We start from the raw sequence: 283,875 nt of genomic DNA on the forward strand, positions 1-283,875 counted from the left end.
ATGATGCACACAAAGGTCCTCACAATAGGATAACGCACAACCACTTGCCAACGAGAAGTAGTATACTCCTCTCGTATTAGCAAGCAAGCTCTGCCATTCTGCACTGACTAACGGGGGGAAAAAACACAGAAAAAAATGCAACGCTCCATCAGTGCTCGTAGAGACATTACATGAGGGAGTTGCGACGGAAAGACAGTGCCCATGTTGTTCTCAAAAGCAGCCTCGCGTTGACCACAAGCTGGCTGTATGCTCGTATATCAAAATGTGTCTCGTATCTCAAGGTCAATATTTGCTCGAAACTTTACTCATATCTCAAATTGCTCGTACGTATGTCGGGGCACTCGTATGTCGAGGTATTACTGAAATTGCATCTTAAATTTATCGACTTTTATTGAACGTTTTTATTATCAATGACGATAACAGTTGTCTATAATTACCGTTATCGTTTTATCCCCCATGACTAATACCAAGTGTCTATATTTCTAAAAAATGAACAAAAAAGTAAAAATAAAATCAATTAGTGTCATTTAAGTCTTAAATGAATGAGATGCAAATAGAGCTATGACTAACTTACGATCCATTTGGTTTTGGGTCTAGGTTGGCAGGGAGTGGACTGTTCCATTCCATGCTCCAGTGGAACCTGGGGTCTAACTTGCAATCAGACATGTCAGTGTGTTAACGGGGCAGCTTGCGACCCTGTTAATGGAACATGCTCCTGCTCTCCTGGCTGGAGGGATGAATTATGTGACATTCCATGTCAAGTTAGTGTTAAAATAATGTTCTCCTTCACATATCTTGTTTTTATTTTTTAACTTTATTATTGTTTAAAAACCTAAGGAAATTTAAAATGTTTCTATACCAAAGTATATCTGTTTTATGGCTCGCAGGACGGATCATATGGTCTGGACTGCAAAGAGAGATGTGACTGTGCAAATTCAGATAGCTGTCATCCAGAAAGTGGCTCTTGCCACTGTATCACGGGTTGGAAAGGTAAGTCATACTGCAAATCTGGCTTTTTTTCTTCCAAATGTAATTTTGCTCAGTACAGTAATCCCTCGAATATTGCACATTATGTAAACCTGACATGGCCACGATAACTTAAGGCTGACAAGAAATTTGAGATACGAGGAAAATTCAGAGCAATTTTTTGCCTTAATGTATGAGACAAATTTGAGACAGGCATATGAGATGGTTCCCAATGTGGCCGTCTGGGTGTTTGAGTATTGCAGAGGTTGCTTTTGAGAACAGCCTGGCTCTGTCTTTCTTGATGCATCTGCCTCACGTAACGATATCTACGAGCAGCGGCCTTACTTTAAAAAATCTACTTTAAATCTATGGTATTTTCCCTTCTCAAGTTACCGCTCCTTGATGAATGTCTGTAACTATTGTGGTCATTTAACAGTTTATAACTTGTATGTTGAAAGGCAATCCATAGGGCAGATGTACAAAAAGGAAAACCAGTTTTGCACCACGGAATATGGATGTGTTGTGTTGTGTTGTGTTCGATCCAGCTATCCATGCATTTTTTTTCTGGTTCTTCTCATTTGGGTTGCTGGTGAGTCATTGAGATCATTTATTCATTAATTTTCCTGGAGCCTATGCCAGCCAACTTTGGCCAGTCGGTGGGACGGACCCTAAATTGGTTGCCAGCCAACCCTCACCCTGATATCTAAGAACAATTTAGAGTGGTCAAACAGTCGACCATACATGTTTTTGGGAGGTGGGAGGAAACCAGAGTACCTGGAGAAAACCCGCACCGAACATGAAAACTCCACACAGTGAGGACCAACCTGGAATCGAACCCTCAACCCCAAAACTGTGAGGCTAACACGATAACCAATCTGTTCCACCGGACCGCACCATTACAATAATAAACTATTCAAATTACTTTAACATTCATGAGACATTTAGCGTCTCAATGTACCTTTCATGTAGGTTCATAGGATTGGCTGTCGTCCAGTTCAGGCTGTACCTTACTTTCTGCCCATAGTTTAGCGAGGTCATGGAGAAGATGAAAGAAACTAGAACACCTATGTAAACAGATAAAGTACTATTCATGAAAAACCCACACAATATTGGAGGCCAAAACCTACAGACAGGCAGATTTATTAAACACTTAATCGTCATGCTGCATGTTTAATCTTATTTGTAAGCAAATATCTGATCAGAATTCTGCCAGAACCCAATTCTGTTTGAACTACAAACAGTCTAAACATGAGAGCAAATGCTTTCCACCTACGGTTCTACTCAAAGTGCTTATTAATTGAGTCATAATGCCTACTGACACTTCACTCTCGTATTCTGTCATACTCTATGTCAAAGGAACTTTCTAATGAGCAGCTCTTATGCCAAGTTATAGAGTAGGGATGATGAAATTTTGTATTTGCACACTTGTCCTGTGCTCTCCTGCTGTGAGTGTGTGTCTGTGTGTGTGTGCGCATGTGTGTATGTGGTTGTCTGTGTATAAATATGAATTAATGTGCTGTGATTCTCGTCGGTACTACAGTTTCCAGACTGTCCTCTGTGAACATTGGCAGCTCTGATCCGTTCTTTAAGACGCTCTCTTACGACACAAATGTAAAACTGATGGAAGACAGAGACATGAGAATGATTAAAGAGCAATAAAACTCAAGCTTATGTTGAGGATTCTTGGGTTTTGACAAAATTTGCAGTACATTTACTACTGACAGTAATTACCACTTTAGCAATGAACTGTGTTTATTATCTTTTGCAACGTTTCATCACTAAAATATAATATTGAAGAGAAATATTTCTTATAATCACATGTATTCTTTCATTGCTTTAAATAATGTGTATCTATATGTAGGTTCTTAGCTATCTTTTGGTCTGGAGATAGAACGTCTCTGGAATTTACGCTTTTACATAACTAATTCAGTTACTCAAGCAGGGGGGGGTCCAAAAGGAGACGGAATAGTTGCTCTGTTCCTGGCTATTGTGATGAGCAAGGGGAGTTCACACCTTTTTGTTCTCAACTCATCTCCTTGGAACAGGACATGACCTGAGTTACACCCACTTGTTCATTTGAATATAGTCTTAAAAGTAGATGTGCCTTGAGAGCAAGGCCCTCTCTGAGACCCGGAAGCCACTGAAGGGTGGAAGGAGAGGGGCCCAGACTGGTCTGTAGTTGTCTAAATGTTCTGTCCATGTGTGTTTTAATTTGTGTTATTGTTCTATGTTATGTGTTCACTTTGTGTTCTTGTCTTGGAATCAAGTTTGTACAGTTCACAGTTCTGGGGTCCTGGTTTTGAATCCAGGTTGGTCTACCTGTGTGGAGTTTGCATGTTCTCCCCGGACCTGCGTGAGTTTTCTCCGTGTACTCCGGCATACTAACATAACACATGCCAAACGCAAGCAATACTCTGACCTGGGTTGAAGGATACACAGGGTTTAAATACACCAACAGGGATTGACAAGGCATTTGAAACACCTGATTCACACGAGGGAAGGCGAGCAGGAAGGACACAGCAGGTGAAACTAAAGGGCAATCAGATGAACAGGACACACAAGGCAAAATGCCAAAACCACAAAACCCCAACAATGCAGAGGAGTCCTTGGAATTTTAAACAAAAATATCCTATTAACAGTGGGGGCAGAGAGTTGGGGCACTAGTGCAAAACATTTGATTCTTTCTGGGGGCGGTAGCGCAACAGAGAATGAGAAACACTGGACGAACTTAACCTACGTCCATCATGGTTCAAGGTCGAGAAACTTTTTTCATTGATTCATTTTCTGAACCGCTTCATCCTTATAAAGGTCGCGGGGTGCTGGAGCCTATCCCAGCTGACTTTTGGGCACGAGGCGGGTGACACCCTCAATCTGTGGCCAGCCAGTCGCAAGAGAATGTTTTTAATTATATATATATTAATAAATAGCTTTACCGGCCCACCGGGCATTGCCCCAGTATGCCCAATGGCCAGTCATCCCATGGTTTGGATTTACCCACAGCGGACGTGATGGCTAAGAGTGAGGATAGGTCTTGAGTGTTGCAGTACATTTTTGAGTCCTGTGAGGGGTTCACTCTCTTATGGGGTTTTCCATTCTTAAGCAGCCAATGACAGTGAGACCTTTTATGTCAATGCAAAAACAAACTACTTCTGATTTTCTAGGCTCTCCATCCAAAAGTTTACACCAATCCAATTTTGCTGTTAATTCATAATTGCTCTGCCGTCTGTTTTCATCAAAATCTTTGGAACACTAAATTCGTTGACACTTCAGTTCCATCAAAGGTCTTTTAAAGTTGTTATTCCAACATGAAATACCTTTGATCAACCTAATCAGAGGGTTTGCTGTGCATGTGTTTGTTTCCAAGGTGTCCATTGTGACAGTATTTGTGAGGAGGGACATTGGGGGCCCAACTGTTCTTACAGCTGCACTTGTGTGAATGGAGGCTCATGCTCCCCTGAGGATGGCACATGTGCATGTGCTCCTGGTTATCGTGGCACCAACTGCAAACGAAGTAAGAACGCCCAATACACTCCCACCACACACAAAGAACTTACATCAAAAGTGTTTTTTTTAAATTCATTTAGAGCGGTGGTTCTTAACCTTGTTGGAGCTGCCGAGCCCCACCAGTTTCATATGCGCATTCACCGAACCCTACTTTAGCGTAAAATAAAATATGATTTTTTTTCAAATTCAAGACAATGTCTTACCTCTACTTACGAATGCTTCTAGGTACTAAATTTTCAGGTTAACATTTTTTTTATATGCAAATGAGTGACTGGAGATACGAAAAAAGATCCAAGTTATCCAAGTAAATGCTTTTCCTTATCCCTTATTTTATTTAGAAAACATTGCCGCGTATGCATTGATTCTCACTTTAGAACATTGCTACCTTCTACTGGGCTCTCATTTCATCGCTCTCATTCTATCTCATAATGACAATATAAGCATTCAATTCAATTCAATTGGCTGTCTCACAACAACCATTATCCATGTTTCAAGATTCTCTCTTACATACCTGTCTACCTCGGCTAAATGCTCTATCAATGATTGCAATTCCTCTTAAGAATGGTAATCAAAAACATCTCAAGCATCAAGTCAATCAATGTTCAATTATGATATTTGAACAAGAAACATGAAGTTGATTTATATAATTTGCTTTCAGGGAAGACTAAATGAAATGGCCTTGAGTTTGACGTTTCACCTAACCAGTGACAATTGATAATCATTGATCGTCTTTTATCGCAACATATTGGTGGATTATAAATTTATCGCCGCTCAAATCATGCCACATACAAAGTAAACTGTCATTACAGCAAAAATGAAAAAAATGTGTTCTAGCAAGAATAAAAGATTTACCTTTAACATTAGTGGACACCGGGCGGTCCAGCGGTGGTGTGGTTAGCGCGTCGGCCTCTCAGTGGGGGTCCTGGGTTCAAATCCAGGTCGGTCCACCTGTCTGGAGTTTGCATGTTCTCCCCGGGCCTGCGTGGGTTTTCTCCAGGTACTCCGGTTTCCTCCCACATTCCAAAGACATATTGATATATTGATTCATTTTCTGAACCGTTTATCCTCACAACGGTCACAGGGGTTGCTGGAGCCTATCCCTACCAACAACGGGCGCCAGGTGCCAGTCAATCGCAGGGCACAAGGAAATGGACAACCATTCACACTCACACTCATACCTAGGGCCAATTTAGAGCGTTCAATCAGCCTATCAAGCATGTTTTAGGATGTGTTGAAAAAACGGAGTACCTGGAGAAAACCCATGCAGGCCGGGGAGAACATGAGGCTCCACATATTGTCTTTGGACCGTACTCTCTCTTTTGAAGTCAAGAAACAATCTGATTTTGCAAAATGCTTACATCAGTGGTACCTCTCCTTAAAAATGCTTCCACAAATTTTCATCTTATGAAACCCTTTGATATTGTGCCCATGGGTTAGCTGTAGGGTCATCAGCCAGGAACCACTGTTTATTGATGTTTCGCTCCTTTAATCCTGGAACATCTCCTGGTGGCGGAGCAGTGACAGAGACGTCTCCCTCTCACCCCCTGCAGCTGATTGCTGTTGTCTCTTGCAGCCGTTGTTTGGGTTAGCTGTTGTTTCCCCAGCTCCTGTCCTTCCTCCTAAGCCAGAGCCAAAAGCTGACTTTCTCTGCCTCCTCTGCCAGCTCTTTTATGGCCTTCCTCAGGCTGCCTCCAGACACCCAGGAGGCGTGTTGTTGACAGCCTTGACTGGGTAGATAGTGCACTTCCAGCTAATTTCCTGGCACTCAGCTGCCAGCTCCAAGTATTTGGCCTTCTTGCGCTCGAAGGCGGCCTCAATCCCCTCCTCTGATTGTACTGTTAGTTCTATGAGGTGCACTGCTCTTGCCTTGGAGGACCATACCACAATGTCTGGGCGGAGTGATGTGGTGATGATCTAGTGGGGAATCGGAGCTGCCTGTTGAGGTCAACCCTCATGCCCCACTCCTGACCATGGGAAAGGGCCTTAGTGCCTCTCTTGGCCTAATGTATCTCTTCCCCCCCTTCCGTGACGAAGTTGGCGTGGATCTCTGCTGGTGATGAATTTTTACTGCTCTGTCGGCGTCTCTCCAGGACTTCAGCTAGTTTCCTCAGGACCTGATCATGGCGCAATCTGTAGCGGCCCTTGAGAAAGAGTAGTCTTGCAGCCTGACAAGATGTGCTGGAGGCTAGCGTTGGGAGCGTTGCAAAGTGCGCAGCATTCCTCCCCAATCCATTGGTGGAGGTTACGAGGACAGGGAAGCGTGTCGTAGGTTGCGCGAATGAGGAAGCTGATCCTTGCCTGCGGGATCTTCCACAGTTCGGACCAACTGACGTTTCGGTTGACAACTCCCTCCCAGGTTGTCCAGCTTCCTTGTCGGTGACACGGCCTTCATCTTGTAGCGCTCTTCCCCCATTCTTGTCACCTCCGCCACCACCATCTCCTTCCTCTCCTTACAGTTAGCTCTGGACCAGAATCGTGGCGCTTCTCCCCATCCCAGCCCTGCTCTTCCTGCCTGGACTCTGCCCATGATCTCCTGATGCTGCAGTCTATTGATGGCTTGGTCAACCTCGGCCTGGGCGTTCCACCTCCAGCCAGTGGGAACTGTGATGTTGGCGTTCCTTACTGACTGGTTAGCTCGAGAACCAGCCTAGACTTCTCTTGCCTGTAACCCAGACTGATAGACTGCAGTGGCAGTTGCAGTGCATTCCTTCCAACGAGGCCCGTTTCGGAAAGGCACCGTGGTAGACCCAGCCACTTCCTGATGAATGAATTGGCTTTTCCACCCATCTTGCTCACAGAGGATGAGGAGAACTTGCTCATTTTCAAGGGCCATATTATCCTTCTGTAGAGTATGAACTGGTAGCACCAGACCTTGAACTTTCCGGGGAGTTGGCTCTGGACAGCCCATCACTAAGTTGTCTCATGATGGTGCTCTCCATCTGTTTATCAGACAGCTCTGTGGTGTACTGCCGCGCAAGACTTTTGATGGGTTGCTCAAAGAGGAAGGGGATTCTTTCCCCCCGACAATACAGGTGGTATTGTCGTTTCTGACTCCTCTTTTGAGTGACAGAGTACCGGATTTGAAGGGTTTGATCTTCATCCTGGCCCACGATGTCAACTCGTCCATCCTCTTCAGCAGTCGAGATGCACATGCTGCTGTCTGAAGAAGGCTGGTGACATCGTCCATGGAGCTCCTCAATGGGGGTAATCTCTGGCCAGATTCCTAGATGGCAAAGCTCATCTGCAGGTCGCTAAAGTACAGTGCTACCATCTTTTTGATGCAAGGATGTTACGATCACGCCGCTTCGTCGTGGCGCGATCGGGAATGGATTTGGACCCAGTCGCGGGTAAGCAGGATGAGGAGAGGAAATTAGCTTCAAAGCAACATCTTTAATAACTCAGAAGGGATCTTACAAAACAACGAGGACTTGTGAAACGGAAGCGATACCAAACCGGAAACAGGAGAACAAGAGGTATCGAGGAGAAAGGTAGCTTGGCTGCATGGCTACTGAATTCACGCAGTGATCTCCAGGAACATGCAGGAATTGTGCAGGAGCTTGCAGGAACGATCCGACAATGATAATAGAACTAATTGGTGTTTAAATACTAACTCAGAAAGTCATCAACAGATTGATTCCAGCTGCTCTGCCTCTACGGCAGGCCAGGAGGGACAAAACGGGGCGCTCCTGACAAGGGAGGCATGTGGAAGAACTCCAAGGCGTAACTTATCAGCAGGTGTGGGACAGATCCATACGCATTGGCGAGATCGAGCCAAATGACGTACAGGTCAGCCTTCTCCCGCTTGGTCTTCTGGATCTGGTCCCAGATCATGGCAGAATGCTCTACGCACCCTAGAAAGCCCGGGATTCCTGCTTTTTGGCAGTTGGTATCGATGCAGCCATTCTCTAAATTGACTTGAATTGAATTTAATGCTTTTATTGTCATTACACAAGTATAATGAGATTTAAAGCTTTTACCACAGTGCACAAATAACAACAGACAGACAAATAAATAATCACTAAATAAGAAATGAATAAATAAGCAGTCCAAGTGAGGTCAGCAGAGTGAAGCAGGCTTGTTCCGTCTGAAGTCCAGGATGATTTCTATCGTTTTGGAGACGGCAAGTTGTTGAGAGCGCACCACTCGCTGAGTCTATGGACGCAACAACAAACAAGCAAACACATAGAAAATCAATATATAATAATGATAAATGAATAATAACTAAATAGTCAAGATAAATAAATAATCACGAAAGAGTAAAACAGTGGTACCTCGAGATACGAGCTTAATTCGTTCCGGGACTGAGCTCGTATGTCAATTTTCTCGTAACTCAAACGAACGTTTCCCATTGAAATGAACTAAAAACAAATTAATTTGTTCCAACCCTCTGAAAAAATACCAAAAACAGGATATTGGATTGGAATTTTTTTTTATTTGTTCTAATTTGCCATGTATTAACAAAGTAACACATAACTAGTGGTTTAAAAATTAGTAAAAAGTGTTTAATAGTACAGTGGTACCTCGAGATACGAGCTTCATTCGTTCCGGGACTGAGCTTGTATGTCGATATTCTCGTAACTCGAACGAACGTTTCCCATTGAAATGAACTAAAAACAAATTAATTCGTTCCAACCCTCTTAAAAAACATTAAAAACAGGATATTGGATTGGAAAAAATGTTTTATTTCATTTAATTCGCCATCTATTAACAAAGTAACACATAACTAGTGGTTTAATATTACTAAAATGTGTATAATAGTACTAAAATTATACGGATTTCGAAGGGGGGAGAGAGAGACGGACAGAGAGGGGGGAGAGAGGGGGGGTGTTTTTTGCACGGCAACACGCTCGAACATAACATAAACAAATTTAAATGAACTTGGATTACGATGCAGACACTCAAAAATAAGTTTAATCAAACCTAACACTAAACTTAATTCTAATTTTGTTTGACATTTTGATACCTTTCTTCTCCCGGGTTGGCTCTTTTTGCCCCACCTCCACACTGACTTTCAGTCAATATCGAGGGTTGTTTGAGTTTGTATTCCCTTCAAAATATTCCCAAAATGATGCACACAAATGTCCTCACAATAGGATAACGCACGACCACTTGACAACGAGAAGTAGTATATACGCCATTCGCACTGACTAACAGGGAAAAAAACACTGAAAAAATGCAACGGTCCGCCCAGTGCTCGCAGAGACATTACAAAGAGGGAGTTGCGACCAGAGACATTACACGAGGGAGTTGCGGGGAGAGAGACTGTGCCCATGATGTTCTAACAAGCAGCATCTCGCGTCCGCTGTCTGCTCATATATCAAAATGTGTCTCGTATCTCAAGATATATATTTGCCCAAAATTTTACTCGTATCTCGAATTGCTCGTATCTCGAGCCACTCGTATGTCGAGGTACCACTGTAGATAAATAAGTGCTCAACATAATAAATAAGTAGTAGTAATATGTCTTGATTAGATCCTAGGTGCAGAACTCAAGTTGAGTATGGTGACAGCTCTTTGGAAGAAACTGTCCTTGAGTCTGTTTGTCTTGGCAGTTATAACTCTGTGGGGAATTCCAGAGGGCAGCAGGTTGAGGTGGTGCAAGCCAGGATGCGTATTGTCTTCTATAATGTTCCCTTGTGGCGAGCCGGTGCTGAGCGTTCGGGCAGATGAGAGGTGGCGAACCAGCTTTACGTGCTGGGGTCAGTTGATCAGAAAGTCCTCACTCCAGGAGCATGTGGAAGGTGTGAGCCCCAGGTTGTGCAACTTGGCGATAAGAATGGGGATACGTCTTATGGTGTTAAAGGCTGAGCTGTAGTCGATGAAAAGCATTCTGACATGCCTCCCTCTTTGCTCAAGGTGGCTCAGTGCACCCTAGAGGGTGGTGGTTATTGCATCTTTGGTGGATCATTTCGGCCGATATGCAAACTGATGTGGTTTGTGGATGAGGGGAAGACAGGCTTTGATGTGTTTCAGTACCAATTTTTCAAAGCACTCTGTGATGATTGGTGTGAGGACTAATGGGCGGTAGTCGCCCAGATTGTTAGCGTGTGACTTCTTGTGTACGTTGTCCAGTGAAAGTTTGAAAATGTCCGTGAAGACTGGTGCTAATTGGTCAGCACAGAGCTTGAGTACTTTGCTTGGTATTGCATCCGGTCCTGTGGCCTTCCGGGGGTTGACTGCTCTCACATCCACTACCTCCACAATGAGTGGGGTGGGGGTTCTTTCCGAGCTTTGTGTGGGATGTCCTTGAAGTTGATGTGGTGTACCTTGGTGGTGGGTTTGGGACTCAAAGCGGGCAAAAAAGTTGTTTAGGTCCTCCGCCAGTGCCGCATCTGAGTCCGCAGGAGTGGCAACTCGGCCCTTATAGTTGGTGAGGGTCCATACGCTCTGCCACATTGTTTGGGGGTCGTCAAGTTGCCCTTCTATCTTCCCCTTGTAGTCTGCTTTGCAGCCATAATGCCTCTCTTCAGGTTGGCGCTAGCCGCGCTTTAGAGTGCCCTGTCACCGGATCTGATCATCCACCTGGCTGGTCATCCACGGTTTCCAGTTTGGGTACATCTGGATGGTCTTCTCCACAGTGACCGTAGCTACGCAATACTTGATGTAGGACAGTACTGTGTCTGGGAAGGTTCCCAGGTCCTCATGGTGGAAAGTTTCCCACTGTCTGTTCAAAGGATACATGTTGTTGTTGTCCCCCCTAAACATAAATTCATTCCATTATTTTAGTTTGAAATTGTCACGAGAGTGTTGCGTTCTGCTTGAGAAGCTCCCTAGACTCCACTGGCCCCCCCATTGTCTGTCTAACAACAACTCTCTTTTGACCGCAGTTCGTCGTCACAGAGTTCCAACAGGTGTTTTTTTGTAAGTGTGGTTAAAGCAACTTCTTTATTTAAAATTCGGGTACAAATGAAATGAAGAAGTAGGCCCATTATACATGACTGATATTGTAAGGCAATACGGCCGTAATCCACCTATCATCGCTACAAATTGAAGTACCGTATTTTCACTAAAATGGTCGATGCGCCCAATCAGTCGGTGCGCCTTCTTTGTGCACTAAATTCGATTTTTGTATGGCCCTGACCGCTTGAGTGACTGGTTTTATTTCTTGCCGGCACGCTACTTATTGCGTTCAACCCAGCGGACGTTCACCCTAAAAATAGCCTCCCCGCGCATTCCAAGCATTACGGTAAATCCTTTCAAAACATGCCAGGCGAGTGGCAAGGCATCTGACTTCCGTGTGCTCGCAGCGCTTTTAACCCTCAAAGAAACCACATATTAGAGCTATACAGACGTGAATGGCAACAGAATGCGTGTGTGAACGCTTGGAAAATGGACTGAAGCCATGGATCGAACACAATTTAACAGCTTTGCTAATGACTCGAGAGTGATGAATGCCGGATGGACAACATAGTAGTTCAAAAAGCCCTATTCTAACATAATGCATCATACCGTAACAATCTCGAGCTGGTAGGAATTGAAATAGGAGTAATGTTATCAAAAAGTTTACTTTAAAAATATTTTCAACTCAATATTCATGACAGGATAATGACATTATATCAGTGGCGGGCCGTTGGGGCCTTCAAGGCCTTCTCTGCTGGCCTAAGAAATATCTGAATCATATTATATTTTGTCCATCAATACTTATTATTCCAAATGGTTAGTTAGCTTCCTTTCATTGCTTTTCCCCCTGGTTGCACTGCTTCCAGATGTGTGTTTTCATATTGAAGCATTTAACCAATCACATTTCAGCCATTATTTGTTGCCAGATCAGATCTGCCTCAAAGCCTTCACAATCAGTTCTTGCGGGCTCTGCTGCATTAAACTAGACTGTTGCTTTTAACCAATCAGATTTCGAGTTGGCAACCCCACAATGATTTTTCATAGGCGTTAGCATTTTGCTGGCTGGGACATGTCATTGCTTTCACAAACTGATTGGCTAGTAGGCGGGCCAAAGCAGGACCCGAGGCAGCCGAGATCGCAAACTCCACCCACAATGGCCGACAGAAGCAAAAACAAATGGATTCTGTTTGCTCACAAAGCTATTTTCCAGACGGACTTTTCCAGAAAAAAATGGACATCATTAAGAAAGGGCGGTCAACTCCAAAGCTAGCAAGCCTGTTACAGCCGGGAAAATGGTGTGTGGGGCACTTTCAGCGCGTTAACTTAGCTCCACAAGCAAATAGTATATTGTTGTATTGATTTAAAGCTATTTTCAAAACAGACTATGCCGGAAATATGACAGGACAGGCTCGACTTTCATCATTAGCTTCGATGGCGATAGGAAAGAAGGTAGAAAGAAAGGAGGATGGATATTGTGTAAAAAGGATTTTTGGTGAGTAAAATATGGCTATATTCCTAAATAATATTTCAATTGTGGGCCAAGTTCTGATATCTGAAAAGCTCCAGTGTTTGTATTTAAGCTCCAGTGTTTGTATTTAATCACAAAATGCTGCTAGGAAGTGGATTTTACCCCAGTTTAATTTTTGGCGTTTCACCATTGACGTCCATCGCTGTCTTTTCCCGGGAAAAATCACCCCCCTGGCCTGGTTGTAATATCTCAAAAGCTCCAGTATTTGTATTCAATCAAGAAATGATGCTAGGAAGTGGATTTTACCTAATTTTAGTGCATTTTTTGTCATTTCACATATGGACGTATCGACGTTCATCGCTGTCTTTTTACCGGGGAAATGATACTCCGGGCCCGGTTCTGATGTCTAAAAAGCTCTAGTATTTGTATTTAATCAATAAATGCTGTTTTCGGCTGGATTTTACCCCATTTTCGGGCAATATTTGCCCGTACGCCATTGACGTTCATCGCTGTCTTTTCCCGGGAAAATCACCCCCTGGCCTGGTTTTAATGTCTGAAAAGCTCCAGTATTTGTATTTAATCATGAAATGCTGCTAGGAAGTGGATTTTACCCCATTTTTGTGCATTAATTTATTGATTATTTTTATGTGTCACAGCTGTAGCTGCAGTAGAGGTTTTATAGCCATAAAATAGTTTTTGAGGGTTGGATTGATCCGTTGAAGGCGCTACCAGAAAATGCACCGCCCGCCACTGCATTATATATTTGCATTGGGTTTCCTCCTACATCCCAAAATATGCTTGATAGGCTGGTTGAACACTCTAATTTGCCCCTATGTGTGAGTGTGAGCATGAATGGTTGGCAGTCCCTTTGTGCCCTGTGTTTGCCCACCAACTCAGAATGTCCCCCGTCTGCTGCCCCGTAGTTGCCTGGGATAGGGTCCAGCACCCCCCACAAACTTTGTAAGATTAAGCAGTGTGAGAAATATATGTATAGATCTTTTCAAAACCGACAATTTGATATGAAAGATTACTAGTATGTAGCAAGCTTTGGAATGAACATATTTTCCCATTTATGTGAAGTCACTGATCATTCGTACTGTTTCAAAAGTATTCACAGATTATTTTTGATCATATGAATCAAATATCAAATTTCTATTAATCTTTGCAAATGTTGACCCTTTCAAATGATCACTTCTACAACTTGCCTAGTAAATTACATTCATTCATTCATTCACACAAGTGGCTAAAGGAAGCTGATATCTTCATGCAAGGAAAGAGCTGACAAAGACAGATGGAAATAAAAGAGACAAGATGGGAACTAAAACGCAGGGAAAAGTCACATTTTGCATTTACTTTATTTAGTTAATGTAATTTTTCTCGCTCAAATGAGCTACTAAAAACTTTGTCGTAACATTAGGCCACACGTATCAAAGAAGTGTGGAAAAGGTTTGAAAAAGCTTTCAGTTTGTAAATGCATCTCACACTCCAGCTTCTCTTTGTTTCTTCCTGCGTTAGTGGGATCAATTAAACAGTTCTTGATTCAAAGTTTAGTCAATTGTCTTAATTAAGACCATGAAGGAAATTGTAACGTCTCTACTACCTGGATTTTCACTTAAGCTAACATCAATTACAACAAATTAAAGGTTTTAGCTTGATTTATGCGGATGGATCATTGCTGGAAGGCAAACAAAACAAAAGTAAGGCCAGGGGATCATATTTAAAACAGACAATGTTTACAAAAAGAGAATGTGTTTTCGTTTGACTTCGTGACCAAAATGGCAAATCCAACACTGAAATAAGAACTCACTGTTAGTAACGCTGAACTCGAATAATGTTTGTGCTTGTCTTGCGCAGCATGTTCGCCTGGTTTCTACGGCCAGCGTTGCATCCAGACGTGTCCTCAGTGCATCCACAGTGACGGAGATTGTCACCACGTCACTGGACACTGTGAATGTTTGCCTGGCTTCTTTGGCACCCTCTGCAACCAGGGTAAGATGTCACTTTCCGAAATTGGAAAATGTTATTTTGACTTAATGACAAATTGTTCCACATCGCAATTGTAGAATATGGATGAGTGAGTACACATGGTTGTATACAATTAAAACCAAATTAAACATTTTACAACTGTATACAATAATCTAGGCCTTTTTAAATTCATTTATTCATTCATTTGCTGAACCGCTTTATCCTCACTAGGGTCACGGGGGGTGCTGGAGCCTATCCCAGCTTAATTCGGGCCAAAGGCGGTGGGAACACCCTGAATCGGTGGCCAGCCAATCGCAGGGCACGAGGAGACAGACAACCATTCACGCTCACACTCATGCCAACGGGCAATTTAGAGTGTCCAACCAGCCAACCTTGCATGTTTTTGGAATGTGGGAGGAAATCGGAGTACCCCGCCCAGCCTTTTTATAGTACTTTTTATTTTCTCTTTGTTTCTCTTTGTATACTATAAAACAGTGGTCTCCAAACTATTCCACAAAGGGCCGCAGTGGGTGCGGGTTTTCATTCCAACCCATAAAGAGGACACCTTTTCACCAATCTGGTGTCCTACAAGTGCAATCAGTGGATTGCAGTCAGGTGCTTCTTGTTTTCTGCTGAAATCTCATTGGTCAAACTGTTTATGCTAGACCGGTTGGAACAAAAACCTGCACCCACACCGGCCCTCGAGGACCGGTTTGGTGACCCCTGCTATAAAAGATGTTTAACATGCCCTGTGAGCGAGCAATGGCAGGCACAAGTAAGTGAGTGCAAGATGTTTTATTTTTCTTGAATTTCATTCATAGACGTCCAAATAAATTTTCTTTATCGTTTTATCTGTTTATCTTTTCTCTATTTTGAAATAAATGACCGTATCGGCCGCATTGTCTTGCGTTATGGCTTTTGTCTTTGTCACCTTGCAGTTTTGTGCATGTCAAGTCTAATTTGTATGCATATAAGCCGTACCCTGTATTCAGTCATCATTTTTTTAGCGACAAATACGGCCTATATGCGAGAAAATACGGTAACTCGGGGGTTGGTTTTAAATAGTTTTAATAGTGGTCTTGGGTTAAACAGATGTTAACTTGTCTATGAGGGCAGCCAAAGGTTCATTGCTAAGTTGAATTGGAGACGTGAGTGGAAAATATTCATTACCATTAAACATTAAGGCGACCTGTCTTACATTGGTTACTCCACTACACATTATATTTTTACCTGCAGTGTGAGTTCACATTCTACATCAATTATCTACAGATAGATTTACCGGTTCGCCCGTGCGCTTTCAACTGAAACTTTTTATTGAAATGCTTGGCTATGAGTAAAAAATGAACAAGACCCTGTTGGTCCATGACGTTGTTGTTCTCAACACTCACTACTATAACTTTAGAATTAAGTACAAGTTACTGCCAGGAATCAATGAGACACAAAAACCTTCCACCTAAAGTCACTCATCCGACTTTGTCTTCATTACACGGCTCACAAATCCAGGCTTCCCATCAAATTCAAAACTCCTTCAATAATCATTCAGTCATTTCTGTGTATCAACCTATGTATCCATGTGTGTGCACTTGCTTGTTTGTTCTCATTTTACAATCTTAGAATTGAAAACTAAAAGAAATCACATTTTTTGAGTTCACTTTTTAAAGATTGCCTGAAGTAAAATAGCAAATATATTTAACATTGTAATGTGTGTTTCGTAAATCTAAATTTTAAAACAATGACTGATCATATTTAGTATTTTTCCTACTATGAAATTGCGCTTGGGTATTAGTCTCTACCACACTACAACATCTATAGCCATTGCTAATCTTATTTAAATGAGACAAATATTTGATTTTCATGTATACTAAATTCTATCTTTGTTTCCCGGTTGTGTGACGTCAGTGTGTTCAAGTGGAAAATATGGTAAACACTGCGCTGAGACGTGCTTGTGCACAAACAACAGCACTTGCAATCCCATCGACGGCTCGTGTCAGTGCCACCCTGGATGGATTGGCGAGGACTGTTCCAAACGTAAGACATGAATAATAACACCATACACAAGTGTTGTTTGCCTTTGGGTCCACTATGGCATGTTTTGCTTGAAAACCTAGCCTTGCTGGTGACATAATTGTGTGTCCTCCTGGCAGCCTGTCTCCAGGGATCATGGGGTCCCGACTGCATTCACACTTGTAACTGTCACAACGGCGCTCAGTGCAGCCCCACTGATGGAGTGTGTGACTGCAGCCCTGGATGGACAGGACTCTTCTGTACTCAACGTATGTCTCTCTGTCTATCTCTCTCTGTATCTCTCCCTCGCACCCCCCAACACACTCAACTTTCAATCAATGTCATGCCATCAATCTCAAGTTCTTATCTCATCCCATCTCATTTTCTGAACCGGTTCATCCTCATTAGGGTCGCGGGGGTTGCTGGAGCCTATCTCAGCTGACTTCAGGCCAGAGACACCCTGAATCAGTGGCCAGCCGATTGCCGGGCAAAAGGAGACAGACAACCATGCACACTCACACCCATACCTATGGGCAATTTAGAGTGGCCAAACAGCCTACCATGCATGTTTTTGGATCGTGGGAGGAAACCAGAGTACCCGGTGGAAACCCATGCAGCCCACGAAGAACATGCAAACTCCACACAGGTGGACGTGACCTGGATTTGAACCCAGGACCCCATAGCTGTGAGGCTAACGCGCTTACCACTCGCACCACCAGGCCACCCCAATCTCAAGTTGTAAACATAAATTACTATTGTTGTTGATTTATTACTAGTAACTACCAAGTGATGCTGTGAAATACACAAACGCACAACTGGGTAACTTATTGAATTGCAGTCAGCATCTAGCGGCTGATGAATCAAACTAGTACATATTTTACACAAAGCCACAGAACATGAATACCCCCAATCAGAGGTGAGATCTTAAGCTCGAGCCCGACCCGACAAGACCCGTAATTCAAGTCAGGTCAGGCCTAAAACGTCAATCATTGCTTTGGGTTCGGGCCGGGCTTCTCTCTCGCTGAATTTTTTTTTATACTAAAACGATGTGTGGTCTCTCTCGCTGACTTTTAAAAATAAATATATGTTTATAAAAATGTATGCTAAAACAATGTGTGGATACTGAACTAAGGAATACTTGTTATGAAAAAATAATTTGGATACCTCTGCACACGTCACGTGAACGCCGCCCTCTTAATAATCTTCCCCCTCCGCAAGTCCAGTATCCCCAATATGGAGGAGCAAGAAGTTAAGGATAAACTATAGGCAGGAGAACTGAAAAGGCAAACACGCACCGGTAAGAGCGATGAGATGTGGAAAAGCTTCAAATTGATTGTTGAATACGCTACAGAAACTTGCGTAGTCAATGTGGCACTTTGCTTTCATGCGAGACCAAAAAAACTGCGTGATCAGACGTTTCGTCGAAAGACGTTTGGTCCCCGGACGTTTGGTCCCCGGACGTTTGGTCGACCGGACGTTTGGTAGAACGGACGGGCCGTCGACCGGACGTTTGGTAGAACGGACGGGCCGTCGACCGGACGTTTGGTCGCCGGGTTCGCTCGCTGTCAAATTATGAGAGAGAGAGACAGAGAGTTTACTGTTGAAAGCGAGCAACCAGGTAATCTCTTGCTCTCAAAATTATAATCATGAGAGAGAGAGAGAAAGAGTGCGTTCTACCAAACGTCCGGTCGACGCCCCGTCCGTTCTACCAAACGTCCGGTCGACCAAACGTCCGGTCGACCAAACGTCCGGGGACCAAACGTCTTTCGACGAAACGTCCGAGTGCCAAAAGACTGGCACCTCGACGCTGAGCAGGCATTTAAACAGTTGAAATCGTCAAACATCTATATTATCATATAAAAGATGCAAATGTTTTTACAGTCTTGTTTAACTTAGACTTTGTTACAAAAGACAGGCTATAATGAGTTATCATAAATCACCCCTTCTCCTCCCGACTCGGGAGCCCCGAGTGAGTCCTCACAAACAAAATATGAAATTTCAGGTTTGCTTCGGGCTCGGGCCTGCAAATCAAGTTAACTCGTCGGGCCAGGGGCCGGGTCGGGCTTCAATACCTGCGGGCCAGGTCCGGTCAGGCTGGATTTTTTTCGGCCCGACCTTACTGCTAGCCCTAAGCCTAAGGCATAGAGTCAATGTCCAATTTTTGTAAGGGAGGGTGTTTGAGCTCGAGCTCCTTTTCCCCAGTGCAGAATTTACATGTTCTTCTCGTGCCTATTCCAGGTGTGCCCCGCCTGCTGCCCGAAGTCAGCTGGGATAGGCTCCAGTGATTTTCAATATATTTTTATTTATCTTGGGATAGCCTAGGAGACATGTATCTCAGTGGTGGGTCGGTGCTTCATATTTTCACAGCATTTTATTTTTAATATTTTTTAATGAAGTCCAAATTTGTAAATTTCAGTTCTATTATTAGTTCTATAAATAGTCTCCTTTTCACGAAATTACTGTATACTCGTTTAAGCCACAAGGTACTATATCTTAGAGGTGGATGTGCTTCTATTACTATCTCAGAATGTCCAGATTTTTTCAGAAATCAGACATTCATATTAGCAATTTCAAAGTTCTATCATTTTGAAATGCTATTTCCGTAGAGCAGGACTGGCCAAGTCCGGTCCTCAAGAGCCTCTATCCAGTCTGTTTCCATATCTCCTTCCTCTACCACACCTGAATCGGATGATCAACTCATCAGCAAGATGTACAGAAGCTTCATACCGATCCCGATTATTTGATTCAGGTGTTTTGGTGGAGGGAGTCAGACTGGACAGGGGCTCTCGAGAACCGGACATAGTCACCCCTAATGTAGAGCTTATAGTTAGTTTGCCAATTTACAGTGGTACCTCGTCACACGACCGCTCATAATACAATATTCTCGTCTTACGACGGAAATTTCGATCGTACAATTCGCCCGTCATGCGATCAAAATTTCGTGATGCGACCAAGCCAGGTGGCCATGGTCTTTTTTGCATATCTTTCGTGTATAATAACTTGCTGCTTTATGTTGGGACCGAGTAAGATTGAAACTTTCCCCCCACAGCTGCTTTCGAGGCCAGTTAATTGTTTTCAGGACTATTGACTGAACAGGACACGATGTTCCAGGCCGAGATTGTTGATCTGAGTTGGCAATGAAGATCTACAAGGGACTCTTGAATTGCTTTGAAAATACTTGCATTATTGTTTTAAAAATACAGTCGCTATGTTTACCATATAAAGAAATTGTTTTGCTTATTCGTGCAAATTCTTACGCAGTTGTTTTGGTTCCGATCTAATATGAGCAGTTGTTTTATTACCTTAATGGTGTTATTCGGTTAGCTTATGCAATTGTTTGAATCAGATTACATTAAATGTTTTGATTATGGCACGACTAAATGGACAGAAGAGGATGCCGTTTCTTCAGAATCCTCTTGGACGAAGGCGAGTTGGGAGTGATTTTCCTTGCAAGTTGTAGCCAGTGTATGTTAAAGATGTCTCCCTGTTTTGATTAAAGTGTATTAATAATAAACCTATCATGTGGTTCTCCCTCTCTCTAACAGACAATTTGGAATTATTTAATAAGTATTGATGGACAAAATATAATATATGATTCAGATATTTCTTAGGCCAGCAGAGAAGGCCTTGAAGGGCCTGACGGCCTGCCACTGCTTAAATACAATGTTATTATAATAGATTTTATTTTTGTCCCACCCCAGGCTGCCCAACAGGTTTCTATGGTGGTCAATGTACTGAAAATTGTCGCTGTCATAATGGAGCTGACTGTGACCACATCAGTGGGCAATGTTCCTGCCGGACAGGCTTCATTGGTGAAAGCTGTGAACTCAGTGAGTTTTGCTTCCATTGCTTCATTTGAGCAAACAGTCAGTTGTAAATAAACTCTCTTCTTGTTGGAAGAATGTCCTGCTGGGACTTTTGGCTATGGCTGCCAGCAGCTTTGTGACTGCATGAACAACGCCACATGCGACTATTTAACAGGAACCTGTTACTGTAGCATTGGATTTAAAGGCATCCGCTGCGACCAAGGTGAGTGTACTCACAACACACACATTTGCTAAATGTTGTGAAATATAATTCCTGCATTATAATAATTCAATCATTTTGTATTTTGCATTTGCTCTGTTCTGTAAAGGGGAAAAACTATTGTTTTTCATTAAAAGGCGAATTCTTATACGCAGACAAAATGACCAATATTTTCCAGACTATAAATGCCACTTATAAGCTGCTTGGTGGTGTAGTGGTTCACTCGCCTCACTTCACGGGCTCAATTCCCGCTGGTGACGGTATGATTGGGAGTGTGAATGGTTGTTTGTCTCTCTGTGTGCCCTAACACTGACTGGCGACCAGTCTAGAGTGTACTTTGCCTTTTGCCCGAAGTCAGGTGGGATAGGCTCTGGCACCCCGCAACCCTTACGAGGATGTGCGGTACAGTAGATCAGTGTTTCCCAACCAGTGTGCGGCGGCACACTGGTGTGACGTGAGCGATACTCATGTGTGCCGTGGGAAATTACAAGAAGTCATACGTGATAATCCAAGAGAGAAATCTCAATATTAGGAGATTAAAATAGAACTATTACGAGGTTAAAATTGAAATATGAAATCATAGATTGTACTATAACAAGATTTGAATCGTAAAATATTATGAGATTAAAGTCATTGTATTGCTTATTTTTATGTAAAGTAAACCGGAAGCTCTTTGGTTTTCCGGGCTTCAACTTTTGTCGACGTTAAGTCCGTGTGAGCACAAAACGGCTCTTCTCGTAATGTTAGGTGGTTCAAGTAATATTGGGAGGAAAAAGAGTCGTAATATTACGTCATTTTCCTGTTTTTACGGTATGTGAACCAGAAGTTGTTTGTTTTCAGTAGATGAATGAATTAAATAAGTGCCACTTATGTTTTGTTTTCTTTCTTTTCTGACCACTGACAACCTGTTGTTTTTTCAGGGTATAGTTATCTGAAAACTGTTAGGTTAACGGATGCCCTTTTCACTTTTTTACTAAGGCAGGGGTCGGTGACCTTTTTTTGACCGAGAGGGCCATAAACAATTCATATTTTTAAATATGCCTCCTCAAGAGCCTTGCTCATAATTTAAAAGTCGTAAACACTGCATGCAAGCCACCTGATGGTGTTGGGGTTCATTTGCCCGACTTTGGTGGGGGCAAGCGTGCGACTGATTTCCACTTGTGGGTGATATGATTGTGAGTGTGAATGGTTCTCTGTCTCTCTGTGTGCCCTACAGCTGACTGGTGACTACTTCAGGGTGTAGTGTGCCTTTCGCCAGTAGTCCGCTGGGATAGGCTCCAGCTGCCCTTGCAAGGATGCTCGGTACAGAAAATTAATGAAACGATAAAACGATAACGATAATTATAGTGAAATCATTTTTGTCAACGATAATATTAAAAACTTTCGATAAAAAAATTATACAGACGCTCCAATACTTACGAACGAGTTAGGTTCCGAGCGATTGTTCATAAGTTGAATTTGTTCGTAAGTTGCTCAGTGCTATATTTTGTATTATAATTTATGTTTAAGGCCTATTTAAGTATATTGAAGGTTTATATAAGTGCATTTGTATGTTTAAGGCTTGTATAAGTAACACGCACTGGTTTGTACTGAAAAAAACATTTACTAAAATGGAGAGAATACATACAGTACTGTATATATATATATATATATATATATATATATATATATATATATATATATATATATATATATATATATATATATATATATATATATATATATATATGTGAGACTCCAGGACTGTACGTCTGATGTGGTAGCTTGCAGCACGGGGGCCCCACAAGGCACAGTGCTCTCTCCACTCCTCTTCTCCCTCTACACATCGGACTTTAAACATAATACAGACACCTGCCACCTCCAGAAGTTCTCTGACGACACCGCTATTGTTGGACGAGTGACGGACGGGAACGACCTGGAGTACAGGGGAGTCATCACAGCCTTTGTTGACTGGTGTAGGCAAAACCACCTCTACATCAACACCAGTAAGACAAAGGAAATGGTCATCGATTTTCGGAGGAATCCTCAACAGACCACTCAGGTGAACATCCAGGGTACAGACATTGAAATCGTGGAGAATTTTAAGTACCTGGGTGTTCACCTCAACAACAAACTAGACTGGTCCACAAACACAGATGCCCTGTACAAAAGGGGCCAGAGCCGCCTCTACCTACTGAGGAGTCTACGGTCCTTTGGAGTGTGCAGGACACTGCTGAGGACTTTCTACGACACTGTGGTGGCCTCTGCAGTGTTTTATGCAGTGCTTTGTTGGGGATGCGGGAGCACGGAGAGGGACAGGAACAGGCTGAATAAGCTGGTCAGGAGGGCCAGCTCTGTTCTGGGCTGTCCTTTGGACTCTGTGGAGGAAGTGGGAGAGCGGAGGATGCTGAGCAGGATGATGTCCATCATGGACAGCACCTCCCACCCCCTGCATGAGTCTGTGGAGTCCCTCCGAAGCTCCTTTAGCAATAGACTGCGGCACCATCAGCTGTCAGGCTCTTTAACAAAAAAATGGCTGTGTGTTAAGACCTACCGTATGCATGCATGTACATTTATGTGTATGTATGTATGTATATATGTCCTAAGCAACACGCTTATTTAATTATATATTTATTCATGTATTTATTTCTTGACCTACTTATTACCTATCTATTACCTATCTATTTATGTCTAAAATGCCTTTCCTATTCCTGCATCCTCACCCTCTTGCCACTGGAACAACGAAATTTCCCGAATACGGGATGAATAAAGTTATCCAATCCAATCCAATACATACATTAGAGAGAGAGAGAGATTTACTAGAAACTGGCCGAAAGAAGCTATCTAATGACGATTGCAGTTTTCTTTTTTTCATCATAAATGATGCAGTAGCACTGTATGGCATCATTCAATTGATTTGCAAACTTTGTGCAACTTCAATATTTGGGTCCTGCTGCTCGATCTTTATGTTTATAAATGGTACTGACGGTCGAACGATTCAAGTTGGATTCCCGTGCAACGCTCACCACTTTCTCACGCGCATCAAGCTTCGTTATTATTGCCACTAATTTCAAATGAAATGGCTTGCCTCTTCCTTGCACCTCCCTTACTAGAAGCCTTTCGCTTTTCACCAACCATATTCAATAATGGATGCACGAGATATTTAATGATACAAATGAAAAAGGTTCTTTGCGCACTGGAGATACGTTCACCCACTTCCTCATTGCAACGAACTAGGCAGAGGAAGGTGGATGCTGGGTGAGCTGAGCTCTCACAGCGCCAGGCGTCGGTGTTAGCGGCGGAAAGAAGCACTACTCAGAAAAAGGTGCGCAATACAAAATTGAACTTACGAACATTTTTCGACATAAACGCAATTTGCAGACATGTTCGTATGTACCGTTGTTCGTAACTCGAATGTTCGTAAGTAGGGGAGCGTCTGTAATTTTAAACTGTAATTACACCACCCGACCACCAAAGACAACGCTCAAAAGAAGAAGAGGATAACGAGGAAACGTGTTTTTAGCATGTTAGCAATAGAGGCTAAAACAGAGCATTATGAGATGCAGGACAATACCGAGCCGACCACTAAAAGATCACTAAAAATTGAATTCTTCCTGTCGTTTTCTTTCTTTCTTTTTTTAATGCCTCATAAATACCTGTGCGCAAAGAGCAACCTTATTGAAAATGTCTTTAATCCACTGTCCTCGTCTAAGGACAGTCTGTAATATTATTCTTACTTGATATCAAGATGTTTTCCCATTTTATGTAAAGGGTGAATGGTTCCAAAAAAAGAAGTAGCAGAAAGAAGCCAGGCTAACAGAACAAAGAAAGTTGTAAAAACATTAAAGTAAAAAGTATAAAGTACAAATTAAAGTAAAATGTATTAAGACATATTAAAATGTAATAAAAAAAGATAAAAAGGCTGTAAAACACAAAAAACAAATAAGAGTAGACAGAGCTACTGCTAGTTAGAGGAGGTTTAGAAGTGTATCGTAGCGACAGCATTCAAAGGCATTGAAATTTTTTGCTAAAGAAAGGCAAAATGGAAAAAAAATAATAATAAATCGGGCACTAGAAAAAAAACGTGAAAAGACGCAGTAAGCACCGCCCCTCCAAAAGGTAAGATGATATTCTCAGATTTATGAATTCAAAAAAAATGATCAGATGCAAATAGAGAGAAAACGTTGAGATGCAATGAAACCAAATGCTGCTCAGTAGGCCTGCACCAGACGACATGATCAGTCTGAAACTTTCAGAGAACTCAACATTTTTAATACATTTAAACTCTAGTAGACCAAGACAGACTGACATTTTTGTCATACATGACTTGGCAGCAGCCTTGATGATGGAGGAGCTCAACCCCTACACCAAGATCAGCCCTGCTTTGGCATCAGAGAACCGGTCGGCGGGCGCCATCCTCGGTATCATCTTTCTGCTGCTGCTCATCATGGCCATGCTTGCTCTCGTGGTTTGGTTGCGCTACCGACAGAGAGAGAAAGGCCACCAAGTCCCGAATGTCACCTACACACCGGCTCTGCACATCAACTCCATTGATTACTCTCTCTCCGGTAAGGCTCCATCTTGTTTTTTTTAACTCCATGTACTTTGTCTCCTCCACTCAAAATAGGATAAAATGTATGCAGCTTTGAGAATCATTTCGCTGATTTTCTTAAACACAGGTTGGCACTGATGCTGTGATGATTGATGTAACCAAATCCTCCCATTGCAGTGTGCAGTTATCATCTTCTGTAGTCCTGTCATGTATATACATTGAAAATGTGTTGAGAAGGAAAATATGTGGTGATGTCATTTGACGACAGCAGGGCTTCAGTGCACTGGCCTGCTGGATTCAGCAGAGTCGTCACCCTGCAACAGTTCCATAGGCCGCTGCTTCTCGAACCCCAGCTACCGCACGCTGGGCCCCTGCACCTATGCCACGCACTATGCCAAGCCGAACAAGAAGAGCTCCGGAAAGGTGTGCCTGCATAGCTTCTCTCATATACCTGTTTATTTATGTCTAAAACGTCTTTTCCTATGTCTGTATTCTCACCTTCTTGCTACTGCGACAGTGAATAAATTAATCAAATCTATTCTAATCACAGAAAACATAGTTCAACTAGAGCTGGGTAGTAATGTGTTATATTAACTCTTATATTTACTGGAGTAACTTTTGGAGAAAAATGTAATTGTAAGAGTAGTTTTACCATGTCATAGTGATACCTCTACTTATGAATTCTTCAACATACAAATTTTTCAGTGCTTTAATATGCAAATTATTGTTCCTATATACGATAATTTTAAAGTTAACAAACATCAAAAGGAGTACAGTGGTACCTCTACATACGAGCAGCTCTACCTACAAGATGCTCGAGATACGAGGAAAATTTCGAGCAAATAATTCGCTCTAGATACGAGAAAAATTTCGAGATGCGAGAAAGCCAGGTGGCCATGACATGAGAGGCTGTTTGTCATTGTAGCGGACCGTCTTTTTTGCTGCATCTCTTTCGTGTATAACAGATATCTACGAGCACTGAACGATTTCTTAAGACGAGTTTAATTTGTTTTTAGTTCATTTCAATGTGAAACGTTCGCTCGAGTTACGAGAAGATTGACATACGAGCTCAGTCCCTGAACGGATTAAGATCGTATGTAGAGGTACCACTGTATACCATATACAGTGGTACCTTGAGATACGAGCTTAATGCGTTCCGGGACTGAGCTCGTATGTCGATTTACTCGTATCTCAAATCAACGTTTCCCATGGAAATGAACTAAAAACTAATTAATTCGTTCCAACCCTCTGAACTAAACAAACAGCATTTTGGAATGGAAAAACATTTTTAGCTGTTCTAATTCACCATTTATTAACAGAGTAACATGACTAGTGTTTATGATGTTTAATAGTACTGAAATTAGACCGATTTTGCGGAGAGAGAGTGGGTGAGAGTGAGCGAGAGTGAGTGCGAGAGCGAGAGCGAGCGCGAGAGCGAGAGCGAGCGCGAGAGCGAGCGCGAGAGCGAGCGCGAGAGCGAGCGCGAGCGCGAGGGCGAGCGCGAGGGCGAGTGCGAGCGCGAGCGCGAGGGCGAGCGCGAGCGCGAGGGCGAGGGCGAGCGCGAGGGCGAGGGCGAGGGCGAGCGCGAGGGCGAGCGCGAGGGCGAGCGCGAGGGCGAGGGCGAGCGCGAGGGCGAGCGCGAGGGCGAGCGCGAGGGCGAGCGCGAGGGCGAGCGCGAGGGCGAGCGCGAGGGCGAGCGCGAGGGCGAGCGCGAGGGCGAGCGCGAGGGCGAGCGCGAGGGCGAGCGCGAGGGCGAGCGCGAGGGCGAGCGCGAGGGCGAGCGCGAGGGCGAGCGCGAGGGCGAGCGCGAGGGCGAGGGCGAGCGCGAGCGCGAGGGCGAGCGCGAGGGCGAGGGCGAGGGCGAGCGCGAGGGCGAGCGCGAGGGCGAGCGCGAGGGCGAGCGCGAGGGCGAGCGCGAGGGCGAGCGCGAGGGCGAGCGCGAGGGCGCGCGCGAGGGCGCGCGCGAGGGCGAGCGCGAGGGCGCGGGCGAAGGCGCGGGCGAGCGCGAGGGCGAGCGCGAGAGCGCGAGGGCGCGAGAGCGAGCGCAAGAGCGAGCGCAAGAGCGAGCGCGAGAGCGAGCGCGAAAGCGCGAGGGCGCGAGCGAGAGAGAGAGAAAGAGAGACTTTTTGCACGGCAACGCGCTCGTAACAAAATGTGGTGTACACAAATGTCCTCACAATAGGATAATGCACGACCACTTGCCAACGGGAAGTGGTATACTCCGCTCGTATTGGCGAGCAAGCTCCGCCACGCATATACCTGTTAGGAGCAGCCTGCTATTGTTTTTCCCGACTCTCGTTTGTCCCTCCTGCCTTGCCGTTGTGTTTGCGCAGCTGCGCGTGATTCGAAATTAGTCCCTGATGTGTCTATTTAAACCCCATTGAGTTTAATGTCATTGTCGGATCGTAAATTCCCTTACCATGCATCCACGTTACCTTGTTCCTCGTTTCCACGTGTTTTCCCTAGTCCCGTTTGGTTTCATGTTTCGTTTCCTAAGTCCGTGTTATTTTGTAAGGTCCCTCCTAAGTTATTAAAGTTTTGGTTATGAGCACAATTTGCCTCGTCCTCACCTGCTTCCCCGCAATTGGGTCCTAATCCATCCTACCTTGCCTCGACGTCTCCCGTGGACGTAACAACACCATTCTGCACTGACACGGGTAAAAGAAAAAAACGCCAAAAAATATGCAACGCTCCGCCCAGCGTTCGTAGAGACATTTACACGAGGGAGTTGCGGGGCGAAAGACAGTGCCCATGATGTTCTCATAAGCAGACTCGAGTCGGCTGTATGCTCGTATATCAAAATTTGTCTCATCTCAAAGTAAATATTTGTTCAAAATTTTACTCATCTCAGATTGCTTGAATGTCGGGGCACTCGTATCTCAAGGTATTACTGTAAATATAACAAGGAAAGGAAATGCTGCAGCGCTGGCCGCCGACTCACTTTCTGCAGCCATCGTGGAAGCGATCCTCACTAGCTGCACCCCTTCTTACAAATACAACCATCCTACATAGCTCCCGTCACAACACTATAAAGTCAGGCCCCACTGAGCACCTATCAGCCCTTGTGCCTGCGAATGCACCACAAGAAGCATCACATGGCCACATGGCACCAACATCAGTGACAAGAGAGAGAGTGAGAGATAGTGGGCAAGAGAGAGTGATTTGAGCTTGACCAAACCCTTCAGTGAGTGCATGCTTGAACTGAAGTAATTATATTTTATTTTGCTTCGTTCGGTGTTGTCGCGTCATTTTAATGGCTTAATAGTTTTCTTGCATGTTTACTCTTTTTTTGCATACATACACTTGCATGCGTATTTCCTAAAAAATGTGTACTTTTATCATTTTTAAAGGGTTTATAGTGGGTAGTATTAAAGATTGTAGAACAAATGCTAATACTACTTGATATCAAGATGTTTTCCAATTTTATGTAAAGGCTGAATGGTTCCAAAAAAGAAGTAGCAGAAAGAAGCCAGGCTAACAGAACAAAGAAAGTTGTAAAAACATTAAAGTAAAAACTACAAAGTACAAATTAAAGTAAAAAACAATGTATTAAGAAATATTAAAATGTAATAAAAAAAGATAGAAAGGCTGTAAAACACAAAAAACAAATAAGAGTGGACAGAGCTACTGCTGGTTAGAGGAGGTTTAGAAGTGTATCGTAGCGACAGGATTCAAAGGCATTGAAAAATTTTGCTATAGAACGGCAAAATGGAAAAAAATAATAATAAATCGGGCACTAGAAGAAAAAAAAAGGTGAAAAGATGCAGTAAGCACCGCCCCTCCAAAAGGACAAATGCTAATTCAATGTAATATATGCTTCTACTGAGGATAAACACAAAATACACAAGTAAATTTGTGAAGAAACGTATGACCACACACACAAGCTTGCAGTCAAAAGTCCTACATTGATTCATGTGGCGTCTTTCAAGCACCGTAAAAAAAGAACTATTTGACTTAGAGCCCTGCGGTCAACATCACTCGAAAGCGATCAATCTCTCTCTCTCAGTATATTTAGCACCAATAGAAAGACAGAGTGATATGATTGTTTTAATTTCATGGTAAGAAATATGTTTTCTCCACTAGAGGACACTCATACTCTTAGGACAGATGATGTTTCATTTCTCAAGATTTTGTATGTCCGACTTTCATTATTTTTCCACTCTCTATTTACCTTTTTAAAATTTTCAATATAATATAAGAGCCCTGATGAAGACTCTGCTATTAGTCGAAACCGGTTGGTGCGATCAATAAAAACAAAAAAAAACTACCTTCATCTGAGAATCCCAGATTACAACTTTTTTCTTCAAGTACTTTTTTAAGAACAACAGATGCAACACACCAGCATTTATGCAGCGAGCACTCCAGTTATCTTTTGTTGAGACATCTAATGAATTTGAAGTGGGAGAGGTGGCAGTGAGTGATCATGTTTCAGTGCCACTAATGGCAATTGATTGAAATGGATTGGACGTCTATCACCAACAGTGTCAACCAAAGAGTTGATGTAAGTCCTATAGATGTGAGAAATTTCACAAATAAGAAATATTTCCATCTGGGTAACTGAAATATAAGCCGTACCGTTAAAATTGCCTTAAAATTTTTGAATGATATAATTTCTCGCATATAAGCCGCCCCCTGATTTCCAATTTTCACCTCCATATTCATGGTTTTAATAGGGAGTACAAATGTGTTACTTTGAAGGGAAAATCTTAAGAAAATCATCACACCTGGTATTTCTGAGATACTGTATGAATCAAAAGCACATTAGGGTCAATATCATAAGGAAGTTAATTGCCTGTCTTTGCAAAAAATGCAAAATATCAAATTATTCAATTTGAAAAAGGAAATAAGTCTATCTTGATGAGAACCTGATGCTTTTTGATTACAGAAATTACAATTTTCTTACCAGAGGTTTAAGATGTGGCAGCCATATTGCTTCTTACAGTGGCGGGCCGTGCATTTCACACCTAGGCCTTCAATAGTGCTGTGTGCGAATCAATCCAAACCTCAATAAGTATTTTATGGCTATAAAACCTTTAATGCAGCTACAGCTGCGACACATATAAAAGAATCAATAACCTAAAAATTGAAATATTATTTGGGAAAATAGACATATTTTACTCACCAAAAAATCTTTTTATTTATACACAAAATCCATGCTCTTTTCTTTCCTCAAGAAGATTTCAATTACTCTGTCGTACAGATTACGCGTGCGTTTCAGGTCCATCAAGAAGTTCTTTTCTATCGCCATCAAAGCTAATGCTGACAGTCGAGTCTGTCCTGTTGTATTTGTGGCATAAGTTTTGATTCTATTTCGGGCTGAAAATGTCCGTTCGACAGAAGCAGTGGACACGGAGATGGTCAAACCCACTTAAGTGTACAGCCGCCCCATGCTCACTCAGATTTTTCTGCTGAAGGAAGTCAAGGAGATCAGTGGGAGATTTTCCTGTAAAATCATCCGTGGCATACAATTACAATCAGTTTTGTTCTTAGCCGAGGCAGATCAAAAAGTGTACCGTGGCTCTGCGTTAAGATGCAGAAGGCTGCATGTGGGAAAGTTTTCTGGTATTCCCGAAACTTCTGCGGGTCGAGGAGGGAGAGAAACATCAGTCTTTCGTGTTCTTGAAATCTGTTCCGCGTCTGGCAAATAATATTGTCCAGAATCCTGCCATGGAGTTGGTGGTAGTGCGTGCGAGAATCTTGCACTTGACCTCTTCGTGCGCTTGCAGCACCCGCACTGCATTCAGTGGCCTCGTAGATTTCCTCATATCGGCTCCTCTCGCGTTCAACTGTGTCACGAAACTCCTTTACTCTTTCAAGACAAAACTGTACATCCAGTTTGTTGTTCTGTAGTATTGAAAAAAGCACGTTTGAATGCTCAAAAATGCCATTAAATGTGTGAAGCAAAAAACCAAAATTCAAAATCATCCAGATGTGGTTTAAATCCATCAGCACACCGCACAGAATCATTCACCATTACAGAGACAAACAGTACTTTTATTTCCCTTCTGATCTCTTCCTCCATCACTTCAGCAATAGCAGTGATCAGGTATTTTTGTATTTTGCCCGACGTGCCACTAAACACTTTATTAGTGGACAGGTGGTAATGTAAAGCCGTGTTTTCCTCGGCAATGAGAGAAAGAAGTTCCACATAATTTACTTTTTTTGTCGAAGCAGATCTTTCATCGTATTCTCGAAATGAAAGTTTACACAGTCTATCAAACGTTTTAAGATTTCCCTATTTTTCTTTACCTTTTCATTGTGGTGCTCCGTTTCCCTGCGCACTTGCTCGCTCAACTGTAACTCCACTCGGGTTTCCTCAAAAGTTTTGGAGAGCACCGTTGCTTGTAAGTGTCCGGCAGTGCTTTGGTGTCTCGTTGCTGCTTTAGTTAAACAAGTCAAATTTGCAAACCCAGTCTTGCTCCAAACACCAGGTCGATCGGTGGCAAATAACAAGCACTCCCAGCAATACAATTTGCAGTGTTCCTCGGAGCCTGTGAGCCAGGGGTAGCGCTCGTAGTTAGCGAACTGAAAGTGGCGAACAAACCCTTTTCCCAGTTGTAACAGGCTTGCTAGCTTCGGAGTTGACCGCCCTTTCTTAATGATGTCCATTTTTTCTGGAAAAGTCCGTCTAGAAAATGGCTTTGTCAGCAAATCTGCAACCAAATCCATTTGTTTTCTTCCGTCTGCCATTGTGGGTGGAGTTTGCGATCTCTGGCTGGCTCACTCTGGCTTTGGCCCGCCTACTCGGTACCCGGACGTTTGGTCGACGGACAGTTCGTCGACCGGACCTTTGGTCGACGGACAATTCGTCGACCGGACCTTTGGTCGACGGACAATTCGTCGCCGGATTCGCCGCCGGACATTTCGTCGAACGGACAATTCGTTGCCAGATTCGCTCGCTCTCAAAATTATAATCATGAGAGAGAGAGAGTTTACTGTTGAAAGCGATCAACCAGGTAATCTCTCGCTCTCAAAATTGTAATCATGAGAGAGAGAGTTTGCCATTGATTGCATTGAAAATGTCAGAGCATTAATATCTAATATCAAAATTATCAATAAGTTGCGTATTATTGGCGTGTGTGTACATGTTATTCGTCGCCGGATTCGCTTGCTCGCTCCCGGATTCGCTCGCTCTCAAAATTATAATCATGAGAGAGAGAGAGTTTGTCATTACGTATTTTTATTGGCGTGTGTGTTATTCGTCGCCGGATTCGCTCGCTCGCTCCCTAGAATGTGAGTTGAATTTCGTTTGTGGCTTATCCTGTGTTGAACTAACAAAAATGAATGATATGATGACTACTAACCCTACTTTGTGGTCCTTCTACTTCTCAGATGAAGGCCAAACGATCACAAAGGAACAGTGCTCCGGAGTGGGGCGCCTATTGTAACCTCAGCGAGTTGGGTCAGTCGCTGGTGCATCTTTTTCCCTCTGAATATTTAATAATTTTGGTCCTTATTCAGTGATTTACTATAGATATTGTTTTTCTATGTAAACACTCAAATGGAAAATGAGTGCATTCCCAACGCTAGCCCTCTTCTTTGTTTACACTGTTCTCACTGTTCCTTATTACCACCATTCAGGTGTCTACTGCATTGACCGGCGTTACAGTTACCAAGTGGAGCCTCACTACAGAGGTACAGTGTGAGGAGCACCTCAAGTTGTGACCTCATCACCTCTGACTCCTCACCCTCTCCGCTTATTTCCCTCAGCCAATGGATGCCTCACCTGCTTTTTGTTCCTCCTCAGTTCATCACCTAAAATATATTTAAAAAACAGAATATACACCCTGCAGATGTGCTAAATCCACTGCTGCTTCAGAAATATCTGATTCTGATAGGATCTTGTAGATATAATATTTATTTATTCAAAGATTTTTCCACATATCTGTTCTTGGTTTATTATTTTCCATATTTGTGTCTTGTTCACCAAGAGTCTGTAAGATGTGTGATTTGGATAAGTATTTTTTGAGGAAAGCATCTTCTCGATGGCATCATGGTGCACTTGAAGTCCTTCGTTAAATTGTTCATTCTTGACTATGTATATAGCTTCGCTGCGTTCTCCTTACATTTTGCTCCTGAATTGCCAGTTGTCGTCTCCTGTTCATTTAAAGACAAGGGTCTCAAACAGATCCCCAAACCAAATCAAAGGGCCGCAATGGGTACAGGTTTTCATTGAAACGGAACAAGAGGACACATTTTCCAAGTATAATCGGTTGAGTGCAGTCAGGTGCTACTTATTTTAGAAGACGCCTCAACTGTCGACACTGGATCAGTTAGAACAAAGACCACAACCCACTGCGGCCCTTTGCGAAATCGGTTTAAGAACCCTGATTTAAGAGAAATACAAAGGAGAAAATCGATTGTCTTTGTCTCGACTTTTTTCCTCTTCAATATCAAATATCTTTAGCCATGTAAATAATTCAACAAGGTGACCTTTCAAAGGCTCTTTGAAAAGATACTGTTTTGGTGGGTGCAGTTTAAACGATGCAGAGGTGCAGCATGGAAATCCCTCATGTCCTCAATGATACTTTGCTCAACTGCCGTCCGGTGTACGAGCTTGTCCTTACAAATACAGTCTGTTTGTGTCTGCAGGTTACAACTGATTCCTCTCCTCCATGTTCCACCCCCACCTCTTCCCAAACTCGTTCACAGAATTTTCCCATCATTGTCTGCTGCTCTTCCATAAGGCTTCACTGGATTACTGATTTTGAACCCATTGTATTGACTTATTCTGATGTTCATATTTGTCTCATGTGTACTCTGGAATTAACAAAACATGACACACGGATCATTTGACGGGATGAGAATGGTTCGATTATTTCTGCCAAATGCAACTACAGACAATCAACGTTGCATTCATTCCTCCCTTAGACTACATGAAGAGCTCCATGTCCAGCACCTGCTCCATAAACAGCGAAAACCCGTACGCTACCATCACCGACCCTCCCGGCTTGGCGTGCAAACACTCGGAGAGCAGCTACGTGGAAATGAAATCACCAGCTCACCGCGAACATTTGGCGCGCTGCTGTACTGCGACCATCATCGCCAGTTCCGGTGCCAATGTGCCCGCCAACGTCTACAACATGGGTACCAAAAAAAACTAACGTGACTAGGACATTCCAGAATTGGAGGATGTTTTGGCTTCAACATTCTTCAAGAATAAGCCTTCACACTGACTGCTTTATTTGCAACATGCAATAAACTATCAAAGGCTTGATTAGCTCAGATTACAGATCAAGGGTAACGTTTTATTACATTGAATACTTGAGTTAAGATTTACAGATTAACAGTTCCTGGTAACTACACATTCATTCATTCGTTTTGACGCATATTTATTTGGTTCAGAAAGATGGGTTTGATCAGTCAAATATTTCTGTGTAACATCTCACTGATGGTAGATGTCTACTATCGAATACTGTCTACTTTGCACCAGTCAGGCTATAAGAGGAAGCAATGTAGCAATTATAAACCAAAAATGTTATTTTTCAATTTTATATTTGAGATTGGAAAACCATTCATGCTCACACTCATACCTAAGGGCAATAGTGTCCAACCAGCCTAACCTGCATGTTTTTGGAATGTGGGAAAAAACCTGGGTACTCGGAGAAAACCCACACAAACATGCAAACTCCACACAATGAGGACTGACCTGGGATCGTATCCTCAACCCCAGAACGGTCAGGCTGAAGCGCTAACCACTCGGCCGCCGGACCACCTTCAGTGTTTCATCTTTGGGTTATTGAAAATGTGAAGGGTAAAATCTCCAATATCCTTCAGTTCTGGAATGAGTCAACTGCATTTGATTGCTTTGTAAGAGTTGAAAATTAATAACGCTGGTCTTTTGTCACTTCTGGCAGAGCCCACTATCAATATTATGTCAGGAGCTGGAGCTACGATGGTTCCCAACTACGCACAGAATCCTTACGACCTGCCCAGGAACAGCCACATCCCCAGCCACTACGACCTACTGCCTGTGCGGGCCAGCCCGCCAGAAAGCCATAGCCCCCCTCTGCTTGGCAGCCCCACTGGTTCACTGCTCTAGACTGGAGACCCACCCAGCCGCATTTGCCCCTCTGTGAACTGGATCCAGTGTGAAATATACTTGGAAACTGAAGTGGTAGTTTGGGTTTGTAGTGTTCAAAGATAATCGAAAGGACAACTGTTGGGAGATGCAGGGCTTACAGTCACACAGCTATTTCATATTTTATCATTGTAAATATATTCAATTTTAGGTGTTTTGTGCCATGAAACGTATTTGTGTTTTTCCTTTTTTTCCAACTTCATCCCACCCCGACTTCTAGAAAGATATAACTGTAGTTTGAGGGTACTCAGATTTCAACGTGCACAAACAGACATGAATTTACCCTTATTCAGCTTTCCAGTACAAGTACGAAACAAATATACACACAAGACATCCAGATTAATAGAGCATCAGAAAACTAGTAATTTTTACTTTTTGTTATTTTCTAGTTTAACAACTTCTACAGTAGAAAGTGTGGTATTGATTGTAACATTTTGCCATTTGTTATCTAATTCATCAAGAATTCACATGCATGACAAAGATTATTATAGCCTGCAATATTTTTAAGTCACACTTAGTTTGGAGTGGGGAGATTTGGTACAAAATATTAAGACTAATATTTCTGTATTCAAGACATTACATTTATTTGTTAACTTTTTGCATTTTTCCCACAATGGTGGCTAAATGTGTATTCATACAGATCAAGTGTTATATTGGAGAAGTTTGATTGGACAACTATTTCGACAAATTTTGGGGTGCTGAACAAAAACCTATGTAGGGTTTTTCCTCTTTCCTGTCAAGTTTTTGAACATTTTCCTAAAAATATATATTTAAAACAATAAATACTGCTTAACATACAAGTTCAGCAAAGAGGTTGAATAGTTTTGTCGGTGACGTAAGGAAATTTTGGTGTATTACTGTAATAGATTGTTGTAGTTAAACCCTTTTGTACTCGCAATGTGGTTAACCCCACAAGCACCACCAATGTTAATATTTCATTCATATTGGACAGGGGTCTCATGGCCAAAGAAATAATTCTGGCCCAAGCTTGACATACAATTCCAGGACTAGTTTCCCCACACATATCTTGCAAGTGGCAACTAGAATATATCATTTTAATTTAAAAAAAAAAGATGAGTAAGAATTATTATTTTTAATTCTAAATTAAATGTTTTTTAATTAAAACAAAAAACAAATTGTAATTGAATAAAGGCATAAGATCAAATAATTGTCTGTCTGTATTTTGCTGTTAGAATTTCATGTTTTGATCTGTAAGCTCACATTGACTAACTTTGCGGCTGCCATTAGTGGTGATAGAGTTCCAATACATTTGAACTGGGAGGCGCAAGTGAATCCAGCCCCTGCCGGTTGAAATGAATTGGACATCTATTCCCGTCAACAAGCATTTTCAATCTCAATTTCCTTCTTTTACGAACTACCATAACACATACTATGTGGCTTGGGTTGGTAGTTAAGCTATTGATAACTGTAACCACTCTTTAGTGAGCAATATCACTGAAAGGGTTAAGTAGCATTTTTTTTAAAGTCTTACTTTGATCCAATTGTAAAATGGATGAAGGCCAGGGCCTGCTACAACTGCAGTGGGGGTTGATCAATTTTGAACAAATCAGCACAAATGCCGAATGTTCTCGCATATAAGCCGCAGCCTTAAAATCGTTGAATTTTACAATTTCTCGCATTTAAGTCGCCCCCTGATTCAATGTTCCCCTCCATATTCATGGTTTTAATAGGGAGTACACATGTGTTACTTTGAAGGGAAAATCTTAAGAAAACTCATCACACGTGGTATTTCTGAGATACTGTATGAATCAAAAGCATATAATTAGGGGCAATATCATGGGGAAGTTAGTAATTCATCCATTAATGGTTGTTTTATTATTGCAAAACAGAAGATAACAAACAAATAGTAAATGTTAATGTCTACTGGTGAAAGAGTATAGCAACGCTGTAAGTCTTGTGCATATAAGCCGTACCCTTGATTCAGTCATCTTTTTTTAGTTACAAATACGGCTTATATGGGAGAAAATGTGGTACGTTGGACTTCACAGGGCAATAAGATATCAAAAAGCTCATTTGTATCACACTTTAATACCATAATTTTTTTAAAGGGTTCCAATTTGTATTCTTTTGTTCCAAATTGGATTCTTTATCTACTGCTAGTGTTTTCAATCAATAAAAACAAGTGTTCACTTTCAGGAGTAGTGTCATAATTTAGAGAACTGTCAAGTGAAAATCCAAAAGCATCTAACAGGTGTATTTATTACTGGTGCGCTTTATTAAGATGAACTGATAACTTAAGATATAGACACAATTGTACAATTCTATCAATCTGTACAAAACATAAAACCATTATGAGCCCCCTCTCACATTTAACCCTTCATAACTGAAATGACATCATTTCACACTTACACTGGAATCACAGTCAGTTCACAAAATAATAACAGTAAAAGACAACGAAAATTCAATAAAAAAATGGAATATAATGGTGGGGTGGTTGTAAATGAAAGAACGGACCTCTACTCGCCATCAGACCGCGAGCGTGGCAAAGCTTAGTTTGGCGGCCCCCTCTGTTTGAGGAAACGCCATTGGTGCTACCAGCCAGGCTCACCCACACTCCACAACATCCCAATTGCCCTATGCCGTGACACACTATGTTTAGGTCATTCCGTGTGCTCGTCGTCTTAGCACGGCAAGCGGAGCCCTGGGCAGATTTGATGGCCATTGGCAACGGAAGGCGCCAACATTAGAGGAGTCTCACCAAAAGTCATGCAATGTGTTCAAGTCAGAGGCAGCTCGGTGTAAAATAGGCTTTATGTGAAACAGGGAAACAGAACACTTGCAATGCAAGTGTGAACAGTGAGAGGCACTCTGACCATAAAAAATGAAAAATGGTCGTGATGTGACTGACGCCTTACATCCACCCCTCCAAACATCATGAACTTCATGTATCTACAACTCTTTGCCGAACATATTTATGACTAGAAAGTTAAGTAGCCTTTGCGACTCAGCTGTGGTTTTCTGACAGAAAAAAACGTTTGCCAACAAAATATTGTGGCTTGTATATTAACGCTAGCAAAGTTCAGTGCAAGGGGGCAGGCTTTAAACACAATCATGGAAAGTTAAACTGTTGACTCAGTTTGGGATCACATGCTAGCATGTTTGAACAAAAAACTGTGAGATATCACAAGCCTAGATCAGCACGAGTTATTTTTATCCAACGCTTTCGGGTGTACGATCTGAATAGCCGCGTACTAGTTCCTGCATAGCTAAAGTGAAATTATTCCTAAATTTGGAACAGAAATCCGTGACGTTTGCGACCAAAGAAGAAAAATAAGCGCTTTTGAGAGGACAGCCCTGTCTGTTCGAAGGCCAAACCCGGACAGTCTCTTGCCGCTTAAAAAACACGCAACGCGCCTTCTCTTGTAAACGAGTTGTTACCAGGACATGACGAGACGTCACCGTCCTCTCCGTGGCTCTCCCTCGCTTTCACAGCAATGGTGTCAAAGGTCAAAGGTCGTAACACTTCTGCGTGTGCTTTCTTCAAAAGAAGGTAGCAAAGATGACTGTCTACAATGTAAGAAGTCAAAACTTTAGAGCGACTTTCATGTGCTTTATATTCATATATACTAGTAGGTCATATTTGATACAGTAAAGAGAAAGATCAAAAAATTTGAAAGAATTAATAGTGGCATAAAGTAAATGAAAAAAAAAGAGGGAGAAAATGACATTCTTATATTAAGACATTTTTTGTGACGTCAGCGCAATAGGAATGAAATCTAAAGTGATATGAAACGCCTGCTGCCATTCGTCCTTACTAGCCGAAAGACGAAGCGGCTCAGCCAAGCGGTACATTTTTTTTACAGACATTAAAGGGGGACTTGGGGGGGGGGTGTACGCAAGGATCGTCGGTGTCCAGGTCACAGCCCTGACGGGGAAGGGAGAAACTGAAGGGTTGGTGCCTCTGAAGGCAAGGGTGAGGACCGCCAGGTTTTGCCCAGCTAGATGTTCTGGCAGCACTGCATCTTTGGTTTGTTCTCAGTGGGCTGCACTTGGATGTTGACCACATTGTTGCTGGGAGACATGTCACTCTCTTGGCGCTCTGACATCTGCTTTTGGGACACGATGCGGTAGATTTCTGGAGGGAAAATGTTTCAGTTAGAGGTTGTGGGCAGACAAACATCCCCCAAAACGTAAATACACTCTGTGGCCGTTTTTTTAATTGTTGTAATACAGTTGCTTTCCCATTCTTCCAACACCTCGCTGGCTCCCATTGGCTAAAAGGAAGCTGCGTCTCCATGATGCCAGAAGCGAAGAGACGTGAGCCAGCTTGTTCAGGGTAGCAGCCACCAGGTCCAAGAGTGGGAAAGGGCTGCAGGTGGAGGCCAGAGCCTTTACGATATGGGGTAGTGGCCATCAGCATAGGTTTTTTTTCCATCTTTTTCCAGGACATTAGTGGAGCAGCTCCGGCTGACGGTGAGTTCCTCATTTGTGTGCCTTTGACTGTTGTTTGCCAAAGACTTGTTTCATGAGTTTTTATGTGTGTAACATAATTGTAATTTGTTATGTTATTAATTTACATGGTGTGATGGTTTGTTTACTCAGGCAGAATGGATGTTTCTGTTTAAAACAATTAACCTGAAATCATTTTGATTAGGCTTAACATTACATCCATAAGAAACAACATTGCATTTGGATAGGTTTAAATATACATGATCACACATAAACATTACCAGCTTTGAGCATGTGCACACACACACACCTGTGAGAATGGTCTGGAAAGCAGTTTCAACATTGGTGGAATCCAGAGCCGACGTCTCCAAGAAAGATAAACCGTTTTTCTCTGCAGGGAAAAAAACAGGGCACATAACACAAGTGAGCATCAATTCAAAATGGATTATACACAAGTTTACCAATTGTACAACAGACAAACCATTAAATTGAATAATTCGATAAGAAAAAAAGCTTGGAATTCCTTTTTGCTGCTTCGATTAATTATTTAATTAGCATGGCGTTGTACTTCGTGGCTTCAAAGGTAACGGCTTCAGTCTATCGCAGTATTCTTCATAATTATACAAAATCAAAAAATGTTCATGAAAATTTCAAAATTCGTACGGAAACTCATAAGCGCTCTAGCATCCTCTTAGAAGGCCGCCCTTCATATAATGATATGAAGGAAAATACCATATTTTTAAGATGGAAAAAAATATATACAACAGCAACATTTGGGATTAACTTATATGAAGTACATCTGATCCATTAAGAGTTTTCAATTTAAAAAGAAAAAAAGAAAATGTAGGTTTACCAGCAAAGGCCCGAGCCTCATCTGTTGGAACAGCACGGAGGTGACGTAGGTCACTCTTGTTGCCCACGAGCATGATAACAATGTTGCTGTCAGCATGATCTCTCAGCTCCTTCAGCCAGCGCTCCACGTTTTCGTAAGTTAGATGCTTGGCAATGTCATAGACCAGGAGAGCACCCACGGCACCACGGTAGTACCTGCAGCGTCATCAATTGTTGGCCATCAATATTCCTCAGATTCAATTCAACCTAACAAAGCTAGTGATTGACATACAGCAATTCTTATACTGATTCCAGCCAATTGGTTTGGCTCTATTGTAATGTAGCTGATGGTAAATCATCACAATTCATAATTGCTGAGCTTTGTCAGGGGCCCAGAAAAAAAGGGTAGATCGCGGAAAGTTGGCTCCTTGAAAAGTAGATCATTGAGCAAAAAAGTTTGAGCACCCTTGCTCTAGAGGTTCTTATTTTTGGTATTTGTTAAACTTTTTCATCAATAATGTGATAGGGTGGTTGTCCCTAACCTTTTTCTCACCACAGACTGGTAAGGCTCTTATAATTTTCTCGTGGATCATCAGGTTGCCCGACGACTAAGACAACGGGCGTGAACGGACGTTTCGTCGATGGACACTTCGTCCCCGGACGTTTCGTCGAACGGATGTTTGGTCGCCGGACAGTTTGTCGACCGGACACTTTGTCGACCGGACACTTTGTCGACCGGACACTTCGTCGCCAGACAATTCGCCTAACCTTAACCACTATTAAAGAAGACAAAGGAAATTCACATATTCTTTATATGCTTTATTAAAGAAAATAAAACAGCAAAAATATATAAATACTATATTAAATTCAGAGATGCAGTATTTTTGGCATACTTCGTAACAAATATCAGCATCCAGTCAGAATCGTAGCCACATCAATTCGCGATTAAAAACCAAACAGTTAATAGTAATTTAGTGGAGTCACTCAGTGCCCCCCGAGGAACCGAATTTCATTTGTCTTCTTTTTAATAAAAATTTTAATAAAATAATTTTATTTATTGCCTTTTATTTTAAAAATGGAGCCCTCAACGTAGGAACCCCGTTTCGTGCGTAGTGTGTTTAGAGACGAGCCCATTTAGTACGCACACGCCCAAATGTTAATGTGTTTGTGTTGTCGAGCGAGTTTTTGTAGTTTTATTTTCTTTAATAAAGAATATGTGAATTTCCTTTGTCTTCTTTAATAGTGGTTAAGGTTAGGCGAACTGTCTGGCGACGAAGTGTCCGGCGACGAATTGTCCGGTCGCGAAGTGTCCGGTCGACGAAGTGTCCGGTCGACGGAGTGTCCGGTCGACGAACTGTCAGGCGACCAAACGTCCGTTCGGCGAAACGTCCGGGGACGAAGTGTCCGTCGACGAAGTGTCCGTCAACGAAGTGTCCGTCAACGAAGTGTCCGGGTACCGACAACAGGTTATGAAAGTCACTTTTCACTTTTTTTTTTTTAAACGCATACAGTAATGCCATGATATACGATTGTCTCGACATACGAGCAATTTGAGTCACGGGTAAAATTTCGAGCAAATATTTACCTTAAGATAAGAGACAAATTTTGATATGAGCACACAGCGGACGAGAGAGGCTGCTTATACGAACATCATGGGCACTGTCTTTATCCCCGCAACTCCCTCCTGTAATGTCTCTACGAGCAGTGGGCGGAGCGTTGCATTTTTTCAGTCTTTTTTTCTGTTAGTCAGTGCAGGATTGCGGAGCTTGCTCGCTAATACGAGAGGAGTATACTACTTCTCGTTGGCAAGGGGTCGTGCGTTATCCTATTGAGGATATTTGTGTGCATCATTTTGGAATATTTTGAAGGGAAGATAAAAGCAAACAACCCTAGATAGGTTCCTTTTAGCTACAGCTGAAAGTCAGGGTGGAGGCGGGGCAAATAGAGCCGGGAGAAGAAAGGTATAAACATTTAAAACAAAATTAGAATTAAGTTTAGTGTAAAGTTAGATTAAATTTATTTTTTGGTGTGTCGGCATCATCATCCAAGTTCATTTAAATTTGTTTATGTTATGTTACGAGCGCGTTGCCGTGCAAAAAGTCTCTCTTTCTCCCCTCCGCGAAATCTGTCTAATTTTAGTACTATTAAACATCATAAATACTAGTAATTTGTTAATCTGTTAATAGATGGCAAATTAGAACAAAAAAATGTTTTTTCCAATCCAATATCCTGGTTTTGGAGTTTTTTCAGAGGGTTGGAATGAATTAATTTGTTTTTAGTTCATTTCTATGGGAAACGTTGATTTGAGATACGAGTAAATCGCCTTACGAGCTCAGTGCCAAAACATATTAAGCTCGTATCTCAAGGTACCACTGTATATGTAACTGGATGACCGACATACACATTTGAATAGGTTTCTTTGCTATAAGCTGCGGCGACTCAAACCTGGAGGAAAACCAGCTGAGTCGGGCGGTCATAGAGGAGCAACACGTCAAAGTATGGAAATGCAGCATACTGTGATCCTTCACACTTCCTGGCTTCAGTACATAAAACATGGACAAAACTGCCATTTTTTGGAAGAGTATGCCTTTACGGACATTCTTATTTAAAGATTATCTGAACATGCGGATCACCATGTGTGGGAATGCTGCTGGCTTCATGATAAAGCCAGCCTTAATCTACAAGATCGACTGTCCTCATGATTTAAAAAAAACAAGAACAAAGCCTTGCAGCCTACCTAAACGGATGAGCAACTGGAAAGACTGGATTACGAAAGCCTTCAACAAAGGACTGGTTCTAAACCGGTCCCCCCCCGAAAATGAAGCTGTATCTCTCTGAAAGGGGGCTGCCAGTCAAGGTCTGGGCTGAGCAGGAGGACTTGGACTAAAACTCCCATTAACCTGTTTTTTCTTTTTTATTTATATCAAGATGAACTATTTTCGCTGTGAGTACAGTATTTGAAGTATTTAATTTTTTTATATAGATTGTATTTAGATATTAATACATTACAGTTGTTTCATATGCTTATAACTGTAGTATTTGATAAATACACATCATGATAATTGTGCTTGTGTAATTGTATTTTTGTATAGGTGCAAAAACATGTATTATGGTAGTAATGATAGGGCCAATCCTACTTCGCGGTTTTTCGATTATAGCGGCCATGTCTGGTATACATTATCCATGATGTTTGAGGGATTGCTGTACTCCCACTGCACTGCCACCCCTATATGGGAGAGGGTGATATTTTTTACTTGGCTTTACATGCAAAACCTTTTTGTACTTAATTATCCCGGGTTCTAATATATCTTTATGTTCCGTAAAAATAATTTGTGTTTCCGCATTGCATTTGAAGTTATGGTCTGCGAGATTGTGATTTCCAAAGTGACCCGAAACGCACCTCTTGTTGTTAAATAAAAAAGAGAGAAAAGAGCAGTCTTGTCAGAAATAGGACTTTAGCCACACCTTATCTAAAGGAAAATAAAGGTTGGAATTAGACCTGGGCGATAAAATGATAATGGTAATTATCATCAAATTATTTTTGTCAAGAATAATAAAAACTTTTGATAAAATTCGATAACTTTAAACTGCAATTCCACCACCCAAACACCACAAAGAATGGGGACGCTAATGTGATGTGAAGGCTAGTACCAGACCAAGGTTCAGTAGATGAAGAATATGCTAAGGAACAAGCTATTATCTATTTTTAGCATGGTTGGCTATGGAGCGGCTAACAGAGCATGTGAGCAAAAGGACAATAACACAGCTATCACGAACGATTACACAACACTGAGCCAACCCCACTAAAAAAATCACAGTGAAGTCTCCCTGACGGTTTCTTTCTTTCTTTTTTTTTTAAATGCCTCTAAAATATCTGTGCACAAAAAGCAGCTTTATTGAAAATTTCCTTAATCCAATGTCTTCATTTGAGGACAGTCTGAAATTATTTTCGTACTTGTTGTGCAAATGTTCTGAGAACATTGCAAAAATCTAAAACCTGTTAACTTGGGTTGTTCATCATTCATTCATCTTCCATACCGCCCATCCACGGAAGGGTTGCGGGGGTTCCTGGAGACTAACTCAGCTGTCGTCGGGCGAAAGGCAGACTACACCCTAGACTGGTCGCCAGTCAGTCGTAGGGCACACAGAGACAAACGACCATTCACACTCCCAATCATACCACCGCCAGCGGGAATCAAGCTTGCACCTGCCCGCACCGAAGTCAGGCGAGTGAACCTCTACACCACGAGGCAGCCTTGACTTGGGTTAATTTCATCCAACTTTCATTTTCCTTTTTATTTAAATGGCCAGGTGAGGTAAATTTCCATCGTTTCTTTTTCTGAGATGAAAAATTGTCTGCTTGCCAATGACTTCAATTGATTATTTTGTTTATTTCATATTGCACAGCAACTTTTGGATTGAAGGCAAATTTATCAAAATAAAGACACCTGTCAAAATTTCTGCAGGTTTTATTAGTCATTACTTTTTACAGAGTAATGAGGGCGTTATCTTCTTTATTTGACAACAGAACAAGTATGGTAAGGTACTTACTTTCATAATTGAATAACCAGGAAAGTAATTTTACTTGTTCACACAAGTTTGAAGTTTTGAATTTGGAAAGAAAAAAGATGTGATTGGTGTTAGATAGACTGATTTTTTTTTAATCGTGATAATTTTGTTATATCACTTAGGCGTAGTTGGAATATTACCAAAAACAACTCGCCAGTCCTTTTCTTATTTGTACATGCGTAGGTGTAGCAGTGTTGACAGATTGGAAGCCAGAGAACTTGTAATGCAAAAACAATTCAGAGACATTCGCTAAAAAGGCACGTTTAAAATGTGTCACAATCAAGCTCCAATTCAGCATAGAATACTGCACACGCAGCTATTTGACCGCGTACGGACAAACTTCCCTCGTGTGTCAATCCTGCACGCTGTTTGCTGGAAAACAGAAGGAAAATAAGTCCAAACAACAAGGTATTTTTTGCTTAAAGAAATTTAAAGACTGCAATAATACGAGACTTTACATCCACATGGATCAGACTCCAAAAGTATTGGCGTTCAGTGGGCGTCGCCAAGCGGCGGATGTTATGTATCCCTCTTCTGTTCGAGAACATCTAATTATTGTATGACATCGTGCAAAGACTAGAAAATTTCCTACCCTATCAAACAAGTTTGATATTGTTGTTAGGCCAAGAAAAATATCATCATAAGATGGCATGGAATAACATCTGTGTACGATTGACGGCAAGGGAGCATTCTAAGAAGACTCAAAAACTCCTTTTATCCAATCTTTAGTCTGAGATTGTGAAAATCTTTTGGTGTGATCCAGGCCTAACTTGAACAGAAGAGAGTGATAGCCAGAGCACAAGTTTATACTGGCATGATGCAGATGATCAAAATAACTAAGTAACCCGTTATGGTTAGAAATGTTCCTTAAATTTACCAAAATCTTTAAACCAAATTGTCAAGTACTCACGCTGAAGTGATGGCCCGGTAGCGCTCCTGGCCAGCTGTGTCCCAGATCTGGGCCTTTACGGTTTTGCCATCCACCTGTATGCTGCGCGTGGCGAATTCAACTCCAATGGTGCTCTTGCTTTCCAGGTTGAACTCATTGCGAGTGAAACGTGATAGCAAGTTACTCTTTCCCACACCTGAGTCACCAATGAGGACCACTACAATTCATAAAAAACAATTAATGCAAACTTTGGTAAAGAAGCACACTTGCGCTTGCTTTCTGCTTGTGTGTACATAATGTCCTGAATGTTTGTCCGTTGTCATTAGAGTGGCTTTTAATAATAGCGACATATTTGTGTCTTGGGCAATAAGCATAATTCTGACACTCAGATATAGTTCACATTATATTAGGTATGTGAAGGCTTCGTTTTGACTGACAAGAGAAATAATGGTTGAAATATGCTGGTGTACAAGCTGACGAAATGAGAACGTTGCTAATTTTCTTATACGCCTGTTGTGGCTTATGATTAACAAAACTAATACAACTTTGAATAATTGGAAGAGAATTTATTACTAAACTTGCACCACATGCATAAATTAAGTCTTCTGAATTTTCTATCGGAAGAAACACTAAAAATATAGTTAAATACAAATCTGATTAATTGACAAAAAAACAACTCAACTCATGTTATTTTCTGAACCGATGCATCCGCACTAGTGTCGCGGGGGGTGCTGGAGCCCATCCCAGCTGACTACGGGCCAGAGCCGGGGGACATCCTGAATTGGTGGCCAGCCAATCGCAGGGCACAGGGAGACAAAATCATTCACGCTCACACTCATACCTAGTGGCAATTTAGAGTGTCCAATCGGCCTACCATGCAAGTCTTTGGAATGCGGGAGGAAACCGGAGTACTCAGAGAAAGCCCACGCAGGGGAGAACATGCAAACTCCACACCGGTGGACCGACCTGGATTTGAACCCAGGTACCCCACCGTGAGTCCGACGTGCTAACCACTCACCTGCCGGGCCGCCACAAAATGAACAATTTAATGAAAATGAGTCGTTGTTAAAGTGAGTGCTACACCCCTAACAAAAGCACTCATCTGCTCGGCTGCCGACAAAAAAACAAAATAAGTCAAAAGACCAGTTTGGTGTCACTGTGTTTTGTCAGTGATTTTATTCTATGTGGAAAATAAACACATCTGAGTCACATAAACAATTTAAATAAAAACAAGATTTTCCAGTCAGATCTTTACAGTATTTTTTTGGAGTGATTGGAATTCACGAATATAGATACACGCAAAAGAAAGGCATACAAGGGAAAACGTGATGTTTTACACAAAGAACACACAAAAGGCGAAACACACTAGATACAGGTTAGTCACCACCTGTTAATAATTAAAGTCAATGAGGATGACGGCTGAAAATGACCGAAAACAAAAAAAATCCTTCCTGTTGAGTTTTGATAACCTCAATAAAACAAAATGTCATAACAAACTCTTCCGTGATTTTGTTTCACAAACTCGGGACGATAATGTGCAATGCATTTGGATCTAAATATGATTCTTTGAAAGGATAGTGGGTTTTGACTGGGTGCTGGTGGCGAACCAAGCCATGTAGATAATGGAATAACGGTTAATGTTTAAGGCGTGTCCGCTAGTCCGCACCCTGCACAACGAACAGGCCCTGCATTTTAAAATCACAAGTATTCCCTGCTAAAAAAACACAATCCTTGCATTGAGGTATTAGTACTTTCGTGTCATGTTATCGAATTAAACTCCTTGACATTTTTCGCGAACACTGGCGAAAAGCATTCAGAGCACAAAGGTATGGGAAGCGGCTAAGTTTAGCTTGACAGCTAACAGAAAGCAGTCCTAGACCAAAAAAAAGTAATTTTACCTTTGAACAAGTAATCGTATTCGTCATCTCTGGTGCTCATTGTTTTGGAATAAAATTGCGAGTCCAAGATTGAGCTCGTTTCAATTAGGAGAAACGATCTACTCTCTTTTATTCCCCCAAAACGGGATTCTGTTTAGAAGCAATAGACTTCCTTAATTTCTTCTTCTACTTAGAAAATTAAATGTACGCACACACTCTGTTGTCTTGCGCCTCTAGCGGTCAATAACACAAAATGTCATTTCCTTCTGCAGTACCTTTGCTTCAGAATTTAAAAAGTCTCATCTCATCTCATTTTCTGAACCGCTTTATCCTCACTAGGGTCGCGGGGGGTGCTGGAGGCAAGGGACACCCTGAATCGGTGGCCAGCCGATCACAGGGCACAAGGAGACGGACAACCATGCACACTCACCCATACCTAAGGCCAATTTAGAGTGTCCAATCAGCCTACCATGCATGTCTTTGGAATGTGGGAGGAAACCAGGGTACCCGGGACCCCAGAGCTGTGAGACCGACGCGCTACCCACTCGCACTACCGGGCCACCCTAGAATTTAAAAAGTGAATTTTAATTTTCAACTACAATACACTGTTTTAAATGCAGTGCTGGATGGACGTCTCATTGAGAATTACAAAGGGTGCTCGAAATCCTTGAAAATGCTTAATTTTGATATTATATATTAAAATATTAAATGAAGGAACATAACGTAGCTTGCTTCATTGCTGCTGCATGCTCGTTCTGAAGATCAATTTTCATTTAATTTTCTGATTGTCAAATAGTTTATTCTAATCTAATTTTATCTAATCACATCATCGCCCGCAGAAGAAAAGTGCATTTGGAGTCCCTGTCTTTTGCCCTCCAAGCAAGATGTATCTACTCACATTTATATTTTCACTAGTGTATAACCTGGCAGTTGAGTGGTTAGCACGTCAGCCTCACAATTCCGGGCTCATGGCTTCAAATCCAGGTAGGTCCTTCTGTGTAGAGTCGGCATTTTCTCCCCGGGCCTGCGTGGGTTTTGTTAGTGTTCTTATATTTGCTCTGAAGGATTTTATGAGATAATTAACAAAACATAGACAAGACATTATTGAAGCTTGAATTGTCAAATTTCTTTATTCAAACGGAAAGGACGACTCCTCGTGATCTGACACCATCTTAAAAGCGCTCTCTCCCGCAGCCCAAAGTGAGCGTTAATTTGAATATTAGTGGGTGGGTTTCAGTCACAAAGGAATTTTCATATTAGGCTTGCGAGTATTTTAATTGCTGGAGCCTAACCCAGCTGTCTTCGGGTGAAAGGCAGACTACACCTTAGACAGGTCACCCTTGTGAGAATAAGGCGGTTCAGAAAATGAATATTTAAAGCAGCAAGCGGTTAAAGTGTTGGCCTCACATTTCTGAGGTTGAGGGGTCGATCCCAGGTGTGTCCTCACTGTGTGGAGTTTGCATTGTCTCAGCGGGCTTGCATGGGTTTTCTATGGGTACCAGAGTAGGCTGGTTGAACACTCTAAATTTCCAATAGGTATTAGTGTGAGCGTGAATGGGTGTTCCTCTCCTTGTGCCCGGCAATTGGCTAGCCAGCATGGTGTCCCCCGCTTGGTGCCCATAGTTGAGCTGGGATAGGCTCCAGCAACCTTATGAACATAAGCGGTTCAGAAAAAGAATGAATAAATGTTTAAAGCAGGTAGCTCACAGTTCTTGTTACGTCTAAGGTGACATCGAGCGTGGAAACTTAGAGTGGATCCAAATGCAGGAAAACAGGCAATGGACAAGTGGAATGAAGTGCTCTAACAAAATTTTACTTCCTTATCAGGAAGGTTAGAAAATAACAAGGAATAGGCGTCAAATAACAAAATCAAACCTGACGTGGGAAACACGGAAACGGAGCACAGGAACTGGGCGTCCGGGGGGGAATGGAGTGCAGGAACGGCAGCCTGTGGCAGCCGCGTCTTGGGAATGTTTAGGGGGAAACTAGTCCAAAAGGTGCTAACACCACGGCGTACTCCTCACAAACTCTGAAAGTGAGCCGGGCGCTTCCCGCTGGCTCCATAGTTGGTTGGGTCACACTCTTACGTCTTTGGCGACATCGGCGAGAGCGTCGTTGCCGTCAGGGCTCCCGCCGAAAGTCGACGCAGTCGGGGCCCCCGCCGAGAGTCGCCGCTGTCAGGGCCCCCACCGAGAGAGTTGCCGCCGTTGGGGCGCCCGCCGAGAGACTCGCCGCCGTCAGGTACCCCGCCGAGAGAGTCGCTGCCGTCGAGGCCTCTGCCGGGAGAGTCGCCTGCGTCAGGACCCCCACTGAGAGAATTGCTGCCGTCAGGGTCCCCGCCGAGAGAATGCCGGCATCGGTTGCACAGGAGGGGGGCGCCGGGAGGGTTATGCAGGAGCGAGGACGGGCACCGAGAAGCGGGGTGCCGGGAGGGGTGCAGGGGCGCACAGGAGTGGGGCTCCGGGAGTGGCAGGCTAGAGTGGGGCGTCGGAACGGGAACGGAGCACCGGGATGGGAACGGGGCGCCGGGACGGGGTAATGGGGCGCCAGAGCGGCGGTCTGTGGAAGCCGCGTCCTAGGAATGTTTTGGCGGAAACTTGTCCAAAAAGTGCCAACACCACGGCATAATCCTCACAAACTCTGATAGTGAGCCAGGCGCTTCCTGCTGGGTCCATAGTTGGTTGGATCGCACTGCTACATTTTTGGCGACATTGAGCGTGGAAACGTAGAAGGACCCAAATGCAGGGAAAGAGGCAATGGACAAGTGGAATGGTGTGCTCTAATAAAACTTTAATTCCTTGGGCAGGAAGGTAAAAAAATAACAAAATCAAACCTGACGTGGGAAACATGGGGGAGCGAGGAACGCGGCGACATGGAACATGAAAACGTGGAAACAAGGCAAGCGATCCGACAATGAATGACAAACACAACAGGCATAAATAGACAGAACGAGGAACTGATTGTCAAGCTGGTCAACAAGAGGAAAAGGGAAGCCAGGAAAGGACACAAGAGGGAAAAAGCAAACACACACACAGGGAAAAAGGAATAACAAAACCGAACCAAACCTAACAGTTCTGGGATCGAGTGTTCGATCCCAGGTCGGTCCTCATTGTGTGGACTTTACATGTTCTCTCCGGGCTTAGGTTGGTTTTCTCCAGGTACTCTGGTTTCCTCCCACATCCCAAAATACATACAGAGGAGTCTGATTGAACACTCTAAATTTCTCTAGGTATGCGTGCAACCGTGGATGGTTTTTCGTCACCTTGGGCCCTGCGATTGGCTGGCCACCAATTCAGGGTGTCCCTTGCCTGGTGCCCAAAGTCAGCTAGGATAGGCTCCAGCTCCCCCCGCGACCCTTGTGAGGATAAGCAGTTCAGAAAATGGATAGCTGAATATTTGGATTCAGATAAATGGTGATATACATAGTTCTGCTGAGCAACCACTTGCTCCTCAGTCTTCTCTTTTGGTTTGGTTCAGTCATGTTTTGTTGGGGTTTTGGTGGTTGAGTGTGTTTCCTTGTGTCTCCTGTCCGTATGATTGTATGAGTTTCACCTGCTGTGTCTTTTCTGGCTTTCCTTCCCTTGTGTGAGCCAGGTGTTCGTTATTGTCATTAACTCCTGTGTATTTAAACCCCGTGTTTGTGTGCGTCGGCGTGCAAGTCTTTTTTTCACTATGTTGCCTTTCGTTAGTTTGCGTCTCCCTCATTTTCGTCCTCCCCAGTTAAGTTTGGATTTGTGTTAATTTTTTTCCCAGTTTTACAGCTTGTAAGGTTATTTTGTATATTTCGTTCCATTGAAGCCTTAAGTTGTGCACCAGAACTTCCCTTTTGTTGCCTGCTTCCTCCTCCTGGGTTCCGCTCCACTACGCAGCCAAAGCGTATGTAACAGGTTACTGTTTATTTTCTAATCATTAGGCTATTGCAGATTAGACAAGGAAACAATTCCACAAAAATCACTCTTACCTTTATTTATATTTTGAATATCTACTGAGACAGAAACATAGCTATTAACATTTTGAACACCAGAAAGAAGATTTTGAAAGACAAACCCAACAACAACTAGTCTGCTTCTGAGATATTGCTTCTCATCTCTTAGCTCAGCCTGCTTTTCTTCAGAGGAGTCACTGCTGAAAAACACACAATTAATGACACTGTTATAATGTGTTAGTAAATGGTAATATTCATCTCATCTTTCCTTATCAAAACACCATTGTGCGATCTGGAAAACAAAAGAACCACATTGCCTCAACGACCACAGCGGCGCCTCTGAGAGGCGGCGCCACCACACGTATCCTCTCAGCTTTGTTCCCATCTCTTCATGATAATTTGTTACAAAAAAGGCACAACGTTGTTTCTAAAACATGCTTTATTTTCCCATGTCTTATCCATGTATAAACAAGTGGAAAGTGTCAGGTGCTTGCATATGAATGTGATGATTGGCCAAGATCTTTTTGTAAGCTACCATCAACTGCTTTAACTATCCAGTCACACCTCTACTTACGAATGCCTCCAGGTACATAATGTTCAGGTTCCTTTTTTTTTTATACGCAAATGAGTGATACAAAAAAGATCCAAGTTACGAAATCCCCCAAAAAGTAGATGCATTTCCTTATCCGTTATTTTATTTTGAAAATATTGGCATGGATGCATTGATTCTCACTTTATAATACCGCTACCCTCTACTGGACTCTTATTTCATCGCTCTCATTCTATCTCATATAATGACAATAAAAGCATTCAATTCAATTCAAATGGCTGTCTCACAACAACCACTATCCATGTTTCAAGATCCTCTCTTACTTATGATTAAAAACCGTACAAACGCAACACGACACGCACGCACGCACCCATGCACCCACCCACCCAACCACCCACTCACAACACACACAAACAAACAAACACACACAAGCAAACACACAAACAAACACAAACAAACAAACACACACAAACAAACACACACAAACAAACACACACAAACAAACACACACAAACAAACACACACAAACACACACAAACAAACACACACAAACAAACACACAAACAAACAAACACAAACAAACAAACACACAAACACAAACAAACACACACAAACACACACAAACACACACAAACAAACACAAACAAACACACACAAACAAACACACACAAACAAACACACACAAACAAACACACACAAACACACAAACAAACACACACAAACAAACACACACAAACACACACAAACAAACAAACACACACAAACAAACAAACACACACAAACACACACAAACAAACACACACAAACACACACAAACAAACACACAAACACACACAAACAAACAAACACAAACAAACACACACAAACAAACACACACAAACAAACACACACAAACACACACAAACAAACAAACACACACAAACAAACAAACACACACAAACAAACACACACACACAAACAAACACACACAAACAAACACACACAAACAAACAAACACACACAAACAAACACACACAAACAAACACAAACACACACAAACAAACACACAAACAGGGCAGGGTAAAAGTCTAAAATCTACTACACAGTGGACGGCTTTCGGCCCCAGGTAGAACGGGCTCTTGACGCCATCTGGCGAGCAAAGACAGGTATAATAACGGCCCCGGAGGGAACTATTTCAGTGGTGCAGGGCACATTTTCATTTGCTTTATTTATTTTAAGACATTGATAATCATTTCCTTATAATTTTCTCTCATTTTTGTGTTTTTCCTCACATCTTTCATACAAAATTGGGACACTTTGAACAATTTTAAAGGGTTTGCCCCTTCCCAACAAAACTCTAAAGTAGCACAATAAAACTTTTCAGCCTGTAAAACTCAAGATTCTCATTCTACACGTCTAAGTATCTGAAAAGGACAGTCTTACCTTGACGAATTTTAAAGGCTTTAGGTGGTAGTTGTGTGAGGACCGTGAAACGAATTAGATAATTTACATATAAAGTACACCTCTACTTACGAAATTTTCAAGTTACGAAAATAGTTCTGGAACCAATTAATTTCTTAAGTAGAGGTACGACTGTATTTGTGTCACCGCAAAAAGGAAATTTTATTTCAATTTTAACGGTGCATGGTAGGCTGAATGGACACTCTAAATTGTATTGAATTCTGAGACCTGGACATGAAAAGCATCAGTTATCAGATTTAACTTCCGACTGCCCCCCAAAAAATCAACTCCGTTTTCCTCCCACATCCCAAAAACATGCATGATAGACTGGTTGATTATACTCTAAATTGGGCCTAGGTAGGTTACCAAGGTAAGACAACATAAAATACAGACAACAAGACAACAAAGTAAGACAGTAAGACAACATAAAATACAGGAGTCCTCGGGCCACAATGTCCCTGATCTGAAGACAAAAGAGAGATTCTGTCGGAACTTCTCAAAGATATTCAACGAAAAGATTTGTCGGAAAAGTTAATCAGCTTCCAGTCTCAACCACACGAAACTCCTGCCACCCACCTTTGTGACGCAAAGAGAGCCAAACTGGACATTGCCACAGACATTATTGCGGAAAATGTGGGCGGTAACGGGCGTAAATTAGGACAAAGTTAAACTGGATTCTTTCTCAATGAGCCATCCAAACAATCTGTTCAATCATTTCGACTTTGACCAATTTGTTGTGTCTGTGTTGTGTCTGCCATTTGCTCCCTAAAGCTTGTCTGTATTATTGCGCCTGGAGTATCTTTGCCTTTTTCACCCACACTCAACCAGAATTGATAATCGTGCTTTGCTTTCTATTCCATATAACAGTACGGTCACATGGTGTCATGTTTTGTTGGAGTTTTCGTGGTTGGATTTGTTTCCTTGTGCATCCTGTCCTTGTGTCTTTTCCGGTGCTCCCTCCTTCATATGGGCCAGGTGTTTGTAATTGTCATTAACCCCTGTCTGTGTATTTAAACCCTGTGTTTTTGTGCATCCATGTGATTATTTTCTGTCTCTCGTTATTGGATTGGATTGGATAACTTTATTCATCCCATATTCGGGAAATTTCATTGTGACAGTAGCAAGTTGTGTTGCCTTTCGTTGGTGTGCGGCTCCCTCATCCTCCCCAGTTATCATTTGTCAACCCAAGTTTGTCTATTTAAACCCTGTGTATTTGTCAGTCCTAGTCAGATCGTCTTGTGTTATTCCCATGTCTGTTGATTATGTACGTTTCCCAGTTCACATCCAGTGCTCCTTGTTTCCCCACGCCTTCAGGTTTGGTTTTGTTCTTTGGTTGTTGCTTTCTTAAGTTTTCCCTAATGTTTGGATTCTACGTTTTATTTTTAGAGAACAAGTTTTGGTTATTAAAGATCACGTTAGTACATCCTAATTTCCCAGAGTCCGCCTGCTTCCCTGCATGTGGGTCCAACTCCACACACCACCACACAACACAAGTACAATAAAATCTACAATGCAACCACCAAACAATCATATTATCGTCTACCTATCCTCCATACTCATCTCCCTACCAATTGTCTAAATGTATATAAGTACCACTATATCTCACCCATTGCAGGCAAGCCTGCTATCTGCTCACTCCTCTTCCTCTCTTGTCTCAGCCAGCATCTTGACTCATATTCAGTAGACAATCCACTCCCCATGTCCAAACCACTTTTGGTCGAACCTCCTTTCTGTAGCTGGATTTGTGAAGGCAGGGTGAGGTGGTTGAAGTTAGTGACAGAGTCGCCCAAACGTTTTTGCAACTGTGTGCCTCTTCCGCTTTTGACCACCCTGCTCACTGTTTGAGCTGGGTCCGTCCAACCAGCTACCACAATCTCCTGGCTGGTTCTGTAATTCAACTGCTGAGCTCCAAAGAATCCATGTAGATGTGAGCTTTGGTCCGGCCACTTGAGGTTGCAGTTAAAGGTGATCTTTTCGCTTTCTGGGTCTTGACCCGACTGGACAATTTCAGCTTCACACATTAAGGTAGCATTTCGAAATAGCTAATAAAAATGGCATAAAAAAACAGAATTAGGTATACGTACCCAATTATGTCACACATTAGTGGTTCTGCAAGTATATTACCTTGATGATCTTGAGCGGCACTTCTGGCAACATTTCCTCTATCTGCTTAAGAGGGGCAGACAGTAGCCATTGCAATGATGGTGCCCTCCTGAGCATGAGCTGGGCCACCAAAGGGTTGACACAGGGGAAGGTTGACAGGCATTGCTCCTCCTGACGGACACAAATAGAGGGAGATGTAAGCACGTAGCCAATGTGAAGAATTTACATAGAACTCACTAGTGACGACGTAATCGCCAGCCAATCCCGCTCCAGGTAAATGGAGATATCACGCTTGCTGGACATTAAGCTAAGGAAGCAGATCCGGTTGACCCACCTGGCCACCTCCAACACTTCGGTTGCAATCAGCACCTTTTGTATAAGCACAACAGTAACATTCTACTTTTGAATGATTGATTTCGAACAAATTAGACATCCTTATCTCGGAACCTTGACATCCAGGTCTTCCAGCTTCAAGAGTACCAATGAGGAATAGACCACCGCCAAGTTTCTTGAGGCATTGTTGGAGAACCTGCACTGACAGGGTCATGCATGAAATCAGTAAATGTTGATAATCCAGTAGATGTTAAAAGTTGCTGCGCTAACAAGTTTTCAATGTCTGCACTGGGTGTAGGTTTTTGTTCCAAAGGATTCAAGAGACAATTTAAAGTGAGGTTTCAGTTAAAACAAGCAGCACTTGACAGTTACGAATTATACTGTATGTATGATACCAAAGTGGTGGGAATGAGTCTTCATTGTTTGGAATAAATATATAAATAGTACATAATCAAGTCTTCAGCCACTGTGGCCCTTTGTTGAATACTAGTTGGGATACGCACAGTTAAAATCTCGGACTTTGATCTTAAGTCATTCAAATGTGCAAATTATTTGCTAACTATTTCACAATTCGCTGTTCTCTAATGCAGTGTTTTCCACCCACTGTGCCACAAGAGAGATAGGTATGCCACGGGAAATTATCTATGTCGCTCAAAAAGGAAAAGGGCGGACCAGATCATGGATTACTGGAACCTCAAACTGTCAGGAGCAGCCTGCTGCTGTTTTTCCCACTCTCGTTTGTCCCTCCTGGCCTGCCGTTGTGTTCGCGCAGCTGCGCGTGATTCGTAATTAGTCTCTGAGTTGTGTATTTAAACACCACTGAGTTTAATGTCATTGTCGGATCGTCTGCGTAGATTCCCTACTATGCAGCCACGCTACCTTGCTCCTCGATTCCACTTGTTCTCCCTAGTCTGGTTTGGTTTCGTGTTTCGTTTCACAAGTCCTTGTTATTTTGTAGCGTGCCTCTTAAGTTATTAAAGTTGTTGTTATGAGCACAAATTGCCTCATCCTCACCTGCTTCCCCGCGACTTGGTCCTAATCCCTCCTACCTCGCCTTGACGTCTCCCAAGGACGTAACGCAAACCAACAAAAGTCCAAATAAAGAGAAACAAAACAGGATGAAAAGAATAGTCATAATAGTATGAGATTAAAACAGCAATATTTCAATAATTAGGTCATACACTGTAATACTACAATATTATAATTGTTATATTATGAGAGAAATATCGTAATAATACAAAATGAAAGCCGTTAAATGAACCGGAAGTTGATTGGTTTCACAGGGTTTGATTTTTGTCGACGCAAGCTCTATGAACACAAAAATGCTTTTGCCGTAATATTAGGATATTAAAGTAATACTATTTGAGAACAAGTAAAAAACGGGACCCAACATTGGATAAGTGTCAGAAAATGGATATCTGGATGTTCATTGCTGTGCCTTTCTGTGACTCTTACAGAACTTGTCAATGCAAAATGCTAATGTAATAGCCACTGCTTTGCTAACATACAGAGAGATTTTGACATGAGAACTGACCCTCCTCCCTTGCAGTCAGGGCAGTGAAGTATGATCCAACAGCGATTGTATTGCAATGCCAGAGCAATGAGGCCTCTCACAACTACTTCATAGGCTCGCTCCTCACACACCTCGTCCTGATCCTACAGACACAGAAAGTAAACACGTACGTAGGTAGGTTGCAATACCATAGAGGCTCAGTATGTGTTTGTCCACCTGAACAACAATGGATGTACTCTCATCGACCGTGATGACAGAGAAGTGATTAGTGATGCCAAGCAACTGCAGGGACATGCAGTGGCTCCTTTCCAGCAGTGTTATATTAAATCTAGAACAGAGGAAAATATCCTGTTTTTGGTGTTTTTTTCAGCGGGTGGGAACGGATTAATTTGTATTTAGTTATTTTCTATGGGAAACATTGATTTGAGATACGAGTAAATTGACACGTGCTTGTTCCCGGAACGCATTAAGTTCATATCTCAAGGTATTACTGTATATTGCAACACTTACGAGGACTCCAGTGTTTGTAGCAAAGCTGGGTTGTTGAGGAGCGAATCTGTCACCAACACCAGATACGCCACCTTGTCTTCCAGACCCTCTTCCTCATCTGTAGAAGCTATCAAAAGAAAATAACCAACTGAACCACTGAAGAAAAGGGGAGAGCGAGGAACAAGTGTTCACTCACCTCTGTTAGGGAGGACAGTGTCGAAGGTGAGGTGCGGAACTCTCCTATTCTTGCAGATGGTTGCCCATAGCGATGGGCTCAGACAGTCGTACTCCACTACCAGTGAGAAAAGATTCCATGGGAAGTCAGGGCCCAGATGCTGTTTGTACACAAGTACAAACCTGTTGTCCTGAACACTGCATAGACCAAATAAAGTAATCATACACGTATACTCTACATTGCTGTACAATGTTTACGTTAAAATGTTGGCCATTACAATCAAGCACTTTTCTCACCCACTCAGCTCACAACAAATCAATACAGCACATATAATATGGTGTTAGGCATGTCATTTCCTGGCCTCATTGGCATTGGCCCCACTGATCATTGGAGCATTCTACAGGAACCTCTCCAAGGACTTCAAGAAGGATGGGCACTTTGAGTTGCAGTTTGCCATAATTTGTACACACAAGAATTAGTGTCAGATCTTAAGGCAAAGGGAAACCACCCTCTCGTCCTCCTTGGTGAACCCCGACATACAAACACTATCATGGGAGGCATTACATATGCCTACACCTGTTGGGCCCCTCTTTCCATTAATAGGCTCCAACCTCTCTGAAAAGGAGTGGTCCAGAGCCCATCCTGTGTGTGGAGGTGAGCTCAACTATATCCAGTCGGGACATCTTAACGTCACGCACCAGGTCAGGCTTCCATGTTCTAGAATTCAATTTCTGTAGCCAATGATAAAACTGCCAAGGTCCCTCCCTTCAAGTGCCACCCAGCTTTTTATGCTTCCGACCCCCTTTGCGTGGGTGGTAAACCCAATTGAAAACCCTACAAAACACTTACAGTTGTAAAACACCTCTTTTTTTCACTCACTCACACACACACACACACACACATATGTGTGTGTGTGAAAAAAGAGTTGCTTTACAACTGTAAATGTTTTGTAATCAATCAACCTACCTGCTGACAACACTGGCAGCCTTTAGATTCCCCTCATTGTTGTTGGGGTGAACAACACTTACTGCTGCTAAAACAGATAAAATGTGTCACAAGACTGTCACTTTATACAGCTCTTAGTCATATAGAACAGTAGTACTTAGATAACAATTTAAGAATGATATGCTATCAAATGCAAAAAAAAAATCATGCCCATGTCACACATTATGCATGTGTGAATAAAACACGTGTAAAAACATGTGCATAAATTGTAAAAGACCAGTTAAAGTTTAAAAATGTGTGAATACTTACTGATGTTAACTGGGTAGGAAAGCATGTCTTATTATACAACACTTTTCAATGTTGTTCAATACTACAAGCATAATAACAAATAGCAGTCCAGTTGCACTTATCAAAATGCTCACGCTACTGAGTTTGATATACTATTTGATAAGGGACAGCAAATATTAATGAACATATTTATATTCATGTTAATGAACATATATATGTGAATACAGTAATCCCTCGATTATCACGTCTTCACTTATCGAGAATTCACTACACGCTTTTTTCCCCCGCTATTATTTATTTTTTTATTTATGTTCTAACTTCATAAAAATGTCAAAATCCACACTGAAACTCGTAAGTGGAAGCCACTTTTGCTACTAGGACTCAGCACTGAAGAAAACATTTTTATGAACTTCAAAAATAAAAAGGTTTTTTTAAATTTTCATAAAAATGTGAAAATACAGACTGAAACTCGTAAGCGGAAGCCACTTTTGCTATCAGAACTCAGCACAAAAAAATTATAATGGGGTGACCGTACTTTGCGATTTTTCCATTATCGCCGCCATGTCGGGTCTACATTAACCGCAATATTCGAGGGATTACTGTATGTAAGATTGTAGCCGAGGGCTACTGTATTGTTAAATTAAAATAGTGCAGTTATAATATTGCCAAACTTTTTAGATACAAATTGACAGTAGTAATTGAATAGACTGTGGACTCATGAAATACTTTTTCTTTTAAATTTCAAACTTCCAGTACAGTAGGTGCAAGCACCTGAAAGCAACAATGTGAAATAGTGTGTAAGTTGATCAGTTAGCAATATACCCATCCATTGAAAATTTGGCTGCATTGGATGCCCTGTTTCCATAATTTTAAAAATGATAAATATACTAGAAGTTAATTACTAAAGCTTACACGTCAGTTTTTTCAAAACTTGCATGATTGTGGAGCTGCTCTCGTCACAGTTAAGTGATGTGATGACAAGAATCTGCAGGAAAAACAAAAACAATGTGTCAGGTTGTGTAAGATGTTGTGACTAAATCTATGTCAAATACTGACTTTTTCATTGTGTATCCATGCGGCCGCCAAATCCTGCAATTTCAGCAATTTGATATTGGACTCGCTGTTCCTGCAACTGAGGTGTAGGATGACATGCAGCCTCCTCAACAGCAGACACAGATCTTTGTCGGGGCATTTCTTCATTGCCTTGCTCAGGTAATCTAAAGTAAGAATCTCAAACTTCATGACACTTTTCAAGGAGACCATTATCCCAACATTATTAAAAATAACTTTTAGCATGAAATGCCACAGAAATTAAAATGTTGACTCATTAGAACTCCCTCACCCACTTTCTTACTTAAAACAATTTTACAGGCTGGGTTTTTCTATTTTAAAACATACACTGCACTACCAAACCCACACGATCCGGTGCAGGGAAGTTCTAATGTTGAAGTTTTATTTTCCTACTGTTCATGAACCGTCAGAGTGAAAAGAGGGAGGGGGTGACGACAACACACGTGTGGAAGTTTTGGATGGAGGTTTTCCAGGTTGTTTGTAGCTGTGTTGTTTTCGAAACCCACATAAATGTTTAAAAACCTGACAAAGCTGGCGACTCCTTTGATGTCGCAAGTCGTACTGCAGTATAAGTTGCATCCACAACCTAACTGAAAAAAATGTGACTTATAGTCCAGAAATACTCTATTCCAAATTATATTTTTCTATGATCTTTCTATATATCTAGTGCAAAACGGCAGTCACCATAATTTTCAGTGATTATCTTATGGTATTGTCAAAGATAGAAAGTTAAAATGCACTGTCCCAAATTATTACGCACAAAAGAGTTTCAAAACATTTTTCATTTTCCGAACCACTTTATCCTCACTATGGTCACAGGGGGAGGGGGGGGGGTGCTTGAGCGTATCCTAGCTGCCTTTGGGCACGAAGCGGGGGACACCCTGGATTGGTGGCCAGCCAACCCCAGGGCACAAGGAGACAAACAACCATTCACGCTCACACTCACACCTAGGGGCAATTTGGTGTCCAATCAGCCTACCATGCATGTCTTTCGAATGTGGGAGGAAACCGGAGTACCCGGAGAAAAGCATTGTTTAGGGATGGCCGAATAGAAGGTTTATGTATAAATGCAAGCCATTAGAGGATCCTACACCTTGATGTCCGTGGGACTCCAGAGGCACTAGCGGCTTCAAATATCTAATTGCTGCTTTGTAATGGCATTTTAGAAACTGCTCTCTTAATTCGATGTATTTGTTTGCCTTTATCTACACAAAACCATGTGTGCTCTAAATCAGCTACAAATCTCATAACATTACGGTGATCACGCTTAAGTTTGCGTCAAATGAAATACAAAATGTTGGTCTGCTTAATAATGTAGAACATCCATCCTTTATTTGAGCTCACCTAGCAAACTAATTATCACCGGGGTCTGAGAATGAATTCAGTGATCCAAAGAGGCCTGAGACACAAAATCATCAATTAGTTTAATTGAAAAACAAAAATATATATCTGTATGACACAGTATATATTGGGGCCACCTCATGGTGTAGAGGTTTACTCGCCTGACATAGGTGCGGGTAATCGTGGAATCGATCCCCACTCGGTGGTTGAATGATTTTGCGTGCGAATGGTTGTTTGTCTCTACGTGTGTCCTACAACTGACTGGCGACCAGTCTAAGTTGTAGTCTGCCTTTCGTTCAGAGTCCGCATGGATAGGCTCGAGCAATCCCGGCAAGCCTTAAAGATGCGCGGTACGGATGATTGAATATACATACCAGCACGTGGGCCTCACAGTTCTGAGATCGAGGGTGCAATCCCAGGTCTGGACCTTCGTGCGTGGAGTTTGCATGTTCGCCTAGGGCTTGCATGGGTTTTCTCCAGGTACTCTGGTTTCCTCCCACATCTCAAAAACATGCATGGTAGGCTGGTTGAACACTCTAAATTTCCCCTAGGCATGAGTGTGAGTGTGAATTGTTGTCCATCTCCTCATGCCCTGCGATTGGCTGGCCACTGATTCAGGGGTGTCCCCTGCCTGGTGCCAGCTGGGATAGGATATAGCAGCCCCCGTGACCCTTGTGAGGATAAGTGGTTCAGAAAATGAATGAATAAATGAAAAAAAGGCTCCAGCACCGCCAGCGACCTTTGAGGATAAATGGTACGGAAAAAAATAATTTAATGAATATACTTCATAATATATTATAAATTATTTTGCTGACTGCCGAGCAATGGGTGGCTGACGCCCGTTGAGAATCACTGCTTTGAATAACTGAGGCCAAAATGGTGTTACTAACCCACAGCAGCACTCAGGTGACACTTCAACAGCAGCTCCTTGGCCTTGACCAGCATGTGGATGACAAGCACTTTATTGAACAGTTGCGCCTCATCTATACACAACACCACAACAACAGTTTTCATTCTTCTGACATCAACTTTATTGTTCGTGCATGTGCCCTACCTCCTTCCACTATTGGTGTCCTCCTGCGCAGAGCAATCTCCTGCTGTTTGAGCACATCGCGCGTCTGGTCCGGTGCCAGGTGCTTAAAGTCCCTCCAGGCGGGAACATTAAGGCCAAGCTTTTTGGCACAGGACAGAAATGGCTCGGCCAAAGACAACAATTCACTGTAGGCCAGACGCTGACTGTCTGCGTGATACATTTTAAAAAATACAGTCATACCTCTACTTTTGAATTCCTCTAGGTACGAAATGTTCAGGTTACGAAAGCTTTCATATGCAAATGAGTGCCTCAAGATACGAAACAAGATCCAAGTTACGAAATCCCTCAAAAAGTAAATGCATTTCCTTATCCGTTATTTTATTTTGAAATTGTCACGGATGCATTGACTCTCACTTTAGAAGCTTGCTACACTCTACTGGGCTCTCAATGGCTGTCTCACAACAACCACTACCCATGTTTCAAGATTCTCTTCTGTACTTTTGACCGCCGTTCGTCGTCACAGAGTTCTGATGTTTTTTGTTGTTGAGTTTTTCCAAGCGTGCATAAAGCAGCTTCTTCTGTTTTTATCATCATGCCTCCCAAGAAAATTACCAGCGCGAATGAAAAGAAGTGGTTAGCGGTGAGGACATTGGCAAATTGGACGAGGGGCATGAAAACGAACTCTCTAGAGTTAACGGAACAGTCGGAAAGACAGGAGTAATATAACGAGAAGGCGAATGAGGAGGAATCAGCGAGCATTGCAACAGAAAAAAATCAAAGAAATGCTGGCAAAATTCCACGAACTTTCTGCCTTCGTAGAAAAAAAAACATCCAGCAAAAGTGTTCACGAGTCGTGCGATTGCCCACTTTGATGACGTTTGTTTATTAGATTATAGAAACATTATTACAAGTCGTGAAAGGGAATCGTCCTTGGATAGTTTTTTTTTCAAAGCGTCCGTCAACCAGCATTATAGAAGAGCCACTTAATAAATCCAAACAGGTAAGAACCAGTAGCGACTAATAAAATGAGTGAAAAATTAAATTCCAAAGAAATCACAAAACGTTAATGTTTTTTGTTTATTAATGTTTTTAATGTTGCTGTTTGAAGTCCGGTTTCCTCCTAAGTTCCAAAAACATGTATGGTAGGTTGATTGGACACTCTAAATTGCCCCTAGGTATGGGTGTGAGTGTGCATGGTTGTCCGTCTCCTTGTGCCCTGCGATCGGCTGGCCACCGATTCAGGGTGTCCCCGCCTCTGGTCTGAAGTCAGCTGGGATAGGCTCCAGCACCCCCCACGACGCTAATGAGGATAAAGCGGTTCAGAAAATGAGACAAGATCTTGTCAAAGAATATTCAAAGATAAATTATCTAGACTCACACAGTTGCCTCTGCATTTTGAAAACTGATGACAGAATCAAAGCCAAGCACTCCTGCAGAGGGCATAAGATTCAATGGAAAAAGGCAGTCGAGACATGTTGACTTTATCTTGAGCAAGTCAAAATAGGAAATTGAAAGTGAATAAGGGGAGGAAGTAAGTCCATGATTCCGGTGAGATTTTACCATGCATGTTCAAACCGGAGGCAGAATCACCATAACAAGGTACAGGTGAGCGAGAGAAAAAGAGAGTGCCTGACATGAAAGCCTCTTCATAACAGAGAGGGAAAGAAGAAAAGGAGTAAGAAAGAGAGAGCTCGACACAAATGCATATCGGACCCATTATTTGCCTACTGAATGGTAAATATCTTATATTTACGCCTCTCGACTCTACAAGCAAGCATAATAATTGAAAAACTACTAAATTAACTTCTGAAAATATTAAATGTAGGATTTTACACTGGTGCACGTTTGGTGACACCAGGCCAACAAGGCTGGCCAAAGTCTTGTTGTTTTGGTTTTAATGTCTTTGTTGGCAACACATCCTTTTGGTAAAAGCATTCATTCCTTCGTTTTCTGTACCATTTATCTTTACAAGCAGTTCTTAATAAAATGTTATAAACAATGGAATACTTACCAGCTGGCCCAGTTTATGTTCTCGATCCCCCTAAGTTACCGATTGATCGGACAAAAAAAAACAAAGTTTTACAGTAATCCCTCGAATATTGTGGATAATGTACACCAGACATGGCCGTGCTAATCGAAAAACCGCGAAGTAGGAGCACCCATATTAATAGAACATACCATACTACATGTTTTCGCACCTATACAAAAAACCACAAGTAGAGAAGTACAATTATCAATTAGTGTATTTATTAAAGATTACAGTTATAGGCATATGAAAACACTAATGTATTAATATCTAAATATAATCCTTGAATACAAAATTGTTTATACTTTAAGTAGTGTACTCACAGTGAAAATATTTCCTCACTGCTTGATTTAAATAATATTGAAAAACAAAACAGGCTATTGGGATAATTTCGATGAGGTCATCATCAGTAGGGGGGAGGGGATCTGCGTGGTTCAATGCATTGTTGACGACCTCTCGTAATGCCAGCTTCAAGGCCGTATCTATGGCGTAAATCCCTCATAATGCTGGTTCATTTATTTTATTCATAGTAGTTACCACTCAGTGTAGATTCATTGAATGGCTGAGTGCTACGCCTTTAGCATAGCAACGTCACTTTTCCGGTCATCATGTCTCGTTTATTCTTGGGCTCATTGGCGCTTAGGCAGCATTTTCAAGGACGATTCAAAATCCCCCAAAAACAGGAATAGGCTCAGCATAGTGTTTCTCCACAGGTAATGTGCACGATTCAAAATGTAATCCAAAGAAACCAGGAAACGGCCTACTTGTATTATTCGGCGCGTCATTCTTCTACGGTGAATTATGGCTTCTTCTTAAGCGCTGAGTGACACAATTCAGCGCCGAAAAAGAAGCGGTGCCCTGATTTCCACCATTTTTTATCTGCTAGCTTGCGCTTGCAAGTTTTAGCATGGATTTTGACATTTTTGTGAACTTTTTTAAAAATACTTTAGATTGAAAAAAACTCTGTAGTAAAGCCGCAAATGTTGAAGACAAAGTGGTGAAGGATCACATTACAGTAATCCCTCAAATATCGCGGTTAACGTGGACCAGGCCTACGATGATTGAAAAACTGCGAAGTAGGGTCACCCCTATTAAAAATAAATAAATAAATAATTGGCTTCTGGTTATGAGTTTCAGCGTGGATTTTTAAATTTTTATGAACTTACAATTTTAAATATTTTTTTTCTTCAGTGCCAAGTCCTAGTAGCAAGGGGAAGACAGGGGAGTTGCTTCCGCTTGTGAGTTACAGCATGGATTTTCACATTTTTATGAACTTAAAAAATAATAAAATAAAAAAATAATTTTAAAAAAAATCCCCAGAAAAAAATCCCCGATGTAGTGAAGCTGCAAAAGTTGAACCGCAAAATGGCGAGTGATTACTGTATACACTAACTTTTCATTTAGAAGAATTCTGTCATTTTGTCATTATTTGTTTTAGTTGGGATTATTTTATCATTATCTTTTAAATGATTGCATTGTATGTAACTTCATAAATGAAGGCTTTTAATGTAATGTCTTAGTCATACCAGTAGCTTGGACTTGAATAACTGTACTGCTACTTCCTGTGCTGTTGTGTTGGCATTCTCCCTTCTGTAAGCTCAGTTGGCAGCTGGTATCTGAGACAGGTGAGCAAAAATGTACAATTACGCTGGAAGTTATGAAGCATTAACTTGAGCAGCGGTCTCCAAACTATCCCACAAAAGGCCATAGTAAGTGTAGCTTCTCGTTCCACCTGATTTAGCGTGGACAGTTTAACCAATCAGGTTTCTGCTGAAACAAGCAGCACCTGACGGCGATCAACTGATTATTCATTTAAAATGTATGCTCTTCATCAGTTTGAATGAAAACCTGCACCCACTACATCCTTTGAGTGCCAGTTTGGACAGCCTTGAACTAGAGGATTAGTAACGACATGGCTGCAAACCTTGATGAATCACCGTAAAACAAGAAAAAACTGTAGTAAGTCAACGACATGAGGTGAGAGATTGACTAAGCATTTTTCTGTGATGATTAATGCAACACCAAAATGCAGGGAACTTACAGTCTTCAACAGGTTCTAGAGGCACTTTTTGAAATTCCTCCAACACATGGTCATCCTCATGAGTGGGAACATTGATGCTCAGCTTCTCTAGAGACTCTTGGATGTTACCAAAACACGCTTCAGTCTTTATTTCCAGCACCAAACTTTGCAGGTTTATTAAATTCAAGGCTCTATTCAGTGGCTGGAAGTCAAAGGCTGCTTCCTCTAAATCAATTTCTGTCACACAAAAAAGAGTGAATGAGTTGTTTCGATGGAGAACACTGATCTGGTTTGTTAGTTTAATGCATTATGTGCTCACGCATACAGTTGAAAACCCCCAAGCTTTCCCATTAAAATGATGGGAATAACATTTAAGACAACTGTTCCTATTATATGCAAGCATTAACCCTTTATAAAGCACTTATTGAACTCATTGGCTGCCACGGATGGCGCTACAAAGAATGTTCATTTACACTCCCCTTATCAAATGGATTGTTTCAAAGGCACAAAAACATAAGCAATTACAGTAACTCTTTCCAGTTTAAATGAAGTGTACATCTATCTCTTACGTTAAAGAAACTTTCCAGAGTAACTTAGGTATACATTTTGCTCCATAATGGATTTATATTATTGAATATGAATACTAGTAGCGTGGCGGCCCGATGGATGAGTGGTTAGCGCGTTGGCCTCACAGTGGGGGACCTGGGTTCAAATCCAGGTCGGTCCACCTGTGTGGAATTTGCATGTTCTCCCTGTCTGTGTGGGTTTTCTCCGGGGACTCCGGTTTTCTCCCACATTCCAAAGACATGCGAGGTAGGCTGATTGGACACTCTAAATTGCCCCTAGGTATGAGTGTGGGCGTGAATCGTTGTTTGTCTCCTTGTGCCCTGCGATTGGCTGGCCACCAATTCAGGGTGTCCCCTGCCTATGGCCCGAAGTCAGCTGGGATAGGCTTCAGCGATCCTAGTGAGCATAAAGCGGTTCAGAAAATGAGATGAGATGAATATTAGTAGCATGTTTGCAAAATTGAATCATCTTGATGATTTAGAAAAAATGAAGAGAACTTGCAGCCAAATCATGTGGTTTATAATTTTGTTGTTTCATGTTCTGTTCCCATTAAACAAAAAAATAAAGTGACAATAAAGTACAGGTATTTAAAAAATGTTAATGAACTTTTGCTTGTTTTAAAGTTGCTTATCTCCATAGTTCATGCAAATCGGTACAAAATGCATTGGGTGAGGTATGGCTTTATTTGGGGAGAAAAGATTTGTTCAGTCAGTCATTAAGGGTTTACTCTACTTGAGGTTAGATATTTGATCAACAAGTTCTTGGGTATACCTTCAAACATCAAGTGTAGCAGATTGTCAGGATACTTTTCAGCCAACCAGACTGTAGATTCCATCTTACCCAAGTCAGACACCAAAGATCTGAAATGAGTGGATAGAAGTCAGGAAAAATACATGCAACAAATTGCACAGCTATAAAAGTGATATACGGAAAGGTCACAGTGGCAAGTCAACTAATACAGGGGTTACTAAACTGATCCTCAAGGGCTGCTGTGAGCTCAATTTTTTTTCTAATTGATCCAACACAGACAGTTTGTCCAATGAGGGTTCTGCTAAAACAGGCAGCGCCTGTCTGCAATGAAGTATTACACTGTAGTGTCATACTAGATTGGTGAAAAGGTGTTTTCTTGTTTGGTTGGCACCTACTGCGTTCCTTTGTGGAATAGTTTGGAGACCCCTGCTCTAAAATGAAAATGGATTGCAGGAACCTCACGAACATTGCGCCTTGTGTAGACAATTCTTCCTTCTGCAGATCACATACACTTAGACGGCAGCGATAGTAACTGCTGACGGCAGTAGATGGAATCAAAAGCACATCTAGTTTCGGAGGATGCATTATCCTTTCTAAAGGGAAAAAATAACATAAGACAACTATGATGATGTGATTAGCTCAAGTATATATTTGAAAGCCACATTCATACAGTATGTATACAGTGGTACCTCGAATTATGAATGCTTCTACATACAAAATATTCCAAAACCCTTTGTTCCATGATACACAAAACAGTCTAAGTTAAGAAACATCAAACAAAATTTAAAATATAATTACACAAATTCGTTCCCATTGGGTATCTCCCAACACTTCACCGGTCACCCATTCGTTAACCGAAAGTTGCGTCTCCATGATGAAACCGAGGTTAGTGCTCTGTAGGCAGCCCATAAAGCGGTAGCAACTACCTGGTCCGACAGGAGAAAATGGCATAAGTAAGACCCGAAAACGTGCAGGCGGATGACCGTGGCGTCACGATCAGTTTAGCAACCACCGGCGGAGTATGAGCGCAACAATCCGAGCAAAAGCCCCCTTTCCAGCACTCTTTAATGTCAGGGCCAGAAAAGTGGGTGGTTGCACTTGGTTGCAATTACAGGTCCAGCACCTAATAGTCTAAGCAGGAGCAGGTGCGGCTCATCTCAGCCACGGAGCTATTTACCGTATTTACTCGCATGTAAGCCACTTTTGTCTGACAAAAAAATGACTGAATCGAGGGTATGGCTTATATGCGCATAAAAACACGACTTGTAAAAAACTGCAATTTGACAGCGCCGTGACATGATGACGTCACGACGTAAGCGAATGCGGATACGGTCATTTGTTACAGAAAAGATAAACAGATAAAACACTAAACAAAATTTATTTTGACGTCTATGAATGAAATTCATGAAAAGAAACGTATCTTGCATAAAACGCAAAACGTTCCCGTCACTGCTCGCTCGGGGCACGGCCATCTTAGAGAGGTCGGGGCACAGTCATCTTAGTGAGGCCGGGGCGCTGTCGTCTACATTTTTTTCGCCAGACGTGAGTAGTCTTGATTTTGAAATAAAACTAAATTCCACCTTGATTTTTTTTCGTTTTATTTCTAGTTTGAAAGTGACAACTATTGGAGTAATATGAACCCTCGAAAGAATTGAGATATTTTGACATTTGAAGCAATATGGCAGCCACAACATCTTAAACTTCTGGTAAGAAAATTGTAATTTCTGTAATTAGAAAGCATCAGGTTCTCATCAAGATAGACTTATTTCTTTTTTCAAATTGAATAATTTGATATTATGCATTTACAAAGACAGGCTTATTAACTTCCTTATGATATTGACCCTAATAATGTGCTTTTGATTCATACAGTATCTCAGAAATACCACTTGTGATGATTTTTCTTAAGATTTTCCCTTCAAAGTAACACATTTGTACTCCCTATTAAAACCATGAATATGGAGGTGCAAATTGGGAATAAGGGGGCAGCTTGAGAAATTGTAAAATTCAACTTTCAGGGTACGTGCGGGCGGCTTATATGCAAGTAAATACGGTAAACCACCCAGAGCTGGACCACGGTGCTGGATCGTCTTTATCAGTTCACTGTAAAGTACGCGCTACCTCCTCGTTTCTGCCTTCTCTGATCTTCGACCTCTTGTTTTTGCCTTAGGACCACGAGTACGATCCCGACCACGATTACGACCATGACCACGTTTCTCGCCTCACGGATCCCATATCTCTGCCTTGGACCATTCCCACTGACGCCACGGCTCTCGACCCTCACACCAGCTCCCCGACCCACCTACACTACTCCCCGTGTGCCTTCGCTCTGTCAGGGTGAATTGCAATAAAGAGACATTACCACCAGTAAAGCTAATTTTTGCCTACTTTGGGGTCCTTCGCCTAAAACCGTAACATTTAATCTTCTCCAGGACCATGGCTGATCACCTGCAGCCAGCGGTGAGTTCCTGATTCGTGTGCCTTTAACCCTCATTTGTCACAGATTTCTTTGCAGAGTTTTTTTGAGTGTATGTGACCCTAATTTTAAGTTGTGTGTTAGGTGCGTGTGTACGTATTGTAACAAAGCGGGTTCTAATGTTGAGGTTGTATTTGGATGCTGTTCTTGACTGCACCGTGTGAGTGATGAGAAAGATAACTGGTGCACTTTTGGTGATGGTCTAACTGTAAATGGAAAATTTTATTCATCACTTGGTAAAAGCAGTTTGCAATAAACCTTTTTGACCAAACAATAGACTACTGCCCTGGTTCACTCCACTTACTTGGTGGCTCAATCTATTTGGCTACAATCACTTGGTTAGAGGGAAATTTATGGAGGCTTATATCTTCAGTGTTCATGGTGGAGCAATTTCCTACAATGTGTTTCTTAATGTTTCATTCATTTGTTGTACCACTTATCCTCAAAAGGGATTTTGTGGGATGGTGGAGCGTATCCCAGCATACTATGGGCAGTAGGTGGGCGACATCCTGCAATGGTTACCAGCCAATTGCAGAGCACAAGGAGACGGACAACCATTCACGCTCACTCTCCAATTTGTTCCCAGTTGTTCTCATTTGGCAACGTTGGGTTTTTGAATAACCCCCTAGACTCCATATGACTCTTCTCACTCTATCATGAAAAAAGCACATCACAGAAGAGGGTTTTGATTGGCTGACATAGGGCAACATGTCAGGGTAAGCCAATCTGAGACAGTTTGAGAGAGTAGGGAGGGTTTACTGGTATGGCTCACTCAGACATGCACAAACCTAGTTTACGCACGTGCATAAAACTCAACAAAAGCATACAGCAATGGCAAGTGTGGATCATACTGAGTGTGGGCCATAAAAGAGCTGGCAGAGGAGGCAGAGAAAGGCTCTGGCTTAGGATGAAAGACAGGAGCTGGGGAAACAACAGCTAACCCCAACAGCGGCTGCAGGAGACAACAGCTATCAGCTGCAGGGGGTGACAGGGAGACATCTCTGTCACTGCTCCGCCACCAGGAGATGTTCCAGGATTAAAGGAGCGAAATATCAATGAGCAGTGGTTCCTGCCTGATGACCCTGCAGCTGACCCGTGGGCACCGGAGGATGTGCGACAGGCAGCAATGCCTTAACTACAAAGAACCCACGGATGAAACAACCCGAAGGTCCTCCGACAGGCAGGATGGAAGATGGGCCTAACAGGACGGACCACATGGGATCGACTATGGCAAAGGAAAAGGAAAACGGGCATATCAGAACTCCAGTTAATAAGATCCTCCGAATCCACCAGGGGAAGATGAAGTGCGATCAGAGAGGCCAACAGCCACCTTGCACCGTGGTAGCGGGTGAGGCAAGAGGGACCAGGAGCCAGGTAGAAAAAACACAGTGCCAAAGAACCCTATGTTGCTGAAAGCTGGGAAGGCGCAGAGGAAGAAAACCCCTCGGCGGCGGATGAGCCCCCACTCGAACATCAAGACCCAGCCCAAACCATCTCACACAGAACAGAGCCACAAGCAGAGAAACCAGCAAGAAGGAATAAGATCAAATGGCCAAAATCAAACGAAGCAGAGACATGGCGCTCTATGGACACAGACCTGATCAAGACCCCTGAGGAAAGGTTGCAGGGAGGTGTCGAAGCCGAGCTTAACCTGTTTGGGGATGTCATATACCAGACCTGCAGAGACAGGTTTGGTGAAATTACCTTCAAGCAGAAGACCACCCCAAAAGACAGGGGGAGGAGGGAAAAGAAGATTGCCCAGCTCGTGCAAAGACTCCGACAACTCCGCAAGAACTGGAGGAAGGCAACCGAGCCAGAGAGAGGGCCTGAAAGTCCTGTGGGAAGAGGTCAGGCAAAGATTATCCAGATTTCGCAGAGCTGAACGCATCCGGAAGCAGAAAGAGCGAGCCAGCTTCTACAATGAACCCTTCAAGCACGTCAGACAACTGCTGGAGGAGAAGAAATCCGGAAAGCTCGAGACCACCCAGGAGCTAATGGAACAGCATGTCAGAAGGCAGTACAGCTACCAACTAAGAGATGTCCCACATACCCTGGCCCTCACGACCGACGGAAAAGTTTAACATCATACTCACCAAGCTTAGTGAAGTTGCTTGCAACAAAGTAAATGCTTTGCTCCTGAGAACCTTAGTTAGACTAAACAAAAAGAAGCCAAAACGCCTTGGAATGCTTGGAGTGGACTGAACAAAGAAGATTCAAAACACCTTGGGCTGCACATGACTTTCAGACCTTCATTTGTTTTGACTATATTGACGTCTCATTTCTGTTTCCCACCCCTCCCCTGAGAGTTGAGACGTCCATTGTAAGTAGGGTCCTTGAAGTTAATAAACAACAAAAAAAGGCTTGTGAGGGCAGAACGGAGCGGAGACTTGGCACCACCGGTTCGTTCTCCTTGCAAGAATCCAGAAAATTGTCTTTTCTCTTTATTTGTGCGTGCATTTGGGAATGCCTAATGGTGAACCTATCAGTACGTAGAGCATTCTGTCATGATCTGGGACCAGATCCAGAAGGGCAAGCGGGAGAAGACCGGCCTGCACGTCATTTGGCTCGATCTCGCCAATGCGTATGGATCCGTCCCACATCTGCTGATCAGTTTCGCCTTGGAGTTCTTCCATATGCCTCCCTGCATCAAGTAGCTGGTAGCACTGTACTTCAGCGACCTGCTGATGTCCTTTGCCCTCCAGGAATTTACCACCGGTGGCAGCAGCTAGAAGTGGGAATTGCAATGGGGTGCGCCATATCTCCAATCCTCTTTGTGGCAGCCTTTGAGGTCATCCTCATTGGATCAAGACAAATGGTTGGAGGAATCAAATTACCATCTGGCCAGAGATTACCCCCATTGAGGAGCTACATGGACGACGTCACCAGCCTCCTTCAGATAGCAGCATGCACATCGACTGCTGAAGAGGATGGATGAGTTGACATTGTGGACCAGGATGAAGATCAAACCCTCCAAATCCCGTAGTCTGTCACTCAGAAGAGGAGTCAGAAACGACAAAACCACCTTTGTCGTCGGGGGAGAAAAAAACCCTCCTCTCTGTGCAACCCATCAAAAGTCTAGGGAGGCAGTACACCGCAGAGCTGTCTGATAAACAGATGGAGAAGACCATTATGAGACAACTTACTGATGGCCTGTCAAGGATTGACCAGAGTCAACTCCCCGCAAAGTTCAAGGTCTGGTGCTACCAGTTCATACTCTACAGAAGGGTAAGGTGGCCCTCGAAAATGAGCAAGATGGATGAAAAAGCCAATTCATTCATCAGAAAGTGGGTAGGTGCATTTCCGAAACGGGCTTCAGTCTATCAGTCTGGGCTACAGGCAAGAGAAGTCTAGGCTGGTTCTTGACCTAAGAGAGTCCACTGACCAGTCAGTAATGAATGCCAACATCAAGGTTCCCACTGGACGGAGGTGGAACGCCCAGGCTGAGTTTGACCAAGCCATCAATAGACTGCAGCATCAGGAGATCATGGGCAGAGTCCAGGCAGGAAGAGCAGAGGTAGGATGGGGAGAAGCACCACGACTCTGGTCCAGAGCTAACTGTAAGTGTCAAAGCTGGGTTGCCTCGACAATAATCTTCATACAGAGGAAGCAGCAAAACACGTGGTAGTTTTTAACTCCCGGCCGAATGGAGGTTATCTGGAAAGGGAGGCCGCTCGACCGCTCTCAAAATGGTCGCTGCTCGGTCCGCTTCCTTTGTTCTTGGCTAGCCCCCTTGGCTAGCCCCCACCCTTCCTAAGAAGGGGTCAGCGGACGGACAGAGCCAAGCGTCCACTTCGAGGTTCCCCAACCAGATACGCCGTCCAGTCGGTCGGTTATAGTATTTAATAGAAGTTTAGGCGGAGACAAACTTTAGGCGGGACCAGAAAAAGGGGTGTGTATATACAAAGTGATGACAGGCCTTGACCTGTAGGTGTCAGTAAAAATTCTATTCTAGTAACTAAATTTATAAAAGTGCAGAAAGGTGCAAGATTAAATATAAGAATACAGTTCATATTTCACAGTAAGGAGAGGAAGGAGATGGTGGTGGCAGAGGTGACACGGATGGGGAGAGCGCTATAAGATGAAGGCCGTGTTGCAGGGCCGACAAGGAAGCTGGACAACTTGGGACTGAGTTGTCAACCGCAACATCAGTTGGTCCGACCTGTGGAAGATCCCACAGGCAAGGATCAGCTTCCTCATTCACGCAACCTATGACGCGCTTCCCTGTCCTCGTAACCTCCACCAATGGTTCGGGAATGAGGCATGCTGCGCACTATGCAACGCTCCCAACGCTAGCCTCCAGCACATCTTGTCAGGCTGCAAGACTGCACTTTCGCAGGGGCGCTATAGATGACGCCATGACCAGGTCCTGAGGAAACTAGCTGAAGTGCAGGAGGGATGCCAACAGAGCAGTAGAAAATCACCACCTGCAGATATCCACGCTAAATTCGTCATGGAATGGGGGCAAAGAGATACACCAAGGCCCTTTACCCATGGTCAGGAGTGGCACATGAGGGTTGACCTCAACAGGCAGCTACAATTCCCCACGGAGATCATCATCACATCACTCCGCCCAGACATTATGGTATTGTCCTCCAAGGCAAGAGCAGTGCACCTCATAGAACTAACCGTACCATCAGAGGAGGGGATTGAGGCCGCCTTTGAGCACAAGAAGGCCAAATACTTGGAGCTGGCTGGTGAGTGCCAGGAAATTGGCTGGAAGTGCACCATCTACCCCAGGGGTCGGGAACCTTTTTGAAAGAGAGAGCCATAAACAATTCCTATTTTCAAATATTATTCCTTGAGAGCCATAATCACAATTTAAAAGACAAAACACATGAAAATGTGCAATTTTTTTTAAAAGTCATTTTACAACTTTTAAAGTACAAAAAGTCTCTTAATTATTTTGACAACATTGTTAAGCTGTTGCTAATCAATGAATGTCAATGAGTTCAATGAGTATCAATGAGAGAATGAATGCAGAAGACTAATGAAAAAAAAATCAATGCCACAGTGCCGACGTGACGTTCCTATTGGTGCGTTCAACACTCTTTTCTCTCACCACCGGTTTCCATATTTTAGCTCAGCGCCATATGCACCCATCAAAAGAGCCACATGTGGCTCCCGAGCCATAGGTTCCCTACCCCTGATCTACCCAGTCGAGGTTGCCTGCCGAGGCTACGTCGGGCTGTCAACAACACCCCTCCTGAGGGGTGCAGGGGTGACTGGAGGCAACTTGAGGAAGGCTTTAAAAGAGCTGGCAGAGGAGGCAGAGAAAGGCAGCTTGAGGTGCTCCAGAATTAAAGGAGCGAAACATCAATGAACGATAGTTCCTGGCTGATGACACTGTAGCTGACCCGTGGGCACCGGAGGAGGTCCGACAGGCAGCAATGCCAAGCAGGAAATAACACCTACCTGTACATCAACTCAACTTTTCAAGGTAGAAATGCAAACATTACTGGTGGTGCTGGAGTTTATCCCAGCCAACTACAGCACCAAGCAGGGGACAACCTGAATTGGTGGCAAGCCAAATAATAATTTATCTTTTTTTTCAGTAAAGTAACATAATTGCTTTTATTATTAAGGAATTAGTAACGGTATTTGATTACTTTTTCAGAGAACAATCACTATAACTCTTTACTTTTCAAAAGTAACTTGAACAACACTGGTCGTCAGTACAATTGTTGTTGTATTAAAACTACTGCACTACTGGTCACTCAATATTGTGTCTCTTCTCTGCATCATGTGCACGGCTGGTGTTGCTCAGTGCTACATCAACACAGGTACACAGGTTACATTGTTCAATGGTTTTCTGTATGTGTTCTGTCCTGTATGCAGATTTTGTTAATAGTGGCTTGTTTGTCGTAATGTGAGAGTGGCTTGAACTTTGCTACTCAACCTGGAATCTTGTCTTCGGTCCAATCTTCTTTGCTGATTTTCTCTACCGAAGAAAACTGTGAAATTTCCACTAATGCTGAATCATCTAAAAGACAAAACATTGTCATTTGTATATTGCATAATAAATACATTTTTAAAACTCAATAGCCTTTCTTTTACTTTTAAAAAGGGCTTGTAAATCAGGGAAATGTTCATCCAGCTGTTCAGCACCAATGTTCAGAAGATGACAAATGCTTGAAATGCTGCTTGTATGATCGGCAGTCGTCTTGGGTAACAGAATCTCGGGTAACAGCAAAGACTATCAAGGGTAAATACACTTTTTCAGTTACTCAGGCAAGAGAATACAAACTTTAAATTTTTAATTTACTTCAGTTGGTGACTCTTCGGAAAATGCCTCTGTGTTACACACAACGTGCTCTACATCGTTGAGCCCGCCATTAGGTGCACAGTAGCTGCAAATGTTGACAATAAACAAGCAAATAAAACAATAGTAATGTGGTGTGTGTGTGTGTATATATGTATGTATAGATAGATAGATATATAAATAGATATATACACACATATAATTAATTTCGTAAGTAGAGGTATGACTGTATATGCACGCACGCACGCACGCACACACACACACACACACACACACACACACACACACATACACACATACACACATACACACATACACACATACACACATACACACATACACACATACACACATACACACATACACACATACATACATATATATATTCCCGCCTAAGGCCCGGAGTCAGCTGGGATAGGCTCCAGTATTCCCATTAGCCATGTGCCCCAAAATGAAAGTTAAGGTGCATTTTCTGGTAGCGCCTTCAACGTATCAATCCAACCCTCAAAAACTATTTTATGGCTATAAAACCTCTACTGCAGCTACAGCTGCGACACATAAAAAATAATCAATAAATTAATGCACAAAAATGGGGTAAAATCCACTTCCTAGCAGCATTTCATGATTAAATACAAATACTGGAGCTTTTCAGACATTAAAACCAGGCCAGGGGGTGATTTTCCCCGGAAAAGACAGCGATGAACGTCAATGGCGTACGGGCAAATATTGCCCGAAAATGGGGTAGAATCCAGCCGAAAACAGCATTTATTGATTAAATACAAACACTGGAGCTTTTTAAATGGGGTAAAATCCACTTCCTAGCAGCATTTCATGATTAAATACAAATACAGACGCTCCCCTACTTACGAACATTCAACTTACGAACAACGGTACATACGAACATGTCTGCAAATTGCGTTTAAGTCCAAAAATGTTCGCAAGTCCAATTTTGTATTTCGCCTTTTTCGGAGTAGTACTTCTTTCCGCCGCTAATACCAACGCCTGGCGCTGTGAGAGCTCAGCTCACCCAGCATCTACCTTCTTCTTCGCTGCAATGCGAAAGTGCGTGAATGTATCTCCAGTGTGCAAAGAACCTTTTTCATTTGTATCATTAAATATCTCATGCATCCAATATTGAATATGGTTGGTAAAAAGCTAAAGGCTTCTATTGAGGGAGTTGCAAGGAAGAGGCAAGCCATTTCATTTGAAACGAGTGGCAATAATAACGAAGCTTGATGCGCGTGAGAGTGGTGAGCGTTGCACATCGTTCGACCGTCAGTACCATTTATAAACAGAAAGATCGAGCAGCAGGACCCAAATATTGAACGTTGCACAAAGTTTGCAAATCAATTGAATGATGCCATACAGTGCTACCGCATCATTTATGATGAAAAAAAGAAGAAAACTGTGCAATTGTCATTAGGTCGCTTCTTTTGGCCAGTTTCTAATACATAAATCTCTCTCTCTCTCTACAGTACTGTACATATTCTCTCCATTTTATTAAATGTTTTTTTTTTCAGTACAAACCAATGCGTGTTACTTATACAAGCCTTAAACATACAAATGCACTTATATAAACCTTCAATATACTTATATCGGCCTTAAACATAAATTATAATACAAAATATAGCACTGAATCAACTTACAAACAAATTCAACTTATGAACAATCGCTCGGAACCAATTGCGTTCGTAAGTAGGGGAGCGTCTGTACTGGAGCTTTTCAGACATTAAAACCAGGCCAGGGGGTGATTTTCCCGGGAAAAGACAGCGATGAACGTCAATGGCGTACGGGCAAATATTGCCCGAAAATGGGGTAGAATCCAGCCGAAAACAGCATTTATTGATTAAATACAAATACTGGAGCTTTTTAGACATCAGAACCGGGCCCGGAGTATCATTTCCCCGGTAAAAAGACAGCGATGAACGTCGATACGTCCATACGTGAAATGACAAAAAATGCACTAAAATTAGGTAAAATCCACTTCCTAGCATCATTTATTGATTGAATACAAATACTGGAGCTTTTGAGACATTACAACCAGGCCAGGGGGATGATTCTTCCCGGGAAAAGACAGCGATGGACGTCAATGGTGAAACGCCAAAAATTAAACTGGGGTAAAATCCACTTCCTAGCAGCATTTTGTGATTAAATACAAACACTGGAGCTTAAATACAAACACTGGAGCTTTTCAGATACCAGAACTTGGCCCACAATTGAAATATTATTTAGGAATATAGCCAATGTTCCCTCTAAGCTGCGCGCGTGCGCAATTGCGCACTACTCTCGTCTTCTCTGCGCAGCAGCAATCATATGGCGCGCAGTAAAAAAAAAAAATCGGATTTCTTTTTTTTTTTTTTTTACCCCTTTCCCCATGATGGCGCCGTTTAAGCGGCAGCCAGTGACAGTAGCTCTGTCCACTTATGTTTTTCGTGTTTTACAGCATGTTTTACATGAAAAATTAGAGGGAACATTGACATGCACTTGCTTGTGGCAGGTGTGATACTGGTGTGCCCATAGCGAGCAATGATGATGTCGTGATCGGATGATTCGCCTAAAGACGTTTCGCCGACGGACGTTTGACAGACGGACAGGTCGCCGAATGAACGTTCGTTCAAACAGCGTTTAATGATTAAATACAAATACTAGTATTTGTATTTAATCATTAAACGCTGTTTTCAGCTGGATTTGACCGAATTTGAGAGCATTTTGAGCCGTTTGGCGAATGGACGTATATGGACATTTTTTTGCCTCCATCGCGACATCATCGCGACATTTTACCGAGGAATTCACTTCCCTGGGCTCGGTTCTAATGTCCAAAGAGCTCCAGTATTTGTATTTAATCATTAAACGCTGTTTTCGGCTGGATTTGACCGAATTTGAGAGCATTTTGAGCCATTTGGCGAATGGACGTATATAGACGTTTTTTTGCCTCCATCGCGATATCATCACGACATTTTACCGAGGAATTCACTTCCCTGGGCTCGGTTCTAATGTCCAAAGAGCTCCAGTATTTGTATTTAATCATTAAATGCTGTTTTAGGATGGATTTGACCCGATTGCTGTCATTTTACGGCTCGGTTCTGCTACATCTGCCTGCCCAAGAGTGCTTATTCCCGGACTGCCATGACCGCCCAAGAGTGCTTATTCCCGGACTGCCATGACCGCCCAAGAGTGCTTATTCCCGGGCTGCCATTGATGGTAGACTAACATTGATTTTTACCATAATTTGGACAACACCGGCGGCGGGCCGGATTAAAAATCCTAACGGGCCGTGTATGGCCCGCGGGCCGAGGTTGAAAAACTTGTACACACACGATCCGGGGGCGGGGCGAGCGCGCGAATCCCGTTTCGGCGAAACCTCCGTTCGGCCGAATGAACGTTCGGCGAAACGTCCATTCGGCGACCTGCCCGTCTGTCAAACGTCCGTCGGCGAAACGTCTTTAGGCGAATCATCCGAGTACCGATGATGTCGCTCACACTGGTACTCAGTGCGCTCAGGGAGGTTGACTTTCTGCTCAGACCAACGAAAAATTAGAGGGAACATTGAATATAGCCATATTTTACTCACTAAAAATCCTTTTTACACAATATCCATCCTCCTTTCTTTTTTCCTTCTTTCCTATCGCCATCGAAGCTAATGATGAAAGTCGAGCCTGTCCTGTCATATTTCTTTCCGGCATAGTCCGTTTTGAAAATAGCATTAAATCAACACAACAATATACTATTTGCTTGTGGAGCTAAGTTAGCGCGCTGAAAGTGCCCCACACCATTTTCCCGGCTGTAACAGGCTTGCTAGCTTCGGAGTTGACCGCCCTTTCTTAATAATGTCCATTTTTTTCTGGAAAAGTCCGTCTGGAAAATAGCTTTGTGAGCAAACAGAATCAATTTGTTTTTGCTTCTGTCGGCCATAGTGGGTGGAGTTTGCGATCTCGGCTGCCTCGGGTCCTGCTTTGGCCCGCCTACTAGCCAATCATAGTTTGTGAAAGCAATGACATGTCCCAGCCAGCAAAATGCTAACGCCTATGAAAAATCATTGTGGGGTTGCCAACTCGAAATCTGATTGGTTAAAAGCAACAGTCTAGTTTAATGCAGCAGAGCCCGCAAGAACTGATTGTGAAGGCTTTGAGGCAGATCTGATCTGGCAACAAATAATGGCTGAAATGTGATTGGTTAAATGCTTCAATATGAAAACACACATCTGGAAGCAGTGCAACCAGGGGGAAAAGCAATGAAAGGAAGCTAACAGACCATTTGGAATAATAAGTATTGATGGACAAAATATAATATGATTCAGATATTTCTTAGGCCAGCAGAGAAGGCCTCGAAGGCCCTGACGGCCCGCCACTGCTCTCAACGTATTGCTAAACCCAGTTTCAATTTATCAAATTTGCATATTTGCTTTAACGCTCCAAATTCCTCTGGAAATTAAACACAGAATGCACTTAGTAGTAAACAGTAGTAACTGCTGTGACGTACCCTTTGTTGAGTACACAGTATTTTAGTGGTGTGAATTTTACTGGTGACATCATTCATACAGAAAAAAATACAATACTACATCAGAACAAATGACCAAGCTCCCTTTAAGCCCTGGCGTGTGAGTACTTTTACCTCTCGTGGCATCTGAATATTGTTTGCTGTGTGACCAAGACTTCACTCAAGGTAATAAGCGGGTCGACCACCAGTATGGTCTTCAGCCGGGACAGCATGTGCTTCAGGGTGGGCAAATGATTAAATCGTGGCAGAAAATTGGCAGCTATGATTTCTTCTGGCAGGAGCATATCTGCAAAATTCAAACAAATGATTTTTACTGGGTGCCATTGACAATGACAGACGTCCACTTATGTATTATTACTCTTTTTTTCACTTTGCTGTGAATTAAAATGAGTTTGTCACAGTAGAAGTGAAGCATGCGCATATCTCAAATTTTGGCTTATGACACCAAACAAAGAAATCTACCAAATGATGTAGTGCTTTTAAAAAAAATTAAGAGGCAATAAAGTTGTTTATTTTATTATATTATTTTTCATAACCTTGGATACCATTTTAATTTGTGTTGAAAGTTCCCAGAATTATTGTTTTATTTTTAACTTTGAATCGGTCCTTTTCTTAAACCTTTTAGGAAATCCTTTCTCGATACAGACGCTCCCCTACTTACAAACATACGACTTACGAACAACGGTACATACGAACATGTCTGCAAATTGCGTTTATGTCGAAAAATGTTCGTAAGTTCAATTTTGTATTGCGCGCCTTTTTCCTAGTAGTGCTTCTTTCCGCCGCTAATACCGACGCCTGGCGCTGTGAGCTCAGCTCACCCAGCATCCACCTTCCTCTGCCCAGTTCGTTGCAGTGCGTAAGTTGCGTAAGTGCGTGACGTATCTCCAGAGCGCAAAGAAACTTTTTCATTTTTATCATGAAATATCTCGTGCAGCCATTATTCAATATGGTTGGTGAAAAGCGAAATGCTTCTAGTGAGGGAGGTGCAAGGAAGAGGCAAGCCATTTCATTTGAAACGAGTGGCAATAATAACGAAGCTTGATGCGCGTGAGAGTGGTGAGCGTTGCACGGGCATACAACTTGAATCGTTCGACCGTCAGTACCATTTATAACCAAAAAGATCGAGCAGCAGGACCCAAATATTGAACGTTGCACAAAGTTTGCAAATCAATTGAATGATGCCATACAGTGCTACTGCATCATTTATGATGAAAAAAAGAAGAAAACTGTGCAATTTTCGTTAGATCGCTTCTTTCGGCCAGTTTCTAATACATAAATCTCTCTCTCTCTCTCTCTATACAGTACTGAACATATTCTCATAGTCCTCGTAGTGGGTGGAGTTTGCGATCTCGGCTGCCTCGGGACCTGGGTTCAAATCCAGGTCAGTCCATTTTATTAAATGTTTTTTTCAGTACAAACCAATGCGTGTTACTTATACAAGCCTTAAACATACAAATGCACTTATATAAACCTTCAATATACTTATATAGGCCTTAAACATAAATTATAATACAAAATATAGCACTGAATCAACTTATAAACAAATTCAACTTATGAACAATCGCTCGGAACCTAACTCGTTCGTAAGTAGGGGAGCATCTGTATTAATGTGGCTGACTGGAGCAAGTTTGTACACTCTTTGCTCTCATTAGCCCTCGCCAAAGTGGGTGTGTCATTGTGAAGCTGGAAAGCTTGGGCAATGTGTGGTGACACTGAGACATGGGCTCAAATCTTCTTAAGACGTCAAACTGCACTCTTTCATAATTATTCAAAAATAAAATATTGACTCACTTTGGGGGCGGCCCGGCGGCTGAGTGGTTAGCGCGTCGGCCTCACAGTAGGGGACCTGGGTTCAAATCCAGGTCAGTCCACCTGTGTGGAGTTTGCATGTTCTCTCCGGGCCTGTGTGGGTTTTCTCCGGGTACTCCGGTTTCCTCCCACATTCCAAAGACATGCATGGTAGGCTGATTGGACAATCTAAATTGCCCCCAGGGTATGAGTGTGAGTGTGAATGGTTGTTTGTCTCCTTGTGCCCTGCGATTGGCTGGCCACCAATACAGCATTTCCGCTGCCTCTGGCCCAAAGTCAGCTGGGATAGGCTCCAGCAGCCCCCGCGACCCTAGTGGGGAAATTGAGATGAGGCTTATTTTGCACTCCAACTTCAGAAGTAAACAAAGCACAGGTTTGTTGAGAGGTGTATTAGAGTAATTTCTACTTAAATAAAACTTTCACTGAGTTGACACCAACACAGTTGTCATGACTGACTGGAGATAGGCCGTTGAAAAAAAGTGGATTGTGGATCAGGCAAAGAGTTTTTACTTTTTAGAAGAGCGGCATTGAAGTGGCGCTCATGTGGAAAAAAAGTGACAAAGATAGGAACCTGTCATGCGACTAAAGAGTTGTACAAAAGCACACAAAGTGCATAGATTCAAGGAGGCTGGCGATCATGCCTGCATGATCTGATGAGACGGTGTTGTTGAAGGCAATGATCTTTTGACTGATAAAAACTGAAATCTCCACTTGTTGACGTACAACGCAGGATTCAGAAATCTACAATTTGGTCAGAGTCTTGAAAGCTTTGTTTTAATTGGTGAAATTGTGCATTTGTGTAAACCATAGTATTTTTTTAAATACTGTATTACGTATGGACATGGCTTTAGTTCAGAGGGCCGCAGTGGGTGCAGGGTTTCATTCCAACCCATCGAGAGCACACCTTTTCACCAATCTGGTGTCCTACAAGTGAAATCAGTGGATTGCGGTCAGGTGCTTCTAGTTTCCATAGAAACATGATTGGTTAAACTATCTGTGCTGGATCTGTTGGGAAAAGAACTGCACCCACAGTGACCCTTTAAGACCTGTTTTCCCCAATACCTTGAGATTTAAGCTTAATGCGTTCTGGGACTGAGATCGTATGTCGATTTAATTGTATCTCAAACCAACTTTTCCCATAGAAATGAACTAAATACAAATTAATTCGTTCCCACCTTCTGAAAAAATGGAAAAACATTTTTATTGGTTCTAATTCACCATCTACTAACAGAGTAACAAATAAAGATCTAGTGGTTATGATGTTCAACACTAAAATGTGACATTATTCAGTTCAACACTGAATGCGCGTAGGGAAAAGAGAGAGAAACTTTGGACGGCAACCCGCTCGTAACATACCAAACATAAATTTAACTTGGTTGGGTTGTTTGCTTTTGTCTCACCTTCAAAATATTATAAAAATGACGCACACAAATGTCCTCACAATAGGATAATGCTTGCTAACTTGTCCAGGTGCTTGCTCCTCTCGTATTAGCGAGCCAGCTCTGTCACGCGTACGCAACTCTCAAATTTTTTGATTATTTCGTGCTTAATATCGATTGTCATCATACGCCTTTTCTTTGCACTACCCTTCATTGCACCCGCTTGCTTTTGACCCATTGTTTTCCCCTTAATTCTGCACTGACTAACGCAAAAAAACACAAATTACAACACTCTGCCCAGTGCTTGTAGATATCTTTACACGAGGGAGATGCAGCGAGAAAGACAGTGCACTGTTATCATTAGCGGTGTCTCGCATCTCGGCCACCTGGCTGACTTGTATGCTCGTGTCTCACAATTTGTCTCGTATCTCAAGGCAAATATTTGTTCTGAATTTTACTCGTATCTCAAATTTCTCATATGTTTGGGCACTCGTATGCCAAGGTATTACTGTATTTTCGTTTCCCTGCGCTCATCCGTGTCAATCTCGTGATTGAACTAGTGCGACCCCTCTTGACAGATTTCCGTCATTACGACAGAGAGTGTAATGTTGAACCTTGCTCTCATTTTGACCTATTTTATGCATAACACTGTTCAAAATATTTGAAAATTACTTTAATGCCTCATTAATTTGGGGTATTTCTGAGTCAAAACATTAAAGAATTCTAATGCAGATATAAAAAGGAGTATTTAATTAGTTATTACCCTTGTTTCTTTTTGTGGGCTCCGTCTGCACATTCAACTGGAAAAAGGACTCCACACACGACCCTTCACTCCAGTGGAGAAGTTTTGTTAATTCCTCAGGAAAAGTCCTTGTCCTCTCCATCTTGTACTTGATACTCCCAGGGACATCAAGTCTAGAGTGGAGCAAAACTGGCCTTCTAAAAATAACTGCAAATAAAGGTCCTTGAACACATACCATACACAAACATTGAATTAAAACATACCTACACGGGAAATAATTCTTTTGTCAGCCACCAATTGTTTAAGTTCTCCTGCTTAAAAAGATGAGAGAGCCCCGTAATTTTCCTGATGGCACACAGCAAAAACTGCTGGCGTTCGTTAAATTCTGACAGGTAGTTCTGCTTTGTAGTTATGTTACAACATCCTCATAAATAGAAACATTTAAAAGCGAAACTGAATTTTAAGCTCGAAATAAATGTATTTTAAATATTAAGACCTTTTTAATTGGTATTTGTGACCTTTTATGACATTTAAGATACATTTTAGACATTTGAAGCCCTGAAATTCAAATTATTAGATTTAAGATTTTTTTTAGTCTTTTCAAGACCCTGCTGATTCCCTGCTTTGATTGGCAGTAAATCACTGAAAAATAAATAAATAAATACAAATAAAGATTGGAAATACAAAAAGGCCATCCAAATAAGCTAAAGATATGATGAAGGAAAGATATTCATGAAAGATTAAAATGTGACAACAAATCCCATTCCTATTACATGGTTTTATAGGTTTTCATGACAGCCTCTGATTTAAAAGATGCCTTACGTTTCTGTGGAGTTGTTCTGTTGTGTTATTCGTCTGAGGTCATCCAAAACAGAAGCGCTGAGGGTGCATATGGAGAATGGCTTCCCTAAACATAAAAAAAACACACAATTAGAGGATGTATTTTTAATGTTTCTTATGTGATCAAACTTCTGTGAAAACATATTGTAAGTGTACCTGTGACCCATGACATCCTGCAGGCGACGTTCCCCGGGGGGCAACTGTGAAGATAATGGTCTTCTCTGAAAGTTAAGTTGGGTGTGGGTAGTGCCAACAAATTCTTCGTCACTTTCATACTGTTGCTGGCCTGAAATCAAATGTTACATTTATTCATTTTCTGAACCTGGGTGCTGGAGCCTAACCCAGCTGACTTGGGGCACCTAGCGGGGGGCACCCTGAATTGGTGGCCAGCCAATCGCAGGGCACGAAGAGACAGAACACCATTCACCATCACGCTCATACCGAGGCGCAATTTAGAGCGTTCAACCAGCCAACATACAAATTCGCTGACGACACCACTGTGGTCGGACTCATCTCAGGAGGGGATGAGTCGGCTTACAGAGATGAGGTCAACAATTTGTCTTCGTGGTGCTCGGTGAACAATCTCACACTGAACACCACGAAAACTAAAGAAATCATCCTGGACTTTCGCAAACACGGCACAGATCTGGCCCCACTCCTCATAAATGGCGTATGTGTAGACAGGGTCCAGTCCTTTAAATTCCTGGGGGTCCACGTCACGGACAAGCTCTCATGGTCTACAAACACCACGGCAGTGGTGAAGAAGGCTCAGACACGACTCCATTTCCTCAGGGTACTTAGGAAGAACAACTTGGGCACCAATCTTCTGAGAACCTTCTATAGAACCACTGTAGAGAGCATCCTGGCGTACGGCATCACAGTGTGGTACGCTGGAAGCACGGCGGCAGACAAAAAGGCCATGCAGAAAGTGATTAACACTGCCCAGAGGATTGTCGGCTGCTCTCTGCCCTCACTTGAAGACATTGCCAGCCCTCGTTACCTCAGCAGAGCCAAGAACATCATAGGGGACCCTTACCACCCTGGTCACAATCTGTTCCAGCTGCTGCCCTCTGGCAGACGCTATAGGTCCCACAAAGCACGGACAAATAGGCTTAAGGACAGTTTTTTCCCCACATCCATCAGAAATCTAAACTCGCGCTAACATAACACACATTCCCCTCTGCGGTTTATGAACAGATGTTTGGTTGGTGATCTGCCTCCTACTAGCTGACTGAGGAAAGGTAAGTGGAAGACAGTGAGAGGTAAGCGAGCGACCTGTATCCTCAACAGCGGAATGACAAATTACAAGTCCGTAACTTACACTTATTAGGTCTTTTGCCGATTAAACGTAGCTTATGGAGAAGCACCATCAATTTCGTCACACGCAGTTTCTGCGTGTGATGACAAGTAGGCTTTTGTGTTGTGATAATGACGACAGGGCCTATGTCCGATTATTATTATTATTATTATTATTTTGGGATGAGGGAGCAAACCGGAGTACCCGGTGAAAACTCACACAAGGAGGACCCACCTGGCATCGAACCCTCGAGCCCAGAACTGTGAGGCCAATGCGCTAACTACTCGGTTCACCGGGCTGCCTCAATTTATTCATTCATTCATTTTCTGAACCGCTTTATCCTCACAAGTGTCACGGGTGATGCTGGAGCCTATCCCAGCGGACTTTCGGGCACGAGGCGGGGGGCACCCCGAATCGGTGGCCAGCCGATCACAGGACACGAGGAAACAGACAACCCATTCACGCTCACACTCATACCTAAGGGCAATTTAGAGTGTCCAACCTGCGATGCAGGTCTTTGAAATGTGGGAGGAAACTCACGCAGGCCCGGGGAGAACACGCAAACTCCACACAGGTGAACCGGCCCGAATTTGAGCCCAGAAGCCCTAATTTGTGAGGCCGACGCGCTAAACACTCAACCGCCAGGCCGCTAAAGCCTCAATTTAATATTAATTTATCTCATCTCATTTCTTGAACCGCTTTATCCTCACTAGGGTCGCTGGAGCTTACCCCAGCTCACGTCAAGGCAGAGGCGGAGGATACCCTGAATTGGTGGCCAGCCAATCGCAAGGTACAAGGAGACAAACAAGCATCCATGCTCACACTCATACCTAGAGTGTCCAATCATGTGGGAGGAAACCCTCCCAGGGAGAACATGCAAACTTCACACACGTGGACCGACCTGGATTTGAACCCAGGTCCCCCACTGTGAGGCCGACGCGCTAACCACTCGGGCCGACATATAATTTTCTTTATTTTTTAAATATTTGTGTACATGGTTGCTTTGCGTGTTCTTGAAAATATTGTCAATATAAACCCACCTCGAAGACATAGTCTATTGCTTTAAACCTGACATAGGGGAACATCGTGTCGTATCTGTAAAAAAATAAATAAATAAAAAACACAAGGGGTTAAACATTTAACATTTAACATTTTTAGTAAAACTTTTTTTTGCTTGGTTGTGTGTCTTCTCGTTGGAAAAGATTCCATTCATAGGGTCTTGCTGGCTAAACTTAAGCAAACACCGAATTTAACAGAAGTAGCTAACATTTGTTTTCGATTGTCCGAAGTACTCTGTGCTTTCTAAACAACCGAAAAATGTGTTATCATACGACAATTCAAGCAAATAAATCTCAGGAAAATACCTTTTTTTGTGTTGTGCATCAAAGTGGCAACAACCTTTGGTCACACCAGACCTCTCAATTGAAAAGACCAGTCCAAGACTAATCGAGCAGACGTTCGAGTTTTCGTGGTCCAATGAGCGGACGCTAAAAATAGCCGGCCAGCGTACTCCAAGCAATACGGTAAGCAACTCAAAACATCCTAGACGAGTGGCGAGCAGGTCCTGGACAAAAAATATTTTTTGTCTAAAAAAATAATTTGTCTCGCCAAGTAAATCACTTATAATTTCGGCCGCAAAAAAATAATTATTTTTAATTTTAGCCATAAAAGCAATAATTGCAGTAGTATAATTGCAAAGTATTTTGCAATATATTTCAACTCCCACTATTACATCTTTTGCAGGTTTACAAAAGAAAATCGGTGTTTAACTCATCTCATCTCATTTTCTGAACCACTTTATCGTCATTCGGGTTGCGGTGGGTGCTGGAGACTATCCCAACTGACTTCAGGCCAGAGGCGGTAGACACCCTGAATTTGTGGCCAGCCAATCGCAGGGCACAAGGGGACAAGCCACCATTTACGCCAGGGGTAGGGAACCTATGGCTCGGGAGCCACATGTGGCTCTTTTCATGGGTGCATATGGCTCTCCGTTAACGTGAGCAAAAATATGGAAACCCCGGAGTCCCGAATGCACCAATAGGAGCGTCACGTTAGCCCTGTGGTGTTGACGGAACCTTTAGCGCCACTTTAACTATAATATTTTTATTGTGTGGGTTTTTTGGGGTCCTTTCAACACTTAAAGTACAAAAAGTCTAAGTATTATTTTAACTACATAATTACACTGTTGCTAGGGGGGAGGATGAACGAGAGCGTGCGTTCACAAGGGAGTCTAAAAGAAGAAGAAGAAAAAAAAAGATTATCGCGGCGGTAGAGGTACATTTTAGCTTGCAGTTTAACGGTGAGCCATATGCACCCAACAAATGAGCCACATATGGCTTGCGAGCCTGCATTAGAATCTTCTGCATGCATACTCTTATTGATCGTGATTGATTAGCAACAGCGTAACAATTCAAAAGAATTCAGAGACTTTTCGTACTTTAAAATTTCACGTTTTGACTTTTAAATTCCGAATATGGCTCTCAAGGAATAACATTTCAAAATATGAATTCTTTACGGCTCTCTCTCTCTCTCAAAAAGGTTCCCGACCCCTGATTTACGCTCACATTCATACCTAGGGGCAATTTTGAGTGTCCAATCAGCCTACCATGCATGTCTTTGGAATGTGGGAGGAAACCAGAGTACCTGGAGAAAACCCATGAATGCCCGCTGAGAACATGCAAACTCCACACAGGTGGACCACCTGGATTTGAACCCAGGAACCCCACTGTGAGGCCGACGCGCTAACCACTCACCGCCGGGCCGCCCGGTGTTTAATTCGATACGTTTTTTTTTAAAGTATTATTTTAGGGACAAACTGCATGTTTAGCGCTTTAGAGTCGTTTACAATCCATAAAAATGGCAAAAAATCGACATCAGATTCTGATAGCCATAGTCTGCCCACTAACCATTAAATGATTCCCATACCGCGTCCAAGCGGTCAGGGTTGTAGTCCAAAAGTTCACATTCCAAATCAAGAAGAAAATTGCATTATTTTTTATTTGCGATTAGGGGTGGCCCGGTGGAGCGAGTGGCTAGCGATTCGGTCTCACAGCTCTGGGGTCTCCTGGGTTCAAATCCAGGTTGGTCCACCTGTATGGAGTTTGCATGTTCTCCCCGGGCCTGCGTGGGTAATCCGGTTTCGTTGTCTGTCTCCTTGTGCCCTGCGATCGGCTGCCTGCCGATTCAGGGTGTCTCCCGCCTCTAGCCTGAAGTCAGCTGGGATAGGCTCCAGCACCCCACGTGACCCTTGTGAGGATAAAGCAGTTCAGACAGTGAATGAGTGAATATATGAATGACTGTGGATTTACAAGATAAAATAATCTCAACTCATTTTCTCATTAGGGTCGCGGGGGGTGCTGGAGCCATTCCCAGACGACTCCGGGACAAAGGCGGGAGACACCCTGGATCGGCGGCCAGCCAATCGCAGGGCACCAGGAGAGAGACAACCATGCACACTCACACCCATACCTAGGGACAATTTAGAATGTCCAATCAGCCTACCATGCATGTTTTTGGAATATGGGAGGAAACCAGGGTACCATGTTTTATTTTTTTATTATTATAGAAATGCAAGCCCCGGGCGACATCGTGCCATGGCACTTATTTGAAAATAAAACTTGCTATACAGTGGTACCTCGAGATGCGAGCTTAATGCGTTCCGGGACTGAGCTCGTGAGTCGATTTTCTCGTAACTCAAACGAACGTTTCCCATGGAAATGAACTAAAAACAAATTAATTCGTTCCAACTCTCTGAAAAAACACCCAAAACAGGATATTGGATTGGAAAAACATTTTTATTTGTTGTAATTCGCCATCTATTAACAAAGTAACAAATAAGTAGTGGTTTAATATTACTAAAATATGTTTAATAGTACGGATTTCGCAGGGGGAGAGAGAGAGAGACGGACAGAGAGAGAGGGGGGGACTTTTTGCACGGCAACGCGCTTGTAACATGACATAAACAAATTTAAATGAACTTGGATTACGATGTAAACACACTCAAAAATAAGTTTAATCTAACCTTACACTAAATGTAATTCCAATTTTGTTTTAAATTTTGATACCTTTCTTTTCCTCGGCCGGGTTGGCTCTATTTGCACCGCCTCCATCCTTACTTTCACATGCAACTAAAAGGAACCTATTGAGCGTTGTTTGCTTTTGTATTCCCTTCAAAATATTCCCTAAATGGTGCACACAAATGTCCTCACAATAGGATAACGCACAACCACTTGCTACCGAGAAGTAGTATACTATACGCCATTCGCACTGACTAACGGGAAAAAAAAAAACACTGGGAAAAAATGCAACGCTCCGCCCAGTGCTCGCAGAGACATTACACGAGAGTGTTGCGGCCACAGAGACATTACATGAGGGAGTTGCGGGGAGAGAGACAATGCCCGTGATGTTCTTATGAGCAGCCTCTCGCTTCCGCTGTCTGCTTGTATATCAAAATTTGTCTCACAGTGGCGGTCTGTGCGTTTTCTAGTGATTTCTGACCCTGGCAACAAATAATGGCTGAAATGTGATTGGTTAAATGCTTCAATATGAAAACACACATCTGGAAGCAGTGCAACCTGGGGGAAAAGCAATGAAAGGAAGCTAACAGACAATTTGGAATTATTTAATAAGTATTTATGGACAAAATATAATTAACATCAGTCTGTGATTCAGATATTTCTTAGGCCAGCAGAGAAGGCCTTGAAGGCCCTGACGGCACACCACTGGTATCTCAAGATAAATATTTGCTCAAAATTTTGACGAGGTACCACTGTATAGTAAATGGCTCTGTTGCAAAATGGCCGACAACTGACGATGTCTGTCTTTGTTGACTCTCAGCAGATCAGTAATCTTGTTACAAATATATATGATATTGATGTTCAGTTCGTCAACTTGCTTTCCTGCTGATCTTGACTGTCTTTATAATTGGTAAGATGCATATTTTCTTTTCCTTAACTTTGTGTTGACTTGGAAATACTCATGGGTTTAATGCTTTAAGTTACAATCGATGCATGTTGATTAAGCTACATTTTTTTTAAAGCAACAGACGTTTAACTTAAACATAATGTTACCTGATTAACTTAGCGCTTTGATACTCAAATTTAAGCGTTGCATTATGGTTATTAGTAAGTATAACAACTGAGTGGTGAAACGATTTATAGTTTGTCTTTAAACGAGTGTAATTCAAACATTATATCGTCCTCCTTTGGTTCCCGCCATGATGGGCGGAAGTGGGGGCTTGACCTTCTTCCAGCCTTTACTGCGCATGTGTGACAAATTTTATTTAACAATCAAAGTTTTCTTTCATACTGTTCCGTTGTATTTAACTTTTTTGTACATACTCTAATCGCAATTTCATAAATTTCATTACAGTAGATTGTTCCCACAATGCTGCAATATATTTTATTTATTCATTCATAGGGTTGTGGGGGGTGCTGGAGCCTATCCCAGCTGACTCTAGGCCAGAGGCGGGGGAAACCCTGAATTGGTGGCAAGCCGATCGCAGGACACAAGCAGTCGAACAACCATGCACACTCACACACATAACTCGGGGTAATTTAGAGTGTCCAATCGGCCTACCATGGATGTTTTTAGAATGTGCGAGGAAACCTCAGTACCCATAGGAAACAGACGCAGGTCCTGGGAGAACATGCAAACACCACACAGGTGGACCGACCTGAATTTGAACCCAGGATCCCAGAGCTGTGAGGCCGACGTGCTAAGCACTCATCCGCCGGGTTGCCTCATTTTATTTATTATATTATTTATTTGTACACCAACTTGTAATTGAACATACTTAACAATTTTACATTGAATGTAAACGTTTAATATACAAAAAGTATAAAAATAAAGACAGAGAGGGGAACCTGACATCTTGGCAAAAGAAACAAGTCCCAGTCACAATTATATTTATTTTTCATAGTTGCACAAGAAATATGCTACTTTTCTCATTCCAAGTCAGAAGGCAAGATTGAAATGGCTATACTATTTTGAAGGAAACATGGGGTGAGAGGCCCTATTCAAGTGTCCCAAAACTTGGGAAACCTCAAGAAAATGCAGATATGTAACAGCCCCCCATTTCATATCCATTCCATTCTGAAGTATGCTACAGTTTGCACTGGTCCAGCAGTAGGGCGACTCCTTGGACTGGGCCGGGAGCTGGCTGTTGGCGACCGTGATACCATGCCCCGCTTCCTCCAGACCGATTCGAAGCCACTTGAGCTTAGCGACGCAGCCGATCTGCGTGGGCATGAAGCAGCAACATGTCAAAATCTGGAAACGTGGCTTACCCACAGTGTGCTTACTCACAGGATTTAAAGAGTATATGAGTGTGTGTGTGTACTTTTATTTGATTGATTTTCTGATAGCAACGTGACTTGACACCCTAGCTCTCCAGGGCAATGAGCATAGCCTAACAATCCACAACAACCATAACCTGAAGGGAATTCAATTTGTAAAATGCTGTATTTTAACACCTACTATATTTATTTGAGTATAACGCGCAAAATTTTGTACCAAAAACTGAAGCAAAGTTTGAGTGCGCGTTATACATGAGGTCTTCGCTTTTATGACCAAATCCCGGTGAAAAACTGCCCTCCGGTGAAAAAGTCCCCTCTGCAGCCGTTATAATGGGAGACGTATAAACTGTCTTTGTCTGCCAGATGGCGCGAGAGAGCCCGTTCTACCAGGGCCCAAATAATATAAATTTATATTCCCCTTCTCAGGGGATATGATCTACCTTCTTTTACAAAAGCCAGCCCTCTCCAAATAGCCTTTGGCAAGTTTATAGGGGAGGGTAAAATTTAAAAAAAGTTGCTCCAGAGAAACGTTAGCGGGGCAGCCGCTCACTCGAGTCCGCCCAGGGGGCGCTATCCTCGCTCAAAAAGAATGGAATCAATTGTTTGGTGAATCTAATGATGATGAGTCAGACTTTAAGGATTTAAAATGGTAAATTCCATTTGAGCATTGTGTTCATACTGGTTGTTTTACCAGGTTTCCATTCCATATGTTGTGAATTAATCTTTTAGCATGGCGACGTGTTCAGCATTTATCAGTTACCAGTACCAGTGCAATGCTTAGTGTGGGCTGAGAAAAAATGAAAAAATATTTATACCAATTTTTAGTCACAAATTATGGTTGCGCATTATACACGGGTGCGTGTTATACTCGAATAAATACGGTAAATCAATTTATGTGGATGGGATTTTAACAGTGGGATTTTTTTCAGGGTCTCAACAACATGTTTAAAACTCTTGAAAATGGCCGCTCCGAGGTCTTTTCTCCCCTGCCTCCACCACTTTCTCCAGGCAAGAGAGGGGACGCATTTGGGAATGGTGAGAAGTAGCATACAGTTGAAGTTTCAAATCCAAAAGGTGGCAAAGGTGGCAAACCGTAATGCTCGCGTTATTTTGTTCTTCCAACAGATGAGGACCATGGTGAGGTGTCCAAGCTAGCTGAGGTTCCTCCTGCCAAAAGAAGAGTTGTTAGGAGGCCACAGCCAAAGCTCGACTCACAAAGGTTATGTTAATCCTTGTTAATAATGTGGTGGTAATATGTTTTAAATGTGATTTAAAGCTTAAATTTATAGATAAATCAGCCTACTTTAACTTTACCTCAACAACAGTAAAGTCTGATAAAAATGAAAAAGTATCAAAGTCCAATTTGTTCTAACGATCAGCGGAATATCTTGATGAAATTAACTTTCTTTTCAATTTTTATCTGGGATATATTCAGTTTATTTCTCATTGATTTGAATGGAAATGTCATTAAATATCTGTGTTTTAATTAAGTCGTTCATTTACATTTTGAAAAGACACTTGGGACAGTGCTTTCTAATTAAAATACAACAAATTCATTACAAATTGTTTAACTTTTAAATGCACGAGCCTTTTTTGGCAGTTTTTAATAATCATTTATTTTTATTTTTCACTCCAAAAAATGTAAAAAAATAAATAAAATATCTTTGCTTGGTATCATTTTTTTAGTACAATTTCATTTTTATGAACGGATAATTATGATTTTACTGGACCACACTACATGTCCATGTTAGTCTTTAAAAAAGGACAAAAATCACCAAATTTGTATTACAAAAATATTTATTACAATAAAATTGACAAGAAGCTTTTTGGTAACTTGAAAAAGTGAACAGCGTGCACATGAATATACAAATTGAAACAAAGTACAGTGGTACCTCTACATACGAGCAGCTCGAGATATGAGGAAAATTTCGACCAAATAATTATCTCTAGATACGAGAAAAAGTTCGAGATGCGAGAAAGCCAGGTGGCCAAGAAATGAAAGGCTGTTTATCATTGTAGCGCCCTGTCTTTTTTGCCGCATCTCTTTCGTGTATAACATATCTATGAGCACTGAACATTTTCTTCACACGTGATTCTCCTACACATGGACCGGAAAACGCACAACGCGCATCCGCGGGCAAACAGAGGGCTTTCTGGGTAATGAAGTATACTCGTGCACACAACACCGATAGCCAATGGCACCCTTTCTCAGAATAAAACTTCATTACCCACAATCAATATGTGGGTAGGCTGAGCTGTTGCACTTTTTCAGTGTTTTCCCCCCTTAGCCTGTTAGCTCCCGTTAGCGGAGCGATCGCTCATTCAAGACTACTTCTCGTTGGCAAGTGGTCGTGGGTTATCCTATTGTGAGGACATTTGTGTGCATCATTTTTGGAATATTTTGAAGGGAATACAACAGCAAACAAACAGCCCATCGAAAGCGAACGTGAGGGTGGAGGCGTGGCAAACAGCTAACCTGGGGAACAAAGGTAAAAAATAAAACAAAATTAGAATTCAGTTTTGTGTAAAGTTACATTAAACGTATTTTTGAGTGTGTCTGTATATATTAATCCAAGTTAATTTAAATTTGTTCGTTCGGTTACGAGTGCGTTGCCGTGGATAAAGTCGTTCCGGGACTGAGCTCGTATGTCGATTTACTCGTAACTCAAACGAACGTTTCCCATAGAAAGGAACTAAAAACAAATTAATTTGTTGTAACCCTCTGAAAAAACACCCAAAACACGATATTGGATTGGAAAAACATTTTTATTAGTTCTAATTCGCCATCTATTAACAAAGGAACAAATAACTAGTGGTTTAATAGTACTAAAATGTGTTTAATAGTACTAAAATTAGACGGATTTCGTGGAGGGGAGAGAGGGGGGACTTGTGGCACGGCAACGCGCTCGTAACATAACATAAACAAATTTAAATGAACTTGGATTACGATGTAGACACACTCAAAAATAAGTTTAATCTAACCTTACACTAAACTTAATTCAAATTTTGTTTTACATTTTGATACCTTTCTTCTCTTGGCTCTATCTTCCCCGCCTCCACCCTGACTTTCAGATGCAACCTATCGAGGGTTGTTTGCTTTTGTATTCCCTTCAAAATATTCCGAAAATGATGCACACAAATGTCCTCACAATAGGATAACGCACGACCACTTGCCGACGAGAAGTAGTATATACGCCATTGGCACTGACTAACGGGAAAAAAAACACTGAAAAAATGCAACGCTCCGCCCAGTGCTTGTATTACACGAGGGAGTTGCGACCAGACAGTGCCCATGATGTCCTTATGAGCAGCCTCTCGCGTCCGCTGTATGCTCGTATATCAAAATTTGTCTCGTATCTCAAGATAAATATTTGCCCGAAATTGTACAATTTCTCAAATTGCTCGTATGTTGGTTGGGGCACTCGTATGTCGAGGTACCACTGTATTTGGAATTTTTTTAAGGATGCTTCAAAGAACATCACTTCGTCAGATCATGCGGGTGTGATCGTTGGCTTTTTTTTTTTTTAAAAGCCCCACCCATGTCTCGCTCATTTCACAAGTTGAAAACCCTGAATAAATTTTGTGTACTTTTTTAGCGCTTAAATAAAAAAATCTGGGGCCTTTATTCCCTTAGCTGTGGCTTTTACATGTTGATTCATTCATTTTCTGACCAATCAGCCTACCATGCATGTTTTTGGAATGTGGGAGGAAACCGGAGTTCCTGGAGAAAACCCACACAGGCCTGTGGAAAACATGCAAACTCCACACAGGTGGACTGACCTGGATTTGAACCCAGGACCCCAGACCTGTGAGGCCGATGCGCCGCTGGGCTGCTGTTACATGTACTATACAAATATTACTGCACATTCTAAAAGACAAGCCGTTATGTTTTGCCCTCAGGTTGACGTCTGAAAAAGGACTTCCAGCTCTTCGAACACTGTTTGACAACGTCTCTTTTAAAGGCAAGGGACATGAGGTAAGAGGCTACTCCAATGAACAAAAACGTGAGCTTCTTGTGTTAAACCTTTTGTACACAAGTACAATTATCAAGAAATGTATTTCTTAAATATTACAGGTATAAACATGAACATACTCTAATGTATTAATATCTAAATGTAATGCATATATTTTAAAAACTAATTACTTTAAATTCTGTACTCCCAGTGAAAACACTTCCTTTCTGCTGATTAAAAAAATGGTTTATGGGAGTTGGAGTCCAAATCCTTGGAGGGGAGTCACTTTTCTTGTTTTTTTAAAGGATAAGGACGGTCTAACTTGTTGATTCAGGCTGGCTTTACTATGAAGCCAGTCAGCTGCATCCCCACACATGAAGAGCGTTAGCCAATCCGTGTGAACCCAAGCACTTTCAGTTCATTTTTGAATAAGAATGTCTGGGAAGGCATCGTCTTCCAAAAACTTGTCGTTGCCTGTTCCGGCCGGAACCGGGTCGCGGGGAATACCTCGGCACCACATCGCCGGCCGACTGGCCATTCGAGACAGTGTGCAAACGCCGCTGGATTGCCGACCTTGGCTCGCTGTAGCTCCGCTTTTCAGCCATGTCGTCGCTACGCAATGGGGAGGCGGTGGTGGCTCTGGTAATGATTCTTCCACAGGAACGAGGCATTTTAAACGATGATTCAAAATCCAAACAAAGCTGGAAAAGGCTAAGCATTGGCTTTATCCATGTGGTAATGTGCGCAATGGTAAACTCACTCGCAACAACACAGGAAAAGGCAAGATCTTGTACTACTCAGCCTTTTATAATGTATGTCGCGTCATTCTGCGATAAAACTCTTCTTCTTTGGTGCTGGCCACCCAATTCAGCGTCGAAGAAGAAGCGGCCTCTGACTTCCGTCATGAATTTGCAAAAAAAACAACTTATTTCACGTAAAAGGTTGGAAAAGCTGTCAGGCTCTTTAACAAAAGAAATGGCTAAATGTTAAGACCAGCCGTATGTATACATGTGCATCTATGTGTATGTATGTATATTTATATATATATGTATGTATATGTGTGTATATATATATATATATATATATATATATATATATATATATGTATGTATATGTATGTGTGTGTATGTATGTATATTTTTTTTCTTCAGCAACTCGCTTATTTATTTATTAACTTATTTATTTCCTATTTATTTATGTCTAAAATGTCTTTTCCCGTGTCTGTATTCTCACCCTCTTGCTACTGTGACAGTGAAATATGGGATGAATAAAGTTATCTAATCTAATCTAAAAGAGTAGCGTGTGTAGAAATTTTTAGGCAAAATATTAATTTAATACAATTTGTAAAACAGCTGTAAAATGATAAATTATGGAAATGGTGAAGCCTTGTCTATACTTTCTGGATGGAGTGAAAGTCTTTATTTTCACAAAACCAGGCAGAGGATGTGCGTCTACTCATGCAGAAGATGGAGAACTGGGCACACAGGTTGTATCCCAAACTTCAGTTGGAAGATTTCATTGACAAAGTGGAGAAGCTGGGTGCCAAGAAGGAGGTGCAGGTAAGGATACGGATAAACATTCAGCCCCTTCACTTGCTGTAGTTGCAGTCGTTTGACGCATTTGTTCTTTGGCAGACGTGTCTCAAACGGATACGCCTGGACATGCCGTTGACACACGAAGACTTTACCGGTATGCCTTTACATCTGCAAGAAAATTATTTTCATTTTAACTCATGCTTTGGAAATATGATTTGTCCTGTCCTGCCAGAGGCTCCCGCCAAAGATGACATCTTAGTAGATTCCGATCCATTTACCAGTCAAAGCTTCCACAGTGACCTGCCCGGCCCTATCCACTCCACCCCGGCCGCCCCCACCCTCACAGGAGATCAGCGCCAACGAATGGAGCTGAACAGGCAGCAGGCTTTGGAGAGGAGAACAGCCCGCCTGCAGCAACAGCTAACCAGTAAGTGGTTCTTAATGTCAAATTTGTCTTATTATAAAACAAATGCCCATATTGTCTGGAATATAAGTCATACTTTTCTTCATAGTTTGACTTTTTTCTCTCTGACCACAGACGGCCTAATACAGTGGTATCGCGACATACGATCGTAATCCGTTCCGAGACTGAGATCGTATGTCGAGCTTTTCGTAACTCGAGCGAAGGTTTCCCATTGAAATGAATTGAAAACAAATGAATTCGTTCCAACCCTCTGAAAAAAAAAAAACAGGATATTGGATTGGAAAAAATGTTTTATTTCTTCTAATTCGCCATATATTGACAAAGTAATAAATAACGAGTGGTTTAATAGTAATAAAATGTGTTTAATAGAAGTAAAATTAGACGCATTTCGCGGAGGGTAGAGACAACGACACACACGGAGGCGGAGGGGGGCCTGTTCGGGGAGACTTTATCCACGGCACTCGTAAATGAACAAACAAATTTAAATTAACTTGGATAAATATATACAGACACACTCAAACATACATTTAATGTAACTTCACACAAAACTGAATTCTAATTTTGTTTTAATCTTTTGTTACCTTTGTTTTCCGGGTTAGCCGTTTGCCATGCCTCCCCCCTCACTTTCGCTATCGATGGGCTATTGGCAATCTATTTGCTGTTGTATTTCCTTCAAAATATTCCGAAAATGATGCACACAAATGTCCTCACCATAGGATAACACACGACCACTTGGCAACGAGAAATAGTCTTGATTGAGCAATCGTGGGAGCTTCTTTCCTTAGAAAGAATAACAGGAAATGCAATAGCTGAGCTTACCCACGTATTGATTGTGGGTAATGAAGTTTTATTCTGAGAAAGGGTGCCATTGCCTATGGGTGTTGTGTGCACGAGTATACTTCATTACCCAGAAAGGCCTCTTTTTTGCCCGCACATGCGCGTTGTGCATTTCCTGGTCGAAACTGGTCTGAATAAATTGCTTATTGCTCGTAGATATCAGTTATACACGAAAGAGATGCGGCAAAAAAGACAGTGCGCTACAATGATAAACAGCCTCTCATGTCATGGCCACCTGGCTTGGTCGCATCTCGAAATTTTGATAGTTTCGCGGGCGAATTATTCGATCGAAATATTCGTCGTACCACGAGCATGTCGTACCACGAGGTACCACTGTATGTTGTGTTTTAGGCTATACAGTAATCCCTCGAATATTGCGGCTTCACTACATCGCAGATTTTTTTTCTGGGGGAATATATTTTTACCGTATTTTCACGACTATATGGCGCACTGCATTTAAAGGCGCAGTCTCAGTAACAAGTGCTATTTCTGTATTTGACACACAAACAAGGCACACTGCACTAATGCACGCAGCCAGGCATGGCAAAACATAGACCAGCTTAAACATACGGACACACGCTCAAAACACGTTTTTAAAAAGGCAGCGGAAGCAAAACTGAGTTCGGTTGTACTTTATTGAGCCATTTTACAATATTCTCACGTTTTTTGATCAATCCTCATCCACAAATCCATCAAAGTCCTCATTTTCTGTGTCCGAATTGAACAATTGTGCAAATGATTCATCAAAAACGCCGGGTTCCATCTTTTCGTTGTCAGAATCACTCACATTGCCATGTGGCTCCACAGAAATGATTGGCAAAAGCTCGAACAACAGTGCAAGCAGACACGTTAGTCCAAGCGGCCACAATCCATTTGCAAATAGTGGCGTAACTACCCCGGCGCTGCCTCTCACTCTTCGTAAAGCTGTGTTTGCCACCTATCATCCATTGTTCCCATGCCGCTCGCAACTTTGCTTTGAACGTCCGGTTGATGCCAATGTCCAGGAGTTGGAGTTCTTTAGTTAAGCCTCCGGGAATGACGGCAAGCTCAGAGTTCATTTTCGTGACTTGGTTTTTAACCGCTCCAGTTGGTTTTCCAAGTCGGGACACCTCGCCTTGTTTCCACGGAAACTCAGCTTCTTCTTCTTGACTTGGCGAAGCTCGTTCTCTTGCTTCCTCCATTTGCGATCCATGGATTCGTCGATCTTAAATTCCCTCGCGGCTGCTCTATTCCCATGTTTCCCTGCATAATTACTGGCTTGAAGTTTGAACTGAGCTTCGTAAGCGTGTCTCTGTATTATTCATTTTCGGGGGGCCTTAGAAACCAAACCAAAATTGTTTTGCAATAAAGCACATGCCCACACTATATACGGGTACCTGGTAGGGGCGTGCCTTTAGCGTCTTCTTACACACACCCTCCGCATGCCTGACCCCACCCACGTCCGCCTTTTCTCTATATAACAAGCGTGTCAGCCAGAAGTGCTCTCAGTCAGGCTTTGGAACTCGGCGCATACACATGGCGCTCCGCATTATAAGGCGCCCTGTCTATTTTGGAGAAAAGTTAAGACTTTTTAGTGCACCTTATGGTCGTGAAAATACGGTCATTTTTTTGTAAGCTCATCAAAATGTGAAAATCCACGCTAAAACTTGTAAGCGGAAGCCACTGCCCTGTCCTCCGCTTGCTACTAGGACTCGGCACTGAAGTAAAAAAAATATTTTTTTTCTTAAATAGGGGTGACCCTACTTTGCGTTTTTTCGTTTATCGCGGCCATGTCTGGTCTACATTAACCGCGATAATCGAGGGATTACTGTGGTTATCTCCAAAACTGTTAAAAGATTCCTATTTCGCCTACAGTTCTCCATTTTATTATTCTGACTTTAAGGAATGTTTGTTCTTGGTTTCTAATTAAATTAAAAATTCCCCTCCCAAAAATGTGACTCAAACTCCAGTGTATCTTTCTTATATGTTGTTTTTTTCCTCTTCATTGTGTATTTTTGAGTTTCTGTAAGAACAGATTGGGAGTCATCCTGCTCCCATTGTACTTTTGCTACTCTTAACTGTAGGTGGTACTGGTGCATTAGGAAAACACATTCAGCGGAAACCTCATTTTCAATTGCAAATGACATCCAATATATTGTGATCCCTCAGATTCGCAGACAGTAGACTCCTCATTGCAAAAGGACAAATCCCCCATCAACACCTCAGAGTATGTTGTCATTCATTCCAAAAGACAGGGGGAGGACGAGGTGCCAGCGAACCATGTTTCATCCCTGCCTTCAGGCAATGCCTCCAAGTCCTCCACAGTTTTGTGCGAGGAAGCTGTGACACAGTCTCAGGCAGCCCCAACAACCAGCAACAACAGTCAGGATGCTGATGACTGCTGAGAAAACTTAACATCTTTACTCACTTTCTTTTCTTCTAATCTTTGCATTCAAATTCCAGTATGTTTTCACTTGCTTTTGGTACATGTAACAGTTTGGATCTTGAGTGATAAATGCTCACTTTTTGCAGTGCCTGTTCTTAAGTGCTTTGTTATATTGGCCACAGATCAAAGTTTGGACACACCTTACACCACGGGTGCCCAACTCTGGTCCTCGAGGGTCCATATCCAGTCTGTTTTCCATGTCTCCCTCCGTCAACACACCTGAATCTAATGATCAACTCATCAGCAAGCTATCTGATTCGGGTGTGTTGGGGGAGGGAGACATGGAAATAAGACTGGATAGGGGCATTCGAGGAATGGCAGCCATTATTCGGGTTTGTCAAAAGTTTTTACTGTGTGTTTACTGTATCACACTTATGTCAATTTGTACAGACTATGCAGGCATTCAAAGATGTCAAATAAATGTTGATGTTAAATCAATCATTCTGAAAGCAAATACCACTTTTATTGTCAGTGTAAAAAATCCAGACAAATGGAGTACTGCAACGTCTCAACCATTTGTTAAAGTGACTCTAGCTTGCTGTTTTGAAGTAATCGGGAAGATTAATTTTGTCACTTCTTAGGAAATTAATTGGTTCCAGAACTTGTTTTATAACATGGATTTTTCGTAATAGCGTAGTATTTTATATGTAACTTCTGAAATTCATTCCACGGTCCTCAAAAAAATTACCTTCTAAACCAGGGGTCTCAAACTCGCGGCCCGCGGGCCAACTGCGGCCCTCGGGACGATAATTTGCGGCCCCCATCTTAATATGAAAGATTAATGTTCGTGCGGCCCGCAAGATTGATATGAATGACACTTGTTGTGTTCGGAGCTGAATGAACCAATCACGGTGAGGTATACGGCTCTGGAGGGCGGGACATCGGCCGGGCTGTCCAGTGCCTCGCTCACTCACTCAATCATTCCTCCAATCAGCTGGGCGGAGGAGAAGACGTGAAGCCGATCACTCCGCTCGGCGCGCACACTCCTCCGCTGCTCTCAGCATAGAAATGAATGAGTTAAGTTCAACCCGAGACTCATTCCAAGTGGAAACACATTACAGAGCCCCAGAGATGTCTCTTTCAAAAGCCTGCCGTGAAGAGAAAGGTCGGTGATGAGCACAGACAGTTTCAAGAAAAGTGGGGAGTGCAATATTTCTTTGTTGAACATAGGGGCACCCCGACGTGCCTCATTTGCACTGAAAAAGTTGCGGTGCACAAGGAATACAATTTGAAACGTCATTATACTACGAGACATGCTGAGGAGTACGAAAAATACCAGGGAGATGAGAGAGCCAACCAGATTGCCAGTCTTAAAACCCGTCTTCTGAGGCAACAGGATTTCTTCAAGAAGGCTACCAAAGACAGTAATGCAGCAGTTGAAGCTAGCTACGCCGTTTGTGAGTTGATTGCTAAAGCAGGAAAGCCATTCACAGAAGGTGAATTTATCAAAAAGTGCATATTACAGGCTGCACATATTGTCTGTCCAGAAAAGAAAAGTCAGTTCAACCACATCAGCCTTTCTGCCAACACCGTGGCAGAGCGCATTTCTGACCTGTCAAGTGACATTTATGATCAACTGTGTGAGAAAGCACAATGTTTCAGTGTATATTCAGTGGCTCTTGATGAGACCACAAACATCACAGACACTGCCCAGCTCGCAATATATGTCCGTGGTGTTGATGACAATTTTGAAGTAATGGAGGAGTTGCTCACAGCAATTCCAATGCATGGCCAGACCACCGCTAAGGAAATATTTCACCAGCTGTGTGATGCCATTGAGAATGCCGGTTTGCCATGGAAGAGCTTTGTTGGAATAACAACCGATGGAGCCCCATCAATGACAGGGAGGAAGAATGGACTGGTAGCACTTGTTCAAAAAAAGTTGGCTCAGCAGAGGAAACGTGTTGAAGAGATTTTTTGAGTTGAGAGCAGAAGTAAAAGACTTCATGGAGATAGACGGGGTTGCTGTTCCTGTGCTAAGTGATCCCAAATGGCTCATGGACTTGGCTTTTCTTGTTGATATCACACATGAGCTTAATGTACTGAACAAGAAGCTACAAGGCCAGGGGCAACTTGTCAGTGCTGCCTATGACAACGAGAGAGCATTCTGCACTAAACTTGTGTTATGGAAAGCCCAGCTCTCTCAGACAAACCTTTGCCATTTCCCAGCATGCAGGCATGCAGGGCTCTCGTGGATGCAGGCACAGCATTCAGTGGTGAGAAGTATGTTGAGGTCATTTCGAAGCTACAGGAGGAATTTGATCACAGATTTGCAGATTTCAAGACACAAAGCCACATTTCAAATTTTTGCTGACCCCTTCTCCTTTGATGTGCAAGATGCCCCTCCTGAGCTTCAAATGGAGTTCATTGACCTGCAGTGCAACTCTGCACTCAAAGCCAAGTTCAGTGAGGTGAGTGGAGAAGCAGACAAGCTTGGGCAATTTTTGAGAGTTGACCCCCAGCTTCCCTGAACTTTCCCGAATGTTCAAGCGGACCATGTTGGGAGCACATACTTGTGTGAGAAGCTCTTCTCCACCTTGAACTTCAATAAGTCCAAGTACAGGTCCAGACTTACTGATGAGCATATTCAAGCTCTACTGAGGGTCTCCACTGCTTCCTCCCTCAAGCCAAATGTGACTCAGCTATGTGAGAAGAAGCGCTGCCAGGTCTCTAGCAGCAAGAAGTAGGCAAGAGAAGCCGTGTTCAGAATATTTCATGTTCAATGTTCCATTCAAGTTCAGAAAGTTAAAGGTTAAAGAGCTGTTAATACAGACATTTGAAACAGAATAAAAAATATTAGTTTTCTCTACTTAGCCAGCCAGTGTATATCTACTGTATGCTCATTATTATTATTATTATTTGTTTATTACTGATTTTTTTTTTTATTCATCTTTAAGTTAATTTATTTAATTCATTATTTTTTGTTAAAAAATAAAGATATTTGATAACGTTGGAATGTTTTATCAGCGCTTTTCTTGTGGCAATCCTGATGCGGCCCAGTCTCACCCAGACTCGGCCTCTAGCGGCCCCCAGGTAAATTGAGTTTGAGACCCCTGTTCTAAACCCTTTAAAAATGTGATGAGGTCCTTCCTCAGTTGGAGGAGTTAAAGTATCTTGTGCTCTTGTTCACGAGTGAGGGAAAATGGAGCGGGAGATCGACAGGCGGATTGGTGGACCGTCTGCAGTTATTTGGACTCTGCATCGACCCGGCGTGGTGAAGAAGGAGCTGAGCCAAAAGACGACGCTCTCTATTTACCATCCCGGTCGATCTACGTTCCCAACCTCATCATGAGCTGTGGGTCGTGACTGAAAGAACGAGATCCCGGACACAAGCGGCTGAAATGAGTTTCCTCCGCAGGATGTCCGGACTCCCTTAGAGATAAGGTGAGAAGCTCGGTCATCCGGGAGGGGCTCGGAGTAGAGCCACTGGTCCTCCGGATCGAGAAGAGCCAGATGAGTTGGCTTTGGCATCTGACCAGGATGCCCCCTGGACGCCTCCCTCGGGAGGTGTTCCGGGCATGTTCCACCGGGAGGAGGCCATGGGACCGACGGGGAGACTGTCTCCCGGCTGGCCCAGGAACGTCTTGGGGAGCTGGATTAAGTGGCTGGGGAGAGGGAAGTCTGGGCTTCCCCGCTGAAGCTGCTGCCCTCACGACCTGACCTCGGATAAAGCGGCAGAGATGAGATGAGATGAGATGAGATGAGATGAGATGAGATGAGATGAGATGAGATGATTAAAATGTTTTTTTAAGGTTGCACTCTTACCTGTTGGGAAGATCCCATAATAGAAACACTATCTATCAGTCTTTGTCCAGTCAAAATCCTCCGTGATTGACAGACACACAGCACTAGTGCAAACACATGGTACAAGCTCAGGAGCGAGTACCACAGCATTGTCTACTTTGGTTTGGAATTGTGTCTTCAGTCACATCTTGAGTGGAAAATAATTACATTTACAACTCTAAACTTGGCCCTGAAAAGGCACCAAGGAGTCAATTTTAAACATTTCAGATTGTAAATGCCGAAATATATTTACAAATTAAATTTAGATAAATATCCTCGTGAGTCCAACTGCTATAGCTTCTGCGCTATCTCTCTCTCTACACCGTCAACTTTACTCAAAGAGAGCTTAAAGGCTGACCTACATGCATTCCCAGACCCATACAATTGTCTGACCTGTAGCTTGTCCCTTATTATTTCGTGGATACGTGTTTCAAGGAAAAGAAACGTCTCCAATCTTCTGGGCTGGTCAAATAGGCACCACTGTGACTCAACACGTTGAAGCATCCAGGACATTTACTGCTTTCATTAACTCAATCACAAAACACACATCCACACTCACACCTACACACACACACACGTATGGTCATATACACACCCCCGTTTCTTGTCAATTGGGCTATAGGTTGGTGAGAATATACTTTGACAATTATATGACATTCTCCATTTAAAGTTGATGGAGTGTGAAAATGTGCTGTGAGTAACAGCGCTTTGGAGCAAGCATATTTTGCCCCTGTTAGTCCTGCTAAGAAATCTAGCACATGCTGGTTTCTGTATCAACAAAACTTGTAAGACGGCGTCACATTGCATCTCCTTGCAAGTTGTAAGCAGAGTTTGTTGAAAGATGTTTTTCCTTTTTTAATTAAATATTACTAATAATGATTTAAAAGGTTTGAATCATTATTCCAACAATATATATATATATATATCAGTGGCAGTCCTTGCATTTTCTACTGACGCCTTCAGCAAAAACTATTTTATTGCTATAAAACCTCTACGGCAGCTACAGCTGCGACACATAAAATATAATAAATAATAACCTCATACAATTGAAATATTATTTAAGAATATAGCCATATTTCACTCACCAAAAATCCTTTTTACCTGTACACTATCCATCCTCCTTTCTTTCCTCCTTCTTTTCTATCGCCATCGGAGCTAATGCTGAAAGTCGCGCCTGTCCTGTCGTATTTCTGGCATACGTTTTTATTCCATCTAATGCTGAAAATGTTCGTTCCCGGTTGTGACAGGCTTGCTTGCTTTGGAGTTGTCTGACCTTTCTTAATGATGTCCAGCTTTTTTTTTCTTGAAAAGTCCATCTTGAAAATGGCTTTGACAGTAAATCTGCAAACAAATCCATTTCTCCTCCTTCAGCCATTGTGGGTTGACAAAACCGCTAATAAATCAACACAACAATATATTTGCTTGTGCCGCTCGCTACAGATACGGCTTACAGAATTGGTGCAGTTCAGTTAAATTTATATATATATGTATATATATATATATATATATATATATATATATATATATATATATATATATATATATATATATATATATATATATATATATATATATATATATATATATATATATATATATATATATATATATATAAAATATATAGGTGAACAGAAATAAAGTGATCAAATCTGCCTGGTCAAAAATATACGTACAGCAGCGCTAATATTTGGTAACATGTCCCTTGGCCATTTTCACTTCAATTAGGCGCTTTTGGTAGCCATCCACAAGCTTCTGGCAAGCTTCTGGTTGAATCTTTGACCACTCCTCTTGACAGAATTGGTGCAGTTCAGTTAAATTTGATGGCTTTCTGACATGGACTTGTTTCTTCAGCATTGTCCACAAGTTCTCAATGGGGTTTAAGTCAGGACTTTGGGAAGGCCATTTGAAAACCTTAATTCTAGCCTGATTTAGCAATTCCATTACCACTTTTGATGTGTGTTTGGGGTCATTGTCCTGTTGGAACACCCAATCCCATCCTATTTCTGCATCCTCACCCTCTTGCTACTGTGACAACGAAATTTCCCGAATACGGGATGAATAAAGCTTCCTTCTTGCACGGCAGCCTCTCAGTCCATGGAGATGCAAAACACGCTTGACTGTGTCAAAAGTTTACATACACTTGTAAAGAACATAATGTCATGGCTCTCTTGAGTTTCCAGTTATTTCTACAACTCTTATTTTTCTCTGATAGAGTGATTGGAACAGATACTTCTTTGTCACAAAAAAACATTCATGAAGTTTGGTTCTTTTATGACTATTATGGGTTAACAGAATACATACACAATACAACTGATGATATTGACTCTATTCATACCTTGTGTGCAATGTTCCCTCTAATTTTTCGTTGGTCTGAGCAGAAAGTCAACCTCCCTGAGCGCACTGAGTACCAGTGTGAGCGACATCATCGGTACTCGGATGATTCGCCTAAAGACGTTTCGCCGACGGACGTTTGACAGACGGGCAGGTCGCCGAATGGACGTTCCGCCGAACGTTCATTCGGCCGAACGGAGGTTTCGCCGAAACGGGATTCGCGCGCTCGCCCCGCCCCCGGATCGTGTGTACAAGTTTTTCAACCTCGGCCTGCGGGCCATATACGGCCCGTTAGGATTTTTAATCCGGCCCGCCACCGGTGTTGTCCAAATTATAGTAAAAATCAATGTTAGTCTACCATCAATGGCAGCCCGGGAATAAGCACTCTTGGGCGGGCAGATGTAGCAGAACCGAGCCGTAAAATGACAGCAATCGGGTCAAATCCTTCCTAAAACAGCATTTAATGATTAAATACAAATACTGGAGCTCTTTGGACATTAGAACCGAGCCCAGGGAAGTGAATTCCTTGGTAAAATGTCGTGATGATATCGCGATGGAGGCAAAAAAACGTCTATATACGTCCATTCGCCAAACGGCTCAAAATGCTCTCAAATTCGGTCAAATCCAGCCGAAAACAGCGTTTAATGATTTAAATACAAATACTGGAGCTCTTTGGACATTAGAACCGAGCCCAGGGAAGTGAATTCCTCGGTAAAATGTCGTGATGATATCGCGATGGAGGCAAAAAAATGTCCATATACGTCCATTCGCCAAACGGCTCAAAATGCTCTCAAATTCGGTCAAATCCAGCTGAAAACAGCGTTTAATGATTAAATACAAATACTAGTATTTGTATTTAATCATTAAACGCTGTTTAAGTCCACAGCGTTTAATGATTAAATACAAATACTAGTATTTGTATTTAATCATTAAACGCTGTTTGAACGAACGTTCATTCGGAGACCTGTCCGTCTGTCAAACGTCCGTCGGCGAAACGTCTTTAGGCGAATCATCCGGTCACGACATCATCATTGCTCGCTATGGGCACACCAGTATCACACCTGCCACAAGCAGGTGCATGTCAATGTTCCCTCTAATTTTTCATGTAAAACATGCTGTAAAACACGAAAAACATAAGTGGACAGAGCTACTGCCACTGGCTGCCGCTTAAACGGCTCCATCATGAAGAAAGGGGTAAAAAAAAAAAAAAAATCCGTTTTTTTTTTTTACTGCGCGCCATAGGATTGCTGCTGCGCAGAGAAGACGAGAGTAGTGCGCAATTGCGCACGCGCGCAGCTTAGAGGGAACAGTGCTTGTGTGTAAAGCCAGAGTTCCTGTCCACTGCAGTTGTTGAACTGGCCATGACCCTCTGTATGTACTGTGTAGAGAACCCAAGCAGTGAAAAAACACACTACTACTACCACCACTCCTACTACCACTACTACTACCACTCCTACTACTACTACCACTACCACTACTACTACTACCACCACTACTACTACTACCACTACTACTACTACCACTACTACTACTTCTCCTACTACCACTACTAGTGGTAGTGGTAGTGTGTTTTTTCACTGCTTGGGTTCTCTACACAGTACATACAGAGGGTCATGGCCAGTTCAACAACTGCAGTGGACAGGAACTCAGGCTTTACACACAAGGTATGAATAGAGTCAATATCATCAGTTGTATTGTTTACTGGCTCTTCTACAAAATGCTGAATTGTAAACGCTAAACAAGCTAGCATGGCACTTTTCTGTTAACACATGAACATGTTAGAATGCTTCTCTCACTGTCACCTTGTTTTATTTTGTATATTTGCACGACTCTTTTATCTGACGTGTTCATGTGGACAGAGAAGAGCATTTGGGTTTCAGTTTTAGCATATCAATAGCTCTGACCTCTGTTAAAAGAACCACATTGAACTTTCTGGTTGTTGTCAGCCTAACCCCACATGCTCTATTTAAGGAGCTTTTTTTGTGGTCTCACTGGTCTGACATGAACATCTTTACTAGGGTCCCAGTATTAGTCCAACAAACCAGGTATGTTAACTATGGTCTGCAACACATGTAGGCCTTCTGGTCTGATTAGAAGTGGCTGGTTCCATCTAGAAAGTGACAGAACTTTTTCTTTAGTGGAATGTTTTGAAGCTGTAATATTATGTGCTGAAAAAAAATGTCTACCAACAGCAAGCTGGGGTCTGCGCTTCAACGTGCCTTCTACGGGTCCAGTGGGAGGGTGAGTCTTGTCACTGTGAATCTGTAGTTATTCGTCAAAGCACAATTTCCCCTCTTTGTTACTGGAGATGTTGCTATTTGATTTTTAATTTGGAATATTAATGAAGTGAAAGTAAATTATTTGGGTACGATATTAATAAACAGATGACTCAGATTTTGTCTTTGTTTCTTTCCCAGGTGACCCTTTTTGAGCAGCGTAACTTTGCTGGCAGGCACCTGGACTTGAGTTCTGACTGTGCAAGGCTCAGTGACAAAAACTTCCCAGAGAGATGTAACTCTGTACAAGTAGAGAGCGGAGCGTAAGTGCACATTGCCATCTATAGGCAAAAAAAGACATTCTGCCGACTTCTAATATCAAGGGATGCAATTATAAAAGGCACCCATCACGCAGCTCAGACATAACGCAATGCTAATGATATCATTACAGCATAACCAATTTGTCCCATTTCTCTGTTGCAGTGTGTAAAGAATAATTTATTATGCGTGACCATGGACACGAGACTCACTTATGTTGAGAATTAACCAGAGCTGGTGAACTTTTGACCCCGATCCTGAGTGATTCTTGTTTTTGACCTTCTTGCCTTTGTTTTGAATTAGAATTTGTCCCAAAACTAACATTCGAGTAAAATGTACTTCTGAAAGTAGCTTTACCAAGCTATATTTTTTACTTATTTGAGTAGATTCATGGAGAACACACTACTGTTTCTCTACACTAAAGTTGTTATATTTGTCGTCATTAATGTAGTAGTAGTAGATTTCACTTTAGTTTTCCTCAGGATGTCCACAATGGCTCTACCAGTTTGACCAATGAGATGTTCAATTATTCATTTGTTTTCAGAACCGCTTATCCTCACAAGGGCCGTGGGGGGTGCTGGAGCCTATCTCAGCTGACTTTAGGCCAGAGGGAGGGGACACCCTGAATCAGTGGCCAGCCAATCACAGGACACCGGTAGACAGAAACAATTCACGCTCACACTTATACCTATGGGCAATTTAGAGTGCCCAACCAGCCTTGTTTTTGGAATGTGGGAGGAAACCGGAGTACCTGGATAAAACCCACACAGGCCGGGGCAGAACATGCAAACTCCCCACAGGATACTGACCTGGTTTCGAACCCAGGTCCACAGAACTGTGAGGCCGATGCGCTAACCACTCATTCGGCCGGGCCGCACACAAATGAGATGTCGCAACATTAAATGTTCATTCATTCATTTTCTGAACCGCTTAATCCTCACTAGGGTCACGTTGGGTGCTCGAGCCTATCCCAGCTGACTTTGGGCACGAGGCGGGGGACACTCTGAATTGGTGGCCAGCCAATCACAGGGCACGAGGAGACAGACTACCATTCACACTAACACTCATACGGTTGTGGTCAAAAGTTTACATACACTTGTGAAGAACATAATGTCAGGGCACTCTTGAGTTTCCAGTTATTTCTACAACTCTGATTTTTCTCTGATAGAGTGATTGTAACAGATACTTCTTTGTCACAAAAACATTCATGTAGTTTGGTTCTTTTATAACTTTCCTATGGGTTAACAGAAAAAATGATCAAAATTGCTGGGCCAAAAATATACACACAGCAACACAAATTAGCAATTTTGGTGACTTAGAAAGTTCTGTCAGTGAAATGAGCTTCATAGTATGGCCTCTTAACTTCTTGTGAGTGATTATGAGTGACTACAGCTGGTGACTTCTCTGAGGCCATTTAAATAGGGCTCATTGGATGCAAACGCCCACAAACGCTATAATGGGAAAGTCAAAGGAGCTCAGCATGGATCTGAAAAAGTGAATCCTTGACTTGAACCAGTCAGGAAAGTCACTTGGAGCCATTTCAAAGCAGCTGCAGGTCCCAAGAGCAACAGTGCAAACAATTTTTTGTAAGTATAAAGTGCATGGCATCGTTTTGTCACTGCCACGATCAGGAAGAAAACGCAAACTATCACCTGCTGCTGAGAGAAAATTGGTCAGGAAGGTGAAGATTCAACCGAGAATCACCAAAAAGCAGATCTGCCAAGAATTAGAAGCTGCTGGAATACAGGTGTCAGTGTCCACAGTCAAGCGTGTTTTGCATCTCCATGGACTGAGAGGCTGCCGTGCAAGAAGGAAGCCCTTGCTCCAAAAGCGGCACCTTAAGGCTCGACTGAAGTTTGCTGCTGATCACATGGACAAAGATAAGACCTTCTGGAGGAAAGTTCTGTGGTCAGACAAAACAAAAATTGAGCTGTTTGGCCACAATGCCCAGCAATATGTTTGGAGGAGAAAAGGTGAGGCCTTTAACCCCAAGTACACCATGCCTACTGTCAAGCACGGTGGTGGTATAGTATTATACTATGGGGCTGTTTTACTGCCAATGGAACTGGTGCTTTACAGAGAGTAAATGGGATAATGAAGAAGGAGGATTACCTTCAAATTCTTCAAGATAACCTAAAGTCATCAGCCCCAAGATTGGGTCTCGGCCGCAGTTGGGTGTTTCAACAGGACAATGACCCCAAACACACATCAAAATGGCAAAATCAGGCTAGAATTAAGGTTTTCTAATGGCCTTCCGAACGTCCTGACTTAAACCCCATTGCGAACTTGTGGACAATGCTGAAGAAACAAGTCCATGTCAGAAAGCCATCAAATTTAACTGAACTGCACCAATTCTGTCAAAAGGAGTGGTCAAAGATTCAACCAGAAGCTTGGCAGAAGTTGTGGATGGCTACCAAAAGCGCCTAATTGAAGTGAAAATGGCCAAGGGACATGTCACCAAATATTAGCGCTGCTGTACATATATTTTTGACCAGACAGATTTGATCACTTTATTTCTGTTCACCCATATATATGTGTATATATATGTAAATGTATATATATATATGTATATATATATATATATATATATATATATATATATATATATATATACTTATATATATATATATATATATATATATATATACTTATATATATATATATATATATATATATATATATATATATATATATATATATATACTTATATATATATATATATATATATATATATATACTTATATATATATATATATATATATATATATATATATATATATATATATATAAATATTTAGAAGGGAATACCAGTGGCGGGCCGTCAGGGCCTTCAAGGCCTTCTCTGCTCGCCTAAGAAATATCTGAATCATATTATATTTTGTCCATCAATACTTATTATTCCAAATGGTCTGTTAGCTTCCTTTCATTGCTTTCCCCCCTGGTTGCACTGCTTCCAGGTGTGTGTTTTCATATTGAAGCATTTAACCAATCACATTTCAGCCATTATTTGTTGCCAGATCAGATCTGGCTCAAAGCCTTCACAATCAGTTCTGCGGGGTCTGCTGCATTAAACTAGACTGTTGCTTTTAACCAATCAGATTTCGAGTTGGCAACCCCACAATGCTTTTTCATACGCATTAGCATTTTGCTGGCTGGGATATGTCATTGCCTTTCACCAACTATGATTGGCTAGTAGGCGGGCCGCAGCCAGAGATCGCAAACTCCACCCACAATGGCCGACAGTGGCAAAAACAAATGGATTCTGTTGCAGATTTTTTCTCAGAAAGCTATTTTCCAGACGGCCTTTTCCAGAAAAGAATGGACATCATTAAGAAAGGGCGGTCAACTCCAAAGCTAGCAAGCCTGTTACAGCCGGGAAAATAGTATGTGCGCGCCACTTTCAGTGTGCTAACTTAGTTGCACCATCAAATATATTGTTGTGTTGATTTAAAGCCATTTTCAAAACGGACTATGCCGGAAATATGACAGGACAGGCTCGACTTTCATCATTAGCTTCGATGGGAATAGGAAAGAAGGAAGAAAGAAAGGAGGATGGATATTGTGTACAGTTAAAAAGAATTTTTGGTGAGGATAATATGGCTATATTCCTAAATAATATTTCAATTATGGGCCCGGTTCTGATATCTGAAAAGCTCCAGTGTTTGTATTTAAGCTCCAGTGTTTGTATTTAATCACAAAATGCTGCTAGGAAGTGGATTTTACCCCATTTTACCCCAGTTGAATTTTTGGCGTTTCGCCATTGACGTCCATCGCTGTCTTTTCCCGGGAAAAATACCCCCCCCCCCCCTGGCCTGGTTGTAATGTCTCAAAAGCTCCAGTATTTATATTCAATCAATAAATGATGCTAGGAAGTGGATTTTACCTAATTTTAGTGCATTTTTGTCATTTCACGTATGGACGTATCGACGTTCATTGCTGTCTTTTTACCGGGGAAATGATACTCCGGGCCCGGTTCTGATGTCTAAAAAGCTTCAGTATTTGTATTTAATCAATAAATGCTGTTTTCGGCTGGATTTTACCCCATTTTCGGGCAATGTTTGCCCGTACGCCATTGACGTTCATCGCTGTCTTTTCCTGGGAAAATCACCCCCCTGGCCTGGTTTTAATGTCTGAAAAGCTCATTAATCATGAAATGCTGCTAGGAAGTGGATTTTACCCCATTTTTGTGCATTAATTTATTGATTATTTTTTGTGTGCTGTAGCTGCAGTAGAGGTTTTATAGCCATAAAATAGTTTTTGAGGGTTGGATTGATACGTTGAAGGCGCTACCAGAAAATGCACCGACCGCCACTGATATATATATGTATATATATGTATATATATATATATATATATATATATATATATATATATGTGTATATATATATATATATATATATATGTATATATATATATATATATATATATATATATATATGTATATATATGTATATATATATGCCACTTTTTCTATCAACCCATAATAAAGTCATAAAAGAATCAAACTTCATGAATGTTTTTTGTGACAAAGAAATATCTGTTCCAATCACTCCATCAGAGAAACATCAGAGTTATAGAAATAACTGGAAACTCAAGAGAGCCATGACATTATGTTCTTCAACAGTGTATGTAAACTTTTGACCACAACTGTACCTAGTGGCAATTTAGTAAGTCCAATCAGCCTACCATTTATGTTTTTGGAATGTGGGAGGAAACCAGAGTACCTGGAGAAAACCCACACAGGCCCGCTGAGAACATGCAAACTCCACACAGGTGGACCACCTGGATTTGAACCCAGGAACCCCACTGTGAGGCCGACGCGCTAACCACTCACCGCTGGGCCGCCCGGTGTTTAATTCGATACGTTTTTTAAAAAGTATTATTAGGAAAGCGGAGTACCTGGATAAAACCCACATTGGTCCGTTGCAGAACATGCAAACTCCACACAGGTGGACTGACCTGTATTTGAACCCAGGACCCTAGAATTGTGAGGCCGGCGCGTTAACCACTCAAACCGCCAAGTCACCGAACAATAAACAGATGACCCAATTAGCAATTACAAGCAGGGGCCCCGGCTTTGCTGATCCCACCTGCTTGTTTAGAACCAAAAGACAGCTGATGCGCTATTAAAAAATATCTTTTGAAAAATGGGTGTTTAACTAATAAAAGATTGAGTTTACACACTTGGAGAAGGTGACGAAATTCAATCACTCGTTTATTAGGATCCCACAGCCGTTTTTGGCCACCATAAAAAAATCAACTCTCTACGTTACACGGTTTCGACAAACGTGGCGAGAGAATCTTAGCATACACATACACACACACACACACACACACTCACACACCCATAAATCATGCTTTGTAAGGATTATAGAATACTACTGTCATATGACCACACACAAGCTTCCAGGCGGAAGTCCTATGCTCAATTATGTGGCGTCTTTAATGCGCTGTAAAACAAAAACAAAAAAAACAATTTGATATAGAGCGCTGTCATAAACATTACCTGAAAATGGGCATTTCAACCCAGTTTTTATTCGGCACAGCTAGATTGCGGAAATGATTGTTTTACTTTTACAGTGGTGTATATATTTTCTCCACTAGAAGGGACTCCTCTTTAGACGGGTGATGTTTCATTTCTTTATATTTTCTATGTCAGGATTTGAACGTTTTTTGTACATTTTTTGGACTAATAAGGTCATTAATAAGTTATACTACAGTGAAGCAGTTCATAATGATGATGTGCTAAGAAATAACATACCATTGTTAAAAAAATAGACATTGTAAGCAGTCACACAATCCTGTGGCGCATATAACAATTCCCACCATTTAGTCACCGCAGAATGGATACTTAATGTGACTTTCCTGTGTACAGTTTTGTGTCCTCCCCGGGTCGTTTGGATTTTCTTCGGGTACTTCAGTCTCCTTCCACATTCAAAAACATGCATGCTAGGCTGGTTGAACACCCCAAATTGACCGTAGTTATGAAAGGGGAGGGGGTGAATGGTTGTTCCTCTCAGCGTGCCCTGCGATTGGGTGGCAACCAATTAAAGGTGTCCGCCCCCTAATGCCCACTGTTGGCTTGGACAGGCTTCAGCAACCCCACGGCCCTCATGATGATAAGCGGTGCAGAAAATGAATGAATATCAATCGATACATTTGGTATCTCCCTCTTCAGGACCAGAGTGAGCAGTACAGTAGCCAATCACAGTACAGCCAAAGTAGTAAACAATTCTGTATTATCTGATAATTAAAGTTCACATTTGACACGCCGCATTTGAAAACCAGCACAATTTGCAGGGAGATTTTTTTAGCTGCTTTTGAGCCACATGATGGGGAAATAGTTGAGAACATTGCTAATTTATAGGCCACCAGTGCCAAATATAGTGAGGTCACTTGAATATTTGTGTAAAAAAATGCTTTGACTTGCACTAATTTAGAGAAAACACGTTGAAACTTAAGGTTTAAATTCGACTCCCATCACCTTTCTAGATGGATCGGTTACGACCTGGACAACTTCCGAGGTCGCCAGTACCTGTGGGACATGTCTGACCGTGGCGAGTATAACTGCTATGACAAGTGGTGTGCACAAGCCGATCACATTTCTTCAGTCCGAGCTGTCAAGCAGGTACACCTTGTGGCGGGCACAGATGAAATATCTCCATCATGCTGTAGGTTTTGGCTGAAAACTCAAACAGGAAGACGCCATTTATTGTGTGTCGACCCCATAGTCGAGGACGCTGTTATTTCAATTGAAAGCATGCGTACACTAAATTATTTCCTTTAGACCATGTTTTTTGTTTAGGACAACAACCCTGCCAAAGCACAGTTGTTTGAGCGAGCTGGCTATTCTGGCAAGAAGATGGAGATCCAGGATGACATTCCCAATTTAATGAGCCGTTACAGCCTCAATAGAATAGCCTCCATCCGTGTGCTGGGAGGAGCGTAAGTCCCATCTCATCTCATTTTCTGAACCGCTTTATCCTCATTAGAGTCGCGGGGGGTGCTGGAGCCTATCCCAGCTGACTCCGGGCCAGAGGCGGGGGGGACACCCTGAATCGGTGGCCAGCCGATCGCAGGACACAAGGAGACGGACAACCATGCACACACCCACCCATACCTAAGGGCTATTTAGAGTGTCCAATCACCCTACCATGCATGTTTTTTGGAATGTGGGAGAAAACCGGAGTACCCGGAGCGTAAGTACAGCATTTAAATTATTCCATCAGGATTAACATATTAAACAGATAACTTTCCGTAAAGTTTAATCTCAGAGAGTGTAAATAAGTACTGAAATACTTTAGAAAAAAAATGAGTATGAAGTAGGGATTTTCCGGGTCCGTGATTAGGATCGATTTCCAATCATGTGAATCGGAATCGAGTAAAACAGACCATCTATTCGTTCATTTTCCATACTGGTTATTCTCACAAGGGTCGCGGGGGTGCTGGAGGCTACATAAATCTACTACATATATACAGTCATACCTTGATATACGAGCTTAATGTGTAATGTCGATTTATTCATATCTCCAATCAACTTTTACCATAGAAATGAACTAAATACAAATTAATTCGTTCCCACCCAAAACAGGATATTACAATGGAAAAACATCTTTTTATTGATTCTAATTCACCACCTACTCACAAAGTAACAAAGACCTATGTCGTGGTTATGATCTTCAATACTAAAATGTGACATTACTCGGTGCAGACAGACGGCGCGGAAAAGAGAGAGAAAGAAAGGACAGGAGAGAGACTTGGCGGATGCACTCGTAACATTACATTAACTTTAAATTTAACGTAAATGAACTTAGATTACAATGCACACACTTAAAAATAAGTTTTAATCTTACGTTACACGAAATGTAAACCGTCTTGTGCAATAAGCGAGGCAAAGAGGTTAATGTATTCCACCGCAGATTTCGAGGCAGAACTTCCTGCTTCTCCAAGAGTCAGAATAGAGTTCGTTTTTTACAGTTATTATTTTTTGTTTTTAAATTATCGAACCAGCCACGACTCGCTTTGAAGGGTTTTGCTGGTGTCTTTTTCAGATGCTTCCTTTGCTTTCAAGCCCATGTAGATTCCGCTGGCTTTTCCGCAGATTATCTACTCAGTCACGCTATCTCCAGTAAAAAAAAATGCAACCTGTATGCCAAGTGTTTGTAGATATCTTTACGCGAGGGAGATGCCTCTAGAAAGACAGTGCGCTCTTATCATAAGCAGCCTGTTGCGCACTTGGCCTCCAGGCTGTCTCGTATGGTCGTATATCAAATTTGTCTTGTATCTCAATGCAAATATTTGTTAGAACTTTTCCCCATATCTCAAATATCTCGTATTTTGGGGAACTTGTATGTCAGGGTATTACTGTATATATGTGTATATGTACATATATATATAGCTGTGGAACATGCTCATTCAATCTCTGCAATCATTTTGATTTAACGTTAAAAGAGTTAAGGGCTTCATTCAACAAAATAATAGTTATATTGTAAAAAGCACAGTAGGTTTGATAATCATTTTTGACATTCATTCATCTTCCATACCGCCCATCCTCAAAAGGTTTGCGGGGGTTGCTGGAGCCTAACCCAACTGTTTTAAGGCGAAAGGCAGACTACACCCTAGACTGGTCGCCAGTCAGTCGTAGGGCACACAGACAAACAGACAATCACTCGCACCGCCAACGAATGGGAATAGAACCCAGACTTCTCACACCAAAGTCAGGCGGAAGAACCACGGTACCCTCGGGTGGTTCAGGTTTTATACTATATATATTATAGATTTACTTTAGTTAAACAAACCCTGCACAACAAATGTAGCAAGGGGATAGCAAAACATACCCACGCAATTTCTCCAGAAATTGCATTTTCTAGTTATTGAAATACATTTACACTGAAAACTGTAAATTATGTCCAATTATTTAACATAGGCTGATTAAACTTAACTGAATAAATAATCTTGAATACAGAAATATTCACCCCCTATTTTTAAGCAATTTTTAGTAATAATCATAAAGATAATAATAATAATAAACTAAATAAAAACAGAAAGTGTTTCAGTCAAATAATTTTTGAGCTGTGTGGAGATTTAAGATTCCCCCTGACTGCTGTTATGGTTTGAATAACGCCTCACAACTTTGGAAATAATCAAAATACATCTGACTAAAACTGCATATGTGATTCAAAATCATGAAGATGTGTATTGGCAAAGGTTCATAGATTGATTCCTCCAAAAATTCACACTGCTCAACCTGTGTCTGTAGGTGGGTTGTATATCAGGAGCCAAACTACAGAGGGCCTCATTACATTTTAGAGAAACGAGACTTCAACAACTTTGCAGATTGGGGCAGCCAGAGCAACGCTGTGGGCTCCATAAGAAGAATCCGCTTCAGCTAATGCAGCTCATCTCATTTAAAGACTATCACACTCATTTTTATCAAAGTACTTCAGTGGAAACTTGAATAAAATGATTTCCATCCTCTTCCCCAAATCACTTTGATCAAAGAACTCATATTATCTCATTTTCTGAACTGCTTATCCTAACTAGGGTTGCGGGTGGTGCTGGAGCCTATCCCAGCTGACTCATCTGGGTTTTGCCTTTACGGGATGTCACTCAACCCCGAATGACACCTTTTTGCAGCAGCCTGTCAGATGGATCCGAAATGTGGCCCAGTCTGAACAGGCCCAGATATGATTTGGAGACTAGTTAAAAATAGTAGTATGAAGTCAGCCTTAATAACTGGATTTAAGTGGGAATCCGATTGGAATGAGATACGGCTGCAGTCTGAGCGAAGCCCTCGTCTATCGATGCGCTTGAATGTCGTTCGACAATAGGTGAATAATTCAAAACATTTAGGACTGCCCCCTCAGTTGAGTAAAATTTCTTTCTGCATGTTCACACTGATGACAAAAAAATAGACCAAATGCTTTAATTTATTAATATTTAATTAAACCCATATATTTGTTTTGTGATTATTTCCACATTCATTTATATGTTTTGTATTTATAGTCAATTTGACTTTCACTTTTAATTATTCATTTAAAAAAAATATATCAGCTTCGGACCTCCTTACGAATGTGTGCGTGTAGGGGAAAGAAAAAAAGAGTTCAACAAGTAGTAGGTAATCGAGTGCAACTCAACAACGAGGTGAAAAATATACATTCTCGTAGAAGAGCAAGAGCTTGCAAGGAAAAAGCCGTCTTCTTCCCCTCAATATTTCCCCTGGTTTCGCTGTTTCAGCAGGAGCAAAATGTCAGCTATTTCACGGGTTTCCACTTCCACAGGATTCATGGCTTGGTCTTGCCTTGCTTCTTTTGGGGAAGATTCCTCCAAAGGTATCTGCTGCTTGCCTATCAAGTCAAATGACACACTGAGTGGAATAACGGCAATTTCCGGAGATTAACTTCACGTTCACTAAAAATACATTACCTGAATTTCCATATTGTAGTGTTGTTCTCTTAACAACTGTACTTTTGAAGATTTTGCTCATCTGGAACGGGGACTGTAAACTCATTTTAGGTTTACTCTTATGACTCTTTTGGAATATGCCAAAAGAGTTCGATTTCTTCTTGGAAAGGTTTTGCTGACACTTAGTTGCCATTTCCCCTAAAGGAGCTTCTTTGCAGCCAGTGTGCTCCCTGGTGGCTTCTTGCTGTCCTGGAAAAGCAGCTTCAGTCAACAAGCTGCATTGAGTGGCAACATGCCGTAACTGAAGAGTGGACCCATAGAGGGTTTGAGTTTCTGCGTCTGTCATTTCATTTGCCGCTTTGTTGCATTGGCACACTTCCGCTCTTTGTGCAAATCCCAACTGATCATCACAATCTGCATCCTAATGAAACAGAAAATAAAGTTTGTGAATTCTTTGGCCAAGCAACAGCAAGTTGGCAACTTACATCACTGAACTCTGAACTCAGGTAACCTCTCCTTAAAGGGGAAGTTGCTGAATACCCTCGATTGTTGATTCGGTATGCTGTATGTGAGGGAGGAACTTGATTGTTTTTCCATAATGGATGGCTGGGCTGAATGGAGTGGACTTACTGAAGTTGAAACTGCCATCAGGAAGCTGTGAAGGAATTACACACATAAATTTAAATTGAAATTATTCACGACACCACAGTGCTACTATAGTGAAAGCTTTTAGAATTACTAAATTGCTATCTGCTTACCTGTGTACCAACAGGCTGTGCCTCAGGGACAGTTCTAATCACAAATGAAACAAAAAAACAACAACATAGAATGTGTATACAATGGGGGCATAAAGGAACACTAAAATGGAATTTTGATTTGGTTCAGTTGTTGAAGTGCTCAGTTCAGTAAATTTTTGGTATAAAAAGGCAAGGTGAAAAATACTTAAAATGCTTTTATTTTTTGTGACCATTAGAATCTGTGTAAAGTTCATAAAATTAAAACATTAAAATTGCAACAGTTATCAAATCTTAACATTTTGAGTCAACAAGCAAAATTGTCAACTTGAAATATTTAGCAGCAACAACCTGAAGATGGCAATTTTCCAGGTTGAAAGTTTTCTTTTTTCTACATGTGGATTTTTTAAATTTTATGTGAAGGAAAAAAAATGCATAAACCAAAACCTAAACAGTACGCAAGTGAACTGAAACAAACATGCAAAACCGAAACAGTTCAATACATCCAAGTGACCGTGATACACTTAGTATACATTTGTGGTAGATGATGTTACCATACATGTCAACTTATACGATTTTCCCGTATTTTCTAAATTTTTTGATCATTGCAAATAATGTATGCCGTATATCAACTTTTGTATGGGGAAAAAATGTTTTTGTTTTTTTTTAAAAGTACGTTTTTGTAAAACCAGTCTTGTCTTCCCCATTTTGGCTCTAATCCGGATCGTCTCGGTCACTGAGCAGACAAAAACGTCATCATCGATTGCACGCACGTCAGTCACTTCCGCCTTTTTACTATATAAATATATAGCGCATCAGCAAGCAATGTACCAAGACAGTCAAGCTGTAAGCGACATCTAAAGAATCTTGAATTTAGTGCATGCAAAAGGCACATCGACTGCTTGTGCACCCGTCCACTTTGGGGAAAATACCAGACTTTTAAGTGTGTCCTGTGAGTAAACATATGCCGTGTTGTGTTTGTACAGTTTATTATTGCTTGATAAGGGGAATTGCAATCATTTATAAGGGGAGCAATTGGCCGAGGTTGACAGGTATGTGTTACTTACTGTGGGATAAAAGCTTGGTTTGAGGCGTCATCGTCGAGATATGTATTTGTCTTCTCAAGACCGGGAGGTTGATCTGAATGGTTACAAAGAGTTATTAGTCCAATTGACATAATTATTGCAAAATTTACCGTCAACGTTATCTTCATAGAGGAATCCTTCAAAGATATCCTCGTCACATTGCTGCTTGCTCTCTCTCTGCTTTTGAGTGAAGTCCACAGGGGATTCAAATTGGGACACATGGTTCATAAAAGGATTTTCGGATCTCAGGTCTTGCATCGCTGCACTGTAGTAAGAAAAATATCAGTCTTATATCTTTTCAACCTCTAAAGTGGTCAAATTGTTCTTACTGTTGTGGTCCAAAAATTGATGTTAAAGGTATAGCTGGGGTGGAAGACAACATGAAGTCTTTGGTCATTGCTTCGGGCTCAGAAAAAGGTGGAAACTACAGAAAATTATGAGCAAATGTGTTACTTAAAATATTTGTTAGTGAGTAATAACTTTATGCTACCATTTATGCTACCATGTTTTGATCCAGATTTGTTCCTTCCCAGGGTCTAGGGGACCACCGGGGAAATAGCTGGGCGTGCTCTTCCTGCTGGATAATTCTCCCTAGGGAGAAAAATTCAATGTTATTTCCCGTGTCTCCGTTCTCAGTTTACTTGCATACTTGCCAGCGTGGCCTGACAAATGGGGCGAAGACGTGAAGAAGCTAACGGAGTCCGCAAAGTGTGGCGTGTAGTCGGGCGTGCCGGGGTTTAGCGAGGACCGCTCTACAACTAATGACTTGAGACAGAAACACAGCTTTAAGTGTAAAAAGAATGGCCACTTTCCCTTTTAGCAAATTGACTTTGTTACTTACTTCTTGAATTTTGGAGCCTGGCGGGATATCCCGTCTCATCTCACCTTGAAGACTAACATGGTTGAGATTAATTGATGTTGGACAGCTTTTCATATACCTTTTGTACCTGCACTGCGATTGGCTCTCATCAAGACTCAACCGAGATGGCGAGCCCGGGCTCATTGGGAGTATCAAATGGTTGGTACCCTGCTTCTTCCCTCCTTTGGACCTCACGACTAATGCTAAACGGTCTGAAGACATCAAAGTACAAATAAAAAAACAACAACATTCAGAGGCAGAAAAACAAATGTCCTGTTTATGAGTATGCCTCCAATATGTACCTTTAACTTCTTTCTTTTTAGTGATCTGGTTGGCCACATGATGTGACACAAGGTCCAAACTTGATGTAGAGCTTGTTTTTGGAGATGAATTAATGGTTTTAGGTGAGGAAGATGTCTCAACTTCTCGTATATTTAGTTTATTTTGCATTCGCCTTTTTTCAAAGAATTCCTAACAGGGAAGATGCATTAAAATACTGTTAAACGAGGATGTGTCAAACATTTCAATATTTTAAGGGTACTGTTTTACCCGCTGCTTTATTGCATCATTTCTCATCATCAACCGGTGCCTGGAATGAAGTATATATTTACCATAGCATGCTAAACTAACATAGTTTCAATTAATTCTCATTTAATCTCAGAAAGGCATTGAATAACCTCACCTCGATCCACCAACCCAATTCATTTTCAGGAAAATTGTCAGCATAAATGTAAAACAAAGTATATGTATATATTTTAACCGTTGACAACTAATTTTCCATATTCCATAACAGCTGTCACATGGCTCAGAAAGGCTTTTTTTGCAGGTGACGTTCCCCGTGGTGCGTTGTGGGTAACACGCGCCATGCTAGTGGTTAGCATAGCGGCGATCGTTCTTGCTGTTTTCCACCGCTGACAGAGGAGCTCATCTTTCACTGCAACTTTTAGAAAACCTGTTTTTTTGTCCAAAAGATGGCACGTTGGTGTTTTGTCCAAGCCAGTTCTAGTAATTTGGGTCATTCCGTTGTAAAAATAAAAAAAATAAAAATAAAAAAGCTAAGTAAATTAATAAGAGGAACTTTACTGGCAACTGTCTGGTATGAATTACTACAGTAAGATGAATAGCCACGGGCACAGCAATGCTAATTACCATAATTTAAATATGTAGTTATTGTTGCAGAACAGAACTAAATATGATTTAGAGTAAATTTGTTCAAAATCAGAACTAAACCAGGTCAAAACTACCACCAGGACCAAACTAAATCAAGCACTGAATGAAGACTACACTTGGCCCGCCTGATTACACTGGTACAATCATTATATACTTCATATATCAAACGTCACTCATCTCATAACCACTCAGCCGCAGGGCCGCCATATTAATTAATTTTTTTAAATGTATACATTGTATCTTTGCGTATTCTTGAAACTATATAAACCCACTTCGAAGACAAAGTCTATTGCTTTAAAACTGACATTGGGGAACCTCGTGTCATGTCTGTAAAAAATAAATTAAACAAAAAAACACACGGGGCTAAACATTTAATATTTTTAGTAAAACTTCTTTTGTGTGTCTTCTTTTTGGAAAAGATGCTTGCTGGCTAAACTTAAGCAAACACCGAATTTAACAGAAGTAGCCAACATTTGTTTTAAATTGTCAAAAGTCAAAAGCTTTCTGAACGACCGAAAAAAGTGGTATAATACGACAATTAAAGCAAACCATGTTTATTAAATTCTAGGGCCCTGGTTACAACGCACGTCTCAAGTCTAAGGAGAGGGGTGGTAACATGAGTGAGACGTCTGAGCGTGATTGTACGTTGATATATGTGTAGTCAAAACAGATGAAAGTCAGGAAGCCTTGTGGAGCGTCTGTGGTGGATGCAGGTGCAGTTCCCAGATCTGATTCCCAGGACAGCAAGGCGTTCTGGATCCTCTGTTTTGTGCACTCCCAGCAGTCCAAGGCTTTTTGGCTTCTCTTTGTTTAGTCTAGCCAAGGTTTTCAAGAGCAAAGCTTTTACTTCGTTGCAAGCAAGTATGATACCAAGAATGATGAGCCAAAGCAAGTTTAACCGTTAAGCAAATTGTATTCTTCGTTGCAAGTTAATGTATAATAATATGAAATCAAATCCTGACATATGGTCTTGCTTGTTTGTGGAGTTATGAATCATAACTTTCTCCCTGCTAGTGATAGATAGCACTACGAATTAGGTAAGATTATTTTCAAAAACATGACTGGGCTCCACTAAATCATGAAAGATAAAAAAAAGAAATTAAAAAATACATATTGCTCCAAAAAGTGAAAGGAGTTGATTAATATTTGCTTTTACTGACTCTACACTCAATTGCTCAGAAGATACTCTTTATATAGCTTCCCCTGATTCTCGAAAAGCTTGCGTAGTTTCTTTTCTTGTCCTTTGCTGAGTTCCTTCCCTTCAGCATCGTGAGTGGGGAAACCCTGTGAAAGGATGGAAAACAGGTCTGAGGAAACCAGAAACAATAGTTTCATAATATCCATGCGGCTCTGATAGCAAAAAAAAAAAAACTTAACATGTTATTTTTTGTTTATAGTGATACCTTGTTTCTCACGGTTAATCGGTTCCATGACCTGGAGCAATAGGTGAATGAATAACCATGATCTGGGGACAGTGTTTTTGTGCTTTCCATTTAATATTACTTGGACTTTAAAACCCTCTTTGTTCTATTATTTAGCTCCCGAAGGTAGACACTGCTCTCTAGTGCCCAGTGAAATAATAGCCAAATATGACTGTCAGGCCCAGACTAGACAGGTGGTTGGATGTGCCTGTCACCCACTCACAGGTCCAGTACCAGATGGGTCAAGCAACACCAGGTGTGGCTCATCACCATCACTGACTTACTTATGCCACACAGAGCTTGACCACGTCACTGGATCGTCTTATATCAATTCACAGTCTCGAGTTTCTTCATGTTTACCATCTCCGAATTCTTGTTTTGCCCTAGGACCACGTTTCTCGCCTCATGCATCTTGTACCTTCGCCTTGGATTTTCCCACGGACTTCACGGCTTTCGACCCCCACCCCACGTTCGCCGACCGGCCTACGATGCTTCCCTTGTGCCTTTGCTCTGTCAGGGTACATTACAATAAAGAGAAATCGCCACGCGCAAAGCTGCGTTTGTGCCTGCTTTGGGGCTCTCCGCTCACGATCACAACAGACTTGCCCCTTTCCTCCCATTTCATGTTTGTATAATTATACCTACTTTATAAACTTCTCAAACATATCTGGCAGATTGAAGCCACGGTGAGATGAATCGTGATAGTCGAGCCGCGAAATGGTGAGGCATTACTGTATATAGGAATGTTAGTTTACCGTATTTATTCGAGTTTAACGCGCACCCATGTATAACGCGCAACTTTTTTAATTTTTACAACCCTATCACCCTATACACCTGCCGAAGACTATTTGGGTTGGAGAGGGCTGGCTTTTGTAAAAGAAGGTAGATTGTCGCCATCTGCCCGACAAAGACAGGTCTTACGTCTCCCATTATACATAACTGGGGCGGAAGGGACTTTTTTACCGGCAGAGGGCAGTGTTTCGCCGGGATTCGTGTATAACAAACTTTGCTTCCGTTTTTTGGTACAACATTTTTCGCGTTATACCAACATTTAGTCACAATAATTATTGAGAACACTGGTGCAATGTCGCTTTTGAATAAGGCGATACGTGTCGAATGAAATTATTGCAATGGTTACTTTTTTTTTCTGTCAGGTAAGAACAATGTAGTTACCACTTTATCAAACTTAGAATACTTGTCAGTTTCCGCACGAAACATCTCAGATGGAGGAATCTTCATTTTGGCATGCTTGGCCATCTGAAACAAAAACCAATCAACAAATGTATCATTATTTTGCCTTAAAATATTTTCTTAGCAAAGCATTACAAGCCGAAAGTTTTGAAACTGACCTCTTGTTCTTGTTTAATCTTGGCAGCCCCTGCTTTCTTACTTTGTTTCTCTTCCTCCTCCTCAAAAGAGAAAAATTTACATCGTCATCCTTCTGTTCAAAAGCCTTTTGAGCCCAACTCTAACTCACAACAATAATGTATACTCAACCTTTGCATGCATTAAGGTGGTTCATTCAGTTCAGGTAAATCAACCTATTTTCATGAATTGGGCATGTTAAATCAGGAACGCCGTTGAGGAGGGGCTTCAATTAGCCGCCATTATTTATATTTTGTTTGCTAAGTTGATTTTTGGCAGGGTTGAAGACTGGTTAGCATGTCCTCGAGAGCTGCTATCCGGTCTGTTTTCCATGTCTCCCTTCACCAACACGCCTGAATCAAATAATCAGGATCGGTATCAGGCTTTTGGACGGCTTGCTGATGAGTTGATCATTTGATTCAGGTGTGCTAGAGGAGGGAGATATGGAAAACACACCGGATAGCGGCTCTCGAGGACCGGAGTTGGGCACCCCTGTGATAGAGGGTTCATTTCCGGTTCTCCCTGTGCCTGTGTGGCTTTTCTCTAGGTACGTCGTCTTACTCCCAGATCCCAATAATATGCATGTTAGGCTGATAGAACACCCCAAATTTTTCACAGGTCTGGGTGTGTGTGTTAATGGTTATTTGTCTATGTACGCTGCGATGGGCTTGCGACCAGTTCAGGGTGTACCCTGCCTCCTGCGCATTAGTTACATTAAAAAGGCTGACTCCCCGAGGGATTTTTCCACCGGTATTAACAGAGGAACTCATTTGATGGTGAAATAGATTGCACACTATCGTTGACATAAGTGCGCGTTCGCTCTTACCAAACTCACGGTAATGATTAAGATCAAGTGGAAATGCAATGTGTGACATACTAGTGTTTGATTTATTAATGATTGAATGTTGAGAATGCACAACGAGTTTGGATTGAATGTGTGTATCGGTGTTCGATTGTTGATCCTTGGATCCACATGGCAAGTGTGGGGCATGTTAAAGAAGATCGGTATTCGATTATTGATGTCTTAGCAAATAGCTTGAGGCACGGGAGGTGTGTTGAATCATTACAGTAAAAGTTGGATTGAAGTAACAACAACATCTCACTGTTCTGATTATTTCCCCCTGTGTGTCAAGGTATGCTGTTTGTTGTAAAGCAGGGGTCTCGAACTCAATTTACCTGGGGGCCGCTAGAGGCCGAGTCTGGGTGAGACTGGGCCGCATCAGGATTTCCACAAGAAAAGCACTGATAAAACTTTCCAACGTTATCAAATATCTTTATTTTTTAACAAAAAATAATGAATTAAATAAATTAACTTAAAGATGAATAAAAAATAAATCAATCAGTAATATAAAACCAAATAATACTAATGAGCATACAGTAGATATACACTGGCTGGCTAAGTAGAGAAAATGAATTATTTTTATTCCGTTTCAAATGCCTGTATTAACAGCTCTTTAACCTTTAACTTTCTGAACTTGAATGGAACATTGAACATGAAATATTCTGAACACGGCTTATTTTGCCTACTCCTTGCTGCTAGAGACCTGGCAGCGCTTCTTCTCACATAGTCACATTTGGCTTGAGGGAGGAAGCAGTGGAGACCCTCAGTAGAGCTTGAAGATACTCATCAGTAAGTCTGGACCTGTACTTGGACTTATTGAAGTTCAAGGTGGAGAAGAGCTTCTCACACAAGTATGTGCTCCCAAAAAGGCACATGGTCCGCTTGAACCTTCGGGAAAGTTCAGGGAAGCTGGGGGTCAACTCTCTCAAAAATTGCCCAAGCTTGTCTGCTTCTCCACTCACCTCCCTGAACTTGGCTTTGAGTGCAGAGTTGCACTGCAGGTCAATGAGCTCCATTTGAAGCTCAGGAGGGGCATCTTGCACATCAAAGGAGAAGGGGTCCGCAAAAATTTGAAATGTGGCTTTGTGTGTCTTGAAGTCTGCAAATCTGTGATCAAATTCCTCCTGTAGCTTCGAAATGGCCTCAACATACTTCTCACCACTGAATGGTGTGCCTGCATCCACGAGAGCCTTGCATGCTGGGAAATGGCAAAGGTTTGTCTGAGAGAGCTGGGCTTTCCATAACACAAGTTTAGTGCAGAATGCTCTCACGTTGTCATAGGCAGCACTGACAAGTTGCCCCTGGCCTTGTAGCTTCTTGTTCAGTACATTAAGCTCATGTGTGATATCAACAAGAAAAGCCAAGTCCATGAGCCATTTGGGATCACTTAGCACAGGATCAATCAACTCACAAACGGCGTAGCTAGCTTTGACTGCTGCATTACTGTCTTTGGTAGCCTTCTTGAAGAGATCCTGTTGCCTCAGAAGACGTGCTTTAAGACTGGCAACCTGGTTGGCTCTCTCATCTCCCTGGTATTTTTCGTACTCCTCAGCATGTCTCATAGTACAATTACGTTTCAAATTGTATTCCTTGTGCACCGCAACTTTTTCAGTGTAAATGAGACACGTCGGGGTGCCCCTGTGTTCAACAAAGAAATATTGCACTCCCCACTTTTCTTGAAACTGTCTGTGCTCATCACCGACCTTTCTCTTCACGGCAGGCTTTGAAAGAGACATCTCTGGGGCTCTGTAATATGTTTTTCCACTTGGAATGAGTCTCGGGTTGATCTTTCACATTCAGTCGCGCGGGTTTGTGGCGCATGTGCACTTTCGCTCTCCGTTTCAATCGCGGAGATGGCTACAGACACTGACACAGGCTGGATCACGGATCATAGCGCCTCATTCAGTTCTATGCTGAGAGCAGCGGAGGAGTGTGCGCGCCGAGCGGAGTGATCGGCCTCACGGCTTCTCCTCCGCCCAGCTGATTGGAGGAATGAATGAGTGAGTGAGCGAGGCACTGGACAGCCCGGCCGATGTCCCGCCCTCCAGAGCCGTATACCTCACCGTGATTGGTTCATTCAGCTCCGAACCAAAGTTCCCTATATTTTTTTGTTGGTCTGAGCAGAAAGACAACCTCCCTGAGCGCACTGAGTACCAGTGTGAGCGACATCATCGGTACTCGGATGATTCGCCTAAAGACGTTTCGCCGACGGACGTTTGACAGACGGGCAGGTCGCCGAATGGACGTTCCACCGAACGTTCATTCGGCCGAACGGAGGTTTCGCCGAAACGGGATTCGAACGCTCGCCCCGCCGGATCGTGTGTGTACAAGTTTTTCAACCTCGGCCCGCGGGCCATATACGGCCCGTTAGGATTTTTAATCCGGCCCGCCGCCGGTGTTGTCCAAATTATAGTAAAAATCAATGTTCGTCTACCATCAATGGCAGTCCGGGAATAAGCACTCTTGGGCAGGCAGATGTAGCAGAACCGAGCCGTAAAATGACAGCAATCGGGTCAAATCCATCCTAAAACAGCATTTAATGATTAAATACAAATACTGGATGATATCGCGATGAGGCAAAAAAACGTCTATAGACGTCCATTCGCCAAACGGCTCAAAATGCTCTCAAATTCGGTCAAATCCAGCTGAAAACAGCGTTTAATGATTAAATACAAATACTAGTATTTGTATTTAATCATTAAACTAACAAATACTAGTACGACCTGTCCGTCTGTCAAACGTCCATCGGCGAAACGTCTTTAGGCGAATCATCCGGTCACGACATCATCATTGCTCGCTATCGGCACACCAGTATCACACCTGCCACAAGCAGGTGCATGTCAATGTTCCCTCTAATTTTTCATGTAAAACATGCTGTAAAACAAGAAAAACATGAGTGGACAGAGCTACTGCCACTGGCTGCCACTTAAACGGCGCCATCATGGGGAAAGGGGTAAAAAAAAAAAAAAAAAAAAAAAAAAAAAATCGATCTTTCATATTAAGACGGGGGCCGCAAATTATCGTCCCGCGGGCCGCAGTTGGCCCGCGGGCCGCAAGTTTGAGACCCCTGTTGTAAAGGCTGTTTGAGTTTGGGGTTTTGTAATATACACTGTTTAGCGTGTGAGAAAAGAGATAATGGTTATTAATGTTTATTTACTTTTGAATTACGGGCGTGAATGTGAGAGTCTCGGGTCACGCACATGGAATAGCATTTAGCACGCTACCTTCGGCCACCATTATCGTTGACAGTGTCTATAACGGTCATAGAAAGGATTTTATATTATTGATATTGCATTGTTTACCCTGTTGAATAATAGTAGGACTACTAGAAGTTGTAAAAGGAAAAGATATAACAAGTTATGACCGTGTGTTGAACGAGTGTGTGTGTGCATTGTGTTTTGGGTTCTAAAGTGTTGCTAATATATATATATATATATATATATATATATATATATATATATATATATATATATATATATATATATATATATAGGTGTAATTGTACATTATGTTTTGGGTTCTAACGTGTTGATAATGTATATATATGGGTTTAATTGTATGTTATGGGTTTTTGTGTTAATTCATTACAGTAAAAGTTGGATTGAAGTAACAACAACATCTCACTGTTCTGATTATTTCCCCCTGTGTGTCAAGATCGAATGCAGGGTGTAACAAATGCAGTCACCCAGTGACAGTTTTGTTCTCCCAATTTTACTTCAATTGATATTTATTTATCAGTAGCCTACACTAGGGATTCCCAAAGAAGATGAGATGAGAAGTTCTTACTATGTTTTCTCTGTTAGAAAACCTAGGTCTTGGATTGATTTTTGTTTAATTTGTTGGTTTGCCTTGATATTTAATTTGATTAAAATGAGTGCCTAAGCTCAATGGTTTTTCAATTATTTGTACACCATCCCAGAATCATTTCCTGCTCTTCCTTTTTCAATGTGAACATTTTCTTTTTTCGCCCGGAATCACACATCAAATATAATGAATGCTCGCATCGACTAACAATTGTTCCCAATCCCACATTGCAATTAAATAATACCACCTCTCCTTACTTTAAACTTTTCATTCCGCTCCTTCAGTAAAATATCCTTGTCCAAGAGTTTAACCACCGTTGGCAGTCCTGCAACACATTCATGCTTTATTACAGTAGCAAATAAGTGCTCCAAAATTTGCCTCAAACAATGAGAGAGGTGTTCTTGTTGCACAAGTCTATCTGATTTGTGTCAAATTGTGTTTTAATTTGTTGCACCAGGTTTAACGAGGACATTGTACTCGTTACAAGCTAGTAAATAATTGATAATGTTACTACCTTCATGATCTTCGAGCCGGACGCCTAGCTCTGGTAACGTGACATCACGGAGATCATCACAGAGCCACAGCAAGGGCTTGACTGGTGGATAGGGTTAAAGACAGATTCATAAGGGTTTGTCAAACAAATAATAACAAAAAAATGAATAAAACCAATTTTTGGTTTTATACTGTACTGTGAGTGTACAACTCCTACTAGTCAAATTAAAGATGGGTAAAAAAACTATGCATCTTACCATTCTCATCTCTGGCAATTTTTCGCACTTGCTCTCGGAAATCAGAAAGGACTGACAGATAAGGCATCACTGTGCTCTCGAGCTATAAAGACAACAGAAATGACAGTGCCAGTCACATAATAACGTACACACCAATAACTTTATGCTGTATTAATACATCTATTTTTATTTTTTTAGTGAACAAAATATGGGCCAATGCTGAAAATTATATGTATTTTGAAGGAAAGTATACTTTCCGGGCAGCCGGGCGGCTGAGTGGTTAGTGCGGTGGCCTTACAGTGGGAGACCTGAGTTCAAATCCAGGTCGGTCCACCTGTGTGGAGATTGCAATTTCTCCCAGGCCTGCATGGGTTTTCTCCGGGTACTCCGGTTTCCTCCCACATTCCAAAAGACATGCATGGAAGACTGATTGGACACACAGACTAAATTGCCCCTAGGTATGAGTGTGAACGTGGATGGTTGTTTGTCTCCTTGTGCCCTGCGATTGGCTGGCCACCAATTCAGGGTGTCCCCTGCCTCTGGCCCGGAGTCAGCTGGGATAGGCTCCAGCACCCCCACAACCCTAATGAGGAAAAAGTGGTTCAGAAAATGAGTGAATGAATAAATGAAATATATTGCAGAATTCTGGAAACATCTACTCTAATGATATTTATAAAATTACGAGTAAGTACAAAAAAAGGTAAATACAACTGAACAGAATGAAAGAAAAGTTTAATTGTTAAATTATATTTGTTCACACATGCGCAGTAGAGGATGGAAGACCATCAAGCCCCCATGTCCGCCCATCATGGCGGGAACCAAAGGAGGACGATATAAAGTTTGAATTACACTCGTTTAAAGACAAACTATAAATAGTTTCACCACTCAGTTGTTATACTTACTAATAACCATAATGCAACGCCTAAATTAGAGTATCAAAGCGCTAAGTTAATCAGGTAACATTATGTTTAAGTTAAACGTGTGTTGCTTTAAAATAAATGTAGCTTAATTAACATGCATCGATTGTAACTTAAAGCTAAAATTAGCTTAAAGCATTGGCTGGCCACCAATTCAGGGTGTCCCCTGCCTCTGCCTTGAAGTCAGTAGGGATAGGCTCCAGCACCCCCCGCTACTCTAGTGAGGATACAGCGGTTCAGAAAATGAGATGAGTATAATTTCCTTTGATTTCAAATGAGAAATGTTCAATTTAAGTACAATAACTTGATCAAGCGATGGTTTCAGCTGTTATGAATACAGTACTTCGGTTTTAATATTCATTTTTTAATATTATTTTATTTCATTATGATTAATATTATTATTTTAACATTATTAATTTTTAATTTCCATTCATTCATTTTCTGTACTACTTACTCTCACAAGGGTCGTGCATATAGTGTGCTTAATTGTTAAAAGTCTTTTAAACAAGCAAGCTATCCAAAAAGTACTTTGGCAAAATTCTACTAACATAATTTTCGCTGTGACCTCTAAGAACACAAACAATTTCTAGTCGCCAGTGAGTTGATCCTAAATCGGGTAGTCACCAGCCCACCCTTGCCATTTTTCAAATGTTAACAGAAACATTCTTACCTTTAAAAAGAAATACTAGAAAGGTAGTATCTTACATCAACATTCTGTCCTTGTCCTCCTACCGGAAAACCAATAGGCGCTGATCCATCAATTGCACCAAATATCTAGAAGTCAACAAATTTGATTATTTTAGTACTTTCATGAGAGCTGGAATTTGACACACAAACCAAATGTTAGATTGTCATTTTTTATAGTTTGAAAGTACAGAATTATCCTGAAAAACTGAAGTTAACTACGGCATATGTGTGCTCTGTCACAAGAGAGTGAAAAATATTCTCACCTTCAGCATTTTGGTGAGATACGTGGCGATGCTTTCCATTAGCATGCGGTTCGGTCCCAGTTTGGCACTTTTCTTGCTGGCGATGTAGCTGTTGCTCTGACTAACCAGCTGCCTCATTTCCTCCATGGCCACGCGGGTGTCAATGTTGTCACACAGAGCCTTGTGTACCGCTGACTTCCTATTGTAAAAACTATAGAAAACAGTCAATTTCAAAAACAGCTTTAAATATTTTGATGAAGGATGTTACTATAGATTTAGGAGCTTGTTCAAAAATAATCCTTTGGTTTTGGTGGTGAACGATATATACAGAAATTCTAATTATGAACCTCAGAAATATGATGTGCAAGCCATAAAAGTGAAACATTACCCAATAAAGTTTTACATTTTATTTGTTCATTCATTTTTATTCCGTACCGCGCATCCCCGAAAGGGTTGCAGGGGTTGCTGGAGCCTAACCCAGCTGACTTTAGATGAAAGGCTAGCTTACGCCTTAAACTGGTCGCCAGTCAGCCATATTGCACACAGAGAAAAAAAACAACCATCCGCACTCACAATCATACCGTCTACAGCGGGAATCGAGCTTGTGCCTGCGCGCACAGAATTCAGGCGAGTGAACTTCTATTCACTCCGTTTTGAAGGAGTGGAGCCAACAATAAAAAAGGAAGCACAGTTTGGTAAAAAGAAAGAATCACAACAATTCCCATGGCAAAGAGGATATTTTTAACATGCAACATTGATTATTTCTTTCCTACTTTAGGTTCAGCGCCACTTCTGCTTCATCCCACTTTTCAAAGTGCCCAGTGATGTCAGTAGGTGCACGCAAAATGTCCTTCACATTCATGAAGAACTCCTGTTGCATAAAAAGTAACAAAACAAGACATAAAAAATATTAAAATAAAGATTTACTTGGATGAGTTATCAATTTGTGCTTATCACATACATTCAGGAACTTCTCGTACTGGACAACTAACTCCATAGTGTTGGGGGAGTAATCCAAGGTATCTTTCCATGAATGCATCAAGAAAGCAAGACGAAGCTGGCGAGCTGCAATAACAACCAGAAACAGTTGTGAAAAGTTTCTAATTGAGTTTTCTTGAGGATTCTCAACATCAAAGACAACCATAACGAGGACATTTTTCATGAATGAGCTAAATTGCTTAAATCGGACCAACAGCCCTGAGCTAACTCTTAACCCACAGCAATCATAAGGGTTTTCTCTTCATCTTTTTCCGCTAATCCAAAGTCCAAGGAAAGTGTATATAGATGTTTCAGGGGATGTTTGATTTTGTTTTTTCCTGTCTTGGGACAATTGAGATTTTTGTAACCTGAATATTTCGTAAATAGAAGCTAAACCTGCACGCGGCTCTGGTCGTCTCAGAAACAAAAACCCGGGCATGGTAGGAGTTCGGTGACACACACCCATACCTAGAGGCAATTTAGAGTGTCCAATCAGCCTACCATGCATGTTTTTGGAATGTGGGAGGAGACCAGAGTACCTGGAGAAATCCCATACAGGCCCAGGGAGAACATGCAAACTCCACACAGCTGGACCGACCTGGACTTGAACCCAGGACCCCAGAGCTGCGAGGCCGACATGCTAACCACTCGCTTCACTGGGCTGCCCCAGGTATAAGGTATGGGAGGGAAAGGAGAATCAGATGATGTACCTGTATTTTTTGCCAAAGCTTCCTTGATGGTGATGAAATTCTTTAGAGATTTTGACATCTTGCATCCTGAAATTGTTAGGTGGCCAGTGTGCAAAAAATAGTGAACCCAGTGGTCATTCTCAAAGAAAGCCTAGAAAATACAAACACAAAATAGATTCATTTAATTAGACAGATACTTGCTACACGGTGTGTCAGTTCCTTGAACAACCAGCTAACTCCGTTTTACCAATAGATAGAAAGTTTTGATGTTGTACCTCTGACTGAGCGAGCTCATTGTCGTGGTGAGGGAATTTCAGATCAACCCCCCCACCGTGAATGTCCATAGACTTGCCCAAGATGGAGCCAGCCATAGCTGAACATTCAATATGCCATCCAGGCCTTCCCTATTCAAACATTTAAAAGAATCTATTGTCTTCAAACTTTAACCAATTGGATTTTAAGGTGCTCATTCAGAAAGTGGAAAAGGAAACAATTCCCATCTTACCTTTCCCCATGGAGAGTCCCATGAAGGCTCTCCAGGTTTGGATGCTTTCCACAAGGCAAAATCATTGGGAGATCTTTTCTCATTTAATCTGTCAGCAGAAATGCTCAGGTCACCTGTAAACAGAAAATTAAATACAAAACTAAATAAATGAAGAGGTTTAAGATTATCCCTCCAGACACACTTAAATCTTTGAGAATAGCCATTTTCAGATTGACCATGTTGTCGCAAAAATATGTAAACAAGCTATAATATAGTACATTATTCTCGTAACAATCAGCAATGCACTCCCAAACACGGCATCCTGTACCTTCTCCTTCTTGTAAAGCCTTCTGATCGCCTACAGCTTCTGGCACAAGTTTGGCATAGGAGTGGTGTAGACTGCCATCAAACTTTGCAGTGTTAAAGTAAACAGAGCCATTTGATTCATACCTGAAAACATCATTTGATTTATTGCCATTTACAATGAAATGATCACAGTTGCAAGTTACAACCAGAAATATTGACATCCAAATGTTTACCCATAGCCATTTGAGAGAATCTTCTTTACAAACTCCACAATCTCTGGCACATATTCACTGACACGAGTCAGGACATCAGCAGGAAGCACCTGGTGAATAGAAAATAATTGTAAGTAGTCATGGAAAAGTACACAAATGCTGTAAATTTGCTGTATAGACAGTAAGTTATTTATATTAGAAATAATACATTTTCATGGCAATGTTTATTTGATGTATAATGCATAGCGGTTTCAATTTTTCTTAGGCTGACTGGACACTGAGTAGTATTGCACCCCAAACTAACTTTAGATCAGGAGTTTTAAATTCATTCTAGTTTGCAGGCCACATTCACACTAATAAATGTATCAAGTATTTTGAACAAATAAGATACACAATCATTCATTTTTATCAACCATTTTAAAATAAATAAAATACACTTAACATGTTCAATATTTGCACAAATACATATTCACTATACAATTTTAACACTTCATTTTTTATTTTACATATAAACAACATACTGTGGGTCACAGACTATTTATTCCATTCACGCACAAATTAGGGACAGTTTGGAGAATTAGAATATTAACACTACATATTTTTTTCTTTAGATATGAACAATTTACTGTAGGGCACAGACTATTTGATCCATTCATGCACAAATTTCGGGACAGTTTGTAGAATTAACTCACTCGCCTGTGACTTACATTCAAGGCTGCCATGTCTTTATGGTACTCTCCTTCCCAAAATGTAGGTAGAATTGAGAAAATAGAATTGTCTGTGACTTTACTTCCAAGCTGATCATCTAGCCAGCCAGACAACATGTCCTTGGAATTTTCCAGTAGTGCCTATAGGAGAAGAAAGATAATATACATATATGTGGGTGTGTGGGTGTGTGTATGTGTGTGTGGGTGTAGGTGTAAGTGTGTGTGTATGTGTATATATATATATATATATATATATATATATATATATATATATATATATATATATATATATATATATATATATATATATATATATATATATATAAATAAATATAAATATCACCAACACGCGTATTTATTTATATATTTATGTATTAATTTAGTTATATATTTATTTATGTATTAACTTATTTATTCCCTATTAATTTATGTCTAAAATGTCTTTTCCTGTGTCTGTATCTCACCCTCTTGCTACTGTGACAATGAAATTTCTCGAATATGGGATGAATAAAGTTATCTAATCTAATTAAATATAAAACAATTACGTAAAATAAAATTGGTACAGTAATCCCTCGATTATCGCGGTAAATGTAGACCAGCCATGGCTGCGATAAACGAAAAACCGCGAAGTAGTGTCACCCCTTTTTTTTTTACTTCAGTGCTGAGTTCTAGTACCAAGCGGAGGACAAGGGAGTGGCTTCACCTTGCAAGTTTCAGCGTGCATTTCCACATCTTTATGAACTTTAAAAAAAAAATATATATATATATATATATATATATATATATATATATATATATATATATATATATATATATATATATGGGTCATTTTCACATAATTCAGCAAATAACGGTAAAGATATGGCCCTGGACTTTCCCTTTATGTGTTACAAAGTTATAAAAATTAATTACTACTGCTTTGTTTGCCACATATTATACTACATTTGGCACCAATTTTAAGAGAAATCTATTTGAGACACAAATACATTGAGAGCCAGTTTATGTTGAATTTGTCCACTCCGTTAGATGTCCAGAATCTAGTGTCACAGTTTATAGGAATGAAAAGTCGGGTTATGATTTATTTGTTTGTCTCTATTTAGAATGTGTTGTTTAGATTTGTTTCAATAGTATTTTCACTCAAGTTGTCTTTGAGAAAAATGCAAAAGAATTGCAACTGCAAACAGTTTTACTGATGTACCTTTCATATCAGTTAGTGTGTCTTTACCGTTATCACATGAGAAATACACCAAAAAATTCACAGTAAATACACCAGGTGGCTGGTGTGGGAGAAGTACCAGGATGTTGTCAGCCATATTGTCAACGCCAGCTAAGCAGAAGCCATGAGAATGAAACTAAAACCAAGGTAAGGACCATACCTGTGAAATGTCGTAACAATTCCATGTCTTTACCGATGTCCTAAAAACTTGGTGAACATAATTACTTTGCTTTTTAATGAACTGGGCATGGTGTATGCATGCAGAACACTATCATTTACTGAGTGCCAAGAAATACCATCTACCAATGTCAAAGGCTGAGGTGGAATGTTGTGTCTTTACCGTTAATAAATTTTGTCTTTACCGTTATTAAAAGGTGTATACAATAGATATGTAGAGATGAAATACATATTTTTAAATATACAACAGATATGTAGAGATGACGCTAACATGTTATGCTATGTTTATGTGTATACTAATTCCTGCTTTGATTTGTAAAATTTCCAGAACATGAATCCATTTAAGAAAAAAGGCGGTAAGCCACCTGCGAAAAAATCTAATGCTGCAGCGATGCGCAAATGCAGGGAGAAGATTAAAAATGACCCTGGAGCCTATCACAAATATTTAGAGAAAGAAAGGGAACGATATCAGAAAAGAAAGGCACAAGGAAAGATTCCAAATATTCACCCATATTTTTTAAATTTTAATTAATTATGTTTTCATTAAAGTTCCAGCTAAGATATTTCCAGGCAGTGCTAGTGTTGCTAATTAGAGATAATCAGAATGCTTGAATTGCATTTTGTAAATTATTCATTTTCTGAAAGTGTCTTTACCGTTATTTGCTGAATTATGTGAAAATGACCCATATATATATATATATATATATATATATATATATATTTTTTTTTTAACTTCAGTGCAGAGTTCTAGTAGCAAGCGGAGGACAGGTAAGTGGCTTCCGCTTGCGAGTTTCAGCGTGGATTTTCACATTTTTATGAACTTACAAAAAAATATAAATTCCCCCAGAAAAAAATCCACGATGTAGTGAGACCGCGAAAGTTGAAGCCGCGATATTCGAGGGATTACTGTAACTTGTTTTAAGGTTTGAAAGTAAGTCTTACTTGGCCTAGAGGTTTAACCACATCATCTGTAGCATTACTCCCCAACGCTGCCTGCAAAGGCTGCAGCGCGCCTGTGATGGCGGCATCAAGCTTTTCAAGCATCAGTTTCTTATCTGGGTCAGTAGTTGAGCTCAACCGGGCCTGAAAGGACTGATGATCACAAGTATAAGCAATTTCAAATCATGCAACCACTTCGAGCCCTGCGATCGGCTGGCCATCGATTCCGGGTGTCCCCTGCCTCTGGCCCGAAGTCAACTGGGATAGGCTCCAGCAACCCCCGCGACCCTAATGAGGATAAAGCGGTCCAGAAAATGAATGGATGAATGAATGCCACCACTACAACACCAATTTTAAATTGCTTCAATTATTCTTTTAGTTTAGTTTGCACTTATTTCACTTATTTGGATACACAAACCTAAAGCTAATAATAGTAGATGAAGGACACATGCTCGTCTACACTATCAAGGTGCCCAAAGAGCTTCCTAGAGGCTTATATTTACCCATTTTCACACATTCATGCAACAATGGGTCGATGCTATTGTGTAAGGCGCTGCCTAGCCCACTAGGAAAAAAAAATAAAGTTCTGTGTCTTTCCAAAATACACTTAAACAGTGTACAGTTGGTCACAATATTTGAACTGCTGTCCCTTCAGTCACTGGACAGCCTCTTGCAACTGCACCACAGGCACCCTAAACATTCTTTCATTCATGTTCTGAACTGCTTTATTCTCATTAGGGTTGCGGGGGGTGCTGGAGCCTATCCCAGCTGACTTCGGAACAGAGACAGGGGACACCCTGTATCAGTGACCAGCCAATCGCAGGGCACAAGCAGACGGACAACCATTCACACCCACCCATACCTCGGGGCAATTTAGAGTGTCCAATCAGCCTACCATGCATGTTTTTATAATGTGGGAGGAAACCATAGTACCCAGAGAAATCCCACACAGGCCCTTGGAGAACAAACAAACTCCACATAGGTGGAGCGACCTGGATTTGAACCCAGGACCCCAGAGCTGTGTGGCCGATGTGCTAACCACTCGTGCCGCCGGGCCACCTCACCCTAAACATATGTTCATATTTTCATAGTGTCTTACCACTCGAGCAGTCAGCACATCCTTCAGGATTTCAGCAGGTACAGGTTGTTTTTCCTCATACTGGTTCAGTAGATAGTTCTGACGTGCCCTTTTAATAATCTGAAAATCAAAAAGATAGAAATTCATTTATTTTTCTTGAACTGCTTGATGGATTCACGTGAAAAGAAATAACTGGATCCCTATGTGTTATTTTAAACATTGCCGACACTACACATTTGGGAGGGGGGTATTTTTTGGTGAGGTGATATTCAATGTGCTTAATTCAGTTGAGGTAAGTTAACTTATTTTCATTAATTGGACATAAATAACAACGTTTTCAGTGTGATTGTTTTGCTAACTCGAAAATGCAATTCCTGGAGAAAGTCTCTGTATTAGATGCATTGCTTTCCCATGGTTCCCGACCGAGTACCTACATATATCTCTCAGTTTCTGTGCTCTTTCCTGAGTTTTTCACTTAATTCCACATAACCATTTATGGATTCCAATCGTGTGACCCTTTTTATGTGAAAATTCTGAGAGTTAAAAGAGTGTCTGGTAGCAAATTCATTTGAATTGCATCTTTGGAAATGCATACTACATTATTTTGCTATGTACTTGTTAGGTGCTAGTTACTGAAATATTTATTTCACTTGATTACAATATGCTAGAACAGGGGTGACGAACCAGTTAGACACAAAGAGCCAAAAATGTTATACTGTGGGAGTCAAAGAGCCACACCTTACGTCAGAAGCAGCATAAAAAAATCCAATCTGCCAAATAGTTTTTTAAATTGAATTTATTATTTGTTTTAATGGGCTCAGATGAAGTTTAGTGTGTTTAAAAAAAGAATAAAAATAAGAAAAACATGAAACAAGGCACTCTAAATTGCCTCTAGGTATGAGTGTGAGTGTGAATGGTTGTCCACCCATTCAGGGTGTCCCCCGCCTCTGGCCCAAAGTCAGCTGGGATGGACTCCAGCACCCCCCACGACGCTAGTGAGGATAAAGCGGTTCAGAAAATGAATAAATGAAATGAGGCAAAGAGCTACAGTATATACAAAATAATTTTGGCCGGGGGCCGCATGCCACGTGCTCGCCACCCCTGTGCTAGGACCATCAACATGCTAGGAATCACAAACTGGAAAGTCACACATTCTGGCTTCCTACTTTGTCATCGATGTCTGTGATGTTCATGCAGTAAAAGACATCATACATGAAGTAATCCTTCAGTACCCTTCGCAGAATATCAAAAGAGATGTATGATCTGCAAAGGCGTTAAAATTGAGAAACTCAATATTAAGGAAGGGAATTTTGCATACTTTTGATATACTTGCAGTTTAGGATTTAGGATTTACCTGGCGTGCCCCATGTGAGAGGCATCATACACTGTTGGTCCGCAGCTGTACCATGTCACCTTGTTTCCATTTTGAGGTACAAATATCTCCTGAAATATTTCAATTGAAAGAGGTTAATTGTTCATGACGATTACACAATAAGTCAAAAGAATGTCAACAATAATGTGCAAAAGTGAAAAATCTTAGTTTTTAGGATTATTTAAAAAGATGCTTGCAAGTTGTCTACTTGGAAGGTATTTACACTAAATACATTTGTATAAAGTAATAGACTGTCACAGCAATTACATATGATGGAAATAAACACCTACACGTGTTAAGATATTTTAGAACCAATTGCTATTTTGCACATACACAGTAATGTAGGAGAGATTTAAATTTTACCTATAATTATTATTATTATACAATTGAAATATAGAAAAAACTAATTATGGGGACTTTAAGTCGCACCTTTTTTCAGTTTGTGTTTACGATAACTTGTGAAAAGTCTTTCACAACAACGCTTTGGAGGAATTTTGGCCTACTCTTCTGTGCAAAATTGTTTCAAATATACAATATTATAGGGTTTTCTAGCATGAACAGCATGTTTCAGATCACACCACAGCATTTCAATTGGATGTATCTGACTTGGCCACTCCAAAAAGTTAACTTTTTTTTAGTCGTTAAGAGGTGGACCTCCTGGTGTGATTTGGATCATTGTCATGCTGCATGGTCCAAGAGTTTGAGCGCATGAACTGAGGGCTGGACATTCTCCTTCACAAATTGCTGGGAGACAGCACAATTCATTCTTCCATCAACTACAGCAAGTCATTATGGTCCTGAGGAGGCAAAGCAGCCCCAGACCATTACACTGCCACCACCATGCCTTACTGTTGGTATAGTGTTCTTTTGATGGAATGTGAAGGGGGAATGTGCAGACAAAGGAAAGTCCAGTTGAAGAACGTACGGGAACGCGGCGTGCAGAACTCTCCGCAGCTTGCATCATTATCAGCAAGACTACCGAAAACCATAGCGTCAGCGGCTCCCAGCTGGTTGCGGCACTGAGTCATCATGAAACTACATCACCAATCGTCCTCCCCAATATAAAGGTTCTGTCTTCCAACACTCGGGACCCTCAATGAGATAGAAGCCATTGTTTGCATCGCATTGACCGTCACATAACACTATGTTTATGAACACTCGACGAGTTGTTGTCACAGTTCTGCCTCTGTTTCCATTATTTAGTAAAGTAATAATATTTACCTATTGGACTATTTGGACGCACACGTGAGTGAACCATCAACGGACTTTCACGCAACAAATGCTGTGCCATTTTTTTTGCCAAATGTAACGGGTGCGCACCTTCCAATAAGTTCAACTTTTGACTCATCTGTCCACAGAATGTTCTTCCAAAAGAGTGGAGGATCATCAAGATGTTTTTTGGCAAACGTAAGACAAGCCTTTATATTCTTTTTGGACAGCAATGGTTTTCGCCTTGGAACTCTGTCATGGATTCCAGCTTTAGACAGTGTTTTTCTTATAGTTGAGTCATGAACATTGACCTTAACTGATGCCAGCAAGGCCTGCAGTTCTTTCGATGTTTTTCTAGTTTCTTTTGTGACCTCCTGGATGAGTCTTCAGACTCTTTGACTAATTTTAGCTGGCCGAACACTCCGGGGAAGGTTTCCCACTCTTCCCAGTTCTCTCCATTTGTGGATAATGGCTCTGACAGTTGTTCCCTGGAGCCCTAAAGCCTTGGAAATGGCTTTGTAACCTTTTCCAGACTGAAAGATGTCCATCACTTTTTTTGCATTTCATCTTGAATTTCTTTGGAGCGTGGCATGATGCTCTGATCTTGTAGCTCACTTCACTTTGTCTGACACATTCTATTTAAGTTCTTGATTCAACACATGTGGTGGTAATCAGGTGTGGGTGTGGCCTGTGAAATTGAATTCAGCGTTCCTACAATTGTGATTAGTCAAAGTTATTTTGTGATTTAACAAAGAGGACAATTACTTTGTCACAGAGGGCCAGGCAAGTTAGTATTTTTTCTGCTTTGGTAAATAAAATAACCATTTAGAAACTGCATTTTCTTTTTCCTTGGGTTGTCTCTGTGTTATACGAAAATTGATTTGATGGTCTGAAACCTGTGTGCGTGATAAAAACGCCCAAAACACAGAAATCAGGAAGGGGGCAAATACTTTTTCATGGCACTGCATAAGGCACACCGGATTATAAAACACAGTAGTACTGTCATCCCTCACCACTTCTCAGCTTCAACATGTGTGGCTTCAGTCTATAGAATATCCAAATCAAATCAATCCAAATAAAAAATCTTTCCAAAAATGTCAAAATTCACGCTGAATCTCGCAAGCGGAAGACAGGAGACCGCCACTCAACTCAGCGCCGAAAAAGAACGACGGCGCCGGAGAAGAAAAATTCCTCCAAACAAGAATGCTGCGCCGAATAATATAGAAGGCCGAGCAAGATGATGTATCACTTTTTCCTGTTTAGTTTGGATTAGATTTTGCATCGTGCACATCACCTCGTGGAGGAATACTACGGCTTGCCTATTGCAGCTTTGTTTGGATTTCGGATCGCCCTTGAAAATTTCTTCTTAGCGCCCTGCGCAATCTAAGGGATCCAAAGAGTGTGAACTTGTGTACGTATATTTTTTGTATAGACGCGAAAACATTTAGTATGGTAGAAATAATAGGGGTGATCCTACTTCATGGTTTTCTGATTATCGCGGTCATGTCTGGTCTACATTATTCGTGAAATTCAAGGAAATACTGTAGCAGTGGTGGTGGTAGTGGTAGAGAGTTGTTTTATAATTTCACTAGATGGAACTGTGGTAGTAGTAGTAGTACTAGTGGTAATGGTAGTAGTAGTAGTACTAGTGTTAATGGTAGTAGTAGTAGTAGTACTAGTGGTAATGGTAGTAGTAGTAGTACTAGTGTTAATGGTAGTAGTAGTAGTAGTACTAGTGGTAATGGTAGTAGTAGTAGTACTAGTGTTAATGGTAGTAGTAGTAGTAGTACTAGTGGTAATGGTAGTAGTAGTAGTACTAGTGTTAATGGTAGTAGTAGTAGTAGTACTAGTGGTAATGGTAGTAGTAGTAGTACTAGTGTTAATGGTAGTAGTAGTAGTAGTACTAGTGGTAATGGTAGTAGTAGTAGTACTAGTGTTAATGGTAGTAGTAGTAGTAGTACTAGTGGTAATGGTAGTAGTAGTGGAGATAGAGCAATGCTAAAGGGAATTTCCTGCAATGATTAACCAATATTGATCCATATATAAAGTCTTCTAGTGGCGCCTCATAGTGGAGAAAATATGGTAATCCTTATATATCTACAGTGTCAAATAGCTATATTTGCTCAATATTCTCTTAATACTACAATGTATAAAGCAGGGGTGTCAAACCGGTCCTCAAAGGGCCGCAGTGGGTGCAGGTTTTCTTTCCAACTCAACAAAAGGATACCTTTTGGAAGTGTAATCAGTTAATTAAAGTCAGGTGCTACTTATTTTAGAAGACACCTGATTGGTTAACCTGGATCGGTTGGAACAAAGACTAGGACCCACTGCGGCTCCCGGCGGAATCGGTTTGACACGTGGTATAAAGGGTTAATAAAAACATCTATAAAAATAGCTTCCTTACATCCATATAAACGACTGACCATCAATTTTTTTTTCAAAATGTGAATGTGCAAGCTCAACCCATCTTGATATTTGATTTTCATGAGGTAAAATACTATAAATATAAATGTTTTATTGCGCTTCAATTTTAGAAAATACTTTTATCTTTTTAAAACTAAGAGAATGAACAAGACTTTTTGAAACATCTTCCACACCTTTGCTCTAGTGAGACTGTTGTAGAGTCGAAGTTTGGGAACATCTGTTCCAGATGGTGGAGACCAGTGAGGTTGCACCCTCTTTCCTTTCTCTGAAGTCAGAAAATCAAAAAGTATTAAACAGGAGAAACATTTATTTCACTTTTGTAAAGTCAGTGTATGTAAAAAGTGATTTTGAACAATTATACATCATTCCTCGATTTCATTTGAGATATGTGACTTTATATATTGACCACTCAAATGCATAGTTTTAAAGTGATAAATATTTTTTATTGATGATAGCAACTGAAGAAGCATGTCCTGCTGTTCCACTGGCATTCCAGAATTTCAAAGAGACTTCCTTTGTCCCTTTGGGCAGCATTTGACAGAGTAGGTCAATTAGACTTAGAGACACTCTTGAACGTTTTGAATTTTTGACTGACAACTGACTGAACTGAAACACTTCAGAAATGCCTTTGGTGTGTCCTTCCATGCAAAATGGCATTTTCCCTACCTGAAGAGATCACCATTTTAACTGGTTTCACACATGCTTTAGGTCTAGCTGTCTACTCACTGCTGTTGTCTGAGCTCAGGTACTGCTGCAGTGATGCTATGTGTCTGAACCAACGCAGAGCGTGGACATGTTGAGGGTCCGGGGGCCTGTGAAGTAGCTTAAAGGCTTTCTGGTCAACCTGTGAAAGGCTAAAGCCAGCCAGGTAGCTGCGAGTGCCTAAGTAGTCATTCAGTGCTGCTGCCAAAGCAACCTCCTCTTTAATTTGGAGCAAGAAGGCATAATCAAAGGCTGAAAAATAGGAAGAAAGCAAAGATGTGAAGATAAAGCTAGGTTGCACCATCCTGGAAATAAGCAAGAACCCGCATATAGATTTGCCCCGAAAAGCTAGGATAGACAGATAGATATGAGGCGAAGAAGTATCTGCACTTCATGATTTAATACAACAACACAAAAATTACATTCACATATTTTTTCAAGAATCACCCTGCTTGTTAATGCACTTGATCCATCGTTGCAAAAGGTTTATGATACCGTCAGCTAAAAAAAAAAGTTTTCACCCACTTAACCTGTTGATCAGTCGCTAAATGACGTCTGTGTAAAAGATCTTTAAACTGTTCAATCCACCAGTAAATTCTACGCCGTGGTGAAATATTGACCCGGATTGTACTAAAAGTCCTCTACGGATTTCAACTTCTAACCATTCTAACCACAAAATAAATAAATAAATAAATACAGATTGCTGATGTTCTTTGGTGTAAATCAGGGGTCCCCAAACTTTTTCCTGTGACGGCCACATAAATTTTCCCTTCTCTGATGGGGGGCCGGTGTCAGTTTGTAACAGAAAAAGTGTGACGATCGTAGGGGAGCTTAAATTCTTTTTTATTGTTTTCCAGAAAGCCACACATAACCAAATAACCCTTTCCAGGTTCTTTACAGAAAAAGTCAGGAAACAAATAATAACACTATTAATGAAATAAATAATAACTAAATAACCCTCTCTGAGTTCTTCACAGAAAAAACAGGAAATAAATAACACTATTTATGAAATAAATAATAACTAAATATAACTCTCTCTGGGTTCTTCATAGAAAAAAAGCCATGGAACATTAACTTTCTGTTGTGCCATGCACAATCTTCTCCCTTTGCTCTGAAGTGTATGCACGACACCACAACCTTCATTACAGAATCCCACGTCAACTTTGCAGCACAGTGCTTGCTGGTGAATTAGGCAGTGGACTCGTAGCGGGGCAGTGAGACGCCTTTTTTTCCCAACTCCCGGTTCATGCGTCCTATTAGATCGCGAGTTTCGCCCACCATGCTAGGAGCCCCGACAGTCGTGATGCTAGCTAGCTTTGACCAGTCCAGGTCCAACTTCTCCATGGTTTGGCACACTTTGTCAAAAATATCCTCTCCCGTTGTAGTCCCTTTGAGACTTTGGAGGGCTGCCAGATCCTCGCATATCTCAAAGTTTGCGCTAACTCCACGAATAAAAATGAGCAGTTGCGCTGTGTCTTGCACGTCCGTGCTTTCATCCAGTGCTAATGAAAAAAAGTCAAATTCTCTCGTCTTCTGCTGCAGCTGGGCATAAACATTACTCCCGATTTCTTCAACGCGTCTGGTCATTGTACTCGCCGACAGACTTACGGCAATAAATGCATCTTTCTTCTCGGGGCACACCTCCGCGACAGCATCCATACTGTCAAGTCAACTATGGAGAAGATATGTCTGCCCCTCCTCCAGACCAACAGGGGGCAGAAAAGAAAACTCAATCAAAATCTCCTCACTTCATTTCCTGCCTGAGGTCATAGGTCATGAACCAGGATATAAATTCAGTAGGCCAGCCTTGAAAGAGGACAGGCAAAAAAGGTCAGTAGTCCAGCCTTGAAAGAAGAGAGGCAAAAAGAAAAAGGAACAAGAAATAACCCTTCAGACCCGATCACACGCAACTGGTAGGATCAAATATAAGCACCACTTAGATGCCATCTGATTAATGCTTAGTTTGCTTTCTCACAACCATAAATTGCATTCTATGTACCTTCCTTTCGTTTGAAAAATGTCACATGCTTGCTTCCTCCTTTCCCTTTTTAAGGTTTTCAACCTAATCCTTTCAGCAACAGCTAATCCCTTCACCAACAGCTAATCCCTTCAGCAACAGCTAATCCCTCCAGCAACAGCTAATCCCTTCAGCAACAGCTAATCCCTTCAGCAACAGCTAATCCCTTCAGCAACAGCTAATCCCTTCAGCAACAGCTAATCCCGTCAGCAACAGCTAATCCCGTCAGCAACAGCTAATCCCGTCAGCAACAGCTAATCCCTTCAGCAACAGCTAATCCCTTCAGCAACAGCTAATCCCTTCAGAAACAGCTAATCCCTTCAGCAACAGCTAATCCCTTCAGCAACAGCTAATCCCTTCAGCAACAGCTAATCCCTTCAGCAACAGCTAATCCCTTCAGCAACAGCTAATCCTAGGTTTTCAACCTGATGCTAACCCTTTCAACAACTTCTTTCCTCTCACTGGAAAACTTCAATACAATTGTAAACTGGAAGGATTTGTGTTGTTCCTGCTGTGAAAAAATCGGGGCCCCTTTTCGAGTTTGGGGCAAAATTTGAATAAAGTAGAGAGAACTTGACACATACATTTCTTAACAAACTCCGTCAGTGAAAGGCTTACCGCTACTTGCTATCAGTTTAGCAACCCGAAAGATGGCCCGAACGGATGCCTGGTTCAGCTGAGCTTGGCGTACAAATGTATTCTGCTGAGATAGTTGGCCACTTTTTAGCTTTGGGAGTTTGTCTGCTCGTATTTGGCCTTGCAAACTATCGTACTTCTTTGTGACGGGATTCATAGTGTCGGTGAAGATTGTATTCTTATGAGACAAACAGCCTTTTCTTTGCATTGAACAAAAAAATAATCGTTTGTCCACTCCAGGTTAAATACCCTGCATTCTGAATCAATTTTTCTCTTACCTAACTTTTTCGCCATTATTCCGTTCTCAAACAGGTTGCAGTTTTTATATGCTTGAATAGTCCGCGATGGTCCCAGGGCTTCGCCCTCACCTGCGATCGTCCAGATGTCTCGGTAACACTGTGCTCGTGCATGCAACGGTGGACGTGCTCGCGTGCATCAAAGGGAAACACTCTCCCCGCGCGTGTCACCAAAGAAGCAATGCGAAGCCCCGCTTCACTGGGATGATTTGTGGGCTCCGCAGGGTTTGCAATGAACCAAACACAAGATTAAAACGTCCCAGTCTTCAAGGCCAAATAGGAAAAAAATCCGATAGCGTCTCTGGTATTGTTCAGAGGGCCGGTCCAAATGTGCCAGCGGGCCGTATATGGCCCGCGGGCCATAGTTTGGTGACCCCTGTCACCAGGGATTTACACTGTAAATCATGGGTCTCAAACCGATTCCGCCGAGGGCCGCAGTGGGTGCTGGTCTTTGTTCCAACCGATCCAGTGCCGACATTTTAACCAATCAGGTGTCTTCCAAAATAAATAACAACTGACTTTAATTAACTGATTACACTTCAAAAGGTATCCTCTTGCTGAGTTGGAATGAAAACCTGCACCCACTGCGGCCCTTTGAGGACCGGTTTGACACCCCTGGTGTAAATGGAGAGTGGTGCAACCAGCTTTTTTTCCGAAAAACACAAAGCACACAGAGGTGATGACGCGTGCCATCTGGACGGAGGCATAGCAAGCATTCAAAAACTAAACTTCAGAAACTTATTGATTTATTCTCATAGACAGAAAGAGCAACAGACCTGACTTCATTAATTAGTGAGTATTATTAGGCTAAAAAGGAGGGAAACGGCAGAGAAAGGAAATATGCAGTAACCATATGAGCAGTATCGTTATTCCAGTTTGGTAACAACTGTTTTAAAATGTCATCTTTGATATGATGGTATAAAAGGGTTAGCTAGTTAGATATTTGTTGCTTGTGTGATGTGAATATTGAGCTCAATATAGTGCCCTGAGCAGTGAGTGGTTAGTGCTTCGGCCTCACGGTTCTAGGGTCCTGGGTTCAAATCCAGATCGGTACTCTTGTGTAGAGTTTACATGTTCTCCCTGTGCATTTGTGGGTTTTCTTCGGGTAATCTGGGTTCGTCCCATATTCCAAAACCATGATCGTAGGCTGTTTGGACACTCTATGTTGCCCCAAGGTATGTGTGTGCGTGAATGGTTGTCTGTCTCCTCGTGCCCTGTGATCGGCTGGCCCCAGATTCAGGTTGTCCCCTGCCTTGTGCCCGAAGGTCTGCTGGGATAGGCTCCGCACCCCTATGACCCTTGTGAGGATAAGCGGTTCAGAAAATGAATGACTGAATGAATGTTTGCAACCATTTCACATGACTATGCCAATCTTTTTTTGACTAGATATAAAAATGAAAAACATTGTCTTTTTCCTCATGGCTGTAGCTGTACTTTGTAATTAATAAGTCTATTGAATCAATATAAATTGTCTTGTCTATTATTGCATGAAACTAAAGCAAGAATACCTTTTAAAAATCATCATACTTCATATTTTTTTCGCAGTATAAGTTAATATAGTTACTTCCCTAACTGAATACATGCATATATATGCAGTATACATCAGTGGCGGGCCGTGCATTTCACACCTAGGCCTTCAGTAGTGCTATGTGTGAATCAATCCAACCCTCCAAGTATTTTATAGCTATAAAACCTTTACTGCAGCTACAGCTGCGACACATAGAAAATAATCAATAATAACCTCAAAAATTGAAATATCATTTAGGAAAATAGACACATTTTACTCACTAAAAATTATTTTTATTTATACACAAAATTCATCCTCCTTTCTTTCCTCAAGAAGATTTCAAATACTCTGTTGTACAGATTACCCGTGCGTTTCAGGTCCATCAAGAAGTTCTTTTCTATCGCCATCAAAGCTAATGCTGAACGTTGAGTCTGTCCTGTTGTATTTCTGGCATAAGTTTTTATTCTATTAAGGGCTGAAAATGTCCGTTCGACAGAAGCAGTGGACACGGGGATGGTCACTGCCAAACACACTAATGTGTACCGCCGCCCCATTCTCTTACTCAGATTTTTCTGCTGAAGGAAGTTAAATTTTCCTGCAAAATCATCCATGGCATACATTCCAATCAGTTCTGTTCTTAGCCGAGCCAGATCGAAGAGTGCTCCATGGCTCTCCGTTAAACTGGAGAAGGCTGCATGTGGGAAAGTTTTCTGGTATATGTATGTGGTATATGTATTATATGTATGTAGTATATGTAGTATATGTATTATACGTATGTAGTATATGTATTATATGTATGTAGTATATGTATTATATGTATGTAGTATATGTATTATATGTATGTAGTATATGTATTATATGTATGTAGTATATGTATGTGTGTGTATTATATGTATTACGTATTGTGTATGTGTATGCGTGTGCGTGTACTACTGCACCATCTGGTGGCCCTATGGGAAACCTTCGTTCGGATTGCGAGAAGATCGACATACGAGCTCAGTCCCTGAACGAATTCAGCTCGTATGTAGAGGTACCACTGTACATATATATTCATTATTGTATTGTAAATAGTGTTATTAAATGGCTCATAAAGTGATTTAAAATGTCTGACTTCGTGACATAAAAACAACATATTTATTTAACATGAGCACTGTGGTACAGTATGAAATGAATTTGGCCTATCTGTCAAAATTGTCCAATCAAACTCATTGGGTGGGTTGGCAGTCGGCGGGATAAAAAATGATCAAGTACTAATAAAAAGTTTTGTTTTTGCATGAGAGCGTCCGTGGGTGAGAAATAGCAGTGGATTTAAAATAAAATATAGAACCCTTCCCACACACATTAACATACTGCCTATTTTGCACACTAATAATGAAACCGAAGTTTCTTGAGGTGGGTAGATCCCCCCGTGGCCAAGAATGAAGAGGAAAGGAAGTCAAAATGAAACCGAAAGAAGTGAGTTGATTTTTCTTTTCTTTTTTAAATAAACTTTTTTTAAGTGACCACATTAAGTTTATCCAGTGACATATTATTCAATTTACTAAAACACGAGAAGAGGCCGAGAGAAAATACTAGTGTATCACTAAAAGTAAAAATATTAAATTGATTCAAATTCAAAAAATGATTTCAATATGACGGTTTAAAATGACATCACAATCTTACACACCGTTGTTTAAACAGTGGATTATTGCAGCAAATAGTTCTCACGCCCAATATGTATTGCTCTAAAACTATAAACAACTCGAACACTCAACATTTCCACCCAAAACGGGACAAAAATGAGTCATAAAATGAAATGTCATAAACAGCTACAGGTGCGAAACACTACTCGAGTGGCAGTTCAATTAAAGAGCGAAATTTTTTATCAGTGTGAAATAATACCTTGCTCCCTTGTGGCTGCCATCGTTCAATTGCGCTCGTGGATGCTGATGAAACACCAACTAACGTGTTCGAAAGGAGAGCGCAGTTTTTATTCTCAATGGGCGGAACCATTTCTTGTCGAAAAACACACAAGTCGGAACTATAATTGGGGTGTACCATAATTCCCGGAACCCCGGGTCTATTAGGTGAATTGTGGTTTGTTTACTCGCGGCTTAGTAACTCAAAACGTTTACCGATACCCGCATTTTCCAACAATATTTCAATGTAGATTGTCTAAAATGTCTCGTTTCAAAGAGCACATTGAAAAAGTGACGAGGCTTTATGAGCGGTACACGGAGTATGTAAGAACAAACCCAACTGCGTCAGCTAAGGTGGAGACCGCTGTCCGAACCATCTCATATCTGATAGCAGGTTAGTGAGTTAAAAAGGAAAACAATGCTGAATTAAAAATAAATAAATACAAAAATCATGATAATTTCAATTATCTCGAGGAAACCATCATCACAGATTCTCTTTTTGGCAGGAAGATATTCGGACTCCCATGAAATCTCTGAACTAGGTAAGAAACGATAATACCTATCCCTCGATTATTGCGTCTTCACTTATCGCGAATTCACTACTTCGCGATTTTCCCCCACTATTTTTTTTTTTTAAAGTTCATAAAAATGTGAAATCCACGCTGAAACTCGCAAACGGAAGCAACTCCCCCTGTCTTCTGCTTGCTAGTAGGAGTCAGCACTGAAAAAAAATAGTTTTTTAAGTTCATAAAAATGTGAAAATCCACGCTAAAACTCGGAACCGGAAGCGACTTCCCTGTCTTCCGTTTGCTACTAGGACGCAGCACTGAAGGGGAAAACAAAGGTACAGTGGTACCTCGACATACGAGCACCCCGACATAGGAGCATTTCGAGATACGAGTAAAATTTCGAGCAAATAATTATCTTTAGATACGCGAAAAAATTCGAGATACGAGAAAGCCAGGTGGCCAAGACATGAGAGGCTGTTTATCATTGTAGCGCACTGTCTTTTTGCCGCATCTCTTTCATGTATAACAGATGTCTACGAGCACTGGATGGAGCGTTGCATTTTTTTCAGTGTTTTTTTTCCCGCCACTCAGCGCGAATGACGTAGTGATCGCTAGTACGAGTATATATTACTTCTCTTTGGCAAGTGGTCGTGTGTTATCCTATTGTGAGGACATTTGTGTGCATCATTTTCGGAATATTTTGAAGAAAATACAAAAGCAAGCAGCACATCGATAGAGAAAGTCAGGGTGGAGGCGGGGCAAATACAGCCAACCCGGCCGGTATCAAACTTATATACAAAATTAGAATTAAGTTTAGTGTAAGGTTAGATTAAATTTATTTTTGAGTGTCTGCATCATAATCCAAGTTCATTTAAATTTGTTTGTTATTAAACGAGCGTGTTGCCTTGCAAAAAGTGACCACCCCTCTCCGCCCCCTCTCTGTCCTCTCTCTCTTTCCCCCCTTTGAAATCTGTCTAATTTTAGTACTATTAAACACATTTTAGTAATATTAAACCACTAGTTATGTGTCTTTTTCCTCATGGCTGTAGCTTTACTTTCCAATTACAGTGGTACCTCAAGATACGAGCTTAATTCGTTCCGGGACTGAGCTCGTATGTCGATTTTTCTCGTAACTCAAACGAACGTTTCCCATTGAAATGAACTAAAAACTAATTAATTTGTTCCAACCCTCTGAAAAACACCAAAAACAGGATATTGGATTGGAAAAAATGTTTTATTTGTTCTAATTCGCCATCTATTTACAAAGTATCAAATAACTAGTGGTTTAATAGTATACTAAAATGTGTTTAATAGAACTAAAATTATACGGATTTCGCGGAGGGTAGAGAGAGAGGACAGAGGGGCGAGGGGGGGAGACTATTTGCACGGCAACGCTCGTAAAATAACAAACAAATTTAAATGAACTTGGATTACGATGCAGACACACTCAAAATAAGTTTAATCTAACCTTACACTAAACTTAATTCGAATTTTGTTTTAAATTTTGATACCTTTCTTCTCCCGGCCGGGTTAGCTCTGTTTGCCCTGCCTCCACCCTGAGTTTCAGATGCAACCTATCCATGGTAGTTTGCTTTTGTATTTCCTTCAAAATATTCTGACAATTATGCACACAAATGTCCTCACAATAGGACAACGCACGACCACTTGCCAACGAGTAGTATATATAACTCTCGTATTAGCGATCGCCTCGCCATTCGCAATGACTAACGGGAAAAAAACACTGAAAAAAGGCAACGCAGTGTTTGCAGAGACATTACAAGAGGGAGTTGCGACCAGAGAGACATTACACAAGGGAGTTGCGGGGTGAGATACAGTGCCCATGATGTTCTTATGAGCAGCCTATCGCGTCCACTGTCTGCTTGTATATTAAAATTTGTCTCGTATCTCAAGATAAATTTGCCCGAAATTTTACTCGTATCTCAAAATTTTCATATGTCGGACCACTCGTATGTCGAGGTACCACTGTAATACATCTATTGAATCAATATGAATTGTAATGTTGAGTTTAATCAAGTTGTCCTTTTCATCAATATGCTAATGTAATAAAAAGCAGTTTTTCATCTTCATCTTCCTCCGTTCATCTGAGGTCGAGTCACGGGGGCAATAGCTTCAGCAGGGAAGCCCAGATTCCACATGAAACAAAATGACATTGTGACAAAGTAGCTTGCCATATTTTAAAATAAATGTGTAACATATTTAAAAAGAGCAGCCGAAACATATCTATTAAGCTTCAAAGTGCATCAGTATCCTCATCGAGCGAGAATGAAGATGAAAACCAAGCATTGAGAATGATGCAATGTTGCAAAATATATGTATATTAGACATAAAAAGAAAAGCCTTTCTTTTTTTAACGTTTTGTAATGTTCCAGAATAATGTTTTGTGTATGATTGGTGTCATATTTTAAAATAAATGTGTGACCTATTTAAAAAAGGATCCGATAGACATCTATTAAGCTTCAAAGTGCATCAGTATCGTCATTGAGCGAGAATGAAAGTGAAAAAGCATTGAGAATGATGCAATGTTGCAAAATATATGTATATTAGACATAAAAAGAAAAGGCCTTTCTTATTTTTTTACGTTTTGTAATGTGCCAGAATAATGTTTTGTGTGTGCGTGTGTGTGTATATACAGTGGGGCAAATAATTATCTAGTCAACCATCAATTGTGCAAGTTATCCTACTTGAAAAGATTAGAGAGGCCTGTAATTGTCAACATGGGTAAACCTCAACCATGAGAGACAGGATGTGGAACAAAAACCCAGAAAATCATATTGTTTGATTTTCAAAAATTTATTTGCAAATCATGGTGGAAAATAAGTATTAATAAATATTAATAATATAATAATAATGTCTGATTATTATTATATTATTAATTACTAAATTGAGTGACCATCCACCAGGAATATGCAATACCATAATTTTGTCAAAGGCTGTCGTAAAAATATAAATGCATTACATTATAGTAACTTCCACAGCTAAAATACATACATTGTAACAAACTCGTTCTTAAAATAAATCTCAAACACAAGGTAAACCTGAACATCACATTAATGTAATATTAAAGGCTGAATCTTGAATTGACTCTTTTATTAGATACTGTTGTACTTCAAACCTAATTTTTAGGCATAGATTGCACTTAATTACAAACTATTTTTTTCTCGATTTACACATTTTTGAAACCTCTGAACACTTCCAGACAATAGGTGTGGATTTTTCATTCATCAACTTTTTCTTTTTAAAATTACCTGTATGTACTAATGTAAATATGCTCCACTGACTATCCTCACTTTTATCTCTTGGCAAAGGAGGTCCACAATAAACTGAAAGAATACGCTGTTCAAAGGTTCAATGGCAATAAACACGGTTTACAATATTGGGACAAATTGGTTAATGATCATCGAATTTTATATCTAAAAAAACAGAATTTATTCTCTAATTTAAGTGTTATATGTGTGAACACTTGGTCAAAAGTTTTGAGACACTTTCTCATCCAACGGAATGTTGAACTGTCTCCACATTTTTTTAACTCTGGTGTACAGACACAAAATGCAGTGTACCTTGTTGTATGTAGTATATGTGCAAAAATGGCTAAATTATCCCTCCTGTAAATAGACATTGATAAAAAAATTGTAAATGGAACAAGTTTCTGGTCTTAAGCCAGTATGACTAGACATGAAAGTGAAACCCAGTCAGAAGGAAACAGAAACAAATTCATAAAATGATGCAATGGATGTGAGTTGTTAGGTCATTTCTTTAATGTTAAATGTCAATACATTTACTAACTAGTTGAGACAATGACCATTTAAAACCTAGTAAAGAGTTTTGTGTAATTGTGCTATAGCAAATTAGGCATTTGAATTGAATTTAATTGAATGCTTTTATAGTCATTATACAAGTATAATGAGATTGAAGGCTTTCACCACGTAGGTCACAAATAACAACAACAAACACACAAATAAAATACAAATACATTAAATAATAAATAAATAAATAAGTAGTCCAAGTGAGATCAGCAGAAAGGAGCAGCCTTGGTTCGTCTGAAGTCCAGGATGAGTTCCATGGTTTTGGAGACGTTCAGCGCCAAGTTGTTGAGAGCACCACTCGTTAAGTCTATGGACTCAAAAACAAACAAAGAAACATATCAATTTATAGTAATGATGAATAAATAATCAATACATAGTAAGAGATGTGCTCAACATAATACAGTTATTCCTCAATTTACGAATGCCTCTACAGTTGTGGTCAAAAGTTCACACACACTTGTGAAGAACATAATGTCCTGGCTCTCTTGAGTTTCCAGTTATTTCTACAACTCTGATTTTTCTCTGATAGAGTGATTGGAACAGATACTTCTTTGTCACAAAAACATTCATGAAGTTTGGTTCTTTTATGACTTTATTATGGGTTGACAGAAAAAGTGATCAAATCTGTTGGGTCAAAAATATACATACAGCAACACGAATTAGCAATTTTGGTGACTTAGAAAGTTATGTCAGTGAAATGAGCTTCATAGCATGGCCTCTTAATTTCTTGTGAGTGATTATGAGTGACTACAGCTGGTGACTTCTCTGAGGCCATTTAAATAGGGCTCATTGGATGCAAACGCCCACAAACGCTACAATGGGAAAGTCAAAGGAGCTCAGCATGGATCTGAAAAAGCAATTCTTTGACTTGAACAAGTCAGGAAAGTCACTTGAAGCATTTCTAAGCAGCTGCAGGTCCCAAGAGCAACAGTCCAAACAATTGTTTGTAAGTATAAAGTGCATGGCACAGTTTTGTCACTGCCACGATCAGGAAGAAAACGCAAGCTATCACCTGCTGCGGAGAGAAAATTGATCGGAAGGGTCTATATTTAACCGAGAATCACCAAAAAGCAGATCTGCCAAGAATTAGAAGCTGCTGGAATACAGGTGTCAGTGTCCACAGTCAAGCGTGTTTTGCATCTCCATGGACTGAGAGGCTGACGCGCAAGAAGGAAGCCCTTGCTCTAAAAGCGGCACCTTAAGGCTCGACTGAAGTTTGCTGCTGATCACATGGACAAAGATAAGACCTTCTGGAGGAAAGTTCTGTGGTCAGACAAAACAAAAATCGAGCTGTTTGGCCACAATGCCCTGCAATATGTTTGGAGGAGAAAAGGTGAGGCCTTTAACCCCAAGTACACCATGCCTACCGTCAAGCATGGTGGTGGTATTATGTTGTGGGGCTGTTTTGCTACCAATGGAACTGGTTCTTTACAGAGAGTAATGAAGAAGGTGGATTACCTTCAAATTCTTCAAGATAACCTAAAGTCATCAGCCCGAAGATTGGGTCTTGGGCGCAGTTGGGTGTTCCAACAGGACAATGACCCCAAACACACATCAAAAGTGGTAATGCAATGGCTAAATCAGGTTAGAATTAAGGTTTTCGAATGGCCTTCCCAAAGTCCTGACTTAAACCCCATTGAGAACATGTGGACAATGCTTAAGAAACAAGTCCATGTCAGAAAGCCATCAAATTTAACTGAACTGCACCAATTCTTTCAAGAGGAGTGGTCAAAGATTCAACCAGAAGCTTGCCAGAAGTTGTGGATGGCTACCAAAAGCGCCTAATTGAAGTGAAAATGGCCAAGGGACATGTTACCCAGTGGCGGGCGGTGCATTTTCTGGTAGCGCCTTCAACGTATCAATCCAACCCTCAAAAACTATTTTATGGCTATAAAACCTCAACTGCAGCTACAGCTGCGACACATAAAAATAATCAATAAATTAATGCACAAAAATGGGGTAAAATCCACTTCCTAGCAGCATTTCATGATTAAATACAAATACTGGAGCTTTTCAGACATTAAAACCAGGCCAGGGGGTGATTTTCCCTGGAAAAGACAGCAATGAACGTCAATGGCATACGGGCAAACATTGCCCGAAAATTGGGTAAAATCCAGCCAAAAACAGCATTTATTGATTAAATACAAATACTGGAGCTTTTTAGACATCAGAACCGGGCCCGGAGTATCATTTCCCCGGTAAAAAGACAGCGATGAACGTCGATACGTCCATACGTGAAATGACAAAAAATGCACTAAAATGAGGTAAAATCCACTTCCTAGCATCATTTATTGATTGAATACAAATACTGGAGCTTTTGAGACATTACAAAAGCGCCTAATTGAAGTGAAAATGGCCAAGGGACATGTTACCAAATATTAGCGCTGCTGTGTGTATATTTTTGACCCAGCAGATTTGATCACTTTTTTCTGTTCACCCATAAAGTCATAAAAGAACCAAACTTCATGAATGTTTTTGTGACAAAGAAGTATCTGTTACAATCACTCTATCAGAGAAAAATCAGAGTTGTAGAAATAACTGGAAACTCAAGAGAGCCATGAGATTATGTTCTTCACAAGTGTATGTAAACTTTTGACCACAACTGTAGGTACAAAATTTTCAGGTTAAGCTTTTAAAAGCTTTTAAAAGCAAAAGCTTTTTATATGCAAATGAGTGCCTCGAGATACGAAAAAGATCCAAGTTTTAAAATCCCCCAAAAAGTAAATGCATTTCCTTATCCATAATTTTATTCCTGTTCCGGCCGGGGCTGGACGGGGCAGACGTCGCCGGCATGTGCCACTGAATGGCCGGCCGACGCGGCTGCATGCGCCACCGGATTGCCGGCCGAGAAATTAAACTTCCACTTCACTCCTCTGTGGCAACTAACCGTCAATTAGCCGTGCACGGAGCTCTATTTTCTGCTTCCGAGTGGCTCCATGCAGTGTGTTGACGTCCTATCGTCATACCAGCTTCATGGCTGTATCTACGGCATAAATCCATCATAATGCTGGTTCATTTCATCCAGCCGCTACAGCTTGGACCTCTTCATCTCTGAGAATGTATTTGTATTTATTTGCACCATGAGGCGGCTTTTTCACGCAAATCCTCCTCTTGTTTAGTTTTTTTTCTCTAAAAATGAGACCCGGAAGTCTTAGGTCTTTTCAGGATAGCACTTGGTTTAGCAACACGCAACAACACGCATGTCTCCATTTTAACTGCATGGCTGAGCCCATTAACATTAAAACCGTTCCTACCAGCTGAATTATGTACAATAGAACGCCACAGTCTGGATTCATTTATGCCGCAATTGCGTGCTACTCATTTAGCATATCAAGGAATGTCAATATTTAGGAGGCATTTTCAACGGTGATTTGAAAAAAAATACGCAAAAGTCACTCTCACCAAAAGAGAAAATGATAAGAGGCAATCCAAGCACTGTATAGATTATATTTGGAGCGGCCATTCTGCCTCTATTGTAGATACGTTCTTCGGCGCTGAGAGACGAAGCGCTGTCCTGACCTCCGTCATTTTTTATCCGTTTTCTGGTTGCGAGTTTCAGCGTAGATTTTTATTAACCTTTTTTTTAATATGCCTCAGAAAAAAATCCGTAAATAAGTGAATGCGCGAAAGTTGAAGCCGCGATATTCGAGGGAAGACTAATATGAAATCTTCAAAAGTCCCCCTTCCACAAAAAGCCTATATTTTTGTGTAGCTCAACCCTGAATTGTTGATCTTTTTGGCTTGCTGTGCTCAAGTAAAATGGGCTATTCCAGCCACATTCGCTATTTTGGTGGACTATCTTTCTTATAAAATCATCTACTTGTGATATCAATGAGATTTACTGACAGTGTGTGTTTTTTTTCAGTCTACTCTGCATCGAATCTGCTTGTGCTCTTCAATGACAGCATCCTGCGCAAAGGCTTGAATTGTGCGCTGACTGTGGTGAGGACTGGTGAAAGGATGATATATGATCAATTAAAACATGATTAAGGATGTATTGCTTAAGTTTAGGCAGCCCAGTGTACGAGTGATTAATGCATTGGCTTCACAGTTATGAGACTGGGGGTTCGATCCCAGGTGTGGACTTTCCTGTGTGGCATTTACATGTTCTCCCAGGGCGTGCGTGTTTTTTTTCCCAGCTACTCCGCAGAGTAGGCTGGTTAAACACTCTAAATTGCCCCTAGGTATGAATATGAGGGTCAATGTTTATCGGTCTCCTTGTGCCCTGCAATTGTCTGGCCACCAATTCAGGGTGTCCCCCGGCCTGGTGCCTGAAGTAATCTGGGATAGGCTCCAACACCCCCCGTGACCCTTCTGAGGATAAGCGGTACAGAAAATGAATGAATGGTTCAGTTTAATCGGTTTGGATATTTGCAGATGAAGAAAATAATTTTGTTGGTTGCTCAGTCACACGAGACACATTGTGCCTTCCCTGGAGGGGTAGACTTTGGGGGGGTTCATTCAACACCACCACATATCACAAAGGGGATAAAGGCAATGTTTGTAAAAACAACCTTTATTTATTAAATTCTGTTCACAATAGAACGTCTGAATAAAATACCTTATTTGCTTTTGTAATACATACAAAGTCAAAGAGACTTTATAAGCACTCTGTACAATTTAACATCTGCATGTGTTGCACCCTGCATTTTTGCTTGAAACACAGGGAGAAATAATCACAATAGTGATTCGTTGTTGCTTTCTCAATGCAGCATTACTGGTATGAAGAAAAATCTCCCTTGTTGGTCAAGCGACTTGCATAAGGCATCAACAATCGAACACTGACATACACCTTAACACGTCACACTTGCCATGTGGATCGAGGCATCAATAATCGAATACCGATAAATACTTTAGCATGTCACACATGTTCAAATACAGTAATACCATACGAGTGCCCCGACATACGAGGAATTTAAGATACTAATAAAATTCCGAGGAAATATTTACCATGAGATACGAGACAAATTTTGAGATAGGAGGATTCGAGACAGCTGCATCTCCCTCGTGCAAAGATCTCTATGACCACTGGGTGGAGCGTTGCATTTTCTCTGTGTTTTTTTTGCATTAGTGAGTGCAGAATTAAGGGAAACAATGGATCCTAATCAAGCCAGTGCAATGAAGGGTAGTGCGAAGAAAAAGGCGTATGATGACAATCGATATTAAGCACGAATCGAATCGAAAAACATGAGTAGTGCACGTGTGACTGAGCTGGCTCGCCAATGCGTATGGAGAAGCAGGAAGTTCGCTCGAAAACAGCGGGGGAATACATTAACCTCTTTGCCTTGGTTATTGCACAAGGTTTAAATTTAGTGTAACGTAAGATTAAAATTTTTTTAATTGTGTGTATAGGAATCTACCGTATTTTCACGACTATAAGGCGCACTTAAAAGTCTTAAATTTTCTCCAAAATAGACCGGGCGCTTTATAATCCAGTGCGCTTTATATATGGACCAATACTAAAAATGTTATCACGATAAAATAAAATAAATCAGTCGATAGGGTACGCCATCCTCCAAGTACTGCGCAGTGACTGCTGGGATATATAGTTCTTTTGTCAATACACCCAGTATGACGGCGAGCACACTAATTTGGTGCTCGCCGTCATTCCGGCTGGATTTACAAAAGAACTCCTGCCGCTAGATGTTGGCGTCAACAGAGCATTCAAAGCTAGACTGCGAACTATAAATATATATTATATATGTATAAATATTGAACCGCAACAGCTCTGGCAACTACGGCAAGCAGCCCCAGACTCTATTTCCGGTGCGCAGTGACTGCTGGGATATATAGTTATTTTGTCAATACACCCAGTATGACAGTGAGCACACTAATTTGGTGCTCGCCGTCATTCCGGCTGGATTTACAAAAGAACTCCTGCCGTTAGATGTTGGCGTCAACAGAGCATTCAAAGCTAGACTGCGAACTATAAATATATATTATATATGTATAAATATTGAACCGCAACAGCTCTGGCAACTACGGCAAGCAGCCCCAGACTCTATTTCCGGTGCGCTGTGACTGCTGGGATATATAGTTATTTTGTCAATACACCCAGTATGACAGTGAGCACACTAATTTGGTGCTCGCTGTCATTCCGGCTGGATTTACAAAAGAACTCCTGCCGCTAGATGTTGGCGTCAACAGAGCATTCAAAGCTAGACTGCGAACTATAAATATATATTATATATGTATAAATATTGAACCGCAACAGCTCTGGCAACTACGGCAAGCAGCCCCAGACTCTATTTCCGGTGCGCTGTGACTGCTGGGATATATAGTTATTTTGTCAATACACCCAGTATGACAGTGAGCACACTAATTTGGTGCTCGCCGTCATTCCGGCTGGATTTACAAAAGAACTCCTGCCGCTAGATGTTGGCGTCAACAGAGCATTCAAAGCTAGACTGCGAACTATAAATATATATATATATATATTTTATATATGGATAAATATTGAACCGCTACAGCTCTGGCAACTACGGCAAGCAGCCCCAGACTCTATTTCCGATGCGCCAGTGAATGCTGAGATATATAAAACGGCTTTGCATTTCGGTTGATCGAGCACATTAATTCTATGTTCGTCGTCATTCCCAGTGGAAGTTTCAACTAGTCCGAGCTTTCAGGAAGGCAGAAATTACTGACTCGATTAATGACAACTTTGGTGAGATGCCCACCTGTTCAACATGAGTTATTATGCTATTGCTGTGCCACGAAAATACAAATACTTTAACCTCGGAGAAAATAAAAAAAATTTTGTTTATTCATGTTGGGAGTGAATGGAGTTGTCAGAAAGCTGATTTGTAATCTATTAATTAAGTTTGGCTGAACTATCTGACTGTTTTGTTGACATTCCCTTTAGCGCAGCACCATCTTGTGGGGGCGCCTTTAAATGCGATGCGTCTTGTGTGTGTGTCAAATACAGAAATAGCACTCCTTACTGATACTGCGCCTTTAAATGCGATACGCCATATAGTCGTGAAAATACGGTAAGTTAATTTATAAGTTAAAGTTTATGTTACGAGCTCATCTGTCAAGTCTCTCTCTCCTTCTCCCATCCGTGAACTCCCTGTCTTGTTGAATAATGCCACATTTTATTATTAAACATCATAACCACTCCTTTTTTGTTACACTATTAGTAGATGGTGAATTACAACCAATAAAAATATGTTTTTCCATTGTAATATCCTGTTTTGTGGTGTTTATCGACATACGAGCTCAGTCCCGGAACGCATTAAGCTCATATGTCAAGGTATGACTGTAGTGTTTGTCCTTCATTCTTTTGTCCAGTCCATCTCACAACAGAGAGTCCTCACCTGGCTCTCTGTGTTGGAGTATGTGGAGGTCTTCTTGGAGATGGCCAGCCAAAAGGTGTGTGGCGAAATTGGTTGCTGGTTGGTCATCGCCCTCATTCAAATTTTTAAGTAAGTGCCTTTAAAGGGATTGGAATTTCCAGTCACTTTTAGGTGTAACTTCTAACTCTTTGTGAATCACATCACATTGTCTGCGACTTATTTGACATAGTTTTTCTCTCGCTTTATCACCAAAGGGCAGTTTTGCGCCTTGTGCTCCTTTTGTGGTACAAATCGGGCATCCAGACTTCACCTCCCATCATTCCCCTTGACAGAAGTGCAGGAAAAGGTGACAAAGGTCAGTGATGTATATACCTTGCTTCTTATCTGGTGGTTCTAGTTTGTGCATGGCATTTGGACTACATATGATCATATCTATAATTGACATCCTAAACATACATTTCACAAACCAAAATGAGCTTCTTGTGTTAATTTCCTGTCAGGGACAGATGACAGTAATGTGGTGCAGGAAGAGGACGCTTACTTTGTGGGTCAGAGGTCAGGACGTGTTATCAGATCACTCGGCCATGGTAAGCATCATTGAAACGACAGAGGCTTGGGTAATGTTTGAAACGTTTTCATGAATGGAAGAAAGAGTATTTTTATCATTTCAGGCTACGAAGTGCCACCACTGGCAGTATGTGTCATGATTCTAGTTATCTAGTATTATATTAAAACACATACTACGCCTGTGCGATTTTAAGAATACCAAGTTTAATGTTTCCCATTGAAATGAATGGAAAAAAATTTAATTCGTTCCAGCCTTCTGAAAAAACACCCAAAACAGGATATTGGATTGGAAAAAATGTTTTATTTCTTGTAATTCCCCATATATTAACAAAGTAACACATAACTAGTGGTTTAATAGAAATAAAATCGGTTTAATCTAACTAAAATTGGGCGGATTTCGCCGAGGGTAGAGGGGCACAAAAGGGGCGGGGGGCTTCGGTTTTTTTTTTCCACACAACGCACTTATAAACGGAACAAACACCACCCTCACGTTCGCTATCGATGGGCTGTTTGCTGTTGTACTATTCCCTTCAAAATATTCCGAAAATGATGCACACAAATGTCCTCACAATCGGATAACGCACGACCACTTGCCAACGAGCAGCAGTCTTTTATCAGCGATCGCTCCGCTGCTCATGGGAGCTTCGGGGGCGCTGGCTAGCGGCTCCCTTTTAGCTTGTAGCATCTGTGTTCGCATCCCCTCGAACGGCGCCTATGATAGAGTTGCTACCGGGGATGCTATTGCGGGGAGTTGCGAGCCAGTGCCCCTGATGTTCTTATGAGCAGCCAACGAGCAGCAGTCTTTTATCAGCGATCGCTCCACTGCTCATGGGAGCTTCGGGGGCACTGGCTAGCGGCTCCCTTTTAGCTTGTAGCATCTGTGTTCGCATCCCCTCGAACGGCGCCTATGATAGAGTTGCTAGAGGGGATGCTATTGCGGGGAGTTGCGAGCCAGTGCCCCTGATGTTCTTATGAGCAGCGAACGAGAAGTAATATAATACTCCTCGTATTAGATAAAAATAACAGGAAATGCAGCAGCTGAGCTTACCCATGTATTGATTGTGGGTAAAGTTTTATTCTGAGAAAGAGTGCCATTGCCTGTCGGCGTTGTGTGCACGAGTATACTTCATTACCCAGAAAGCCCTCTTTTCCCCGCGCATGCGCGTTGTGCGTTTCCTGGTCTGAATAACTCATTCGGTGCTCGTAAATATTGTTATACACGAAAGATATGCAAAAAAGACAGTGCCATGGCCACCTGGCTTGGTCGCATCACGAAATTTTGATCGCATGATGGGCGAATTATTCGATCGAAATTTCCGTCGTAAGACGAGAATATTGTATGACGAGCGGCCGTGTGACGAGGTACCACTGTAAAGGCTTTTGATTGATTTATATATAACTCTCGTATTAACAATCGCCTCGCCATTCGCAATGACTAACGGGAAAAAAACACTGAAAAAAGGCAACGCTCTGCTCAGTGCTCGCAGAGACATTACAAGAGGGAGTTGCAACCAGAGATACATTACACGTGGGAGTTGCGCGAGAGAGACAGTACCCATGATGTTCCTATGAGCAGCCTCTCGCGTCTGCTGTCTGCTCGTAGATCAAAATTTGTCTCATATCTCAAGATAAATATTTGCCCGAAATTTTACTCGTATCTTAAATTTCTCGTATGTCGAGGCACTCCTATGTCGAGGTACCACTGTACATGATTTTTTTGGGTGGGCTGAATCACATAGCCCCAACAGAATAAGAGCCAGTTGTACATGAGTAATGATCCTTGTGCCCTGTGATTGGCTGGTCACCGATTCAGGGCCCCCAATTCAGGTTGTGCCCCATGTCAATGAGTATTGCACCAACATTGTCAAATATCTTGCTTAGTTAAATGACAAAATATTGAGAAACAGCATATTGGCTAATTTTCCACTTGTGATGTGACAGAACCCTCCGGACTGCCTCAGCATCAGCGGGCAGCCAGTGAGAAAATGAGTAGTCGGAGCACGAAGGAAGAGAAACTCTACAACAAACCAACCGCCTTGAGGCTACATGAGACCATCGCTGAGACTGTGTACATCAGTCGACCTCTCGTACATTGTATCCTTCCACATTGCCTGACCTCTGTGATAGACAAATAAACAGTCGTACCTCTACTTACGAAATTAATTAGTTCCAGAACTTTTTTTGTAAGTTGAAAATTTTGTAAATTCTCTAATTCGTTCCACAGCTGTCCTTTAAAATTGGTCAAAGTGTCCCAATTTTGTATGAAACATGTGAGAACGGTGGAGCAAGTAGTTAGCGCGTCAGCCTCACAGCTCTGGGGTCCTGGGTTCAAATCCAGGTCACGTCCACCTGTGTGGAGTTTGCATGTTCTCCTGCGTGGGTTTCCTCCGAGTACTCCGGTTTTCTCCCATATTCCAAAAACATGCATGTAGGCTGATTGGACACTCTAAATTGCCCCTAGGTATGGGTGTGAGTGTAAATGCTTGTCCGTCTCCTTGTGCCCTGCGATCGGCTGGCCACCGATTCAGGGTGTACCCCACCTCTCAGTCAGCTGGGATAGGCTCCAGTACCCCAGCCACCCTAATGAGGATAAAGCGTTTCAGAAAATGAGATGAGATGTGAGAACACACAAAAAGAAAGAAAATGAGAAGAAAATGATTTATTGTCCTAAAATGAATAGCAAGCCTGCAAAGTGGATCCCATTTAAAACGCCGGTGAACAAGAGGAATCTAACAGTAGGCAACAGAGATATCACATGGACACATGAAGACACATCTAATAAACACAAAATTAAGAATTCAAACAACAACATTAATCAACACAAACATGAACGTTTTATGATTTCTTTGGCATTTAATTTTTCACTCATTTTATTTCTCGCTGCTGGTTCTTAACTCTTTAGACTTAAGTTGCCCTGCAGTGCAGGTTGACGGACGTTTAAAAAAATAATAATAATAATATCCAAAGACGATTGCCTTTTACGACTTTTAATAATGTTTCTTTAACCTTCTATAACCTGGCGTGTGGACATCACATTTTTGGTTGTCAAAGACTACAATGTTAAATGATATGACAGTAATATACAAATCGCTGGTCCAATCCACGAAAACAAAGTTACGAAATCCCACAAAACACCGCTGACTTCCTATTGGAGCCTCATAACAACCCGCCATGTCTCATCATAGAGTTCTTTATTTAAAATTATTGTTGCAAAATTGAAGCAGAAGGAAGCATTAAAAGGGCTGAACGATTCCTTAGCATGGGCTCTTTACTGAATGACGAGATGGAGAGACTCTTAGTCCTTTGGAGTTCTATTTAAATGAGAAGTTGTTTTGAATTTGTTTTGATGTGTGTTTATGTGTTCTAACATTAGCTTCCTCCTTACACTGTACAGTACTCCTGCATGAATAGAAAATGTTTTTGCATTCTTATTTATTTTAATACATTGATAAATCATTATCTTTCATTTTTGTATGTTTCTCACATCTTTCATCCAAAAATGGGACACTTTCATCATTTTAAAGGGTTTTTGAGGACCATGGAACAAATTACATAATTTACATATGTAAAACTACTGCTTTACTTATAAAAAAAATTACAGTTACAGAACTGGAAACTTGAGGAACCAATTACTTTCAGAAGTAGAATTACCACCATATGTTAAGTGCTCCAAAAAGGCAATTTAGTTTGTTATGAATGAATATTTTATCTTTAGATTCTCTGGGCCGAAATAGTAATGTCACAGTCAGTTAGCGCTTATGTTACCTGACTGCCAACTGCAGTCAGCATCGCTTTGGTGGTGGAGTTGCTTGTTTTTTAACCAAAAGACAATTGTTGCGCAATTAAAAAAAATCTCTTTTGAAAAATGGTTGTTTAAAAAATAAAACATTGCATTTACACACTTAGAGAAGGTGAAGAAATTCAATCACTCGTCTATTAGGATCCGACAGCCGTTTCCACCGTAAAAAAAATTCAACTCTCTACGTTGCAAGGTTTGGACAAACGTAGCGAAAGAATCTTAACATATACACACACACATAAATCACGCTTTATAAGGTTTATGGATCAGCCTTTTCAGATTTCCCTTCACAGAAATAGTAGAGGCCTCTTTTCGGACTCTTTTTGTATCGTCATACCTTAACTATAGCAGTAGATGAGTTCCAAGATCCAAGGCTATGTTCTTCTTTCGGCATACTGCTAAAGTAGCTTCCACACAGATGACAGTAACAATCCTTTGCTGTCTTATTAAAAGTGATGAAAGATGTTAGCCTTATCCTTCTCTATAGAGCAAATGGTACACTCGCGCGGAGAGAAAAAAGGGGTAAAATGCATCTTAGAGTTATATGCTGAAAACATCTTTAAAATGCCTCGTGAGCTGGTGGAGGCCAGGGCAGGCAGCAAGCTACATTTCAAGTTTGTTTTATTGTTTCTACAATATGAACATTTTATAATGACATGTCCTTTGTTTAGTTTTTTTCAAAATAACATTTCCTCCAAAATGCAACTTATATAGTTTTTTCCCTTTCATTTAGCCTTTTTTAAGCTACTGCGATTTATAGTCCGAAAAATACAGTAAATAATTACATTTTTCTTTTAAGGCTATTATGCTCCTTAAAGCCTCCTTTATGGCTGCAGTGCTCACCCTCGGGCTATGTGGAAAACAGTCCTGGAAGCCGTGGCTTGTGTCCGCAGGCCTGGAACTTTCCAGGTTTGTTAATATCTTAAACATTTCTGTTTTTTTACAATAACGATATACAGTGGTACCTCGAGATATGAGCTTAATGCGTGCCGGGACTGAGCTCGTATATCGATATTCTCGTAACTCAAACGAACATTTCCCATTAATTCGTTCCAACCCTCTGAAAAAACACCAAAAACAGGATACTGGATTGGAAAAACATTTGTATTTGTTCTAATTTGTCATCTATTAACAAGGTAACAAATAACTAGTGGTTTAATATTACTAAAATGTGTGTAATAGTACTACAATTATACGGATTTCGCAGGGGGGAGAGAGAGAGAGACGGACAGAAAGAGAGGGGGGGACTTTTTGCATGGCAACGCGCTCGTAACATAACATAAACAAATTTAAATGAACTTGGATTACGATGCAGACCCTCAAAATTAATTTAATCTAACCTTAAACTAAACTTAATTCTATTTTTTTTTTAAATTAACATTAACATTAAATTAACAAATTAATTTGTTCCAACCGTCTGAAAAAAACACCCAAAACAGGATATTGGATTGGAAAAACATTTATTTGTTCTAATTCGCCATCTATTAACAAAGTAACAAATAAATAGTGGTTTAATATTACTAAAATGTGTTTAATAGTACTAAAATTATACAGATTTCGCAGGCGGGAGAGAGAGACGGACAGAAAGAGAGGGGGGGGGGACTTTTTGCACGGCAACGCGCTCGTAACATAACATAAACAAATTTAAATTAACTTGGATTATGATGCAGACACACTCAAAAATTAATTTAATCTAACCTTAAACTAAACTTAATTCTAATTTTGTTTTAAATTTTGATACCTTTCTTCTCCCGGCTTGGCTTTATTTGAACCCTGACTGCACGGCAATGCGCTCGTAACATAACATAAACAAATTTAAATGAACTTAAATTATGATGCAGACACACTCAAAAATAAATTTAATCTAACCTTACACTAAACTTAATTCTAATTTTGTTTAAAATTTTGCTACCTTTCTTCTCCCGTTGGCTCTTTATGTCCCGCCTCCATCCTGACTTTCTTATGCAACTAAAAGGAACCTATCGAGCGTTGTTTGCTTTTGTATTCCCTTCAAAATATTCCCAAAATGGTGCACACAAATGTCCTCACAATAGGATAACGCACGACCACTTGCCAACGAGAAGTAGTATATACGCCATTCGCACTGACTAACGGGAAAAAAACACTGGAAAAAATGCAACGCTCCGCCCAGTGCTCGCAGAGACATTACACGAGGGAGTTGCGGGGAGAGAGACAGTGCCCATGATGTTCTTATGAGCAGCATAACTTGACATACGAGTCTCCCAACATGTATGTGTATGCGTGTATGCATATATGTACATATGTACTGGGAGGAAGGTTGAACAGCGATCAAATATTTTCTTTTACTGACTGTCATCCAGGCGGCCTGGCGGATTAAGTGGTTAGCACGTGGTCAAAACGACGGCCTGGTTTCACATCCAGGTCGGTCTACCTGTGTGGAGTTTGCATGTTCTCCCCGGGCCTGCGTGGGTTTTCTCTGGGTACTCCGGTTTCATCCCACATTCCAAAGACATACAGGGTATCCCCTGCCTCTGGCCCAAATAGCCTCCAGCACGAATTAATGACTGTCATCCCTCCCAGTCAAAATGGATTGGATATCTCTCATCATCAATGTCAGCTCATTCATTAGTTAACCTTTAAAAATGAAAATTAATGAATACATTTTCAAAACCTGTTTGTTATTACCTGATTGCGATCTGAAAATGATGTGATTGATTTAAGATCAGAAGGTCGGATAGTGGACATCCTTAATTTGAGGGATTATTGTGCCAGTATTCTTCATACTTTTGGCATCTATTGAACCATCTGGACGATTGTGACGGCTTTTTTATGCTTGTTTTTTAAGCTTTGCAGTGCTCCGCGAGAGAAAGTTTGATAACAGATGGGAGAGAGAAGAGATGAAAAGAAGGACCTTCCTTTTACTCTACTACCTTATCCGCTCCCCATTTTATGACCGATATTCCGAGTGAGTGTTCATGAATGCCACATTTTAAAGTCTGATTGAAATTGAGGATGACGCAGTAAACAATTTTTCTAAATGAATGCCTTGTTGTCAAATTGTTTTGCGGCTTTGCAGGAAAAAGATTCTCTTTTTGCTGCGACTTCTGACCAATCATGTTCCGGGAATAGGTCTTGTAGCACGTAAGTCCACCGAGCTCAAGTGTTAACTTTTTTCAACGTACAGTCATACCTCTACTTACGAATGCCTCTAGGTGCGAAATTTCCAGGTTACGGGGGGACTGTACTTTTTCATTCTGATTTACATAATGTCAAATGTCATACAAAATCAGATCCAATACAGACGCTCCCCTACTTACGAACGAGTTAGGTTCCGAGCGATTGTTCATAAGTTGAATTTGTTTGTAAGTTGATTCAGTGCTATATTTTGTATTATAATTTATGTTTAAGGCCTATATAAGTATATTGAAGGTTTATATAAGTGCATTTGTATGTTTAAGGCTTGTATAAGTAACATGCATTGGTTTGTACTGAAAAAAACATTTAATAAAATGGAGAGAATATGTACAGTACTGTATAGAGAGAGAGAGAGATTTATGTATTAGAAACTGGCCGAAAGAAGCGATCTAACGACGATTGCACAGTTTTCTTCTTTTTTTCATCATAAATGATGCGGTAGCACTGTATGGCATCATTCAATTGATTTGCAAACTTTGTGCAACGTTCAATATTTGGGTCCTGCTGCTCGATCTTTCTGTTTATAAATGGTACTGACGGTCGAACGATTCAAGTTGTATGCCCGTGCAACGCTCACCACTCTCACGCGCATCAAGCTTTGTTATTATTGCCACTCGTTTCAAATGAAAATGGCTTGCCTCTTCCTTGCACCTCCCTCACTAGAAGCATTTCACTTTTCACCAACCATATTGAATAATGGCTGCACGAGATATTTCATGATAAAAATGAAAAAGGTTCTTTGCGCACTGGAGATACGTCATGCACTTACGCAACTTACGCACTGCAACGAACTGGGCAGAGGAAGGTGGATGCTGGGTGAGCTGAGCTCACAGCGCCAGGCGTCGGTATTAGCGGCGGAAAGAAGCACTACTCGGAAAAAGGCGCGCAATACAAAATCGAACGTACGAACATTTTTCGACATAAACGCAATTTGCAGACATGTTCGTATGTACCGTTGTTCGTAAGTCGTATGTTCGTAAGTAGGGGAGCGTCTGTACCTCATTGCATAGAGGTAGAGCCATTCTTCACCTAATAAACTGGTTCTTTCTTCAGGACCCCTCATGGATTACCTGCCCACCTGGCAGAAGATCTACTTCTACAACTGGGGATAAGTATGCAAAACACGTTTGAGTTAGACAGAGCCCTCAAACCACTGGCTGAACAGTAGATGACATGTCAATGTAACATCCTATGGACATGCCTTTTTCGAATTAAATATTTTCTAACAATTTCTCCAGTCTTGCCTTTCTCCTCCTACTTCTCATCACAATTTTAGGAAAAGTGAACTTTTGATCAGGTCCCTCGTAGCAAAAAGAATCTTGTTTAACTTTATTGGGGAAAGAACAAATAATTCCCCCCTGATGTGTTATAGTGGAGTAATATTGAGCGAACTTTTTTAAAATGTCAAGACTGTTTTAGCCAATCAAAGCCGAGAATTTCAGATAGTCCGCCATTGCTTGCGATGAGTGTCTAGTTTCTATACTGTGACCTTCACCACAGGCGGCCTGGCGGATGAGTGGTAAGCGTGTCCGCTCACAGTGTGAGACTTGGGTTCAAATCCAAGTTGGTCTACCTGTGTGGAGTTTGCATGTTCTTCCCAGGCCTGCGTGGGTTTTCTCTGGGTACTCCGGTTTCCTCCAACATTCCAAAGACATGCATGGTAGGCTGATTGGATACTAAAATTGCCCCTAGGTATGAGTGTGAGCATGAATGGTTGTTTGTCTCCTTGTGCCCTGCAAATGGCTAGCCACCAATTCAGGGTTTCCCCCGCCTCTGGCGCGAAGTCAGCTGGGACAGGCTCCAGCACCCACCGCGACCCTAGTGAGGATAAACCGGATCAGAAAATGAAATGAGACCTTCACCACTTCGCGGCTTCGGTACATTGGAATTGGGCTTCTCTTCCAAGTCCTCTTCCTACTGGATTGTGCTGGAGGACTTGAATTGAATTGAATGCCTTTATAGTCATTATAAGTACAGTAATACCTTGACATACGAGTGCCCCAACATACGAGAAATTTGAAATACGAGGAAAATTCCGAGCAAATATTTGCCTTGAGATACGAGACAAATTTGATACACTCATACCTTGGGATACGAGCTTAATGCGTTCCGGACTGAGCTCGTATGTCGATTTACTCAACTCAACATAGAAATGAACTGAATACAAATTAATTCTTTCCCACCCTCAGAAAAAACACCAAAAAACAGGATGTTACAACGGAAAAACATTTTTATTGGTTGTAATTCACCATCTAATAAAAGAGTAACAAATAACTAGTGGTTATGATGTTTAATAATAAAATGAGGCATTATTCAATACAATGGGGAGTTCGCGGATGGAAGAGAGAGACTTGACGTATGCGCTCGTAACGTAACAAACTTTAAATTTAACTTAAATGAACTTAGATTCCTATACACACTTAAAAAAAGGTTTAATCTTACGTTACATTAAATTTAAACCTTGTGCAATAACCAAGGCAAAGAGGTTCCTGTATTCCACCGTGTCTTTCGAGGCGAATTTCCTGCTTCTCCCTACGTATTGACGAACCATTTCAATCCCGCGTACACTACTCTAATGTTTTTCAATTATTTCATGCTTAATATCGATTGTCATCTTATGCCTTTTCTTGACACTACTCTTCATTCCCTTAATTCTGCACTGAATAACGCAAAAAAACCTAAAAATACAACGCTCCGCCCAGTGCTCGTAGAGATCTTTGCACGAGGGAGATGCAGCAAAAAGACAGTGTGCTGAAATCGTAAGCAGCCTCTCGCGGGTGTTTCGAATGCTCGTATCTCAAAATTTGTCTCGTACCTCAAGGTAAATATTTGCTCGGAATTTTACTTGTATCTCAAATTCCTCGTATGTCGAGGTATTACTGTATACGAGCATACGAGACAGCCTAGTGGCCGAGTCCGCGAGAGGCTGCTCATGATAACAGCGCACTGTCTTTCTCGCTGCATCTCCGTCGCGTAAAGACATCTACGATCACTGGGTGTACAGGTTGCATTTTTTACTGGAGACAGTGTGACTGAGTCGATAATCTGCGAAAAAGCCAACGGAATCTACATGAACTTGAAAGCAAAGCAAGCATCTGAAAAAGACACCAGCAAAACCCTTCAAAGCGAGTCGTGGCTAGTTCGATAATTTAAAATAAAACTAACTTGACGAAACGAACACTCGGTGCTGACTCATGGAGAAGCAGGAAGCTCCGCCTCGAAAACCGCTGTGGCATACATTAACATCTTTGCCTCTGTTTTTGCACAAGAGGGTTTAAATTTCATGTAACGTAAGATTAAAACTTATTTTTAAGTTCATTTAAGTTAAATTTAAAGTTTATCGTCCATCAAATCGATCTCCTTCCTGTCCTTTCTCTTCCTCGCTTGTAAGTGCCGTCTGTCTGTACTGAGTAATGTCACATTTTAGTATTGAAGATCATAACCACTAGTATATAGGTATTTGTTACTTTGTGAATAGGTGGTGAATTAGAACCAATAAAAAAAAGGTTTTCCATTGCACTATCCTGTTTTTTTTGGTGTTTTTTGAGAGTGAGAAAAATTAATTTGCATTTAGTTTATTTCTATGGGAAAAATTGATTTGAGATACGAGTAAATTCACATACAAGCTCTCTCCTGGAATGCATTAAGTACCTCAAAGCTTTACTGTAATTAATTTAAAAAACACAGAGAGCCTAAACTCTTTAATTCGGCACTGATAAAACATTGAAAATCAACAATATTATTTTAATTTCATGGTAAGAAATGTTTACCCATGCGTGTGTGTACTGTAGACACTAGTGGGCACTAAGGCTCTTCCTTAACCTCTATATTATTCCAATAATAATTTTGGGCCTGATGTGGTAATAAAAATAATTATAACTAGTAATATGTTGTGTGTGGGGAATTAGTCCACAAATGGTCGCAGTGGGTGCAGGTTTTTAGTCCCATAGAACAGTGCGACACCTTGTCACCAATCTAGTGTCTTAAAACTAGTATTATAAGTAGTTAATTGCTTGTTTCAGCAGAAAACTTGGGTATTTGGTGTCTGTGCTCCATCGGTTGGAACAAAGACCAGGACCCACTGTGGCCCTTTGTGAATAATTGCCCATCTGGGTTATAATGTAAAAAAAAAAAAAGTATAATAGTATAGCAAAAATAACAATATTTTACAGAACAACGCTAACATTTATGAACCTATTTTTTAAGTTATACTTTAAGGCAGGTGTGGGCAAACTATTCCATAAAGGGCCGCAGTGGGTGCGGGTTTTCGTTCCAACCTAGGAAACTTTCCCACTAATGTGGTATCTTAGAAGTGCAATCAGTGGATTGCGGTCAGGTGCTTCTTGTTTCATCAGAAACCTAATTGGTTAAACTGTTTGTGTTGGATCGGTTGGAACAAAATCCTGCACCCACAGCGACCCTCTAGAACCAGTTTTCCCACTCCTGCTTTAAGTCATCGGCACTTTTGAAATACTTTTAGTAAAACAATGCCCAATACGTACTGTTTGAAATTCATGAGCCATTCAACAAGCCCGTAGTGTCCCGACCAATTATTAGCCGCTCAGCTGTCACGCAGATCACGCGCGCATGCGCAGTACATCATGCGTGCGCACTGCGCCCACTCACAGTATTTGACCTTGAATGCATAAATACACACGCACAAAATGTAATCTAATCTAATCCAACCGTGCAATGTGTGCTTGGCTGCGCACATGCATGCCTTCTCAAATTAGATACTGGGAATGGCCGTAGAAAGGGCAATTATTTTTGTTTTTGGCGCGAAATAATTGATAATTTTTCCTATCTCCTTTTCTGAACCACTTTATCCTCATTAGGTTCGCGGGGGTGCTGGAGCCTATCCCAGCTGAGGCGGGGGACACCCTGAATCGGTGGCCAGCCGATTACAGGGGACAGGGAGACGGACAACCATGCACACTCACCCATACCTAGGGGCAGTTTAGTGTCCAATCAGCCTAACATGCATGTTTTTGGAATGTGGGAGAAAACCAGAGTACCCGGGGGAAAACCACGCAGGCCCAGGGAGAGCATGCCAGGGAGAGCATGCAAACTCCACACAGATGGACGTGACCTGGATTTGAACCCAGGTCCCAGAGCTGTGAGGCTGACGCGTTAACCACTCGCTTCACCGGGCCGCCCTCATTTTTCATATGTACCACAAAATTAATTGTTATTACAAAAGTAAGAAATCAATTATTTTTCATCAATTACATGCAATTAGGGCGGCCTGGCGGCTTGAGTGGTTAGTGCGTCGGCCTCATAGCTCTAGGGTCTTGGGTTCAAATCCAGGTCATTCCACTGGTGTGGAGGACTTTGTATGTTCTCCCCGGGCCTACGTGGGTTTTCTCCAGTTTCCTCCCACTTTTCAAAAACATGCATAGTAGGCTGATTGGGCACACTAAATTGCCCCTAGGTATGAATGTGAGCGGGATAGGTTGTCCGTCTCCTCGTGCCCTGCAATTGGCTGGCCAGATTCAGGGTGTCCCCTGCCTCTGGCCCGAAGTCAGCTGGGGTAGATTCCAGCACCCCTCGCAACCCTAGTGAGGCTAAAGCGGTTCAGAAAATGGATGAATGAATTTGCAATTAATTTTCTACCAATAATCCACAACTCCCTTTATAGTTGGGACATCCATGTAACAAGGGCAGAATGTCAGAATGACACTGGGGAGCAGTCCTCCTTGCAAGTGAAAATCCAGAAGGGTGTCTTTCCTCTTTATGCATGTTTTTGTGGATGTCTAATGGCAAACATGATATTTATATTGTCCTTCTGACCCAGGTGCCTTGCAAAAGTATTCGGCCCCCTTGATCTTTTAAACCTTTTGCCACATTTCAGGCTTCAAACATCATTCATTTTCTGTATGGTCTATCCCAGGGGTAGGGAACTTATGGCTCGGTAGCCATATGTGGCTCTTTCCATGGGTGCATATTGCTCTCCACTAACCTGTGAGGTAAAATAGGTAAATCACTGGTGAGAAAGCTGAGTCCCGAACGCACTAATAGAGCGTCACTGTGGCGGCGTTGACACTACCTCTACCACCACTTTAATCATAATTTTGTTTTTTTATTACTCTTCTGCATGCATGATATCATTGATACTGATTTATTAGCAGCATAACAATGTTGTCAAGAGAATTTGGAGACTTTGTACTTCAAAAGTGGTGAAATGACCAAAATATAAATCACACATTTTCATGTATTTTTACTTTTCAATTCTGAGAATGGCTCTCAAAAAATAACATTAGAAAATAGGAATTGTTTATGGCTCTCTCTGTCAAAAAGATTCCCGACCCCTGGTCTATCCTCACAACACAAGGCAGGGGACACCATAGATTGGTGGCAAGCCAATCGCAGGGCACGAGGAGACGGACAACCATTCACGCTCACACTTCGGGGCAATGTAGTGGCCCCGTTCTGTTGTTCTCCTAGACCAGGGAGAACATGCAAACTCCACACAGTGAGGACCAACATGGGATCGAAGCCCTGACCCCAGTACTGTGAGGCTGACGCTCTAATCACTCGGTGCCTGTTTTTGTTGATGTCTAATGGCGAACCTGACAAGGTCATAAACTAAAACTTTCCATCTTGCTTATAAAAATAGTCAAGCCCATTGTCTACAAGTCAAAACTTTCAACCTGTTGGACTGCTCCTGTCAAAGTTTAGTCTTGAATCACTTGCAGTACAGTGAAAACATTGTCAATTGGAAGACAAATGGCCATGAAACACTAAAGACTAAAAAATGTCAACAAATCGCATACCAGCTGACATTTAAGTACGTACATACGTATCAGAAGCAAAACAGCCTTCGACAACTTAATTGCAGGTTTTGGAATGGTGTTAACGTCATTCACAACTCGGTATTTATTTATTATGTAGATTACTAAGCAAATCTCTTAGTGAATTTATGGACATCACCACTATTAGGCAAAAAAACCTGTGTGGAAAACACCATTAAATTCCCTTCCAAAATTTCACCCAATGGAGGGGCTCTTTCAATTCCTACACCTAAATAATATGGTAAACACATGGGTTGTTATCCGACAGACAAAAAAAGTCCTGGTCAAACTATGGGGGAAAACAAGGACTGCAAATCACACACAAGGAAAAAAATACATTGAAAGAAAAAAAACGGACGACACTTTATCCAGACATGGAAAAGGAAACTGGAATAAATAAAGAAAAATTCAGATGCTCATTCTCACCTCACACCAACCCTGGCAACCAATAGGTTAACAGGAAATTGTGAAGATATCCCAATTTTTTTTAGTTCTTTCAAATGATTGTCATTCATACTAGATCACTATTATTATAAGTAGTCAAAATAAAGGTTGAGGAATACTGATTCAATTTTGCCATTTTAAAAGGTAAATCCCAAAAATAAAAACTCCTGAGGATAGGAGGCTTTTAATGTTCAGACAGAAATGTACAAGTCCAAGCTCAGACATTTTGGAGATTCTCGGCATTCCGTTCTGTGTAAAATAACAAGACTTGTGAGCGGCAGCGACTCGAACACTATATGCAACCATTTTCGCATTAATGTGATGCTAAAAATATACCACTCCCCATTTATTTAGTATAACAATGAACATTTAATTATTATATAACATTGAGATAAACAAAATATAGAATGAAGTCTTAACAAAATTTTGAAAATCAAAGACCAGGAAAGAAAACAAATCATCTTGAGGTACGACTCTTGCTTCAGATACACTAAAACCACATGGTTTCCTTTATGGAAATAAAAACTCCAATGTTGAGTGGGCAAAATACCGATTCACTCCAGCAACAGTCTCAAAGGAGGTGAGGGATGGGAAAAGGAAGATTTTCTATCCTCATGCAAAGCCTTCTGCTTCCCTTCGCTCTCATTTCATCCTGCCCAAATGCACCTGTCCAACGGGCCGGTTCTCTGAGGCCTTGCTCGTTCATCATCTGGCCACAGATGCTCGTCTCTCGAGGCTGCTCAGTAGGAGCCGTAGCGATCCTAAGATCCAACAAAAAATACACAAAAGTTTGTGAAATACTCATTACAATGGGTGCTACCTCATTCAAACTGCTACAGGTGAGTTAACCGGTCTTTCTTAAATGCCGAGCTAATGGTTAAGCTTATGTTTAAGGTTTAATTAAAATCGCTGTGTGGCAGCAATTGTGCATTTTAGATTTTGACAATTTTAGATTTTGATTTTCTTTTCTATCATAGAATGAATGTCATTATATACACAGCCTTTACATTGTATTACTTGGTTTTAGGAAAGATCCGGTATCACAATAACCACCATTATGGAACCAAGGACCAATGCAAGCCACTGACTGATCCAGTGGCTTCCAGTGTGTCAATATTCTATTCAATTCAACATTATATCAATACAGTGATGCCTTGATATACGAATGCCCCAACATACAAGAAATTTGAGATACGAGGAAAATTCCAAGCAAATATTTGCCGTGTGTGCGCGCGCGCGCGAGAGAGAGAGAGAGGTTCGGGGTTGTGTCGTCATTTTAATGTCTTAATAAATTATTTTATGTTTGCTCTTTTTTGCATATATATTTCATTAAAAAAATTGGTATACCTTGATAAATTATAAAGGGTTTAAGAGGTAGTATTAGAGATCATAGCACAGATATGCTATGTCAATGTAAAATGCTGCCACCAAGTTATGAAAAAAAATTCTAGAACCAATTAATTTCATAAGTAGAGGTACCACTGTTATTACAGATAAGTGTTCATGGTGTTTATTTGATTTGAACTGTTTAAAACACAGTAATCCAAAAAGAAAAATAAATGGACTCACCTAATGACCAATTTAAAGGTTAAAGTAAGAAAAAAGGGAGAGAAAAAACAGGAGTAAAATGGGAGGAGTAATTTTCTACAAGAGAGGGACGGGATTGGGAATCAAAATCCATACTCAATACATGCTCTAGTGCAGGGTTGTCCAAACTATTGCGGATTTGCATTCCAACCCATCAAGAGGACACCTTTTCACAAATCAGGTGTCCTACAAGTGCAATCAGTGGATTGCAGTCAGGTGCTTTTAGTTTTCTGCAGAAATCTCATTGATCAAAGTGCTTGTGGTGGATCGGTTGGAACAAAAACCTGCACCCACAGCGGCCTTCGAGAACCCGTTTGGCCACCCCTGCTCTAGTGTGAGATTACCTGGATAGTATTCATGACACCATTGGCAAGGACGGCCATTTTGCCAGCCACAGTCTTTACTCCTTGTTTGAATTGGGTGATGTCCGGACCAGTGGGGAGGACGCTGTCAAAGCCTGCTGAGCGCCCTAAAACCACAAATAAAAGAAATGAAATGTGAGACGGTTTCCTATCGGTGCTTTGAATATCAAGCAACATCACATCAGTAAAAGAAGTGTGATGTTGTACCTTTATGGTCACTGCCATCTCCAAACAGGTCAGCTGAACTGATGGACGTGCTTCCGGACATGCCTTCCAGTCGAGTCTTTGCTTCATACTGACACAAAAATAATTGCCTCACATCTTCATTAAACAGTTCCTGCTTCCCTTTAACTTGTTTTCAACTACATATTTGGCTCAAGTGTCCACAAACTTTTCAAAGTGTTTTAAGATTATGTTCAATTTGGTGGTGAATTTAAGGGAGTCATTACACGACAATGCAAAAAAACAACAACGGCAATAACTGTGATGCAAATGTGTTTGCATTTGTGACAGCTCAAGCATCTTTAACAAAATGCTTTTCAACTTACAATCCAAATACCTTTTAACAACAAAATAACAAATGAATGTAATTTTTGTATAACAATGAATATAAGCCACACTCACCAAACTTAACAAGAAAAAGTATTCGTACATGATCCACACTGGACAATAAGCCGCAGGAATAGATAGTCACACCTAAATACTTCACTTTTCACGATTCTGCTAGCAACGGCAGCCAATGAGTCAAAACTGCACCCTGCCATCAATTAGTTTATAATTAGTGGATGTCCAATCCATTTGAGGTCTGAGAATGGCAGGGAATGAACAGCCATCCCACCTCTAACCTCTTTTTTGCCCCATCTCTTTCGTGTATAACAGATATCTACGAGCACTGGTCAGAGATTTGTGTTTTTTTCCGTCACTCAGCGCGAATGGCGGAGCGATCGCTACGAGGAGTATATATTACTTCTTGTTGGCTGCTCATAAGAACATCAGGGGCACTGGCTCTCTCCCGCAACTCCCTCGTGTAATGTCTCTGGTCGCAACTCCCTCTTTGTAATGTCTTTGGTCGCAACTCCCTCTATGTAATGTCTCAGAGCACTGGGCGGAGCGTTGCATTTTTTCAGTTTTTTTCAGTAGATGGCAAATTAAAAGAAAAACATTTTTTTCCGATTCAATATCCGTTTTTTGGTGTTTTTTTCAGAGGTTTGGAACGAATTAATTTGTTTTTAGTTAATTTCAATGGTAAACGTTCATTCGAGTTACGAGAATATCGACATACGAGCTCAGTCCCGGAACGAATTAAGCTCGTATCTCGAGGTACCACTGTACGAGCATACGACACAGCCTGGTGGCCGAGTCTGCGAGAGGCTGCTTATGACAACAGCGCACTGTCTTTTTCGCCGCATCTACCTCCCATAAAGATATCTATGAGCACTGGGTGTACAGGTTGCATTTTTTTTACTGGATAGCGTGACCGTATCGATAATCTGCGAAAAAGCCAACGGAATCTACATGAACTTGAAAGCAAAGCAAGCATCTGAAAAAGACACCAGCAAAACCCTTCAAAGCGAGTCGTGGCTGCTTCAATAATTAAAATAAAAAAATAAAACAGACGAAACGAACACTCGGTTCTGACACATGGAGAACCAGGAAGTTCCGTCTCCAAAGCCATGGTGGCATTCATTAACATCTTTGCCTCGGTTATTGCACAAGAAGGTTTAAATTTAGTGTAATCTATAATAATCCCTAGAAAATGTGATTTATGTATGTGTGTGTGTGTGTGTATGTAGATTCTCTCCCTACGTTTGTCCAAACCGTGCAACGTAGAGAGTTGAATTCTTTTATGGTGGCCAGAAACGGCTGTCGGATCCTAATAGACGAGTGATTGGATTTCTTATCCTTCTCCAATTATGCAAACTCGAGCTTTGAGCATTTGCAAGGATTATCGATGAGTATGCCTGACCAGAAATACGTTAATTTGCTGCTTTCTTGTGGTAGTTTTAAGCATTACATTCTGCAGATTCAAAATATTGATACCTTCTTCAGTGCACACTGCAGACCTTCTGCTTGAAGTTAGTTACATGAACTATGCAACAGCACCGCTATTGTGTGAGTTTATATTTTTGTCATATTTTCACTTTGGTTTACAATGTTTTAACAAAAATAACACTTACACAATGCTTAACCAGGTAAAATTCGTCCTTCTTTCTTTTGAAATTGACTGTCAGTTTTCCTTACTTTTCCCCAAAAGGCATACTACTCCTGCTTCTGTATATCTGTACATAATTGTATTCACGTTTGCTGTGCTATGTGTGCAACTGAAAATTTCCTTTCTCATCTAACCCATTTTTCAAAAGAGATTTTTTTTTATAGAGCAACAACTGTCTTTTGGTTCTAAACAACCAGGCTTCGGCGGGCCCCCCTGCTTGTGTAAGATTAAAACGGGTTTTTAAGTGTGAGTAATCTAAGTGAATTTAAGTTAAATTTAAAGTTTATGTTATGTTACGAGCGCGTCCATCAAGTCTGTCTTCTGTCCTTTCTCTTTCTCGTCCGTGCCGTCTGTCTGTACTGAGTAATGTCACCTTTTAGTATTGAAGATCATAACCACCAGATAGGTATTTGTTACTTTGTGATTAGGTGGTGAATTAGAACCAATAAAAAGATGTTTTTACATTGTAATATCTTGTTTTTTGGTGTTTTTTCAGAGGGTGGGAATGAATTAATTTGTATTTAGTTCATTTCTATGGGAAAAGTTGATTTGAGATACCAGTATATCGACAAACGAGCTCGGGCCCGGAACGCATTCAGCCCGTATCGCATGGTATTACTTAACATAGAATACACACACACGCACGCACGCGCAAACGCGCGGACAGTTGCACACATGCATGGACACGCACACATATACACATACATGTTTGGTCATAAATAAGTCATGATCTCACCTCTGCGCTGCTCTCGCGGCCAAAGAACATGTCTGAAGAAATGGCCTTTGCATTAGCAAACTTCTGCCTGGCCTCGCTCGACTCTGCGGCTGAAGAGGACACCTCAGCTTTTCTTCTACTAGGAAGTCTAGATTGGATAAGCGACCATGAATCACTATTTTGTTAAATACTTCAATGAAATATAAATACAGTGGTACCTTGATATACGAGTTTAATGGGTTCCGGGCCTGAGCTCGTATGCCGATTGACTCGTATGTCAAAACAACGTTTCCCATAGAAATTAACTAAAAAACAAATTAATTTGTTCCGACCCTCTGAAAAAAACACCAAAAAACAGCATATTGGAATGAAAAAACTTTATTTGTTCTAATTCGTCATCTGTTAACAGAGTTGGCTCTATTTGCCCCGCCTCCACCCTGACTTTCAGCTGCAGTTTTTAAAAGGAACCTATCGAGGATTGTTTGCTTTTGACTTCCCTTCACAATATTACGAAAATGATACACACAAATGTCCTCACAATAGGATAACGCACGACCACTTGCCAACTCGTCCGGGAGGTAGTACTCCTCTCGTATTGGAGGGCAAGCTCCGCCATTCTGCACTGACTAACGGGGGAAAAAAACACTGAAAAAATGCAACGGTCTGCCCAGTGCTTGTAGAAACATTTACACGAGGGAGTTGCGACGGGAAAAACAGTGCCCATGTTGTTCTCAAAAGCAGCTTCTCGCGTTGCCCACACCTGGCTGTATGCTCAGATATCAAAATTTGTCTCATATCTCAAGGTAAATATTTGCTCGTATCTCAAATTGCTCATGTGTCGGGGCACTCGTATGTCAAGGTATTACTGTAATGCTGTGTAAATACCTCTCTCCTATTGGCTGAATACTGGAGATGGTGACTTCCTCCTTGGGTTCCTCTTTCTCCAGAGCCCAGGCAGTGCTAAAAGAGGCGGTCCCGCCATCGGTATCCCAGCGGGATCCAAAACCGTCTCCCACCGTGAATGGGTTGTCTTTGTATCTGAAAAGTTGTAGAAAACAGAGCATCTGTTTTAACTTTTATTATCAAAACAGAGTAAATGAACAGGTACAATTTGAGAATGACTCGTACTTTGGAGGTCCAGAGGTGAAACCGGAATCATCGAAAATATCCAGTTTAGAACGAGTCGAGGTCTTGGCTCCCACTGGCGATTCCTGTTCGATCACCTGCATCTCAGACATCACTGAATGTGACACAGCACTGAAACAAGAAACAAAAACATATATTGAGAAAGGTTCTCAATAGGTCACATTCAAAAACTCACATACACGCACCCATACACATTATAGACCTTTGGCAAAAGCCTGCCACTGAGTTACTGTTTCTTGTCCATTAAGCTTCATGACTCCAATGGCACAAGCCACAGAAAGGAGACCTATACCAGTGTTCTGCGTGATTTCTTTTGGAGAAGTGCCAGTGCAAAATCTTCCAATCGGCTTAACAACATTCAGTGGATGGTTAATATTGAAAATCTAAAAATTTGTAGCAAAAGGGGCTTCAACTATCTAGGCAAAACCATAATGTTTTTACATGGAGGGTGGTATTTACTTTTTTCTTTTGACTTTAAAATAAAGAACTTTTTAAATTTAAAACAAATTCTGTCATCCTTGCTTTACCAACTAACCCCAGTCTTCACGGACATTTTCAACCTTTCACTGGAACAAGCCTCCGTCCCAGCCTGTCCGAAATCGGCCACCATCATCCCAGTACCCAAGAAGTCACACGCTAAAAATCTGGGCGACTACCGCCCAGTAGCTCTCACACCAATCATCACTAAGTACTTTGAAAAATTGGTACCGAAACACATCAAAGCCAGTCTTCCCCTCATCCATGACCCACATTAGTTTGCATATCGGCCGAACAGATCCAGCGAAGATGCAATAACCACCGCCCTCCACACTGCACTAAGCCACCTTGAGAAAAGAGGGAGCTGTATCAGAATGCTTTTCATCGACTACAGCTCAGCTTTAACACCATAAGACCGGACATTCTTATCCCCAAGTTGGCCAACCTGGAGCTCCCACCTTCCACATGCTCCTGGATTGAGGACTTTCTAACCAACCAACCCCAGCATGTGAAGCTGGGTCGCCACCTCTCTCTGACCGAACGCTCAGTACCAGCTCACCCCAAGGCAGTGTACTGAGTCCACTGCTCTACTCACTCTACACACACGACTGCAGACCCACGCACCCTGAGAATATTGTGAAATTTGCAGACAATACAACCGTGGTGGGAATGATCACAGGGAAGAATGAGACGGCCTAAAGAGATGAGGTCCTCAGACTTAGCAAGTTGTGCGCTCTCAACAACTTGGCGCTGACCAGTTATTTTATTTATCATTACTATTTCGGATTATTTATTTATCATTACCATATATTGATTTTTTATGTGTTTGCTTGTCTGTTGTTGCATCCATATGATGACGTCTCCAAAACCGTGGAACCCATCCTGGACTTCTGACGGAACAAGCTGTTGTTGTTGTTATTTGTGCACTACTTGGTGAAAGCTATCAATCTCATTATACTTGTATAATGACTATAAAAGCATTCAATTAAATTCAATTCAAATGCCTAGTTTGCTATAGCACAATTACACAGAACTCTTTAATAGGTTTTAAATGTACAAATAAAAGGTGATTGGTCATAGTACCAACTGCTTAGTAAATGTATTGACATTTAACATTAAAGACATGACCTAACAACTCACACCCATTGCATCATTTTATGGATTTGTTTGTTTCCTTCTGATTGGGTTTCACTTTCATGCTTAGTCATACTGGCTTAATACCAGAAACTTGTTCCATTTACAATTCTTTCGTGAATGTCTATTTACAGGAGGGAGAATTTAGCATTTTTTGCACATATACTACATACAACAAGGTACACTGCATTTTGTGTCTGTACACCAGAGTTAAAAATGTGGAGACAGTTCAACATTCCGTTGGATGAGAAAGTGTTTCAAAACTTTTGACCAAGTGTTCACACATATGACCCTTAAAACTCTATATCCCTCCAAAACAGTGGAACACATCCTGGACCTCTGACGGACCAAGCCTGCTCCGCTCTGCTGACCTCAATTGGACTACTTATTTATTTATTGATTATTTATCTCCACTGTATATTGATTTATATGTGTCTGCTTGTTTGTGGTTGCATCCATAGACTCAGAGAGTGGTGCAACTTGGCACTGAACGTCTCCAAAAACCATGGAACTCATCCTGGACTTCAGACGGAACAAGCCCACTTCACTCTGCTGACCTCACTTGGACTATACTTATTTATTTGTCTATCTGTTGTAAAAGCATTCAATTCAATTATTTGGGGTGATCCTACGTCGCGGTTTTTCGATTATCGTGGCCATGTCTGGTCTTAATTATCTGCAAAATTCAAGGGATTAATGTAATATTTATAGTTTGACCAATTTTAGTTTTTGGAAGACATGAAACATTTCTTTTATTATTAAAAAAATACAATAACAAATAAGAAAATATTCTAAATTAAGAGGCATAAAAAGATTTGGACAACTTTTAGGTACCGTATTTTCACATCTATAAAACGCACCGTCTGAAAGGGCACAGTCTCAGTTGTATAGTTTCGTATATTTTCAGTTTTTTGTCAATACAGACGCTCCCCTACTTATGAACGCAATTGGTTCCGAGCGATTGTTCATAAGTTGAATTTGTTTGTAAGTTGATTCAGTGCTATAATTTGTATTATAATTTAAGTTTAAGGCCGATATAAGTATATTGAAGGTTTATATAAGTGCATTTGTATGTTTAAGGCTTGTATAAGTAACACGCATTGGTTTGTACTGAAAAAAAAACATTTAATAAAATGGAGAGAATATGTACAGTACTGTAGAGAGAGAGAGAGAGAGATTTATGTATTAGAAACTGGCCAAAAGAAGCGACCTAATGACAATTGCACAGTTTTCTTCTTTTTTTCATCATAAATAATGCGGTAGCACTGTATGGCATCATTCAATTGATTTGCAAACTTTGTGCAACGTTCAATATTTGGGTCCTGCTGCTCGATCTTTCTGTTTATAAATGGTACTGACGGTCGAACGATTCAATGCCCGTGAAACGCTCACCACTCTCACGCGCATCAAGCTTCGTTACTATTGCCACTCGTTTCAAATGAAATGGCTTGCCTCTTCCTTGCAACTCCCTCAATAGAAGCCTTTAGCTTTTTACCAACCATATTCAATATTGGATGCATGAGATATTTAATGATACAAATGAAAAAGGTTCTTTGCACACTGGAGATACATTCACGCACTTCCGCATTGCAACGAAGAAGAAGGTAGATGCTGGGTGAGCTGAGCTCTCACAGCGCCAGGCGTCGGTATTAGCGGCGGAAAGAAGTACTACTCCGAAAAAGGGGAAATACAAAATTGGACTTGCGAACATTTTTGGACTTAAACGCAATTTGCAGACATGTTCGTATGTACCGTTGTTCGTAAGTTGAATGTTCGTAAGTAGGGGAGCGTCTGTACAAAAGGCGCCTCTGCGGATAGTGCGCTAGCATGACACTAGGCTAGCGTATGTCATGCTAGGCACTAGCGTGTTTTTTTTTAAAGACAACGCGAGCAAAACTAAGTTTGATAGTGTTTTATTGAGGTAAAAAGTACACACGTTAATAGAAGTTGAAGCAGTTAAAATCTACAAAACCGTCAAACTCCTCATCTTTTGTATCTGATATAAAGAGTTCGGCGTTCAACATGCTATGGTCCATCTCCCTGTCAGTCAGAGTGGTGTATTCCGGGAACTTGATACCAGCTTTGGCGAAAGCTCGAACAACAGTGCTGGCCTACACTTGAGCACAGTCACCCACAATCCATTGTAACACGTGACATGCATCACTCCCAAGCCTTACGTCACGCTGATTTTCCTCGCTGTTATATCGGCATCGCCAATCCATTCCAAATCGTCACGCAACCCATGCGACGCTGCCTGCCTGAACTGCCTGTCATTCACGTCAGGAATATCCTCTGTATAGCTCTAATGTGCTGTTTTTTTAGAATTAAGTGTTTTTGGGGGTTAAAAGCACTACGAGCACACAATCGCAATAAGTAGCACGTCGGCAAGAAGTGAAACCAGTCACCCAAGCGGTCAGGGTCATACTAAATTTTGAATTTAGCCCATAAACAAGGCATACCGACTGATTAGGCACACCGTTCATTTTAGAGAAAATTTAAGACTTTTAAGTGCGCCCTATAGGTGTGAAAATATGGTATTTAAACAACTGGAAAATTCAATGCAGCTAACATTTTGACAAAAATTGCTGAAAACTGACATTAACCTAAGCTTGTTATGTATTCATTTACAACTCCACATTTTTGTTATCAATTACAATAGCTGAAACAGATCAACCAAAAAGAGACGATGCATTTAATTCAATTACCTCCTGTTCCCAAAGCCCATACCAAGCCTCTCGGCCTGCTCTCTCTTCTTGCCCTCCAGGTTCTTGAGCTTCTTTTCCTCCAGCTTCCTATCAATCTCTAGCTCTTTGTAGGCCAAACGCATGGAAGCCACACTGGAATGTTGGTGAGATTGAAAGAGAGGTTTTAAAATGCATCCTGTTTGCTCAGAGAGCAGACCAGAATTTAAGTTTAAAACTCACATGGACTCCTCAGCTTGTTTTTTGGCCTCGGCTGCCTGCTCTTCTCTAAGTTTCTCAGCCACAGAAGCTTGTTTCTCCACCTCTGAAAAACTCTTGCTGCTCACCTTCTGGGCTCCGAGGCCCTTCTTTGCACCCAGCTGCATCATGAGAACATAGCCAAATGCATTTATGACCACCCAAATGAATGAGCTATTCAAAACAAAAACAAAATGGCAGGCACTACACTTGTTTGGAGTTGGTAAAATACAAATAATTGCTTACCCCTTTTTTGGCAGACATTGGCTTCTTTTTTCCAATAATGAATGGCTTCACCTCTGTGAAATGAAGTGTGACCATTAATAAATTTAAGCATTCTACATGCACTCCTTACGAGTTCTTAAAACTGCCAACGCACCACTCAGTCATTAGGAACACTGGTGTTATCTGCATGACAGTAAATATGACCTGGCTTCATGTCACAAACTACTCATAGCCCTGCTTGACCTCTGATGTGTATCATGAGAATAACAGCATTATAGAAGCTAAGAATCGATTATCTCTTAGATGCCAAGCTGTTAGCCATGAGCACGGTTTTATTTCTTTGGCTCCAATTTGTGCATGTGCTGCCGCATATGGAATAAGGATGTTGAAATGAGCCACATAGGGCCACAGCTTTAACTCTTTACAGCTGTTAATACACACCTTCTCAAAGTAGAATCCAGTGGTGGGTAGTAAAATGTCACAATTACCTCATTACATTTCCTTTAGTATTTTTTTAAGTGTAGTTTTACCACACCACACTTGTTACCTTGACAAGAGTACGTTTGTAAAGTAACGCTACTCTTCCTCCACCATTTTGGGCGAGGCTAGTTTTGCTCTTGATTTCAAATATTAGATTTTGCTTTACTTTTGCCAGGTATGTCCACAGTAATGCTACCAATATTGTCGTTTGTGAGATGTCACAAAAATAATCGCGTGACACTATTATACCAAACAGCCATAGTAACACAGTTAGATGGCAAGCTTGCAGTTGGAAGTCTTATGATCCCTCTGGCCTGTTCAAATACGCGATGTCATAAAAAGTAAACAATTTGACATAGACATCCCCATTAACTGAAATTAATGAGTTACCAGGGAAATGACCTGAAAATGCCCAAAAACTGAAAGGAAGTGACTGAAAGTCTACAGGAAGAGACAAATGGGAGAGCAAAGCATTTTCTAGTTAAATCTGTTTTAATTTTCAAACAGCATCTAACAATAAAAAATACAAGTTCCAATAAAAATGTTGTCCTTTTATGTTTATTATGTCTATTTTGATATTAGCCAGTTGTACTATATAATAAGGGGGTATTTGGTGTAAAAATCTTTAGAACTGTTTAGAAGTGAGAAAGAGTTTACTTATACAGTAAATAAAATAATTATCCACTTGAGTTGGTTTCAATGAGTTCATTCACTGCTGATTATTAAAGAGGCAAAAAAATGAGACCTCCAGGTGAAGTTTACGTGTGATGCTGTGGTTATTGCCATTCTAGTTTTCTATTCAATGAGTTCTTAGCTAACCTGATTAAAATGTACTGTATTTATATGAGACAATTGATTGTAAATGTAAGTTGTTTGTATCGTCTTGCTTTACAAGCTCCCTAAAATGTGCTTTTCTCCTGTCTCTCCTGCCTGCATTTTCATGTGGTAACATAAACGACACCCTGCTCGTTAAGTCAAGCAAGGGCTTTGATATTGTTGTGACTGCTATGCCTCAATTTGAAGCCCTTTATTGGTAACAAGCAGGACAATAGAACCAAAAGTCAATTGTTGCGCTATTAAAAAAAAATGTCTTCTGAAAAATGGGTGTTTAAAAAATAAAAGATTGAGTTTACACACTTGGAGAAGGTGAAGAAATTCAATTACTCGTCTATTAGGAGCCGACAGCCGTTTCTGGCCACCATAAAAAATTTCAACTCTCTCCATTGCACGGTTTGGACAAACGTAGCGAGAGAATCTTAACATACACACACACACACACACACTCACTCACACACCCATAAATCACGCTTTAAGGATTATAGATAAACACACACACAAACCTCAAAACATTCCTTAATAAATATATGGGTAGAATAGATCATTTTGACAAGGTCATTTCTTCAGTGTATTATACCATATTTGTTAGATTAAATAAAGTTCAATGGAGTTCAGTGCTTGCATTATTATTTTTTTTACACCAATTTTACACTTTTACTGCAAATGAATATCGACTCCAAATATCTGTTATCTAACTACTAATAATCGGTATCAGTCCAGAAAAACCCATATTGTTTTATCTCCTAGTCTAAAGATAAAGAAAACAGATGAGACCTAAGTGCTGACAAGTGCTGAATGAAGACATGGATACACGCGAGCAAGATTAGAGTTATCTTAATGGGCTCACCCGTCGTGGCTTTTGGTGATGTGCTCAAACCATCGATGCTCGGTCCTTCATCTGGCTCTGAATAAGGCAAGGTTGGAAAACAACACTCAAAAAATCATTGGTTATTTAACTAATATTAATTTGGAACCCATACGGCATAGCATTAAGACAAGAAAATAACAATAAAATACAGTAAAAAGTACTCAATTTTTTTGTCAATCATTTGAGAAATCTTAATTATTTCATTACACCAGGCCAGGCATAAAAATGTCAAGTCTTCATTTCTTGAAAGTTGATAATTACGGCCTACAGATACTGAAGATTTCAAATTCATTGCATCAAAAGTCCTTTGTATCCAATCGGTGTTACATTATTCTCATCAGCTATGTGACATGTAAAAGTGGTGAATCTAGCACTCCAAACTTTACTAACGGTTGTCATCTTGGCTTTTTGCCACGGTGTCCTTCGGCTGTACAGCTAGCGTAGCTCCATTCTGCTCCGGCTCTGAGGCAGGAGTCATGCTCCAGTCATTAACAGACTGAAACACAAGAGTCAATTTGAGTGGATAAAGATCATTCAACTTCTTAATCTGGAAAAAGTCAAAAGTTTGCCACAGTTGGCATCAGAAGCAATTGTGTCAAAAGTTGTACATGCACCTTTTACCATTTACGTATTTACTCGCATATAAGTCGCACCCTTAAAATTGCCTTAAAATTGTTGAATTTTACAATGTCTTGTGTATAAGCTGCCCCCTGATTCACAATTTTCACCTCCACATTCATGGTTTTAATAGAACACAAATGTGTTACTTTGAAAGGAATATCTTAAGAAAAATCATCGCACGTGGTGTTTCTGAGATACTATTTGAATCAAAAGCACATTATTAGGGGTCAATATCAAGTTAATATGCTCGTCTTTGAAAATGCAAAATATCAAATGAACTCATCTCATTTTCTGAACCGCTTTATGCTCATTAGGGTCGCGGGGGTGCTGGAGCCTCTACCATCTGACTCGTGTCAAATAATCTTGCGGAAACAAAAATATTTTTTAATCCGTGTCACAGCCTTCAAACCGTGTCACAGCCTTCAATCTGTGTCACAGCCCTGCATCTTTGTCATAGAGACTTTGTATGTCACACAATCTTGCCCTAATTAAACTGTTGATGCACAAAGAAGAGTCGGAGATTGGAGAGTGGAAACAGTCGAAGATTGACCGGAGTCTTACGCAGAGTAACTCTCTGTCTGTTCTCCCTCTGTGCTCTCCTTCTGCAGAAGCGTCAAAATCTCACTCATCTGTCTAGGCGTGCTTACTTATGTTCGACCTTGTTGAATGTTCATCGTGGACCGGACATTTTGGTGCTGAAATCCGGGATTCAAGATCTGTGGCATCGGGACGACGGGGAATCGAGAGGCCAAGAAACTGACGTCAGCCATCCCCCATTGAGGCCATTAGGGATTGGTCACCCATCGCCCCGAGGTCCAGTGACGAATCTCATTGAACTAGGACAGGCACCTAAGACGGTAAGGCACTGGTTAAAACTAATTCGTCAAAACCAATCTAGCATAAGTCCCCGTTTCCCTGTGTGTCGGGGAAATTCTCTGTTTGTCGGAGAAAAAGTTGCGTATACCGTTCCCTGAGTCGAGAAGCGTTCTATGTGTCGGAGAACTACGTAAAGGTATACAGCAGGATCGTGGCTGTGCGTCGGCCCATCTCCGAGAAAATCTGTGCCTTTCCGGACGATCCAAGTGGTTGACTGTGTGTCGGTCTTCCTGAGGAGTGGGGGTTGTCATATTGATGACTAGTAGAATATTACGGATTGCGTATGCATCAAACAATTGATGTCAACCAAATCACGTTGCTTTCTATTGCTTCAAAGGCCTACAAATTAAGAGAAGAGGGGGATGTGGATCCACCTTTTGCACTGTAAGAAGGTTCTCTGTTGAAACGTTTGAGGAGACAGGTAAGATAAACCTTTTGACGTAATAAAACGAAATGGCAAGCACTTCAATATTGATTGGAAAGATTATTGCTCAGGGAGCAATGCCAAAGATTATTGCTCAGCGAGCAATGCCATAAACCATAGGGAACTCCTTTATATTGGTTTTAATGTCTCCATATAAAAAAATGGTGAGTGTTTCAATTGAGACTAAACCTTCTTACAAAAGGTTAAAATAAACGACCAGGAAAAGAGAAACTAAAATGGTAGATGGAAGGAGCCACTCAACGCGAGAATGGCCTCTATGCAGTAGAAAACAAGCTATGCATCACACAATCATTGTTTGAAGTAATTGCCAAATTGGGCCATGGAAAGTCTCATGGGGGATGATGGACATGGTACAGCGTGTGTTCAATGTGCCAACAGGTCTAAATATCTTTTTTGTAGGAACTGTTTAACTTGTTGCAGGCATAATGTGCAAGGTAACCTCAGGCCCAAACGAGGCCAATGCCCAAAAGATGCAGACGAGAGGACAAAAAGAAAGAGGAGGAGAAGGACAACTCTAAGCTTCTCTGGCGGCATCCCAAGGACCTCACCCTGACCCACCACCATGGGCACCACCAAGTCAGGTGTATCCCATTGTTGAAGTGGCAAACCCACACTTCCAAGTGAACGGAGATCGCAATCAATCCATTCTCGTCCACCGTCCATGGACCGAGTCCGAGTACACCGAAGCATGCAAGGGACTGGGAGACCCAATAAAGAACCAAGGGTCATCAGAATTATTCTACCAACAACAACGTGGAAGAGGGAGAGGCCGAGGACGACCCGGCCCACCAAGAAAAGCAAACCCAGAAGACAAGTGTTACAACTGTGGCAAGAGAGGACACTTTGCTCGAGACTGCAGAGGTCCACCCATGGGGAACAAGAGACCCCCACCGTTCAATCTTGAACATCAACAACAAGAATGACGCCAGAGGGAAGAGAAACGGAAGCCTAACGCGGAGGAGGACACTGAAGAAAGTGATGGGGAGGACAAAGAAACCCCCTGCTTGCCAGCAGAAGTGTTAGACTTAACTGAAATCATGTCCACCCTCTGGGACAAAGACAAACACCAATAAAATTCTTATGTGACACTGGAGCAGATAAATCGCTCATCAAAGACAAAGTGCCAGGATTGGTACCAGGAATAGAATGGATCACTGTAATAGGAGTAGGAGGACACATGGAACTATTGAAGAAGTAAAGGAAAATAAAAATAACAGCTGAAAAATGGACGAAACCACGAAGCAAAGTTCGTGATGAGTAAGAACTGTCCTGTGAACCTCTTGGGAAGAAACCTACTCCGTAAACTGGGAATCAGCCTTATCCCCACAGATGATGGCATGACCCCAGTACACAGGTGGGAGGAAACGGAGATCCAAGTAGTCGAAGGTCAAGAGGAACCTCATACGTTCTACTCCCTAGACTTAGCAACACAAGGGCCCTCATCTGTAGTCCGACAGTTAAAAACCAAAGTCGAAGATGTAGATGGCCAAGCACAAACCCACTGGCCACTACACATCACCATGAAGTTTGGGAAAGCCAGAACAGAATTTGTTAAACAGTTCGAGCGACTAGGAACCCAACTCGTTCGATTGGAGTACCTGTACACGACGGCAGAGGGAGATGCGGCCACCTCAGTGGACTTGCCACCTCAAGCGGAAAAACTGCTACAGTTTTGGATAACACCCCACATGTCCATAAAGAGAAAACCCCACAGGCCCTGGAAGGACCTTGGACGTATGGTGCGATTCTTGGAGACCAGAAGCGAGGAGTCGTGGTCACATCAGACTCCTACACTCAGCGTACTGACGAACACCCCATATGGAACAGTCACAAGACATAAGCTGAAGTGGAGGACTCGGGCAAGTCAGAACACGCATTTGACTGCATGACAAGACTACATACTGCTACAAGATGAAGACTTCCCTACAGTACAGAGTTCATTGTGGTCCAAATCAAAAGCAGACGTAGGAAAAATGACCACAGCAAAAGTAGTAAGAATTGAGCCCAAGACATCATATCGACCACGAGTCAGACAATACCCTCTCAAACCAGATGTTGTAGATGGCATCAGACCAGTAATCAAAGAAATGCTCGAAGCAAGCATTCTAATTGAAAGTCCATCAAGCGAATGCAACACTCCCATCTTTCCCTTGAAGAAAGCAGAGACGGGAACGTGGAGATTGGTCCAGGACCTAAGACGGTCAATGCAGCAGTACAATCTAGAGCACCCCGTGTACCAGACACACACACACGCTGTTGAACGAGTTAAAACCACACCAGAAATTATTTACCGTGATTGATCTAAGCAATGCATTTTTCTCTGTTCCATTACACAAAACAGCCAAAGGTTGGTTTGGTTTCACATTTGAGGGAATCAAATAAACATACACAAGGCTGCTACAGGAGTTCTGTGACAGCCCCACAATATTCTCAGAAGAGATCGCATGTATTAGTCAGCATGAACATAAAGACACCCCACAGACCCTAGTATATGTAGACGATATACTGATAGCCAGTCCCACAGAAAAGGAAAACAGAGAAGCAATCAGATTATTCAAACATCTGGAGCAAACTGGGAACAAGGCGTCGCTGAAGAAACTGCAGTACTGTCTAGAGTCAGTCACCTTCCTGGGACATCGAGTCTCACAGAAAGGAAGGGAACGAACAGATGGAAGACGAGAAGCCATCCAGCCATGTCCGAAACCACAAACGAAAAAACAAATGATGGCCTGCATAGGCCTAACCAACTACTGCAGGAGTTGGATTCCAAACTATGCAGGACTAACTCAACCACTGCTAGACATAATCTACAGTACTGAGATGACAATGAGGGACCCAATAGCATGGACTGAAGAAGGAAACCAACATTCCTGGAAGTGAAGCAAAAAAAATTGGAATCAGGAGTCCTGGCGCTTCCTGACTATGCAAGACACCTGGCCATAACAGAATCCAGAACACGCTAGTATCTTACAGTGACATACAGTACCACCGCATGGCAAACCACGCTGGAGATTCTCGCACTCCTTTGAAGTGTGACGAATCCCAGGATGCCGACTCCTGTGTAAATATGCTTGTCTTGACTTCGCTCATTAAGATGGTGCCCTGACAAGTGACTTTGTTGTTTTCCATACCCTGTGAAGAGTACCGTATTTTCACGACTATATGGCGCATCGTATTTTTAGCTGCAGTGTCAGTAACGAGTGCTATTTCTGTATTTTAAACACACAAAGGACGCACCGTTTTTTTAGACGCATTTATGTTATATATTATATATGAATATCTAACCGCAATAGCGCTGGCTACCGGAAGCAGCCCCAGACTCTTTTTCCGGTTTCCGGTGCGCAGTGACTGCTGGGATATATAGTCCTTGCACGCTACACCCACACGCTAAAAACATGTTTTTAAAAAGGCAACGGAAGGAAAACTGAGTTCGGTTGTACTTTATTTAGCCATTTTACAACTTACTCACGTCATCATCACACACAAATCCATGAAAGTCCTAATTTTCTGTGTCTGAACTGAACAATTGTCCAAACGAGTCATCGAAAACGCTGAGTATTATACGTTCGTCCAGGCGGCCACAATCCATTCGCCAATAGTAGCTAGCGTAACTTTTCCAACGGTGCTTTCCATGCTTTGTCAAGCTGTATTGATGTCGATGTATACAGGCCACAATCCAGTCGTAAATAGTAGCTAGCTGGTAGCTAGCGGAACTTTTCCAACAGTGCTTTCCATGCTTTGTCAAGCTGTATTGATATCGATGTATACAGGCCACAATCCATTCGTAAATAGTAGCTCGCTGGTAGCTAGCGTGACTTTTCCAACGGTGCTTTCCATGCTTTGTCAAGCTGTATTGATGTCGATGTATACAGGCCACAATCCATTCGTAAATAGTAGCTAGCTGGAGGCTAGCGTAACTTTTCCAACGGGGCTTTCCATGCTTTGTCAAGCTGTATTGATGTCGATGTATACAGGCCACAATCCATTCGTAAATAGTAGCTAGCTGGTAGCTAGCATAACTTTTCCACCAGGGCTTTCCATGCTTTGTCAAGCTGTATTGATGTCGATGTATACAGGCCACAATCCATTGGGTGTATTGACAAAAGAACTACTACATATCCCAGCAGTCACTGCGCAATACTTTGTCTACGGGAAAATAGTAGAGTCGGTGTACCCTATCAACTGATTAATTTTATTTTATCGTGATAACAATTTTAGTATTTGGTCCATATATAAAGCGCACTGGATTATTAGGGGCCCTGTCTATTTTGGAGAAAATTTAAGACTTTTATGTGCGCCTTATAGTCATGAAAATACGGTAACTGATGGTGATGTTTGTATTCTAAACCCAGAGAGGAGGGATACAAATTGATGTGATTAATAAAAATTATTTTAGTTACTACAGGGGGGAAATGTCAAATAATCTTGCAGAAACAAAAAGAATGTTTCAATCCGTGTCACAGCCTTCAATCCGTGTCACGGCCTTCATCGGTGTCACAGCCCTGCATCTTTGTCGTAGAGAGTTTGTATGTCACGCAATCTTGTCCTAATTAAACTGTTGATGCACAAAGAAGAGTCGGAGATTGGAGAGCGGAAATAGTCGAAGATTGACCTTCTTACGCAGAGTAACTCTGTCTGTTCTCCCTCCGTGCTCTCCTTCTGGAGAAGCGTCAAAACCTCACTCATCTGTATTGGCTTGCTTACTTGTGTTCGACCTTGTTGAATGTTCATCGTGGACCGGACACTCTGGGCCAGAGGCGGGGGACACACGAATAAGTGGCCAGCCGATCGCAGGGCACAAGGAGACGGACAACTATGCACACTCACACCCATACCTAGGGGCAATTTAGAGTGTTTTTGGAAAGTGGGAGGAAACCAGAGTACCCGGAGAACCCCACGCAGGCCCAGGGAGTACATGCCAACTCCACACGAGTGGACGTGACCTGGATTTGAACCCAGGACCCCAGAGCTGTGAGGCGGACGTGCTAACCACTCGTTCCACCGGGCCGCAATATCAAATTATTCAATTTAACAAAGAAATAAGTCTATCGGACTCTCTCATGAATATAATTTTGAGAGCTGGTTTCAACAGTAAACTCTGTCATGTTGTCAAACGCCCGGGCGACCAAACGCCCGGGCGACCAAACGCCCGGGCGACCAAACGCCCGGGCGACCAAACGCCCGGGCGACCAAACGCCCGGGCGACCAAACGCCCGGGCGACCAAACGCCCGGGCGACCAAACGCCCGGGCGACCAAACGCCCGGGCGACCAAACGCCCGGGCGACCAAACGCCCGGGCGACCAAACGCCCGGGCGACCAAACGCCCGGGCGACCAAACGCCCGGGCGACCAAACGCCCGGGCGACCAAACGCCCGGGCGACCAAACGCCCGGGCGACCAAACGCCCGGGCGACCAAACGCCCGGGCGACCAAACGCCCGGGCGACCAAACGCCCGGGCGACCAAACGCCCGGGCGACCAAACGCCCGGGCGACCAAACGCCCGGGCGACCAAACGCCCGGGCGACCAAACGCCCGGGCGACCAAACGCCCGGGCGACCAAACGCCCGGGCGACCAAACGCCCGGGCGACCAAACGCCCGGGCGACCAAACGCCCGGGCGACCAAACGCCCGGGCGACCAAACGCCCGGGCGACCAAACGCCCGGGCGACCAAACGCCCGGGCGACCAAACGCCCGGGCGACCAAACGCCCGGGCGACCAAACGCCCGGGCGACCAAACGCCCGGGCGACCAAACGCCCGGGCGACCAAACGCCCGGGCGACCAAACGCCCGGGCGACCAAACGCCCGGGCGACCAAACGCCCGGGCGACCAAACGCCCGGGCGACCAAACGCCCGGGCGACCAAACGCCCGGGCGACCAAACGCCCGGGCGACCAAACGCCCGGGCGACCAAACGCCCGGGCGACCAAACGCCCGGGCGACCAAACGCCCGGGCGACCAAACGCCCGGGCGACCAAACGCCCGGGCGACCAAACGCCCGGGCGACCAAACGCCCGGGCGACCAAACGCCCGGGCGACCAAACGCCCGGGCGACCAAACGCCCGGGCGACCAAACGCCCGGGCGACCAAACGCCCGGGCGACCAAACGCCCGGGCGACCAAACGCCCGGGCGACCAAACGCCCGGGCGACCAAACGCCCGGGCGACCAAACGTCCGGGCGACCAAACGTCCGGGCGACCAAACGTCCGAGTACCGTCCCAGCGCTATCAATGATCACTAACGCTAAACTAATTCACTAATAGTTTTATCGGTTTATCTTTTCTCTATTTTGAAACAAATGACCGTATCGGACGCATTGTCTTGCATTATGGCGTTTCGTCTTTGTCACCTTGAAGTTTCGCGCATGTCGTCTTTTGATGCACATTATAGCCGTAGCCTCGTTTCAGTCGTCATTTTTTGTCCGACAAATAGGTCTTATATGTGAGTAAATACGGTACAATTAAAGTCCCACTGTCATCATTTTTTTCCACACTAACAAAACGCTTGTTCTATTTTTAAAGTGAGAAGTAACTGTGTTTTCTGTATTCTTTGCCACGCAGTTCTGCTGACCTACTCTATGAATCTCAAAGACATATTCCTAACTTACCTGGGTGTGTTCTGCAAAAAAGTCTGGTTCTTTTTTGTCAGGAGCAGCTGGAGTGCCTCCCACTGATGAGTCAATCCATAGCTGCAATAAAAAGTGGAAGGATGGCCATTGGCCACATGCATTGAATACTTATGGGCACTTGGTGAAAATTCAAACAATTAGAATTAGAATACTGGCAACTACGTATAATTATGATAAACACTGAGCATGGCTCCAGATAAATTTATCCTGCCGGGGACAAAATAGCCATTAACTTAAAATCCAATTGTTCTAATAAATTATCAATTCACTGACTGATAATAGCAAGCCTCAAATCTCCCAAAATAGTATTTCCTGTGTCCTTGAATAACAATTCATTTATTTACTCTGGTTCTCAACATGGTTTGCAGGAAGTTTGATTTTTGACATTTAAAACGTAATCTTTTATACTGAGGTTGCAACAACTAATTGATAAAATCTGTATTTGAATTTGTTGCCAACAAATTTTATCGTCGATTATTGTCTGCAACTATTTGTGGGTGTACTCAAGCGCATGGGGAAATCAAGGTGGAGGAATGAATGGTGCACACTCTCGTACATAAGGTAGCAGCATGAACCTAATTGTTGATTCCAAACTGCCATTAACCAAAAAGTTGGTAACTTTCCTCTATTTGAATAAACTTTGAAATTGTCATAATTTATGCTATTGACACCTATGAGTACCGAGTTGCAAAAAAATTGTTGTTAGTGTATTAGTTGAAATGTGTAAAGTTGGTAATATGTAGCTAAGATCTGTGATCAGCTTACATAATGCACTTTTTCATTGATTTTGATTCAAATGAATAAAAACAAAAATACACACGTTTATGGCCCTAAGGAACATGCTAAAGTTGATTTTCTTTTACATAGTTTTTAACTCATTGGATGTCATGGATGGCTACAGACATCCATTTCATTTAAAATGGGAAGACTGGCTGTTAAAGGTTGCTTTTTAACACCATTAACGGTCGTAGAGGTCCAATCTATTTTGACTGTAATGAAAACAAAATGAACAAATGGATTGAATTTCAATGGTAGCAAATGGGTTAAATGAGTCCTCTGCATGTATTAAAAATAATCATAATTTGTCTATGAGTCAAAACAAAAAAATGCAATTTCTGATTAGAATTATTTTTCCCTTTAATACAAAGCTAATTCTTTTTACAAAGTCACTCCACTGAAAACTGTTAATGCTGCTAAATTAAAATACATTTATCCAATACATTGTGTTTTTTGTGCACTAAATTGCTAAATATACAATAAGGTTCATTCATTCATTTTCTGAACCGCGTTATCCACACTAGGGTCACGGGGGGTGCTGGAGCATATCCCAGCTGACTTCGGGCCAGAGGCAGGGGACACCCTGAATCGGTGGCCAGCTGCCGATCGCAGGGGACGAGGAGACGGACAACTATTCACACTCACACTCATACCTAGGGGCAGTTTAGAGTGTACAATCAGCCTACCATGCATGTGGGAGGAAACCAGAGTATCCAAGAGAAAACCCACGCAGGCCTGGGGAGAACATGCAAACTCCACACAGGTGGACCGATCTGGATTCGAACCCAGGACCCCAGAGCTGTGAGGCTGACGCGCTAACCATTCATTCACTGGGCAGCTTAAAATAATGTTTTGCCAGTTAAATGAAACATTACGTTGGATTTTCCATGGGAAACCCTAAAATCTTCTATTAGAGAGCATTGATTGAGCAGATTCCTAAATTCATAATAACTTAGCACTTTATTGTGCACAAACAGCATTGCTCATATGAGAAATATTTATTATACTATATACTGTAAACCACAGGCGTCAAACCGATTCCGCAAAGGGCCAAGTGGGTGCAGGTTTTCCTTTCAACTGAAACAGCACAGTTTGACCAATGAGGTTTCTGCTGAAACAAGCAGCACCTGCCTGAAATCAACTAATTACAGTTGAAAGAGAACAGATAGGTGCCAAGGTATCGTCTTCATTGGTTGGTAGGAAAACCTGCAACCACTTGGCCCTTTGTGGAATCGGTTTGACACCTGTGCTGTAAACCATTAATTTTATAATGCCTTACTCCCAACTGTTCTTTGTGTGTGGCTATGTATTTTCTTTTAGACAATTTGCTATTCAATGTTGGTTGACTTTTAAGCCTTTTAATGAAAATCAGCAAACAACAGAGAACAAACTATTGTGCCCCATCTTATAGAATGTTAAAAGCACATATTTGCCTACTGGTTCTGCTAGAGTTATACTCACGTCTGTCCTATATTTTGACAGTGCAGCATTGGCTTGTTGTCGAATCTTCTCCCTGTACATTTGCGCTGCACGGCTATTATACTTGGCATTGGTGTCGTTTGTGGAGCAGCCATGCTGGTGGAAAAATCCAGTCTTCAAAACACAAAGAAATTTTGTTGTCTTTGTCATATACAGTCACGTCAACATTGCATTTGACTGCGTGCTTAAAGACAGGCAGAATTAAAATTCCACTTCAACTTATCCCAAATTACAATATGCTTGTCAGGCCAGCATCCACTTACTGCATTGGCATTGCCTCCAACCTGCATGCATCTAAGTTGAAACCAGTTCCAGTTGGAATCCAACTCAGTGGATCTGAAAATTTAACAAATAATAATTCATGGGTCAGGAGTATCCCCAATTAGTGGAATGTTACATATAGTAGTAGTATAGTGGAAAAGTAACGTGTACACAGATGTTGCAAGGGATTTCAACAAGACAAACTACACCTAACATTTGTCATCAACCCACCTGATAAAGCTGAGGTGTACACCAAGGGATCGGTGGCTTCCAGAGCAGTCAATACACAAGAAGACGCCATATGGAATGCTCGCCCAACTAGGGTTTTTTGCAGAGCAGTCAAAACACACCTGTGAATGTATGTGAACAATGCTTAAGCAATATAATTTGTGTCTATCATTGTCGGGGAAAACTATTTGGAATGTGTTCCCCATATGTGACTTCTGTAAGCGACAATTCAACAAAATAACGAGTCCATTTAACTCCAAGGCTTTAATATTATTTTGGATACTAAACGCCTGAGTAAATGTAATCCCGAAGCGCTGACATTCTAGATTATGTGTATATTGTGCAATAAATGGACTATAGACACAGTTGTGCAGGAGACATTCAATACCGCAGCAAAGAGGTGATATGAAGCCAAAGACGCTGTGAAATACACTTGTCAAATTAATGTCAAACTCTACGATCCCGCTTGAAAACCAAAGAAACACGTATAAAGTTGGCTAGGTTTATTTGAGCCGTACATTCTCGATATATGACTATCGTACATCAGCCAACACAAATCGTATACGTGGCCTTCACGTTTGCTAATTTGCCGGCAGGCTAGCAGCTGTTAGCCACAGTTAGCTTAGCGCAAAAACTGGGCCTCGGTTCATAAAAAACACGAAGCAAACGATGGTTATAAATCAAACACGCATCGACAAGACAACAGGAGAACACTGAGAGTTTCATGTTGAATTACCTTGTTAGTAGGGATGGATCTCAGTCGTTTGAAAATAGTCAATATTTCTGTCTTGTTTGGTTCGGCAGCCATCTCGACCCTCCGAATATTTCCATACAGTAATGCAACTACGGAAAGTCAAGCGCCCCAAATTGAATGAATGGACTTTTGAAAGCGCAACAGTCTGGTGAGCTCTTCAGCCGGAGCCCGAATCCAACCCGACGGCCGGGCCTAAAATGTCAATAATTACTTCGGTTTCGGGCCAGGCTTCTCTCTCGCTGAAAAAAAGTAATATGATAAAAGGGGTGTGGTCTGAGTTTGTGACTTTTTTGAATTTATTTTTTATAAATATATGTTTATAAAAATGTATACTAAAACGAAGTGTGGATACTAAACTAAAGAATACTTGTTATAAAATAAATACTAATTTGGATAAAACAGAGAAGAAGCTGTTTTGTAATTGCTATTTAACTACCGTATTTATCGGAGGATAATGCACACCCTTCTATAAAGCACACCCATATTTTGTGACTAAAATTGGTATACATTTTTTTTCACTTTTTCTCAGCTCACACCAAGGATTGCAACAGTACTGGTAGCTGGCAAATGCTGAACACATGTCGCCATGACAAAACATTTATTCACAACATATGGTATGGAAACCTGGTAAAACAAGCTACCAGTATGAAAACAATTCTCAAAGGGAATTTACAATTATTTTTATATTATGTATTATATTATATTTATTTACATATATATGTTCATGGGCGCTCCGGTGATGCAAGTGGTTAGTGCTGGGGTCCTGGGTTCAAATCCAGGTCACGTCCACTTGTGTGGAGTTTGCATGTTCTCCTCGGGCCTGCGTGGGTTTCTTCCGGGTACTCCGCTTTACTCCCGGATTCCAATGCTGCCAATGGAACTGGTGCTTTACAGAGAGTAAATGGGATAATGAAGGAGGATTACCTTCAAATTCTTCAAGATAACCTAAAGTCATCTGCCCGAAGATTGGGTCTTGGGTGCAGTTGGCTGTTCCAACAGGACAATGACCCCAAACACACATCAAAAGTGATAATGGAATGGCTAAATCAGGCTAGAATTAAGGTTTTCGAATGGCCTTCCCAAAGTCCTGACATAAACCCCATTGAGAACTTGTGGACAATGCTGAAGAAACAAGTTTATGTCAGAAAGCCATCAAATTTAACTGAACTGCACCAATTCTGTCAAGAGGAGTGGTCAAAGATTCAACCAGAAGCTTGCCAGAAGCTTGTGGATGGCTACCAAAAGCGCCTAATTGAAGTGAAAATGGCCAAGGGACATGTTACCCAGTGGCGGGCGGTGCATTTTCTGGTAGCGCCTTCAACGTATCAATCCAACCCTCAAAAACTATTTTATGGCTATAAAACCTCAACTGCAGCTACAGCTGCGACACATAAAAATAATCAATAAATTAATGCACAAAAATGGGGTAAAATCCACTTCCTAGCAGCATTTCATGATTAAATACAAATACTGGAGCTTTTCACACATTAAAACCAGGCAAGGGGGTGATTTTCCCGGGAAAAGACAGCGATAAACGTCAATGGCGTACGGGCAAACATTGCCCGAAAATGGGGTAAAATCCAGCCGAAAACAGCATTCATTGATTAAATACAAATACTGGAGCTTTTTAGACATCAGAACCGGGCCCGGAGTATCATTTCCCCGGTAAAAAGACAGCGATGAACGTCGATACGTCCATACGTGAAATGACAAAAAATGCACTAAAATTAAATCAAATCCACTTCCTAGCAGCATTAATGGACTGAATACAAATACTGGAGCTTTTGAGACATTACAACCAGGCCAGGGGGGTGATTTTTCCCGGGAAAAGAGAGCGATGGATGTCAATGGCGAAAAGGCAAAAATTACACTGGGATAAAATCCACATCCTAGCAGCATTTAGTGATTAAATACAAACACTGGAGCTTAAATACAAACACTGGAGCTTTTCAGATATGAGAACCGGGCCCACAATTGAAATATTATTTAGGAATATAGCCATATTTTACTCACCAAAAATCCTCCCTATCCATCCTCCTTTCTTTCTTCCTTCTTTCCTATCGCCATCAAAGGTAATGATGAAAGTCGAGCCTGTCCTGTCATATTTCTGGCATAGTCCGTTTTGAAAATGACTTTAAATCAAAACAACAATATACTATTTGCTTGTGGAGCTAAGTTAGCGCACTGAAAGTGCCACTCACAGCATTTTCCCGGCTGTAACAGGCTTGCTAGCTTCGGAGTTGACCGCCCTTTCTTAATGATGTCCATTTTTTTCTGGAAAAGTCCGTCTGGAAAATAGCTTTGTGAGAGAAATCTGCAACAGAATTCATTTGTTTTTGCCACTGTCGGCCATGTGGGTGGAGTTTGCGATCTCTGGCTGCTTTGGCCCGCCTACTAGCCAATCATAGTTTGTGAAAGCAATGACATGTCCCAGCCAGCAAAATGCTAACGCCTATGAAAAATCATTGTGGGGTTGCCAACTCGAAATCTGATTGGTTAAAAGCAACAGTCTTGTTAAATGCAGCAGACCCCGCAAAACTGATTTTGAAGGCTTTGAGGCAGTTCTGATCTGGCAACAAATAATGGCTGAAATGTGATTGGTTAAATGCTTAAATATGAAAACACATCAGTGGCGGGCTGATATATATATATATATATATATATATATATATATATATATATATATATATATATATATATATATATATATATATATATATATACATACATATATATATCAGTGGCGGGCGGTGCATTTTCTGGTAGCGCCTTCAACGTATCAATCCAACCCTCAAAAACTATTTTATGGCTATAAAACCTCTACTGCAGTTACAGCTGCAACACATAAAAAAATAATCAATAAATTAATGCACAAAAATGGGGTAAAATCCACTTCCTAGCAGCATTTCATGATTAAATACAAATACTGGAGCTTTTCAGACATTAAAACCAGGGCAGGGGGTGATTTTCCCGGGAAAAGACAGCGATGAACGTCAATGGCGTACGGGCAAACATTGCCCGAAAATGGGGTAAAATCCAGCCGAAAAAAGCATTTATTGATTAAATACAAATACTGGAGCTTTTTAGACATCAGAACCGGGCCCGGAGTATCATTTCCCCGGTAAAAAGACAGGGATGAACGTCGATACGTCCATACGTGAAATGACAAAAAATGCACTAAAATACTACAATTAGGTAAAATCCACTTCCTAGCATCATTTATTGATTGAATACAAATACTGGAGCTTTTGAGACATTACAACCAGGCCAGGGGGGTGATTTTTCCCGGGAAAAGACAGCGATGGACGTCAATGGTGAAACGCCAAAAATTAAACTGGGGTAATATCCACTTCCTAGCAGCATTTTGTGATTAAATACAAACACTGGAGCTTTTCAGATATCAGAACTTGGCCCACAATTGAAATATTATTTAAGAATATGGCCATATTTTACTCACCAAAAATCCTTTTTACACAATATCCATCCTCCTTTCTTTCTTCCTTCTTTCCTATCGCCATCGAAGCTAATGATGAAAGTCGAGCCTGTCCTGTCATATTTCTGGCATAGTCCGTTTTTAAAATGGCTTTAAATCAAAACAACAATATACTTTGATGATTATTTTTATGTGTCGCAGCTGTAGCTGCAGTTGAGGTTTTATAGCCATAAAATAGTTTTTGAGGGTAGGATTGATACGTTGAAGGCGCTACCAGAAAATGCACCGCCCCCCACTGGGTAACATGTCCCTTGGCCATTTTCACTTCAATTAGGCGCTTTTGGTAGCCATCCACAAGCTTCTGGCAAGCTTCTGGTTGAATCTTTGACCACTCCTCTTGACAGAATTGGTGCAGTTCAGTTAAATTTGATGGCTTTCTGACATAAACTTGTTTCTTCAGCATTGTCCACAAGTTCTCAATGGGGTTTATGTCAGGACTTTGGGAAGGCCATTTGAAAACCTTAATTCTAGCCTGATTTAGCCATTCCATTACCACTTTTGATGTGTTTTTGGGGTCATTGTCCTGTTGGAACAGCCAACTGCACGCAAGACCCAATCTTCGGGCAGATGACTTTAGGTTATCTTGAAGAATTTGAAGGTAATCCTCCTTCATTATCCCATTTACTCTCTGTAAAGCACCAGTTCCATTGGCAGCAAACAGCCCCACAGCATAATACTACCACCACCGTGCTTGACGGTAGGCATGGTGTATTTGAGGTTAGAGGCCTCACCTTTTCTCCTCCAAACATATTGCTGGGCATTGTGGCCAAACAGCTCGATTTTTGTTTCGTCTGACCACAGAACTTTCCTCCAGAAGGTCTTATCTTTGTCCATGTGATCAGCAGCAAACTTCAGTCGAGCCTTAAGGTGCCGCTTTTGGAGCAAGGGGTTCCTTCTTGCACGGCAGCCTCTCAGTCCATGGAGATGCCAAACACGCTTGACTGTGGACACTGACACCTGTGTTCCAGCAGCTTCTAATTCTTGGCAGAGCTTTTTGGTGATTCTCGGTTGAATCTTCACCCTCCTGACCAATTTTCTCTCAGCAACAGGTGATAGCTTGCGTTTTCTTCCTGATCGTGGCAGTGAAAAAACAGTGCCATGCACTTTATACTTACAAACAATAGTTCGCACTGTTGCTCTTGGGACCTGCAGCTGCTTTGAAATGGCTCCAAGTGTCTTTCCTGACTTGTTCAAGTCAAGGATTAGCTTTTTCAGATCCATGCTGAGCTCCTTTGACTTTCCCATTGTAGTGTTTGTGGGTGTTTGCATCCAATGAGCCCTATTTAAATGGCCTCAGAGAAGTCACCAGCTGTAGTCACTCATAATCACTCACAAGAAGTTAAGAGGCCATGCTATGAAGCTCATTTCTCTGACACAACTTTCTAAGTCACCAAATTCGTGTTGCTGTATGTATATTTTTGACCAAGCAGATTTGATCACTTTTTCTGTTAACCCCTAATAACGTCATAAAAGAACCAAACTTCAGGAATGTTTTTTGTGACAAAGAAGTATCTGTTCCAATCACTCTATCAGAGAAAAATCAGAGTTGTAGAAATAACTGGAAACTCAAGAGAGCCATGACATTATGTTCTTCACAAGTGTATGTAAACTTTTGACTACAACTGTATATGACCTGTTCATCTGTGTCAGGTCGGACCTGTTGGGTGGTTTCCAAAGGAATGCCTTTTCGGGGCTTTGATTGAAACTGACTGAGCAAGCTTTGTTTGACAGACTCACAGACATTCGCAATGGCAGTAGGTGTCCTGCTCTTGATGCTGTTGGCAACACTGAGGTTAACGTTAGGTGAGGATTTTTTGGGGGATAGCACAAGTTTTCTCAAGCCTTTCAAGGCCCCTGATGGAAATATCAAGGTACTGTAAATTTGATGTTTTCAAACACAAAGCATGTTGTGATTTGCGTTATTAAATGACCGATGCATTCATTAGGAGATCGGGGGTTATGTGATAAACCGTAAAAGAGTTCTGACAAACTTGAGTCACAACAATATTACTGTTTGCAGTTTAAAGATTAAGGCCAAGAGCAATAAGTTTGAACCTTCATAATGAAGGTGTCCTTAAAATTACACTGTTCATTGTGAAAATGTTCTTCTAATAATGGATGTGTGGATGTTTACAAATGAAACAGATATTTCATTTATTGCCCACAGCATTTATCCTCACAAGGGTCAAATGAGTTTTAAGCCATTCCCAGGTGTCTTTGGGCGAGAGGTGGGGTAGAACTTGGTCAGGTTGCCATTTAGTTGTAGGGCACAGAACTGAGAGTAATCACATTAAAAATTGGATGTGAAGACCGTTTAGCACATGCCTGACACTATTTTTAAGTGCCTCAGATTAACCCAAGGTAAGACTAAAATATTCTCGCTTTTCCTGAAAATGTTTTATATTGAGGTTCGGAACCCTAGGTACCTCACGATACGATGCAGGAGCCTATCCCAGCCAACCGTGGGGAGTAGTTGGGGGACACCCTGAACTGGTTGCCAGCCAATCGTAGGGAACAATGTGACGAACAGCCATTCACACTCACACTCATACCAATGGACATTTTAGAGTAATCAACCAGACTACCATGCATGTGGAAGCAAACTGGAGTTCACAAAGAAAACCAATGCAGCAGCCTCAGGAAAGTCGGAACAGGCTGGGGGATTCAACCCACAATCTCTGAACTGTGAAACGGACGTGCTAGACACTATCAATGTGCCACTTATGTAATCCATTAATTTATTTTTCATTCCGCTTATCTTCATAAGCGTCGCAGTATTGTGTCATTATTTCTCCAAATTCATGGAGGGGGGGGGCGTCCCGGTGTAGCGATTGGCTAGCACGTCGGCCTCACAGCTTTGGGGTCCTGGGTTCAAATCCAGGTCATGTCCATCTATGTGGAGTTTTCATGTTCTCCCCGGGCCTGGGTGGGTTTCCTCCGGGTACTCCGTTTTCCTCCCAGATTCCAAAAACATGCATGGTAGGCTGATGGGACCCGCTAAATTGCCCCTAGATATGAGTGTGAGTGTGCATGGTTGTCCGTCTCCTTGTGCCCTGCAATCGGCTGGCCACCGATTCAGGCTGTCCCCCGATTCAGGCTGTCCCCCGCCTGTGTCCCGGAGACAGCTGGGATAGGCTCCAGCACCCCCCGCATCCCTCTGTGAGATGAGATGGAGGGGAGCAATCGTATTTGTGCTTTTGCGCATAACTGTTGTGAATAACCATTTTCTCATCCAATCATTAAATAATGGTTTAATTTTCCGATTCATATTTAGTCAAGTTATTATTTAAATTGTGGTCCAGCAGCCAAGTGGTAATGTGTTGGCCTCATAGTTTTGAGGTTGAGGGTTCGTTCCCAGGTCGGTCCTCACTGTGTGGAGTTTGCATTGTTCTCCCTGGGCTTGGGTGGGTTTTCTCCGGGTAATCCAGTTTCCTCCTACATCCCAAAACATGAAGGGTAGGCCGGTTGAACACTCTAAATTGCTACTAGGTATGAGTGTTAGCGTGAATGGTTGTTTATCTCCTTGTGTCTTGCGATTGGCTGGCCACTGATTCAGGGTGTCCCCTGCCTGGTGCCCATATTTGGCTGGGATAGCCTCCAGCACCCCCACGATCCTTGTGAGGATAAGCAGTATGGAAAAACTTAATTGGCTTAATTACAGAGCTGCCGACCTCCGTCGACCCCATTTCAGGAGTACCCTAGTCACATTTACGGAGTTTATCCGGAGTGAATGCAATTCATGCAAAATCGATATGCGCTGAAGTCACACAAGACGAATCATTCGTCAGAACTTGTAACTCGGATGATTCACAATGCATTCTTGTTACCGAATTCTTCGAATTGTGGTCTGTCTCTCAGTGTGTTCTACGGCTAACTGGTGACCAGTCTCCTCTCCGGTGTAATCTGCCTTTCCCCCGAACTCCACTGGGATAGGCTATAGCAACACCCGCAACCCATACAAGGATACGCGGTACAGAAGAAGAATGAATGATGAAACAGGGCCTCAAAGTGAAGAGTAAACAGTTCCAAAAGCTATAGTCACTATACTTGTACAAAACCTTCAGAGTTCTCATATGAAGCAAAAGTAAAAGGAAAACACAAAGGTGGAAAAAAAGACTGAGAAAGTGAACAAATACTCATCAAACACATGCTTGGAACATCCCACAATAATGTTTACACATGTTCGATCTCCTTTTCTTTTAACAACATTTAATAAACAGATGACAGAAATTATTGAAGCTTTTAGGTGGAATTCTGTCCCATTCTGAATTATTTACAGTTTCATCTGCTTAACTGTCCGGGGTCTCCATTGTTGTGTTTCATACTTCATAATACGTACAACACATTTTCAATAGTAGACAGGTCTGGACTGCAGGCATATCTATGTAGTCCATGCACTCTTTTACTTCAAAGCCACTCAGTTGTAACGCATGCAGATTATGTTTTTAAATTGTCTTGCTGATATCAGACCCGGGGCATTCATGAGAAAAACTGCTTGGATAACAACTGATTTTGTGTTACGGTCGTGTGTGGAGGACCCCAAAGTAGGCAAGAGTGGCACCTCTGACGGTGGCGATATCTCTTTGCGGCGACTTGGTGAGCCTGGGCGAAGCTGACAAAGACATGATCAGACAGGTTGGTGAACATGGCATGTGGGTCGAGAGCCGTGAGGTCAGTAGGAGAATACGAGGCGACGGTACAAGAGTCGTGGGCGGAGAACAAAATAAGAAATCGCAGATCAGGCAAGAAGAACAAGAAGTAGCGCGAGAAGGCAGTGACAGTACAGAGACGATCCAGCAGCGTGTTCAAGCTCTGGGTGGCTTAAGAAGGTCAGTGATATTGATGACTCACCCCTGGTGTTGCTCGACCCGTCTGGTGCTGGACCTGTGATTCTGTGACAGGCGCCTCTCCCCACCTGTTTGGCCCTGAGGCTGACATGTTCTCCAAAACTTTGGAGAATTCATAGTGCCTTCATCGATGCGCAAGTTTCTCATGACTACTACTAATACACTTTCAGCTTGTCCTGTGAGTGGTCGCCAAAGCAAATGAACCGTTTCCACTTCACCCTGTCTTTTGCATTATACTTCCCTACACCAGCCACTTTCATGTTCTCCCTCCACATCTATGTATTTTTTCCTATCTTCTACCCTCAACATCTTTCTGCCGATAAGTCCCTATCTCTCCTCTGGACAAGCTCAGACTCCAAAGTCTGGTCTCTCTGACCTTGTCTCCAAAACGTCTATCCTTCACTGTTCCTCGTATTTTTTCTTTTCTAATTCAATCCAACTTCCAACATGGCTTTCCACTACATTGGCACTAAAACAGCTTCATATCCTCACAGATGCTGGCTTTTGAATATTGCCTTCATAACAGTTCATAAGGTTTTTTTCCTCTTTGGTCTGGAGGACACTACATCAGCAATTCAAAAGCAAACAATTTAAAAGTATACTCATCAGACCACAAAACACTTTGCCACATTGCATCAGTCCATCTCAGATGATTTCGGTACCAGATTACATGTCAGTGCTTCAGGGTGTTGTTGATGAATGGCTTTTGCTTTGCATTGAAGCTTTACGTCGCACTGTCTTTCTGAGCCCACATGTTGGTATCTTTTATACAATCTAGTAATTGTGCTGTCATTCATGGAACCCACCTATTCACAATGAGCCTGATCACCCGTAGGATGTTCCAAATAGGTATTTAATGAGTATTCCTCATTTTTCTCCGTTTTTTCCCCACCTGTCAGTTTTTGGGAGCAAATGTGTTGCAGCCATGAAATTCCAAGATGTTTCACCATCATTTCAATCATTGTGTTCTGTTTTTATTTATGTTTAAAATTGTTTTGTCTTGTGCGGTGTCAAGCGTGGAATGTAGAGTAGGACCCAAATGCAGGGAAGCACTCAACGGACGAGTGCATGGAGTGCTCTAAAGGAGCAGGAGGGGAATTAAGAAAATTGTAATAACTTTGCAGATTATATAACTGTTAATATATCCATAACAGCAATAGACGGCGGAGCCAGGATTAACACACGTGTAGCTCTTTATTGCAAACCTCCAACACACACACACACACAGAGACCGGACACACAACACTACTACGTCCGGGTTACGCTGTGCTACCCCACGGCTCCAGGTGGCGTGGTTAAACACACTTCCATAACCCGAGGCAACTATCATTATCAATATATTACACTCCTCCCCCTTTAACTATGAAGTTCCTATTTAGACTTAGCACTCAACTCCAACAATTATCTTTGCCTCATTAACTTTTTATAATTTTACTTCTCAACTTGTAACTAAATTATTACTGCTAACACAACCATTAGACTCAATATTCCAGTCTTTGACATTCCAATCTCAGGAACTCTTTTCACATTTTTGTATGAACAGGAACTCTTTTATTTTAGGAACGACGTTCCTCACAACTGACCGATCACAAATTCAGTCGCTTCGGAGGTGCTCTATCTCTCACTGGGTACCTGCGCCCACACACCTCTGGGGAACTGACTGCTCGGTTGTCAAGTGTAACTGTCTTGTCACAGGCCACTGAGCCTGGTGAAGATGTTACACGTGTCTCTTCAGGTGAGTACGGGCTACCACCTACTGCTCCAGGTGTGCCTTTCCCCCCCACATCTGCGTGAACCACCACAGGGTACTTGTTTGTGATGTCCAGCTGCTCATCCGGAAGCTCCAATGTCTCTGGTCTGGACAGTTGGTTGTACAGCAGATGATCAATGTGGATCGAGCGTCGGCTCACACCATTCCACACCAGGTAGGTGACTGGTCCGAGTCTCTTTTCCACTGTTCCTTTTGTCCACCTCTCCTTCCCTCCACGGAAATTCCGGATCAGGACTGAGTCACCCTCAGACAGATGTCTCAGCTTGGAGGCTTCCCTTGTTTTGCTTCCACCACTCGAGCGAGATCTGGTTTCAGTAAGCTGAACCTGGTCCTGATTTGACGTTTTAAAAACAGTTCCGCTGGTGTACATCCTGTAACAGTGTGCGGTGTACTCCTGTATACCATCAGGAAGTTAGCTAGCCTGTGCTGCATAGTTATTGTGACCTTTTGTTTCTTCTCCTCGAGTACTTGTTTCAGCAGTGATGCTTTCACTGTCTGAACTGCTCGCTCTGCCGTTCCATTGGAAGCGGGATGGTAAGCTGGTACCAAAGTTTGTTTTATTCCGTTGCTCAGCAGGAATGTCTTGTACTCCTGCGAAGTGCATTGAGGTCCATTGTCAGAAACAATCTCCTCAGGAAGCCCGTAGGAAGAAAAAATGTTTCGCAACACCTCAATCATTTTGGCTGCTGTGGTTGTTGCCATGGCGATGACCTCCAGCCATTTTGAATGACTGTCCACTAGTACTAAAAAGTGGTGTTGGTCTTTCTCTGCAAAGTCAATATGTATTCTCTGCCAAACTCTAGTCGGCCATTTCCAGACGTGTAGAGGTGCGGTTGCAGGTAGTTTCCTCACACTCTGACAGGCGTCACATTGTTGTACTGTATGTTCTATGTCACTGTCCAACTGCGGCCACCACAAATAGCTCCTGGCCAAGGCCTTCATCCTGCACCCTCCCGGGTGTCCTAGGTGAAGATCATGCAGTAGCCGCTCTCGGTGTGCTGGTGGAATGATAACTCGAATTCCCCACAATATGCAACCTTGTTCCACCGACAGTTCATTTTTCCTGAAAAAGTATGGTTTCAGTCTCTCGTCCTTGTTTTGACTTGGCCATCCAGACCGAGTCAGCTCCAGTACTTTGCATAGGACTGGGTCCTTGAGAGTGCTCTGTGCAATCTCTGTAGCTTGCACGGGAAGCTCATCTACTACTGAGAAATAGAAGATGCTGTTTTCCTCCGCGGTGTTATCCTTTTCCTTCCCCGGCAGTCTAGATAACGCATCTGTGTTGGCATTTTCTGCTGACGTTCTGTACTCTATACTGTAGTCATAAGCCATCAGTCTCAGCGCCCAGCGCTGCATTCGCAGAGCAGCTAAAGTGGGGATTTCAGACTTGGGTCCCAAAATAGCAAGAAGGGGCCTGTGGTCCGTTATTAAACTGAACTTGCGGCCATATAAATATTTATGAAATTTGGTCACGCCAAAAATTATGGCCAAAGCCTCTTTCTCTATCTGACTATATTTGCTTTCTGCCTCTGTCAATGTACGCGATGCAAATGCGATCGGTTTCTCATCTCCATTTCCCATTATGTGAGACAGGACAGCCCCGATTCCATAAGGGGATGCATCGGAAGCTAATCTCAGGGGTTTCTTGGTGTCATAGTGCACTACTACTGAGCTTTTTACTAACTGTTCTTTTGCATCTTTGAATGCTGCTGCACATTTAGTAGTCCATTGCCAATCAACTTCCTTCTTCAGTAGTTGATGTAGCGGCTGCAGCACCGTCGACAGGTCTTTCATGAACCGACCATAATAGTTTAATAGTCCTAGAAAAGACCGTAGCTCTGTGACGTTTGTAGGCTGGGGTGCATTAACGATGGCTGCAACTTTTGTCGCAGTGGGGTGCAGTCCCTCCTTATCTATCAGATGCCCCAGGTATTCTACTTTCTCCTGCATGAAATCACATTTTGCTCTTTTCACTCTTACCCCGTAGCTCTCCAGGCGGCTCAGTACCTCCTCCAGATTCCTCAGGTGTTCAGCTCTTGTCTTTCCTGTGACCAAAATGTCGTCTAAAAAACAGGTGACATGCTCCAAGCCTTGGAGTATCTGGTCCATCACATTCTGAAATATGGAAGGAGCACTGGACACTCCGTATGAAAGTCTATGATACACATACAGTCCTTTGTGAGTATTTATTGTCAAATACTTTTCTGAGTCTTTTCCTAACTCCAGCTGTTGGTAAGCCTGTGACAAGTCTAACTTGCTGAAAAGAATGCCTCCAGCTAGGGTGGCAAAAAGGTCTTCAACGTTTGGTAGTGGATAGGTCTCCTCTTCCACACTTTGATTTACTGTGACCTTATAGTCTCCACAGATACGAATTGACTTGTCTGCTTTGGGTACCACTACTATGGGCGCGGCCCACTGACTATGTTCTTTCTTTGAGATAATGCCAGCTTTCTCTAGGCGATTTAACTCAGTCTCAACTGCATTCTTTAATGCATATGGCACTGGTCTGGCCTTCCTGAAGATCGGTTTGGTATTTGGCTTTACTGTAATGTTGGCCTTAAAATTCCGAATAGTGCCCAACTCCTCAGCAAACACTGCTTTGTGTCTCTACAACACTGTATCCACATCTGCGTCGTTACCGCCCCTTGCTGGTATAACTGAGAAGATGCGTGCCCAGTCCAGTTTGAAGTTTTTGAGCCAGTTACGGCCAAGTAGGGCTGGTCTGTCACCTTTTACGATCACTAATGGTAGCTCCCCACCCTGGGTCCCATATTTTACCTTGGCCGTCACTTGTCCCATCAAAGGAATGTTCTCTCCGGAAAAAGTTGACAGCTGCACTTTACTTACTTCCAAAGGCAGATGAGAGAGATGCTTCTTATACACAATTTCCGAAACAAGTGTTACAGCCGCCCCTGTGTCCAGTTGCATCTCTAGAGGAGTTCCTTCTAATATGACCTGTACTGTCATTTCCTTCTTCCAATTCCCGACAGCATTTGTGGGATACACGGCATTCAAGCGATATGACTCCCACAGTTCATCATCCGCACTTCCTGTTGTCTCATTTTGATTTCCTTTTACATACTGTGTGTGTCCTTGCCAACTTTTCGTTTTACACATCCTTGCTATGTGTCCCCCTTTTGAACACTTGTAACATGTCTCTCCTTTATACCTGCATTCCTGAGGGGCGTGGTTGCTCAGTCCACATCTGTAACAGGGTTGGTGATTCTCTTTTCTCTGTGGTCTGAATTTTCCACTTGTGGTTTTACTTTTCCAATCGCTGGTGGCTGGTTGGTATTTCCACGCACTTTTGCTTGTCTTTTCCTGGTCAATCTTATTTAATGTGGCAGGTTCTTCCATTTTGCTAGCGAACTCCAACGTATTCTTTGATGCCATTTCCATGGATAACGACAGTTCGCATGTTTTTTTAAATGTTAGATCTTGCTCCGTGAGTAATCTTCTCTGAATAGCTTCCACTCTCAATCCACAAACAAATCTGTCTCTCATTGCTTCGTCCAAATGGAGACCAAATTCGCAGTGGCTGGATAGCTGCTTCAACGCCACAATATAATCTGACACCGACTCGTTTTCTCTCTGATTCCTCTTTTGAAACTTGAATCGCTCCGCGATCACCAGCGGTTTCGGGTTGTAATGAGATGCTAATCTTCCACTTAGCACCTCATATGAGAGGCTACTAGGCTTCTCTGGTATGCAAAGGCCCTTCAACAGTCCGTAGGCCTCTGCACCTATTATAGACAGGAACACGGCGGTTTTTTTTCCTTCCTCCACTTCGTTGATGATCATCCATTGTTCAAAACGTTCCAAGTAAGATTCAAAATCTTCTTTAACTTCTTCGTATTCGCCGAGATTTCCCAGGAATCTGGCCATGATGCAGCGCCGCCGTTAGCTTAACACTCTTGCTAATGCTAGTCTGCAAAGTCACGTTACCTCCTTGTAACGCCTTAATCTCCTCGTCCGAAACTTTTAATCCCTACCGCCTGGAAAGCGATCCCATCCTCGTCGCCACTGTAATAACTTTGCAGATTATATAACTGTTAATATATCCATAACAGCAATAGACGGCGGAGCCAGGATTAACACACGTGTAGCTCTTTATTGCAAACCTCCAACACACACACTCACACAGAGACCGGACACACAACACTACTACGTCCGGGTTACGCTGTGCTACCCCACGGCTCCAGGTGGCGTGGTTAAACACACTTCCATAACCCGAGGCAACTATCATTATCAATATATTACAAAAATAACAAGGACTTGGAAATAAATTACAAAACCAAACCTGACCAGGAAGATATGGGGCAAACGAGGAACTTGAAGCATGGCATGGCAACTTAGCATGACGCAAACAAAGCAGACGATCTGACAAGGACTCACAAAAACACAGGGTTTTAATAGACAGACAGGGGTTGATTACAATATACACACACCTGATGACACAAGGGAAGGGAAACAATAGGCCAGGCAGGGGTGGCCAAGTCCGGTCCTCGAGAGTCCCTATCCAGTCTGTTTTTCATATCTCCCTCCTCTAGCACACCTGAATCAAATGACTCATCAGCAAGCTGTTGAGAACCTTGATACCGATCCCGATGATTTGATTCAGGTGTGTTAGTGGAGAGACGTGGAAAACAGACTGGATAGGGGCTCTCGAGGACCGGACTTGGCCACCCCTGCAATAGGTGAAATGCATACAATAGTCACACGAACAGCACACACAAGGGGATCGGACACACATCCATCCCAAAACCCCAACTACACGTAACAAAAACTATATATTGACTTCACTGGAATTGCGGTTGTACATTCTATATTGCATGTTACCTCAAGTTAACAATAAACTAAACTATGTCCAACTTTACGTCTTTTTGAGTCTATCCATTTTTGCTACCGAAACTCGTAGCTCGTATTTGTGTTTTTGCTGCTTTTCTGTCTTAATGATTTGGTAATTATTGATGATCCCATTGACTTTTATTTGCTTTGTACTTTGTGCTTTTTGCTTTTGCTTTGTTGTTCTGTGGCCTTTGACTGTACTGTCTAACTTATAACTATGCCTTTTCTTGCTACTGTCACAATGAAATTTCCCGAATACGGGATGAATAAAGTTATCCAATCCAATCCTATTGTATCTCTGTTACCCAAACCACAATCATCTTTGTATAAGTTAACGGATAGATAGAATTGAACAGTTTACTGTGAAATAACATGTTTACTGCCATGCTTTTTGAGTAACCAAAAAGAACGTTTCAATACGTGTCATTGCCTTCATCCGTGTCATAGCCTTCATCCGTGTCACGGCCCTGCATCCTTGTCATAGAGACTTCGCCCTGAAGATGTCTAAACGTGTCAGTCCAAAGCCTCTATGACAATTTTGGTTCGTACTGGGGGTTGTGGCAAGCAACAGACTGTGAGAGAACAACTGTTTGAGCTCTCCCCATCCTGCAGTCTGGTAGTAAACTTATTTCCTTCAAATTGGTCTCACTCTTTCTGTGCCTGCTCCTGAAGATATTGGTCAGCTGTTTTACAGACCCAACATTTACCAATACCAAAAATATAATATTGTTTGTCTATATATAGAAAAAACATTCTCAATGTTCAATAAGGAGAAAACAACCCACACCCAGAACATTATGCAAAAATGCTGTCGCAGCAGGTGTCAGTTATTTCACATATCTGTTAGTTAATCTCCAATACGTCTCTTTGTAGGTGGCATTCCATCACAGACAGAATGGCAGGAAAACCTGTGTTTTTCAATCACCCTATACATGTGCGGGGTGTTCAAGTTTTGTCAACCACGGTGTCATGGAAACAGACCACGACATTACTGGCTACGGCAGGTGGTGTCAATCTGAGGAACACACAATGGCAAACATCTTATGGAATGTTTCCCATATTTCTCTCAGGTACATTAGCAGAGGCTTACCAATTTTGATGCATTACATATATTTTGTATTCTTAATAAGAATACAAAAATCTGCCGATGTAAATAACTGGATATAGCATTTTTTCATTGTACACTGTATTTATTTATGTATTTGTATTGGACTAGAGCATAGCAACATAGAGCATTATAGTGGAGCATCACACAATGATTAAAAAGGAGGATGATTAAGATAAAAGTTACAGTGATGCAATGAGTGGATGTGTGTGGATATCAAAGCTTATCCAATTATTGCCAGCAAAATCAATTTTTATCCATCATTAAGTCATATTAACCAAAAAATTCTGACTTTTAAAAATAAATAAATATATGTTTATAAAAATGTATTCTAAAACGTACTTGTTTTAAAATAAATAATTTGGATAAAAAAGAGAAGGCACTGTTATGTAATAGCTATTTAACTACCGTATTTATCGGAGTATAACGTGCACCCGTGTATAACGCACACCCATAATTTGTGACTAAAAATTGGAATAATTTTTTTCACTTTTTCTCAGCTCACACCAAGGATTGCACCAGTACCGGTTACTGGCAAATGCTGAACACATGTCGCCATGACAAAACATTTATTCACAACATATGGCATGGAAACCTGGTAAAACAAGCTACCAGTATGAAAACAATTCTCAAATGGAATTTACAATTATTTTTATATTACGTATTATATTATATTTATTTACATATACATGTTCATGGGCGGCCCTGTGGAGCGAGTGGTTAGCGTGTCGGCCTCACAACTTTGGGGTCCTGGGTTAAAATCCAGGTCATGTCCATCTGTTCAGAAAGTCAAATGAGATTAGACAAAAAAACATAAAAAAACTCATCTCCTCTCATCTCATTTTCTGAACCGCTTTATCCTCATTAGGGTCGCAGGGGGTGCTGGAGCCTATCCCAGCTGACTCCGGGCCAGAGGTGGGGGACACCCTGAATTGGTGACCAGCCGATCGCAGGGCACAAGGAGACGGATAACCATGCACACTCACACCCATACCTATGGGGCAAATTAGCGTGTCCAATCAGCCTACCATGCATGTTTTTGGAATGTGGGAGGAAACCGGAGTACCCGGTGGAAACCCACACAGAACCCGGAGAAAACATGCAAACTCCACACAGGTGGATGTGACCTGGATTTGAACCCAGGACCCCAGAGTTGTTATGCCGACACGCCAACCACTCTGCCCACCGGGCCGCTCCTGGGAGAATCTAAATCAGAAAAACATTGTACACATACAGTGCCGTGAAAAAGTATTTTGCTCTCGTGTGTTCTGTGTTTTTTGCATATTTATTACACACAAAGGTTTCAGATCATTAAAACCCATTTTACACTGAGACAACCCAAGTAAATAAAAAATGCAGTGTCTAAATTATGATTTTTTATTTTATTTACCTAGGCAGAAAAAAAACACGTCTGCCCCTCTGTGAAAAAGTAATTGTCCCCTGAACCTAATAACGGCTTGTGCCACCTTTGGCAGGAAAAACTGAGCCAAGCCTTTACGATAATTTGCGATGAGTCTTTCACAATGCTTTGGAGGAATTTTGGCCCACTCTTCTGTGCAGAATTCTTTCAATTCTTCAATATTACAGGGTTTTCTAGCATGAACAGCCCGTTTCAGATCACTCCACAGCATTTCAATAGGTTTTAAATCCAGACTTCGACTTGGCAACTCCAAAACCTTAACCTTGTTTTCTTTAGCCATTCAGAGGTGGACTTGCTGGTGTGGTTTGGATTGTTTTCATGCTGCATGCTCCAAGAGCGCTGGAGTTTGAACGCACAAACTGAGGTCCGGACGCTCTCTTTCCAAATTTGCTGGTAGACAGCAGAATTAATTCTTCCATCAATTACATCAAGTCGTCCTGGTCCTGAGGTAGCAATGCATCCCCAGACCGTCACACTGCCACCTCCATGCTTCACTGTTGTTATAGTGTTCTTTTGATGGAATGCTGTGCCATTTTTTTGCCAAATGTAATGGCACACACACCTTCCAATAAGCTCACTTTTGACTCATCAGTCCACACAATGTTCTTCCAAATTGTGGAGGATCATCAAGATGTTTTTTGCCAAACGTAAGACGAGCCTTTATATTCTTTATGGACAGCAAGGGTTTTTGCCTTGGAACTCTGCCATGGATGCCACCTTTAACCAGTATTTTTCCAGGATCCAAGATGGCGGCACGCACGGGTGCAGCGGGTCTATGCTCTCCAGTTTGGTGTTTTGTTTTCTCAATCTTATCGTTATTTATTAACATCAGGGAGGCAAACCACCAATTTTGTTATACGCAGCTGTGTATGATGACAATAAAGGCTTTTGATTTGATTTGATAGTATCTTCATGAACATTGACCTTAACTGAGGCCAGCAAGGCCTGCAGTTCTTTCAATGTTTTTCTAGGTTGTTTTGTGACCTCCAGGATGAGTTGTCATCGCACTCCGGAGAAGGTTTGCTATAGTTTCCAGTTCTCTCCATTTGTGGATAATGGCCCTGACAGTGGTTTGCTGGAGCCCCAAAGACTTGGAAAGGACTTTGTAACCTTTTCCAGACTGATAGATGTCCATCACTTTTTTTCCCTTGAATTTTTCTGGATCGCGGCATGTTGCTCTGATCTTGTAGCCTACTTCACTTTTTCTGACACATTCTACTTAAGTGTTTTCTTGATTCAACACGTGGTTATCAGGTGTGGGTATTGCCTGTGAAATTGAACTCACCTTTCCTACAATTGTGATTAGTCAGTTATTTTGTGATTTAACAAAGAGGGACAATTACTTTTTCACAGCGGGCCAGACAAGTTTATATTTTTTTCTGCCATGGTAAATAAAATCAACATTTAGAAACTGCATTTTGGCTTTCCTTGGGTTGTCTCTGTTATCCGAAAATTGATTTGATGGTCTGAAACCTGTGTGTGTGTGATAAAAATGCAAAAAAACACATAAATCAGGAAGGGGCAAATACTTCTTCACGGCACAGTAAGAAAAGACTGATAAGTTAGCTATGCCAAAAAGGGCCGCCAGTGGACAATCACGCTAATAAATTGCTTGAGTTTGTTCAGAAAACATGCTGAATATTTGCAACATCTTATCTCATTTTCTTTTGCTCTTCCCAGGTATAAACAACAAACAGTACACTGTCATTAACAAACACTCATTAATTAATTTTCTAAACCGCTTATCCACAGAAGGGTTGCAAGGGGTGCTGGAGCCTATCCCAGCTGACTTTCGGGCACAAGACGGGGGACACCCTGAATCAGTGGCCAGCCAACCGCAGGGCATGTGGAGATAGACAACCATTCACGCTCACATTCATATTCCAGGGCAATTTAGAGTGTCCAAACGTCCTACCATGTATGTTTTTAGAAAGTGAGGCTGACGTCCCAACCACCCAGCCGCAGGGCTGCCCATTAACAAACATAAGCCACAAAAAGAATTGATGCTCATTCTGTCAGAAAATAAATGAGAAGCACTGTATTAGACCGACTCAAGAAAAGGTCCACATATCCAGTCAGTTAGGTCAATGTTTAATGTGATAGAGTAGTTAGCTGTAATTTAGCTCAGTCGTGGGAGTTTTGTGTTGCAAGTTCCATTTTTTCCAGTCATTGATTATTAATTAAATATGGGCATAAGGATAACATATAAAATGGCACTATGCTATTTGATGTATGTGAAGTACATATAAGTATTTATTTATCCAGTCAGTTAGGTCAATGTTTAATGTGATAGAGTAGTTAGCTGTAATTTAGCTCAGTCGTGGGAGTTTTGTGTTGCAAGTTCCATTTTTTCCAGTCATTGATTATTAATTAAATATGGGCATAAGGATAACATATAAAATGGCACAATGCTATTTGATGTATGTGAAGTACATATAAGTATTTATTTATCCAGTATACAATACAATAACAAAATAACAAAAATCATTTTTAGTAACACAGGTTGCTGCTGGCCACCTAACATCAATAATAAAACTGACTGGACAAGCCATGCTTATTTGGACCTCGGAACCCGATCAGACACTGAGTCCCTTAACAACTGTCCAGTAACAACGTCAGTGTCCTCCCTTCGGTAAATTACACAAGACTCATCACATGAATGCATGTAACACAAATTCAAACGTCTTCATTAAAATGTATGACAAAGTGAATTGTGAATGTACAGGTGATTCATTGTTAACAACTACAAACAAAACAAATTTTGAAGGGGAGCTTTGAATGTTATTTTTCTGGGTCAACCAAATTATTGATATTTGATTACAATTTTGTTCCTAAAGTAGCTAAGTAAAAATGTGGATGTACGCACAACAAACAGTCCCAGTGACACAACAGCTAATGCCCATATTTTGACTTTAATGACTATCCTTTATGCAGATTGCCCCAGAACTGTTTTTCAGAGATTCATCTTTTGGCGCATGATCCAGATGGAGATCAGGTCAAGTGCCACTTTTCTATAGGTGCCACAGTTTATAACATTTCTCTTGACGAGGTAATTCCAGAATTGTATATAAGTATCTATCCAATTCATCATAACAGCATAGCAATATATAGTCATACCTCTACTTACAAATGCCTCTAGGTACGAAAGTTTCAGGTTACAATTTTTTTAATATGCAAATGAGTGACTCGAGGCACAAAAAAGATCCAAGTGACGAAATCCCCCAAAAAGTAAATGCATTTCCTTATCCGTTATTTTATTTTGAATTCCCCTTATTAAGCGAATAAAAACCATACAAATGCAATGCAGTACATATTTTCGCACACACAAACACAGGGCACACATAAAAGTCTCAAATGTATTACAAAGCGGACGGCTTTTGGCTAGAACGGGCTCTTGTCACCATCTGGTTATTACGTCTCTCAGTATAACGGCCCCAGAGAGAACTATTTCAGTGGTGCATGGCACATTTTCATAAGCTTTATCTATTTTAAGACATTAATAAATAATTTCCTCATAATTTTCTCTCATTTATGTGTTTCCGCACATCTTTCATACAGAATTGGGACACTTTGACCAATTTAAAAGTGTTTAGTTGGTAGTTGTGTGACGACCGTGGAACGAATTAGAGAATTTACATATAAAGTACACCTACTTACGAAATGTTCAAGTTACAAAAAAAGTTCTGGGACCAATTAATTTCGTAAGTAGAGGTACGACTTTATTTTGAATTAGAAAAAAAATCATATTTTATTTGTAGGGTTTGGTGTACTAGCATCGCCAATTCACAACATCAGAAATTATCTGCACTCTATTTAAATTCAGAACATAAAAAAATCAATCAATAACATTTTTTTCACTGATTTTTGTTGTTTATGTGTTTCCCCAGACCACGTGTACACTCAAAAAGACAGGACACCTAAGTAGTGGTGTCTATGTATTGGAAATAATAATAATGGATTTCCCCACCCAAAGAATCAGTTTATCCAATGCACATGGAACATCGACATACTGGGAGACCTCTCATAACAATGTGTTACCTCTTTGTCAGATAAAACTGCAGTTCCTGCTAGAGAGTAAGTCATTTATTGCACTCTATTTGTAGTATTAAGAAGTATTTGCTTGTTGTTTTCAAAAACATGCATTTCTTATTTTTGCGTGATTACGAGAGCAAATAACATTGTTCAGAAAAAATTATAAATTTTCAGTTTTTGAATACACTGTATGTTGGAGTAAAGTGGTGGCCAGAAATAACAAATTTCAATTTGATTGTGTCTCTTGATCAAAACGACAAAGTCAAGGTCTGATTTAATGCCTTTCAATAAAACATCTGGAAGGTTGTGTAAGACAATGGGAACTAAATAATAAGCTGCAAGCTTATGCTTGTAGAAAGCATTTTTTTTTTAATCTGAAAATTATTCATCCCGTATTCAGGAAATTTCCTTGTGACAGAAGCAAGAAGGGGGGAATGCAGAAGAAAGAAAAAAACACAGTTACAAGTTAAACAGTACAGTCGCAAAGGCCGCAGAACAACAAAGCAAAAGCACAAAGTACAAAGCAAAGCAAAGTAAATGGGATCATTAAGAATCACCAAATCAAATCATTAAGACAGAAAAGCAGCAAAAACACAAAACGAACAAGAGTGGACGGAGCTACCGCTGGCTGCCACTTGAACGGCGCCATCTTGGTTGCGGTAGCAAAAACGGATACAGACTCATGGAAAAAGACGTTGCAAAGTTGGATAAAACTGGAACCATACACAGGAAGTCTTCCACAAGATGGAGAACTTCTGCAGACTGGGACCGAGGTAGAGAATATGCAGAGTCACTCTTCCAAGCTTAACCGCCCAGTGCCTCAGTAATCTGGAGCTGAAGACAACAGTAGCAGAGTAAAGGCCCTCGACTCCGTTTCCGGCCTGGCAAGTGCCGACAGCTCTTCCATCTTATCCCATGATGGAATGGTTGGTCTGAAGCGTTGCTTCTTCTCCCGGCACTTTTGTCCAGCTCCGAATTCCTAGCGGTATTGAGGTGTTGCTCCTTCTGCTGCGTATTGTAACAGCGTGTCCCATGTGTATGCATGGGTGAATGGTTCCAAAAAAGTGTAGCAGAAAGCAGAAAGAAGCCAGGCTAACAGAACAAATAAAGTTGTAAAAACATTAAAGTAAAAAGTATAAAGTACAAAGTAAAGTAAAAAGGAATGTATTAAGAAATATTAAAATGTAATTATAAAAAGATAGAAGGGCTGTAAAACACGAAAAACAAATAAGAGTGGACAGAGCTACTGCTACTGGCTTCCGCGTGACGGCGCCATCTTGGGGAAAAAAAGGGATTGAGGGATATAGTTTTAGTACTTCTTAATGCACAAGAAGCTAACATCCAACAAAGTCCCAAGTGATATAAAAAAGTCTATGATGGGATTGCTGAAACTTTGCATTGCAAAAACGTTTACTATTGCTGATTGGTCATTTTCCGGTCTAAATAAAACGGCATTCCTAAATGTTTGCAGGACTTGCTCAAACTAGTAGCTTGTTCATCTTCCGAAGGGGTGGCGAACAAGTTAGACACAAAGAGCAAACATTTTAAACTGTATAACTCAAAAAGACACACCACGCAGTGACCTCCCAAAACAGACAGACACAAAAACACAATTAAAAAATGTTTATTCATTCATTTTCTGAACGTCTTTATCTTTACTATGGTCACAGGGGTGCTGGAGCCTATCCCAGCTGACTTCGGGCCAGAGGTGGGGGACACCCTGAATCGGTGATCAGCCGATCGCACGGCATGAGGAGACAAACAACCATTCACGCACACACTCATACCTAGTGGCAATTTAGAGTGTGCAATCAGCCTGCCAAGCATGTTTTTGGAATGTGGGAGGAAACCGGAGTACCAGGAGAAAATCCACGCAGGTCCGAGGAGAACATGGAAACTCCACACCGACCTGGATTTGAACCCGGGACCCCAGAGCTGTGAGACCGACACTCAAACCACTCAAGCCGCCTTCAAACCATATTATTCACCATAACATTTTCTTCTCCTTTCTTTTAATTTGTTTTTAATGTGCCCTGATGAATTTGAGTGTCTTTTAAGAGAGAATAAAAATAAGAGAAACATGAAACAAGGCAGAGCCACTGTATATGTATACGATTGTATATTTTTGGGTCTCAGTTATTCTGTCTTTCTTTCAGTCCTCCCCCCATTGCCAAACTGTGAACTTGGTCACGTGCAACCAAAGTTCTTGGAACCAACCCCCAAACATGGTTATGTGCTTCATGCCGCAGTTGGTGACGAATTCATTCTTCAGGCCAAAGCACAGGCCCATCATTCTATGTTGGTCTGCTCTTTTATTATTACAGTAATACCTTGACATACGAGTGTCCCAACAGGTATTTGTTACCTTGTGAGTAGGTGGTGTATTAGAACAAATAAAAAATGTTTTTCCATTGTAATATCCTGGGTTTGGTGTTTTTTCAGAGGGTTGGAACGGATTAATTTGTATTTAGTTATTTTCTGTGGGAAAAAAATGACGAGTAAATTGACATATGAGCTTGGTCCCGGAACATATTAAGCTCGTATCTTAAGGTATTACTGTATTTGAAATTGCTAATATTTCCATCATTATATGAATATAACGATATCATATATGATATACAGCCCATGATACCTACAGAAACTATATACAGTAATCCCTCGAATATCGCGGCTTCAACTTTTGTGGCTTCACTACATCGCAGATTTTTGGGGGGGATTTTTTAAAAAAAGAAATTTATTTTTATAAGTTCATAAAAATGTGAAAATCCACGCTGAAACTCGCAAGCGGAAGCCACTCCCCTGCCATCCACTTGCTACTAGGACACAGCACTGAAGTTAAAAAAAAAAAAAAAAAATTAAAAGTTCATAAAAATGGGAAAATCCACGCTGAAACTCGCAAGTGAGAGCCACTCCCCTGTCATCTGTTTGCTACTAGGACTCAGAACTTTTTTAAAAAAATAGGGGTAACTCTACTTCGCAGTTTTTCATTCATGGCGGCCATGTCTGGTCTACATTAACTGCGATAATCGAGGGATTACTGTAGTAAGTGATCAAACAGAGAAAAGTTCCCAATATTTTGACTTCATGTTTTTTTCTGTGGAAGCATTTATGACTTTCAGGTCAGTGGCCCCCACGAGATGAAAAAAGAGTTCAATGATCACGAACATGGAAAAGCTGAACTGACCTTAACCTGGACACCACAATATAGTGATGCGTACAGAGTAGCACCAGTCTGCTTCACTGCAGAGACAAATGAATCGTGAGAGTTTAATGGTCTGGAATATACAGTTGTGGTCAAAGGTTAACATACACTTGTGAAGAACCTAATGTCCTGGCTCTCTTGAGTTTCCAGTTATTTCTACAACTCTGATTTTTCTCTGATACAGATACTTCTTTGTCACAAAAAACATTCATGAAGTTTGGTTCTGTTATGACTTTATTATGGGTTAACAGAAAAAGTGATAAAATCTGCTGGGTCAAAAATTTACATACAGCAACACGAATTAGCAATTTTGGTGACTTAGAAAGTTGTGTCAGTGAAATGACCTTCATAGCATGGCCTCTTAACTTCTTGTGAGTGATTGTGAGTGACTACAGCTGGTGACTTCTCTGAGGCCATTTAAATAGGGCTCATTGGATGCAAACGCCCACAAACGCTACAATGGGAAAGTCAAAGGAGCTCAGCATGGATCTGAAAAAGCAAATCCTTGACTTGAACAAGTCAGGAAAGTCACTTGGAGCCATTTCAAAGCAGCTGCAGGTCCCAAGAGCAACAGTGCGAACTATTGTTTGTAAGTATAAAGTGCATGGCACTGTTTTTTCACTGCCACGATCAGGAAGAAAACGCAAGCTATCACCTGTTGTTGAGAGAAAATTGGTCAGGAGGGTGAAGATTCAACCGAGAATCACCAAAAAGCTCTGCCAAGAATTAGAAGCTGCTGGAACACAGGTGTCAGTGTCCACAGTCAAGCGTGTTTTGCATCTCCATGGACTGAGAGGCTGCCGTGTAAGAAGGAAGCCCTTGCTCCAAAAGCGGCACCTTAAGGCTCGACTGACGTTTGCTGTTGATCACATGGACAAAGATAATACCTTCTGGAGGAAGGTTCTGTGGTCAGACGAAACAAAAATCGAGTTGTTTGGCCACAATGCACAGCAATATGTTTGGAGGAGAAAAGGTGAGGCCTTTAACCCCACCATGTCTACCGTCAAGCACGGTGATGGTAATATTATGCTGTGGGGCTGTTTCGCCGCCAATTGAATTGGTGCTTTACAGAGAGTAAATGGGATAATGAAGAAGGAGGATTACGGTATATTTTTGACCCAGCAGATTTGATCACTTTTTTCTGTTCACCCATAATAAAGTCATAAAAGAACCAAACTTCAGGGATGATTTTTGTGACAAAGAAGTATCTGTTCCAATCACTCTATCAGAGAAAAATCTGAGCTGTAGAAATAACTGGAAACTCAAGAGAGCCATGACATTATGTTCTTCACAAGTGTATGTAAACTCTTGACCACAACTGTAAATTTAATGCTTATTGTTGCTGATGTCTCTGAAACTAGTCGAATATTTCTGCTTTGTATTTCAGCCAATCAGAGATGAGGTGTGTTGTTGTCGTAGTGAGCAAACCACCATCCTTTCATGGTTTGTTAATTTATTTATTTAAAAATAAATTCTAGAAAAGATTGTAATTCAAACATTTAGGCTTAAAGGAGTAAGTAGCAATCTTTGTCTGTTGACTTTGGATGCAAGGCAGCGTACAACTTGGAATGATTAGTATGACTTTGTTAATTGCAAGGAGCATTGTTACAATCCACTATTCAAACTTTTATTCAATCGTGCAAGCAATTTAGTATATTCCTTTGTTTTTAATTTGGGAGAAAGCTGAAATCCCCAGAGAAAAAAATCGCAAACTCCACACAATCTCAGCCAGAGCTAAGAACCTGACCAAGGCCAGAATGCCTTGCCTAATTCATTCATTCAATAGAGTGTAGGAAATGGGGGTTCAGTTATTGTGTGGCTACCAGGTTGTACTGCAGTCTACATTTTGGCTCAAATTAGCTAAACACGATCATGAGCAAGAAGATGAGTGTTATTAAAAATGGATGGATTTAAATGTTGCTATAATACGGTATGCTTGATTGATGCTTGAGGTATGCTTGATATTCCCAAGGTAGGCCAAACAACAATTAATTTAATATGAAATTAGTGTCTAAATTTCAACATCACTCTCTGGAAAGAGCACAATTTCTGGCCCATTGTAATTTAAATTGTAATGAAAGTAAAACACCAATTCAATGTCATGTTGTCATAATACAGTCGTACTTCTACTTACAAAATTAATTCGTTCCAGAACTTTTGTTGCAACTTGAAAATTTCATAAGTAGAGGTGTACTTTATATGTAAATTCTCTAATTCGTTCCAGGGTCCTCACACAACTACCAACTAAACCCTTTAAAATTGGTCAGTGTCCCAATTTTGTATGAAAGATGTGAGGAAACAAAAAAGAGAGAAAATTATAAGGAAATGATTTATTAATGTCTTAAAATAAATAAAGTATATGAAAATGTGCCCTGCACCGCTGAAAAAGTTCCCTCCGTGGCCGTTATTATGGGAGACGTAATGCCGGTGTTTGTCCGCCAGATGGCGGTAATAGCCCATTCTAGCCGAACGCCATCCACTTTGTAGTACATTTTAGACTTTTACGTGTGTGGAAAATATGTGCCGCGTTGCATTTATACAGTTTTTAATCACGTAATAAGGGGAATTGCAATCATTAATCAGGGGAGCATTTAGTCGAGGAGGACAGGAATGAGAGATAATCTTGAAACATGGATAGTAGTTGTTGTGATACAGCCAATTGATTTGAATGAATGCTTTTATTGTCATTATATGAGATAGAATGAGAGCGATGAAATGAAAGCACAGTAGACGGTAGCGATGTTCTAAAGTGAGAATCAATGCATCCAATATTTTCAAAATAAAATTATAGATAGGGAAATGCATTTCTTTTTTGGGGATTTCGTAACTTGGGTCTTTTTCGTATGTTGAGTCACTCATTTGCATATAAAAAAAATTGTAACGTGAAAATTTCCTACCTAGAGACATTCGTAAGTAGAGGTATGAATGTACTTACCTTCTTAATAATACATAGTCCTTTAAGCCTAAATCCTAATCACATTTTATGTTTCCTTGTTTAGTTTAGTTTTATTTTTGAACTAAAAAATTAACTGAAAAACCAACTGTCCAATTTTCTCAATACATTTGAAGTGTAATTGATTGAAAACGTTACCATTTAATTGAGACATCTGCAAAGGATGAAGAGCATAGTGTTGGAAATGCAAATTACTGTAAGGTCCCTTTGAGGGGGTGATTTTCCCCACATTGAAGGTTTCAGCCTGAGGCCAAAGATACAAATATCTCCTTAATTGCCAAATGTAGCACAATACTCCAACAGCAACTCAGTATCCCTTAAATAGACAGATATACTGTATTGACCTGGTCTTGCCTTTATTATCACATTGAAATATATGGTGTTGCAGAGTACCTGTACATTTTCAGATGATATTTTGCCCATTTCCTGGTATTTTAATATGATGACAGGTAAAACGGCTGTAACATGCAGTGCCAACAAGATGATGATTACCATTGAAAGATCTACATTGTCCGATGTGGATGTAAACCAACTCTCGCTGAATGACCCATCATGCTTGGTCACCTATAATACTACTCACATAATGGCCTCTGTGTTGTTCAACAACTGTGGCACTACAGTTGAGGTACAAACATGTAGTCAATTTCCAAGTTCTCACTAATATCCTGTAGCAATTCATATAAATTATAACGCCTATGAAAGTTTCACACTTCCTTTTCTCTTCACAATAGGATAAAGAAAAGCATATTTTTTTCAAGAATCAGATCCAAACTTCACATGATCCGTCGAAAATTGTCTTCCGAAGTAAGATGTTGAAGGTTGGGTTCTCTTGCCAGTTCCCCAAAACAGCTACTCTCTCTTCAAATTATAATGTTGAGGAGTCTGACTACATTTTTAGTGATTCAAAATTTGACACCTTCAGCTATTCATTTGATGTTTACTCTGATGGCAACTTCTCAAGTAAGGTGCATCCCAGTGCTTTTCCAGTGCAAGTGGAGTTTCTTCAAAACATTTATTTGGGAATCAGGGCTGAATCAGATCTAGCAAATGTGAGTTTGTTCCTGGACTCATGTAAAGCCACCCCTGATGAGAACGCTGACAATGCTGACTTCTATGACCTTATCAAAGAGGGGTGAGTATGAATACAAAATGCTATTTCTAACACAAAAGTGACCATCTATTTAAACCACTGAAAACCCTCCAAAAATGCATTCTATTATACATGCTTGCAGCGGTTAGTGTTTAAGCCCCACTGTGGATACACGCCACATAATTTTGATTAGTTTCCCTTTATAGCATATTCTTTACATTTATTCATAATTTATTTCATTAATTATTGATATAGTTGATACTTTGATATGCAATTTACTGTTCCAATATACAAAAACAAGATCCAAGATCCAAGTTACAAAATCCCCCAAAACAAAGTAGTATTATTTTATTTCATTTTGAAATTGTCGCAGTAGCATTGCGTCCTGTTTGAGTTTGTCGAGTGTGGTTAAATGTTAAAGCAACTTTGCTCTTTATTTAAAATTTCTGGTGCGAATGAAAGCGGGCCCTAACCCACCTACCATCACTACGATATTCCAACCGATCCATCACAGACCTTTTAACCAATTACATTTCTGCTGGAACAAGGACTGCAATCAACTGATTGTATATTTAAGATACCAGATTGGTGGCAAGATTTCCTCTTATGCGTTGGAACGAAAACTTGCCCTCCCTGCAACCCTTTGTGGAATAGTTTGGACACCCTTGGTTTAGTTTTTTTTTTTTGGGAGGACGATGGAACGAATTAAAAAAAATATCTAAACAAAAAATACTGCTCTATTTACAAACAAGTCCTGGAACCAATTAAATGTGTAAGTAGAGATAGCACTGTAATCTGGCCCACTTTCTTCAATTTCTTTGGGTTTAGAGTTCAAAGATTAGCAGAACCTTAATGTGAACACAACTATAGGCCATCGTGGTAAAGCAGAAGATATTCAGGAAGTAATTATGAGTATACCCTAGTGTGCCCAACTTGATTCATTAACAGTATTAGTATACATGTTTTTTTTCTCACAGATGTGTAAAGGATCCGTCTTTAAGAGCTGAAATGGTTGATGCCTTGTTATACCACTTGGAGTTTCAAGCTTTCAAATTTGAAGACAGTGACCAGGTGACTGAACAGAATTTTGTCATTTAATTTTAACTTTATTTGTCAAAAGAGTGACTGATTCAATCACTGAGTTAAGGGAACTGATCCTCTGGTTCAGACAATAAGGTTTAGTGTTCTAGCCACCAAGAATTTATATAAAACTGTGGTCAGATGTGGAACAAAAACATTTTTTGTCATGATTTCCTCGGCTATGGAGCAAAGTGGGACCCAAGGCACAGGAAGCATACAAGAAACAGTGAGTGCTGGTGCACAAATGTAAGGTTTAATGGAAAAAACAACTACCAAATAAACAAAAAACTGGTAAAACTTAACAAAGAAACAAACTCATCGGGGAAGGACGAAGATGAGGGAGACGCACAACGACGAAAAGCTTACAACCAAACACAGAAAATAGTCGCACGCCGACGCACACATACACAGGGTTTAAATACACAGACTGGGGTTGACTACAATAACAAAAACTTAAGTCACACAAGGGAAGGAGAGCCAGAAAAGACAGCAGGTGAAACTCATATACAATCACACTAACAGGACACAAGGAAATACACTCAACCACCAAAAATGCCAGTACCCTTCCCTCAAGTGACAGATAGCAGATGTCCCAAAGAAAAATAGTCGTCACCAAGAAAAGGGAGCAAGGGGCCCGGAGGAGGAAAAAAAAAACTTTAATCAGGCGGCTTGGTAGCCAGTCAGGCGGTTGTCCCGGCCAGCCTGTGAGGAAGCCGCCGTCTGGCCGGTCCGGCGATCGTTCGGGAAGTCTCACGAGGAAGCGACCGGGTGCCGGCAGTCTCGGCAGGGACAACGGGTCTGCGGCCTCTGACTGTACTGTCTAACTTATAATTATGCCTTTTCTTGCTACTGTCACAATGAAATTTCCCTAATACGGGATGAATAAAGTTATCCAATCCAATCGTCGCAGATTGACTTACCCTGAATGGTTTTAAGAGGGACAACGGCGATGCCGCAGGTTTCATCTTTCTGAACGGTCTCCTAAACGGTCTCTGGAAGGACGATGGCGATCTCGCAGGTTGCCTCGACCGGGAAGCACAATGCCCCCCCCCTTCAGAGTCACCGCTGTTGGAGTCCCCCCTTCAGAGTCGCCGCCGTTGGAGTCCCCACCTTCAGTGTCGCCGGCGTCAGGGTCACCGACGAGCAGCAGGACGGGCACAGAGAAGTAGGGCGCAGGAACGGAAGCTTGAGAGGGACTAGCAGGAGCAGGATCCGCCAGTAGAGAGTGGCCAACAGGATCTGGCACTTGAGAGCGACCAGCAGGATCCGGCACTTGAGAGCAGCAAGCAGGATTCGGCTCTTGAGAGCAGCCAGCTGGATCCGGCACTTGAGAGTGGCTGCTAGGATCCGGCACTTGAGACCAGGCAGCAGGATACAGCGCTTGATAGCGGCTGCCAGGATCCGGCAGAGGAGAACGGGGCGCCGGCTCGGGAGCCCGGCCATTGACACTCACCTTGCACATCTTCCCGCATCATGTTGCACACTGCTGCCTCCTGGATTGACCTGGATTTGAACCCAGGACCACAGAGCTGTAAGGCCGATGCGCTTACCACTCGCGGCACCGGGCTGCCGTCAACCGAGTCCCATTCAAAAATAAAATGGTTATTTGTGGAGCTGGGAGGAGGCTGGAATGAATGTTCCGTGGAAGATTAACAAGAGGAAAACATAAGCGGGAAGGCAGGCCAAGGGGTGATGGCAGGTGGGTGACAGGCAGGCCACCGTCGGCGTTAATGCCGATGGCCTCCCGTCAACTCCTTGGGAGGAGACCGGTGGGCGATCCCACACGGGAGCCAGGGAGATCCTTCTGGGTCCATTATTGGTGCAAGTATTGTGTTGTGTTCAGCTGTGGAGCAGAATGGGACCAAAGGCGCAGGAAGGAGACAAAAAAGGGAGTGCCAGTGCACTGATCTTAAGGTTTAAAGTAAAAAACAACTACAAAATAACCTTACAAACATAACACTTGGAAAACTTAACAAAGACGCAAACTCAACAGAAAGGACGTCGACGAGGGAAATGCACAACCTCGAAAAGGCGACAAAAACAAAGACAGAAAATACTCGCACGCCGGTGCACACAAACATGGGGTTTAAATACAGATACAGGCATTACTGACAATAACAAACACCTGAATCACACAAGGGAGGAGAGCCAGAAAAGAAACTCAGATACAATCAAGCGGACAGGACACACAAGGAAACACACCCAACCACCAAAACCCGCACAAAACATGACAGTTTTCCCCTGTGTTGAGATTAATACCAGGATGTTATTGAATTGTGAGGAAAGAAAATATTACTGAGAGTGATCTTACCCAATGTGAAACACTAACTGCTCCTGAATGGTTTTAATTACGACCAATGTTCCCTCTATTTTTTTGTTTGTCTGGGCGGAAAGACAACCTCCCTGAGCACACTGAGTACCGGTGTGAGCACCATCATAATTGCTCGCTATGGGCACACACCAGTATCACTATAGTATGTCTACTACACATAATGATTTAGTAATAATCAAATGTAATGATTAATATTTATGAATGGGCGGCCCGGCGGATGAGTGGTTCACGCGTCAGCCTCACAGCTAAAGAAAAAAATAATAATAATAATAATTGGGATTTTATTTTGTGCGCTCCATACAATTTGCTGTGCGCAGAGAAGACGAGAGTAATGCACAATTGCGCACGCGCGCAGCTTAGAGGGAACATTGAATTACAACATACTGGTGAATTTAATAATCGGACATAGGCCCTGTCGTCATTATCACAACACAAAAGCCTACTTGCCATCACACGCAGAAACTGCGTGTGACGAAATTGATGTTTTGGTGGGCTGGCTAGCCACGGTGATCCCGGAGAGTGTGTTAAGAAATCGGATGTATCGCATATCCTTCGGATAGTGAGTAAATCCTGGCGACTGTAAGATAACGAATGACACCGAACTGGAGAGCTTAGAGCCGCTGCGTCAGTGCGCGCCGCCATCTTGCAAAATCTTGCAAAGTTCTTACAATGTGTTTTTACAAATTATTTTTTGTACATAAACGTCATTTTGAGATAATAGAAAAAAAAGTCACATAAAGCTCCTCAACTCATTTTAACATAGTCACATTTGTGGACCAAATTTACACAAGATAACGCGAAAGCAACAATTAAATATTCCATGCCTTTTGTCTGACAGGTCTACGTCACCTGCTCAGTCTTCATGTGCGACGTCAATGATCCCTTCTCCAGATGCGCCATGGGTTGTCTGGACAAGCGGTTCCGCCGACGCAGACAAGCAGCGAGCAAGCAGTTCTCCATCCAATCTCTAACTCAGGGTCCTTTTCAATTTGTCACTGAAGATTTTTCCAGGGCAGCTTTACAACACAACAATGGTTTAAGGAACATAGCAGATGTTCAGATGATCAAAACTGCTACGAGAAAGAAAACAGAGATGGACTGCAACGATGCACTGAAAAAGAATGAAACATTTATTCCAGGTGCATCATACGAGCAACATAATGTACATTATTACCAGTTTATTGTATCTTCTAACATCATTTGTGTCTTCTGACAGTTTTTTCAGAAATCCTTTTGAACGGACGACTAGAAATGAAGAAGATACTCAGTACCAGTTTTAGCACTGCCGTCTTGGGTAGTGTGTGCTCGCTGTCTGTGGTAGTGTTGGTTATTGTTATTACTTACCAGTGGTGGACCGTCAGGGCCTGCAAGGCCTTCTCTGCTGGCCTAAAAAATATCTGAATCACAGACTGATGTTAATTATATTTTGTCATGAATACTTATTAAATAATTCCAGATTGTCTGTCAGCTTCCTTTCATTGCTTTCCCCTGGTTGCTCTGCTTCCAGATGTGTGTTTTCATATTTAAGCATTTAACTAATCACATTTCACTGAAATGTGATTGGTTAAATGCTGAAATGATTTCAGCCATTATTGTTGCCAGGGTCAGAAATCTACCTGGAGGCCTTCACAATCAGTTCTGCGGACCCTATAGCATAAAATAAGTGTCGATAAAACTGTTGCTTGAACCAATCAGATTTCGAGTTGGCGACACCAAGGCCTTCTCGCAGGCGCAGCGAAACGTCAGCGTTTTTACAAACTATGATTGGCTAGTGATAAAATGTACTAGCCAGAGCCAGAAAACTGTATCTGTAGTAGTATAGTAAACTGTATCCGCGTTACCGCCTACTTTTGTGTCACCGCCTATTTTCTGTCATGTGATCTTGTTTCAATAAAACCCGTCAACGCGGAAGTGGGGGGTGGTTTTTGAGCACGGGGGGACCATGGGGAGATCACGTTTCTGTTCCTCTCTCTCCGTGCTTACTGCAGAAGGGGTTAAAAACTCACTCCATTTGTCTTCGTTTGCTTACTTGTGTTCGACCTTATTGAATGTTCAGCGCGGACCTGACATCCTTAGACTCAGCAAGTTGTGCACTCTCAATAACTTGGCACTGAACATCTCCAAAACCACAGAATTAATCCTGGACTTCCGACGGAACAAGGCTTCTCCATTTCTATTGTATATCAACGGCAAATGTGTGGAGCGAGTGGAGACTCAAATTCCTTGGGGTCCACATCTCTGCTCAACTCACTTGGGCGGCAAAAACCACAGCACTCGTCAAGAAGACGCAGCAGAGGCTACATTTCCTGAGAGTACTCAGCAGCTAAACACCAACCTGCTGGTGACTTTCTACCAGTCTACCATTGAGAGCATTCTGACCTACAAGACAGCAAAGGGTGATCAACACAGCCCAAAAGATCATCAACTGCCCCCTACCTACCCTGTCCAGCATCTACAAATCCCAGTGCCTTAGAAGGGCAGAGAGCATCATAAAAGACAACACACCCACCACTTCAACCTGCTGCCCCCTGGAAGGCGCTACAGAGCCATAACAGCCAAGAGAAACAGACTCAAGGACAGTTCCTTCGCAAGAGCTGTCACCATACTCAACTTGAGTTCTGCACTTAGGACCTAATCAAGACTTATTACCAGCCACTTCTTGTCACTTTGTACCACTTACCCATGTTGACTACTACTTATTTACTATGTTGACCACTTATTTATCTATTACTTATTTATTGATTAATTATTCATCTATACTATATTGACTACTTATGTGTTTGTTTGTTGTTGAGTCCATAGACTTAGCGAGTGGTGCGCTCTCAACAACTTGGCACTGAACGTCCATGGAACTCATCCTGGACTTCAGACGGAAAATGCCCGCTCCGCTCTTCTGATCTAACTTGGACTTCTTATTTATTATTTATTTATTATTTATTTGTCTGTTTGTTTGTTGTTGTTATTTGTGCACTTTGGGCTCAAAGCTTTAAATCTCATTATGCTTGTATAATGACAATACATAAAAAGGTTTAATTCGCTTCAATTCAATATTAACACATTAGTCTTTTCATATGCCAATAAATGTAATATTTAATAAATACACTTCTTGATAATTGTACTTGTGTACTTTTTCTATAGGCATGAAAACATGTAGTAAGGTATGTAATAATAAGAGGATTGATCCTACTTCACATTTTTTTATTGTCGCGGCTATGTTGGTCTACATTATCCGCGATATTCGAGGGATTACTGTACTGAACTGTTCATTTGTGTGTCCACATTGCAATTGTTTGTGAGATTGTGATTTCCAAGGTGACACAAAACACACCTCTAATTGTTAAAAAAAGGAGAGAGAGAAAATGGTCGTCTCGTCAGAAATAGGAGTTTGTGAATGGTTAATCTAAAGGAAAATACAAGTTGCAATATTAACAGGAAAAAAAACCTGCAGTCCTTTTGTTGTTTTTTTGGTGCAACACTTATATTTCGTATGAAAAACACCTGAGTAGGTGTAGCAGCAATGTTCCCTCTAAGGTGCGCGCGTGCGCAATTGCGCACTACTCTCGTCTTCTCTGCGCAGCAGCAATCATGGCGCGCAGTAAAAAAAAAAAAGGGATTTTTAATTTTTATTTTTTTACCCCTTTCCCCATGATGGCGCCGTTTAAGCGGCAGCCAGTGGCAGTAGCTCTGTCCACTCATGTTTTTCGTGTTTTACAGCATGTTTTACATGAAATATTAGAGGGAACATTGACATGCACCTGCTTGTGGCAGGTGTGATACTGGTGTGCCCATAGCGAGCAATGATGATGTCGTGACTGGATGATTCGCCTGAAGACGTTTCGCCGACGGACGTTTGACAGACGGACAGGTCGCCGAATGAACGTTCGTTCAAACAGCGTTTAATAATTAAATACAAATACTAGTATTTGTTAGTTTAATGATTAAATACAAATACTAGTATTTGTATTTAATCATTAAACGCTGTTTTCAGCTGGATTTGACCGAATTTGAGAGCATTTTGAGCCGTTTGGCAAATGGACGTATATGGACGTTTTTTTGCCTCCATCGCGACATCATCGCAACATTTTACCGAGGAATTTACTTCCCTGGGCTTGGTTCTAATGTCCAAAGAGCTCCAGTATTTGTATTTAATCATTAAACGCTGTTTTCAGCTGGATTTGATCGAATTTGAGAGCATTTTGAGCCGTTTGGCGAATGGACGTATATGGACGTTTTTTTGCCTCCATCGCGACATCATAGCAACATTTTACCGAGGAATTCACTTACCTGGGCTCGGTTCTAATGTCCAAAGAGCTCCAGTATTTTTATTTAATCATTAAACTCTGTTTTCGGCTGGATTTGACCGAATTTGAGGGCATTTTGAGCCGTTTGGCAAATGGACGTCTATAGACGTTTTTTTGCCTCCATCGCGATATCATCGCGACATTTTACCGAGGAATTCATTTCCCTGGGCTCGGTTCTAATGTCCAAAGAGCTCCAGTATTTGTATTCAATCATTAAATGCTGTTTTAGGATGGATTTGACCCGATTGCTGTCATTTTACGGCTCGGTTCTGCTACATCTGCCCGCCCAAGAGTGCTTATTCCCGGACTGCCATGCCCGCCCAAGAGTGCTTATTCCCGGGCTGCCATTGATGGTAGACTAACATTGATTTTTACTATAATTTGGACAACACCGGCGGCGGGCCGGATTAAAAATCCTAACGGGCCGTATATGGCCCGCGGGCCGAGGTTGAAAAACTTGTACACACACGATCCGGGGGCGGGGCGAGCGCGCGAATCCCGTTTCGGCGAAACCTCCGTTCGGCCGAATGAACGTTCGCCGGAACGTCCATTCGGCGACCTGCCCGTCTGTCAAACGTCCGTCGGCGAAACGTCTTTAGGCGAATCATCCGAGTACCGATGATGTCGCTCACACTGGTACTCAGTGCGCTCAGGGAGGTTGTCTTTCTGCTCAGACCAACAAAAAATTAGATGGAACATTGTGTAGCAGTGTTGACATATTGTGAAAACTTTCCCCAATCGAGCAAACCTGAGGTGCAGCGTGCAATTTGAAAACAGCTAGAAAGTTAAGCTGGGCCATCTCCTGTTTGGCCTTTTAATATGCTGGCACTGCTGGTAACACAAACAACTGTTGTACACAACACTTGCAGTGCAAGTGTTGCACTGTTATGAGTCATGCTTCACGACTTTTGTGGTCTTTGAGTCGAACAGACGTAACTCGCCTATGGTTGTAAGTCGACGACTGTCTGTAAGTTCGGAAAGTGACCTTCTTATGGATGGAAGCCCACCGGTGTCTAGCGCTTTATTTTACTTTATTGAATTTGCAATGTTGTCTCCTACTTGAAATGAGAAAAGTTGTTATAATAATAATAATAAATAATTGCTATTATGCTTGGGACTTTTTTGCCATCGTGGGTGTCGCTCGTGCACCGACCCCACCCCCCCCACAATTTTGTCTTAAGTTGTCGCCCTCTCCATTAGTGGGTCCGCGAAAAAATAGAAAGAGCTTTACCGGTCCGCAGTTACAAAAAGGTTGGGGACCGGTGCTCTATAGGATGTCATGGCTCTCTCTCTCAATGATAGGGATAAGAAGCTTGATCATAGTGTCTCTGAGAAGAGCTGCTGACCACCAGGAGGCTGTGGGGATGTTATATCTCACGGCTGGGCTGGGAATGCCAAAGGCGCCAAAAGCGCCAAAGCTGAAAAGAGGTTGGTAAAGCTGCTAGGCAGAGAGCTTCACTGCTGGAGCTTTTCCTCGGATAAGCGGTGTTAGATGTTGGATGATTCGATGGATATTATCCTGTTCCTTGTTTGTGTTTTTGTCATTTGAGTCTTCAACTTAGTTTACCACTCACAGATCTGGTCTTGCCATTTCATTGAGCGAACAGTACCATTTCATTCAATCCCAATGTTGTATTGTGTGGAGATTTACCACAGGAAGTGTTCTAGAAAAATAATAAGCTTATCTAGATCAGATTTACAAGTTTTCAGTTGACATAATGAAATAACTGAATGCATACAGGCAATTTTTTTTTGTCAGCTGCATTTTAGACATTTGAGTTTCATTTCCTGTCACGCAAGTTTTGTACCCTGTATTCACGCTTGAAACACAGGGAGAAATAATCACAATAGTGATTCGTTGTTGCTTCCTCAATCCAACTTTAATGATATCTTTATCAACACAAAAACCCATAATGTACAATTACACCCATATATATATACATATATAGTATATACATATACATATATATATATACATATACATATATATACATATACATATATATACATATACATATATATATACATATATGTACACACACACACATATATATATATATATATATATATATATATATATATATATTAGCGACACATTAGAACCCAAAACATAATGTACAATTACACCCGTTCAATATACGGTTATAACTTGTTTTATCTTTTCTTTTTACAACTTCCAAAAGTCCTCAACTATTCAACAGTGTTATGATCGCACCGCTGCGTCGTTCCCCTCGTCCGGGGGGCGTCCGCGCCAGCCCATGAAGAGACGAGGGAGTGGCCGGTTCGGCGGGCGTCCGCCCCGGCCGGTGACAAGGCGTGGGAGTGGTCCATTATCTTCTCTCTCACACCCTAAACAGTGTATATTGCAAACCACAAACTCAACCGGCCTCTACGACAACCAGCATACCTTGAAACACAGGAAGAAATAATCACAATAGTGATTTGTTGTTGCTTCCTCAATCCAACTTTAATGATAGGAAGAAGATCTCCCGTGCTGGGGTCAAGGTACACGCATCAAGGCCTCAATAATCGAATACCGATATACATCCAATCCAAACTAGTGGTATTCGCATCAAGGCATCAATAATCGAATACCGATATACATCCAATCCAAACTAGTGGTATTCGCATCAAGGCATCAATAATCGAATACCGATATACATCCAATCCAAACTAGTTGCACATCCCCAACATGCGATCGTTAATGGGGTGTAAATTAAACACTTTTGCATGTGACACAAGCGAAATGCTATCATCTGCTGAAAGAACATTGTAAAAGAATAATCATTTTGCTAAATTAATTGTCATTACTCACTAGAATTTTTGTGTATGATTTAAAAATGTTTCTACTAGTGCAGGGGTGGCCAACTCCGGTCCTCGAGAGCCGCTGTCCGGTCTGTTTTCCATGTCTCCCTCCACCAACACACCTGAATCAAATAATCAGGATCGGTATCAATCTTCTGGATGGCTTGCTGACGAGTTGGTCATTTGATTCAGGTGTGCTAGAAGAGGGAGATATGGAAAACACACAGGATAGCGGCTCTCGAGGACCGGAGTTGGCCACCCCTGTACTAGTGCATGATTGCTGCTTCTCATTTCAAGCTTCTTAAGATGCTTGCCTCCTTGTCACTCCTACATATCCATGTAACTGTTTAATAATACGGAAAACCTTGATGCCTCCTTAAAGCTATAATTATTTTTACTTGACTTCTACATATATTAATAGCACAGTGACAACTTACAGTAATTGAGTTGTCGACAAATGCTGTTTTATACTTAATCCTATCACTTATTTTACACAGTGACTGAACTAACACTGGGTGACGTTAGTTAGTTCGCAATTTTGATTGAGTTGTATTAAAGATCTACCTAGGATAACCAGCTAGCTAGCAAGGAAAGAGTTGAGTTTGGTTATTTCACTGTGAAACCAGAAAGGGCTTCTGATCCTCTCCTCTGCTCTTTCAAGGATGGTAAGTAACAGTGACAGGCCATGCATTTCACACATAGGCCTTCAGTAGTGCTCTGTCTGAATCAATCCAACCCTCAATAACTATTTCATGGCTATAAAACCTTTACTGCATCTACAGATTCAACACACACAAAAGCATCAATAATAACCTCATAAATTTGAAATATTAATTAGGACTAGCCACATTTTACTAAACAAGAATCATTTTTATTTGTACACAAAATCCATGCTCCTTTCTTTCCTCAAGAACATTTCAATTACTCTGTCGTAAAGATTATCCGTGCGTTTCTGTTCCATCAACAAGTTCTTTTCTATCGCCATCAAAACTAATGCTGAAAGTCGAGTCTGTCCTGTCGTATTTCTGGCAGAAGTTTTTTTTCGATTTAGGGCTGAAAATGTCCGTTCCCGGTTGTGACAGGCTTGGTTGCTTCAGAGTTGTCCGACCTTTCTTAATGATGTCTAGCTTTTCCTGAAAAGTCCGTCTTGAAAATGGCTTTGACAGTAAATCTGCAACCAAATCCATTTCTTCTCCCCCCTCAGCCATTGTGGGTTGACAAAACAGCTATTAAATCAACACAACAATACTTTGTGATGATTAGCGTGTGAGCTATTGGGCGATAGTCGCCCAGATTGTTAGCAGGTGACTTCTTAGGTAGGGGATGATGCTGGCCACCAACAATATCTAAATTTAATCTATAGATAGAAAAATGTAAATACTTTAAGTCCCGTATTTTCACACCTATAGGGCACACTTAAAAGTCAAAAAAATTCTCTAAAATGGTCGATGCACCCAATCGGTCAGTGCGTTTTGTCTGTGCACTTAACTCTTTTTGTATGGCCCTGCCCGCTTGAGTGACTGGTTTTATTTCTTGCCGGCACGCTACTTATTGCGATCAACCCCAACCATTTTTATTGTCCGGGGGGCGTCCGTGCCAGCCCGTGACGAGACGAGGGAGTGGCCGGTCCAGCGGGCGTCCGCGCCGGCCCGTGACGTGGCGTTGGAGTGGCCGGTCCGGCGGGCATCCACGCCGGCCTGAGACGAGGCGAGGAAGTGGTCGGTCCGGTGGGCGTCCGCGCCGGCCGGTGACGAGGTGTGGAAGTGGCCGGTCCGGCGGGCGTCCGCGCCGGCCTGAGACGAGGCGAGGAAGTGGTGGGTCCGGGGGGCAAGCTGGGCAGGCAAGAGCTGGGCGGGCAGGAGCTGGGCGGGCAGGAGCTGGGCGGGCAGGAGCTGGGCGGGCAGGAGCTGGGCGGGCAGGAGCTGGGCGGGCAGGAGCTGGGCGGGCAGGAACTTGGCGGGCAGGAACTTGGCAGGCAGGAACTTGGCAGGCAGGAACTTGGCAGGCAGGAACTTGGCAGGCAGGAACTTGGCAGGCAGGAACTTGGCAGGCAGGAACTTGGCAGGCAGGAACTTGGCAGGCAGGAACTTGGCAGGCAGGAACTTGGCAGGCAGGAACTTGGCAGGCAGGAACTTGGCAGGCAGGAACTTGGCAGGCAGGAACTTGGCAGGCAGGAACTTGGCAGGCAGGAACTTGGCGGGCAGGAATTAGGCGGGCAGGAACTAGGCGGGCCAACCGGCACCGGAAGCCTGGTTCGTGGCTTCGGCACGGGTGCAACTGGTGGGCTAGCCGGCATGGGAAACCTTGTTCATGGCTTCGGCACGGGTGCGACTGGCGGCCCAGCCGGCACGGGAAACCTGGTTCGTGGCTTCGGCACGGGTGCGACTGGTGGGCTAGCCGGCATGGGAAACCTTGTTCATGGCTTCGGCACGGGTGCGACTGGCGGCCCAGCCGGCACGGGAAACCTGGTTCGTGGCTTCGGCACGGGTGCGACTGGCGGCCCAGCCGGCACGGGGAGTATTGTGCGTGGCTTCAGCATGGGTGCGACTGGCGGCCCAGCCGGTATGGGGAGTATTGTGCATGGCTTCGGCACGGGTGCAACTGGCGGTCCGGCCGGCAAGGGGAGTATCGTGCGTGGCTTCGGCACGGGAATACGGGAAGGTTGGACGGGCGAGGTCGAGCGAGGAGCTTGGACGGGCGAGGTCGAGCGAGTGGCTTGGATAGGCGAGGTCGAGTGAGGAGCTTGGAAGGGTGAGGGCGAGCGAGGAGCTTGGACGGGCGAGGTCGAGCGAGGAGCTTGGACGGGCGAGGTCAAGCGAGGAGCCTGGTCAAGGGCTCGAGCGTCCAGGCCATCCTTCCGCTTCTCCCTGTGGCGCGGCGCTCGCCGCCTTCTCCGGGAGGATGGCACAGCATGCCGGCCGCCATGTGGTCGCCCATTGTAGATGGCCAACTGACACGGTGAAAAACCTCGCTGCTGCACCTCCCCACAAAGACAAGACGGGCGGTGTTCGAAACTCCTACCTGAGCCTCCCCGCCGGCCGCCACGTGGTGGTCCACTGTAAACGGCCAGCCGACACGGCGAATGCTGGTTGGGGTAATCCAGGTCGGAGTAATCGGAGGAGTAGGGGTCAACGTCCTCCGGGGGAGTGTATCGGAGTCCGAATCGGCTGAGAAAATCACTGTCCGAGTCCGAATCTCCAGCATACGAATCAATTAGCTCCCGGTCGTCCTCAACATCAGAAAATTCAGAGTCCCAACCGACATAGATGTGGCGCTCCAACGGGGCCAATGGAGGCTGGGGATTCTCCCTCCTGCCTTTTTTCTCTCTCAAGGGCTGTGCTGGCTAAATCGCGTCAGGTGGGACCATTGTGCTATTAAGAATCACTGTTAGAAGGCGGAAAAGTACTTGGAAGAATACAATAAATGAAAATTATGAGGCAGTGTACTACTAATTTCAACCACTCGTGTCTTGGGTCTCGTTCTTTCAGTTACATCTCATAGATCGTGCCCATAGGTGAGTGTAGGAACATAGTGCTACCATTGTGTCTTGACCTCGCACCTACACCGCCATGTGCTCATTTTTTGTTCTGGGGGATTTGAAGATGAACAGAGACAACATAAAATACTGACAGTCTCTGGGTGCATTTTGGCACATCAGCAGAGGCTTTATTGCAAGCGCACACAATTCGACATCTGACTCCAGTATATATCTTCTTTACAGCATGCAAAAGACGGTGTTAATTTGAATATTAATGGGCATGTTTCAGTTTAAAAGGCACTTCAAAATATGGAGTTGTTTTCCATGGCTAGCTCGTCATGACAATTAAACGGTCTCAGGTGCTTGAGAATAATGGTAGAATGCTTATCATGGTACCAGGCTCCAAGGCCAGAACTGGAATGTCCCATGCCTTCTTATCTCAAGCCCGAGACAACCAGAAAAAACTAGAAAGAATTATGAGTCCTAAGATACAATGTACAATTTCAGAACATAGGAGCTTTTGTGTTGAAAACCAAATACAAGGTTTAAGTATAAAAAGTAAAATATAAGTCTGAATACATACACAATTTCACTGTTAGTACAAACAAAATGCATGATCAGTGTGAGTAAAGTGAAAAGGGTTTGAGACTGGTGAGAGTATACACTTGAGTACATAACAGTAGATTGGATGGAACACTCTCTTTGAGTGTTGCCTTTCGGCTCATCTCCTCCATATTTTTGACCTCCCTATCGATCTTTCGTTCCATTCCTCACTCACTCAGGAACAACCCCTTCACTTGTGATCAAGTCAACAGAACCACACCGTAAAGAAAAGAGAGATATGCAATACTGAGGCCACAAAATCACGCACCCTCAATGCCTCAGCTGCACTTAGATATTCTGCCAAAGTTACTAATAGAATGATTCTATTAGTAACTTTCACAATTCTATTAGAATCGTGACAAATGGCAGCCTTGTCAGAGTGCAACCCTGACAAGAAACAACTTAATAAAGGCAATGCAGACCAAACTATGACACCAGAGAGATACGGACAAAACTGCACATATCAACTCTTACTCCAGAAGCAGCCGCCCACAGGAAGAACAAATAAGAATGAAACCAAACCACCAAACCACAATATGTAACAAGGGAAGAATGAAGCCATATCAAAACACACAAAACAGAAACAAACTGTGACAGTTCCATGCTCAATATATCACTCATCATGATCTTCATTTGATTCGCATAACTTCCTTGAAGGCGGCCCGGCGGGTGAGTGGTTACCGCCTCGGCCTCACACTGGGGGATCTGGGTTCAAACCCAGGCTGGTCCAGCTGTATGGAAATTGCATGATCCTTTCCCTGAGTACTCTAGTTTCCTCCCACATTCCAAAGACATACATGGTAGGCTGACTGGACACGCTAAAATTGCCCACAGGTATGAGTGTGGGTGTGAATGATTGTTTGTCTCTTTCTGCCCTGCGAATGGCTGGCCACCAATTCAGGGTGTCCCCCGCCTCTGGCCCGAAGTCAGTTGGAAGAGGCTCCATCACCCCCCGCAACCCCAGTGAGGTTAAAGCGGTTCAGAAAATGAGATGAGATGAGATTAGTTCCTTGAAACCATACTGGATTTTATTTTGCTTAAATAATGTATTGACCTAAGGTTGCTCTAAAACAGTGGTTCTTAACCTTGTTGGAGCTACCGAGCCCCAACAGTTTCATATGCGCATTCACGGAACACTACTTTAATGTAAAACAAGAAGAGGTGCCCGGCTCCTCCGTTCCCACCTGCTTGTTTAGAACAAAAAGACAGTGGATGCACTGTAAAAAAATTCTCTTTTGAAAAATGGGTTGGATGAGAAATGAAAATTACAGTTACGCGCATAGCACAGCAAACATTTGTACACAATTATTGGATTGGATTGGATAACTTTATTCATCCCGTATTCGGGAAATTTCGTTGTCACAGTAGCAAGAGGGTGAGGATGCAGAAATAGGAAAGGCATTTTAGACATAAATAGATAGGTAATAAGTAAGTTAATAGATAAATACATGAATAAATATATAAATAAATAACCGTGTTGCTGAAGTATATATATAGATATATAGACATACGTGTACATACACCTATACATATACATACACACATACACATATATAAGCACATATATACATACATACACACACATGAATACAAACACATATATACATACACATGTATACAAAAACATATATACATGTACAGGTATGATAGAGAAGAGGTTCAGCACTTCTAATCAATCAAGCAAAATGTACAGATATGATATGAGAACCAATCCAGCAGTTCAATTCAATTAAGCCAAAGCGTCAGTAGGATACCAAAACAAAGTAGCATACAATATCAGTTTGAGGAATATGTAGAAATATAATTTTCTTTCATGGGGATACTGAAAAGAGAAAGAAAACATGAAAATTCTGGACAGAGAGCTAAGGTTAAAATGAAGTTTGCCGTATTTACTCGCACATAAGCCGCATTTGTCAGAAAAAATAATAATGACTGAATCGAGGGTACGGCTTATATGTGCATAAAAAGACGACATGCACGAAACTGTCATTTGTCATTAAGCATATTGCTTTTCTTAACATTACATACCCCAGAAAGTCCATGTTGATTCCATCAGCATAGATTTTAAACAGATGCTTTAGTTGTTTATACAGTTTGGATTAGACTACAACTTCAATGACAGGCAAGAATGAAAATTTATGACGCATTTAAATGCAGCCTTAATTCCCATTTTTGCATATGTGGGTCACAAACAGAGGCCTTTTGTTTGCATGTACATTCATCAAAACTGAAATGTATTTTTAAACGCATGCTGAGACTTAGCGACGAAGTTTTTTTTATTATGCATGAAAGTGAAAGAATGAGCTGCAGGTGTTCAGTTCAATGTTATCACACACAAAAAACAAAGAGAAGAAATTTTATCTTGATGCCAGAGATCAACAAAACAAGCTGAGGTGAGTCATTGTTATTCAATACAGTGGAATAGTATGGTTCACACTAGGTCATTTCATGACACTGATACAATACAGAATAATAAACTGACCCTCAATACATTAAGTCACGTATGACAGTTTCACTCTTATGCGCTTATTAACATAAAGGTGCTACAAAAATTTATCCCATGTATGCATCTTTTGTATGCATTTTAGCTTCAGGGTATGAGTTTTCCCTTTATTCCTAATATAGATCTAATCTCATCTAAATTTCTGAACCGCTTTATTCTCATTAGGGTTCCGGGGGGTGCTGAAACCTCTCCCAGCTGCCGGGGGGCACCCTGAAACGGTGGCCAGCCGATCACAGGGCACAAGGAGACGGACAACCATGCACACACACACTCACACTCACAACTAGGGGCAATTTAGAGTGTCCAATCAGCCTACCATGCATGTTCTTGGAATGTGGGAGGAAACCGGACTACCCAGAGGAAACCCACCCAGGCTCGGAAAGAACATGCAAACTCCGCACAGACGGACATGACCTGGATTTGAACCCAGGACCCCAGAGCTGTGAGGCCGACGCACCAACTACTTGCTCCACCGGGCCGCCTCCTAATATAGATATGCATACATAATTCTACACATTCTGTACAAATATAAATGCAATGAATCAAATTATACTTGTAAAAGTGCGCTAAAGATCTCAATTTCCCCCTAGTTGTTTCCAAGTTGTCCTCAAAATACCTATTGTCACCATGTTTCTCCACTGAAACAAGTTTCAGTCCTTTGTTCTCAAGTCTGTTGGACATACCTGTAAATTTGTTGTAATAAATGCACTGGATGGGCTGGTCTTGTGTGTCTATATAAAGATGTGCCAAGAGCATATAAACACCTGCCCTTCAACAGAACAGTGAGCTTAAGATTGGGGCATCATGGTTTTCACACCAGTGCTCTTTCTGCTGCTTCTGGTCTCAAGGGCGTCTGCCTCACACTTCTTTGGAGGACACACCACCTTTCATGGGGAGGAAAACCCTAATGGAACATATACAGTGAGTGATTGAACATAATTAGGTCGTGATTTTGTTTATTGTATTCAATTCATAATTATCCATACTGTAATTAAATAGGGGGATTTGTCATTTCACGTTTATACATTGATTTTGAATTAAATGGCAAACATTTTATTACAATAAAAAGTCACTCACTTTATGATACAGCCTAATGATGCACAAGAGGAAAAATGTAAAAAATTGCACTGGTGAACATTTTCATATCTTTGGGAGGAATTTGTTGTGTCATAATGTAATTTCTTCAGTGTTGTCCCATTAAAAGTATAATTTATTAAAAAATTGCAGAAATGAGAGGGGCATACTCTCTTCTGTGTGATACCGTATCTAGCCCAGCTAACCCAGCCAATCTACAAAAATAAGGCAACCTAAGTTCTATAAAATGTTGTTTTTAATAGTTATTCTTAAATTGTGTCATACATTTTATGCCTAGTTCATTACTTCATAGGATTTCTTTCACAGGTGAACATTACCGTCAAGGAAACCTTCGATGGCTGTTACCACTCTCAGAGGATCAATTGTTATAAAGGTTTCTGTGGTTATGAGGACTTTAGGCAAAGAGTCATAATTGACAACAGCACCAATGCTCCAATCTATAACAGACAATGGTGCGAAGCAGAAACATTGATGACAAGAACTGTTCCATCCAACACACCTTTCTCTATGCGGTAAGAGTTACTGTCATGCTTCACCAACCATTTCACAGCTTCAGTACATTGCGTTTTTTTAAATGACAAAGTTCATAAAAATGTCAAAATTCAAGCTGAAACTCGCAAGAAGACAGGGTATACAAATTGGTGGAAGTCAGTTATCCGCTTCTTCTTCCGCGGTAAATTGGGTGGAACTTAACGCTGAAGAAAAAGCTATATTTCACCTACCATGCATGTTTTTGGAATATGGGAGGAAACCGAAGTACCTGGTGGAAACCCACGCAAGTCCGGGGAGAACATGCAAACTCCACACAGGCGGACTGACCTGGATTTGAACCCAGGACCACAGAGCTGTGAGGCCGACGCTTTGACTACTCAAGCTGCCGGGCCGCTTTTTCAGTCTTATTTCAAATTTTAAAAACGTCTTATATTCGAGTCAATGCGGTACTGCACATACCGCAATCTGTGCAGTCCAGACCGCACGCGATATTGGGTACAGTTTGTGCGGTCCATGCGGTAGTTGGTAGTTTCGGTACCCCAATAATTGCGTGCGCCCATAATCCACTATTTCCCTTTTCTTTCTCATAAGGACATCTTTTGTAACCTTGCTACAGCTCTCTTTGTGATTTGCTGTTTTTGTGTTTTTTTTTCCTGATCGCCATGTCTACTGTCTGGAAATATTTTTTAAAGGCGCATGCTAAATATTCAATGAGTCAGTTCCAATATAGAATAGTTGTTCCTTTCCTTACAAGAATAATAAGAATACTAAAATATTTCACGTTTCTATCATAAAACTCCAAACCCATATAATTTAAAGTTTATTTTAACCAAACCGAGTAGCACAATTTAACCAAGCCAAACAAGCTAGTGACCATTTGTAAACTTGAAGCTGGGCAAATTACAGCTCGTGATAAGCAAAAATTCATTATTCTCACACCAGACCAGTCCAAAGCACTTGAAAAATAGTATGTAACTGTTACATCATAAGCCCCAATATTTGCGGTCAAGCTTACTGTAGGTTTTGCACTAGTCACCAAGGTATTGGCTCAGCACTAAAAATCATCAACTAAATACTAGGTTCAAGGTCATTGAGCACAAGTGAGATTCATACATAAGGTGCACTTGCTAAACCCCACACACACACCAAACTACGAGCAGTAGTCGTGTGCCCTTTGTGGAGTTGCTTCGTATTCCCTCATACCTGCGTGGGTTTTCTCCGGGTTCTGCGCTTTCCTCCCACATTGCAAAACATGGCTGACTGACAACTATATGTTCTGGGTGGCTGGCTGTATGCGTGGATGTTTGTTTGTCCTCTTGTGACTTTGGGATTGGTTGGCAACCAATGTAGGGTGTACGCAGCCACCTGCCCATCAAATTGCTGGGATAACCTATAGCACCCCCATGACCTTCATAAGGATTAGGGGAATAAAAGATGAATGAATTCATGAATTAATATTTTCAAACCTCTCAGGTCAGCAAGCTGTTGTTGGATTCCAACAAGGATGTCCCTCAGAAGTTGGAGACTACTGACAGCTCTGGATTTGGGTACAAGATCTGACACAGGAAAACCAAACAAATCCCCAGTTATTGGCACACTACCTTTCCTTCGGTAAGGGCAAATAAACAAAACACTCTCAAAAATACCATTATTGTGAAAGTCAAATGTTCATTATATGTTCTTTTCTTAAAGCTCTTAATGCATTCTAGAAAAACATTATGTCTGAGAAAAATAACATTCTTAATAGGGATGTCCCAATCACATATTTTTGCACCCTAGTTCAAGTTGCCTGATTTTTAGAATCTGCCGATACCGAGTCCCAATCCGATACCCAGGAAATGTATTAAGGATGGGGGAAAAAATTATATCGAAATGTGTTTTTTTCACCCAATTTGAATAAAACCTTTGCGACATTAAAATCATGTAAAAGGGCGATTTCAACAAGGCGTAAAAATGAAATCACAAATACTTTTTTTTCAGTTGCGCAGCACCAAAATAAAGTTCCCCACAAATTATTTAAACAATGTATTTTACATAAATAAATTCAGACAGTAGATAAACTTGTTCACCCAATGCCATAAATTGAGCCATTTTTGTTGTTGGGCCTTTACTTTTTTGCAAAGTTTGTTTCAATAGTGCCAATATAGAAATATTATCAAATATGCTATATATCTAGAATTTTTTGGATCATTTTATTACTTATTATCTCATCTTATTAATTGCTAAAGCAAGTGATCATACGTCACCGCCATTGATGGCGAGAGACATCCAATTCACTTTGACTGGGAGGATTCGCAGCAATCGTTCGATCAATGGCAGTTAATGAGGTAACACCCAAAAATGTAAACCAATACATTTAAAAACTCCAATCTTTATTTTTACCTGTTTCCGGATCCTCTGAGAATGACCCGATCGTCCCCATTTTCCGATACTTTCCGATTTCTGATCGGGGACATCCCTAGTTGTTAATGCTTCATGAATATAATCATTAATTTTGACTTTACTAAAATAAGATTTCTAAATTCTAGTTTTTAAAAGAAATTCCAATTTACAACTATATATTATTTTTATTTTCTCAAGGGTTCCTCAAAACTGCCCACGTCGACACAACATAATGGTATTTGATGCTAACGGAGACCAAGTGCGCTGTAGATATGGAAAGATCGTGAATGAAGAATGCAGCTCGTGCAGTCACCCCACAGGGTTTCACCTAGATCAGGTATGTTAAAAACCTGAGGGCAGTTTGGAATAGAAAATGTTGCTGCTTTGTAGAATATTTAACTATGAATTGTTTTAATGACCTTTCAGCAGTCTTGCACATTGTACTACAACTACACTAGTTCTGATGCTAGAGTTTTTGGATTTGAGTTGGTGGTGGAGGACTATCCACAACAGCCCATTACACTCTTCTACAGCGATGGCTCCCATTCCACCAAGTCTCCACTAATGTCCAGGAGGAGGAGGTCTCTTTCTCCATTCACATCGGGGTATTGGAGTACACCAGGGTACCCTTTGAGAGGTTGGCCTCAGACAACCTCTTACCCGTGGTGGCAAGGGCAGACTACAGCTAAAAGAATAGCACATACGACAGGCCCTGCGACGACTAGAAAAATGATCCCACAGTGGCGGAAAAGAACTACAACCCCATGGTGGTGGAATACAAAAACAACGGGGCATTCCACGACAATGCAACATCATACGACAGCACTTCCACCGACAGCTTTTCAACCTGCAACAACAAATTCTCAGTGGATGCCTTTTACAACCACTAAAGAAAATTCAAAACCTGCACCTCTCAGCAAACTACCATTGCAATTCTCCTTACTGGGTGAGCATGGTTTTATTCAATTAAAAGCAGAGGTGCCCGGCTTTGCCGGTTCCATCTGCTTGGGCAAGGTTGTTCAACTTTGCTCATTTCAGACCCATTATTTAGAACCAAAAGACAGTTGTTGCGCTATAAAAAAAAAACTCTTGGGAAAAATGGGTTAGATGAGAAATGAAAATTTCAGTTACCCGCATAGCACAGCAAACATTTTTTATACAATTATGTAAAGGTATGATACGGAAGAAGTTCAGCACTTCAAATCAATCAAGCAAAATGTATAGATATGATGTGAGAAGCAATTCAGCAGTTCAATTCAATCAAGCCAAAGCTTCAGTAGGATGATACTGAAGAGTGCATGACTTTCACTCTTCAATACCAGAACAAAGTAGCACAGAATATCATTTTGAGGAATATGTAGAAATAGAATTCTCTTTCACGGAGATCCTGAAAAATGAGAGAAAACATGAATATTTTGGAGAGAGCTGAGGTTAAAATGAGGTTTACTTACCAAAAGCCAAGACAGCAGCACCCACACAGTGAGCCCAAACCCATTGAAAACAATAGCCACCAACACGAATTACCCAAATCAACCAAGCAGCAGGAACACTTTAAATGCACATTTACAATCATTTAAGTGTTAACGACGACCATCAACTCACACCCATAACTCTGCATCCATGCCCTGTTCACAAAGCACAGGATGCCTTAAGACAGCTATACCTCAAAATGCAAACAAATCAGGGCCAATCAAGTCTATACATGAAGCACACATATCTCCAATAAGGCGTAGTCAACATGGAAAGAAAACAGTTTTCCCGCACCTGGAAACTCGCCGACCAATCAGCCATGCGATGCGTTGAGGGACATCATGTAAAAACAATGATCCATACATCAACTCTGCTTTCAGCTTCAACAAATAAAATATTGAGTGTACACACTTAGAGAAGGTGAAGAAATTCAATCACTGATCTATTAGGATGCGACAGCCGTTTCTAGCCACCATCAAATTTCAACTCTCTACGATGCACAGTTTGGACAAACGTAGCGTGAGAATCTTAACATATCCATCCATCCATAAGTCATGCTTTATAAGGATTAAATTATCTGACAATGGTATAGGCATCTTTTGACTATGTTGGTAAGGAAGAGTTTTAAGAATTTAATTTTATGCAGCTAATAGAAAATGGGCGGCCCTGTAGTACACAGGCGCTTAGCACCACATCTTGGGGTTGAGGGTTCAAACCCAGGTCGGTCCTCACTGTGTGGAGTTTGCATGTTCTTCCCACGCTTGCGTGGGTATTTTCACGGTACTCCAGTTTCCCCCCACTTCCCAACAACATGCAGGGTAGACTGGTTAAACACTCTAAATTACCCCCAGGTATGAGTTTGAACGTGAATGGTTGTCCGTCTCCTTTTGCCCTGCGATTGGCTGGCCACCATTTCAGGATATCCCCCGACTGGTGCCCATAGTTGGCTGGGATGGGCTACAGCCCCTTTTAAAGTTAAGCCGTTTGGAAAATATATGAATAATAGAAAATGAACAAAGTAAAAAACATAAAAGAAATTAAGTACCTAATGCGAACACTGATCAGATTATCTGATACTTAGCCTTACATGATTTAAATTACTATCTTTTTGACTCTCAGTGGATCGTGCTGCTCCTTCATGTCAAGAAGGAATTTACATACCAAGATTCCAATATCCCACACCTGAGAATGGACAACATATCGATGCAGAGGTCAATAAAGAGGTGGAGATCAGAATCAAAGCGCAAGTTACACGTACAAAGTAAGTGAAACGACAAAAACTGTTCAAGTTATGTCATGGTTCCTTCATTTACTCAACCGCTTATCTTCACAAGGGACGTGAGGGGTGCTGGAGGCTATCCCAGCTGACTTCGGGCGCGAGGCGGTGGGACACCCTGAATTGGTGGCCACCCAATCGCAGGGCACAAGGAGACGTACAACCATTCATGCTCACAATCTTACCTACGAGCAATTTAGATTGTTCAACCAGCCTAGCATGCATGTTCTTGGAATGTGGGAGGAAACCGGTGTACCCAGAGAAAACCCACGCAAGCCTGGGGAGAACATGCAAACTCGACACAGGACAACCGAACTGGGATTGAACCCAGGACCCCAGAACTGTGTGGCTGACGCGCTAACTACTCAGCTGCCAGGCCACCCTATGTCAAGGTTGAAAAAGCAAGAAAGAAAATAGTGCATAATCACCCCACCTCCACCATGCGCGCGCACACACACATACACACACACATACACACATACACACAGATACATACACACACACACACACACACATACACACAGATACATACACACACACACACACACACACACATACACACAGATACATACACACACACATACACACATACACACACACAAACATAATTGTCAAAATCGAAACATCAAGAAGTGAGCAAAGAAATCTATTTCACGTTAATTGGATGTCTATCGCTACTGTTAGAAGCAAAAGCAGTAAGAAGAAAATCATGATACCCGGGTGAAAAGTTGGTCGCCCGCCACATCAGGGATACGATCCCTCCCTCAGTTGACCCTCACCAGTTTGCTTATAGAGCAAACAGGTCCACTGAGGAAGCCATCGCTGTAGCTCTACACACAGCACTGAGCCACCTGGAGCACCAGGGGAACTATGTGAGGAGGCTTTTCATTGACTATAGCTCAGCCTTCAACACTATAATACCGGACATTCTGGCTGACAAACTCTCCCACCTTGGAATATCCTCTTCCATCTGCTACTGGATTAAGAACTTCTTAACCAACCGTCCACAAACTGTTAGACTTGGTCCCCACCTCTCTTCCTCCATTACACTGAGCACTGGATCCCCTCAAGGTTGTGTACTGAGTCCTCTTCTATACTCCCTAGACACATAGTACGACTGTACACTGACCCACCACTCTAACTCCATCATCAAAATTGCCAATGACACCACTGTGGTCACACTCATCTCAGGGGGGATGAGTCTGCCTACAGAGATGAGGTCAACAAACTGTCTTCGTGGTGTTTGGAGAACAATCTCACACTAAACACTACGAAAACTAAAGAAATAATCCTGGACTTTCGCAAACGCAACACAGATCTGGCCCCACTCCTCATAAATGGAGTATGCATAGACAGGATCCAGTCCTTCAGATTTCTGGGAGTCCACGTCTCGGACAAACTCTCCTGGTCTACCAGCGTACCACACTGTAATGCAGTATGCCAGGATGCTCTCCACAGCGGCTCTATAGAAGGTTACCAGAAGCTTAGTGTCCAAGTTGTTCCTCCTGAGTACCCTCAGGAAATGGAGTCGTTTCTGTGGTGTTGGTAGACCCAGAAACTACTCAATTTCCTGAGGGTACTCAGGAGGAACAACTTGGACACGAAGCTTCTGGTAACCTTCTATAGAGCCACTGTGAAGAGCATCCTGGCATACTGCATTACAGTGTGGTACGCTGGAAGCACGACAGCAGACAGAAAAGCCATGCAGAGAGTGATCAACACCAACCAGAAGATCATCGGCTGCTCTCTGCCCTCACTGGATGACATTGCCAGCCCTCGCTACCTCAGCAGAGCCGGGAACATTGTTAGGGACCCATACCACCCTGGTCACAACCTGTTCCAGCTGCTGCCCTCTGGCAGACGCTACAGGTCTCACAAAGCACGGACAAATAGAGACAGTTTTTTCCCACAGCCATCAGGACTCTGAACTTGCATTAGCACGACACACAATCCCTTCTGTGCATAGATATTTTAGAATTTACCTATTGGACGTGACTTTTTATATTTTTATATTACTTAGTACGTATTTATGTTTTTACTGGGAAAACACGTTGTGGAGTAGAACCACCAATTTCGTTATACGCAGCTGTGTATAATGACAATAAAGGCTTTTGATTTGATTGATTTGATTTTGATTGAAGAACATTTTGAATTTCTTGAAACATTAGCCCTGACGCAATTCATTTTAATGATGACTGGGTTCCTCACCTCATACTGCTGACATACTGTGTCACACATCTCTATCCAACATAATTCCATATGGAATACAGTAATACCTTGACATACAAGTGTCCCAACATAAGAGAAATTTGACATACGAGGAAAATTCCGAGCTAATTTTTGCCCTGAGATACGAGACAAATTTGAGCACGTTCCCGATGCGGCCACAAGGTGGCCGAGTATTGGAGAGGCTGCTTATGAGAACAGCATCACTCTGTGTTTCTCGACGCATCTCCTTTGCGTAAAGATATCTCAGACCATCGGCCATACAGTTTGCATTTTTTAACGTGTTTTTTTGTTGTTGCGTTAATCAGTGCAGAAATAAGTGAAAAACCAACAGGTCCAAAGCAAGCCAGTGCAATGAAAGGTAGTGAGACGAAAAAGTATAATGAAAATCGATATTACGCATGAAACAATAGAAAAACATGAGTGGTATAGACGCGACTGAGCTGGCTCGCCAACGTAACATTAAAACTTATATTTTTAAGTGTGTGTGTTTAGTAATCCAAGTTAATTTAAGTTAAATATACAGTTTATGTTATGTTACGAGCGTGTCGCCGTCAAGTCTCTCTCCTGCCCATTCTCTCTCCACACATTATTTCATATATTTGTTACTTTGTGAGCGTAGGTGGTGAATTAGAAAAATTAAAACATGTTTTTCCATTGTAATATCCTATTTTTATGTGTTTTTTCAGAGTGGGAACAGCTTAATTTGTATTCAGTTTATTTTATATTGGAAAAATTGAAAAAAAAATGACATACGAGCTCGGTCCCGGAACGCATTAAGCTCGTATGTCAAGGTAATAGAGTATTTAATTTGCACCCCGGCCAAACTATAACACTTATAGACCGGAAAATATGGTACTTCATATAGTCATTTATATAGTATAGGTAAGTGATTTTTGTCACTAATTAGGGCTTATAATTGTTTTCATGGGCACTCTAACAAATTAAATGCAATAGTATTTGTTTCTTGTGTAATGACAACAAAATGGTTGTTTTATTTTTGTAATCATCCAGAATACATGGCATCATTATGAGTGGACCAAGGAATATCAGTAAGCACAAAACCACACACAACGAGTTCGTCATAAGGTGGATCCCGCAGCCTGGAGATATAGGTGGACATTTCCCATTATGCTTTGCTGTTGAATCAGGGTTAGTCTCTTTTTTAAACTATTACATTACCAATATTTGAAAGCAATTCTGATATACATTATTCATACATCCATTACGCCATCTCCAACTCCGTGTGCATCCCCCCAATACTATTATGTGAGGTATTCAAAGAAAGTAACTTATTTCCTATCTATTTATGTCTAAAATGCCTTTCCTATTCCTGCATCCTCACCCTCTTGCTACTGTGACAACGAAATTTCCCGAATACGGGATGAATAAAGTTATCCAATCCAATCCAATCCAATTCACACTTAGAAGGTTGGGTGCATGCTATCATCATCACTTTTAATATTTTAGTGTCAAGAAAGAATCTACACAGTACATGTCTAAATTTAACTAATTTAAAACCAACACTTAAAGGTAGACTCTAGTTGAAGGCAACAAGAATACATTATTTGAATGAGCAGTGAGCAGCAATCATAGGAAGCACACAGCAAGAAAACACTGTGTTGCCTGCAGCAGTTATCAGCAAATGCGTATCATTGGCTACATTATGCTTGAAATTTATCTGGCCCTCTAACTGTATGCATCCACTGCCAGAGTCAAGGCAAGGACCTCCCAGTTGCGGCGATCCACGCTGCTGCTCGCGGTCGGTCTTCTATTACACCATGGATTATTACACAAAGCCCACATTAAGTGAAACACAAACAAAACTGGCAGCCTATATATTTTGGTGAGGGAACTCAAAACTATTTCCTCTGCTACTCCTGTGTCACGTATGTTTGGGTATCAAGCGGGGAGTGTAGTTGGACCTAATGCGGGGAAGCAATCAAGGGTTTGTGAAATTGACTGCGCTGACAAAACTTTTGATTAAACATAGCGAGGGTGTCAAGTCAATAACAAGGACTTAATCAAATAAAACACCAAACCTGATGGGAAGACATGGTGAAACAAGGAACATTGCCTAGCAACGTAGAGCAACACAGTGTAATGCAGGCAATCTGACAAAGATTGACAAACACGCAGGGTTTAAATAGACAGACATGGGTTGATGAGACAATTAGAAACACCTGGGTTATACAAGGGGCAGCAAGCAGGAGATACACCAGGGGCGGGGAAACGACAGGTGAACTCATTGGGCAATCACATGGACATGACACACAGGGAAAACAACATGACAAAATCAACTCCTGACACCCCGCAAGTAATGATAGAAATTCAGAAGACCCTTGGAAGAACTGGAACTGACCACAATGCATCTAGTGTTGGCCACTGCATCGCGAGATTATGTATTTTGAAGATTAGACGCTGTCATTTGATAATACATCTTGACGGTAAATTAATGTGCTTAGCAGAAAGTGCCGAACATTTAATGGTAGGATTCATTCATTTCATTCATCTTCCATACCGCGCATCCTCGAAAGGCTTGCGGGGGTTGCCGCAGCCTAAAGCAGCTGACTTCCGGCGAAAGGCAGACTACACCCTCGACGGGTCGCCAGTCAGTCGTAGGCCACAAAGAGAGACAGACAACCACTCACTCTCACAATCACACTGCCACCGAATGGGAATTGAACCCAAACTGCTCGCACCAAAGCCAGGAGGAAGAACCACTGCATTATCGGGTGTCTAATTATTTTATTATTAATATTCAAAGTATTATTTTATTTTGCTCACCAATTGTCTGCAGGTCCTACTCCAATGATATCTATCAATCTGAAATGAGATGTGTGCTGATTAACGTAAACAAGGAGACAGGTGAGTCAGGAATAACCTAATAGTATTAAGAATAGTTTAGAGGCATAAAACATAAAAGCAGTTTAAGCATATTCATACCTGTCAACCTCTGCCGATAACTGCCCTTGTAAATGATTATGATTCCCCTTACAAACCCCCCAAAAACCTTACAAACACCGTACGAGTCGTACGGTGTTTGTAAGTTTTTTGGGGGTTTGTAAGGGGAATCATAATCATTCATAAGGGCAGTTATCGGCAGAGGTTGACAGGTATGCATATTCAATGTTCAAAACAGCTCGACTGAAAGTAATGTTACATTGATGAGATAAAAGTATAAAGTAACTCATTCAAAGTTCCTCTAAGTAAAAGTTATGTTGTGTGTGGAGTGGGGGGCAACAAGGTTCTTTTTATTGTTGACGTTACTTTTGGTAACGGCTCTACAAATGGGAAAGACTTGCACAGACATGGTTGTATTGGCATTGTACTTTGTCGACCTCGTACCCACAACGCTGCGTGCTCTTTTTCTGTTCGGGGGGATGTTGGAAGACAGACAAAGACATACCTGTCAACCTCTGCCGATAACTGCCCTTATAAATGATTATGATTCCCCTTACAAACCCCCCAAAAAACTTACAAACACCGTACGACTCGTACAGTGTTTGTAAGTTTTTTGGGGGGTTTGTAAGGGGAATCATAATCATTTATAAGGGCAGTTATCGGCAGAGGTTGACAGGTATGCAAAGACATACTGAGGGTCGGTTCTTACAACAGCGTGGCTTTGTTGTAAGAGAGCTACAACCTCAACAAACTGTTTTGTCCTGAACGTGAAGCTGTACCTCACTGAAAGATGGTGCCCCTTCAAGGACTTGGACTAAAACTGCCATTAACCTGTTATTTTTTGGATTTATATCAAGCGGAGATTCCCTGTGAGTACAGTATTCAAAGTATTTACATTTTTATATATATACAATATATTTAGATATTAATACATTAGAGTCTTTTCATATCCTTATAGCTGTAATATTTACTAAATATACACTTTTTGATAATTGTACTTGTATTTCTGTATAGGCGCGAAAACATGTATTGTGGCAGTAATAATGGGGTGATCCTACTTCGCGGTTTTTCGTTTATCGCGGCCATGTCGGGTTTACATTAATCAAGATATTCGTGGGATTACTGTATCTTGTTTGTATTATCACTCAAATCATCTATGTATTCACACTTATCATTGTAATCCTTATCATTCTCAGTGGGCTTGATTGAGATAGTAGGGCATGGGACATTCCAGCTCTGGCATTGGTACCTGGGCCCAGAAAGGGTATCCCGCCATTATTGTCATGCCCCTGATCAATAAGACAGTTTAATTGCCAAGAGTCTGCTAAGCAGTGTAAACAACTCATTTTTGGAAGTTCCTTCCTAAATTGAAATATTTCTCTAATTTGAAAATTAATGTCCACTTTCGCTTGCTGGATATAAGATATATATGGGAGTCAGATGTCGAATCGAGTGTTTCATTCAGTACAGCTCTGATGTGTGTGTGAATGCACCCTGAGACTTTATTTGTTGCCTACGTTCATCTTCAAATCCTCCAGTTCAGAAAACAAAAGTGCAGCGTTGTGGATAGGAGCTGAAGATCCAACACTAACACTTTGTAACACGAATGTTGTAAAATCCAGTCTATTTAGTCAGGAGTAAGTATGATTTTTTTTAATGTTATAAAATTAATACAGAAAACAATACCATTCGGTCAAAAGAAATTCTTAGAGTCACGAGAGTAAATAAAATCCACCCTTGAGGCTAAGGCTCAATTTGTGGAAACAGAGAGGTGAAAAGCATACAGTCTCTATCAATGTTCCCTCTAAGCTGCGTGCGTGCGCAATTACGCACTACTCTTGTCTTCTCTGCGCACAGCAAATCATATGGAGCGCACAAAATAAAATCCAATTTTTTTTTTAGTTGTGAGGCCGACGCGCGAACCACTCATCCGCCGGGGCGCCCATTCATAGATATTAATCATTGCATTTTATTATTACTAAATCATTTATGTGTAGTAGACATACACCTGCTTATGGCAGGTGTGATACTGGTGTGTGCCCATAGAAAGCAATGATGATGTTGCTCACACCGGTACTCAGTGTGCTCACGGAGGTTGTCTTTCTGCCCAGACAAACAAAAAATTAGAGGGAACATTGGTCTCTATCCTTTTCAGTTGAATCTACGGTGACCTGCTATCAGTCCAGTATGAAGGTGGAAATTGAGAAAGCTTCACTCCATGGGATCCATGTGGATCACCTTCGTCTCAATGATCCCAACAACATTGAGTGCAATCTCCAAACACATTCTAACACCACACATGTAATTGGAATCATCCCCCTTAACGCTTGTGGAACTTTTCTGGAGGTAACAGCAAAATGTATTTAATATTCTTTCCTTTAGTAAACCTGAAGATTGAGTTAAGAGTTAAATAAGAATTGTATTTCTTTATTTATTTATTTTGATCTGCAGGAGGACGAAGAAAACCTTATTTTCAAGAATGAAATAAACACTGTCGATAATTCTGCTGACATTATCACCAGGAAGCATAGACTGGAAGTCGACTTTGAGTGCCAGTATCCCAAACGAGGAAATGTGACCCAGAATTTTCTCTCACACAGAAAGTCCATCAAAGTTTGGGAAAAGGGTTTTGGCACATTTACCTATCAGTTCGAGTTCTACCCAAATGACCAATTCCAAAACATGAGTAATCCAAACTCATACCCTCTGGAATATAAACTAGGAATGAGGATTTACATGAAGATAGAATCTTCCTCTTCCATGAACAACACAGAACTTTTCGTAGAATCGTGCAGAGCTGCTCCATATGACAACCCTAACGTTCACCCAACCTACTCAATCATTGAAAATGGGTAAGCTTCTACCTACTCATCTATAGGGTGGGTTGCCAGTGATATCTTGCCTTTGTTTCTGCTTTGGTCCACTGTGTTTGAACATCGTTAAATTAAATACATTAAGCAACAGATAGTCAAAATAAGATTACTTTTTACAGTGAGATATCTCTCAAAACGTAGGCTACTTAGCCGAACTAGTTTGGTTAGGGGAACAGATGCTTAGCTAATTGTACTCTGGATCAAATTAGAACTGAGTACTGCTTTGCTTTACATAAACAGATCCCCCTTAATTCACATATTATATATGAAAGAACTTCTTGACCAACCGACCACAGACCACAGACTGTTAGACTTGGTCCCCACCTCTCTTCCTCCATTACACTGAGCACTGGCTCCCCTCAAGGCTGTGTACTGAGTCCTCTTCTGTACTCCCTGTACACATACGACTGTACACCCACCCACCAGTCTAACGCCATCATCAAATTCGCTGACGACACCACTGTGCTCGGACTCATTTCAGGAGGGGATGAGTCGGCTTACAGAGATGAGGTCAACAAATTGTCTTCGTGGTGCTCGGTGAACAATCTCACACTGAACACCACGAAAACTAAAGAAATAATCCTGGACTTTCGCAAACACGGCACAGATCTGGCCCCACTCCTCATAAATGGAGTATGTGTAGACAGGGTCCAGTCCTTTAAATTCCTGGGGGTCCACGTCACGGATAAGCTCTCATGGTCTACAAACATCACGGCAGTGGTGAAGAAGGCTCAGAAACGACTCCATTTCCTCAGGGTACTTAGGAAGAACAACTTGGGCACCAAGCTTCTGATAACCTTCTATAGAACCACTGTAGAGAGCATCCTGGCGTACGGCATCACAGTGTGGTACGCTGGAAGCACGGCGGCAGACAAAAAGGCCATGCAGAAAGTGATTAACACTGCCCAGAGGATTGTCGGCTGCTCTCTGCCCTCACTGGAAGACATTGCCAGCCCTCGTTACCTCAGCAGAGCCAGGAACATCATAGGGGACCCTTACCACCCTGGTCACAATCTGTTCCAGCTGCTGCCCTCTGGCAGACGCTATAGGTCCCACAAAGCACGGACAAATAGGCTTAAGGACAGTTTTTCCCCACATCCATCAGAACTCTAAATTTGCGGTAACATAACACACATTCCCTTCTGCGGTAATATGAAAAGATGTTTGGGTGGTGATCTGCCTCCTACTAGCTGACTGAAGGTAAGTGAAAGACAGTGAGAGGTAAGCGACCTGTATCCATAACAGCAGAATGCCAAATTACAAGTCCGTAACTATCACTTATTTAGGTCTTTTGCCGAGTAAACGCAGCTTATGGGGAAGCACCACCAATTTTGTCACACGCAGTTTCTGGGTGTGATGACAAGTAGGCTTTTTGTGTTGTTGATAATGACGACAGGGCCTATGTCCGATTATTATTATTATATCACAAAAAATTCTATCTCTTCTTTTCCACATACTTGTTAACAATTACTTTTGATTCTATTAAATTGCCCATGTATAACTAGAAATAAATGAGCATTTGTGAAATAGATCCCAGTGTAATGCATGGTGGTTGAGAGACCCACACCCTTTTATTGTGTGCTCCGATTAGATGTACAGCGGATCCAACAGTTTTGATCTATCCCAATTCTGATCAACATGAATTCAAGTTCAGCATGGAGGCCTTCAAATTCATTGGTTTCCATGATCAAGTGAGTATATATTTGGAGATATTATTGTATTTTTTTAGCAGTGCAGACAGGGAATCAAAAACCGCCATTAAGAGTAACACCACACTAAACACAACACAACAACTTTATTCAGGCTGTAGAAATATTAATTCATTCATCTTCCATATGACGGACGAGTCGTTAGCACTTTGGCCTCACAGTCCTGGGGTCGAGGGTTTAATCTCAGGTCCTCACTGCGTTAAGTTGGCATTTTCTCCCCAGGGTTGTGTGGGTTTTCTCTGGATACTCCGGTTTCCTCCCATATCCCAAAATTGCCCGCAGGTATGAGTGTGGGAGTGACTGGTAGTGTCTCCTTGTGCCCTGTGTTTGGCTGGCCACCAAATCAGGGTGTTCCTCACCTGGTGCACCTCGTCAGCTGGGATAGCCTCCAACACTACCCACGACACTTATGAGGATAAGCGGTTGGGTTTTATAAAACAAAAACGATAATTATCGTCAAATAATTTTTCTATCATCTCATTTTTTAACCGCTTTGCGGGGGTCCTGGAGCCAATCTCAGCTGTCTCCGGACCAAAGGCGGGGGACACCCTGAATCGGTGGCCAGCTGATCGCAGGGCACAAGGAGACGGACAAAATAATTTTTGTCAATGATAATATTAAAAACTTTTGATAAAAATTCGATAATTTTAAACTGCAATTACACCACCCGACCACCACAGAGAATGGGAGCACTGTTGCGAGATGAACGCTACTTCCAGACCAACGCTCAGGAGAAGAAAAGGATGATGAGGAAACATGTTTTTAGCATGTTAGCAATAGAGGCTAACACAGAGCATGGGCGCAAAAGGAATATTACACAGCCAAAATAAGCGATTAGGAGATGCAGGACAATACCGAGCCAACCCACTAAAAGATCCACATGAATTCACCCTGGCGTTTTCTTTCTTTCTTTTGCCTCGTAATTACCTTTGCAAAGAGCAGCCTAATTGAAAATGTCCTTAACCCACTGTCCTGATTTGAGGACAGCTTGTAATATTTTTCTTATTTGATATGAAGGTGTTTCCCCATTCTATGTAAATGTTCTGAAAACATTGCAAAAATCTAAAACTTGTTATCTTGGGTTCAAATGGGGTAAGTTCATCCAACCTATTTAATTTATTTTTTGTAAATGGCCATATGTGAGGTAAATGAACACTATTTTTGTGAGGCTGAAAATAGTGTGCTTGCCAATGGTGATGAGGTCTTTAGTTGACTATTTTATTTATATCATATTGCACAGCAACTTTTGGTTTGAAGGCAATTTTTTAAAAATAAAGACGCCTGTTATTGCACAACAGAACAACAAAATACTTTTAAAAATCATCAGCTGACTTCGGACCAGAGGCGGCGGACACCCTGAATCGGTGGCCAGCCGATTGCAGGGCACAAGGAAACGGACAACTATTCACACTCACTCTCATACCTAGGGGCAATTAAGTGTCCAACCAGCCTACCATGCGTGTTTTCTGGAATTACAACAGACTTTTCTTTCTTTTATTTGTATTCTTTTTGCGATGTAATTCAGATTTTATTTATTGTTAATATTTTGTCATGTTGTCTTGTTTTAAAACGTGTGTCTTCCCCTGTCCTGTACAATAATAGAAACTTGGTGCAGAGGAATTCAGTTCTGACGGTTGTTGCAGTAAATCATTTCATTTTTTATCTTACAAGGTGTACATCAGCTGTTCAGTCATGATGTGTGAAGCAGGGAATCCCAACACTAGGTGCTCACAGGGATGCATCAACACCACATTGAGCCACCATAATAAAAAGAGAGAGGCTGTCATCCAAAGTGCCAACCACTTTGTTTCTCAAGGGCCATTACGTCTTCAGAGATCAGCAGAGGGTAACGGAACCACAGGTACGACGATATGAAACATGACTCCACTGTATCCCTCCAAATGCCCACTTATCTTGTTTCTCTCACTAAAAATGTGTTTCTTTCACCCATCTAGTGATGAATTTCAATTTGAACCTCATCTTTATTGCTGGATGTCTTCTTGCAGTTGCTGGTATGATGACTGTTGCAATATACAAAGCCAAAATGTCAAGATTTGCATATCAACGTTTGCCAACAGTTGAAAACTAAACACCTTCACATATGTTTGTTAAGTTTTATTTTCTGGGTATCATAATTATATATCACTACAACAATTACTTCTGTAGTTTGGTGTAAAGGTAAAAAAATACTACTAATATGGATCTTGATTTGTGCTTGCTCAATATTTAAAGGAACTTTTTTTTCTCCAATGAATGTACACAAAGGACAATCAAACAGCAAAGCAGCTTTTGCATATCCATTAATTTTGATCATGAACACTGGAAAATCTTAAATTGAGTTAACTCATTGGATGCCCATGACTGAGACATGACATTTAATGTAAACGAGTTAAGTAGAAAATTGCTATGTATACCTATGAATAAAAATATATTCAAATACATTTTGTGTTTTATGAAATTGGTACTCATGCTTTAAAATTAATAAAACAACATTTTGCAGGGTGGCCCGGTGGAGCGAGTGGTTAGCGTGTCGGCTTCACAGCTTTGGGTCCTGGGTTAAAATCCAGGTCATGTTCATCTGTGTAGAGTTTGCACGTTCTCTCTGGGCCTGCGTGTTTTTCCTCCGGGTACTCCGGTTTCCTCCCACATTCCTATGGCCCGAAGTCAGCCGGTATAGGCTCCTCATTAGGGTCGCGGGGGGTGCTGGAGCAAATCCGGGCCGGAGGCGGGGGACACCCTGAATCGGTGACCAGCTGATCGCAGGGCACAAGGAGACGGACAACCATGCACACTCACACCCATACCTAGGGGGCAATTTAGAGAGTCCAATCAGCCTGCCATGCATGTTTTTGGAATGTGGGAGGAAACCGGAGTACCCGGAGGAAACCCACACAGGCCCTGGGAGAACATGCAAACTCCGCACAGGTGGACGTGACCTGGATTTGAACCCAGGACCCCAGAGTTGTAAGGCCGACGCGCTAACTACTCGCGCCACTGGGCCGCCCTGAGGATAAAGTGGTTCAGAAAATGAGATGAGAAAAATGAGATACTTTCCGTCAACTGTTTGAGAGTTTCTCTGATTTCGAGCTTTATGGCGCCATTAGCGCCACACAAATTTAAAAAAACTGCCTTGTTTCCCCACAAGATGGCGGACCTGGTTCATTCTCGATTTAACCAAGAATGTAGGTCACTCATAAATACATTTTCGTTCGCACTGTACAGTTAATTTTAATTTTATTGTTACTAATCCTTCACATTATTTTCCATCAAACCTTTCCTGGTTATTTAATTTTTATGCATTGTAAGCCTCGTAACTGCAGTTCAGTATTTTTTTAAGTAAAGAAATTGACATGACATACTTTGGTACTGTCTGTTAACAAACAAAACATTATGCTGATTAAGCTGCTATTGTTACATTGATTATTTTTTTTAAAAACGGTTGTTGTTATCTTTCGTAGAGTTAATACGGCGAAAATGGGTGAATATTCGATGTTTTTCTTGTGAGTCCTTGTTCTTAAGGTGGCCGCTGTCACGATACAGAGCGTGGCAGCTTTTCTCCTCCCCTCCTGTTGCCGAGCTGGGTAAGGCTCCCCTGCCGCGGACTACCAGGCTAATGAAAGAGCTAGCTAGCCACGGAGAGCCCACGATTGGCTCCCTGTCCCGACTGCCCGAGCTGGCAGCTTTTAGAGTCAGGAAGGACCGGGCTGACAGACGCTTAAGGTGGAATTACCCCCTAAAACAAAGGATATAATATTTGGAAGTTGGGGAACGTTTCTTTATTGAACTCTTGGATTGCCCAATTCGACGAAAACTAAAATTTAAACACTACGGGAAAGTTTCCGATTCGATCTCGATGTGGGAACGCTACTGCTCGGAGTAGACGGCAAGCTAGGTTTTAGCCGATATTTGAAGGTTTAGGTGTTCTTTATTTTTTAAATCCAAATATGCATCGACGCTTTAGACGATGGTAGGGACGTGGAGTCGAAAGATGTCCGCATTTGATCAACTTTTAGGTCACTCAGCGTTGGTATCGCGGCGAAGTCAGTGTTTGAAATTAGCGAGCGTTAGCCATCTAGCTGGCTAGAAGCTAATGTTTGGCTAAGTGTTACCTCCAGACGGATTCCAAGCCAAAGACTTACGCTTTAAATGAAGCCGTGTCTCGCAAGCGTACATGTGTTTGCTTCCACGCACTTTACTTGTTGTATAGTTTGCTGTTTACTTTTTTAAGTGTGATACAGCCACTAGAAAGAGCTTTACTTTTTAAAGTCATCTATGTTTTGATACCTAAAGAAAACACTTGTCGATATGCAATCGCCGAATCACCAGCGTTCTCGCCTATCGCTAGCCATCTCTTGCTGAGTTCGCCGGACGAAGTTGGAATCCTTAATGGGCTTGCTTGGAGGCCTTGTCTACGTTGGAAAAACGCGTCCAAAGCCTTAATATACATTATCACAGTTTGAGTGGATTTATATTTTTATGCCTGGATATCCAATAATCCTCAAGTTCCAATAGGAAGACCAGGACTTCGTTTACCTGCTGGTTGGAAAAACTGTTCTTTGTCAAGGTAACTGGAAGAGAAACAACCAGGAACCTAAGTTACATAAAAGTAACTAACTAGCTAGGCCAAGGGTGGCGAACATGTGGCTATTTGCTTCTTATCATATTTTGTATCGGCTGTGGCTATTTCCCTCATTTCATGTCTCTTATTTTTATCTCTCATCTCATTTTCTGAACCGCTTTATCCTCACTAGGGTCGTGGGGGGGGGCTGGAGCCTATCCCAGCTGACTTCAGGCCAGAGGCAGGGGACACCCTGAATTGGTGGCCAGCCAATCGCAGGGCACAAGGAGACAAACAACCATTCACGCCCACACTTAGGGGCAACTTAGTGTCCAATCAGCCTACCATGCATGTCTTTGGAATGTGGGAGGAAACCAGAGTACCTGGCGAAATCCCACGCATGCCCAGGTAGAATATGCAAACTCCACACAGGTGGACCGACCTGGATTTGAACCCAGATCCCCCACTGTGAGGCCAACACTCTAACCACTCAGCCGCTGGGCCGTCCTCTTATTTTTACTCTCTTAAAACACACTGAAATTCATCAGGGCCCATTAAAAACAAATAATAAATTATATATAATTATATGTTTTGTAAATGGAAGAAAGTGTTAGTGTGAATAGTATGGTGGTGTTTTTTTGTGTGTCTGTCTCTCTGTTTTGGCAGGTCACACTGGTGTTGCGCTTTGACCCTCAGTAATTTTTGCTCTTTGTGTCTAACTTGTTCGCCACCCCTGAGCTTGGGGTTAATATGAGGATTAAAAATTCAGATGATCTTAAAACGTAGTTATCAAGTTGTTTTTCAAAATTTTGGCCCCTTTAAGATCTTTACATTGATTTGTCAGAATGATATCTAAAAATCCTTACTTGAGTGGACTGCACAAATGTTTAACCAAGTTTTGGAATCGAGAAGTGATTCCAAAAAGTAGTTATTTAAGTCTTTTGAGATAAATATTATGTTGACCAATCATTAATTTCATATATTGTTTCAGTCATGTTAACTGTCATTTTGTATAATGAGATGTCATGATGGATGTGTACTGATCATCTATCCCAGGGGTGGCCAACTCCAGTCCTCGAGAGCCACAATCCGGTCTGTTTTCCATATCTCCCTCCACCAACACACCTGAATCAAATAATCAACTCATCAGCAAGCTGTCCAGAAGCTTGATACCAATCCCGATGATTTGATTCAGGTGTGTTGGTGGAGGGAGATATGGAAAACAGAGCGGATAACGGCTCTCGAGGACCGGACTTGGCCACCCCTGATCTATCCTTTCATGGGCGCTTACACCAACCATCCCCACCAGATTCTCATAAGAAAAAAAGAGGCATGCCTGTTTTAAATAGATGCCTATGAACAGGGGTTGGAAACCTTTTTGACAGACAGGCATGAACAAATTATATTTTAAAATATTCCTTGAGGGCCATACTCAAAATTCAAAAGTAAAAATACAGACGCTCCCCTACTTACGAACGAGTTAGGTTCCGAGCGATTGTTCATAAGTTGAATTTGTTTGTAAATTGATTCAGTGCTATATTTTGTATTATAATTTATGTTTAAGGCCTATATAAGTATATTGAAGGTTTATATAAGTGCATTTGTATGTTTAAGGCTTGTATAAGTAACACGCATTGGTTTGTACTGAAAAAAAAAAATTAATAAAATGGAGAGAATATGTACAGTACTGGAGAGAGAGAGAGAGAGAGAGAGAGAGAGAGAGAGAGAGAGATTTATGTATTAGAAACTGGCCGAAAGAAGCGATCTAACGACGATTGCACAGTTTTCTTCTTTTTTTCATCATAAATGATGCGGTAGCACTGTATGGCATCATTCAATTGATTTGCAAACTTTGTGCAACGTTCAATGTTTGGGTCCTGCTGCTCGATCTTTCAGTTTATAGATGGTACTGACAGTCGAACGATTCAAGTTGTATGCCTGTGAAACGCTCACCACTCTCACGCGCATCAAGCTTCGTTATTATTGCCACTCGTTTCAAATGAAATGGCTTGCCTCTTCCTTGCAACTCCCTCAATAGAAGCCTTTCGCTTTTTACCAACCATATTCAATAATGGATGCACGAGATATTTAATGATACAAATGAAAAAGGTTCTGTGCACTGGAGATACGTTCACGCACTTCCGCATTGCAACAAAGAAGGTGGATGCTGGGTGAGCTGAGCCCTCACAGCGCCAGGCGTATTAGCGGCGGAAAGAAGCACTACTCGGAAAAAAATACAAAATCGAACTTACGAACATTTTTCAACATAAACACAATTTGCAGACATGTTCGTATGTACCGTTGTTCGTAAGTCGTATGTTCGTAAGTAGGGGAGCGTCTGTACATGAAAATCTGCATTTTATTTTCTAATTTCAACACTTAAAGTACAAAAGTCTCAACTCTATATTGTGAGCAAAATTTATTGCTCCTAGTTAAATCAGTCAGGGTCAGTACTAGCTCCTCCTATCAATGCCTGTATTTTTTTCCCTTTTGCTATACAATCATGTTGTAATTCCTTTCCTGCCAATGTCCTAATTTCGCCTCCCATCCGTGATTATAGATGATGTGTGAAGTGATGCCCACCATCAGTGAGACAGAAGGACCAAGTGGAGGAGGTAGCACAGGTCAACGAGGGTCTGGCTCTCCTCTACAGTCGGACTCTGAAGGTCATTTTGAGTCACTGATGGTCTCCATGTTAGAGGAGAGGGATCGCCTCCTTGAGACCCTCAGAGAGACACAAGAAAATCTGGGCTTGGCTCAGGGGAAACTGCATGAAGTTAGCCATGAAAGGGATTCTCTCCAGAGACAACTCAACACGGCTTTACCGCAGGTAGGAGAGCAAGAAGACACCGCATACATCTTATTCTGTCGTTCAAATGTGTCTTGCTGATAATGATTGTAAAGCACACAGTATTCTCATCTCATTTTCTGAACCACTTTATCCTCATTAGGGTCACGAGGGTGCTGGAGCCAATCCCAGCTGTCTCCGGGCCAGAGGCGGGGGGCACCCTGAATCGGTGGTCAGCCGATTGCAGGGCACAAGGAAACGGAAAACCATGCACACTCACAATTTTACAGTGTCCAATCAGCCTAATAATGCATGTTTTCGCAATGTGGGAGGAAACCGGAGTACCCGGAGGAAACCCATGCAGGCCCGGGGAGAACATGCAAACTCCATACAGATGGACATGACCTGGATTTGAACCCAGGACCCCAGAGCTGGCAGTAGGTTAGGGTTAGGGTTAGGTGGCAGTCAATGCATCTTTTGGAGCTTTTGAGACCAGACACGGCTTTCTCCAGTTGTAACTGCGAAACGATGTGAAGATTAAGAATACGGTTTATCGGTGTTTGGTGGTGTTGGTGGGTGATATTCTATCTGAGGGACAAATTTATGTGTCAGTTTTTTTAACGGAGTCTATAAAATAATCATTTAAAGTTGTAGTGATGTCCCTTGGTTCATGGATGATTTTCTCCTTTAATTTTAATTCATTTATTTCTCTGTGCATTAAACTATTTTCTGTCAGTTTAAAAAATATATTTTTTCCAGATCTCTTGAGTGTTTCCTTTCTCAGTAATACTAATGCTTACAAAAAATTGATTTTGCAGAACAAATTTCTTTAATTACTTATTTCTTTGAGAGGTAAATGTCTGTTTGTCATTAACCCTTTTGGTTTTAAGTGATATTTTAAGAGCATGATGGCGTTTTTCATTATTGCTTGTATGGCTTCATTAACCATGGGAGGTGATTCTTTTTTGGGTGGTTTTGTGATACGTTTTCTTGTAAATGCAGACACTGTCTTAGTTGTCCTGATTATGGCAGAGATAATCATCCCAATTTATATTGTTTAGCACCTTTATTAAATTTGGAATCTCCATTTTTGGTGCTCATTTGCACTGATATGGTTTTCTGAGCGCATGAGTATCTATTTTTAGAAGGCATTCTTGAGAACAGTATGAAGTTATGGGTCTGACTGATCATATTGAACTTTTTTTGATCCTCACACTTATTGGAAAAGATCCGATCTAAGCATGTTTCAGAAAAAGTAGTTTGGCCAGTGGGACCTTTTAATTAGTTGTGTGAAGTTAAAATTAGTTAACAGTGATTTTAACTGTTTCCAATTTGATTTGTCGAGCCAGTTAATATTTGAAACTTCAAATATGACAGCTTAATTTCTTGTGTTACATTCTCCGGTCCTTGAGAGCCCCTATCCAGTCTGTTTTCCAAGACTCCCTCCACCAACACACCTGAATCAAATTATCGGGATCGATATGAAGCTTTTGGACAGCTTGCTGATGAGTTGATCATTTGATTCAGGTGTGGTAGAGGAGGTAAACCCTGAAGCTCCTCATTGAAAGCATTAAAGGCTGATTGATGTATATACATGCCAATCAGTTAATGACATTTGAGGGGAGAGATATATTTTAATACAGATAGATTCAAGGTGTGTACGCTAACCCATTCTATCTGTTTACAATTTAAGCGTTCTCTAACACAGAATCTTACCTGGGTTGGGGGCGGAGGCCCAGCTTTTTCAGGGGCATAGGCTCGGCGAGCAGTGGTGTAGATGAGAGGTAGATGCCTGGCAGCGGTGGTTTGAGTGGCTGTTTTCTGAGCTTAGTCAACAGGTCCCCTCCTTCGCCGGCCAGACCTGATAATAAATCCATGGAGGCCCCGCTAATGTCCCTCTCTTCTTGAATGTTGTGCGCGCGATGGAAGTTGTTGTAAACCGTAGTTTCCTGCTGGGAACCAATGCTTTATAGGTCTATCCGGTCTTAGTTTAAGTTAACGTCTCGTATTGATGAACAACTTGCGAAAAAACACTCAAAATGCAAAGTGTGCAGATGTAGGGAGAGCTTGTCTAAAGGACATAGGAGAATCTTGAAACAGAGAGTTGTTGTGAGACAGCCAAAGAGAGACCGAGTGTAGTGAAAGTGTCAAGCAAGACAATTCAGCAAGAAGCAATGCATCCACGATAATTTCAAAATAAGTTAACGGATACAGCAAATGGATTGGCGTTTTTGTAACTTGGATGTTGTTTTCGTGTCTTGGGGCACTTATTTCCATCACAAAAGGTTTCGTAAGCTGAAAATTTCAGAACTAGAGGCATTCGTAAGTAGAGGTACGGCTGAGGGTGTACTGCGTAATTATTCAAAGGTCTGCCTCCATTGGAATATCATTGGCTGGGAGAGGGAAAACTTTCATAGCCAATACCATTCCTACCATACAGCGAAAGCCGAATATGGGCCTTTCCATGGAGAAGCTCTGACCAGGCTAAAGTTGAAAAGAATATGATATTACGATTTATAGAGAACGTTCCATCAGTCCCTGTGTGCACGCCCCTCCCCCTCACCTACACAGAAACAAATACGTGCACACATACCACACGCACAATATGTTCTTGATCCGAGTAAGAGAACCTGTAAACTATGTTTTGTATATTATATTTTGTTTAGACTTATACCAAGTTGTTACCAGGGTTTGCTTAATCTACAATTGCAATTTTGCAATGTGGGAGTGAATGAGTACCAAGAGAAAACAAACACAGACACGCAGACTGAACATAGAAAATTTGTATACCTGCTAAACCAGGGGTGGGCAAACCGGTCCTCGAGGGCCACTGTGGGTGCAGGTTTTTGTTCCAACCAATCTAGCACAGACACTTTGACCAATGAGATTTCTGCAGAAAACACGAAGCACCTGACCACATACCACTGATTGCACTTGTAGGACACCAGATTGGTGAAAAGGTGTCCTCTTTATGGGTTGGAAGCCCTTTATGGAATTGTTTGTCCACCCCTGTGTTAAACTAAATACAGTAATACCTCGACATACGAGTGCCCTGACATGAATAATTTGAGATAAGAGTACAATTTTGGGCAAATATTTCTCTTGAGATATGAGACAAATTTTGATATACGAGCATACATCGGACGCGAGAGGCTGCTCATAAGAACATCATGGGCACTGTCTTTCTCCCCGCAACTGCTTCGTGATGTAATGTCTCTACGAGCACTGGGCGGAGCATTGCGTTTTTTTCCCGTTAGTCAGTGCAGAATGGCGGAGCTTGCTCGATAATACGAGAGGAGTATACTACCTCTTGTTGGCAAGTGGTCGTGCATGTGGTTGTAAGGACATTTGTGTGCATCATTTTGGGAATATTTTGGAGAGAGCTGAAACAAGCTGCACCTGACTGCAATCAACTGGTTACAGTTGTAACAGCTTGAAAGGGTGTCATCTTCACGGTGGGAGACTTTTTGCACCGGTGAATCGTAATATAACAAACAAATTTAAATGAACTTTGATTACGATGCAGACACACTCAAAAATACATTTAATCTAACCTTACACTAAACTTAATTCTAATTTAGTTTTACATTTTTATACCTTCTCCTGGCCGGGGTTTTGGTGTTGTATTCCCTTCAAATATTCCGAAAATGATGCACACAAATGTCCTCACAATAGGATAATGCATGACTACTTGCCAACAAGAAGTAGTCTTGAATTAGCGATCGCTCCGCTAACGGGAGCTAACAGGCTATGAGGAGGGACACTAAAAAAAAATCAGCGCTCCGCCCAGTGCTTGCAGAGACATTACAAAGAGGTAGTTGCGACCAGAGATATTACACGAGGAGTTGCGGGGGAGAGAGCCAGTGCCGCTGATGTTCTTATGAGCAACCAACGAGAAGTAATATACTATACTCCTCGTATTAGCAATCGCTCCGGCATTCGCGCTGAGTGACGGAATAAAACACTGAAAAAAATGCAACGCTCCGCCCAGTGCTTGTAGATATCTGTTACCGTGACCGGGCGTTCCGTCGATGGACACTTGGTCGACGGACACTTGATCGACGGACACTTCGTCCCCGGGCGTTTTGTCCCCGGGCGTTTCGGTCGCCGGGGCCTTTCGGTCGCCGGACAGTTCGTCGAACAGACATTTCGCCGCCGGATTCCTCACCGGACATTTCGTCGAAGGACAGTTCGCCGCCGGATTCCTCACCGGACATTTCGTCGCTGGACAGTTCGTCGAACGGACAGTTCGTCGCTGGACAGTTCGTCGAACGGACAGTTCGTCGAACAGACATTTCGTCGAACAGACATTTCGTCGCCGGACAGTTCGTCGAACAGACATTTCGTCGCCGGACAGTTCGTCGAACAGACATTTCGTCGCCGGACAGTTCGTCGAACAGACATTTCGTCGCCGGACAGTTCGTCGAACAGACATTTCGTCGCCGGACAGTTCGTCGAACAGACATTTCGTCGCCGGACAGTTCGTCGAACAGACATTTCGTCGCCGGACAGTTCGTCGAAATGACATTTCGTCGCCGGACAGTTCGTCGAACAGACATTTCGTCGCCGGACAGTTCGTCGAACAGACATTTCGTCGCCGGACAGTTCGTCGAACAGACATTTCGTCGCCGGACAGTTCGTCGAACAGACATTTCGTCGCCGGACATTTCGTCGCCGGACAGTTCGTCGAACAGACATTTCGTCGCCGGACAGTTCGTCGAACAGACATTTCGCCGCCGGACAGTTCGTCGAACAGACATTTCGCCGCCGGACAGTTCGTCGAACAGACATTTCGTCGCCGGACAGTTCGTCGAACAGACATTTCGCCGCCGGACAGTTCGTCGAACAGACATTTCGTCGCCGGACAGTTCGTCGAACAGACATTTCGTCGCCGGACAGTTCGTCGAACAGACATTTCGCCGCCGGACAGTTCGTCGAACAGACATTTCGCCGCCGGACAGTTCGTCGAACAGACATTTCGCCGCCGGACAGTTCGTCGAACAGACATTTCGCCGCCGGACAGTTCGTCGAACAGACATTTCGCCGCCGGACAGTTCGTCGAACAGACATTTCGCCGCCGGACAGTTCGTCGAACAGACATTTCGCCGCCGGACAGTTCGTCGAACAGACATTTCGCCGCCGGACAGTTCGTCGAACAGACATTTCGCCGCCGGATTCCTCACCGGACAATTCGTCGACGGTGTCGCTCGCTCTCAAAATTATAATCATGAGAGAGAGAAAGAGAGTTTACTGTTGAAAGCGATCAACCAGGTAATCTCTCGCTCTCAAAATTATAATCATGAGAGAGAGTTTGTCATTGCATTGACAATGTCAGAGCATTAATATCTAAATATCTAAAATCAAAATTATCAATATTTGTTTTTAAATTTATGTGTTCCTGGGTGACAGAACGAAACGTCCTGTTCTCGTGTGTGTATAGACAAACTTGCCTCGCCCGTGCCCATCCCACATTTACTACTATTACATACTATTATTGTCATGTCCCAACACCTCTGTTAAAGTGGTTAGATCAGAACTTCCACGTAAGCCTCTGATAGACTGAATTATATTATTTTTAATCCTTATGACATTGTCAATGCAATGACAAACTCTCTCATGATCATAATTTTGAGAACTAGAAATTACCTGGTTGATCGGGTTCAACAGTAAACTCTCTCTCATGATTATAATTTTGAGAGCGAGCGACACCGGCGACGAAACGTCCGGCGACGAAACGTCCGGCGGAGAAACGTCCGGCGGCGAAACGTCCGGCGGCGAAACGTCCGCCGGCGAAACGTCCGGCGACGAAACGTCCGGCGACGAAACGTACGGCGACGAAATGTCTGGCGACAGAACGTCCGTTCGACGAAACGTCCGGGGACGAATTGTCCGTCGACGAAATGTCCGGGTACCTTATTATCATAGCTTTGCTAGAGCAGAAACAGTTGTGTAAAACCTTTGCACAATTCTGGGTTACTAGTATTTGAGATTGTACAAAACTATTTATTTGACCTCACATGCACACTGAATTAAATGGTACAATCTATCTATGCTAACTCAATGAGCTAAAAGTGTTTGGTTAAAGGTGTGAGTGCATTTATTGTATTTTTCAGGAGTTTGCGGCACTAACAAAAGAAGTGAACATGTGCCGGGAACAGCTTTTAGAAAAGGAGGAGGAGATTGCAGAACTGAAAGCTGAAAGAAACAACACGCGGGTAAGTTGAAATGCTTTCTCAATCTCAGCTTTTTCCGCTTTATCTGAAGTCGGATCGCGGGGGCAGGAGCTTCAGCAGGGAAGCCCAGACTTCCCTCTCCCCAGCCACTTCATGAAGCTCTTTCGGGATGACCCCAAGGCGTTCCCGGGCTAGCTGGGAGACATAATCTGTGTAAAATGTTTTATTTCTTCTAATTCACCATCTATTAACAAAGTAACACATAACTAGTGGTTTAATAGTAATAAAATGTGTTTAATAGAAGTAAAATTAGACGCATTTCGCGGAGGGTGGAGACAGCAACACACACGGAGGCGGAGGGGCGGTGTTCGGGCGGACTTTATCCACGGCACTCGTAAACGAACAAACAAATTTAAATGAACTTGGATTAATATATACAGACACAATCAAACATGCGCTTAATGTAACTTTACACAAAACCGAAACTCGTCTGAATAAATCGTTCAGTGCTCGTAGATATCTGTTATACATGAAAGAGATGCGGCAAAAAAAGACAGTGCACTACAATGATAAACAGCCTCATGTCATGGCCACCTGGCTTGGTCACATCTCGAAATTTTGATCGTATCTCGGGCGAATTATCCGATCGGAATTTTCGTCGTACCACGAGCATGTCGTACCACGAGCTGATCGTAGGTCGAGGTACCACTATATTTGTTTTTTATATAAACCTTTTTCAGATCATATGAAATGTTGACTGTTTTTTAGGCATGGGCGATATGACTTTTTTATCACGATGAGTGACTTTTTGTCATAACGCCCGTGCCTAAAACAGTCAACATTTCATATGATCTGAAAAAAGTTTGTATACAAAACAAATACCGTATTTTCACACCTATAAATGCACCGTCTGAAAGGGTGGTGTCTCAGTTGCGGGTGTATTTTCAGTTTTTTTGTCAATACATAGGGCACTTCGTTTCAAAGGACGCGCTGCTGTGGTTGTGCTAGCATGACACATGTTAGCATGCATGCTAACATATGTTTTAAAAAGGCAACAGGAGCTAAACTGAGTTTGATTTTGTTTTATTGACGTAATGTGTATTCACGAAAATATAAGTCAAAGTATTCAAACATCTACAAATTTGTCAAAGTCCTCATCTTCTGTATCCGACATAAAGAGTGGGCGAGTTTGCCAACAATGCTGGGTTCCATCTCATTGTCAGAGTCAGAGGTGTCGCCGTGGGGATTCGTAATAGTGATTCCAGCTTTGACGAAGGCTCAAACTACAGTGCTCGCCGTAAATTTGGCCCAGGTGTCGACAATCCATTCCAAATCGTCACGTAACTCGTGCGACGCTGCACGCCCGCCTTTGTATGGAACTATACTATGTTTGCCATTCGAAATGCATCACTCCCATGCCTTTCGCCACGCTGACTCTCCTCACTCTTATACCGTGTTCGATTCATGGCTTCAGTCCAATTTCCAGGCGTTCATGCCCGCATTCTGTTGTCATTTCACGTCTGGCATTTCCTCTGTATAGCTGTAATGTTTCATTGAGT

At 41.7% G+C, this 283,875-nt stretch overlaps 13 protein-coding genes across 42 annotated transcripts in view; 7 read left to right on the forward strand and 6 right to left on the reverse strand.

The window, feature by feature from the left end:
• Nucleotides 1-37,460, forward strand: part of LOC144091223 (multiple epidermal growth factor-like domains protein 11) — a 134,928-nt gene extending 97,468 nt beyond the window's left edge. For 2 of the 7 annotated variants that reach the window (XM_077623392.1, XM_077623401.1), the window contains exons 12-25: nucleotides 598-761; nucleotides 888-990; nucleotides 4,331-4,477; nucleotides 14,633-14,767; nucleotides 16,643-16,771; nucleotides 16,888-17,016; nucleotides 20,449-20,577; nucleotides 20,648-20,776; nucleotides 25,087-25,320; nucleotides 25,573-25,727; nucleotides 32,637-32,706; nucleotides 32,886-32,939; nucleotides 34,176-34,391; nucleotides 35,162-37,459. In XM_077623392.1, the coding sequence (XP_077479518.1) occupies nucleotides 598-761; nucleotides 888-990; nucleotides 4,331-4,477; nucleotides 14,633-14,767; nucleotides 16,643-16,771; nucleotides 16,888-17,016; nucleotides 20,449-20,577; nucleotides 20,648-20,776; nucleotides 25,087-25,320; nucleotides 25,573-25,727; nucleotides 32,637-32,706; nucleotides 32,886-32,939; nucleotides 34,176-34,391; nucleotides 35,162-35,346 (1,979 nt within the window). In that variant the 3' untranslated portion in view covers nucleotides 35,347-37,459. Of the gene's footprint in view, nucleotides 1-597; nucleotides 762-887; nucleotides 991-4,330; nucleotides 4,478-14,632; nucleotides 14,768-16,642; nucleotides 16,772-16,887; nucleotides 17,017-20,448; nucleotides 20,578-20,647; nucleotides 20,777-25,086; nucleotides 25,321-25,572; nucleotides 25,728-32,636; nucleotides 32,707-32,885; nucleotides 32,940-34,175; nucleotides 34,392-35,161 lie in introns of all 7 variants that reach the window. The other 5 variants (XM_077623409.1, XM_077623417.1, XM_077623429.1 and 2 more) reach the window with 5 other exon arrangements.
• A 138-nt stretch (nucleotides 37,461-37,598) lies between these two features.
• LOC144091317 (ras-related protein Rab-11A) lies at nucleotides 37,599-48,179 on the reverse strand. The gene is made up of 5 exons (XM_077623546.1): nucleotides 47,983-48,179; nucleotides 46,106-46,301; nucleotides 40,649-40,842; nucleotides 40,106-40,186; nucleotides 37,599-39,481 (listed from the first exon to the last, which is right to left on the reverse strand). The coding sequence occupies exons 1-5, from the start codon at nucleotides 48,020-48,022 to the stop codon at nucleotides 39,345-39,347; spliced, it is 648 nt and encodes a 215-aa protein (XP_077479672.1). The 5' UTR covers nucleotides 48,023-48,179; the 3' UTR covers nucleotides 37,599-39,344.
• A 3,722-nt stretch (nucleotides 48,180-51,901) lies between these two features.
• shoc1 (shortage in chiasmata 1) lies at nucleotides 51,902-89,351 on the reverse strand. Of its 3 annotated transcripts, none has more exons than XM_077623467.1 (27): nucleotides 89,194-89,351; nucleotides 88,870-88,924; nucleotides 86,689-86,818; nucleotides 86,515-86,599; nucleotides 85,714-85,865; nucleotides 81,874-82,045; nucleotides 77,266-77,350; nucleotides 77,058-77,196; nucleotides 76,900-76,983; nucleotides 68,997-69,123; nucleotides 68,552-68,640; nucleotides 67,235-67,450; nucleotides 66,720-66,809; nucleotides 63,189-63,374; nucleotides 63,025-63,117; nucleotides 60,779-60,939; nucleotides 60,635-60,707; nucleotides 59,456-59,519; nucleotides 58,511-58,686; nucleotides 58,336-58,441; nucleotides 58,042-58,153; nucleotides 57,847-57,968; nucleotides 56,427-56,508; nucleotides 56,217-56,348; nucleotides 56,001-56,150; nucleotides 55,483-55,918; nucleotides 51,902-52,086 (listed from the first exon to the last, which is right to left on the reverse strand). In XM_077623467.1, the coding sequence occupies exons 2-27, from the start codon at nucleotides 88,912-88,914 to the stop codon at nucleotides 52,052-52,054; spliced, it is 3,342 nt and encodes a 1,113-aa protein (XP_077479593.1). In that variant the 5' UTR covers nucleotides 88,915-88,924; nucleotides 89,194-89,351; the 3' UTR covers nucleotides 51,902-52,051. The 3 variants fall into 3 exon arrangements, with proteins under 3 accessions (XP_077479593.1, XP_077479601.1, XP_077479584.1); XM_077623475.1 differs by having other exon boundaries at nucleotides 51,902-52,083; nucleotides 59,456-59,522; XM_077623458.1 differs by having other exon boundaries at nucleotides 59,456-59,522.
• Nucleotides 89,352-92,608: 3,257 nt separating this feature from the next.
• On the forward strand, nucleotides 92,609-103,737 carry tipin (timeless interacting protein). 2 transcript variants are annotated; one of them, XM_077588996.1, is made up of 8 exons: nucleotides 92,609-92,755; nucleotides 95,055-95,160; nucleotides 95,251-95,344; nucleotides 98,026-98,101; nucleotides 99,515-99,637; nucleotides 99,713-99,767; nucleotides 99,846-100,040; nucleotides 103,023-103,737. In XM_077588996.1, the coding sequence occupies exons 2-8, from the start codon at nucleotides 95,067-95,069 to the stop codon at nucleotides 103,256-103,258; spliced, it is 873 nt and encodes a 290-aa protein (XP_077445122.1). In that variant the 5' UTR covers nucleotides 92,609-92,755; nucleotides 95,055-95,066; the 3' UTR covers nucleotides 103,259-103,737. The 2 variants fall into 2 exon arrangements, with proteins under 2 accessions (XP_077445122.1, XP_077445133.1); XM_077589007.1 differs by having other exon boundaries at nucleotides 103,105-103,737.
• A 7,584-nt stretch (nucleotides 103,738-111,321) lies between these two features.
• Nucleotides 111,322-121,433, forward strand: crybgx (crystallin beta gamma X). Of its 2 annotated transcripts, none has more exons than XM_077594347.1 (6): nucleotides 111,322-111,458; nucleotides 111,552-111,654; nucleotides 111,831-111,952; nucleotides 118,440-118,575; nucleotides 118,753-118,892; nucleotides 121,207-121,433. In XM_077594347.1, exons 2-6 carry the CDS (start codon nucleotides 111,592-111,594, stop codon nucleotides 121,337-121,339), a joined length of 594 nt encoding a protein of 197 aa, XP_077450473.1. In that variant the 5' UTR covers nucleotides 111,322-111,458; nucleotides 111,552-111,591; the 3' UTR covers nucleotides 121,340-121,433. The 2 variants fall into 2 exon arrangements, with proteins under 2 accessions (XP_077450473.1, XP_077450463.1); XM_077594337.1 differs by having other exon boundaries at nucleotides 111,323-111,458; nucleotides 111,606-111,654.
• Nucleotides 121,434-121,858: 425 nt separating this feature from the next.
• redic1 (regulator of DNA class I crossover intermediates 1) lies at nucleotides 121,859-126,272 on the reverse strand. 5 transcript variants are annotated; one of them, XM_077594317.1, is made up of 15 exons: nucleotides 125,712-126,264; nucleotides 125,579-125,618; nucleotides 125,332-125,500; nucleotides 125,118-125,241; nucleotides 125,012-125,063; nucleotides 124,824-124,935; nucleotides 124,673-124,761; nucleotides 124,500-124,594; nucleotides 124,281-124,435; nucleotides 124,153-124,225; nucleotides 123,110-123,143; nucleotides 122,982-123,006; nucleotides 122,837-122,913; nucleotides 122,373-122,772; nucleotides 121,859-122,293 (listed from the first exon to the last, which is right to left on the reverse strand). In XM_077594317.1, the coding sequence occupies exons 1-15, from the start codon at nucleotides 125,753-125,755 to the stop codon at nucleotides 122,154-122,156; spliced, it is 1,629 nt and encodes a 542-aa protein (XP_077450443.1). In that variant the 5' UTR covers nucleotides 125,756-126,264; the 3' UTR covers nucleotides 121,859-122,153. The 5 variants fall into 5 exon arrangements, with proteins under 5 accessions (XP_077450443.1, XP_077450424.1, XP_077450414.1 ...); XM_077594298.1 differs by having other exon boundaries at nucleotides 124,673-124,757; nucleotides 124,820-124,935; nucleotides 125,012-125,241; nucleotides 125,712-126,269; XM_077594288.1 differs by having other exon boundaries at nucleotides 125,012-125,241; nucleotides 125,712-126,266.
• A 465-nt stretch (nucleotides 126,273-126,737) lies between these two features.
• LOC144088995 (cysteine--tRNA ligase, cytoplasmic-like) lies at nucleotides 126,738-155,153 on the reverse strand. Of its 3 annotated transcripts, none has more exons than XM_077619802.1 (23): nucleotides 155,035-155,140; nucleotides 148,722-148,949; nucleotides 148,169-148,260; nucleotides 144,345-144,433; nucleotides 144,157-144,253; nucleotides 143,012-143,110; nucleotides 141,916-142,065; nucleotides 139,581-139,721; nucleotides 138,895-138,983; nucleotides 138,684-138,805; nucleotides 138,377-138,489; nucleotides 138,147-138,275; nucleotides 137,893-138,022; nucleotides 137,166-137,269; nucleotides 136,978-137,075; nucleotides 136,226-136,415; nucleotides 135,981-136,049; nucleotides 134,380-134,461; nucleotides 134,145-134,225; nucleotides 133,888-133,955; nucleotides 128,970-129,029; nucleotides 128,816-128,877; nucleotides 126,738-127,483 (listed from the first exon to the last, which is right to left on the reverse strand). In XM_077619802.1, the coding sequence occupies exons 1-23, from the start codon at nucleotides 155,054-155,056 to the stop codon at nucleotides 127,375-127,377; spliced, it is 2,424 nt and encodes an 807-aa protein (XP_077475928.1). In that variant the 5' UTR covers nucleotides 155,057-155,140; the 3' UTR covers nucleotides 126,738-127,374. The 3 variants fall into 3 exon arrangements, with proteins under 3 accessions (XP_077475928.1, XP_077475919.1, XP_077475936.1); XM_077619793.1 differs by having other exon boundaries at nucleotides 128,794-128,877; XM_077619810.1 differs by lacking the exon at nucleotides 148,722-148,949 and having other exon boundaries at nucleotides 128,794-128,877; nucleotides 155,035-155,153.
• A 23-nt stretch (nucleotides 155,154-155,176) lies between these two features.
• Nucleotides 155,177-175,455, forward strand: pex16 (peroxisomal biogenesis factor 16). Its single transcript, XM_077619821.1, has 11 exons — nucleotides 155,177-155,445; nucleotides 155,558-155,593; nucleotides 163,250-163,326; nucleotides 166,675-166,808; nucleotides 166,934-167,034; nucleotides 167,180-167,266; nucleotides 169,188-169,340; nucleotides 171,882-171,954; nucleotides 173,873-173,992; nucleotides 174,104-174,168; nucleotides 175,276-175,455. The coding sequence occupies exons 1-11, from the start codon at nucleotides 155,313-155,315 to the stop codon at nucleotides 175,332-175,334; spliced, it is 1,038 nt and encodes a 345-aa protein (XP_077475947.1). The 5' UTR covers nucleotides 155,177-155,312; the 3' UTR covers nucleotides 175,335-175,455.
• A 6,170-nt stretch (nucleotides 175,456-181,625) lies between these two features.
• Nucleotides 181,626-206,761, reverse strand: arfgap2 (ADP-ribosylation factor GTPase activating protein 2). Of its 2 annotated transcripts, XM_077624325.1 has the most exons (16): nucleotides 206,490-206,761; nucleotides 205,757-205,875; nucleotides 205,528-205,600; nucleotides 205,247-205,378; nucleotides 202,988-203,068; nucleotides 194,830-194,935; nucleotides 194,419-194,475; nucleotides 192,276-192,328; nucleotides 192,015-192,151; nucleotides 191,796-191,927; nucleotides 187,462-187,590; nucleotides 187,219-187,371; nucleotides 186,355-186,481; nucleotides 183,614-183,701; nucleotides 183,389-183,513; nucleotides 181,626-182,218 (listed from the first exon to the last, which is right to left on the reverse strand). In XM_077624325.1, the coding sequence occupies exons 1-16, from the start codon at nucleotides 206,559-206,561 to the stop codon at nucleotides 182,198-182,200; spliced, it is 1,605 nt and encodes a 534-aa protein (XP_077480451.1). In that variant the 5' UTR covers nucleotides 206,562-206,761; the 3' UTR covers nucleotides 181,626-182,197. The 2 variants fall into 2 exon arrangements, 1 of the variants encoding a protein (XP_077480451.1); XR_013305835.1 differs by lacking the exon at nucleotides 186,355-186,481.
• A 4,979-nt stretch (nucleotides 206,762-211,740) lies between these two features.
• LOC144068451 (uncharacterized) lies at nucleotides 211,741-240,142 on the forward strand. Of its 2 annotated transcripts, none has more exons than XM_077593009.1 (13): nucleotides 211,741-211,871; nucleotides 222,340-222,536; nucleotides 226,486-226,623; nucleotides 226,926-227,040; nucleotides 227,879-228,065; nucleotides 230,180-230,321; nucleotides 231,127-231,282; nucleotides 232,613-232,668; nucleotides 234,628-234,803; nucleotides 234,910-235,310; nucleotides 236,246-236,339; nucleotides 239,519-239,819; nucleotides 239,897-240,142. In XM_077593009.1, exons 1-13 carry the CDS (start codon nucleotides 211,749-211,751, stop codon nucleotides 240,079-240,081), a joined length of 2,271 nt encoding a protein of 756 aa, XP_077449135.1. In that variant the 5' UTR covers nucleotides 211,741-211,748; the 3' UTR covers nucleotides 240,082-240,142. The 2 variants fall into 2 exon arrangements, with proteins under 2 accessions (XP_077449135.1, XP_077449143.1); XM_077593017.1 differs by lacking the exon at nucleotides 211,741-211,871 and adding an exon at nucleotides 222,081-222,144.
• LOC144068000 (uncharacterized) lies at nucleotides 237,372-238,993 on the reverse strand. Its single transcript, XM_077592160.1, has 2 exons — nucleotides 237,802-238,993; nucleotides 237,372-237,701 (listed from the first exon to the last, which is right to left on the reverse strand). Exons 1-2 carry the CDS (start codon nucleotides 237,808-237,810, stop codon nucleotides 237,408-237,410), a joined length of 303 nt encoding a protein of 100 aa, XP_077448286.1. The 5' UTR covers nucleotides 237,811-238,993; the 3' UTR covers nucleotides 237,372-237,407.
• A 12,984-nt stretch (nucleotides 240,143-253,126) lies between the features above and the next one.
• Nucleotides 253,127-271,238, forward strand: LOC144064523 (uncharacterized). 2 transcript variants are annotated; one of them, XM_077587150.1, is made up of 13 exons: nucleotides 253,127-253,291; nucleotides 253,772-253,977; nucleotides 255,431-255,568; nucleotides 256,538-256,676; nucleotides 256,766-257,285; nucleotides 258,929-259,070; nucleotides 262,326-262,463; nucleotides 264,112-264,179; nucleotides 266,371-266,561; nucleotides 266,667-267,067; nucleotides 268,680-268,779; nucleotides 270,469-270,658; nucleotides 270,753-271,238. In XM_077587150.1, exons 1-13 carry the CDS (start codon nucleotides 253,175-253,177, stop codon nucleotides 270,884-270,886), a joined length of 2,484 nt encoding a protein of 827 aa, XP_077443276.1. In that variant the 5' UTR covers nucleotides 253,127-253,174; the 3' UTR covers nucleotides 270,887-271,238. The 2 variants fall into 2 exon arrangements, with proteins under 2 accessions (XP_077443276.1, XP_077443285.1); XM_077587159.1 differs by having other exon boundaries at nucleotides 256,769-257,285.
• Nucleotides 271,239-271,879: 641 nt separating this feature from the next.
• Nucleotides 271,880-283,875, forward strand: part of ppfia1 (PTPRF interacting protein alpha 1) — a 57,776-nt gene continuing 45,780 nt past the window's right edge. For 9 of the 11 annotated variants that reach the window (XM_077586592.1, XM_077586599.1, XM_077586556.1 and 6 more), the window contains exons 1-3: nucleotides 272,385-273,361; nucleotides 275,916-276,185; nucleotides 282,257-282,358. In XM_077586592.1, the coding sequence (XP_077442718.1) occupies nucleotides 275,916-276,185; nucleotides 282,257-282,358 (372 nt within the window). In that variant the 5' untranslated portion in view covers nucleotides 272,385-273,361. The other 2 variants (XM_077586566.1, XM_077586572.1) reach the window with 2 other exon arrangements.

Source organism: Stigmatopora argus, chromosome 2 (genome assembly GCF_051989625.1).
Source record: "Stigmatopora argus isolate UIUO_Sarg chromosome 2, RoL_Sarg_1.0, whole genome shotgun sequence".
Taxonomy (NCBI): domain Eukaryota; kingdom Metazoa; phylum Chordata; class Actinopteri; order Syngnathiformes; family Syngnathidae; genus Stigmatopora; species Stigmatopora argus.

Bases quoted from the DNA above. Each gene is read 5' to 3' on its own strand.
- LOC144088995 (XM_077619793.1), bottom strand. From the start codon at position 155,056: ATGGCAGCCACAAGGGAGCAAG. The intron at 148,950-155,034 runs GTATTATTTCAC...CCTATTTTTCAG, and splicing joins GGCAGCCACAAGGGAGCAAG to CCTTTGATTATGCCTTCTTG. The intron at 129,030-133,887 runs GTAAGGAGAGGT...TTCTCTTTTGAG, and splicing joins AGCGGAATGAAAAGTTTAAA to GAGGAGGAAGAGAAACAAAG.
- crybgx (XM_077594337.1), top strand. From the start codon at position 111,415: ATGAACATCTTTACTAGGGTCCCAGTATTAGTCCAACAAACCAG. The intron at 111,953-118,439 runs GTAAGTGCACAT...TCACCTTTCTAG, and splicing joins GTACAAGTAGAGAGCGGAGC to ATGGATCGGTTACGACCTGG. The intron at 118,893-121,206 runs GTAAGTCCCATC...CTGTGTCTGTAG, and splicing joins ATCCGTGTGCTGGGAGGAGC to GTGGGTTGTATATCAGGAGC.
- LOC144068451 (XM_077593009.1), top strand. From the start codon at position 211,749: ATGGCAGTAGGTGTCCTGCTCTTGATGCTGTTGGCAACACTGAGGTTA. The intron at 228,066-230,179 runs GTAAGTCATTTA...TCTTTCTTTCAG, and splicing joins ACTGCAGTTCCTGCTAGAGA to TCCTCCCCCCATTGCCAAAC. The intron at 239,820-239,896 runs GTGCATCATACG...GTCTTCTGACAG, and splicing joins GAATGAAACATTTATTCCAG to TTTTTTCAGAAATCCTTTTG.
- LOC144091317 (XM_077623546.1), bottom strand. From the start codon at position 48,022: ATGAGCACCAGAGATGACGAATACGATTACTTGTTCAAAG. The intron at 40,843-46,105 runs GTGAGTACTTGA...ATGACGCTGCAG, and splicing joins TACCGGGCCATCACTTCAGC to GTACTACCGTGGTGCCGTGG. The intron at 40,187-40,648 runs GTAAACCTACAT...TTTTCCCTGCAG, and splicing joins TGAGGCTCGGGCCTTTGCTG to AGAAAAACGGTTTATCTTTC.
- LOC144064523 (XM_077587150.1), top strand. From the start codon at position 253,175: ATGGTTTTCACACCAGTGCTCTTTCTGCTGCTTCTGGTCTCAAGGGCG. The intron at 253,978-255,430 runs GTAAGAGTTACT...CAAACCTCTCAG, and splicing joins AACACACCTTTCTCTATGCG to GTCAGCAAGCTGTTGTTGGA. The intron at 255,569-256,537 runs GTAAGGGCAAAT...TATTTTCTCAAG, and splicing joins GGCACACTACCTTTCCTTCG to GGTTCCTCAAAACTGCCCAC.
- shoc1 (XM_077623458.1), bottom strand. From the start codon at position 88,914: ATGTTCCCCTATGTCAGGTTTAAAGCAATAGACTATGTCTTCGAG. The intron at 67,451-68,551 runs GTATACCCAAGA...TTTGTGTGACAG, and splicing joins GCTACACTTGATGTTTGAAG to AAATTGATTTAGAGGAAGCA. The intron at 66,810-67,234 runs GTAAGTTCCCTG...CACCTGTCTCAG, and splicing joins TCTAGAACCTGTTGAAGACT to ATACCAGCTGCCAACTGAGC.
- tipin (XM_077588996.1), top strand. From the start codon at position 95,067: ATGTTTAAAACTCTTGAAAATGGCCGCTCCGAGGTCTTTTCTCCCCTG. The intron at 95,161-95,250 runs GTGAGAAGTAGC...TTCTTCCAACAG, and splicing joins AGGGGACGCATTTGGGAATG to ATGAGGACCATGGTGAGGTG. The intron at 99,638-99,712 runs GTAAGGATACGG...GTTCTTTGGCAG, and splicing joins GTGCCAAGAAGGAGGTGCAG to ACGTGTCTCAAACGGATACG.
- redic1 (XM_077594298.1), bottom strand. From the start codon at position 125,755: ATGCTGACAATTTTCCTGAAAATGAATTGGGTTGGTGGATCGAG. The intron at 124,758-124,819 runs GTATGCAAGTAA...CTCCCTAGGGAG, and splicing joins TTGTCAGGCCACGCTGGCAA to AATTATCCAGCAGGAAGAGC. The intron at 122,294-122,372 runs GTAATGTATTTT...TTGACTTGATAG, and splicing joins ACTACAATATGGAAATTCAG to GCAAGCAGCAGATACCTTTG.
- arfgap2 (XM_077624325.1), bottom strand. From the start codon at position 206,561: ATGGCTGCCGAACCAAACAAGACAGAAATATTGACTATTTTCAAACGA. The intron at 203,069-205,246 runs GTGAGTATAACT...TTTTTATTGCAG, and splicing joins TGTCAAAATATAGGACAGAC to CTATGGATTGACTCATCAGT. The intron at 194,476-194,829 runs GTTAGTAAAGTT...TGCCTTATTCAG, and splicing joins AAAAAGCCAAGATGACAACC to AGCCAGATGAAGGACCGAGC.
- pex16 (XM_077619821.1), top strand. From the start codon at position 155,313: ATGTCTCGTTTCAAAGAGCACATTGAAAAAGTGACGAGGCTTTATGAG. The intron at 169,341-171,881 runs GTATCCTTCCAC...TTATGGCTGCAG, and splicing joins CAGTCGACCTCTCGTACATT to TGCTCACCCTCGGGCTATGT. The intron at 171,955-173,872 runs GTTTGTTAATAT...TTGTTTTTTAAG, and splicing joins GCAGGCCTGGAACTTTCCAG to CTTTGCAGTGCTCCGCGAGA.